Raw genomic sequence first — 285,881 nt, forward strand, 5'->3', positions numbered from 1 at the left:
ACATGCTGTGGCAACTGCAGCAATTATCAACTCTTTCTTCAAGATTTTGGAAGCTTTGTAAGATTTATCAGATGACCAGTTGCAAAAAGGTGACACTAGAAGGGAGGCAAAGAATATTGCAAACAAGATGCAAGAACTGGAATTTATGTTCATGCTGAATTTTTGGAATGAAACTTTAGAAAAGTTTCATACAAGAAGTCAACTTCTTCAAAGTGAAAATAGATATCACAGTATCAATTAAACATGTACCAATTTCGCACAAGGCTTGTTCCAGGCGGAGAGCCTTTTTGCTCCCGGGGCTTCTCTCAGTTTTCACACAAGTTGCCCCAGAGCTGTGAATTGGCACAGCGCTCTTCCGCAGCAGGCAGGATCCTCTTCCAAGCGGTTTCTGCTTGCTGCGGGAGAATGGCATGCCAACTCACAGCTCCGCAGCAATTTGTGTGAAAATGGAGAGAAGCACCAGGATCAAAAGGGCTATCCGCTCGGAACAAGCCCTAGTGCGACATCAGTCATACAGCTCTCTCATTAAAGTTTTGCTTCTGTAGAAGCCATTTTACCAACTCTTTTTTTGTTCTTTTGCTCCTCTTGCCAAGAGACAGAATTAGAATAGCTTAGCTATCTTTAGGAACTCATAGTTCTCTCCTTCCCCCTTTACCTCCGCAACAATCCTGTAGTTTAGGATAAGAGAATATGACAGAGTAAAAATTTTACAGCTGAATGAGAATTTGAACTTGGGCCTCCCTATTCCACATCTGAAACTAACCAATATACCACATGGGCAGGGACAGCATAGCAAGCTCAGATCTTACCTACCTTTACACCAGCACACCAGCATTTAGCCCAGTGTCTTCCTGAGAAAGTGGGCTAACAGCCCAGCTTTTCAGGTCCCTCTTCTCCCCCTCCCCAGGCTCTGTCAGGTAGTAGCAATGTCATCCTCCAGGTGGGACCTAGGGATCCCTCAGAATTACAGCTTATCTCCAGACTATAGAGATCACTTCCCCTGGAGAAAATAGATGCTGAAGGTGGACTCCATGGCATTGTAACTCACTGAGGTCCCTTTTCTTCTCAGGTTCCATCATCAAATCTTCAGGAGTTTTCTAGAGGAGATCTGGCAACCCTCCCAGTTAGACTCTGCTACTGTTTTTCAGAGCCAGTGTTGGTTCATAATCTTTTTCTTTCTTTCTTTCTTTCTTTCTTTCTTTCTTTCTTTCTTTCTTTCTTTCTTTCTTTCTTTCTTTCTTTCTTTCTTTCTCTCTCTTTCTCTCTTTCTTTCTTTCTTTCTTTCTTGTTTTGGACAGAGGTTGTTTGGTAGAAAAATAGGTGGCGGAGCTCATTAGCATAACTCATTAGCGTATGCCCCTCCACCAGCCAACAGCAACCTGACACAAGAAAGGAGAGTCCCGGCGAGGGAAGCCTGCTTGCCTGGGGTTCTCCTTGGCCACCCTACCCTCCCCCCCAGTCAAAAGGCCAGCAAGCCACCTGCCACCCAAAATCACATAAGAGGTGGAGGAAGGGTGGTGTGGGCTTCTCCAGCAGTTAATGAGGACTGTTGGGGGCGTGGCAAAGCCACTGGTGGCTGGCTGGCTCCCTGCTCTCCTAATCCAGGGATTGTTATGCAGCTGCACCTACTATTCAGTGGGCAAGGTAGGTGGGGGAGAGGAGGGAGAACCCTCAGAAAGGTTCAGGAGCTGTGCTCCTGTGAGCTCCTGCTGAATTCAAGGCCTGGTTTTGGATAAAAAAAAAAAATAAACAGTGATACTGAAAGATGAGTTTTTTAATGTTGAATTTTGTTACCTCTCATTTCTAGGGGTAAAGTGGCACCCCCATTATTTACGGAATATCATTCTTTCAGAAATCATGCAAGTAATACAGTTGTGATAATAAAACGAAGCCCCTGCATTTATCCACCGTAGTCTGCAGATAAAATTACTTGTTTACATTTTGCCATGCTATAAAATCAACAGCTCAACTCCTGAGATCATTTTAAGCATATCAGTTTAGCCTCTAACTTATTTTCCTCAGAAACAATCTGGTAGGAGGTTTACTGACAATATTTTTAGATTCCCAATGAAAAGCTTATGTAAGGTATTTTAAATAAGTAATCAAAACTGAAGCAGAAAAGATAGCAATCCCTCACTGAATATATAATAAGACTTAATGCATTCTATGCACTTACATATGCATTCTACAGAAGTTATGTAGTCTTGATATTATAATTTTCTTAGCATATTGTTGCTTATTGTGGAAGGACAAGATCAAGGACTGACTCTGCTTATTCTCTGTTTCGGAGCAATGCACTGGGAAGTTCTGCTCTTCCAATGAATGAGAGCGATGCAAAACCATGGTCACTGAAAGGCTGGAATACCTTCCCCATGATGAGAGGCTAAAGCTCTCGGACCTTTTAAGTTCAAAACTGCAGCTTTATGCTCACTTACCTGGGTCTAAGCCACACTAAAAAAACCTGGCGTTTACTTCCATGTAAACCGTCTGTAAGGCTGCAATCCTATGCACATTTCCCTGAGAGTAAGCTATACTTCTTTTCTCAGGACTGGTCTTCTTACTTGAACCTTCTCTCATATTATCCAGCCCACTTTTTAAGAAGTCCTTCAGAAGCAGATGGGTGGAAACCAGAAACAGGGCTTTTTTTTCAGTAGCGGCATCTTGCTTAAGGAACTCCACCACTTCAGCCTCACCTGGCACCTCCATTGCTTTCTTTTAGGCACCAGACTAAAACACAACTTCTTACCCAGGCTTTTAATTAAGGGGTAGATTTTTAACACAGTTGCCCCATGGCGCAGAGTGGTAAAGCTGCAGTACTGCAGTCCTAAGCTCTGCTCATGACCTGAGTTCAGTCCCAGCAGAAGCTGGGTTCAGGTAGCCGGCTCAAGGTTGACTCAGCCTTCCATCCTTCCGAGGTCGGTAAAATGAGTATCCAGCTTGCTGGGGGGAAAGTATAGATGACTGGGGAAGGAAAATGGCAAAACTACCCCATTAAAAAGTCTTCTCTAAAAAACATGAAAGCAACATCACCCCAGAGTCAAAAATGACTGAACATAAGAACATAAGAGAAGCCATGTTAGATCAGGCAATATATATATATATATATATATTATATATAATATACACACACACACACACACACACATTACATACACACACACACACACACTGTGGCTAATAGCCACTGATGGACCTCTGCTTCATATTTTTTATCTAAACCCCTCTTGAAGGTGGCTATGCTTGTGGCCGCCACCACCTCCTGTGGCAGTGAATTCCACATGTTAATCCCCCTTTGGGTGAAGAAGTACTTCCTTTTATCCGTTTTAACCCATCTGCTCAGCAATTTCATCGAATGCCCACGAGTTCTTGTATTGTGAGAAAGGGAGAAAAGTACTTCTTTCTCTACTTTCTCCATCCCATGCATTATCTTGTAAACCTCTATCATGTCACCCCGCAGTCGACGTTTCTCCAAGCTAAAGAGTCCCCAAGCGTTTCAACCTTACTTCATAGGGAAAGTGTTTTCAGCCCTTTAATCATTCTAGTTGCCCTTTCCTGGACTTTCTCCAATGCCTATAATATCCTTTTTGAGGTGCGGCGACCAGAAACTGCACATAGTACTCCAAATGAGACCGCACCATTGATTTATACAGGGGCCATTATGAATACTGGCTGATTTGTTTTCAATTCCCTTCCTAATAATTCCCAGCATGGCGTTGGCCTTTTTTATTGCAAACGCACACTGTCTTGACATTTTCAGTGAGTTATCTACCACGATCCCAAGATCTCTCTCTTGGTCAGTTCACACCCCATCAACTTGTATTTGTAGCTGGGATTCTTGGCCCCAATGTGCATTAACTTTGCACTTGGCCACATTGAACTGCATCTGCCACGTTGAAGCCCACTCACCCAGCCTCAACAGATCCCTTTGGAGTTCCTCACAATCCTCTCTGGTTCTCACCACCCTGAAACGATTTAGTGTCATCCGCAAACTTGGCCACTTCAACTGCTCACTCCCAACTCTAAATCATGGTGCTTGCACAGGGGCAACTACTTTTACCTTTTTAATTTTTTAACACAGTTGTTTTAAGCTGCCTTTGGTATTGTTTTTATGATCGAAGTTTTTATGCTGGACTTGGTTTTAATTTTATTTTTTAAATGCTGATTTAAATTCATTTCTTAATGTTTTATTTTTATTATTCCTATTTTGTAAGCTGCCTCAGCAAGTCCCTGGAGAGGTGGCATGTTCCAAATAATAAATAGGAGTGGGTTTTAAGTGGCAACAGCATAGAGGCTTAAAAAGTCATAACGGTTTTGAAAGACTCTACAGTTTGAGGCTGCCCAAGGAATTCAATTAGCAACCTGGTTCTCAGTATGCAGATAAAAAACAAAAAACAAAATAAAAAACCCTCCACCCAATAAAGACCAGGTGAGATGTCCAAAAAGTTAATCCATACTGTAAATAAAATACATTAAAAAAAAATGGGGAACCTTTTTAAAAGCCCCTAAAACTGGAGGTGTACACACTGCAACTTTAACAATTTTACCAGTCAGTATAACCAGGCAATTTAAAAGAAAAATAAAGAGCACCTGAGAGAAGGGGAGAAAAGAATGGCAGGCTATTTTGGGGCAAGGGAGGAAGGCAGCAATGAAGATAGGGGGGAAGGACAGATGGTGGCTGATATAATTTACATTGGAATAGTACATGCTCCCTAGCAGACAAGGAAGAATTGTGTAATTCATTAAAATACGATCCAATTGCCATGGTATTTACATGGTCTTTTTACAGGGTTTTGGACAAATTTATGGAGGATAGGTCTGTCAGTAGTTATTAGCGAGGACAACTAAAATATAACCACATTGAAGATCAGAGGCTGCAGAAAAGCAATAGGGGGAAATTACTGCACTAACACCTTGTGTGTAAGTTTCTCAGAGACAGGAGACCTTTAGATCAACCCACCAGGTTTCTTCTTAAAATTCTTAACTTCCCAGTGCATTGCGTCCTTATTCTTTAACTCCTGACACACATAATAAGTACAGTTTTGTGTCTAGTAAATGACAAATGAATGCAGAAAGCACTTCTACGTAGAATCTTTGTATTATAGACATGCATTTTTTTTATAAATAAAAGTCAAATGTGAGGTCACACTTTCCCATCTTTTGTTTGTACACTAAATCAAATTTCTCATTCATGGAAACAGTGAAGATGTCTTTCCAGAGCCCAACTCGTCCTGGAATAAATAGAAAAGACATAAATTATAGTGATGATGCTATAAGCAAAAGTGATTATGCCACATCCTTCAAGGTAATGGGCAATCATTGATAGATTGCTGACCTATATCTCAAGTAAAAGATAATACAAGAAACAAAGTAAAATGTCTATTATAATTAGTAGAATCAATCTTTGCACAGGGACACACACTGTACCTCCTCCATGAGGTCTATTGGACAACCCGCTCAGACCCTTTAACAGTGGATTGTTCAGCCTCTACTGGTCAACTTTGTTTCAAAAGCAAAACCAAATTGCCTTGAGGTACAGAGATAAATAGTGAGAACACCCTCAGAGTAATCAGTAACATGGATGAACCAAAGGCAATGTTTTTTCTAAAGGCCTCAATGGACCACATATTAGAAACTGAAACATGAAAAGAAACATTTAACCTCATACTGGTCCATATTTAACTCTATCCTTCCACAACTGCTTGTTTATTTCCTTTCCTCTCCTTATACCCCCTTTTAGAGTTATAAAACATTCTGTTAAACCAGAGAAAGTCCAGAAAATGTTAAACAAGAAATACATTTTTTAAAAAAAAGATGGATGACCCACTGAAGCTTAAGTGTTGCCCACATTCAGTTGTATTCTAGGTCACAACTTGTTAGATTTTGCCCACCAAGCTCAATGGGAAAAGCTGCTGCTATCTGACCAATCCCTTTCTGCTGATCTCCGCTGTTATTCCCTTTCTTTTTGTGATAATAGAATGACTTAATGTACAAAAATATGTTTAGATTCTGGTCCTCACTGAAAATCACTTGTAACTGCTGTTCTACAAATGGTAGAGTAGTAGGTGGGTTATTATATCTCTGTTTAAAAATTCCAATCAAACAAAATTGGCTGGCAATTGTGATGTTCTGTTAAGTTGTCTACAATTCAAAGCAGAACTGAGATGCCAATTTAGTAGGTTATAAAATGTGTAAATGGTATTTTGATGGTACTTGCAAAAAAAAAAAATCCTTGACAAGTTACAATCTCAATAATGGCCATTACTTGTGCACATATTGAGACCAAAGTATCTAGAAAGGATTTTCTTCTCCTCACTATCCTATAATGCAGGGGTCCCCCAACCCCTGGGCCACAGACCAGTACCGGTCCATGGCCCTTTAGCAACCGGATCAGGAGGTAGAGGCGCTACACCGCCCTTTCACCTGCCCAAGACCTGGTGAACGAAAGAGGTGGTACAGCCTCATTCCGAAGATGCCTCCCCTTACAGAAGGGGCAGCGCTGCTGCAAACTTTGCTTACCCCTCATTTATAGACCCCTGTTGATATCAGCTGATTGGTGGGGGTCTTTAAATGGGAGGGGGAGGCAGATTGGCCACTTCTGCAATCTGACCACCTAGTGGGGGTGGTGGCAGAAGCAGCCCCAGTCCCCCCCCCCCATTTAAAGACCCCCAATGGGGGCATGAGTGGGGGAGCAGCCTGGGATGGCAAAAAAAAATCAGTGCCCGCCCCCCCCCCCCATGGTCCCATGGAAAAATTGTCATCCATGAAACTGGTCCCTGGTGCCAAAAAAGTTGGGAGCTACTGCTATAATGGGAGGACTTGTGGGCAACCAATGAAGTTTTGTTGGCAAGACATCCAGGGTGGATAAAAGGAAGTACTTCTTCATGCAGCAAGAAACAAAACTGTGGAATTTACTGCCAGTGGACATAGCGATGGCCACAAGTATGGATGGCTTTTTTAAAGGGCATCAGCAGATTCATAGAGGGAAAGTTAATCAATGACTACTAGCTAAGATGACTAAATAGAACTTCCCTGTACAGAGACAGCAACCTCCGTATACCAATGCTAGGAGGAAGTATCTAGGGGAGGCTTTGGTCATCTGCTGGCCATCCAGGACAACTGGCTGGCTACTGTGTCAGACAGGATTGTTCTCATCCAAGCAGGGCACCTCTTTTGTTCTTAAGATCAGGTTTGCTGTGCAATCTGTGTCTTGGGCCTATCAACTGCATTGTGATGACAAAGCTCCATTGTTGCTCTTTGCTCTGCTCACTCTGTTCTAGCTTCTTCAATCCCAACCCTCCTTTCTGCCAATTGGCTCATTAACATTTAACAGGGGCATGGGTAGAAGGAATAGAGGTTTCAAAACTGGATTCCTGTCATGGGTGCTGGGGACCCTGCAGAAGAAGCTGAGCCTGCAGAAGAAACTGCGCCCCTGCCACCTGCACCAGTGCCCCTGCCTCCTGCTGGAGAAGATCCAAGCCCCCCTGCCTCGCCCTCTCGGGTGGCTCGTGTGTGTGACCGCCTTCGTCAGGACCTCAGGGATCGGAGGAGGGCGGCACGCTCACGAGCAAGACGCTCCCTGAGCCCTGAGTTTTGAAAGGATTCTGGCCCTTCTGGAGTGAGGATGCTTGAGTCTCAGCAGGATCCTGGCTGCCTCTCTGAGCCAGCAATTAGCCCAAATGGGCAACAGCCAGCAGAGGGCTATATAGCTGTGGGCTTTGGGAGGAGGCTTTGTGGAAGCAACTAGTCACTTACCTGACGTTCTAGCATCCACCTCGGCTTTTGACTGTGGCTTCTGGACTCCCTGACTTTGGCTTCTGGACCTCTGACCTGTGATACCTGGACTGTGATTCGGTTTTGGCGCCTTGGACCCTCTTTGCTCACCAGCTACAGACCTTGGACTGCCCCTGGACTTTGCCTGACCCGGCCTCAGCCCATGACAATTCCACATTTCTCTGGTACAGCACCATATTTGCAATAAATTTAGTACCATACAGATTTTTAAAAAACCCTAACATTATATAGAGTAAGAACATAATTTTCTTCCACTATATTGTGTGATTGGTTCCATATGTCCATGTATGTTTGTATGGTCTTCTGAGGATCCAGAGCTAGATCGAACACAAGGGCTTAAGGACAGCACCAAGTGAAGAAGGAGGCAGAGTTTACACATTCAAGATAGGATTATTGCCCCTTTCCACTCCCGTGTTTTCAAAATGTATTTACTATGCCTGTTGCTGTATCACAATCACTTCTTCCTACCAAAAGAGGGGAACTAATACTGAAACTGGAAGATTATCTTTTTTTTTAAATGGAGGTGTAACTTTGGAGTAAGGGAGAAAACTGTGGATGAGCTTTGTGTGTGTGTGTGGGGGGGGGGAAGCCAACACCACCTGACTTCTGGCTTCTCATACTGAAACAACACCTTGATCTGGAATTTCTTAGCAGGAAGATAAACACCTTTAATTATGGGTCAAACACCAGGCACTGTTGTTTTTTTACTTTTGGGCACATAGGATCCCACCCCCGCAAAAAATGAAGAGCCAGAGGTTTATTAAAAGCAGATAGGATATTCCACAAATGGCCGTGAATGCCACGAGACAAAACTTAGGAGTCCTGTTGACCACTCTATTTATCTTTCTCTTCGATGGTAGCTCAAAGCAGCTTAAATTGTTCTCCTCTCCACCATTTTATTCCCTCAACAATCCTGTGAGGCTGCTTACGCAGAGAGAATACGACTGGCCCAAGGTCCCTCAGCAAGCTTTCATAGCAGGGTGGGGATTTAACCTGCGTCTCCCAGATTCTAGTGTGACACTTTAACCACTACACTACACTGATCCAACCTTTGAACACGCCTAGAAAAAATAATGGTTTGTGAGCTTTGTCTGGCAACAGGTATGCCTGTAGGGTTAGGGTTCCAGATCTCACCTGGCTCCCAGCAGGGGATGCTTATTATGCACACAAGGCGCAGTGTGATGACAACACCCGGAAGTGACATCATTGTGCCAGGCACATCAGGCTCTGATGGAGCTCTTTGGGGGGCAAGGAACCCCCCACCGGCCAGCTCTGTGCCAATGGGTTGGAGGCCCCAAAACAGGGGGAACCCTCACCCCAGCAGGAGTATGGGAACCCTATACATCTGCCATTTCGAGTTGCAGCCAACTTTGGGTGTGGAGGCCAAATATTCAGTGTCTCTCCCCCCCCCCCCCCCCAATTTTTTAAATGTTTCTACTCCTGTGGCCCTACTAGACCTCTGAGTACCTTTAAAAAAAAAATTAGCTTAGCAGAGATTTGTTTCTCACTGTGAGGGAGAAAGGATTAGTTCTTCTCTTCCTGTCCAGGGCTTTAGGGAAGTGAGACTGTACCTGACCCTGCAGGATTCTTCCCCTGACCAGGCTAGTGCTACTGTTAGGATAGACAGAGATATTCTAAATGAAAAATCTTGTATCTTCACTGAGAACCACTACATTCCATTCATATTTTACTAGGCACCACTCCTCAGGATGTGTGTTTCATGGCTCACCTAAGGGATCCTGACAACTCTCAGACAACGTTCCCTCTAAGCTGTGGAGTCTCATGAGGAACAATTCTACTTTGTGAGCTACAGGCATTAAAGCTGTGAGCAAACAATTTGGCCACTGCAGAAATTAGTTTGTTCTGGGGCCATCCTTCCTGAGCTAAGACAAAAAATGTGTGAGCCAGAGGCTAAAAAAACCTGCGAGCTAGCTCATACTAACTCAGTTTAGAGGGAACATTGCTCTCAGATAATGTCAGTAAGATCTTGGGAAATTTGCAATGCACCATATAAGAGTCGCACAAGAGTGAGAGGGCCTATATGGCCTGGTGTACTGTGAAGCCAGTCCTGGATTTCAGGCTGCTTCAGTGCTCCCAGGCCTGCTCTTTGCCTCAACAACCTGAAGCAATAGTGTCCAGAGGCACAGCTGGCCACATACGTTCCTCACTGCACACTTGAGAGGCACCAACTCTTCCTTTGGGCATAACTTGCAGCACATATGAACGTCTGAAGCTGCCTTCTACTGAATCAGACCTTTGGTCCATCAAAGTCAGTATTGTCTTCTCAGACTGGCAGCGGCTCTCCAGGGCCTCAAGCCGAGGTTTTTCACACCTATTTGCCTGGACCCTTTTAGTTGGAGATGCCAGGGATTGAACCTGGGACCTTCTGCTTCCCAAGTAGATGCTCTACCACTGAGCCACAGCCCCATTCATGGCTCTCCAGGGTCTCAAGCCGAGGTTTTTCACACCTACTTGCCTGGACCCTTTTTAGTTGGAGATGCCAGGGATTGAACCTGGGACCGTCTGATTCCCAAGCAGATGCTCTACCACTGAGCCACTGTCCCTCCCCTAACTGGCAGTGGCTCTCCAGGGTCTCAAGCTGAGGTTTTTCACACCTATTTGCCTGGACCCTTTTAGTTGGAGATGCCAGGGATTGAACCTGGGACCTTCTGCTTCCCAAGCAGATGCTCTACCACTGAGCCACCATCCCTCCCCTAACTGGCAGTGGCTCTCCAGGGTCTCAAGCTGAGGTTTTTCACACCTCTTTGCCTGGACCCTTTTAGTTGGAGATGCCGGGGATTGAACCTGGGACCTTCTGCTTCCCAAGCAGATGCTCTACCACTGAGCCACCATCCCTCCCCTCGCCTCTAAAGTTTGACTGCCATTATGAGTTTGACTCCCATTATGCCATTGTGCTACGTATGATGAAATTTTGCGAGCATCTGTTTTTCAACCACAGGCATAGATAGCTGGTCAAGAAGTCACCCACCTGGATTAATGAACTGATTCATGACACTGTGGTTTGTGATGAGCACAGAACAAATGTAAGGAACTTAAGCAGAGAGGTCTCTTCTGAGTAAAGATCAGTGAGCTAAAGGGGAGGAATGAATGAAAACCAACATAAAGCAAATAATAAAATGTAATGGGTAAATTAAATATAGTTATTTATAATCTTAACTCAAAATTTTAAATCACAACTTTAAGGGGTGGGGGGGGGAGGGAAGAGGAAAAGACACATTCAGAGGAAAACTATTGCTAAACAACAGAGAACAAACAAATGAATTTAAAAAAATAAGTATTTATTTAAAAAACAAACGAACACTGAAAACCAGAAACGTGTTTGATCAAATACTCTGGAAGAGAAAGTTTATGCCAAATGAGGTTCATCAATGGAATGAACCATACAGGGCTCCTGTTGAAGTGGAAATGACTTTAGGCTCAAAAGGGGAAACAACAGTGGCGTTTTCCATATTGCCCTAATGTTCCGTCTTCATTCCTCTATGTTACTAGGGGGGTTTTCTTGCGTCCAGACAACTTCATTAACATCCCCATGCCATCCTGGTTTTTCCTTGTCTCCCCTCACCCCCACAATTATTTCCTAAACTAGTCTTTCTTGTACTTTACTTCCACTGTGGAATGAATTTGAAAAATAGCCTCTAGCACTAAATTTGAACAATTTTCCCCCGACTTGTGGATGGCCGTCCAACCCTGGTCAGAAAAGGTGGGTTTGGACAATGATTTTTTTTTAAAAAAATTTGCATGCCAGCATTTCAACACTTCATTATTGATGGTGCCTGTGTTGAAACAAAAATTCAGTCCCATTTGGAGACCTGACACCAGCAGCCAATCATTGCCTTACCATTCCTTCAATCACACTGAAGAGCAGATTTTAGCGCATCACTGGGGACCATTTTCAAATACATTTTTGCAGTGTATGCAGCTACCCTTAAAACATGTACTTGAAGGAAACAAGCCGTTGTGAAATGTGTACTGATGCAAGTCAGAGAAAGGAATTCAAAAAAATGTTGGGGAGCCAGTGAGACAGAATGCTCAAATGTGGGAAAAGATGCAGCCCAAAAGGGGTGAGACATGTACACCAGGTACAACTCTCAGGTGTGGTGTGGTGAGCGTGGAACATACTTATAGGGAGATCCTTCAGCCCCCTTGAGGCTACTGAAGCATTGCAACCTTCAGCGCTTGCACAAAAAGAAAACAGGAGGAATGGAAAACCGTCTATAATGATCAGATGGAACACTGATTGGGAAAGAACAAAGAAAACGTGCAAGTGAGAACTGATTGCACTGATAAGTGCGATTGTTGGAACTGCCACAACGCTGACATAAACTGAAGGCAGCTGCAGTGATACAGTATAAGAAAAAGAAAGCAGATCTTTTTACCTTTTAGGGGAGTCAGACCCATCCTTTCCTGTGCTGCACACTATCAAAAAAGGATCACTCCAGGACACACTATCTGTCCGATATTACCTTTTACAAACTTCATACATACTTTGGCTCAATGCAATATAACTGAACTGAACTACTGGGCGAGTACATATATGAACATATGAAGCTGCCTTATACTGTATCAGACCCTTGGTCCATCAAAGTCAGTATTGTCTTCTCAGACTGGCAGCGGCTCTCCAGGGTCTCAAGCTGAGGTTTTTCACAACTAATTGCCTGGAACCTTTTTAATTGGAGATGCCGGGGATTGAACCTGGGACCTTCTGCTTACCAAGCAGAGGCTCTACCACTGAGCCACCATCCCTCCCCAAACATATGAACATATGAAGCTGCCTTATACTGAATCAGACCCTGGGTCCATCAAAGTCAGTATCGTCTCCTCAGACTGGCAGCGGCTCTCCAGGGTCTCAAGCTGAGGTTTTTCACACCTATTTGCCTGGACCCTTTTTTAGTTGGAGATGCTGGGGATTGAACCTGGGACCTTCTGCTTACCAAGCAGATGCTCTACCACTGAGCCACCATCCCTCCCCTGCTCTCCAGGGTCTCAAGCTGAGGTTTTTCACACCTATTTGCCTGGACCCTTTTTTGGAGATGCCAGGGATTGAACCTGGGACCTTCTGCTTCCCAAGCGGAGGCTCTACCACTGAGCCACCGTCCCTCCCAATTGCAATTTTTCTTACAGAAAACAGAAATATTTATATGTCTTAAATATATGCCTAATTTTATATGCTAACAACTTTACGAATTATTATTTTTTTATGTTGTTAAATCATTAAATAAATTCAGATGGGATGGGAAAGCAAACATCCCTGCCCTCCCAGTTCTTCACCCGTAGCTGCAAAATTTCTGGAAATTTTAATTTCGACATACCCCTGCCAACCGGGAGAGCTTCTGCATTACAGCACTGGTCAATGAGCTGGTGACAATGCTCCACCATGGATTCCAACTGCGCTTTATCATAAGAGACACCCAAGAACCTCGCTAGTTGCTCAACGATAGTTGTAAGGTCCTATGAAAAAAAAAGATGATGCACTTGTACATATAAAAAGGCAGGCCAAAGGACACAATGCTAGAAACAACAAGCTACCACTGCAAGTAACAATAAACTCTGAAAAACAGCAGCTGTAAATGAAGCAGTTAATTTCTCATTTTCTAATTTGTGCTGTTATAATGCCTCGTAGCATTATGGGTATTTCAGAGAGGTATGGTGCTAGAGGCTCCTAGACTGATTGTTCTGGGGGAACACATTCATGAGTGAGGATACCTTCTCGGGATTGGCATAAGATTTATAGCTTCTGTGACTGCCTTTTGTCTCTCTTAAATCAGACTGGCCTAAAACATGACAGAGGTCACACCCTGGAATTAATCCTTTGCATTAAGACTTTTGATGGAAGTTTTGCTTTCAAGGCTAGAGATTCACCCCAAATGATGGTCTGACTACTACCGTCTTAAAGTCGAGGTGAATGTGGCTCTAGTATCTCTCATGAGAGAGGAAATGGTTAAAATCCTCCACCTACAGAGGCTCATGAATCCTATTGGATGCCAGAACACTCTGGGGGATTTTAGGTTTCCAAACATGTGTTCTTTTGAGGCCACAGTGGAAGCATGGAATGTGAAGCTCTTAGATTGCTCCATGTCAACCTCTCCCACCACGGAGCTAGTACATCTGAAAAAGGTTAGGAGATATCTAGAATGGTGCTGGTGGAGAAATTGTACTGAATCTGACAGACCATGCTATAGAGCTTATTGTAAGCAGGGCTTTTTTTTGTAGGAAAACCCCAGCAGGAACTAATTTGCATATTAGGCCATACCCCCTGATGCCAAACCAGCTGGAACTGCGTTCCTGTGCATTTCTGCTAAAAAAAAAAAAAGCCCTGATTGTAAGACCTACAAAGCAGTTGTGATGGGGATGAAGAAAGGTTATTTCTCTAGTAGTATGAACATATGAAGCTGCCTTCTGAATCAGACCTTTGGTCCATCAAAGTCAGTATTGTCTACTCAGACTGGCAGCGGCTCTCCAGGGTCTCAAGCTGAGGTTTTTCATGCCTATTTGCCTGGACCCTTTTTAGTTGGAGATGCCGGGGATTGAACCTGGGACCTTCTGCTTACCAAGCAGATGGTCTACCACTGAGCCATCGTCCCTCCCCAATCAGCTACTACATGTCCACCCCAATTGTTCCAAGAAAACTCGGTACTTGCTGATGCTTCAGTCTGAAGCTTTACTACTCCAGGCATAAATAATTAGCTGTGACACTTTTGCCACGTTTTCTTGCTGATAAAATATCAAGAATATGCCTTGATCTGAGCATCAGGTGTAACACAGGAATGCCAGAAGAAAGACCTGACTGGTCTATTCATAGATCATTTTATTCAAGTTTCTGTGAAGGATGTTGACAAGATCCTGGGATCTGTGAAGGCCACTACTTGTACTTTGGATCCTTGCCCATCCTGGCTGCTAAAATCATGTAAGGACCACATCAACAAATTCTTAGCATCAGTTATAATAAATAAAAGCCCAACCTTGGTGGCAATTCTGAGGATTTTCATTCATTAGATGTGGCTTGCACAGGATTGGTTCACACTGTCTCTGCCGTGCCATTGACTGATTCTGCTCTCCCCGCCCACCGCCAGCCCCATCAGGCAATAATTCCAACATAAACCCACTGACCTTCGAGGGAGACAATTCTGTGCTGACAGGGGGATTCCTGATCAGTACTGCCTCTCCTCAGGGCCTGGTTGTAGGAAGTCCAGGACCAGTCTGTCTGAGAGCAGGCAAGGAAGTGCGAGGATGTAAGACAGGGGAAAGATTTGTGGTGCCTGGCCCCCCCCAGCTATGGGTCTGTGCTCATGAGAAAACAGTAGGGTCCCTTCTCTTCAACTGAGACAAAAAGAATGTTCATTCACAGCAGGGAGGGGCCCTTTCCACCTGCCAAGAAGTTAGGGCTTCAGAGTGGGGTCTGCCAGATCCAGGTCCTTGCTGTGGAAGCTGACTGACTGATTTCAGTCCAGTCACAGACTTCCAGCCTAACCTTCCTCACAGGGTTGTTGTTCAGATCACATGGGGGGAGAGAATGATGTAAACTGCTTTGCCCCCCCCCCCCATTGTGAAGAATGACTAATTTTCCTATAGAGAGACTGCAGAGAGGACAAAGGTGAAGGAAAACTGAAGTCAGAGGGGCAGATAAAGGGAAGAAGATAGGGTTGCCAATTCCAGTTTAGAAAATTCCTGGAGATTTAAGGGGCCAGCCTGGAGGGCAGGGTTTGTGGAGGGGTGGGATCTCAGAGAGGTACAATGCCATAGACTCCAAACCAACAGTTTCCTCCTGGGAGCCACTGTTGCTAATCTTCAGGTGAGGGCTGGAGATCACTCAGAATTACAATTGCTCTCCGGATGCCAGAGATCAGCTCACCCTGAGGTGGGGGGGAGTGAATGCCTTCACTTGGGTGGGTGGAAAGACAGTAAGGGTGGCAGACGTTTGCCCAGAGACCTTCAGTGGTACCTTTCCATGTTGTTGGGAAATTCCTGGAGATTCTGAGGTGGACTTAGAGGAGAGCATAGGAGTTAGGGCTTCAGAGTGGGGTCTGCTGGACCCAGGTCCCTGCTGTGGAAGCTGACTAATTTCAGACCAGTCACAGACTTCCTGCCTCATAAGGTTGTTGTTCAGATCAAAGGGGGCAGAAGAGAATTATGTAAGCTGCTTTGGTTCCCCCACCCCACCCCCACTGTGGAGAAAGACAGCCTATGTAGAAGCTGCAGGGAGGGGGAAAGGACATGGAAAACTGAAGTCAAAGGGGCAGATAAGGGGAAGAAGATAGGTTGCCAAATCCAAGTTAGGGAATTCCTGGATATTTAAGGGGTGGGGTTTGAGGTACAATGCCATTTCTTCCTAGGGAACTGCTGGAGATCACTCAGATTTACAACTACTCTCTAGATCGCAGAGATAAGCTCCCCTTGAAGTGGGGGGAAGTTAATGCCTTCACTTGGGTGGGTGGGAAGACAGCAAGGGTGTCAGGTGCTTGCCCAGAGCCTCCTTCTAGAGCCCGTTGTATTTTTTTTTCACAATGGACCTTACTCCTAGTCTATTATAAATCAGTCACTAACACAAGGCACCTTCCCTTGACCCCTCAAAGAGGTGGTTATCTGTCAACTTCTTTATAAAACCATCCCAACATAAAAATGATGCAATCTATTATAGCCCAGCCTGAAATCTTTTGGGGCAAAGTGATTGAAGGAGCAGTAGCAGACCAGTTCCAGGTCTTCTTGAATAACTCATCTGCTCTATATCCTTTTCAGTCTGGTTTCCAACCAGGCTATGGGACAGAGACAGGCCTGGTAGCTTTAGTTAACAACTTCTGTCTAAATGTAGACAAAGGTCAGGCCCCTCTGTTGCTCTTATTGGATCTATCCAGGGCTTTTTTTTTGTAGAAAAAGTCCATCGGGAGCTCATTTTCATATTAGGCCACACACCCTGACATCACCATTGTTTTACACAGGGCTTTTTGTAGAAAATTCCACAAGGAACGTATCTGCATATTAGACCACACCCCCTGATGCCAAGTCAGCTGGAACTGCGTTCCTGTGCATTCCTGCTCAAAAAAAGCCCCGTATCTGTCTGCAGACTTTGATTCAGTAGATCATACCATTATGTTGAGGCACTTGCAGGCAGAACTGGGTACCAGGGGATGTGCCTTAAACTGGTTCAAATCGTGCCTCATGGGTTGGGCTCAAAGGTTTGCTACTGGAAACTGTCAATTAGTGAGGAATCTGTATTGTGGGGTTCCACAAGGTGCAATTAATTCACAGTTTGGGGGTTGGTTGACATCAGTACACTACTAGCCAAAAGCATATCAAGGGGGATGATGGGGGGCAGTCTGCCCCAGGTGTGCATTGCCTCCATCTCTAAGGGAGGAATCCCCCGACCCCTGAATTCCAAAAAGCCTGGTTGCCAAGCTTGGCTTGTGAGTTGTGCTCTGCATTTGGTAGATCTATACCTCTGTATCAGGCAGCCCCATAGCCAGGATTTGTGAAGTCAGTGGCCCTCAAATTTTTTCAGGGTGCACTCAGTGGCCTTCCATCCCACAATCATGCTGCCAGCACCCCCCCCCCCACAACTTTCTGTTCCCTTCCTTTCCCTGTCTGTCTCAAAGCTAGCTCCTCCCTCCACTCAAATCAGCTGCAGGAGGGGCAGCTGAGGCAGCCTCTGGCACGATTTCCTTCCCCCTTCTGCTGCCGCTCCTGCATGTGATTGAAGTCGCAGGGAAGGGAGGCAGGCAAGTGGTGACTGCAACCCTCAAGCAGCTGCTCTCCCCACTGCTCTCCACCCATGATTCCAATTACATGCATGAGGGGTGACAGAAGCAGTGCTGGCCTCTCACATGTAAAATTACACCGGAGGCTGCCTCCCCTCCCCTCCAGCACACGACTGGAGTCAGGGGACAAGTCGAGGGGGCAGGTAGGGCTTGAAAGTTGGGGGGGGGGCTTGCACAAAAGTCAGGGGGCTGCGCCCCATGAGGCCCCCTCGTGGCGATGGGCCTGGTATCAGGACACAACTTCCATTTCCCTCTCTCATGACTGCACAAGGGAAAGTGTGAGGGCTGTGGCTGAGTGCAGCACTGCTGTAGGTCCTGTTTAATTTCCCTCTTGCGTATGCACACAAGGGAAGGGTCGGTGGCCGTGGCCAAATACAGCATGGCTCTAAAGAAGCAGACAACGCAAAAAAGTTGGGAGTGGAGTAGGGAGAAGCTTGTCCACCTGTGAGTGCAACTAGCTTACCAATGGTCCCTGCCTGGTGGGAAAGCACTCTGAAAAGAAGGCTGTGCTTTTGCAATCCAGGTCTCAACATTGCATGCAATGCCCGTAGCTCTTGTAGGAGTTGTCCCTGAACTCTGTTCCATCCTTAAGATTATGTGTGTTAAACAGCAAGCAAAGCAAGCCAAAGCAAAATCATATCATGTGTCTAAAACCAAAAAGCATAATTGGCAGTCAAATAAAAGGAGGCCATTGACAGTGAGAACTGCTGTGAGAGCTCTCTCAGCCCCACCCACCTCACAGGGTGTGCGTTGTGGGGAGAGATGATATAGATTGTAAGCTGCTCTGAGTCTCTGATTGATAAATTGATAAATCCAATGACGTCTTATTATTATTATTACTACACTAATATATAATGAAATAATTATATAACTCATGGCCCAATTGCTAACAGGCAATGGACCGGTACCAGTCCGCGGCCTGGGGGTTGGGGGCCCCTGGATTAGATGACCCTGGAGGTCCCTTCCAATTCTATGATTCTATGTAATTTCTGAGCCTCTAGCCATTATTTTTGAGAATTCTTGGAGAACAGGTGAGGTGCTGGAAGACTGGAGGCGGGCAAATGTCCCCATCTTCAAGAAGGGGGAAAAGGAGAATCCGGGTCAAACTGACCCATCAGCTTGATATCTATACTTGGAAAGGTTTTAGAACAAATCATCAAACAGTCAGTCCTGGAACATTTAGAAAGGATGACTGTGATTACTAAGAGCCAGCATGGGTTTCTCAAGAATAAGTCTCTTTTTTTGAGAAAATGACTACCTTGCTGGATCAGGGGAATGCTGTAGACATAGTTTTTCATGATTTCAGTAAGGCTTTTGATAAGGTTCCACATACTATCCTTGTTGACAAGTTGGTAAAATGTGGTTTGGATCCTGTTACTATTAGGTGGATTTGTAACTGATTGACAAATCACACCCAAAGAGAACTTGTGAAGGGTTCCTCATCCTCTTGGAGAGGAATGACAAGTGGAATGCCTCAAGGATCTGTCCTGGGACCTGTTTTGTTCAACATCTTTATAAATGATTTAGATGAAGGAATAGAGGGAATGCTTATCAAATTTGCAGATGATACTAAATTGGGAGAGGTTGCAAATACAGTAGAAGACAGAAACAGGATACAGGATGATTTTGGCAGGCTGGAAAACTGGCTGGAACCAATAACATTCATTTTAACAGGGATTAATGTAAAGTTCTGCATTTAGATAGGAAAATCCAATGCATGGTTATAGGAGGGGGGAGACTTGTCTTAGCAGTAGTACGTTCAAAAAGGATCTAGGGGTCTTAGTGGACCATACACTGAACATTAGTCAACAGTGCGATGTGGTGGCTAAAAAGGCAAATGCAATTTTGGGCTGTATTAACTGAAGTATAGTGTCCCAGATCATGTGAAGTGATGCTATCGTTTTGCTCTGCTCTGGTAAGACCTCACCCGGAGTATTGTGTTCAGTTTTGGGCACCACATTTTAAGAAGGATGTAGACAAGCTGGAACACGTCCAGAGGAGGATGACGAAGATGGTGAGGCCAATAGTATTGTGTTTAGTAATATATCATCCGTAGCTTCCTATGATTTCAGTGTGCTGAAGAGAAATCTAGAAGTACATTCCTCCCCTTCAGGAAGTATTTAAGGTGGGCCTTAAAGAAGGATGCCACTTAACAGTTGGTCCCCGTTCCAAAATATGTTATCCCTGCGTCATGAGTCCCCAAATGGATGGGGAGAGATATTATTGCCTGTGCAGATTATTTAAAATGTTGTTTTAGTAGTGGTTGCCACCACAGCACAAGGATCTACATTGTGTTACTAGAGTTAGACTGTGGTAATAATTTTGTGGCGGGCCCCACCTCCTGTGGCAGTCTTTTTGAGGCAGTCATTTTGTTGCCGTACTCACCATGCCATGTCAGAATTACAAAGGTTTATTACACAGGCTCAAAACGGTTGGGGACCCCTGCCTTGTATACAATTTTTTCTGGATAGCTCAAGATTATTTACATAGCGACTACTTGAGAAAACAATTTCTGTGGTCCTATTAACAGTTAGGAAGTACTTTTATTTGCTAAAACTAAAAATAATTGCATTAAAAAAAACGATGATGTATACATTCCAAATGCAAATATCTTTTATTTTAGAGGAAGAGGGGGAAAGAGGTAAAGTTATTATTTTCCCTGCAATTATACAATCCATAATATTTGAAGTGTTGTGATTATAAACATACCCAATAATCAGAATTGTTTTTGAAATACACCAGTTTGGGGTGGCTTTCTGTTTATTGGCAATTTAATTTTGAATATATTGATGAACACCTCCTTTTGAGCCTTGTTATGATTCTTGTGTTTGCATTCTGACCAATAGTTTGGTCTCAAGAAAAAGGTATAACATCAGTTTTATTGAATCATTTGGATAAGGAAAAAATAATGTGATTGCTGTATGAAATGAGAATAAGCAGAGGCAGTGTGTGTCAGTGTATTGAGTCCTCCGTCCACAGCATGACAGAAGAACGAAGCTGCAGGTGGATCTACAGTGACAGCATCTGACAGGTCAGGTCAGATCAACCTTGGGAGTGAGCCAGTTCTGGCCGGACTGTTACCAGGGGAAAGCACCTGCTGAAATCAGCAACTGTATGGACTGCCATGATTGGCTGTGCTGTATATATAAGGACTACTGTGCCAGACAGTATTTCTCTCAGTCGAGAGTTGGTTCCTGGCGTAGCACTTTGTCGCTCAGTTTAATGTTATTCACCGCACTAGTTGTATTGTATACAGTTTGTAAATACACTACTTTTATACTAGGTGCTGGTGTGCGGCTCAACTTCTTCCCAGAGTCTACTCTTAAGCAGTTCTCTGTTCTGCACTCTGCACATGCACCACCAATAGTGTGGTGTAGTAGTGTAGGGCTAGGATCTGAAAGACCTTGGTTCAAATCCTAGCTCTGCCACGAAGTTTAAAAGTTACTTTCAGCCTAACCTGCTTCACAGGATTGCTGCGGTGATAAAATGAGTAAAAGGAGAAGCATGAAAACTTCTCTGAGCTCTTTGGAGGAAGGGCAGAGTAAAGGATTTAGTAACGTTAATGGCTAAGTCCAATTCTGAAACGGATCTTAAATTCATAAAATCCAGACTAGATCACTACAGAGGCAACAGAGAACACACTTTGTGACATCTATTGTATCCAGGGTTGGGGGCAGGGGATCCCCTGGATTGGAGACTCTCCCCCTTCTTCAGGGTCATCAGGAAGTGAGAAGAGGGGAGGGAAATGTCTGTTGGGAACTCTATTGTCTCCTATGGAGACTTATTCCCATAGGAAATAATGGAGAATTGATCCATGGGTATCTGGGGCTCTAGGAAGGTGGGGTGTTTTTTGAGGTAGAGGCACCCAATTTTCAGTATAGCATCCAGTGCCTCTCCCCAAAATACCCAGGTTTCAAAAAAGAGTGAACCAGGGGGTCCAATTCTATGAGCCCCAAAAGAAGGTGCCCCTATCCTTCATTATTTCATATGGAAGGAAGACATTTAAAAAGGTGTGCTGTCCCTTTAAATGTGATGGCCAGAACTCCCTTTGGATTTCAATTATGCTTGTCACAGCCTTGCTCCTGGCTCCACCTCCAATGTCTCCTGGCTCCACCCCCAAAGCCCCCAGATATTTCTTGAATTGGACTTGGCAACCCTAATTGCATCACTTTGTACATATGGTTTACTTGTTTTTTAGTAAGTAATTATGTCACCTTCTTATATATTCTAATCGCTAACTCAGCCATATCTGAGGATACTTAAATCTGAAGAATGGACTTGTGAACAGAAAAGATGGAACTTTCTACTAACTTGAAAAACACCTTTTAAAATTACATTGGGGGTTTAAAATCCCCCCAAAATGATTAAAGAAGTGTCTGTCACTTTAAGAGATTCCCTCGCTGGCCACTGTTAGGCAACCACAACAGTCTGGGTTTCTGTCAGTAAAAGGCATGGGGAGGAGAGGACATGTTCCGGGGTTATTTTGGTTTTGACAAGGACTCATTGGTGCCAGCCCCAGAGGCAAAATCAATGGGCAACTTACTACCACCCAACTTGTATGATATACCTAGGCCTGGCTACTCACTACTGTTCAACAGCAGCCCTGCATGCAAACACCAGTTTGGTGTAGAGGCTAGAGTTTCGGACTAGGACCTCAAATTCCCATTCTGATGAACATCTGAAGCTGCCTTCTACTGAATCAGACCTTTGGTCCATCAAAGTCAGTATTGTCTTCTCAGACGGGCAGCGGCTCTCCAGGGTCTCAAGCTGAGGTTTTTCACACCTACTTGCCTGGACCCTTTTTTGGAGATGCCAGGGATTGAACCTGGGACCTTCTGCATGCCAAGCAGATGCTCTGCCACTGAGCCACTGTCCCTCCCCTGCTCTCCAGGAACTCAAGCTGAGGTTTTTCACACCTCTTTGCCTGGACCCTTTTTTGGAGATGCCGGGGATTGAACCTAGGACCTTCTGCTTCCCAAGCAGATGCTCTACCACTGAGCCACCGTCCCTCCCCAATGTGAATCACAATGATGTGAAAACTCATCTGGTGACCCTGGGCCCGTTCCACATTCTCTACTTAATTTGCTGAATAGGCAGTGGAGAATGGTCGCTGAGAGCACTTGATGGCCTACCACTCACCCCTTGGCTAACCAGCTCTCTGGGAGAAGGGTTGAGCCCAACTCACCCAAGCTCTCCCCAAAGTGGGAGAGGTGCCACCTAGCCAGCCTGAGGCAAGGCAGGGGAGCCCAGCCTACTGTGCCGCATAGAAGAGGTGATACGGGGCAGGTTGCAATACCGGGCTCAGCCCTCTCCAGGCAAGGCAGACATCGGCACCAGGCCTGTCTGAGCCCTGTACAAGGTGAGGCAGATGGCAGGCCTGCCCAGAGATCCAAATTCAGCATCTGGCTAGGCCAAGCCTCACGTGAGGTAAGGCAGACAGCAGCATCCCACCTGCCCAACCCCATGTAGGCTGCCTTGCTCGGCTGGGTGCACTTGCCCTTGAGGGAAGCGTGGTGGGGTGTGTGTGTGAACTTTGGCCTCCATTGCAGGCCTGGCCTTCCTTGCCTTGCAGCCGCCCTTCCCTTGAGGGCAAGCGCACTCAGCCAAGCAGAGCAATGAAGGCCAGGTTTGCAATGGAGGCCACAGATCACCTCCCCCGCCACCCTTCCCTCAAGGGCCAGTGCAAAGCACTGAAAACGTGAAAGCCACATCACCCCAGAGTCTAAAACGACTGTGCTTGCACAGGAGACTACCTTTACCTTTAATGTTCTACATAGGGTTGCCAAGTCCAATTTAAGAAATATCTGGGGACTTTGGGGGTGGAGCCAGGAGACATTGGGGGCGGAGCCAAGAGCAAGGCTGTGACAAGCATCATTGAACTCCAAAGGGAGTTCTGGTCATCACATTTAAAAGGACTGCACATCTTTTTAATGCCTTTCATTCTTTTGGGGCTCTAGGGTTGCCAAGTCCCATTCAAGAAATATCTGGGGACTTTGGGGGTGGAGCCAGGAGACTTCGGGGGTGGAGCCAGGAGACATTAGGGCGGAGCCAAGAGCAAGGGTGTGACAAGCATCATTGAACTCCAAAGGGAGTTCCGGCCATCGCATTTAAAGGGACTGCACATCTTTTTAAATGCCTTCCTTCCATAGGAAATAATGAGGGATAGGGGCACCTTCTTTTGGGGCTCATAGAATTGGACCCCCTGGTCCAATCTTTTTGAAACTTGGGAGGTATTTTGAGGAGAGGCACTAGATGTTGTACTGAAATTTGGTGCCTCTATCTCAAAAAACAGCCCCCCCCCCAGAGCCTCCGATACCCGCAGATCAATTCCCCATCATTCCCTATGGGAATCGTTCATGGTGGTGCATGATGGCTGTGGGGGCGGGGCTTCCCCCGCCGGCCAGCTGGCTGGGGGAGGGGGGAAACCTGTAAAACCGGGGGATCTCCCTCTGGGACCTGGGGATTGGGAAGCCTACTGTAGCAGCAGCAGGAAACAGGAGCTGGGGGAGGGAGCGCCTCTGTTCCTGAGTGGTTGGAGTTTAGCAGTCCTGCCTTTCACTGAACTATGTGGGTGTGTATTTAGGCTCCAAGTTCCAACTGCAAAGTGGGCCATGTTCACACAGACATGCACCTGGCATATGCATATTCTGACAACACATGGTAACAAAAGGCACTTGTTGAACAGTTAAAAGCAAGACAGAAAAAATATTTATTTCTAATATTTAATTAAGATGTTTCATGACAGACCTCTGTGATAGGGTTGCCAGGTCCGACTCAAGAAATATCTGGGGACCTTGCGGGTGGAGCCAGGAGACTTTGGGGGCGGAGCCAGGAGCAAGGGTGTGACAAGCACAATTGAACTCCAAAGGGAGTTCTGATCATCACATTTAAAGGGACTGTGCACATTTTGAATGTTTCCCCTCCATTTGGAAATAATGAAGGATAGGGGCATCTTCTTTTGGGGTTCACAGAACTGGACCCTCTGGTCCAATATTTTTGACACTTGGGGATTGTTTTGAGGCGAGGCACCAAATACCGTGCTGAAAACTTGGTGCCTCTACCTCAAAAAACAGACACACACCCCGAGCCCCAGATACCCACAGATTGATTCTCCATTATATCCTATGGGAACCAGTCTCCATAAGGTATAAACAAGTGCCAGCAGACATTTCCCTTCCCCCCCCCCCCCGCCACTTTCTGCTAACATTGAAGCGTGGGGAGGGCCTCCAAACCGGGGGATCCCCTGCCACCAACTGGGGATTGGCAATCCTACTCAGTAGTCAAGAAATTCCAACATTTAAGAGGCCTTCCTCTGAGCATATTTTTATTATTGTTTATTTTATTTTCTCCATCTGATCTACTTATTTTATAATACATTGCCTCCTTGCAGAAATTCAGATGGCTTGTACAAGTCATGAAATGTAATCAAACAATAACCAGTGCGAGAAGGAAGCTCTGGAGAGAATACCAGCAGTTCTGGGAGCATTTACAGTGTTTGTAAAGTTTTACCTTGTGCATATCTTCATACTTGAGAAAAAGAACATTGGAGTCCATATGATGTTCCCAAAATTCCTGCACATGTTCAAACCATGAACCATATCCTACTGTGAAGACAGGAAATATAACAGCTAATTTACAGGAGAAATACCCTTCAAAATCTCCCTTGAACACAAAATATTTAAAAATAAGTGCAATTTGACTGATGGTTTTTTAAAATGTGATTAATGTATTCCTATTGAGATCTTGTAACCGAAAAGAATAAAATTTCTGAACTCTAAAAAGAAGTACAATCAAAGTAGGATTTTGCTACAAGTGAGAAAATTAAAAATAAAAACTTCCGAATCCAATGCCAAGGTAGTACAAAACTTGCACACAGGTGCACATGAATGGAAATTATAACATGTACAGATTTATAACATGAGCCCGAAAGATTCTACAAACCCTAATGTACAGATTTGTTTATGTTTTGTAAACTCATTAACAAATATGAATGCAATCCTGTTTTTCAACACAAAAGCTGACCTGGAAACACACATGACTGTTTCCTCCTAAACGCTCAGTATGGTTGCCAGCTCTGAGTTGGGAAATATGTGGGGTGTTTGGAGTGAAGCCTGGAATAGGTGGAGTTTGGGAGGGGAAGGACCTCAACAGGATATAGTACCATAAAGTCCACCCACTAAAGCAGCCATTTTCATCAAGGAAACTAATCTTGGTTGCCTGGAGATGAACTATAGTAACAGATCTCCAGGTGTTACCTGGGGATTGACAACCCTAACTGCCACAGACACTGTGGTATGTGAATAGGATGCAGATGGTTAACCTGCAGCACAGACAGCAGAGGTACTGGGAGTTATATGGGACTCTTGGACAGGCGCTGTAGAACCTATGAGCCTGGGCTGTGACATATAGCTAGGCTGAAATTCCTGCCCGCCTCTCCCCAGCTGCACTGCTGCTCACTCCCTAACTGAATAACCTAGAGGCAACACAGTATCAGGGCACTGGGGATCATATATATTGTGAATAAGGGGAAGCCATCTTTAAAGAAAATACGTGAAAACATCTATAAACACCATTTGGTGCACACAGAAACCTACACTTTTAACTGTGAGAATAGAAACAACTAGACTCCACTATCAAGAATGCGAGATGGATAGGTTTCAATATCTCCAAATGCAGCTGTAAAGAGTCATGGGGTGAAAATTCTAGGATTTGGTAAGAGAGGGGCCTATGGGCTGCCATTATGAGCATCCATCATTATTTATAGAGTCAAGTGGTAGAAGAACAAGACCATTTGGTCCTCCACTGCGTGAAGGCCGTTGCTAATGTTGGAAAGGGGGCTTTAAAAGACATCTTGAATGACATACTAAGAAGAAAGAAAAACAGAATTAATAACATAAAAGGCACTGCCATATAGGCAGAGTTAAAGTTTCTTACACTTATCATTCATAAATCTCCGACAGAATTCTTGAAATGTTCCTCTGTAGCTCATAGTTCGAAGGGAGCGGTGAAACTGGTAATAAGATACAACCAGGTCTTTGGGGTTGCGAGCCATATATATTACCTAAGAAAGTGAAAAGGATTCATCTTGCTGAATTATTCTTTTTCCCTTCCTGTCCCGCCCCCCCCCCCCCTCTATTTCCATAATGGCTTGTTTTTAATGGAATTGTTTTATGCTGCTATATTATTTTTATTGTAAACTGCCTAGAGCAGGGCAAAGAAAAATTCTAAATAAATACATAATTTCACAAAACATCCGATTAGTCAAAGTTAACTTAATCATTACCTTGGAATTGCCATTGTGTAGATCTGAAGGCAAAAAACGATATGGTAGATGACTTTTGATAAGACGGGGTGATGTCAGCTCCTGAGTGAAAAGACAGGGAAGGAAAAGATAACATAGACCTTCTGAAGTTACTGAACTGCTTCACATACAATACAGTATTTCAATAAACCTTCTAACAATACTGTAAAGTGGGTCAGCTTCCATAGTTGAGGGGCCAAGAAACAGCAGTTATCTTGGGGTAAGTTTTGAGAAACTTCCTAGATAACTACTCATATGACTTTAACCACAGTGTGATAGATAGCAGGCATATGCAGGCTCAGAGGCAATGCACATGAGTGACAGGTAATGGAACTCTGATTGGAGAACTGCAGCTAACTGTTGAGAAAAGGGGTCAGTTAGGCAGTCGGAGAACCAGTTGAGAGTTGAAGAGTGGACAGATAAGGAGAATGGATGCTTTGAGAGTCTCTCTAATGTGAGAGAAGCCTGAAACAAAAGCAAAGTCTGCTTCGGAGCTAGTGGTGTGGCTCTGAAACTAGAAGAGGCTCTGATGGGAGACTGCTCCCACAAGTTAAACAGTCTCTCTCTGTGTAAAACATATTTAGAGGGAATTTTAGTTCTCTGGTTTTAAGCTTACTGTCCAGGGTGTAAAGACTGTTGGTCTGGAAGATAAATATTGGGCAAAAGCTGGTTTGGTGTAGTGGTTAAGTGTGCGGACTCTTATCTGGGAGAACCGGGTTTGATTCCCCACTCCTCCACTTGCACCTGCTAGCATGGCCTTGGGTCAGCCATAGCTCTGGCAGAGGTTGTCCTTGAAAGGGCAGCTGCTGTGAGAGCCCTCTCCAGCCCCACCCACCTCACAGGGTGACTGTTGTGGGGGAGGAAGGGAAAGGAGATTGTGAGCCGCTCTGAGACTCTTCGGAGTGGAGGGCGGGATATAAATCCAATATCTTCATCTACCTCACAGGGTGTCTGTTGTGGGGGAGGAAGGGAAAGGAAATTGTGAGCCGCTCTGAGACTCTTCGGACTGGAGGGCGGGATATAAATCCAATATCTTCATCTACCTCACAGGGTGTCTGTTGTGGGGGAGGAAGGGAAAGGAAATTGTGAGCCGCTCTGAGACTCTTCGGAGTGGAGGGCGGGATATAAATCCAATATCTTCATCTACCTCACAGGGTGTCTGTTGTGGGGGAGGAAGGTAAAGGAGATTGTGAGCCGCTCTGAGACTCTTCGGACTGGAGGGCGGGATATAAATCCAATATCTTCTTCTTCTTCAAAAGGGCCTGAAGTGGCATGAAAGGCTTTCGACATGCCAAAGGCCCAGGTTATTAATCTTAAAGAAGAAATACTAACAATCCTACCCGGAAAAGGGGTCTAGTGGGAAGACCTTAGTCTTAAACACAGGGACAAAGTTGAGTACAGTCTCAAGACTGCATGCTTAAGTTTACAAGGAACTTTATAGCAAATAGCCTCTAAGAATAAGTCGCATAACATCTGCAATATGTTTAGTGAAAGCCAAACAACATTAAGTATAAAACCATCTCTTGTGAATTCAACAGCCTAAGAAACCATTTTGTGTTTATATTTTACTGTCTGCCTGTCTATCCCAAATCCAAAACCATGTGGAAATATTGATTCCTTCCCTGCAGATTGCTCAATAAACAAAAAAACCCTGTTTCGGTCTTGAAACCTGCGCCTTCCATGCCAATTTCTGAAGTGAAATATTTGACAACTGAAGAAATGATCGGGTAATCATTTTAGTGGAGTGATTAATAAAGCGGTTGCCTTGTCACAAGTAGCATCAGCTTTCCAAGTAGTTTGGTGGACATTACTTCCTATCCTGCCATAGCGAACCCTTCCAGTTCACTGCTGGCAGGATAGGAAGCAATGCCCTTCCCGTTCGCTATTAGGTCCATGCACATTTAAGAATGCAGTTTTGTTCAACGTTGGAGACTGTGATGGGGTACAGAGATAATCTCCTTATCCAATCAATTCTTTTGTATATCATTATTAAAGACTAGGAGTAATGCCCGTTGTGAAGAAAAATACAATGGGCTCTAGAAGGAGGCTCTGGGCGAGTGCTCGCCACCCTTGCTGTCTTCCTACCCACCCAAGTGAAGGCACTGACTCCCCCCCCACACCTCAAGGGGAGCTGGTCTCTGCCATCTAGAGAGCAATTGTAAATCTGAGTGATCTCCAGTGATTCCCCAGGAAGAAATAGCATTATACCTGTCTGAGGTCCTATCCCTTCTCAAACCCCAGAGTCTCCAGGCCCCCCTTAAATCTCCAGGAATTTCCTAACCTGGAGTTGGCAACCTATCTCTTTCCTTTTATCTGCCCCTCTGAATTCAGGTTTCCATTGTCTTCCCCCTCCCTCCAGCCTCTACATAGGAAAATGACAGTCTTTCTTCACAGTGTGGGGAAGGACCAAAGCAGTTTACATCATTCTGCCCTTCCCCTGTGTGATCTGAACAACAACCCTGTGAGGCAGGTTAGGCTGGAAATCTGTGACTGGTGTGAAATCAACCAGTAAGCTTCCACAGCAAGGACTTGTGTCTGGCAGATCCTGCACTGATGCCATAACTCCTATGCCCTCCTCAAACTGCATCACAGAATCTCCAGGAATTCCCCACCAACCTGGAGAGGTATCACTGAAGAAGAAGAAGAAGAAGATATTGGATTTATATCCCGCCCTCCACTCAGAAGAGTCTCAGAGCGGCTCACAATCTCCTTTACCTTCCTCCCCCACAACAGACACCCTGTGAGGTGGGTGGGGCTGGAGAGGGCTCTCACAGCAGCTGCCCTTTCAAGGACAACCTCTGCCAGAGCTATGGCTGACCCAAGGCCATTCCAGCAGGTGCAAGTGGAGGAGTGGGGAATCAAACCCGGTTCTCCCAGATAAGAGTCCGCACACTTAACCACTACACCAAACTGCCTCTGAGGCCTCTGAGGGAGTGCCTCTGAGGGAGGGAGTGCCTCCCCCAGCCTTGCTGTTCTTCCACCCACCCAAGTGAAGGCATTAATTCCCCCCACACACACACCTCAAGGGGAGATGATCTCTGCCATCTGGAATTTCCTAACCTGGAGTTGGGAGCCCTGCAGCCTCTACATGGGAAAAGAACAGTCTTTTTTCACAGTGGGCGTTTTCCCACAGAGCTTTCCTCGGAGCGACGTCCCTCTTCACCGCGCAGCGTCTGCGTGGATTTCCCACCAACTGCTCCGCATAACCAGGAAGTGCCGGACCTTTCGCGTCACAGATGTAAACCGCTAAAAACCAGTTTATGTTAGTGACGCAAAAGCCGCGGCTCTTCCTGGTTATGCGGAGCAGTTGGTGGGAAATCCGCGCAGAAGCTGCGCGGTGAAGAGGGATGTCGCTCCGAGGTAAGCTCTGTGGGAAAACGCCCAGTGTGTGTGTGGGGGGGACCAAGCAATTGGAGGTTGGCAGCAGTGGTTCCCTGGGAGGAAATGGCTGGTAGCATCAAGCAGCTGACACTGTGAAGAAAGCCATTGCAAGCCTCCTTTTTGCTCCCTCTGTTTATCTGCTGGTGTTGAAGTGGCCCCTCCCTGCTGTGAATGAACATTCCTTGTCAGTTGAAGAGATGAAACTGCTACTGTTTCTGTGGATTAAAGGAAGGAAGGTAGACAGACAGAATGAAATAAAAAGACTGAAAGATAAGAGGAACAGAGATATAATGACAGAAAGAACAGAAGGGGGAGATAGAAAAAAGAGGGGGAGAAAGGAGAGAAAGAAAAATGAGAAGAAGACAGACAGGCCCTGAGGAGAGGCAGTAGTGATCAGTAAGCCCCCAGCAGAGAACTGTCTCCCTCAGAGGTCAGTGGCCATCTGGTGGGGTTCTTGCCTGACATGGCCAGTGGTAGGTGGAGGAGAGCAGAATCAGCCAACGGCATGGCAGAAATGGATTGCCAACCAATCCTGCAAGAATGTGGGGAAGGCTGCAGTGGGCAAATGAAAGAGAGGCTACCCAATGGTATCAGGAAGTGGTGACAGACAGCATGTCAGCCAATATTTGATGCAGCACAGTCCAGGTGACTGCAACGAATCAGGGGACTGGCATTTGCCACCACGGCTTCAGTTTTATGACTAAATGATAATGTCCTTGATCTTGTAATATGTTAAAATCAAATAACCTCAAGCTATCTAAGCACCACATAAAAGATTGCTCATTTGTAATTCAAAACTTTGCTCAGCGTTTTGTGCTATTTTTGTCAGTCCTATTTTTATAGTCCCGTTACATTTTGAATGATCTCAGTACAACAAACATGCCCACTTGCAAGGTGAAACAAAAAAGGGGTTCTGAAAATGAATGTGAAAAGGGGAAACATGAAATTAAAACATTTTAAGGAATTGATATGTATTCAGGAGATAAAGCTATACCTTGACGATATCCAAGCCAGGTTGAGGATACTCTAGGACCGGAAGTTGTTCATCTATGTTCATTAACCCAATTTCATCAGGATCAGCTCCTTGGCTCACCAGATATACCACTTCTTGCAATAAACTAGTACCTGCAAACAAGAGAGAACAGACTATGATCCAATCCTCCTTCAAGAGTATCAGAAAATTGGGGCTACCTTAAGCAGTATTCGTTTAGAAGCAATAATAATATCATTCTACAGGGATTGAATGAGAAATTTTATTGGATGAATACTCACAGGATAGAGATACTCTGGGTTAAAATATGGTTTAACTTGGATTAAATAGCTAGGAAAGGCAGCAAAACATTCACAAAGATGGCATTACATGAAAAAATGGCCAAAGTCACACTACAAGAAGAAATACTGGACTAAGTAGCTTCGGGACTCTCTGCCCCTGGTGATTCCTTGGAAGAGCTGGTGCAGGACTGGTTGTCTCTCTGAAGCCATTGATAATATTGCCTCCTAGCAGCCTCTCCACCCTCATTCCAAAGCAGCCCTGTGGTATAATCCTGAACTGTGGAGGATGAAATGAGAGCTGAGACAGCTAGAGCTAGTGTGGTGGCATAATCCTGACAGAGTGGCACAAACATCTTATAGAGATTTATGAAGGTCTATGAGATGGTAATGAAGGCTGCTAAGAGGTGTTTCTATGCGACCTCCATTTAATCCACGAAGTTGTGCCTGGCCGAATTGTTTAGAGTGATTTGGTCATTAACTTCACTGCCTTAAGGCAAACAAAATGGTAGAGAATTGGATATTGATTGTGAGGTTTTTGTAACCTAGTTCGCAGATAAAGTCTTGCCACTTCAACAGGACCTCCCGACCACAATTGATACAGTAAGGGAACTGGAAGCCCCTTGTCCATACACTGTTCCAGTATTGTGCCATTGACGCTGACAGATGTTGACAGGGTTCTGGCAGCTGTGAGGCCAACCGCTTGCCTCCGGGAACCATGCCTGTCCTGGCTGGTTAAAGCCTGTGGGGATGGTATTTGGGTCCCCCTGGGAAAGGTAATCAACTTGTCTTTTTCTTCGGGGACCTTCTCAGCAGGGATAAAGGAGGCAATGGCTTGTTTGCTCTTTCTTGAAGAAATCAACACTGGACCCAACAGTCCTAGCCAACTACTGCCCAGTTTCTAACCTTCTATTTCTGGGTAAGGTAGGTGAGAGAGTGGTGGCTGAGCAATTCCAGATTTTCCTGGATGACGCATCTATTCTGGATCCGTTTCAGTCTAGTTTCTGCCCTGGCTATGGGAGGAAGGGCGCCAGTTGTCTAACCAGCCAAAGGTGATAAAAGTCAGATTTGGCCACAGCGGCAACCTGGGCCTTCATAGAGAGTGTGCTAGTAACCCTCACGGATGACCTCTGGAGATATCTGGATCAAGGTAGGTCAGCGTTGCTGTTACTTTTAGATCTAACAGCAGCATTCGACATGGTTGATTACGATCTTCTGGCCCAGCGTCTCACTGATATAAGAGTTAGCTGAGGAGGGGAGAGGAGGAGGAGGTGGTTGGAATTTTGCCTTAATTTTAACTATTTCACTTTCTGCTGGGCCTCCCTTTGAGCCAGTACCTTTGTCTTGCCAGGTGATGAAATGTAATGGGGAGGGGGATTGAAAGATCCTAACCGGGGCTTTGCTAGCGGCAGCACAGTCAAGGTACTGGAACATAGGGACAATCACCTTTCCGTAGTTTATTTGTACTTAATCATGTGTGTTCTGCCTGTACACTCCTAGGAGCAATGCACAGGGGAGTCAATGAGATGGTTATATATTCAGATCTAATGCCCTTACGTCTTACCGGCTGCAAAATGTAGCATAGTTTTCTCCTTGGGAACCTAGTATTAACAACTGCAGATGCTTTTTTAAAAGAAGATTTTTTAAAAGAAGTTACTTTAATGCCCCTCTTTGATATCTGAAGAAGTGTGCGTGCACAATGCGCATTGTACATGAAAGTTTATACCCATAATAAAACTTTGTTGATCTTAAAAGCGCCACTGGACTCAAACTTTCTTTTGCTGCTTCAAAATGGTATTGTATACATAGCTGAATAATTTCAAAAGCTGATCCAATTAATTATCAAATATTTTGCTTTTTAATACTAAATAACACTTAACCCGATTCGGTAATTTTGATAGTGAAACATATTGCTTTCCGTGTTTTGATCTAACTGGTATCAAGCTTAAATGAGTGCCATCTTCTTGAGGTACAGGAACAGGAAAAGGAAAGGTCCCCTGTGCAAGCACCAGTCGTTTCCGACTCTGGGGTGATGTTGCTTTCACAATAACTGTTTTCGCACACAGCTTACCTCACAGTCACAATCCTGTTCCCTCTGCAGCGTCTGTCAGATTTCCCACCATCTGCACCGGAGTTACAGGAAGTGCCGTGGCTTTTGCGTAGCAAACGTAAACTGGGTTTCAGCGGTTTACGTTGGCTACGCAAAAGCTGCGGCACTTCCTGTAACTTCAGCGCAGATGGTGGGAAATCCGACCAGACGCTGCGGAGGGAACAGGATTGTGACTGTGAGGTAAGCTGTGTGCGAAAACGTCAATGTTTTCACGGCAGACTTTTTACAGGGTGGTTTGCCATTGCCTTCCTCAGTCATCTACGCTTTCCCCACAGCAAGCTGGGTACTCATTTTACCGACCTCGGAAGGCTGGAAGGCTGAGTCAACCTCGAGCCAGCTACCTGAAAACCCAACTTCCACTGGGGATCGAACTCAGGTCGTGAGCAGAGCTTAGGACTGCAATACTGCAGCTTTAACACTCTGCACCACGGGGCAACAGAGCCATAAAATAGCTCAAATCTGTAGGCTAAATAATTTATAAACACTACACACCAGTGCATTTGCTTGGTTAGCACCTTGACTTCAGAATTCTGGCAAAGATGCTTTTAAATACCGTATCAAGAATGCCTTACCACTTTTATTTTATATAAAGCTGCTGTTTAGAGATTCCATTTCAATCTGTACTGTTTGTTAATAAATCCTTATGTTAGTAACAATTGAAATTGTTGCATTTCTCAGCTTTTTTGGGTTTAGTGCCCCCCCCATAACCTGTGCAGGAAAAACAGGAACAATAGAAGAATAATTTAGAAGTAAATACAGTGGTATACTCAGTGGTCATCTGTGTTATGAGGTATCATGCTAGTTTCCATTTCAATCTGTACTGTTTGTTAATAAATCCTTATGTTAGTAACAATTGAAATTGTTGCATTTCTCACGGCAGACTTTTTACGGCAGACTTTTTACAGGGTGGTTTGCCATTGCCTTCCTCAGTCATCTACGCTTTCCCCACAGCAAGCTGGGTACTCATTTTACCGACCTCGGAAGGATGAAAGGCTGAGTCAACCTCGAGCCAGCTACCTGAAAACCCAACTTCCACTGGGGATCGAACTCAGGTCGTGAGCAGAGCTTAGGACTGCAATACTGCAGCTTTAACACTCTGCACCATGGGGCAACAGAGCCATAAAATAGCTCAAATCTGTAGGCTAAATAATTTATAAACACTACACACCAGTGCATTTGCTTGGTTAGCACCTTGACTTCAGAATTCTGGCAAAGATGCTTTTAAATACCGTATCAAGAATGCCTTACCACTTTTATTTTATATAAAGCTGCTGTTTAGAGATTCCATTTCAATCTGTACTGTTTGTTAATAAATCTTTATGTTAGTAACAATTGAAATTGTTGCATTTCTCAGCTTTTTTGGGTTTAGTGCCCCCCCCCCCCCATATCCTGTGCAGGAAAAACAGGAACAATAGAAGAATAATTTAGAAGTAAATACAGTGGTATACTCAGTGGTCATCTGTGTTATGAGGTATCATGCTAGTTTCCATTTCAATCTGTACTGTTTGTTAATAAATCCTTATGTTAGTAACAATTGAAATTGTTGCATTTCTCACCTTTTTTGGATTTAGTGCCCCCCCCATATCCTGTGCAAGAAAAACAGGAACAATAGAAGAATAATTTAGAAGTAAATACAGTGGTATACTCAGTGGTCATCTGTGTTATGAGGTATCATGCTAGTGAAATTAAAGGAGGCAGTGATTTGGCTGCTTTTGAAAAAACCATTGCTGGACCTAGGGTACTAGCTGTTTCGAATTTACCGTTCCTGGGTAAGGTAGATGAGAAAATGGTGACAGAGCAGCTGCAGGCCTTCCTGGATTAAACATCCACCCTGGACCCATTCTAGTCCGGTTTCCGCCCAGGCCAGGGGATGGAGACAGTATTAGTTGCCCCCACAGATGACCTTAGAAGGCATCTGGACCAAGGCGGGTCGGCGCTGCTGATGCTTCTCGACCTGTCAGCAGCGTTTGACATGATTATGATCTTTTGACCCACTGCCTTGCCGTCACCAGAGTACGGGGGGCAGCTTTGCAATGGTTTTCCTCCTTCTTCTGGGGACGGGGTCAAAGGGTGGTGCTTGGTGAGCAGACCTCCCTGAGGCACCCACTTATATGTGGAGTGCCTCAGGGAGCTATCCTCTTGCTAATATTACTTAACCTCTATATGCACCCCCTTGCCCAGATTGCCCGAGGTTTTGGACTGGGTTGTCACCAGTATGCTGATGACACCCAGCTCTACCTGTTGATGGGCAGTAGACTGTCTTCTGCCCCTGAACATCTGTCTGAGGCATTAGGAGCCGTGGCTGGATGGCTACAGCAGAGCCGACTGAAGTTAAATCCAACTAAGATGGAGGTCCTGTGCCTGAGTCGAGCGTGGGTGGGTTTGTGCATCCAAGTCCCAGCCTTGGACGGTGCTGCTTCAGTGCTGGCCAACAGGTGAAGGGTTTGGGAGTGATTCTGGATGCCTCTCTCTTTATGGAGACCCAGGTCACGACGGCTGCTTTTTACCATCTATGGCAGTTCAGGCGACTAGCACCATATTTATCCCCCCAAGATCTGCTCACAGTGATCCATGCAATGGTCACTTCCAGGCTGGATTACTGTAACTCGCTCTATGCTGGCTTGCCCTTGAAACTGATCCGGAAACTGCAGCGGGTGCAGAATGCGGCAGCTCACCTGCTGACTGCATCACCTGTATGAGTGAGCAAATGGCCAGCAGTCCGCGGCTACCTATAGAGTACCGGATCCATTTCAAGGTGTTAATTTTGACTTCTAAAGCCTTGCGTGGCCTGGGACCAACATACCTGCGGGATCGTCTCTTCCCATATATGCCCCGGAGGTTGCTTCGTTTGGCCTCCCAAGATCTGTTGACCGTCCCTGGCCTAAGAGATGCCCATCTTGCCTCTACCAGGGCCAGGACCTTTTCGATTCTGGCCCCGACCTGGTGGAATCAGCTCACTATGGAGATCCAGGCCCTACCTAACCTGTAAAATGGAGCTGTATCGCCAGGCTTTTGGTTGAGGTGGCGGGAATCTATTTATTAGATCAGTTGGCCTCCCTTACTGTACCACTCCGCTGTACCATCCTGCCGGATCATCCTGCTGACCTATTAACTAAATGTCGTAACTGGTTTTTATTGTGATTCTATTGTGATTTTATTACTACTTATAGAAGAAAAAGAAGACATTGGATTCATATTCCGCCCTCCACTCAAAAGTTTCAGAATGGCTCACAATCTCCTTTATCTCCCTCCCCCACAAAAGACACCCTGTGAGGTGGGTGGGGCTGAGAGGACTCTCACAGCAGCTGCCCTTTCAAGGACAACCTCTGCCAGAGCTCTGGCTGACCCAAGGCCATGCCAGCAGGTGCAAGTGGAGGAGTGGGGAATCCAACCCGGTTCTCCCAGATAAGAGAGCTATGGCTGACCCAAGGCCATGCCAGCAGGTGCAAGTGGAGGAGTGGGGAATCCAACCCAGTTCTCCCAGATAAGAGTCCGCACACTTAACCACTACACCAAACTGGCTCTCAGTATTATATTGATGTACTCCGCCCTGACCCCCCCCCCCCGGGGGAATGGGCGGAATAATAATAAATAATAATAATAATAGAAATTATTTGAGATTTGTGTGGTAAAACTGCTTTCTGTTGAGAAAGAAGATGGATGGTTTCATTACTTGTTCTCACAATTATTTAAAAAGCAATCTCTAGTTGGTTTCTTTGGCATTTTTTTTTTTGTGTGTGTGTGTGTGCACATAGCTGCAAGTCATGGTGACAATTCCTCTGTTTCCAAAAACTGGTTATCAGTGGGGGGAGACGGCATAAGTTAGCCTTGCCTAGGGCCCGAGAAAGTCTAGGAGCGGCCCTGCCAATGCAGGATCCCATTTGAATCTAATATTTGAGTTGTGCGGCTTCATGGAAAAGATCTTCAAACGCTGTCTTTATCCAGGGCTTCCGCCAATAAATCAAGAAGTAGTACTTTCTGACCATTATAAACAAAAAGATCCTTTTAAGTGGGCTTCCTTAAGTATTTTGTCCCTGGTTCTTGGGCAAACAAATTGTGCCAAAATGTCTCTCTGGTTTTCCCTTTCGTGCAGAGACCAATGGACCCAGCCTGACAGCTTTCGCAGCTGCAGGAAATGAACCTTCCTCAAGCTGGAGAACCTTGGCTAGCAATTTAGAAATAACAATGGCCAAATCTATATTTCCCTCAGCTTCTTCTTCTATCCCTCTAAACTTAAGGTTAAGGGAATGCCATCGGTTTTCCAAGGCAAGAATTGGGTTATTCAAGAGGGACTCTCTTGCCTGGAGTTTTTCATTTCTACTTGCAGGGAAAGACTCGGTTCGGCTGTCTGCTCCGCCATTTTGGAAGCCACTTCTAACTCATTTGAAACTTCAGTAAGCTTAGCATTAATAGGCACCAAGCATTTATCAACCGAGTTCTGAAAATATTTAAGAATATCCTGGCGTGGAGCTTCCGGTTTCGACGCCTCAGTGTTAAGGGCGGCCATGGACTCACTCCCAATAGCCGCTCTTGAATCGGGCAGTGGGGGGTCTCTCAGCTGGGAGACCCAACGCCAAAACCCAGGGAGGGTCTTGGGAGGCAGGCAGATTGACAGATGGCTTGAGAGACTGTGGCAACCGACTCCCTGAGCCGCTGTCTCCACAATGCACTGCTGCTCTGATCACCATTTTTAAATAGAGGTGAATGCTGGCTTTCTCTTTTTTCTATCTTCAGCGATCTTGTAATGCATCGTTCCTTTTTCTACTGCATCTATCGAAACTATATTTTGCAAGTAAGTCTAATCTATAATTCTACTGTTTATGAAATCCCTACTATAAAACCAAATCTGACTGTTCTGGAACCTCCCCCCCTCCTCATATGAGAGGCTTCTAAAAGAAAAAGAACATATATATTGGGGCAGACTTGGTTTAAAATTAAGTAAGCATTAACTGGATCGTGGATACACTACAATTTGAATAAAGGTGGACTATGACTTTAAGCAGGAGAAGTACATTTGATGATTTATTGAATTTGAACTGATTTAAATTAGATTGAGAGAGAAAAATATTTTTTACGTGGAAATCTGGAAGGAATCATTAATTTGGGATTTTGGGCTACTACTTAATCTTATTATTGAACTGAGCTAATGTGTGGGAAAGATGGCACAACAAATAAAAAAGGATGATTTAAAGGACTTTATGGCTAACATATCCTCTGTAAAACAAGGAATTGGTGTTTTAAAGGAGTTGCTACTAAATCGGATGCAACAGTTTATGGAGAAATGTAATGAAGTTGGAGCTATACAAGAGCAGAGAGAATGAGAGGTGCAAGACCCTCCTAAGAAGCTGGAGAAAGTGAATAAGCAAGTGCCTGAAAATGATTTGGGTGAATTCAGAATGGAGGTGACATCCGCAGCATTGCAGGACAAACGGGAACTACAACCTATCAAGAACAACACAAAGGGGAGTGATTGTGTTTTTATTTCAACGTTCTTTGTTGATCTGAAGAGCAATACAAGGGGAGAGCTTGCAGACTCAACAAAAACTCACAGTTCTATGGCAAACTCCAAAAAAAATGAAAACGTGGAAGGCTTTTAAGAAGAAAGGACTATGAACTCTGGTTTCCTTATTTGGGTCTGCAGGGTTTTTGCATTAACTTTTTCTCAAATTTTTGATTGGATGGTATTAATAAAAGTTTAAATTAGGAGACTGGCAATTTTATAGGGACAGTAAATCTAAAGCAGAGAATTGGGTGGCAAACTGGTGGGAATTTAAGAATTGGTGATTTTAAGATAAAGGGAAAGTTTTATAATTGCTTGATAAAGATGGAAGCTTTTAAAACTTAAGGTACATAGGGGGGAAATCCTCAGTGAACCTAGAAATGTAAGTTACTTATAATCTTACAAAATAGAAGCTAAAAGCATAGTTTGAAAGTATTTTTGTTTCTGCAGATTTTTGAAATATGTCCTCTGTTTTACCTCCTCCCTCTGCATATGATATAAAAATGGAGTAAATACTGTTTCTAAAAAATTTGTTCATTTTCCCTTGTTTAAATATATTTTTTCTTCTTTTCTTTCTTTTTAAATCATTTTAGTTGCTAATTTTGTTCTTTTCTTCCTTCCCTCTCTTTATAGCTCTTAAAGAAAATTGGCAATGATTTTTAATTTGATTAATAGAACTGTAAGAATCACAAAACAAGTCACAAAATGTTTGTAGAACTTAATGGTAATATTTGGTTAAAAATGGAAGCTTGAAAGTATAATGAACTTTATATGGGGTTTTTTTAGTAGAAATAACTGAAGTGTGCAGATTTTATTTTTTCTTTGTATTTTCTCCTCTTTTCTCTTCCCTCTTATATAAACTCAATAAAAAACTTGGAATCTGTAAGAATATCCTGGCATAATAGTAAGTCTTTCCAACTAAGAGGGACATCATCCTCTTCAAGCAGCGTTTTCTCAGCATTTTTCTCAGCGTTCTTCACTCCGGGTGCCGTTTTAGTGACTGAGTGATGAGGAAGGCCTGTTCGTATAGGAGAAAGTTCAGATTGAAAATAAGACGTTACTGATACAGTTGTCTGCTGCAGAGGTTTGGCTTAATTTCTGGAGATTTGCCCATCAAAATATAGTGAATTTTGTCTGAGATGTTACCAATGTGTCGAATTTTAAGGGAAAGGATCAGGAGTATATTCAAAAGGCAGCCACCATTGTTTCTTGATGCTCCTTCCCCGTTATTACTTTCTTGCCTTTTGTCAGGAATATTTCAAAATAGTAACAAAAGGAGAGGATTGTGCAAAGTTCTTTTGTATATACATGTTAAATGTATATGCAAAAAACTTTGTATAGGCGAAAGAAGTTTGAAGATTAGCCAATTTCTTTATGGAATGAACTGACTTCTAAAAAATATCATATTCATAGGCATGCCAATCCCCAGATAGAGGTACCAAATTTTCAGCCTCCTCAAAATGCTCTCCAAGTTTCAAAAAGATTGGATAAGGGGGTCCAATTTTATGAGCCCCAAAAGAAGGTGCCCCTATCCTTCATTATTTCTAATGTAGGGAAGGCATTAAAAAGGTATGTGGTTCCCTTAAATGTGATGGCCAGAACTTCCTTTGGACTTCAATTCTGCTTGTTACAACTTTGCTTATGGCTCCACCCCCAATGTCTCTTGGCTCCACCCCCCAAAGTCTCCTTGCTCCACCCCCAAAGTCCCCAGATGTTTCTCGAATTGAACTTGGCAACCCTGTCTTTGGCATTCAATGAGATACTCTTTCAAAGGATTCTTTAAGAGGTTATTTATGTGCATTAAATGCTTTTGAATATTGTATTCAACATGACTGAATGAATCTGTATGAATTTACAAGATGGAATGAATTCAAATAATAATATTTGATTCATTATTGCGGATTGTGATACTTTCCTTTGGTACCAGGAATATTTCTAAAGTGAAGGAAATTTTCCAACAATATCTTACATTTTTCTGTTGAAGCATTTGTTTCAGATTTCCAAATTCTTTCCTTTTCTTGATTGTATCCGGTAAAAGGTCTTGAAATATTTGCATTTATTGTCCTTTGATTTTAAATGGTTCTTTCCTATGTTGTAGTAGAATTGAATCTTTTGATTTTTTGTGAATAAAACAAACCAATATATTTCTCGGTAATTTATTTTGACTTGTGTATCATGACATAATTCTAAATATCTGATCAATTTCTGAGAAATTATCTCGTACCTTCAAATATTGTTGCATTAGTTTTTGGAATCTGCTCTTTAAATCCTGGTTGCAGAGGGATACCATGAAATCACAGATGGTTGCTTCTAAGTTTCATTTCTAAAACTTCAGTTATTTGATTTGCTTCTTTCAAGGAATTTTCTTGGTTACAACAATGCTTCAATTCTGTATTATTTACCTTCAAATTATTTTTATCTTGTCTTGATATCTTGAATTTCTTGTTTGTTTTGGGCTGTATCAACAGAAGTATAGCATCCAGATCAAGTAAAGTGACAGTATTGATTTACTCTGCTCTGGTTAGACCTCACCTAGAGTATTGCGTTCAGTTTTGGGAACCACAATTTAAGAAGGATATAGACAACCTGGAACATGTCCAGAGGAGAGCAATGGAGATGGTGAGGATGAAGTCCAATGAGGAAAGGTTGAAGGAGCTGATATGTTTAGTCTGAAGAGGAGATGACTAAGAGGTAATATGATCACCATCTTCAAGTACTTGAAGGGCTGTCATATAGAGAATGGTGCTGAGTTGTTTTCTGTTGCTCCAGAAGGTCAGGCCAGAACCAATGGGTTCAAATTAAATCGAAAGCGTTTTTGGATAAATATTAGAAAGAACTTCCTGACAGAGTGGTTCCTCAATTGAACTGGCTTCCTTTGAAGGTTTTTAAAAGAGGCTGGATAGTTATTTGACAGGAATGTTGATTCTATGAACTTAGGCAAATCATGGGAGGGAGGGTAGAAAGGGTTGCATCAATGGGTAGTGGTTAAGTGCGTGGATTCTAATCTTGGAGAACCAGGTTTGATTCCTGCTCCTCCACTTGCAGCTGCCAGGTGACCTTGTGTAAGCCTCAGTTCTCTCAGCTGTTCTCTCAAAAGCAGTTCTTGAAAGAGCTCAGCCCCACATAAGATACAGGGTGTCTGTTGTGGGGAGAAGAAGGGAAGGAGATTATATGCTGCTCTGAGATTCCGTTTGAAGAGTAGGGTGTAAATCCAATCCCTCCCCCTCCTAGTTTCTTGTGGCCCCTTCTTACACGCCCAAGAAAATGATGACCAGGAAGCAATTTTCTCCAGGCCGGTTTGGCCAGGGATCCTGGAGGGTTTTTTGCCATCTTCTGGACATAGAACAGCAGTCACTGGGGGTCAGGAGGTATTTGTGAATTTCCTGCATTGTACATGGGGTTGGTGGCCCTGGAGGTCCCTTCCAACTCTTTGATTCTATGTATGCATATCTATCTCAATATGTCACTATAATATAGTAATTTAATTTAGTTAATTAGAATTAAAAGTATCTTATAAAATTAAAGTAACATTATGAGACTGTAACAGTTTTCAATTCCCAGGGTTCTCACCAAACACACGCATCGACTGCGGGGTGACGTGATAGAGGTTTACAAGATTATGCATGGGATGGAGAAGGTAGAGAAAGAAGTTCTTTTCTCCCTTTCTCACAATACAAGAACTCGTGGGCATTCGATGAAATTGCTGAGCAGTCGGGTTAGAACGGATAAAAGGAGGTACTTCTTCACCCAAAGGGTGATTAACATGTGGAATTCACTGCCACAGGAGTTGGCGGCTACAAGCATAGCCAGCTTTAAGAGGGGGTTAGATAAAAATATGGAGCAGAGGTCCATCAGTGGCTATTAGCCACAGTGTGTATATATATATGTGTGTGTGTATATATACTGTGTGATACAGAGTGTTGGACTGGATGGGCCGTTGGCCTGATCCAACATGGCTTCTCTTATGTTCTTGTAACACAGAATGTTGGACTGGAGGGGCCATTGGCCTGATCCAACATGGCTTCTCTTATGTTCTTCTGTGACACAGAGTGTTGGACTGGATGGGCCGTTGGCCTGATCCAACATGGCTTCTCTTATGTGACACAGAGTGTTGGACTGGATGGGCCGTTGGCCTGATCCAACATGGCTTCTCTTATGTTCTTCTGTGACACAGAGTGTTGGACTGGATGGGCCATTGGCCTGATCTAACAGGGCTTCTCTTATGTTCTCCTGTGACACAGAGTGTTGGACTGGAGGGGCCACTGGCCTGATCCAACATGGCTTCTCTTATGTTCTTATGTGACACAGAGTGTTGGACTGGATGGGCCGTTGGCCTGATCCAACATGGCTTCTCTTATGTTCTTGTAACACAGAATGTTGGACTGGAGGGGCCATTGGCCTGATCCAACATGGCTTCTCTTATGTTCTTCTGTGACACAGAGTGTTGGACTGGATGGGCCGTTGGCCTGATCCAACATGGCTTCTCTTATGTGACACAGAGTGTTGGACTGGATGGGCCGTTGGCCTGATCCAACATGGCTTCTCTTATGTTCTTCTGTGACACAGAGTGTTGGACTGGATGGGCCATTGGCCTGATCTAACAGGGCTTCTCTTATGTTCTCCTGTGACACAGAGTGTTGGACTGGAGGGGCCACTGGCCTGATCCAACATGGCTTCTCTTATGTTCTTATGTGACACAGAGTGTTGGACTGGATGGGCCGTTGGCCTGATCCAACATGGCTTCTCTTATGTTCTAATTTCCAGACTTTTGAGAGTGTGGAGGCTGATAGCCAAAAGTGCAGCTGCTGGAGCCTTACCTGCCTTGGAGAATTAAAACAATAAATTTAATAAACAAATTAAATAACACGATACAAGGAGGCTAAAATCAAAGGAAATTTAAAATTCCTATTATCTATCCATGTCTAACTACCTACACACCCTCATCTAGGCAATATGCCAAGGAGATCTGACAATTGGTTTGAGACTAAGGGTCAATATTATCAGCTTGGCAAGATAAGACCCCAGGAATCTAAAATATCAAAACATTGACACTAAGGAACCTCATGTGCTGAATTAGGTCTGTAAAACTAATAATCAAAATGTAAAAAGAGAAGAAGAAAAATGCTTAGCGGAGCCAAGCCACAACACAACAACCTTAGTGGTTGCTTTCACAACAAGAAGCACTGTCACCGAGTCAAAAGACAAAATAAAATGAAGAAGTATCTAAAATAAACTTATAAATGCAGAGCACAACCAATAGCCAAACCAGCACCAAAAAAACGGGAAGTCATCTGTGACCGGTTCATGCCCAACCTTACACCCTACCATCACCACAATTTATCCCCTGAAAATGTCCTTAGCCCTACTTTGCACATTAGAGGCAAGCATGAGATTGGAACTCATTAGTTCTCCTCTAAATTGGTGAATTTAAACAGGGTTCTAAGAGTCACCTTCAATCTTTACAGGGATACCAGGTTTTTGTATTGTTGGTGTAACTAGTATGGCTTAAGGTTTGTAAAGTGATTATAAATTGCAAGGAACAATGTATGGGGTCATTAAACACATGCACATTGCAATACAGAAGTAAAGCAGCTCTCCCTTCCCACATCATCCTCTTGTGGGATAAGTAGCAGACAGGGCCGGGTCTATCCATTTTTTGAGCGGGGGCAAAACTAAAAAATGGCATCTCCACTTAAAAAAATGATGCGTGAGGATGTGTGCCCACCGCCCGAGGCAAGGCACCCCCACGATGCAGCCCCAGTCTTCTGCCCCCCCACAGGTGCCTGCCCCTTTTTTCTTTCCAGGGTCTGTGCGCAGATCCTGGAAGAAAAAGGGGGTGGGAGTGGCACCACAGCATTTGTGCCATTCTCGGTTCTGAGGACGGTGCAAACGCCGCCGGGATGCCCTCGCTTTCTCCTCCCTGAGTCTGTGCACACAGGCAGCGGAGGAGAAAGGGGTGGCGTTTGTGCCGTCCTCAGCTTTGAGGACGGCACGAACATCACCGGGACGCCCTTGCTTTCTCCTCCCCCAGTCTGTGCACACAGACTGAGGGAGGAGAAAGGGGCGGAGGCAGCATTTGCGCCCTCCTCAGTTTTGAGGAGGGCGCAAACACCACCAGAAATATCCTCACTTTCTCCTCCCCAGGGAGGAGAAAAGCATGGATGGGGTAGCCAATTTGGTGGCCCCCTGATGGTGCCAGGAGCAGGCACCCCATCTTGCTTCCCCTAGATCCAGCCCTGGTAGCAGATTTCATCTGGGAACTCTAAGGTCAGGGTTGTGTGTCTTTGCAGTGCTTTCTGGTAACTAACATTTGAAGAGGGAAATGTGTCAAGTTCTGTGCAGTTCTCATTAACTCAACCTCTTTCATTTGAATCAAATAAGGAGTTTATTTAAGAGATACATATTCACAGCAAAGACATTTCTTGTTAGAACTGACCTCATAGGGTAGGGCCAGATACTTCTATGCTAGGCATGGCAGGTAATGACATAAGCAATTCAAGGCATGATAAAGCAGTGGCAAAATATTTGAAACATATGTGCCCAACTCCCCCCCCCCCAACAGCTGTTAAGTGTCTTTTATTTGGAAATGAAACTCCAAACTGTTCTTCCAGCAGTTCTGATAAGCAAAACTGGTCAAAGAATAGGGAGGCTGCAGCTTTCTTGTGAGTCTGCTGTGCACTCTATTCCATTTAAGATTACATGTGTTAAACAATGAGCAAAGCAAACTCATAACAGGCCAGCAAGTTGCATTATAAAAGGCAAGATCATATTACATATATCCAGAATCAAAGATCAACACTGGAGATTAGCTGACATAAGATCAATGGCAAGAAATCCTTTCTGGACAAAAAAAAATAGTAACCTTGTCATATGAAATGTCCTAAGAGTTGCAAGACCTGGCTGTAGAATTACTCCCAAACATTACACCAGCAATGGAAAACTGGGAGACCTTACTCATGCTTTTTGTTTCCCTTTGAGCATGTAATGTCCACAAGGCTTTCTTACGATCAAGCAAGTCTGGAAACAGTAAATTCGAAGATCTCACATTAGTATCAGCATGCTAGCATGAAGTCAACGTTTTCACAAAAATGAGACACTATAGCAGAAACGGGTCCAGCACAGGGAAGACAGACTAAAAACCTGAATGGTTTTAAAAGGCAAATCCACTTGTGCTTTTAGTACTTCCTTCATGCTATCAATATTTCAGAAGTACATCTTAAAAGACCAACAAAGATATAGCTCATTGAGCTCTAATCTAGCCTTTGCACGCTGCTGCCAACTTCTGAGCAGCCCACCACACTCAGTGAAATGTTTGTCAAGAATCTGCAGGATCTTAACAACAGAAATGATGACTGAATAATATAACAATCAGATGCAAATAAATATTTAATCCTGGGAGGAAGTCCCAATCAGTAGACCTAAGCAGAACTCTTGAGTAGACTGGCTGAAGAATGCCTTGTCAGTTTTCTACAAGCAAAACTTTGAATATAACCTATTCTTGAGGGAAAGCTGCAACCTGTTGCACCCTATGCTACTTTAGCATGTGAATCTTGTTTCTGCCATCAGAGCAGGTAGGAGGATCGGAATCAAACTTGGAATTAGATAACAAATTAGAGAACAGATTTTAAGAGCATATTATTTGGACAGAAAAAGTCTTACAGTCACCCTGTCACCATGTTTGGGTATCAAGTTGAAGTTCATAACCCTGAAAAAAAAATTATAACAAGCACACCATAGTATATATTAATATAGTATATCAATTGTTGCCAAAATGATTCAAGTTTCAGTTTTTTTCACTCAAGTTCAAATTTAGACACCTGTTAATTTTTTTTGACATCTGATAAATTTTACATCTTAAATGGAGTCTCAAAAGGGGCCTCTCTAATTGAGAGGACCTGTTTGAGCAGAACAGCTCTGTGAGCAGTTGTGACTGACTCAAGATCATATCAGCAGGTGCATATGGAGAAGTGGGGAATCAAACCTAGTTCTCCCAGATAACAGTCCCCGCCCTTAACCACTACACCAAACTGGCTCCCAGTTAGCTGTGCTTCCATTTTACTGAAAATGTCTTCACACACCTTAATAGACAGTGGTGGGAATGAAGCCCACAGACTCTATGGACTGCAGTCTACACAAACACTTAAGACACACACTGGGTAAATAAAATATAATGGTTTTACTTGCCATTGCATGATCATTATTGCAATTTTGATATAGGCCCTACAGTATGGATCAAAAATATTGACCAAAGAAAGCTCTAGGTTTGCAGAAAAATTGGAGATCTTTAAAAAAAAATACATAGGGTATTAAGAAAATCCCAAATAGAAACAATTTTTATAGCTTTAAGATGAATCTAGCAGGACTACATTTTGAGATCTTGGTGTCCATTGTAGGAGTTGCCAGGCAACCACAAAAATATTTGCCAAGCTTTCCAAGCTTTGGTTTCTGTTAGAAAAAAGTGTTGGGAGGTGTGCTTGACAATGGTAAAAGATGGACAGGAAGGAAAGTAGTAGGGAAAGGGGAGAAAAGAAGAATAATCTGAAAGGGAGAACTATTTTTTCCTATCACAACACCAGAGAGCTTTTTGATTTTTTTTGTAAAAATTGCTATATTACAATATAAAGATCTATTGCCACTATTCTATTTCTAACATCAATAGGACCATTGTAGCCCTATGATTGACATGAAAAAGAAAAGGGGAGGAGTCACCACAGCATGAGAACCAACATGGAGCTGCTGCAAAGTACATGTGAAAGGGGAAAGTTAAAAAAAAAGAGAGAGGAGAAAGTACTCCAAAAACTCCCACATGTAGGTGCTCTGCTCCCATTGCATATCTCTCACGTTTGCATTGCGCAGAGAATTCTCTTTGTGCAAAAGCAGTCTGAGGGCCAATGTCAACTCACACCAATATAAGCCTTTTCGAGACCAATCCTAACTCTGAATTCTACTACAGTTTATTCAATGGGTCTTACTCCCAGGAAAGCATCACTAGGATTGCACCGCAAATATAAATATAAATAAGAATCTTTGCACCACATCCTGATTCTCCCTCCATGAGCAGGTTTCTGTCATGGAGTAATCTTCCTTACCACGCTGCCTCCTCTTGTTGTTCCCCCCATATCAAAATGTAGATTGTAAACTCTCTGGGGCAGGGACCCGTCTTTTTATACTCTGCAGACCGCAAGGCACACAGATGGCATATTAATGACAAAACTAATACCTCACAGATAACAGGCAAGTCTCTTCCTCACTTTGTTCTCCCCCTCCCCCCTCCTCATTAAACAGGCAACCTTGAAAGTTTTCATTCAGCTTCAATATATAGCCCAGCGCTCCCAGGTTTCTTTACAACTTGGAACCCTTTCAACTGATCCTTATGTACATTCAGCAATAAGTCCCACTGAAATTAACGAGGCTTGATGCCCAACAATAATGCTTGGGATTGCAGATCGAGTGCTTTAAATGCCACCAATGGTCATTCTGCTTCCTGTTAATTAGGACTAAGGAAAATGAGCCCGCTTGCATCAGGTCACAAGGTTCTTTTAATTATTACAGGTGGGTTAGTGTCCTGCGAACACTGTATCAGGCCCCAAGATGCCTAGAGCTGCAGTTCCAGTTGCACTCAGTGGGGCTTACTTCTAAGTAAACAGGCTAGGCTCACACAGGACATAAACGGGGACATATGAACATATGAAGCTGCCTTCTACTGAATCAGACCCTTGGTCCATCAAAGTCAGTATTGTCTGCTCAGACAGGCAGCGGCTCTCCGGGGTCTCAAGCAGAGGTTTTTCACACCTATTTGCCTGGACCTTTTTTGGAGATGCCGGGGATTGAACCTGGGACCTTCTGCTTCCCAAGCAGATGCTCTACCACTGAGCCACCATCCCTCCCCAAACATATAAACATATGAAGCTGCCTTATACTGAATCAGACCTTTGGTCCATCCAAGTCAGTATTGTCTTCTCAGACGGGCAGCGGCTCTCCAGGGTCTCAAGCTGAGGTTTTTCACACCTATTTGCCTGGACCCTTTTTTGGAGATGCCAGGGATTGAACCTGGGCCCTTCTGCTTCCCAAGCAGCTGCTCTACCACTGAGCCACCTTCCCTCCCCTGCTCTCCAGGGTCTCAAGCTGAGGTTTTTCACACCTATTTGCATGGATCCTTTTTTTGGAGATGCCAGGGATTGAACCTGGGCCCTTCTGCTTCCCATGCAGATGCTTTGCCACTGAGCCACCATCCCTCCCCTGCTCGCCAGGGTCTCGAGCTGAGGTTTTTCACACCTATTTGCCTGAACCCTTTTTTGGAGATGCCGGCGACTGAACCTGGGCCCTTCTGCTTCCCAAGCAGCTGCTCTCCCACCGAGCCACCGTCCCTCCCTAGGTATCCATTGCCCACTGCTCATTTTTCTTGCGTAGCATATATAGCACTGCAGGTTGGCTGCTCAAGAAGCAGCCAGAACACGCTTTGGCAACCAGCACACTGCCTTTTCAAAGTGCCAAATATCTTCTGTCCACCTGGCCATTTGGGGAGCTGCTCTGCAAGGTGGTCCTCTCTAATTAACCCCAGAACACATCCCACCAAGCATGTCTGAACAAGGCGTGTACAGTTTCTATGCTATCGCACAGCTCAAGAGGGCAGAGGGAAACGGTTTTGAAGCATCTGGTTGCAGCTGTATACCTCCGACGCTGTCCACCAGGCGCTTAAGCCGTCGTCGCGCTGAGCAAATCACACCCCATCCCCCGAAATAATCCTTAGAAGTAAAGGGGGGGGGGCATTATTTGGATGGACTTGTTGCTGGAAGGAACGGCGGCGGGCTTAGCGCCAAGGCCAGCGAAAGAAGCGAGCCCTGCCCTTCCCTTCTGCACCCCCTCCCTGCAGCCGCGGCCGCGCCCGGGTACCTGATTTGGGGTAGGTGATAATCCAGACATCGGTCGCTCTCACGGGGAAATTGGCGATCTCCTCCATCTTCCCCCTGCAGAAGGGCGGCAGGCGCACCCCGTTGTACTCGAAGTACTTGCTCTCGAACTCGCCCGGGGTGCTGGGCGTCTCGCACTCGCTCTCGGCCATGCCGCCCGCCTTCCTCGCCGCCCGCCAAGGGCCCAGGCGCATCGAGCACTGCCGCCCCCCCCCCCCGCCCGGCGGGCCCGAGGAGAGCCAATGGGCTGCGCGGGCGGTGATGTAATGCGGCGCAGCTCCAGCGGCGGCCAAGGCAGGATGCGGCAGCAAAGGGCACGCCTCGGTCAACCCGCGCCGCGCCGCGCCTCTCTGCGCTCCCCCTCCAGGCGGCGGCCGAGCCAGTCTGCGGAGCAAGGCGCAGGAAGGACAAATCGCTCACGGCGCTCCTCCGGTAGGGTCGCCAAGTCCCCGTCAAGAAATATCTGGGGACTTTGGGGGCGGAGCCAGGAGACTTTGGGGGCGGAGCCAGGAACAAGGCTGTGACCAGCATCATTGAACTCCAAAGGGAGTTCTGGCCATCGCATTTAAAGGGACTGCACACCTTTTTAATGCCTTTCATTCTTTGGGGGCTCTAGGGTTGCCAAGTCCCATTCAAGAAATATCTGGGGACTTTGGGGGTGGAGCCAGGAGACATTAGGGGCGGAGCCAAGATCAAGGCTGTGACCAGCATCATTGAACTCCAGAGGGAGTTCTGGCCATCACATTTAAAGGGACGGCACATCTATTTAATGTCTTTCATTCTTTTGGGGCTCTAGGGTTGCCAAGTCCCATTCAAGAAATAGCTGGGGACTTTGGGGGTGGAGCCAGGAGGACTTTGCGCGTGGAGCCAATAGCAAGCGTGTGACAAGCATAATTGAACTCCAAAGGGACTGCACACCTTTTTAATGCCTTTCATTCTTTTGGGGCTCTAGGGTTGCCAAGTCCCGTTCAAGAAATATCTGGGGACTTTGGGGGTGGAGCCAGGAGACTTTGGGGGTGGAGCCAAGAGCAAGGGTGTGACAAGCATAATTGAACTCCAAAGGGAGTTCTGGCCATCACATTTAAAGCGACTGCACATCTTTTTAATGCCTTTCATTCTTTTGGGGCTCTAGGGTTGCCAAGTCCCGTTCAAGAAATATCTGGGGACTTTGGGGGTGGAGCCAGGAGGCATTGGGGCAGAGCCAAGAGCAAGGGTGTGACAAGCATAATTGAACTCCAAAGGGAGTTCTGGCCATCACATTTATGTTCTCCTCAGAGTTTAGCTTCCCTTGCAAGGGAAACTGAAGTCAGAGGAGAGCACTTACACAGTGTGGTCTCGGAGGCACTCTGAGATTGCCAGTCTCTGAGTGCTTCCAAGAGTGCAGGTGCAGCTCGCCTGCAGCCCTCATTCAGCTGCCCAGGAAATGCTGAGTGGGGGCTGTGGGCAATCTGTGCCTGCATGGTGCACAGTGCACTCTGTGTCATATAAGAACATAAGAGAAGCCCTGTTGGATCAGGCCAGTGGCCCCTCCAGTCCAACACTGTGTCACATAAGAACATTAGAGAAGCCCTGTTAGATCAGGCCAGTGGCCCATCCAGTCCAACACTCTGTGTCACATAAGAACATAAGAGAAGCCATGTTGGATCAGGCCAGTGGCCCATCCAGTCCAACACTCTGTGTCACAGAAGAACATAAGAGAAGCCATGTTGGATCAGGCCAATGGCCCATCCAGTCCAACACTCTGTGTCACAGAAGAACATAAGAGAAGCCATGTTGGATCAGGCCAATGGCCCATCCAGTCCAACACTCTGTGTCACAGAAGAACATAAGAGAAGCCATGTTGGATCAGGCCAATGGCCCATCCAGTCCAACACTCTGTGTCACAGAAGAACATAAGAGAAGCCATGTTGGATCAGGCCACTGGCCCATCCAGTCCAACACTGTCACTTAACAACAGCAACAAAAGTGCCATCAGGAGATCCACTAGTGGGGCCAGGACATTACAATTCGTCCCACTGTTATCCCCCCAAGCATCAAGAATACAGAGCATCATTTGCTGCAGACATAGCCACTGATGGACTTCTGCTCCATATGTTTATCCAATCCCCTCTTGAAGCCATCTATGCATGTAGCTGCCACCACCTCATTAAAATTCAATAAGTGCTGAAGGTGAAATAAGAGATGAAAAATTCAGTTTTCTTCCAGGCCATTTCCGAGGCCACACTCCACAACTATATTAAATATACACTTTAAAAAAAACAAAAAAAAAAGCCAGTTTGGTGTACTGGTTAAGTTTGCAGACTCTTAGCTGGGAGAACCGGGTTTGATGCCCCACTCCTCCACTTGCACCTGCTGTAATGGCCTTGGGTCAGCCATAGCTCTGGCAGGAGTTGTCCTTGAAAGGGCAGCTGCTGTGAGAGCCCTCTCCGGCCCCACCCACCTCACAGGGTGTCTGTTGCGGGGGAGGAAGGGAAAGGTGATTGTGAGCCGCTCTGAGACTCTTTGGAGTGGAGGGCGGGATATAAATCCAATATCTTCATGTACCTCACAGGGTGTCTTTTGGGGAGGGGGAAGGGAAAGGAGATTGTGAGCCGCTCTGAGACTCTTTGGAGTGGAGGGCGGGATATAAATCCAATATCTTCATGTACCTCACAGGGTGTTTTTGGGGGAGGTGGAAGGGAAAGGAGATTGTGAGCCGCTCTGAGACTCTTTGGAGTGGAGGGCGGGATATAAATCCAATATCTTCATCTACCTCACAGGGTGTCTGTTGTGGGGGGAGGAAGGTAAAGGAGATGGTGAGCCGCTCTGAGACTCTTTGGAGTGGAGGGTGGGATATAAATCCAATATCTTCTTCTTCTTCTGTTCCTCTTGTTTCGAGGCCCAGAACAACAGACAGCACCCTCTGGAAAGAAGCAGCAGCAGTGTGGGGAAGGATCCCCCAGCAAGTACTGTGGATTCACACTTGTCTATGTACTATTATCCATCCTTGGTTGCTAACTGTGGATAGCCACTCTGGCCTGGCAGTGGATGCCAGCAGACAGGACAGGTCCAGCTGTGGAGGCTGAGGAGGCCGTCAGCCACACTGGAACTGCCACGTTGGTGGAAGGGATAGGCAGCCCCACCAAGCCTGGCGGCTGCTGCTGCTGTGGAGGAGGCCAGCAGTCCCACCATGTCTAGCTGCAGTGGTAGAGGCAGGGCTTTTTTTGAGCAGGAATGCAGTGCTGGCTGGCTTGGTGTCCAGGGGTGTGGCCTAATATACAAGTAAGTTCCTGCTGGGCTTTTCCTGCAAAGCAATGGTACCATTAAGGGGGAGGGGGGTGTCCTAATATGCAAATAAGTTCCTGCTGGGCTTGTTCTACCAAAAAAGCCTTGGGTAGAGGTAGCTGGCAACTGCACCAAGCTCAGCTGCAAAGGAGACTGGCAGTCCCACCAGGTCCAACATGGTGGCAGAAGAGGCCAACAGTAGAGAACACTGGGCTCTATAGTTGGTGTGAGGGCTTGGAGTCTGCCAGTCTTGGCAATGGGGAGGGATTCCTCTCTCCACAAGTCCACCCCCCCCCCCACACACAAATGTTAGGATGTGGGTGACTGGCAGCGATGGGGAGGGGACAGTGGCTCAGTGGTAGAGCATCTGCTTGGGAAGCAGAAGGTCCCAGGTTCAATCCCTGGCATCTCCAATAAAGGGTCCAGGCAAATAGGTGTGGAAAACCTCAGCTTGAGACCCTGGAGAGCCGCTGCCAGTCTGAGAAGACAATACTGACTTTGATGGACCAAAGGTCTGATTAGGGTTGCCAATCCCCAGGTGGGGGCAGGGGATCCCCCGGTTTGGAGGCCCTCCCCCCCGCTTCAGGGTCATCAGAAAGCGGGAGGAAGGGAGGGAAATGTCTTCTGGGAACTCTATTATTCCCTATGGAGATTTATGCCCATAGAAAATCATGGAGAATTGATACGCGGGTATCTGGGGGGGGGTGTTTTGGGGGGTAGAGGCACCAAATTTTCAGTATAGCATATTTGGGTGTGAGACAGAGGGAGGGGGCAGGGGATTCCCTGGTTTGGAGGCCCTCCCCCCCTTTAGAAAGCTTGGGGGGGAGGGAAATGTCTACTGGGCACTCTATTATTTCCTATGGAGAATGATTCCCATAGGAAATAATGGGGAATTGATCTGCGGGAATTGGGGGCTCTGGAGGGGGGGCTATGTTTTGAGGTAAATTTTTAGTATAGCATCTAGTGCCTCTCCCCAAAGTACCCCCCCCCCAGTTTCAAAAAGATTGGACCAGGGGGTCCAATTCTATGAGCCCGGAAAGAAGGTGCCCCTATCCTTCATTATTTCCTGTGGAAGGAAGGCATTGAAAAGGTGTGCCGTCCCTTTTAAAGTGATGGCCAGAACTCCCTTCGGAGTTCAATGATGCTTGTCACAGCCTTGATCTTGGCTCTGCCCCCAAAGTCTCAGGGCTCCACACCCAAAGTCCCCAGATATTTCTTAAATGGGACTTGGCAACCCTAGAGCCCCAAAAGAATGAAAGGCATTAAAAAGGTGTGCAGTCCCTTTAAAAGTGATGGCAGAACTCCCTTTGGAGTTCAATTATGCTTGTCACACCCTTGCTCTTGGCTCCGCCCCAATGTCTCCTGGCCCCACCCCCAAAGTCTCCCAGCTCCACCCCCAAAGTTCCCAGATATTTCTAGAATTGGACTTCGCAACACTAGGTCTGATTCAGCACAAGGCAGCTTCATACTTTCATTCCCCTCCTCAGGACTATTGCAAGCCGCCACTTTTATTGTATTAACAGCGAGTAGGGTTGCCAAGTCCAATTCAAGAAATATCTGGGGACTTTGGAAGCGGAGCCAGGAGACTTTGGGGGTGGGGCCAGGAGACATTAGGGGCGGAGCCAAGATCAAGGCTGTGACAAGCATCATTGAACTCCAAAGGGAGTTCTGGCCATCACATTTAAAAGGATGGCACACCTTTTCAATTCTTTCCTTCCATAGGAAATAATGAAGGATAGGGGCACCTTCTTTTGGGGCTCATAGAATTAAACCCCCTGGTCCAATCGTTTTGAAACTTGGGGGGTATTTTGGGGAGAAGCACTAGATGCTATGCTGAAAATATGGTGCCTCTACCCCCAAAAAGCAGCCCCCCCAGAGCCGCAGATACCCGCAGATGAATTCTCCATGATTTTCTATGGGAATAAATCTCCCTAGGGAATAACAGAGTTCCCAGCAGACATCTCCCTCCCCTCCAAACCGGGGGATCCCCTGCCCCCACCTGGGGATTGGCAACCCTAACAGCGAGGCGCGCAAAGACGCCCTCCCCGTTTCCAGTCCCGCCGAGGGCAAAGCGGGCCACGTCGCTCCTTCCAGGCCGCCCTGACCCCGCCCGCTGGCTCCTCCCCACCGCTGCTGATTTGAATGCCGCGCCCCGATTGGCTGCGGCGTCTGGCGCCATCTCCGGGGGGCGGGGTCCTGCTGATGTAACCGTGGCGACGGCTGTGCGGAAGGGGCCTCACCTGGCGTCTCCGGGGCCGCTCACCTGGCGGAGGATGTCGGGCGGCAAGAGCGTGTCGTTCGCGGGATGCGGCTTCTTGGGCGTTTATCACATCGGCGCCGCCACCTGCCTGCAGGAGCGCGCCCCGCAGCTCGTCCGCGACGCGCCCCACGTCTACGGCGCCTCGGCCGGAGCCCTCACCGGAGCCGTCCTGGTCGGAGGCGGCTCTTTGGGTGCGTGGCGGCGGAGGGGTAGGGGCGGGGAGCGGCGCTCTGGGCGGCGGCGGCTGTGGGGCGGGGGGGGGGGACTAGATTCATCAACATGCATTAAAAAGACTTAGATGCATTCAAAGTATTTTGCATTTTGGAAAAAGAAACTAAATGCCTTGAATGGAGAGTGTCAGCCGTGTCCCCACTGCAGGAAAACAAAGGGGAGAGTGTTCACGTATACAGTAGGGTTGCCAGGTCCCATTCAAGAAATATCTGAGGACTTTGGGGGCGGAGCCAGGAGACTTTGGGGGCGGAGCCAAGAGCAAGGGTGTGACAAGCACAATTGAACTCCAAAGGGAGTTCTGGCCATCGCATTTAAAGGGACTGCACATCTTTGTAATGCCTTTCATTCTTTTGGGGCTCTAGGGTTGCCAAGTCCCGTTCAAGAAATATCTGGGGACTTTGGGGGGTGGAGCCAGGAGACTTTGGGGACGGAGCCAGGAGCAAGGGTGTGACAAGCATAATTGAACTCCAAGGGAGTTCTGGTCATCACATTTAAAGGGACTGCACATCTTTTCAATGCCTTTCATTCTTTTGGGGCTCTAGGGTTGCCAAGTCCCATTCAAGAAATATCTGGAAACTTTGGGGGCGGAGCCAGGAGACTTTGGGGGGCGGAGACAAGAGCAAGGGTGTGACAAGCATCATTGAACTCCAAAGGGACTGCACACCTTTTTAATGCCTTTCATTCTTTTGGGGCTCTAGGGTTGCCAAGTCCCATTCAAGAAATATCTGGGGACTTTGGGGGTGGAGCCAGGAGACTTTGGGGACGGAGCCAGGAGCAAGGGTGTGACAAGCATAATTGAACTCCAAGGGAGTTCTGGTCATCACATTTAAAGGGACTGCACATCTTTTTAATGCCTTTCATTCTTTTGGGGCTCTAGGGTTGCCAAGTCCCATTCAAGAAATATCTGGGGACTTTGGGGGTGGAGCCAGGAGACTTTGGGGACGGAGCCAGGAGCAAGGGTGTGACAAGCATAATTGAACTGCAAAGGGAGTTATGGCCATCGCATTTAAAAGGACTGCACACCTTTTTAATGCCTTTCATTCTTTGGGGGCTCTAGGGTTGCCAAGTCCCATTCAAGAAATATCTGGGGACTTTGGGGGGTGGAGCCAGGAGACTTTGGGAGTGGAGCCAGGAGACATTGGGTGTGACAAGCAAATCTTAGTCTTACACTTTGACCACTACACCATGCTGGCTGTCTTTATGTCTCGCACTGAGGTGCAAGAGCCTCTTAGGGCAAGAGAATGTAACCACTTCTTCTTTTGTATGCCTGTGGTTCTAACTTGAACGTGTGTGTACGTCTCTTAATTTTTCTTACTAAACTGTTCATTATTTTAAAAGTCTGGTAGCTTTGTCATTGAACCTGAATGTTAAAAAACATCACTGCTCATCCAGCAATTTTTTTTTTCAAATTTGTATTGGTGCTCTTTAAAGGAAAGTATGCTTTTGTTTAAAAAGAAGCACCCAGAAATCATAATGTGGAAAAAAATCTTTTAAGTAAATGGTCTATTTCATAAGCAGTAATGTGTCTTTTCAGCGGAATCTTGTGCAGATGTTCTGAGGCTCGCCAGAGAAGCAAGGAAGCGAAATCTTGGTCCACTTCACCCTTCCTTCAATGTGATGAAGATAATAAGAGATGGACTCCGCAAAAATCTTCCAGAAAATACTCATCAGTTGATGTCAGGGAAATTGTGCATTTCACTTACTCGAGTGTCTGATGGCAAAAATGTGTTGGTATCCAACTTTAATTCTAAAGAAGAAGTTGTTCAGGTATGTCTACATTGTTGCTACCTGTGGTGGAGCAGGCCTACTCTGGCCTGCAGGCTGTGTTCCAATCTGTCCTTCAAGGTTTTCCCAACACCTGGAGAGACTCTTTTCTCTCTTGGGTAACCCATCATCCCCACCAGACCTTTGTAGGAATTGCCCACTGGGAGGGTTAGCACTCCCAGCTTTCCTTCCATGTCGTAAGGCCTTGCCTCTGTGTCTCCCACTGTCCAGCATATTGTCACCACAGGGACAGTTCGCTGCCTTGTGCAGCCTTGGAGGAATAGCCATTTGTTAACTGCCTGCTTTCCCCTGGTGCTCTTTTTGAAATAGTGTGTCAAGTACTGCAAGGTTTCCAAAATTCAACACATCATTATCTCCAACGAAAAGGTTTTGTTACCATACCAAACCTTTAATGGCATAATAGATTCAGATAAAAATACACAGAATATAAAAATTTAAACATTGGAGATAAAATCAAGATAAAACCGAGCTTACAGATGCATTCAAACATGGTCAGAATTAAATTTAAGGATGTCAGCCAGAAATTTTGCCACAGCCTCACTAACCACCCCCTCAGTATCACTCAATAAATAATAACAGGGTGGCAGAATGGACAAATCTGGAGAAAAAGAAAGCTTGCCAAATAAATCTTTACGGAGGTTATGGTATAAAGAACAATCAAGCAATATATGCTGGATTGAGTCAGGGGTATTTGCTCCACAGGAGCAAAGTCTCTCGGCTAAAGGGACTCGCTGATATCTCCCTTGTAAAACTTTGGAGGGAAACGCGTTTAGTCTAGCCAACATAAATGCCCTGCGATGACTTGGAGTGGTTAGGTCTGATAGATAATTGGGCATTTTGCCACAAAAAGCATAAAGACCTAAGGAAGCTGGAGAGCAAATATAAGGGTCAGTTGGCCGTAATTTCGTTTCCTCCGATTCCCATAGTCTCAGTTTAATACATCTGAAGATATATGACTCATCAGCGGTAGAAAAATCATCTACCTCTAACCCCAATTGATTGAGTTTAGACAGAAGCACTGCTGTCCAGGATGAAATATATGGGTCTCTTTTCATACAATCAAGAAGGTTGTTGGGATCTGTTCTAAAATGAATTTTGAGCCAGAATTTAAACACTGCAATCCAGGCTTTTGTCTCCACCAAAGACTGACATAGGGACGCAGCAGGCCAGAGGAATCTTGCTAAAACTGCTTTTGTCAGGCAAAGCCCCCTTATATATATCTGAGTTCCATCCGTTACAAATTTAAAAATTTGTGCCAAAATCCACCAATAGCGTTTCCTCCCCTCTCAGTCCAGAATAGCATTCCCAGGATATGCAGGTGCAGGATATTCCCAGAATTATGCATTCCCAGGATATGCAGGTTGACCTTGGCATGTCTGGCTCAGGGCATAAATATACTTCATGAATGGTACATAGTGAGCAGAAGGAAGATAGCTAAGAAGCATGCGCCTCAAGGTTACTACAAGTTACAGCAGTACAAAAGTTAACATGGCAAGAGTCACTCTTGACATAGCGTGTCCAAGATGGTGTATGGTACAGAGAACCACTACCACCATCAAAAGGTTTAAAGTATTTATTAAAAAGAAAACGTTTACAAAAATACTTTAGCACAGCATCAGACTGAGCAAGGGATTCAAAAGAAATGGGTAGAACATAATTACTCTGTCCCTCACCCTATCGGATGTTAAAATATAGGACAGGCTCCTTAGCTTAGGAAGTTACAGATCTCTTACAGAGCGACCATTATCTTGAAGCTTCCTCTAGCTCTTCAGAACAGCCCATGGTTAACTGGCTATCTCCTTCAGTCCTCAGTTAGGACTTCTGCCTGCTCTGATGGGTTCTGCACCAAAGAGCCATTTCTCCTTGTTCTCCTGAGTTTTATCACCTCTCTTTTTCCAAATCACTGAACAGGTCAAGCTAGGTTAAAGAGGTTTTTTTCCTGGAGTTCCTTCCTGAAATCTCTCTAATATTTAATTCCGCCATATCTCTGTTCTCTGATAGAAAGGGGGGTGGGGAGCTTGACCATCCTATTATCTAGACCTATTAGCATTTGTATAAAGGTGGGCTGAGGTAAGTCCAGAGAGCATTTGAACTGACTTCTCCCCCATCCTGCCTGTTCTCTGCCCAGAGAGGGGGAAAGGGGGGGCATTAAAGAGTGAAGGTTTTGCTCAATTCAAATCTCCAAAGAAGAAATGCATTTCTTTACCATTTTTTAAATAAGCCGTGTTGCATTACCAATTCTGCACACTGTTTAGCATATTGTTCACACTTAATGAGACAAATATATCATTTATATCTCAAGAATAAATTTGCATGAGGATAAATGCCTGTGGTCAACCACAGTATCCTCCTGGAGAGGCTGGTTGGGTTGGGAAGGGGCGAGACAACATGCTTTAGTGGAGCTGCTGTTACTTGACTCTCCAGTTCCAGAAAGGGGTGCTTGGGGCTATTGCTTAGCCCTATGACATTTATGCTTTGGAGTCCCATGGGGATCTACGTATTTTGTCCCTCATGCTGTTTAACGCCTACATGAATCTGCTGGGAGAGATTATCTGCGAATTTCAAATGTATATGATGCCCAGCTCTGTTACTAATTAACAGCTGAGCTGGCTGGGTCTTTGGAAGTCCTAAACAAATGCCTGAAGAAGATAATAAAATGAATGAAGGCCAGTAATCCAAGATTGAGGAGGGTTTTGTCAATGATAAAGCTAATCAAAGGATTGATAATCAGCCCATGGGGGTTTCACTAAAGTACCAGGATTGTAGCTTTTGAAGTGTTATTTGGGGGGCGGGGATGCATGGTGCCCTGATTAACAAGCAAGAGGCCTTAGCCCCAGAGAAGTCACACACTTTGGAAGGAACCAGGCTATAAAATCCTCGTTACCTGCAGAGAGGAGATGTTCCCTCGTTTTTGGAGACAAATGAGGACAGTGCTAACATTTGCCAGTAGACTGGACAGATCATTTTATTCTAAGCAAGGATCATAAAAACCCAAGGACAGCCAACATGTTTTGATTGGATAAAGGCAGAACATGTTTTGATTGGATAAAGGCAGCCCACTGCAGAATAGGCAAGCACCATTCTTCCCAAAGGTTTAGATTTAGCATGTTCTTCATCTACCTCACAGGGTGTCTGTTGTGGGGGAGGAAGGGAAAGGAGATTGTGAGCCACTCTGAGACTCTTCGGAGTGGAGGGCGGGATATAAATCCAATATCTTCATTTACCTCACAGGGTGTCTGTTGTGGGGGAGTAAAGTAAAGGAGATTGTGAGCCGCTCTGAGATTCTTCGGAGTGGAGGGCGGGATATAAATCCAATATCTTCTTCTTCCTCTTCTGCTCTCAAAGCAGAATCTAGTGTTTTGGTTTGCTAGAGATGGGTTATCTGATGAGAGCAGGTAGATGTCTAGAAAAGTTTTGGAGGGAAACGTGGAGTGAATCTGGCACCGTAGAACCCACCTGAAGGCCTAAGAGGTTGGGATGATAGTGATGAAGAACGCATATCTCTTCATGGCCTCAGCTAATATGCATCCAGCTAGTGCTGCCTGGCCAGTTTATGGATTATTTCGATTTGGTTGCCAAGTTGGATGTCGACAGGAATTTAGGATCTTTGAAGGGCATCACTTCTCTCCTTTATCTGTGTCCATCCTGCCTCTCAAAATCTTGAAAGCAGTAAATTGATGTCCACAATAAATAAGAACATAAGAGAAGCCATGTTAGATCAGGCCAATGGCAATCGCTGGCTCAGGGTGTCTTCCCTCCCTTGCTAAAAGAGGCAGTTACCCATGCACTGTTTAAAAAAAATAATCTCTGGGAAATAATGATGTGGCCAGTTATGGTCTAATCAACCCTTCCTGGGCAAGGTGATCGAGAAAATCGTTACAGAACAACTCCAGGACTTCCTAGATTACCCTTCTGCTCTAGAACCTTTTCCGTCTGGTCTGCTGTCGCGTCGAGGTGTCTGGAGACAGACGTATTAAGGGATGTGCTTTGTATTGGTTTAATTCATTTGTTAGGGATAGAATTCAGAGGATTTCTGTTGCAGGCTAGTAGTCGTTGGTGGGGTTTCGCAGGGCTCAGTTTATCTTCTGTCTGTAATGCAGCCCCACGTTGAGACTGCAGGTGCAGGCCAGCTGTGGTCAGATTTTTAAGCTTTTAATTTTTAGTTTCTAGGTACCAAGGGAGCACCTCCCTCCGGTGCAAGCTCGGTGGTTTCCCACCCAAACTGTCACGTTCCCTTTTTTGCTGCTGGTTGGTGAGGAGTTCCCTCACTTCGCTGTGTGCTTCGTAGCTTGCTCCTGCTTGCCTTTTATTGGTGATCTTTGTTGTTGGAGGATATTCCCCTGGACTTCATTGTTAGTCGTATTTTCCTTTTTATTATTCTTGGGTTGTCATGAGGGTCAGATAGCTTTTGCTGACCTTCCCTTCCCTGTAGTCACCCAACTCGGCTAGCCTATTGCTGCTCTTTTGGCATGGCTTCCAAGGCTCTTTTCAAGAAGTACACTCGGTGTGCTAAGATGATGCACAGCGATGAGCACTAGCTGTGCCTGATGTGCTTGGGTGAAGCTTATAATATTAGTGTCTGCAAAATTTGCCAACAGCTCACCTTGAAGGCCAGATCAGATAGAACCTTCTATTTGAAGGCTGTGCTGTGGGAAAAAGCAGTTATCTCTAGAGACTCTGCAAAGAACCACAAAGACCAGCCTCCACTTGCTTGGTTACGATGGTTCCAACCTCCAAAACACACTCTCACCTGCCTTCAGTACAGTCGTTTCCAGAAGCCATGAGTTCCAACCGGCCTTATTCCAGGTCCAGCAGGCCAGTTCTGACCACTGAATTATTCCCCCTCTTTTTTTCTGAGATCACAGCTCTTGGAACTGCTGGCCAAGAAAACCCATCAGAAGACTAAGCACAGAGAGAAAACTAAGCCTCCTTCAAAGAAACGGAAGTGTTGCTTCACAATCTGTTACAACATCTTCAGATAAGGGTAGTCTTGGTTCTGCTTTGTACTCCCTCTTTTGTGTTATGAGTCTCTGGAACAACTGTTTTCCGAGATTAGGATGGAGCCAGCAGAACAGCCTCAGCGGAAATGCCAGTGCCCTCCGGTGAACACTGCTAGACACGATCCTTGGTCTTCAGTTTATCCACCCCTACTGTGGCCACCTTACTGCATGCCCCTGTGTATCACCAGGAGTGGTCTAATGCCTGTACTCAGGATGCCTGTTTCCTGAACCTGCTTATCATGGCCTACTTAGAGGCCATATATTGTGATTGACAGTTGCCTCTCTCAGCTGTGCTCCCTCTTTGGTGAAATCAGGACCGGAGAAGGAGGAGACAGCAGGGGCTTTGGAGTCCTCCCTGGAAGATAAGTTTGGAGAGCCCACACTGATTTCTGCAAATATGGATCTCTGGCTGGGGAGCAGATATTATGAATGGCTAATGCTCTGAACTCTTGACAGTTCCAATGCTGACATTAAATCTAAAGATAAGATTCTCAGGATATATACCCAAGCTGATCTAGGATAGTAGTTTGTCCAATGTTGAAGGGCCTAACGGACCTTATTGCACCCATTTGACAGAAGCTTGTGCTTGTACCTGCCACCCGCAGAAAAATCTGTACAAGGTGACGCAAGGGATGTGTGATTTTCTTTCCACAAATCGCTCTCTGTCCTCAATCATTGCAGAGTCAAAACAGAGACTGGGCCAATATCCTGTTCCCGTCAACAGGGAGACCAGACAACTAAATCTCCTGGGGAGAAAAATTTACTCCTTGGCAGCCCAAAACTCCCACATCTCCATCTACCATCTACCAGACAGGAGACATTATATACTCAGACTTTCAAAGCTCTCGCATTACACAGATTCCCTTCCTGACAGGCCCATGCCCTTGTGAAACTCATCCAGATGGGAGCTTTTAGACTTTCCAAACAGGAGATCAAAGCTAGTAGGCATGCTTTAGATGCCTTGGTGAGATCTATGGCACTTGGGTCATGTTACATAGACTCTCCTGATTGCACAACACTGCTCTGCCCCTTGACACTTGTAGAGTGGAAGACCTTTTGAAGTTTCTATACTTTCTTCAGTCACAAAGGAAGAGTTCCTCACAACTATGAAGAGGAATAGAAAAATTAAAAAGTCTTTAGAAGTTCTCCCTTCCTGTTCCCCTTCTCGTCAGCATTTTGTGCATTGCAAACAGGGCTTTGCTACATCATTTTATTTAGGTCAGCAACAACTGGCTCCTCAAACATATCTTCAACACCGCCAGTTCCAATCTCCTTTCTTCCAGAGGATGAAGAATTCCTCCAAGTCCAGTTCAGGGGACCACCAAAGGACCCAGCCCAGTCAATCCTAAAATTCTGACTACCTGCCCTTTCTGTAAAGGACAGTCCATGTTTCCTTGATAGGCTCACCAGGTTTTCTTCCAAATGGCAAAATATTTTTTCAGACAAGTAAGTTTTGATCATTACTTTCCTGTCCTCAGCTGTCTTGGATATCCCTTATCCAGAACTTCAACCTCAGTTAATTGAGCCACTTTCAGAAAGGTGCAATCCAGATGGCTCTCATAGACCAGTGGGGGTTTCTCTTTCCATTTCATTAGTAGATAAAAAGGATGGGAGTTACAGACCCATCCTGGATTTTCATAGACTCAGTAAGTTTCTGAATGTTTTATACGGTTTCTCTCACAATCACTTATGGAGTTTCTCACAAATTCTTGCTTGGTAGTTTTAGACCTTGAGGATGCCTATTGGTATATTTCTGTTCAACCATCTCGCTGAAAGTACATATGTTTCTGTTTTGGTTGCAAGACTGTTCAGTATTCTGTCCTTCTGTTTGGGCTGGCTACAGCCCCCAAGGTCGTTACTAGATGTATGGTCATGGTTGTTGCCCACCTAAGGACCTTAGGTTACACCATTTTCCCCTATTTCAATTATTGGCTCATTGTAGCTCCTTCTAGAGAATTACTTGTACAGCTTGTGCAGCTCATTCCCACTACTTACCAAAGGCTGGAACTATGATGATGATGATGATATTGGATTTATATCCCGCCCTCCGCTCCGAAGAGTCTCAGAGCGGCTCACAATCTCCTTTACCTTCCTCTCCCACAACAGACACCCTGTGAGGTAGATGAAGATATTGGATTTATATCCCGCCCTCCACTCCGAAGAGTCTCAGAGCGGCTCACAATCTCCTTTACCTTCCTCTCCCACAACAGACACCCTGTGAGGTGGGTGGGGCTGGAGAGGGCTCTCACAGCAGCTGCCCTTTCAAGGACAACCTCTGCCAAAGCTATGGCTGACCCAAGGCTATTCCAGCAGGTGCAAGTGGAGGAGTGGGGAATCAAACCCGGTTCTCCCAGATAAGAGTCCGCACACTTAACCACTACACCAAACTGGCTCTCCTAGTAGTTAATCTTGAAGTCATGCCTTGAACCCTCCCGCTAGGTATAGATTATATTGACATAATTGACACCAAGCCTTGATTCCTCCCAAAGCAATTTCCCAGTATTATTTTCCATCACATATCTCTCTGATGAAGTGAGCTGTAACTCACAAAACATTATATTGAAATAAATGTATGTCCTATAACATAGCACTGGATTTTTGTTTTATTTTGATACAGCAGTCTTTGAAATACTGTTATCATTTGTAAGTTCATGGACCAAATATTAATGTCCAGGGGCTGAAAATGAAAAATACATTTTACGATATTAGGATGCCCTTTCCTTCTTTTGCCGAAAGCCACTATTAGCACATAGGAAGTCTTCTGGTTATCAGAAGTGAGTGTGCATCTAACCTAATTTTATTTTATTGTATTTGTAGGCTTTACTTTGCAGCTCCTTTGTACCGATATACTGTGGCCTCATTCCACCTTCATTTAGAGGGGTGGTAAGTATTTTTCCTATATCCTTGGCTATAGAATAGCATGAGAGAACTTGTAGGGTGATGTCATGAACTTTATATTCTATGGGAAACCAGTCTCCATAGAATATAATGGAATGCCCAGTGGAAATTCCTGTTCCCACCCTTACTTTCTAATAACCCTGAAGCAGGGGGAGGGCCTCCAAACCATGGGATCCGCTGCCCCCAACTGGAGATTTTGACAAAAATGAACTCAACGCTGTGTGGCGCAGTGCAAATTACTATAACAATATCAAAGAGTTTTCAATGCATGAACAGTCTCTCATAAGTGCTGATAGCAAAAAGTCTCTTTAAACCTTTGTGATTGGTATCCAAAGCGTAGTCTCCCGACTTTTTCTTTTTATAACAGCAAGCCCATACTCCATGGGGACTGGTTTCCATGTTACACACCTTCATCAGCCAAGGGCTTCCCTGCAGCTTTCTCGTTTGCAGGCAGCTTTTTCACCGATATCCAGAAAACAAGTTTCTAAAGAGAATTATTATTTCTTATGACTAAAGTTCCTTCAGTTTCTGTGGTTGGGGTTCCAAAAATATAGAGCTTGTTTGTATAATATTTTCATGGTTTGTGTGTTTGCCATGTGCTACGTGGCTTTTTTTTTTGCACATGGTTACCATATGAAGATTGCTTTTGGTATTAGAGTTCAGTAACCCTGGCCCCTCTTTTCTCTTACACAGTTGCCATTGTAGAAATTTATTCTGGATTATTGTTCCCCAGTCCCCTACATCTATTAATTGGGAGTGGAAGAGTGCAGTGTTGTAACTGAAAAGTCACATATTGGGAATATAATGTGTGTGCTTGTGGATGATGTGGGAAAGCTGTCTGTACCATCCACTGTGCTCGGAGCCAATTCACACAGTCCCAATCCAGTTGCCTCTGATATGTGATTGGGTAGCAGATGTTCTTCCCAACCCTTCACCACCCCAGTGTGTGTGAGGCAGGGCCTACACACGGACACGAATATACCCTGAGGCCATATTTGTATTCTCCCTTCAGCAAAAAATTGAAGGATTGCAGGATGAAGCCCCACCTTATATGCCCACCTTGCTTGTACGGTGTGATCTTAAAAGGGTTGTTCTAAGTGACTGCTTGAGTTCCTTGTTCATTTGAGATAGCCCTGATTATTATTGAGAATACCACTGTTAGTTATATGGTTGTATATAAGACTGAGAAGGACTCACCTGACAATGAAGGTAAATTCTTCAAGCAATAAACAGTAATTTATCTATATGAATTAGCAACAGAGGAACAAGACACATGGACAGGAAGATTTTATCTAAATTGCAGTTAAACTCAGAAAACCTACCAATCTTGCTGCAAACTGCACACCTGAACAAGATAAAATCAGGTCTTTTTACAATTATGTAGTTTATGTACTTTCTCACAATACAAGAACTCGTGGGCATTCGATGAAATTGCTGAGCAGACAGGTTAAAGCGGATAAAAGGAAGTACTTCTTCACCCAAAGGGTGATTAACATGTGGAATTCACTGCCACAGGAGGTGGTGGCGGCCACAAGCATAGCCACCTTCAAGAGGGGCTTAGATAAAAATATGGAGCAGAGGTCCATCAGTGGCTATTAGCCACAGTGTGTGTGTGTATATATTTTTTTGGGGGGGGGCACTGTGTGACACAGAGTGTTGGACTGGATGGGCCATTGGCCTGATCTAACATGGCTTCTCTTATGTTCTTAATTGCTTGGTTTGAAATGCTATTCCAGATCAGTCTTTTTTTTTAAGATTGCTGGGAAATCCAATTCTAGTAAACTTCTATATATCCAGTATTTCATCTCTGAATATGATGTGTTCTCTTTTGATGCTCTGGACGCTCTTTTCCACCTTTGTTTAGGTAAATAAGGCATTTCTCTCTCCCCCCCCCCCTTTTTTCTTCAACCCTTTCAAGCGCTACATGGACGGTGGAATAAGCAACAATTTACCTCACTATGACTCAAAGAATACCATCACAATTTCACCTTTCTCTGGGGAGTGTGATATTTGTCCTAAGGGCAACTCTCCAAACTTCCATGAAATGAATCTGACCAATACCAGCATTCAGTTTACTTTAGGGAACATATATCGTTTGACTCAAGCACTTTTCCCTCCAGAACCCAAGGTACGGTATGCAACCCTTGCTTATCTCTCAGCTGAGCTATCTTTAGAGATATATATTAGTTATCATTCATATATAATATTCTATCACACACACATCCAAAATACCCTATTTGCTGGCATATAAGACTACTTTTTTGCCCTGAAAAACATGCCTCCAAGTGGGGAGGGTCGTCTTATACGCCGGGTGCACTTCAGTTGGGATAGACATAGCTGCCCATAGTGGTCTTCCGATGCTCGCCCGGTGCCCATAGTGGCCTCCCGATGCCCGCCCACCTCATTCTACATACCGTCCAGTATCGTGCGGTATCCAGCGCGGCCGCGGCGGGTCATCAGCGTGGCTCCGGCGAGCATCAGCAGCGAGACAAGGGTGCCAGCCTTTTCGACGTGACCGGCCCGTTCTGCTCGGCGGGAAGCAGCGGCGCTTCGGCCCGCCCCTTGTCTACGCAGAGCTCGCACATGCGCACTTGCGCCCTAATGCCGGCCACAGGAAGATGCAGGAGCGGGCCGGAGGCGCTGCGGTCGCGCTGCGGCCGTACAATGGTGTGCGGAAGAGGGGGTAGTCTTATACGGCGAGTATATAACAAACTCTATATTTTGAGTGGAAATGTTGGGGGGTCGTCTTATACGCCCAGTCGTCTTATACACCGGCAAATACGGTAGTTATATGCATATTTTAATTTAGCTGGTTTAGAAGATCTTTCATCTTTATGTACATGTGATAGATTTACTGGGAGCAATTCCTATGAACTGGAAACAGGCTCTCTGGTTCAGGACATTGACACTGGATGATGGAGACGGTTTTGTTACACTTACTGTTCCAGAAAAGAATGAGCTCTATTTTAATAACTACAGTTGCATTTTCACCCACTATAAGAAAGTGCTTATTAATCGTTTTAAATAGGGTTAGAATTTCTTATCTGTCTTTTACTGTTCTTGCGTTATTCCTAAAGCATGGCACTTGGTTGCTTAGGAAAATACATTTTTTTTAAATTTTATTTTGTATATGTCAGGTATGTCCAACAGGTAGATCACAATCTGCCAGTAGATCGCGGATGGGTCAGAGGTAGATCACCAGTCCCACTTGGTCTCATGGTTTGCTGGACAGGTGTTTGGGGTTTTTTTTCCCCTGCTTCTTATGAGATCCTGTCAGCTAAGGTCCCTTCCTACAAAAGCCATGACCCAAGATAAGGTTTGGAGCTCTCACAGAGATCATGGCAGAAGCAGATCCTGCCTCCCTCAGACTCCCATTGCCACTCCTGGTTTGTGGCCATGCCCTCTTTTCCCAGCATAAGGATCTCTGGTTTTTTTCTGGCTGTACCTAGAGCCCGGGGAACTACCAGGTGTTGGGTCAGGCGGCGCAGTTAAGTCAAACTTTTCTGGGTTGCCCCATCTATGACTATTAATCCTGACCAACTCCATCCTTGGGTTAGATGATAAGGGCCTGTTGCAAGATGTGGATGTTAGCCCACCTGAGGCTGGGAGCTAGTCCCTTGGTCTTTGGTGCCCACGAACCCTAGTTACAATGCTTGTCTTCCCTCCACGCTCCAAGGGTGAGTGCAGGCTGCCGGATGGCTTCAAAGGGCTTCAGGCGTCTGATGCTGCTGCTGGAAACTCTTGACTCAGATAGTAGGTTTAGGATTGCCTGTAAGTCTAGTGATGCTTCTAAAACCACCTCCCTAGGAAAATTGCATAGTTTACTGTGCATTGTTCTGGGGACTGACCAAGAAGGGGGCTAATATATGTTTCCCTTATTGCTTCCTCAAGAATCTCAGCTTACTTAAGGAAACAGTTGTGTCTTTTATGGTCGTCGTTACTGGTATTTGGATTTGTATATGTTGCAGTATTCAAGTTTAAATAAACTTCCTTCATTTATTTTTTTAAAAAGAAGCAGTTGTGAATTGCTTGTGCACAGTTATGAGAAGAATATTAATTAGATTAATATTCTAGAAATAGTGATATCTAGCATGTTTGTGAACATTGAAAAACGTGTCCTTTTATGTTCATAAGCAAAGCTGCCTGTTATACAAACAAGATAAATAGCATTTTTTTTTCTCCCACCTAACAAGTTTAAATCGTATGAAGCAATATTTTTTCTGTAATCTTATTTTCAGGTACTAGGAGAGATCTGTGAACAAGGATATTCAGATGCGCTTAGATTTTTGAAAGAAAACGGTAGGTTTAAATTTTAAACGTGAATGCAAACAGGATGTTAAATAAGCTTGACCGTTTTTCCGCGGGCGGAAATGAATGCTTTGCCTGTGCTTGCAGAGAGCTCAGTTTGGAGCTCTTCACAGCCATCTTCAGTTTTCACAATCCTGAATAGTTTTGTGCGATTTGCAATCTTGGCTACTACACTGCTCACCCCTAGTTCAGCTAATTTGTGAAAAAAATCAAATAGTATTGGCCCCAATACTGATTCTTGTGGAACCCCACTACTTACCTCCGTTGTGAGAACTCCATTTATTCTGATACTTTGCTTACAGTCATTTAACCAATTTTTAATCCATAAGAGAACCCATCCTCTTATCCTATGTGCTAAATTTACCGAGTCTTTGGTGAGGTATCTTATCAAAAGCCTTTGAAAGTCTGAGTATATAATGTCTCCTGTATCACCGTTATCTGCATGCTTGTTCACTTTCTCAGAACTCCAAAAGATTGGTGAGGCAGGACTTCCCATGCTGATTTTCCCTCAGCAGGTTTTGTTCCTCCATGTGACTAATAATTCTTTCTTTGATTATAGTTTCTACTAATTTGGCTGGGACAGCCTAATTTAGGCTAACTGGCCTGTAATTTCCTGGTTCCCCTCTGGACTCATTTTTAAAATTGTCATAACATTTGCTCACCGCACCTCAAAAAGGATATTATAGCATTGGAAAAAGTGCAGAAAAGGGCAACTAGAATGATTACAGGCTTGGAACACTTTCCCTATGAAGAAAGGTTAAAACTCTTGGGGCTCTTTAGCTTGGAGAAACGTCAACTGTGGGGTGATATGATAGAGGTTTACAAGATTATTCATGGGATGGAGAAAGTAGAGAAAGAAGTACTTTTCTCCCTTTCTCACAATACAAGAACTCGTGGGCATTCAATGAAATTGCTGAGCAGTCGGGTTAGAACAGATAAAAGGAGGTACTTCTTCACCCAAAGGGTGATTAACATGTGGAATTCACTGCCACAGGAGGTGGTGGTGGCTACAGGCATAGCCAGCTTCAAGAGGGGGTTAGATAAAAATATGGAGCAGAGGTCCATCAGTGGCTATTAGCCACAGTGTGTGTGTGTGTATATATATATATATAAATTATTGGCCACTGTGTGATACAGAGCCGTTGGCCTGATCCAACATGGCTTCTCTTATGTTCTTATGTTCTCTTCTCCAGACGTATGGTACAAGAAGAAGAAAAAGACAGCAGATTTATACCCCACCCTCCTCTCTGAATCAGAGACTCAGAGTGGCTTACAATCTCCTATATCTTCTCCCCCCACAACAGACACCCTGTGAGATGGGTGGGGCTGAGAGGGCTCTCACAGTAGCTGCCCTTTCAAGGACAACTCCTGTGAAAGCTATGGCTAACCCAAGGCCATTCCAGCAGCTGCAAGTGGAGGTGTGGGGAATCAAACCAGGTTCTCCCAGATAAGAGTCAGTACACTTAACCACTACACCAAACTGGCTGAATATAATGTTCTTGCTGTTTTCCAAGACCTCTTATATATTACACCTGTAAGGACCTTGTAGTGTTCTGAGGTTGTGTGTGTTATCACGGCTTTTTTTGTAGCAGGAACTCCTTTGCATATTAGGCTGCACTCCCCTGATGTAGCCAAGCCTCCTGGAGCTTACAGTAGGCCCTGTACTAAGAGCCCTGTAAGCTCTTGGAGGATTGGCTACATGAGGGGCGTGTGGCCTAATATGCAAAGGAGTTCCTGCTGCAAAAAAAGCCCTGTGTGTTATGCTTCTTCCTCTACTTCCTTAGGTTTTCCTCCTTACTTTTGCTGCCACCAAAGACTGTTGCCTTAGAATTCTCAGTTGGAGCCAAAGAACAGGATGGCTTACTTATATCTGATAGAACGACAGAAGGTCAGTGTATGGGGGTGGCTCTGAAGTAAAAGGGAATCCTTTATTCTAAATAAAACATTTGTTTTCACTTAAACATAAATAGTTGATTGTAAGTATAACAGTTTCAGTGAAGGTGGTTTTTCTGTCTCTAAAGTTCCTTAAATAGCCCTACCCACAAAGATTTATTTTCTCATTTGCCTAAGCCACGGAGGCTCATAATTTTCACACGGTACAGATTCTTCGCGTACTTCACACTCTTCACCCACTCAGCTCCCTTTCTCTGACATTCTGAACTAGGAATGGGCACGAACCAAACGACAAATCATGATTTGTGCTAAAAATGGCCGATCTGTGATTTGTTCTGAACTGGTTCATCTGACCCCACCGCACACAAACACAAAATGAACTAGCCTTTTTTTTCTTGGCATGGCATTTGGTTCATGTTTGCTTTATTTCTCCAGACAGCATGGCTCCGGCATGATTGCCCAGCCCCTGCACTTCTGGTCAGTTTCCAGTGAAACTGACTAGAAGCGGCAGCTCTGCTCTCATCAGCGGCCTGTGCTTCTGGTCAGTTGGCAGTGAAACTGACTAGACACTACAGCTCTGCTCTCCCCAGCCCCCGTGCTTCTGGTTAGGCCACCACTCATGGCTTCACTCTGCTGACCCTTCCCAAGATACCAGGTCTCTAATGGAAGATTTGCTTTTCAAAGAGGGTGGGCTCTTCAGCTCAACAACTGACACTTACTCCTGGAGCTAGACAAAAGCATCAAGACCTCCCCATAACCTGGGGGTCTCTACCTCCTCTGGATCTCCAAAAGCTAAATCCTGGAACAAGTCCTGGTCCAAAAAAAAAAAAAACTTTAGCAAATCCTATCTGGAACTGTCTTGGACCTCAAGGTCTTATCAAACTTCTTCAAGAACCTCCTATGGATCTAAGCAAAAATCCTCTCGGTTACCATCTCAACAAGGGAGGGATAAGTCCTCCAGAGCCTTTGATTTCCACTCAGGCCCAGCCTTCACCAATCTCCATTCCTCCACACCCAGCCGCCTCCTACCGTATCTACCTGCTTAGAGACAAATAACATCAGACTGGTGGGTACTCTCCATCATTGCAGAGGGATACGAACCAGAATTCGTTCAGACTCCTCCACCTCTAGCTCTCATCATCACTCCGCCAACCGCCACTCTCCTCCAAGAAGTGCACAGTCTCATCTAAAAACAAGCCATAGCACTGGTTCTGCCACATCCTCACTCGTCTGACTTTGACTTCCACTATTTTACAGTTCCAAAAAAAGATTGGGGTATCTGACCTGTAAAGGAACTTGAGGATCTGAACAAGAAGAGAGTACAAGAAGTTCCAAACGACAACCCTCTCAAACCTTCTGCCGCTCCTGCGGGAGGGGGTATGAATGGCCACCTTTGACCTCCAAGATGCCTATTTTCATGTAACCATCCACCCCCACTTCCAACCCTACCTGTGTTTTGCTATTGGGAATCTCCATTTCCAATACAAAGGCACTTCCCTTCAGAATTTCTCCTGCCCCTCGAATCTTCACCAAAGCGATGGTGGTCATAGCAGCTCATATCCGTCTCCAAGGGGTAAACATTTTCCCCTACATAGACGATTGGTAGCGGATTTGGAACAGAATCTCAGACATCATCTCAGTGTAACTATGTCCCTCCTTCACAAGTTGGGCCTACATGTCAACCTAAAGAAATCAAACCTGATTCTGTCCAGTTGGGCTCAGTTCATTAGCACCATCCTGGACTCACGCCTCTGCAGAGAGTTCAACCCACCTTCGTTGTGACCCCCTTTATCTCTCATTCCATGATGCTAGTATATCTCTGGTTCCAGATGTGAGCTTTTGCTTAAGGTGCTTGAGTTCCAACTTTCAGTGGACATTTTATTACCTCCTTTCTATCCACATCCACACTGAACACCATGTCTGATGGGAATTATCTTTCTATCTCCATTGGACACAAGAGCACCGCGGATCACCTTCGCTGTTCGTAGAATCATAGAGTTGGAAGGGAGCTCCAGGGTCAGCTAGTCCAGCCCCCTGCACAATGCAGGAAACTCACAATATCTCCCACATGTCCTATGCCCCCAAGAACCAAGGTTATAAGATCTCTTCCCAATGTCTTTCCAGCTGAATTGTGGAAATGATTGAACTATACTACCTCCTGGTCAAAAAAACCTTTGCTGGGACCTATTTGAGCTCACTCCACTAGACAATTGGCAGCCTCTATGGCCTTCCTAAAAGGAGTTCCCCTACCTGAAATCTGCAGAGTTGACTCTTGGGCAACGCTTCACACTATGCTCTGGATGTTCATCATACACAGAGAATCTCTGTGGGCCGAGCAGTTTTGCAAGCAGCATGTGTCTGAGTCCTCCTTGAGTCCCACCTCCAGGTGTGCCATTATTATTATTGCTTGCTATTCTCCCATCATAGTGAGGCACAAAGATCACAACGAATATAAACAGGTTGCTCACCTGTAACTGATGATCTTTGAGTGGCCATCTGTGCATTCACAGTACCCACCCTACTTTTCCACTGCTGTAGGTCCTCCTCTAGAGGATTTCAGCAGTCAAAAGGAACTGGTGGGATTTTCATGCCCATCCCAGTGGGCACATGTGGTAGAGCCCCACGCATGGCAATTAGGAAGGGCATGAAAATCCTCTCTATCTAGGCTTTGAAGTATTGATTGGGATTGGCACAGGTGTGCTATGTCCCATCATTGTGAATGCACAGATGAACTTTCGAAGATCAGTAAGCAACCTGTTTTTTCTGACTCTTTTTCAGCCCTCTCCCCATATACACTTTCATCATTCTCCTGTGGGGGAAGTCATCCAAACTAGTTAGGTCACACCTCCTCTTGCTTCAGGCAGGGCTATGCAAATCTTTGTGCAACTGACTTGGGGAAAAATGAGAGACTTTCTGAGAGGGATCTATTTATGATGTCCCGTATAGGACATCTAAGCGCCCTCTGACAAGCTTTAATTAGCCAGGAGGGGCAAGGGTCCAGATCACAAGTTGTTGGGAGTACAGTGGAGAGGATTCTGTCAACTGCCTCCAGGCTGAGTATGGCGAAGCAATCCAACACTGGTCCAGAAGACAGGCATAGGACCTCAAGTTCGCATACTGTTTCCAATATGGCGGGGAGGTCATGGCGGACCGACAAGATCTTACCTGCAAAATTTTTTGCAAAAGCCTCACAGCCTATTTCAAATTCCTTAGCATTTGGGCTGTCTTGCGGCAGTGTTGTAAGAGTCCGAATTGTCCTGAATTGTGCTGGGCAGACTTCCGGAGTTGGAACATGGCGAGTTGAGACGCTTCTCAAAAAGAGGAGCGGACCGGAGCCTCTGTTCTGGGTAGAGAAGGTGACCCCAACGCCTGCTGCCTACTTTTCTCAGTGAGGGAAAAGGCCAAGACGTGCTCAGGAAAATTCTGAGAGGATTTACTTTGGCTTATGAGGAGTCCCAGTGGGGTTCCTTATGGGCTTTGAAGGGTCCCCGGCGAAGAATTGCATTCCAGCGTCTACAGAGGACATCCGTGGTCATTAATTTGACTTAAATTCATCATGTTTCAAGCTTTCTTTGGGCTATTCTAATATCTAAACATCTATCACTGATAGGAACGGTGTTAACAAGGATATATTGGGCTGCAAGGTAAGAAAATCTTTATCTATCATTCTGGGACTAAAAGCAAATTTATCTGAGATAAAGATTAAGATTTGGACTTAACTATATTACTCTAAAGTTGTAAAGACGAGAAGGGGGTAATTTCGGGACTTTTGGCATTTAAGAAGCAAAGTTAAAAGACGAAAAACAACTATAGTTTGGAATATTTGCGGTTTCTGCAAAAAAACCCCATAGTTACTGAGTTGCTGAACTGGAAGACGTTACAGGAAGCGGCGTCATACAAGCATCGTGAGATCTCTCAACCACTGAAACGTGACTTCGTGGCAAGAAAAGCAAAAAGGAGCCATTAGAAGAAGGGAATTTTTAAACCTCCTGGCCTTCAGTAGGATTTGAAAATGTTAGAGAAATTGCGGCGGCCATTAAAGGAAGGTAAAAAAAATTAAATATTCAAGAAAAGAGAATAAGACTTTGAAAATTAGTGGAGCCAGCAGATATCAAGATTACAAAGTGAAACATATTGGATTATAATATTGAAACGGATTTTGGTGGCTTTTTGGTGAAAAAGGAAAAAAAACTTCCAAAAGGGTCTGAAAAATCACGGACGCCATTTTGTGTATTTTTAAAACTTTAAAAAAATTATATCTTGAGTTAGGAAGCCCTGAGAATGGCAATTTTGGGCTTATTGGAAAGGGCATCTTCTAATCTATAAGATCCTATGGTTTAATTTGATTTTGGTGAGACCAACTTAAGAGCCTATTTTGGTAGTGGAGAAATAGTAATGTCTGATCACAAGCCGGCACCAAAACAGACGCGCGCAAGGACTGGTTCACTTGAGGAATGTATAATGCCTAAAATACAAGATCAATTGGATGCTATGGAGGCAAAACTGGTCAAAGTGATGAAAGATCTGGACTTCCGGGGGAGGAAAATGCCGAGCTGAGCTGCTTCTCATAACAGGAGCAGGCTGGAACTTCTGTTCGGGGTAGTGGAAGGCAAATTAATGCCTACTGCCTACTTTTCTCAGTTAGAGATTAGTCCAAGATATGCACAGAAAACTTTGAGGAGATTTACCTTGGCTAAAAGGGAGTCCCGGGGGGGTGGGGCTCCTTTGAGGGGTCTCCGGAGAAGAGTTGCATTTTCATCATCTGCAGAAGTTCTCAGAGTCATTTATTTGACATAAGCTCAACAGAATCCTAACCTTCTTGGACATTGCTAAACATCTAAAGCTACAGAAGACCAATGTGGATCTGGATAATTGGCAGAAAAGATACAGATTACTATCTTTCATTCCGGGACTATTTACACTTAAACAGAATAAATTCAGAAGGTGGGAAATGGAAATCTAGAAAGCTTGGAAGAAGAAGGGAGGAAGAAGTGAAATTTGGACTTAGTAAATTTAAAGGACAGAGCTAAAAAGTGGAAAGGAATTTATTGTTTGGTCTACTTGCGGTTTTGAAAAAAGAGCACCATCGTCACAGACCTGCAGCATATACAATCAATACAAAGTACGTCAAGTATTGTGAGATCTCTTTACCAGTGAAAACGTGATTTGGTGGCAAGCAAAGCAGGAAGTAGCTGACAGAAAGCCTATTCTAGGACTATAATACCATTGAGAAACATCGGCGGCCATTGCAAGGAGGTCAAAATTAAAATAATATTTTTAAAGTGTTCGGGACATTAAAAATTGTTGGAAATAATTGAGACGATGATAAGAGGATAAATACTATTGGACATATTGTTTAGAAGCCTTTAAAAGAAAAAAAATTCTAGAGAGAAGCAAAAAGTCGCGACCGCCATTTTGAAGGATTTAAAAACTTTAAAAATTAATATCGATCTGGGAAGCTCTGAGGACGGCGAAATTAGGCTTGTTGTAAAAAGCAAGCTCTAATCTTTTGAACTTGATAGTCAAATTTCAAATTGGTGAGATCAAAAATTTTGGTGTTTTTAAATGTCAGAACACAAGCAAACCCATACAAGGGCTACTTCATTGGAGAAAATGCTGGATCAATTAGAGGCAGTGGAGGCCAGAATGATGAAAGGCATGAGAGATGATAACTGCATCAAAAAAAGAAATAGAGGAAGATCCTGAAGAGACTAAAAATACGTATGATTATATGTATAGAGTGAACTCACTCTATGCCAAGAAAAATAATTTACCAAGAGATGTCATAAGATATATAGTACAGTGCAGAGTCCCCACCTCCCCGACCTTTCTGGCATAGGGTTTTGTACCAGTCAACCCTCCCGGGCAGCAAACTTGAGAGGGGTAAGAGCCCTCCTCGCACCTCCCAGTCGTGCAGCCAAGCTCTCCGGAGGCACTGCTAACAACAGCAACAGGAACAATGGGATGGGACGGCGCCTGGATGGCTGCTTATGGAATTCACAGCTGGGGCCGTAGCCATAGCAGTAGGCCGACAGCCACTGCCAAAAAACACACCAATTGGGCTTTACACAGGGGCCTCTCAGTTCCCTCTGTTCTGGGAGCCCTCAGCTGCTGGCTGGTGGTTAGTCGCACCCCAACGGGCAGAAGAGGACGGCTGCAAAGATGAACCCCAGGGAGGAGGCCAGGCCAGGTCGATGTCCAACCCAGCCACCGAGCCGAACGCCGCCTCCACGGTAGCCCAGGAGTTCCCCGCTGTTTCCCTGCTGTTTTGTCCGGCAATCTGGTTGTCGCTGAAGGCTGCTCTTCATCCATGCCCAGGTTCAACCACCCTTTGCCTGGGCCCCACGGTCAACCTCGCTCTCCGGCTTCTGACCACCACTGGTACTCCGCTCGGCTTGTCCCACACTCCAGCCTGCTTTTATGGCAGCCCTCCGTGTTGGCGCCAGGCCCAGCCCGCCAAAGTCATAAGTGGCGCTTCTTTTGTATCTTCAGGGAGTTAGGAATCAGCCAAGTTCTTAAAATTCGTACCACACCTTCCCCCAGCAGCAGATTATCAGGTCCACCCTTTAGATATTGCCAGTACAGGGGTGGTCTAGGCGCAGGCTATTTTCATTACAGGAGCCCTAGCACTGGAGCTCCTGTCTCGCCGCCATCTTTATCTTATGAACTGTAAACTATTACAAGGTGGCACTTGTGAATTTCTAGTTTAAAAACGTACATTTCAGAATGCCATACATGAATTTTATATGATGGGCACAAAATGCAAAGGTTGTTGAATTTGTGGGTGAGAAAGTGGAATTATTGTCCAGATAGTACAACAGGGTGACTACTCGGTATCCGTGTTTCAAAGAGGCTTACCTGCATATCCCTAGTCACCAGTCCTCCAGGCAGTTCCTGCATTTCTCAGGGACCAGCAGTACCAACACATGGCCCTGTCTGTCATCCTCACCAAGAGTCTTCACCAAGGTACTGGTAGCGCTGGTGGTCCACTGGCACGCACACCATCAGCCAACTGTGGTTTGACAAGAGTAAAAAGTCCACATAAATGTACCACAATTATCCTGTCCAATTCTTATTTTCCTCCCTTTCCACTCCCCGTATAATGTGGGATAAATCTTTTGGAAATCCCTGGGCCTAAGGAGGCCAAACTTAAAACAACTAGGGAGCTGGCCTTCTCTATAAAAGCGCCCCAATGGTGGAATCAGCTGCCTGAGGAGGTGCGGGCCCTACGGGATCTCAACCAGTTCCGTAGGGCCTGCAAAACTGCCCTCTTCCAAGAAGCCTTTAAGATGTAACCAGAATGAATATTACGCTGCCTGGACAAACAGAGACCGTAGCACCACTGTATTGTTTTAACTTATTCTTAAATTAATTTTATATTTTGTATTTATATTGTTGATTGATTTTTATCTGTTATTGTTATACCATGATACTGTATCATGTTCTGTAAGCTGCCCTGAGCCTGCCTCGGTGGGGAGGGCGGGGTATAAATAAAAATTTATTATTATTATTCATTTATATTTATTTGAGGAGTTTTTGTGCTGCCTCTCCTGGGGAGCCTGCTTGAGGTGGCTTTCAAAAACAACATAATAAAATATATTAAACGTTACAAATTGAAACGCGGCATTAAAAAACTCCACAACCAGAAATTTTTTTAAAAACCCAAATAATCGGTGAGCTAAAAAAAAAATGAATTTAAAATTTTCAGACTAAAACATCACTATGAAATTATATTAAAAGATCAACCCATTAAATAAATGCCTGGCACATAAAAGAAATGTGAGCTTCAAGGGAAGCTTCAAGGGGAAGGTCAAAACCTGCACTTTTTGGGAAGTGTACTACTAAGGAAATTGGTTGTGACATACTTAGCTGAAAGACAGTTCCACAGAATTAAAGTCAAAGGCTGCCTTTTGATTGTGTGATCCAGTGCTCTGCTACGTAGAGTTTGGCTTGCATGTCCCAACTCTTGTGACAAGGCCAGCTCCATTACTGGCATTGGAGGAGTCATTGACACTGCCATTGCTAGCTATTGGTTACTAAATAAGTGCTACAGAAAGTCACTTGTGGTCTTGTTTAGGATGGGCAGGAAAAATGTAGGTTTCCTTATGGCCGTCTCGTATGGTGTTCTGCGATTGAACTGGAAATGTGGAAACGTAAAAATTGGTGCTTCTGGATTTGCTTAGCACAGGTCGCAAAGGATACATAGGATGCAATTACTAGTTTTCCCATTTCTTTGCTTTTGCATTGTCTGTGTTAGAAATAAATACATTCTAAGGTCTGGACTTGGATTTCAACTAGGGTCTGATGTGAATAGTAAGTAGTACTGTAAATAATGTGGGGTCACTGGGGGAGTGATGGGCAGTAGCTGCAAATTTCCTGATCACTGGGGTCACTTCTATGTTTCTAAATCTTTATTTTTTTACTCCTACATTTTTTTTTATCTGTGGTGCCCCCTGTCCTTTGAAATTTAAGATATCACATCAGAGACTATTCACATGCTTTTCCTCAGGTATACTGCATGACTCAATCTCTGTCATCTTACCTTTAAAAAAGAGAGGTTATACACAAACCTCAGGTTATACTGATAAGACAACAGTTGCAGAAAATCAAGGCAAACAAAATCTGCTAAAGGAAGAAATTCTCATTGACCAACTGAAGCTAGCCTCGTGGCCATTGGACAAAGCTATTTTTGACAATCTACCTCCTAGACTTCGCAAAGGTATGAATATAAAGTCACTTTCAGTAAAAATTATTGTAGTGATAAGCAATTGCTTAACAAATAGTTCATGTGAATAGCAATACTCTGTGGCCAGAATGTTGCATTTTTAACTTTCAGTTTATTTCAGTAGAATTAAGCCCAAGCTTGTTATTTCCTTTTTTAAAAATAATGAGACTGAAACGTGTCTGACTTTTGATAATAGATGTTTTTGTTGCTTTTGTGGTGTCTGTTGGTTAGAAAAACATTATTTATGCAACATTGCCTGTGAAAAACTTACCAGTTCTCAGAATATGAAAAAAATATATACAATTTGCTAATGTTTCATGTTGCTAATTTTCAGTAATCATTTTACTTTAATAAGTAAAGAATGGACAAATTAGCGGTGTTTTATGGATTGATGTATAAGATAAATAACAAAATATGAAAGTTCAGTATGGTACCTCTGAATATTGTTCAAATAATTTCAGTAAAACTAAACGAAGAATTTGCATATAGTATTGTATACTCCAGAACAGTCATGTTTGAAAACTATGATGCAAAGACCTGAGTGGCTGGTTGTTATAGGTAAGCTGAACCTGAGCATAGGAAAGGGAAACAGATGAAAGAAGCTCCTACATCCCTACCCTGTATCATTGTTTGTCATTTGTCCATGCTTAGAAACAGTCCTAAGCAGCCACATTCAAAAGTCTCAAGATATTTAGTGGGGCTTACTCCTAGGAAAGTGTTCTTAGAATTCTGTTTTCTATTATCTGTTGGCAAAAGGGATGGATTATAACCAGTATTCCTAAAGCTATAAGGGCCGTATTTTTCTGTTAAGTTATAAAATGGAGAAAATGTTATTGAGGATCAGATACATCTTTGTTTTGAGTGGACCAAATAAGCCAGTTTTTCTCTGTACCTTTGATACTTAAAGCATATTTTCTAATTGAAAATTGGGAGGACACAACAAAGTAAGATTTACTTGCCCATATAGGAGTCTACTTCTGATTTTCTGTTCGAGTCACTGTCCTTACTAGAAGGATACAAACCAAGAACAGCAATTTATAAAGTGATGCAGTGGGGAGAATGCATCTGCTGTGTTTGAATGAATTATCTAATCACTAGGAATAAGGCCTGTTGTGAAGAAAGATACAACGGACTCTAGAAGGAGGCTCTGCACAAGTGCCCCACCCACCCTTCCTGTCTTCCCATCCACCCTAGAAGGCATTCACCCCCCCACACACACCTCAAGAAGAGTGGATCTCTGCCATCTGGAGAGCAGCTGTAATTCTGAGTGCTCTCCAGCTGTCACCTGGAGATTGGCAACAGTGGTTCCCCAGGAGGAAAGCCCTCTCCTTCAGAGGCCATCTGGAGAGCAGTTGTAATTCTGAGTGGTCTCCAGCCATCACCTGGAGATTGGCAACAGTGGTTTCCCAGGAAAAAATGGCATTTTACCTGTCTGAAGTCCCATCCCTCCTCAAATCTCACCCTCTTCAGGCCCCACCCTTGAAATCTCCTGGAATTTTCTAACCTGGAGTTGGCAACCTTATCTCTTTCCCTTTAGTTGCCCCTCTGACTTCAGCTTTCCATCATCTTCCCCTTCCTTCAGCTTTTATATAGGAAAAGGACAGTCTTTCTCCACAGGGGGCGGGGGGGACGAAGGCAGCTTACATCATTCTCCCCTCCGTTTGATTTGAACAACAACCCTGTGAGGCAGGTTAGACTGGAATTCTGTGACTGGTCCAAAATCACCAGCATCCACAGTAAAAACCTGGGTCTGGCATACCACACCCTGAAGCTATAACTTGTATGCTCTCCTTAAAGTCCACCACAAAATCTCCAAGAATTTCCCACCAACCTGGAAAGGTATAACTAAAAGCCTCTGGGCAAGTGCCCCCCCCTCATCTTGCTGTCTTCCCACCCACCTAAGTGAGCCTCCCTTTCACTCCCTCTGAAGTGGCTTTTCCCTGCTGTGAACAAACATTCCTTGTCAGTTGAAGAGATGTTAACTGCTACTGTTTGTGTGGATTAATGGGAGGGAGGCAAACTGACAAAATGAAATAAAAAGACTGAAAGACAGAGATACAGAGAAAGAATGAGAGAAAGAACAGAAGGGGAAGGTAGAAAAAAGAGGAGGAGAAAGGAAAAAGGAGAAGAAGGAAGAGAGGCAATGATCAGTAAGCCCCCAGCAGCAAACTGTCTCCCTCAGACGATAGTGGCCATCTGTTGGTGTTCTTGCCTGACAGGGCCGGTGGTGGGCGGGGGGAGGGCATAGGGCAGGGGTCAGGACAGTGAGCCAATGTGAGGCCAGAGGGGTTGATGGACACGTGATGGGCCAGTGGCTCATGGAGTGCAGGCTTAGCCAATGAGGGACCTGGATTTGGCTTCACCAGAGGAAGTTTAGGCTTTTATTATGAAGGATACCAGATTTAGAGACTGCCGAATTGCCTCCCTGCAGTAGAAGCCGACTGGAATTCGTTGAACTAAAATCTTATATAATCGAAGTTGCATATCAGTTCTAGGAAATGCTTGACAATGCTTGTAGAATGCTAGAAGCCATTATGTTTATATTTAATTGGAATTAATGACTTTGTGTAAATAACAGCATTACAGGAGGCTTGTAAAGAAAGATGCGGACTCTATGCTCAGCTTTCTAAATGTCTACCTATGAGACTGATGTCCTATATGATACTGCCTTATACCCTGCCAGTTGAATCTGCATATTTTGTGGCCTTAAGGTGAGTTTTAGGAGTTTAGAACTGTGCTTTTTATTACTATTAATACCGTTAATTTCCTGATGTCTATGCCAGGCTGTAAGTTTAGCTTATTGTAGAGTTCCAACCTGCCTTTCTTCTTTTAAAGAAAGTGTTCCAAATTAATCCTTGCAGCGAGGCCTTCTTAAATATTTCCTCATTGACTTTTGTTCAGGGGATTTGCATTATTATGCGGGACTTTTATTCGGGAGTATACATTTTCCTAGTATTCTCAACATTTGCTATACCAAACAGCTCGTAATGAACATTGTAGCTAGGTGTAAATAATGCTGAAAGAAGTGGATAAAAAGTTAATAGAAGTAGATTTAATAGAATGGCTTTTCTTCCCTTCCTCTGCCCCTTGTGAGACACAGGCCTATTGGGTTTGCTTTGTTTGCATTCTTTGCTTTTTTAGGTTAGCGAGAGGATTTCTGCCTCGTAATATAAGACAGCTCAAACTCTAAAGCCTTTATTGGCATATATCAGATTATAAACAAACAGACAGCTACAGAAATAACAAAAACAGTCGTATGCAGCTATACATTGGGCAATCGATCCTTGATTTCCAGACCATAAGACAGCTCTTTCCAGCAACACAAACCTGCAATGCATTTCAGTCTTATCAGCTTGAAGTAAGAGCAAGGAGTCTTCTATTCCCCCTCCAGCCAGTTTGAACTGGTCATCAAACTCTGCACAAGTGCACGACAGCGCCCCAAATTTCAGCTGCACCATAGCTGTCTTCCAGTGATAGATTGCTAGCGTGTAACTAAAGTGCCTTAGCCAACAGAACCGTTTTATGTCACGCCGATGCTTTTTGTGACTGCCATTGTTATGAATTATGTATCCAATTATTTTATCTGTATGTCAACATGTGTCAGGATGTTATCTGAAGTATTAAAGGCTCGGACCTGTTGTCAGAGGTCAGAGAGCAGTTAAGTATGTGAGCTTGTTAGTTCAGCTCTGCTCTTTATTGTGCAATAAATTTCCTTTCCTTCTTCCCCCCTACAAGAAGCTGGGCGTCTGATTTGGCCTAAGGCACCTGGGCACATTTGTACAACACCCTCTAACCAGCACTTTTTCCAAATCTAGACTCCATGTAAAGCATTTCTCTCTTTTTATCACTGCAGATTAGTAGACTGGTTTCCTGATATCCCCAGCGATGTGCAATGGATGCAGGCGCAACTTCGTCAGATTGCGGGCGCTATATATTCCAAAGCAAGAAAAAGGCTACTATGTTTTCCAAGGTACGTTTTGTGCTGTTACTGTTGGTGCGTGTGTGTGCAGAGTGAGAAGTGAGATATATACAACAGTGAGCTCCGGTAAGGAAGTGAGCCAGACACCTGCAGCTAGTGTTAAAACAGTGTATTTACAAGCTATATACCAAGTATCCACCAGTGCAGTATCAATCATAGGACCAAAGTGCTCCGCCAACATCTATCCCCACAAAGAGAGAACTGTACATAGGTAATGCAGTCCATATATATTTACACCAGCCAATCATGGCAGTCCATAGTCATGCTGACTCAGCAGGTACTTTCCACCTGTCCTCAACCAGCCTGAACCGGCTTGCTGGCAAGGCCACTGTGACCTAGCCTGTCAGCTAGATCTCCTGCTGCCACGTTGCACCTGTCAAACTGTGTTAAGGAAGGCTTAATAACAACAGTTACATCCTGTGCATCCTGATGGACTTTTTTAAAAAGTTGCTTCCGTTGTGGTTGTGGGCCCTGAAACCACAGCAGCTGCTTCTTTTCTCGTGAAAGGACGCAATAAAATGTGCCAGCAGTGAGGATTCAGGAAACAGGAATGGAATTCTGCTAGAGGCAGCCCACCCGGATTAAATATCGAATGGAGGAGATGAAGGCCGGTCACGAAAAACCCTGATGCTGGGGAGGGAGGGAAACAAGGACTATGTTCCAGGTGACCTGACTGGGAGAACGTGGAATATCTCCCATAAGGTGAAAGATTCCTAACTCTAGATTGTGGTTGTTGTTTTTTGTGGGGGGGGGGGGTACCAAAGCAGGCAGAAATGTTTAAAAGGTGGAATCTTCCTTGGTTCTAGTAGATATTGTCGATGCGCTTAGAGTTCAAGAGGGTGATCCTTAGTGACGCAAGAATGAAGGTTGCACACAGTAGTTGTAAAACCACTATATACATTTATTTACACACCAATCACTCTCCACTCCGACAATATGCTCCGCTGCTCTCCAACTTCATTAACCCACACACACGAAAGTGTCTGTACATTTATACATTGAGCAGCCAGTCAGCAACTTGCTGTGTCATGCTGACTGTGCTGGCTGATGCAATATCCCTGGCACCCAGCCACCTACTGTCATCTAGATGATCTAGCCTCTAGCATTAGTTTCACTTTCCCAGCATGTGCTATAAGCTGTCACTTCTCTCAAATACAAGCAACAGATATAAGGGTATCCCTTACGAACAGAGACAGTGCAGATGTGGTAGAGAACCTGACTCTATACGGCACATTTTGTTAGACTGCCCGTTAGTTACCCATCACCGACGACGTCTGATCAATCCTCTTAACCCTCAACTTGGTGACAAACAGTAGGATAGAGTTTTTGTTGGCTGACAAATGTTCCTCAGTTACTGAGCAGGTTGCAGAATTTCTGGCCCTAGCAGTGAATGAGAAAGAAATTAAAAATGGAGTCAGGCAGGGGAATACTTCGCTCCACTTTTCTTAGTTAAGTTTTGCTTGTAACTTTGTATTCCCATGCTGGTTGAGCTTGCAAATTACTGTGGTTTGTATATCCCAGGGGTGGCCAACGGTAGCTCTCCAGATGTGTTTTTGCCTACAACTCCCATCAGCCCCAGCCATTGGCCATGCTGGCTGGGGCTGATGGGAGTTGTAGGCAAAAAACATTTGGAGAGCTACCATTGGCCACCCATGGTATACCCATTTTGAAGATCCTTTGGATCTTGTATTTCTTTTTGGTTATGCCAATAAAGGTTACGTCTGTCTGTCTGCTATTCCCAGGGGCTGCCATTCCATCTTGGGACCTGTTATTCCTGTCCCAGAACACATCTGCTAACTCCAGGGACTGTCATTCCCAGGCCCATTGCCAGAATTACTGGTGCCCTAGGCCCCGGCCCCATCAAACCTGGGAAGGCTAGGGTGGAGCGGCAGCCTATGTGCTCTTCAGAGCTTGTTGAAGGCATGTTTGGAGAAGCGCACACGCCAACACCCAGCCCGGCTGCTCTTGCCTTCAAAGCGAGAGCAGCATGGCGAAGTATTTTCTCCTCGGTATCCACCTTCCCATGCAAGGGACGGTGGGCTCAGAGAAGCACACACACTAATGCCCTGCCCGGCAGGGTGGGGCATGCTCTCCTCCAAGCCCACCTTCCTTTGCAAGGGAAGGCAGACTTGGAGGAGCATCAACGCCCTGCCTAGCTGCTCTTGCTTTCAAGGCGAGAGTGACGGGGCAGGCCCTCTCTTCCAAGCCCATCTTTCCTTGCAAGGGAAGGCAAGCTTGGAGAAGAGCACACGCTACCCTACCATTCTCACCTTCCCAGGCCTGCGAGACCTGGGAAGATGAGAGCAGCAGGGAGGGGGTGCCTGACAGCACCCCTATAGGCCAGGTGGCACCTAGGTGGCCACCTACCTGACTTACTCCTGCGTACTGCCCCTGGTCATTCCACTCTGGGACCTCTTACTTCTGTCCCAAAACACATCTGCTACCTCCAGGGGCTGTCATTCCACTCTAGGGCCTGTCACTCCAGTCCCGAAATAGTCTGTCTGGGCCCAGATACCTTAATGGAAAACCCATTCTGCATTTTCTTTGCAACGCTTCTTGTGCTGTAATGTATTTCAGTGGAGCCCATGCAAGTCCATTGGCAATCCTGGCAATTGCTTGCTGGGGCTTCCTTTCTGCCTTGGGGTTTCCTCCTTCCTCTCTATCATCTACCTCACCCCACCGCTTTCTGGGTTCTGCTCCCTGGGGTGGCCTTTCCATTCTGCTCCCATACACCCCATTTTCTTCTGAATACTTGCATTTGGGTTGCTGACTTTCTCTGCATCCCTAACACCCACCTTGCCACTTTCTGGGATTCTGTTCCCTGCACTATTCCGGAATTGCTGCCTGGGGCTTCCTTTTTGCTCTCCTCCAATACACCCCCCTTACACCTGGTTTTTCTGCCTGAATTGTTCCAGAATTATTGTCTTGAGGTTCACTCCTTCCTCTGCATCTCTGTCACCCACCCCACCACTTCCTGGGGTTCTGCTGCCTACACTGTTCCATAGTCACTGCCTGGGGATTCCTTTCTGCTCTCCTCCAATACACCCCTCTTTCTCCTGAGGTTACTGTCTGAATTGTTCCACAATCATTGCCTTTTCCTGTGCATTTCTAACACCCACCTTTCTAGGGTTCTGCTGCCTGGGGTTTTCCTTTCCACTCTGCTCCCACTTTTTCCCCACTTAACAAACTATAATTCTTAATGTGAAATTGGGATTAAATAATGTCAGAAATAACGATGCATTAAGTGACTATTAATAAATGAAAAATACTTATTCAGTCTTCTTTGTATCTAACAGTGCAGTTCTGAGCCGAGCTACTCCTAAGTTTGTTAACGTCAGTGGATTTCGAAGGGTATAATTCTGCATAGGATTGAAGTTCAAGCATTATAAAACCATGTTTATATTTTATAAATTTCTATGACTATCTGGATTCACTCTTTTGAATACTTCAGATAATTACTTCATTCCTAGGCAATCCATTGCAATTTTAATTGCAATTTTAAATATTTTTCCCCGACAATAGTGCACTTGTGATAATAGCTATTGTCATTTGATTAACAGTTTTCTTTATAGTTTATGGGTTTCTTGGACCTTAAAGGGGCATTCAATTCTGTAGATAGAGAGCGATTATGGATTAAACTGCATCAACTGGGTATTGATAAGAGACTTCTCAAACTAATCATAACTCTACATTCCTCCACCACTTGCCAAATCAAAACCTCAACTACTGGTGAACTAACACCTAAAATTCCCTTCAATAAAGGAGTTAAACAAGGACGCATACTTACTCCTTTTTTATTCAATCTATTCCTCAATGATTTGGCTTCAGCATTAACAGAAATACACTGCCATTCCCCAAAATTGAGCTGTCTTCATGTGCCCATCTTGTTATACGTGGATGACACAGTACTTCTTTCTTGTACGAGGGTTGGGCTCAGATGACTGTTGAACAGATGTCTCAGTTTCTTTCAAGAAAACAAACTGCATCTGAACTACAAAAAATCTAAGATACTGTTTTTTTGCTAAGTCTTGTAAAATCCACAAATGGCTAAGAACATAAGAGAAGCCATGTTGGATCAGGCCAATGGCCCATCCAGTCCAACACTCTGTGTCACATAAGAACAAAAGAGAAGCCATGTTGGATCAGGCCAATGGCCCATCCAGTCCAACACTCTGTGTCACATAAGAACATAAGAGAAGCCCTGTTGGATCAGGCCAATGGCCCCTCCAGTCCAACACTCTGTGTCACATAAGAACATAGGAGAAACCATGTTGGATCAGGCCAATGGCCCCTCCAGTCCAACACTCTGTGTCACATAAGAACATAGGAGAAACCATGTTGGATCAGGCCAATGGCCCCTCCAGTCCAACACTCTGTGTCACATAAGAACATAGGAGAAACCATGTTGGATCAGGCCAATGGCCCCTCCAGTCCAACACTCTGTGTCACATAAGAACAAAAGAGAAGCCATGTTGGATCAGGCCAATGGCCCCTCCAGTCCAACACTCTGTGTCACATAAGAACATAAGAGAAGCCATGTTGGATCAGGCCAATGGCCCATCCAGTCCAACACTCTGTGTCACACAGTGGCAAAAAAATTTATATATACACACACACTGTGGCTAATAGCCACTGATGGACCTCTGCTCCATATTTTTATCTAAACCCCTCTTGAAGGTGGCTATGCTTGTGGCAGCCACCACCTCCTGTGGCACTGAACTCCACATGTTAATCACCCTTTGGGTGAAGAAGGACTTCCTTTTATCCGCTTTAACCCGACTGCTCAGCAATTTCATCGAATGCCCACGAGTTCTTGTATTGTGAGAAAGGGAGAAAAGTACTTCTGACGGCTATCTGACGGGAAAGAAATAGAACAGGTCAGGCATTTTAAATACCTAGGTTTCCTGTTTAGTTACAATATGTCCTGGTCATGTCACCGTAAATCTTCTGTCAGCTTAGCAGCTATTAGTCCATTAGCCATTTCCCTGTTTTTTTAAATAGAGGCAACCAATTTGTTCCAGCGGCTTTAAAAATCTATAAGGCCAAAGTAATCCTGAAGTTATTGTATGGTATTCCAACCTGGATTAGTGCCTTTGAGCCTGATATTGAAACAGTTCAGTCCAAATTTGTTAGGAAAATCATGGGCTTACCACATTGTGTCTCATATGCCACTCTTTGTCTAGAAACAGGCCTCAATATGTTAGAAACTAGAGCATGGCTTATTTCAATCAAATATTGGTTACATGTCCACTATTCCACTAACTGTGGGAGCTATTTATATCAAATGCTGTCAGAATCCTCCTTGTCCAAATGGATTGCCTGCATAGAAAGGAAAATAATCGCTTTAGGTTTGTCTGTGGACTCTCTCTATACGCTCTCTTTTACAAATGCGTATTATCTAATTAAATGCAGAATTTTAGATATTGAATTGAAAAAACTATTTAGTGCTGCAAATAAATCTTGCTCCCTTTTGAATTTTGGAATCTCCCTAACTATTGGCCTCTTGCCGCCTTATTTATCAACTCTCCATGTTCCAGAATTGTGTAGAGCATTTACCCTTGCCGGAGGCGATACTATTCCGTCAGCAGTTACCTATGGCAGATATAAAAACATTCCACTCTCATTAAGACTTTGCGTATGTAATTTAAAACAAGTTGACTCATTGTCCCGTGTTCTCCTTGATTGGCCTCTATATGATATTGTACGCCTTAGGTTTCTGGATCCAATTTTGTCCAATATGACAGCCTCCTCAGACGCTGTAAAGGTTTGTCGTCTTCTGAATGATTTGTCATCCGAAATCACTGAACAGGTTGCTTTATTCTTGAGTTTGGTAATCAAGGATCGGCTGTCCAGTGCACAGCTGCATATGATTGTTTTTGTTATTTCTGTGTTATCTATTTTATAATCTGACATATGCCAATAAAGGCTTTTGTTGTTGTTGTTGTTGTTGTTGATTACAGCTATTGTGATTTGATCAATAGTTTTCTTTGTGGTTCACACAAATACTGTATCAACTTTGTACTGTACTGTGTGCAGTTCTGGTCGCCGCACCTCAAAAAGGATATTCTAGCATTGGAGAAAGTCCAGAAAAGGGCAACTAGGATGATTAAAGGGCTGGAACACTTTCCCTATGAAGAAAGGTTGAAACGCTTGGGGCTCTTTAGCTTGGAGAAACGTCGACTGCGGGGTGACATGATAGAGGTTTACAAGATAATGCATGGGATGGAGAAAGTAGAGAAAGAAGTACTTTTCTCCCTTTCTCACAATACAAGAACTCGTGGGCATTCGATGAAATTGCTGAGCAGACAGGTTAAAACGGATAAAAGGAAGTACTTCTTCACCCAAAGGGTGATTAACATGTGGAATTCACTGCCACAGGAGGTGGTGGCGGCCACAAGCATGGCCACCTTCAAGAGGGGGTTAGATATAAATATGGAGCAGAGGTCCATCAGTGGCTATTAGCCACAGTGTGTGTGTGTGTGTGTGTGTGTGTGTGTGTATATTTGGCCGCTGTGTGACATAGAATGTTGGACTGGATGGGCCATTGGCCTGATCTAACATGGCTTCTCTTATGTTCTTATGTTCTCTTTTCAGTGACTGATAATTTCTTTTTTTAAAAACCAACCAAATGCAATTGTCATCTTTTCGTAGAATCTGTTCTAGAAGGCATACATCTAGGGTTGCCAACCATCAGGTGTTATTTGGAGATTTCCCACTATTAAAGTTGATCTCCGGATGACTCAGATCAGTTCCCCTGGAGAAAATGGCTGCTTTAGAGGGTGGATTTTGTGGCACTATATCCTGCTGAGGTCTCTTCCCTCCCCAAACCTCACCTTCTCCAGGTTCAACCCCCCCCCCCCAAAAAAAATCTCCAGGTATTTCACAACCCAGAGTTGGCAACCCTACCTATACCTCATCATTTATGTTCATATATAACTGAAATCAAAAGTTGATTAAGAATTTTTTTTTTCTTTTAACAGTAATGAAAGCCATATGCTGATTAGAAAATGCCAGACTGCACCACTGAATATGGATCTCTCATCTCCTTGCTGCCGTTCTAAAATGCCTCATTCTTCTGCACACCTCGAAGAATGGTTTTTTGATCTTCCCTACTGTGATGAGTCTGCTAGGAAAGAAGTTGAAGTTGATACAAACGAAAGCTTTGTGTCCATTCCCCCTTTTTTCATGAACTCTCAAGAATCAGGTGTGGAAGTGGATTTTGATTCCTTCTCTGAGCAAAGCTTCCAGACTGCCTCAGAAGACTAGACTAGCTTGAGAACTGCTATATCAGGCAGAGAAATCTAAATCTTGAAGGGCGTCGATTGCTGTAGCATCTACCAACTTGTCTTTGGAAGATACTGTCTATAATGGATGACAGATTGCCTCAGGAAATCTCTTTTGGCGAGATAATTATAAAATAGTGACAAATGGCTTCTGATCCATCTTCCTGATGGATTAAATGTCAGCTGAAGATAGGGTCCCAGTGCAATACAACAATGTTGACCAAACAAGATCCCCACTAGGAAAAATTACCAAATAATGGCTTGAGTTTTTATATTGGGGCAAACATTCGTAGGTAAAAAGAGCTTTCGAAATGATTTAACTTTTAAACAGTCATTTTCGACTTGCCTTTATAAATAGTGCTTAGCGCTTGAGTAAAACAAACATCTGTTCTTACAAAGGGATATAGCCTATAAGCTTTTAATGTTTGAATTTGTCTTACACGTAAATGTATCGTCTATATGGGAAGTGTTAGTGTCTTGGTCAAACTATTGTGAAGCTTTTCTTTTTCCAGAGGCTCATCTAGAAATAAGGTGTTCCGGCATTAGAAATATGAAAATTGTTAATATTTCAGCACACATGTGCTGTTGCATAACAAAACATCCTTAATGACTCAACTTAAGGCTATACTTAAAATATTTTAGATGAAAGCACAAGTTCAGGACTTTTCCTGGGAAGATGGTATAGGTGTAGCAAAGCTACTTTTGAGGTAGGAATGTGATTGAAGATGTCATCTTGACATGTCTAGAATAATTCCTTTATATGGCATAAAGAGTAGAACCTGAAGAGCAAAAAGCATCTGAAAAACTGAACTGTATGTCATTACAACTTAATTTACAATAATAATAATAATTATCACCGTATAAAACCCATTTTCATCTCAATCTTTACTGAGGAAAATGTGCCAAAGTGATTTATTCTAGGATAAAGCCATCAAGTTGCCAATGACAATCTGGTGACAGCCGTGTATGTCATAAAGAAAACTACTTCTGAAGTGGCTTGAATATTTAAGCAATATGCAACACAACTTCTCAGATCTGCTTGATACCTTTTATATAAGTGCACCTCACTTCTCAGTATTACTACTTAAAGTGATCAGGTTACTCTATTCTATTCAGTTCTTGTTTTTGGAAAAGCTTACAGAAGAGTTCTCATCATGTTACATCACTGAACTGGTGACAGGTAAGCACTCCCCAACCCCGAGTACTGTAGATGGTTGAACTGGTCTGGCAAGCTGATAAGCAGACCCTCCGTTGTGATTAAATAAAAAATGTTTTGTGTTTCAGTGCAATAATCAAAACTGCTTTAAAGGGGTGATAAAAGTTTTTCCAGATGTTGTTTAATTGACATTTGCGATATTTTTGTTGGTGCTGTGTTACTCAAAATGTATATTTACTTACTGTGAAATGTAGTGTGTCTGATGTACTCTTCTTAAAACTCTTGATTTTATTTCTAAAATCAGTTGCTAAATTCATTCTACAACCACTTTAGGAGAAGCACAATAATGACAGAACATACGAAACTGAAACTTGATAATAACTAAACTGTGTGATGTCCTCTAGAAATAAATGGTTACCACCAAAATGTTTTGTTATCTTCAGTGTTGAGTTTGTATATTTTAGCTGTCACTCTGCAAGCATTAAAGTCTGCGCTTTGCTTGTAGCTGAATAAAGTCATGGATTTATTTGAGACTTTTCAAAAAGCTTAGTTGGGGGCGGAGTGTCGCTCATATATGGCGGACGCACTTTGATCGGGCTCCTGATCTTTCCCCCACAAGTTGCATTTCTTTAAGACATCAGACTCCGCAGGAAGTCGTATTACCTTCCATGGGACAACCACGTAGAAACAAGAAGACAGCGCCAAAAGAAAAAAACCTCAGTTGCTGCCTTCTTTAAATCAAACGACTCGACAGAGGTTAGTGGCCCTGCTACCCGCTCTGTTTCTAACGTGGCCACCGGCAACAACCCCCCCCCCGCCACCTTCCCCCTAGTGAGGAGGATGACGAAGCCCCTGTATGCAGGAAAGACTTAGACCTTTTGAAATTAGACATTCATAAATATTTTAAAGAGTCTATTGAAGACTTCCTGAAGCCAATTAGATCGAAAGTGCAAGGGCTCTTGGTGGAGCTATCAGTAACCGCTAAATTGGCAGATCATAAGAACATAAGAGAAGCCATGTTGGATCAGGCCAAAGGCCCCTCCAGTCCAACACTCTGTGTCACATAAGAACATAAGAGAAGCCCTGTTGGATCAGGCCAACGGCCCATCCAGTCCAACACTCTGTGTCACATAAGAACATAAGAGAAGCCCTGTTGGATCAGGCCAGTGGCCCCTCCAGTCCAACACTCTGTGTCACATAAGAACATAAGAGAAGCCCTGTTGGATCAGGCCAACGGCCCATCCAGTCCAACACTCTGTGTCACATAAGAACATAAGAGAAGCCCTGTTGGATCAGGCCAACGGCCCATCCAGTCCAACACTCTGTGTCACATAAGAACATAAGAGAAGCCCTGTTGGATCAGGCCAAAGGCCCCTCCAGTCCAACACTCTGTGTCACATAAGAACATAAGAGAAGCCCTGTTGGATCAGGCCAATGGCCCCTCCAGTCCAACACTCTGTGTCACATAAGAACATAAGAGAAGCCATGTTGGATCAGGCCAAAGGCCCCTCCAGTCCAACACTCTGTGTCACATAAGAACATAAGAGAAGCCCTGTTGGATCAGGCCAGTGGCCCCTCCAGTCCAACGCTCTAGTGTCACATAAGAACATAAGAGAAGCCCTGTTGGATCAGGCCAACGGCCCATCCAGTCCAACACTCTGTGTCACACAGTGGCAAAAAATTTGTACATACACACACACTGTGGCTAATAGCCACTGATGGACCTCTGCTCCATATTTTTATCTAAACCCCTCTTGAAGGTGGCTATACTTGTGGCCGCCACCACCTGTGGCAGTGAATTCATGTCACCCCACAGTTGACATTTCTCCAAGCTCAAACGGCTGAAACTGCACTGTCACTCAAGGAGGACGTTAAGTCAATAAAGAAATCTGAAGCCCTTCTTGACGACAGGATTGCAATTCTGGAAAATCACATTCGGGCTTCCAACCTGAAATGTAGGGGTCTTGAGGAGGGCGAGGAAGGGTCCGCAGACTTGGCTATGTTTATTACTAAGTGGCTGGTGAAATCTTTAAAACTTGAGGAGGGGAGCGCGCTAATGATATCCAAGGCGCAATGGCTGGGTGCAATGGCGACTGCACGGAGAGGAAGACCCAGGGACGTCCTGGTGCAATTTACTTTCCCAAAAATGAGGGATCTTGTCTTGAAAGAGGCAAGGTTACATGGCAAAAGAATTGGCCCTTCTGGATCTCCCCCCAGACATCTTGGAGAAAAGGCGGAAAATGAAGCCTTTTGTAACAAAGCTGCACGCAGCTATTGTGCGTTCTCGCTGGAGTCCTTTGTCAGACATTTTGGTGCTTCGAAACGGTGTACTGCACAAAGCTTCAGCTATTGATTCGGGCAGGGGCTTGCTGAACTCTCTCTCTTTGAATATGTCTCCTGCCAAAGAGGAAGAACTGCTGAAAGCCAACCCCCCCAGTGGAAGACCCTCCTGCTTAAGAAGGCGTCTATGTGTCGTTTATCAGAACGTGATTCCTAGTTATGTACTTTGAGTTTTTTGCTTAGACATCAGTTAACAGACTCGTTGAAACATTTTGGCAGTCCTTTTTGATGGTTTTGCATTCACTGTTTGCTTATGTTCCAATCTACTCCAATAGGGTTAAAGAACATTCTATGCACATTAGGTGATCTCGGATGAAATGTATGTATGTGGTGCATCGTACTTGTCTTATACTTGATCAGGAGTGAATGTTTTTGTGCGGATCTGAGTGTGGGTTAGCTGACTGAAGTGATAGGATAAGTACATACATTATTGCAAATTCTCCCTTAACTTCAGGGAAACCACCACCCCCCGCCCCTGACTAAACTGAGCAAAATTCTTCAGTCCTTCAATCTAATTGATGTTTGGCGTACCTTAGACCCCAGGAGTGGCCAATGGTAGCTCTCCAAATGTTTTTTGCCTACAACTCCCATCAGCCCCATTAGCACTTTTTGGTCTTGAAGGTGCTTTCTTTGTATTTCTCCCGTGGGATCCAGAGAACTGGCCAAAGGAAGTTCTGGCTCTTTCCCGCCCTCCCCAGGGGACCAGGAGGGAGAGGAGCCTCAACCAATGGAGAAAATCAAGGCTTTGCTCTGTAGCTCCTGTGCGATTAAGCAAGCCTTGCAAAGCAAGTTGAGATGCAGAAGGAAGCAAGAGAGACGGAGAAGGAAGCAGACAAGAACCAGTTGCCCGGGGGCCTGATTCAGCCCCTGCGCTGCATTTTGACACTCCTGCTCTAACTGCTATATCATAATTGGCAGTTATCACACTGGGATTCTGTTATTCCAGGGGTCCCCAGTCTTTTTGAGCCTGTGGGCACTTTTGCGATTCTGACACAGTGTGGTAGGCACACACTGTGAAGAGCAGATGCACTTAGCCCAGCAGATACCAATCTTCATAATTAGCTGCTTGATAGTCTTACAGGCTAGAGGCCTCCCTGACACCAAAACAATTTTCTCTAGGTATATTCCGTTTTTCTTCCATTTAGTCCTGTTTTAAGATGATTGGTGAAAAGCCATATTCTAGCACTACAAAAGGATACAAGTATGTAATCAATTCTAAGAGCAAAACAAAATCTTACATGTAACTCAAGAAGATTGCCACGGGGACTTGCAGCAAGAAGGCAGCTGTGAATTCTTTGCGGAAGAAATACAGGGGCCCAGTCTGAATCAGTATAATAATGCAGGGCAAGGAGGAACTTCAGCCTTCCCTTGGCCTCCTTTTTAAACCCAAAGAGCCCCGGGGGCACAATTCACCCAATTGGAGAGCTATTTATTTAGTTATTAGATTTATTAGGCTGCCCTGCAGGCAGGGCTCAGGGTACCTTACAACAAGAGTGTATACCATTTTAATGGATTTTTGTACAATAGTGGTGCTATGAAATGCTGCGTCTTGTAGTCTGTAGATCTGGATGTGTAAAGTGATTTTATGTTGAGTTTTAGGTGATCTCATGAGGAAACTATGAGAATCCACAAGGATCTGTGTTATGGATCCATGTTTTTGTGCAATGCCATTTCCACAAAGCAGTGGATCTGTATTCTTCGCGAAGTAATCGCTGTTCATAGATGTAATGAACACTTTGATGGTGATTTTTGGGCAACCCCATGTAAAAATCATGATGATCTGTACCCAGAGATGCCAGCTTCCAGGTGGGACCTGGCAATTCCCCAGAATTACAGTTTATCTCAACTACAGATCAGTTCCTCCAGAGCAAATGGATGCTTTGGAAGGTGGTCTCTATGGCACTGTACTCCACAGAGGTCCCTATTCTCCCCCCATGACGCATCTCCAAATTTCCAGGAGTGTCCCAACTTGGATCTGGCCACTCTACCCCTCCATCCCCCCCACCAGTGGCCAGAAGGGTACCTGGCAAAACAAACTGGATTCATGCTTTTAGGCCATGGCAGCCCCACAAAGTGGGGCACACTCATGATTTTTGTGGTGCAGTCTGTGGCCATGGGTACGATGAATTGATAGTGAATTTGGGTGTGACCAAACATAAAAATCCTGAAGATCTATGAGGATCCGTGCTTTGGAACAACATATTTACACAGTGGTGCCACAAAGCAGGCGATTGATGCTTTTTCTGATGGCAGTCTGTGGCCATGGACATCATTTGTTGGTGAATTTTTTTTTAAACCACATTTTTATACCACAAAGCAGTGTGTCTGTAATTTTTCTGTTTTAGTCCATGGCCGTGGGATTTGACAGGGAGTTTGGTGCGACCCAAGTTAAAAACTGTAAGGATCCGTGCCTTAGATCCTTGTACCACTGTACCTAAATACCAGTGAAGCAGGGCTGAAATAAAAATATATTAAATAAGGTAAATTGAAGGCCATTAATTAGGCACAAGGGCAAGAAAGCAAAAGGGCAAAGAGATTTTAAAGTGCTTGCTGAGTGTCTCTGAAATAGTCCTTCAAGATTGCGAAAGTAGGGAAAGAGAAGCGTAAGGCAGCAAAAGAGGAAGTTGATAGATAGATAGATAGATAGATAGATAGATAGATAGATAGATAGATAGATAGATAGATAGATAGATAGATAGATAGATAGATGAATTTATTGTCATTGTTCTCAACAAAAAGAGAGCAACGAAATGAGGTGCTCTTCCACAAACATACCAACACATCAAACACACATATTCATAAACCATTTAAATACATCTAAAACCATTAAACCATTTAAACCATTAAAACCATTTAAATACATCTAAAACGGATAAACATTCATAAAACCATTAAAACCATTTAAACCATTAAATAAACATTCATAAAACCATTAAACATTCATAAAACCATTTAAACCATTAAATACATCTAAAACAGATAATCCTTCATAACCCTGCATTTAACCTAACCACAGCACTTGGATAGAAACTGTCCTTAAATCTGTTTGTCCTAGCCTTCAACACTCTATATCGTCTACCTGACGGTAAGATCTCAAAAAGCAAATGGCCCAGATGTGTATGGTCCCTTAGGATCATTTGTATCTTCCTTTTACATGCCATATTATACAGATCCACCAATGAGGGGAGAGAACATCCACAAATCTTTTGTGCTCTTCTCGTCACTCTTTGGAGCACCCTTCTCTCTGCTTCCGTGCAGCTCCCAAACCACGCGCAGAGGCAATAAGATAAAATGCTCTCAATGGAACTACGATAAAAGGCAACCAGCAGACTCCCTGACAGTTGTAGTGATCTTAAGAGTCTTAAGTAGTATAGTCGTTGCTGGGCCTTTTTCTCTAGAGCTAAAGTATTTGACCCCCATGTTAGATCCTGTTTCATGGTAATTCCCAGAAACTTCCATTCTGTCACCTGTTCTACCATAACACCATCAATAAACAACGGCTGGGTGTCCAAACTACTCTTCCTGTAATCCACTATAATTTCCTTTGTCTTATTTATATTTAAAATAAGATTATTTACTTTACACCAAAGGGACAGCTGTTGAACTTCCCTCCTGTACGCAGACTCATCATCCTCAGAGATGAGCCCTACCAACGTTGTATCATCTGCATACTTAATGATTTTGTTACTCAGACTGCTAGAAACACAATCAGACGTGTAAATAGTTAATCTTTGACCCACTGGCTCATCGCAACTGCTGAAAAGAGGAGCTAGAAGCTTGCTGGAATAAGCATTGAGCCATACACCTTGGGAAATCTTGGGATCAGGTCAAAGGGGCAAATGTGTTTTTTATGAAGGATATTGCTGCAAGAGTGTTAGCAACATCAACGCCATGTATGGAAAGACCCTCCCTGTCTCCTCCTCGTTCCTTTAGTAATATGACGCTTGTAATGATGTATAGGATGTGGGGTTGTCCTTTCCTGTAATTGGGCGGGTGTTTACTGGAAATGATTGTGACTATAAAACTGTAGACCTTCCTGCAATCGGGGCTCCCAGATGTGTTCAGACATCAGTCTGGTCTGGGGCCCGTGTACACGTTAAATAAACGGCTGTTTCTTCCTGATTTTGCCTGTGGCCTTGTTTCTGCCTGACCACCAGCAGCTAAGGTTGCTGCTACACCAGCTTTGGTCATAAACGTCCGTGGAGCTGAAATAGTTTGGGATTGACTCCTGCCCAACAATTTTTGCTTGGTCTGGGCTAAAGAAAGCCCTGATTGCATCTCAGCAAGGCTTGAAGACCCCCCCCCCGTTTAAATGCTTTGGAAGGTGGTCTCTATGGCACTGTACATAGGGTTGCCAATCCCCAGGTGGGGGCAGGGGATCCCCCGGTTTGGAGGCCCTCCCCCTGCTTCAGGGTCGTCAGAAAGCGGGGGGAGGGGAGGGAAATGTCTGCTGGGAACTCTGTTATTCCCTATGGAGATTTATTCCCATAGAAAATCATGGAGAATTGATCCGCGGGTATCTGGGGCTCTGTGGGGGGCTGTTTTCTGAGGTAGAGGCACCAAATTTTCAGTACAGCATCTAGTGCCTCTCCCCAAAATATCCCCCAAGTTTCAAAAGGATTGGACGAGGGGGTTCAATTCTATGAGCCCCAAAAGAAGATGCCCCTATCCTTCATTCTTTCCTACGGAAGGAAGGCACTGAAAAAGTGTGCCGTCCCTTTAAATGTGATGGCCAGAACTCCCTTTGGAGTTCAATGATGCTTGTCACAGCCTTGATCTTGGCGCCACCCCTAATGTCTCCTGGCTCCACCCCCAAAGTCTCCTGCATCCACCCCCAAAGTCCCCAGATATTTCTTAAATTGGACTTGGCAACCCTAACTGTACATATGAACATATGAAGCTGCCTTCTACTGCATCAGACCTTTGGTCCATCGAAGTCAGTATTGTCTTCTCAGACTGGCAGCGGCTCTCCAGGGTCTCAAGCAGAGGTTCTTCACGCCTACTTGCCTGGACCCTTTTTAGTTGGAGATGCCAGGGATCGAACCTGGGACCTTCTGCTTCCCAAGCAGATGCTCTTCCACTGAGCCACAGCCCCATTCATGGCTCTCCAGGGTCTCGAGCTGAGGTTTTTCACACCTATTTGCCTGGACCCTTTTTTGGAGATGCCGGGGATTGAACCTGGGACCTCCTGCTTCCCAAGCAGATGCTCTGCCACTGAGCCACCGTCCCTCCCCTGCTCTCCAGGGTCTCCCGCTGAGGTTTTTCACACCTATTTGACTGGACCCTTTTTTGGAGATGCCGGGGATCGAACCTGGGACCTTCTGCTTCCCAAGCAGATGCTCTGCCACTGAGCCACCGTCCCTCCCCTGTACTCCACAGAGGTCCCCATTCTCCCCCCACGGCGCAGCTCCACATTTCCAGGAGTGTCCCAACGTGGATCTGGCCACTCCACCCCTCCATCCCACACGCGGACCATTCGTCAAATGGGCAGCACCGTCGCGTCACACAACCTCTCGCGAGGCTTCTCATTTCGCCAAGGGGCTGCCAATCACGCCGTTTGTTTGTTTTTCCCCACCGCAGTCTTTAGCACTTCCGGTCCGGGCTTTCAGCGCTTCCGGAAGCAAACCCGCGGTTCCACCATAGAGATGCCAGGGGTAGACGAAGGTGATTTTGTCTATATGTATTTTTAATCGGAAGTTGCGTCTTCTGCCGCTTCCCTTCTCCTTGCCGCTTCGGACTGAGATGCAGGCGGCTTGCTCGGCGCAGCCCTCTTTCGCCGCCGTGTGACCCGGGCAAGGAGGCGGGCGCTGCGGGGCCATGGGGACGGTGCACGCGCGGGTGAGTGGCAGGCCGCTCGCGGCTTCATGCTGCCCGGGTCCCGCTTGGTGAGGGGAAGCCCCGCGGCGCATGCGGAGTAGGCTCTTTGCCCTGAACGCCCTTCCGTCTCGAGAGGATGGCGGAGTTCGGCTGCCAGCCCGTGCATGGCAGTGGGGAGGGCGAGTGCGTGCAGAATTGCTGCCTTCAGGCAGGCAGCAGCAGTAGGGAGATGGGGGGTGGGGTGGGGACAAGGCCTGAGGCAGGACAGAACTAGGGTTCCCAGGTCCCATTCAAGAAATATCTGGGGACTTTGGGGGTGGAGCCAGGAGACTTTGGGGGTGGAGCCAGGAGACATGGGGCGGAGCCAAGAGCAAGGCTGTGACAAGCATGATTGAGCTCCAAAGGGAGTTCTGGCCATCACTTTTAAAGGGACTGCACACCTTTTTAATGCCTTTCATTCTTTTGGGACTCTAGGGTTGCCAAGTCCCATTCAAGAAATATCTGGGGACTTTGGGGGTGGTGCTAGGAGACTTTGGGGGTGGAGCCAAGATCAAGGCTGTGACAAGCATGATTGAGCTCCAAAGGGAGTTCTGGCCATCACTTTTAAAGGGACTGCACACCTTTTTAATGCCTTTCATTCTTTTGGGGCTCTGGCCATCAGATTTAAAAGGCCTGCACACCTTTTTAATGCCTTTCATTCTTTTGTGGCTCTAGGGTTGCCAAGTCCCATTCAAGACTTTGGGGGCGGAGCCAGGAGACTTTAGGGGTGGAGCCAGGAGGCATTGGGGCGGAGCCAAGAGCAAGGGTGTGAAAACATAATTGAACTCCAAAGGGAGTTCTGGCCATCACATTTAAAGGGACGGCACACCTTTTCAATGCCTTCCTTCCATAGGAAATAATGAAGGATAAGGGCACCTTCTTTGGGGGCTCATAGAATTGGACCCCCTGGTCCAATCGTTTTGAAACCTGGGGGGTATTTTGGGGAGAGGCACTAGATACTGTGCGGAAAATTTGGTGCCTCTACCCCAAAAAACAGCCCCCCCAGAGCCCCAGATATCCGCAGATCAATTCTCCATGATTTTCTATGGGAATAAATCTCCATAGGGAATAACAGAGTTCCCAGAAGACATTTCCCTCCTCTCCCCCCGGTTTCTGACGACCCTGAAGTGGGGGGACGGTCTCCAAACCGGGGGATCCCCTGCCCCCACCTGGGGATTGGCAACCCTAGACAGAACAGAAGGCGGTGGGATGCTGGGCCCGGAATCCAAGCTGTGCACTGATCATTGCTTTAAAAAGTAATGGAGATGTAGCCATAAAAAAAATGGAAAGCTTAGGCTTAGGGGTTTTTTTTGTTTTTTTAAAAAAGTTGCAGTAGAACTTATGACTTGAGGTTTTTAAAAAAAAGGTAATGAAAAGCGCCCCCGCCCCCTCCGAGAGAAAGCAAAATATTCAGCACGTCAGCCTTGACCGTTTAAGGCAGGGGTGTCAAACATGATAAAAGGAGGTGCTTCTTCACCCAAAGGGTGAGTAACATGTGGAACTCACTGCCACAGGTGGCGGCTACAGGCATAGCCAGCTTCAAGAGGGGGTTAGATAAAAATATGGAGCAGAGGTCCATCAGTGGCTATTAGCCAGAGTATGTATATATATGTGTGTGTGTGTAGATATATATATAAAAATTTTGGCCACTGTGTGATACAGAGTGTTGGACTGGATGGGCCGTTGGCCTGATCCAACATGGCTTCTCTTATGTTCTTATGTGACACAGAGTGTTGGACTGGATGGGCCATTGCCCTGATCCAACAGGGCTTCTCTTATGCTCTTAGGCCTGATCCAACATGGCTTCTCTTATGTTCTTATGTGGCACAGAGTGTTGGACTGGATGGGCCAGTGGCCTGATCCAACATGGCTTCTCTTATGTTCTTATGTGACACAGAGTGTTGGACTGGATGGGCCGTTGGCCTGATCCAACATGGCTTCTCTTATGTTCTTAACTTATTATCTGGCATAAATGAGTCCTTGTTGGGCCGAGCCATTTGTGTTATAAAACATAATGCCAGGTAGCTGAGATGTAAACTTTATAAAGGACACAGACAAACACAAAGATTTTTTTTAAAAAAAACTTAAAATAAAATTTACTTAAAAGATTAGCACTCTTGCAATATTTTGTTTATTTAACAGTCTCTGATAACTGACACCTCTTGCTCTGAATTATTGCATCAAAATCTGGAGACAGTGTGCTGTAGCAATCTTGAGTATGCTTTTCAGGTGTTCTTCAGGTCTGTAAGTCTGTAAGCTGCAAACTTGATTTATTGACATTCACTATAGAAATCTCATGGTCAATGCTTTGAGCCTAGGACCCGGAGAAATGGCTGGGTATTGTGAGCTTTTGTATATAAATTATTTTGTGTGCTGGTCAAGAATGTGTGGGGGCATCATGACACAGAGTGAGGGCTATGTGTTTGTCTACAAAACTATAATCTTCCCAGAAGAATAACTGCAACTCCTATGAGAAAGTGCAAGAATAGAGAGATAGCCATTTATAGTGGCCAGGATCAGTCTACTTATCTGGGAAGCCTAGGTTTACAATCCCCAGTCTACAAAGCAAATGCGCTGAATGAACTTGGTCTGGACACACACTCTTAGCCTCATCCACCTCACTGATTCACAAAGGTCTGATTCAGTATAAGGCAGCTTCATATGTTCATATGTTTGGGGAGGGATAGTGCCTCAGTGGTAGAGCCTCTGCTTGGTAAGCAGAAGGTCCCAGGTTCAATCCCCGGCATCTCCAACTAAAAAGGTTCCAGGCAATTAGGTGTGAAAAACCTCAGCTGGAGACCCTGGAGAGCCGCTGCCAGTCTGAGAAGACAATACTGACTTTGATGGACCGAGAGTCTGATTCAGTAGAAGGCAGCTTCATATGTTCATATGTTTGGGGAGGGATGGTGGCTCAGTGGTAGAGCATCTGCTTGGGATGCAGACGGTCCCAGGTTCAGCCCCCGGCATCTCCAACCAAAAAGAGTCCAGGCAAACAGGTGTGAAAAACCTCAGCTTGAGACCCTGGAGAGCCGCTGCCAGTCTGAGTAGACAATACTGACTTTGATGGACCAAGGGTCTGATTCAGTATAAGGCAGCTTCATATGTTCATTAACAAAGGGCTGTCTGATCAATAACCAAGTAATTTCACTGATACAATTTTGGAATATGTATGTGTCTTATAGAGTTTGGAGCCGCTTCCAGTGAGTGGGACCGAATTTGGTGCTTTAGGAGAAGAATCTGAACTAATCGAAGTTGAACCGGAACCCAAGCAGGAAATTTTGGAAAATAAAGATGTGAGTAACCTTTTTTTATTTAAAATAGGGTGTGTTTCTGTGTATACATGACGTGCAATTCCTAAGTGCTTAACTAAGCCTGAATTTTTTAAAAAAGTTAGCATTCTCAGATGTGAAATGTTTTCAATGTTTTTACAGAGGCAGGGCTTTTTTTGAGCAGGAACACATCTCCAGCTTGCTTGGCGTTCAGGGGAGTGGCCTAATATGCAAATAGGTTCATGCAAGATGTGCATTCAGACTGCTCCTGTGCATGTGGGGTGGGTGCATTGTGCACCCGGCTGTTCAGACAGCCAGGGGAGGGACAGTGGCTCAGTGGTAGAGCATCTGCTTGGGAAGCAGAAGGTCCCAGGTTCAATCCCTGGCATCTCCAAAAAAGGGTCCTGGCAAATAGGTGTGAAAAACCTCAGCTTGAGACCCTGGAGAGCCGCTGCAGGTCTGAGAAGACAATACTGACTTTGATGGACCCAGGGTCTGATTCAGTATAAGGCAGCTTCATATGCTGGGCTTTTTCTACAAAAAAAAAGCCCTGTACAGTGATATAAATATAGGAGAAATTGTACAAGGATTGTCAGAGTTTAAATGGAAAACAGATAGTCTAATTTTAATCCAAGTCACTAAGATGTAGTTCATTCATTAAAAAAAAAAATACCCTGGTCTCCAATACAGCATAGTAACTTTTTTGAAGGGGTTACAATATGCTACACCTGTGTTATTTAAAAGAGAGCATGTGGCACTTAGTGTAACGAATAACTAAAGCTGAAATTCCGTGTGTTTTGAGAAGAAGAGAAGAAGTAATTAATATAACATATTGATACCCTTAAGTGAAGTCAGGGATTGCCAAGTTCTTCGAATTGGAGAAAGGTGTTGTGTAACGTGCAGATAGACTTCTCTTTCCAAAGACAGATGACGCTTTATTTCTGAGTTGCTGCAGGAAGTCTCTTCTCTGGTGAAGGGACTTTCCAAGAATAGCGTACATCCAGCAAACAGATCTAAAATAACCCCTGATTTCCCCCCTCCCAGCCCCACATTCTAGCCACAGCAATAAAAGAAAATAAAAGACAGTGCTTTTAAGGTAATCAAAACACTGCTTGGTGTTACCAGAAGGCCATGTCCAATGGCCCTGATGGGAGGGTCAGCGTGTGAGTGTTTCCAGAGCTCAAACAGTTCGCATGGAAATGTGTTTCATGTCATAACTCAGCTTCCCAAGGACTTCCCAAGATATCTTCCCAGGCCATTAGGGGGGGGGGGAAAGAGAGCAAGCAGATGAAAGGAGGGGTGAAGGAGAGGGGGGAGGAACAAAGGAAACAAAAGGAACTGCATCTAAAACTAGTACAACCGTCATACATCAATAGGCATCCGTTAATTAGAGCTTGCAGGTCCCATAACAAAGCATGACAGAAATTGGGAGGGTTCTGACTGGTAAAATCTTCAGAATCTATGTGCTTGGGTGCCAGCTCAGAGAAGCTGATGTGATTATATACATTGTGAATATATTGAGAGCGATTCCTGTGATATCAGAAATAATTTATTTGTATTTTTTTTGCCCTGGTACAAAGCAGTGGTTTGTTTTGGAAGATTTTGGGGGTGGACAAATGTTAATATAAGAAGAAAACTCTTGTTTCTCTGCCTAAAATTGTAATATCATCATGATCATAAACAGCAGTACTAGAGCTGGTTGTTTGCTCAAGTACTGCTGTTTATGATCATGATGATATTGCAGTTTTAGGCAGAGAAACGAGAGTTTTCTTCTTATATTAACATTTGTGTGCGTAGAATAAGTAAATGAACGTATACACTATAGACGTAACATTTTGTCAACTAAGACCAATGACAACGTGGTGTTCAAACTAGATTGATTTTTTTTCCTGTTTCTGATTTGGATTCACAACAACGTGTCCTGCTGAAATGATCAAATAGTAGTTTAATACTTAATAAGTTACTTATTTATTATTCAAATTTATATTCCACTCTCCCTGCAAATAAACATATAAAATCAATCAATATAAATAACAATTCAATAAAACAGCAGTCATTTAAAACACAGGGTTTCCAGCTGGACTTAACTGGTCTTCAGTTTCATAAATTGGGCTACAGTAGTGGGTGATACTTGAACGATATCAGTAGTATCAGCAGCATGGGGTGAGGGTGGGGCTAAGGTCTTCCTGAACACCTGGCTACCTCAACCAAAGGCCTGGAGGCACAGCTGTTTTACAGATCCAAACATCGCTTGGCTCAAGGAGGCAAGGTGTTATCAAAATTAACAACCTTCAAAGCTGTAGTAGAGTAACTTTAGTTATTATTAAGTATTTCAAATGGTTGAATATTTTTAATATTCAATACAGCAAAAAGATATGCATCATAAAAATAGATGTGTGTAATAGATATGCATAAGAGATATTCTTAATAGGTATAAGGTGAACATAGGTTCCTAAACCATAAAAAGCCTGTGGAATTAAGAACTCTGTGTCTCACAGTTTGCTGCAAGTTATTTATTTATTTTAGTCAATTTATATCCCGCCCTCCCTGCAAAAGCACTCAGTTCCGCCCTCCCTGTGAAAGTTCCATTCTATGCCCAACCCTCAACCATAATGAGTCTAATCTGGAAGTATCTCTGTGTTACTAGTGGGCCATTAGTTTTACCGATGTGTAGGTCTCTTTTACTTTTATCATCCAGTCATGAATTTTGGGCCTTTTTTTTTTTCTTCCAGCTCCTAGCAAAGGCCAGTCAGGCTGTGGTAAAACATATGTGAAGTTACAGTTGAAGATTTTTAGGTATATTGACTGCACAGTTTGACAGTAAGCTCTCCAGTCCAACTGGCAATTCCTACTAGTAGCTTCCAGTAGTCTTTACCGTAGTCTTTTACATGCCCACATTTCCACAGGTGGAAAAAGTCGGCCTTCTCTGCCTCACAAAATTCAGCACACTAGTCCGTATTCCATAACCTGAAAGGGGTTAAGGGAGGCAAATTGGAAAGGTGGTTCTGCATATATTTCCATTTACCATCATTTAAGTAAGTAAGTAAAATTTTATTGTATCCCGCCCTCCCCGCCTAGGCAGGCTCAGGGCGGCTAACAACATTTCGTACATATACAATAATAAATAAAAACATTAAATTTAACAGTAAGAACTTTAAACATTATTTAAAAACCAGTTGATGTATTTAAAAATTCATAATTTGAATTAATCTGGCAGCAATGATGGCATTCTGACGCTAGTTAGAATTGTTTAATTAGTTTAAATTGCTACCAGTACCTTCTTGACATCTTATAACTATTGTTTAAGTAATAATTTGATAAAATAATAAACAGGTTCAAAACAAGGAACTCCTAACATGTCGTTAACATTTTCTCAATTTTGACATGTTGTAACACAAATCCTTCCCATGACATATGTGGATAACCTTTGATACTCAAAACCCAAAACATTCAAACTGCTGTCAACTTTAATGTGATATTGTCTAGCTGTTTATTATCAAATCTCTACAGCTTTAATATTCTGATGGTGATCATTTCATTTGTAGGTTGTGGTTCAGCATGTACACTTCGATGGGCTTGGAAGGACTAAAGACGATATTATTATGCATGAAATTTGCGATGTTTTCAAGGCTAAAAACCTTATTGATGTAAGTGGAATGAATGGAGCCTATTTTATGAAGCACGCAAAACTTTTAACGTTTTGCCAGTTCTAAAATACAAATCTAAGCGCAGAGTTAGCCAAGTTTTGTGTTGACGTCACAGGTATGTATTAAACAAATAATTGGTTTAGAGAGTAGGTGTGTACCTCCGGAATTTCAGTTGCTGCTAGTAATGTAATTACTCAGTGTTGTCACTCATTCCATATACTTGCTTGGTTGGACTGCAAAGCTGATTTAATCAAGGTGGAACTTGTGGGCTGTGCTGTTAGCGTAACTGTTGGATACACTTAAATGTTACTTGAATCTAAACTGACTGTATGATGCTTTTGCTAAACTATACAAAACATACATAATTACTAAAGTATATAGATTAATTTCATGTTAAAAAAAACCTAAAGAACATATTCCGAATTTCCAACGTACTCGGCATTTCTGTCTCTATATGTCGTTTTTGTTCAGACCAAATTATAACTGGGTAATGGTCTCCTTGTCACTTATTCAGTCGTAAACCGGGTCGATTTAAGTATCTATATTCAGTCTAATTCGGATTGTTGTAAATGCTCAGAGTTGTTCTTTGTCTTTTTGAAGCCACGCTCACGGAAAAGTGGGGGGGGGAATCCACCTCTTTCCCTTACTTTGAAGGGTCCCATTTGTTATGTAAAACGACCCATTAGCCGATGGTATTGAAAAGCAAACTTACTTGTGAAGTAGAATTTCAGTGCCTAAGGTAGAAGAGTGATGCATCAGAAGCTTTTTAGAAGAAGAAATTCTGTCATATTGGCGGCCGTGGTGGTGGAGCACTGGAGCAAACAAGAAGGACAGGGAACAGCTGCCGCTATTTCTCTGGCTCCCTGCGGAGCCCCTTGCTGACAGGAGACCCCTCCAGGGTCTCCCTAGAGATGCCACAGCTGCGGCACTTCTTCAACCGCCTGGTTTGGGGGGGGGTCACTAGAGACGAGCTCCGTGGACCCCCACCGAGCTTGTGGCAACGAAGCCCGGAAGTCTAGGTAAACAACATCTATTGGGTCTCCCTTGTCCACATGTTTGTTCACCCCCTCAAAAAACACTAACTGGTTAGTGAGACAAGATCTTCCCTTACAGAACCCATGCTGAGTCTTCCTTAATAGCTTTTGTTCATCAATGTGTCTACTAATTCTCTCTTTAATAATGGTTTCCACTAACTTACCCTGTATTGATGTCAGACTGACTGGCCTGTAATTTTCCAGATCTCTTCTGGAACCCTTTTTAAAGATAGGGATGACATTACTTACCTTCCAATCCTCAGGAATGGAGGCAAATTTTAATGAAAGATTACATATTTTTGTCAGGAGATCTACAAGTTCACATTTGAGTTCTTTCAGAACTCTTGAATGTATGCCATCCGGGCCCAGTGATTTATCAGTTTTTAAACTGTCTATCAGTCTTAGGACTCCCTCTCTCATCACCTCAACTTGACTCAGGTCTTTCAACACCCCTCCCCAAATCAGCCGTTCTGGAGTGGACAATCATTTCCCATCTTCCACAGTGAAGGCAGAGGCAAAAAATGCATTCAGCTTCTTAGCCATTTCCGTATCGTCCTTTAATAGTCCTTTCACCCTTTGGTCATCCAAGGGCCCCGCTGCCTCCCTGGCTGTTTTCTTACTTCTAATGTATTTTGAAGAAATTGTTATTGCTGGTCTTTACATTTTTTTGCAATATGCTGCTCATATTCCCTTTTTGCCTGCCTGATCACAAACTTGCATTTTATTTGCCACAGCCTGTGTTCCCTTTTATAATATCACTGGGACTAGCTTTCCACCACTTAAAGGAATTCTTCTTACCTTTTACAGCTTCCCTTACTTTGTTTGTTAATGATGCAGGCCTTTTTCTATTCTGAGTCAACCTCAAGCCAGCTACCAAAACCCAGCTTCTGCTGGGATCGAACTCAGGTTGTGAGCAGAGCTTAGGACTTCCGTACTGCAACTTTACCACTCTGCGCCACAGTTATTTCATCTAGCTGCTATCTTTAATTTTTTCATGATTTTATAATCATTCCCTAACTTTTGATCTGGTGAGCGATAACAAACTCCCAGAGTTAAGCTTCCTTTGGGATCCACTATTTCAATCCATAGCATTTCCAGAAGCAAATCTTACCTCCTCCGTCCTACTGAACTGTGTACCCCCTCTAACATACAGAGCCACCCCATCTCCAACCCTTCCCCCCCCCATCCTTCTGATATATAATTTATATCCAGGAATCTCTATGTCCTACTGATTTTTCTCATCCCACCAAGTTTCTGAAATGCCTAAAATGTCTATGTTTCCCCCCAACACTACGCATTCCAACTCCCTGATTTTACCTCAGACACTTCTAGCATTTGTATATTTGTAAACATCTAAAATTTCCCAGGCCCGCAACCTTCCTCCTGCTCCCTCAAGACCTTGCCAAGCAGTCCATATTGTTTGTCACCATCTCAGTGGACAACTCTAATCCATTGCTCTGTAGAAAAGTAACAACTAACCCTTCATCTCTTTGAGATGAGCCATCCCGAACCAGAGGCGTTCCTCTCTTGTCAACTTTCCCCCAAGATTCAGTTTAAAAACTGCTCTGCCAGCTTTTTTATTTTAAGCGCCAGCAGCCTGGTTCCTTCTGGGGAGAAGTGGAGACTGTCTCTTGTTCCAAAATGCATCCCTGTGCCTAACAAACTTGAACCCTTCTTCTCTGTACCATCATCTCATGCACACATTGAGACTCCTAATTTGTGCCTGTCTCTCCATCCCTGCGTGTGGAACAGGTAGTACTTCTGAGAAGGCTACCTTGGAGGTCCTGGCCTTAAGTCTCCTGCCTAGCAGCCTAAATTTTTCATCCAGGGCCTCGCGACTGCATTTCCCCACGTTTCCTAATTTGCTTAACAAAACTACAGACTAGAGAAAATGTAGCTTTTTATTTGATACTGAGTTTATCCGAGATTATCCTTTGTGTACTCCAAACTAAGCCTGCTGATTTCAGTAACCCTGGAGAAACTCTGCATAGAATGGCACGTTAACTGTACAATTTTTAAAGCCTGCCTTTTGCAAATAACCGTTCCCGTACATTCAGTCGTACTGCTTTATTTGAATTTGAACTCCTCATCTGTTTTTGAAGGTCATGAGGAAATCGCATGCAGCTCGTGAAAATCTTCTCCGTCTAGGAATTTTTAGACAGGTGGAAGTTCTAATCGATACATGTCAAGGTAAGTGTGTCTCTTTCTGAAATACCAAGGGCTAGTTTTTCAGGAAAGTGGGTGATCAGTTTATTTATTAATTTTTCAATTTCTAGCCTGCCCTTCCCGCTGAAGTGAGCTCAGGGCAGGTTACAACATATGGTAGGTAGGTAAATATAATCGATTGTATATGACTATAGCCTTTACTGTCTGAACATAATAAAAACATGCATGGGGTTACATAGGGGTTTATACAGTCATCTCTAAAACTATAACATACAATAATTAAAAACACAGTAACAACATTACGATGGCATTATAAAATCATGTCCATCTGGGTTTGTTTCAGATGTTAATAGAGCTGGTTTGTCTTCAGATCGCATAAATCTTTCGCCTTAGTATTGCCAAATATCAAAATCGACAACGTTATCATGAGAGTTTGAGCAGGATAATAATAATATAGGGGAGCAAAAGTTAATAATATAGGGGGGGCAAAAATTTGAAAATATTTATTTGATATTTATATCTGTCTGCCTTATGAGTACCAAGCTGCTGGAGAGAGCTGTTTCTCAATACTCCAGTGTTCTTAACATTAAAGAAGCTGTTTTAAGAAATACCTTGAGTTATCTGTTGCCCATTAGTATGTTGAAAGTGTTGGATTTTTAAAATGTATTGTGGCTACTGTCCTCCTCACTAATTCCTCTGTATATGTAGGAGATGATGCTCTTCCAAATGGTTTAGATATAACATTTGAAGTTACAGAGCTGAGAAGATTAACTGGAAGCTATAACACAATGGTTGGCAACAATGAAGGGAGCATGGTAAGACTTTTTTTCATAAATTGCTGCATCTTTGTTTTTGGTGATGTGACAGAGACCAATTTACCACATAAATGTTTTTGTGGCTACATTATTTAAAATATTCTATCCTAGTCACATTTAAAAGGTAACGGTAATCTCCTATGCAAGCACCAGTCATTTCCAACTCTGGGGTGACGTTGCTTTCACAACGTTCTCATGGCAGACTTTTTTTTTATGGGGTGGTTTGCCATTGCCTTCCCCAGTCATTTACATTTTACCCCCAGCAAGCTGGGTACTCATTTTACCGACCTCAGAAAGATGGAAGGCTAAGTCAACCATGAGTCAGCTACCTGAACCCAGCTTCCCTTGGGATCGAACTCAAGTCGTGAGCAGAGCTTGAACTGAAGTACTGCAGCTTACCACTCTGTACCACGGGACTCTTTAGTCATATTTACATGTAAGGAAATTCCACTTAAATGAATAGGTTGGATTCTGCGGAGGATTTCCACTGATGCCGATGGGGGATTTTCACTGATTCCCCCCCTCACTGCACATAGTGAACATTTTTGGGTTGCAGTAGGAGGTGGGGGACATGGAAGTCCACACTCGACTTAAGAGATATTAAACCATAAAAAAAACCCCAGAAAATTTCAGAGAGGAAATTGCCTTTTTTTCCCCCCCTAATGAAAAAATCCTGGGAAATTTGGGGAACCAATTAAAAAACACTATAAATTTTTTTTTCTTCGGAATGAATGAAATGTTTTTTTAAGACAAGGTTTTATGAACATATTTTATGTGCGCGTAGCTGGGAACAGAGACTTGTGAATTCCAAACAGCAAAAGGGAACTTCCAGAGGTTCTGCTGGAAGAGGGAACAGCTGGGCTAACACTCGTAGACCCATACCCTTGGAGGGGTGTGACCCTTATCCTGAGCAGAGGACTTTAAATGGAAACAAACTTACTGATGGAAATGGGGTTGCCAGGTCCGGGTTGGAAAATACCTGGAGACTTTGGGGGAGGATCTGGGAGAGGTCCGGGTTTGGGGAGGGGAGCCTGGTACAAAGCCATAGAGTCCACCCTTCGAAGCAGCCATTTTCTGCAGGGGAGCTGATCGCTGCCATCTGGCGATCAGTTGTAAAGGTGGGAGATATCCAGGCTCCACCTGGAGGCTGGCAGCCGTATGTGGGAAAGGAGGCAGGCATGGAGGAAACGGCAAGCAAAGTGGCAATCTGCCTAGCTGGGGAAGGCTTCCTCAGAGTTGTCGGAGGTGAATGCAAAGAAAGGAGAAGGGGGAGAAGTCTTCCAAATAGCGTTTAGAAAGCAAATGGTAAAAAGGTTAATGAGCAGAAAGAAATGATGCCAGATGCATCTCCAAACAGGATTCAGAACTTGCTTACAAGTAGGTCTTGGTTCCAAACTGAGGGTCAGGACTCAAAAGTGGGGGTACTACAGGTGGATTAAAATTAAAAAGTTGGAAGGGGCCTAATGAAAGACCATCCGCTTCAACCCCCACTCCACACAGGATGACCTGAAGCATCCCTGTCAAATAATTGTCCAGTCTCCACTTACATACCTCAAATGCCGCTGAACTGCCCTTACCGCTAAAAAGCTTTCTGTTATAGCCTGCTGATATCTCCCAGCCTGTAATTTAAACCCATTATTATGAGCGCTATCTTCCACTACCAACTGAAACAGTGCCCTTTCCCTCCTCTAAATGACAGCCCTTCAAATACTTAAAAAGAGTAACCATATCCCCCCAACCTCCTTTTCTCCAGCCTAAACATTCTCCGTTTCCGCAGCCTTTCTTTGTAGTCGCCAAATCCCTAATAATCCTCATTGCTCTCCTCTGCACCTGTTCTAAAATGTCTGTTTTTCTCTGCAAAACACCCTACAGACTATAAATTGCAGAAAGTCTCAGAACAACCAGCACATTCCACAGAACAATCAGCACAGTCATCAACCATCTTCCTTATCTTCACACCCCTTCCAACCCTCCCAGCAATTAACACAGAACAATGGTCGCATTCAACAGCCAGTTTCCTTATCACTACCCTTCCAGGAAGCCCCACCAAACAATGGGCACATCCACAAACCAATTGCCCTTTCACCACCACCCCTCCAGCCTAGAAATAGCAGCTCTCCAGCAGCACTGGCCTCACTCAATGCACAGCAGCCAAGAAGGTCAGAGCGCCTGCTCCGGCTGCAACGCCACTGAGGATGTTCTCCGCAGCTGAGAACGAAACGTCTGGAAGGAAAACTTTCTCCAGTAGAACACGGCACTTGAGCCCGAAAGATTCTACAAACCCTAATGCTGTTTTTCTTATTAAAAAGGCCTCTAGAACCAGACACAGTACTCAAGTTGGGTTTGATCAGTGCAGTATGCAGTGGTACTGTCACATTCTAGACACTGCATCTGTTCAGACACTCTAAGATCAAATTGTCCTTCGTTGCTGAGGCATACACAGGCTGCTCATACTCAGTTTGCAATCCACCAAAGCCCAGAGATCCTGTTTGCATATGCTATTACCCAGAAGAGTATCCTCATCCGGCATATGTGCATAACATTTTACTATCTAGATGTAAAGGCTTACATTTCTCTATTTGAGTTTCATTTTGTTCACACATGCCCATTTGTCCAATGTATCCAAGTCTGACTGTGTTCTGTCTCTTGTCTTCTGGAGCATTTGCTACCTCCCTCAGCTAGGTGTCCTCTGTCCCTTCACACCTTCATCTAGATCATAGATAAAAATATTAAAAAGCAGTGGGCCCAAAACTGCAGCACCCCGGTAGATACTAACCTCCAATCAGACAGGGAGCCGTTAGCTGCCGTTCTTTGGTGCAGTTATCCAACAAATTCCTTATCCATCTAACTGCCCTAAAATCTGATCCGTAGCCCTCAAACTTGTCGATCAAAGCATCATGGAGAACCCTGTGAAGCATCTTACTAAAACCCAAATATGCAATATCCACAGCATTTGTTGTTAGCCGCCCTGAGCCTGCCTAGGCGGGGAGGGCAGGATATAAATAAAATATATTATTATTATTACTATCCCCACCATCTACCAAACCTGCCACCCAATCAAAAAAGGCAGTACAGTTAGTCTGACAGAACCTATTAAGGAGAAATCCATGCCGGCTGCTTCTTATCACCAAATGATCCTCTTCGTTGTTCAGTCTCACAGTTGAGTCCGACTCTTTGCAACCCCAGGGACCAAGTCATGCCAGGCCATCCTCCGAAGTCTGCTCAAATTCGTGTTAGTTACATCAGTAACGCTGTCCAGCCATCTCATCTTTAATAATAATAATAATAAAATAATAATATTTTTTTCTGTTGAATGATGTGCTCTTTGTAATGGGATTATAAACTTTTTTGTTCAGAACGACTGCTGAAAATCTGAGGAGTAAGAATTGAATGGTTTTGCTGGGTAAAGCTATTGATTAAATGTGCAAGTGTTCTTGCAAAACTGTGTATTTGTCAGTGATTGCTCTGGTATATTTCTAGGTACTTGGGCTAAAGCTCCCTAATATCTTCGGACGTGCAGAGAAGGTGACATTTCAGTTTTCTTACGGTACAAAGGAAACATCGTATGGCCTGTCGTTCTTTAAACCACAGCCCGGACACTTTGAGAGAAAGTAAGATCTTTGGAAAATATACTTCCTGCCATATTCTGACTTGGATGACCCAGACTATTCTGATCTTGTCAAATCTTGGGTGCTAAGCAGTGTCAGCCCTGGTTAATACTTGAATGAGAGACCACCAAGGAAGTCTAAAGTTTGCTATGTGGGGTCAGGCAATGCTAAATCACCTCCGTTAGTCTCTTGAGGGGTCGTCATAAGTCAGCATGTTCTACCACTGCCTCTAATGCTGTGCCCTCTTCTTTGGAACCACTAAATTCAGTGGCCCCTGAGTTAAAACTGAAAAGGATTGGTTTACCTCTTTTTTTCCAGTAGAAAAAGAATACTTCCAAGCATTGGTCACTTCTGGCAGAGCTCCATGTACTGGATTGTACTCAGCTAAACACCAAGTATTCGTTCATCCCAAAGAGCCGCCTTGGGGAGGGACGGTGGCTCAGTGGTAGAGCACCTGCTTGGGAAGCAGAAGGTCCCAGGTTCAATCCCCGGCATCTCCAAAAAAGGGTCCAGGCAAATAGGTGTGAAAAACCTCAGCTTGAGACCCTGGAGAGCCGCTGCCAGTCTGAGAAGACAATACTGACTTTGATGGACCAAAGGTCTGATTCAGTATAAGGCAGCTTCATATGTTCATATGTTTGGGGAGGGACGGTGGCTCAGTGGCAGAGCATCTGCTTGGGAAGCAGAAGGTCCCAGGTTCAATCCCTGGCATCTCCAACTAGAAGGGTCCAGGCAAATAGGTGTGAAAAACCTCAGCTTGAGACCCTGGAGAGCAGCTGCCAGTGTGAGTAGACAGTACTGACTTTGATGGACCAAAGGTCTGATTCAGTATAAGGCAGCTTCATATGTTCATATATTTGGGGAGGGACGGTGGCTCAGTGGTAGAGCATCTGCTTGGGAAGCAGAAGGTCCCAGGTTCAATCCCTGGCATCTCCAACTATAAAAGGGTCCAGGCAATTAGGTGTGAAAAACCTCAGCTTGAGACCCTGGAGAGCCACTGCCAATTAGGGGAGGGACGGTGGCTCAGTGGTAGAGCATCTGCTTGGGAAGCAGAAGGTCCCAGGTTCAATCCCTGGCATCTCCAAAAAAGGGTCCAGGCAAATAGGTGTGAAAAACCTCAGCTCGAGACCCTGGAGAGCCACTGCCAGTCTGAGAAGACAAGACTGACTTTGATGGACCAAAGGTCTGATTCAGTATAAGGCAGCTTCATATGTTCTTCTGGAAGAGTTGCTGCAGAAAAGGATCTTTGCTCAGTTCAACAGCGATAGAATTGTTTGAGGTTGTTTCGATTCTATCTTTCATTTCCATAATGAATAGCAAATATCAATGTAAAATTTACATTTACAGGCTTTTTGAAATTCCAGTGCATGCATCCATGCAAAAACTCTTATCTGCGACTTGCTAAAGTCAGTTTCATGAACTTGCTGTTTTTATAATCAGCTTCAACTGGTGAGATTTTTAAAATAAGTAGCATAGATAACCCAGTCAAATATATTTTTCATATGCATGCGTCCGTACGCCATTCCCAATGCTGTGCTGTGAATGCCGATTATACGTGCAAACTTTTTCAGCCATCAGCATATATAGGGGTTTTGTTTTCAAATACTGATGACCTGAGGAAATGGATCTTTCTTACTTAGCAGAAGGCTGCCCTGTTCTGCAGTTCTTCCATTGTCATACATTTTGTCAGGCGTGGGTTCATTGAAGCTCGCAAGTAAGCAGACTCGGTATTTTGAAACAAAGTTGCGTTTATTGGACACTTCAGAGTTACTCCAGCTAGAAAGGCATTGGAACTGATGGAGATCAGCTCGAATCATTGGCATTTAACCTTCTACATCAAAGCAATCATTTCTACCCCTTAATTCCCAAAACCAAAGGTTGCTTTTGCATGTGAGACTTTTCCCAGTGCTCCCCCTCTTGGCTACATCAGGGGTATGTGGCCTAATATGCAAAGGACCTCCTGCCAGAATTCCACCCCTGTCCCTGTTCAATCTGGCCAAGTGGATCCAAGCTACAGTAACCTCCCAGCTAGAATACTGTAACACAAACTAAAAAATTCAGCAGGTAGAAAACATCACAAGTCTATGAGGCTTGACGCAAAATATGCATGTTAAATGCATTCTGTAATTGCTCCAGTGGCTACCTGTGAGTTTTCAGGTTCAGAGCCCAGAACCCACATAGCTGTGCGGCCAACTCTCTCAGAATCTCCTGCTAAACAAAGCAAACTAGTGTGATGAACAGCTGCTCTGTACATATTCCTGGGAAATTGCTCTCTGCTCTTCTCCCCTCCCTCCTTGCTACCCCGGCTTCTATGTTAGTAGGCATTCATATGCATTAATGAATATGGTTAGTAACAGTTTTCATTAATATTGTGAACATATGAACATAAGAAGCTGCCTTATACTGAATCAGACCTTTGGTCCATCAAAGTCAGTATTGTCTTCTCAGACTGGCAGTGGCTCTCCAGGGTCTCAAGCGGAGGTTTTTCACACCTATTTGCCTGGACCCTTTTAGTTGGAGATGCCGGGGATTGAACCTGGGACCTTCTGCTTCCCAAGCAGATGCTCTACCACTGAGCCACCGTCCCTCCCCAAACATATGAACATATGAAGCTGCCTTATACTGAATCAGACCCTTGGTCCATCAAAGTCAGTATTGTCTTCTCAGACTGGCAGCGGCTCTCCAGGGTCTCAAGCTGAGGCTTTTCACACCTATTTGCCTGGACCCTTTTTTTAGTTGGAGATGCCGGGGATTGAACCTGGGACCTTCTGCTTCCCAAGCAGATGCTCTACCACTGAGCCACCGTCCCTCCCCACCGTCCTCACCGTCCCTTGTGAATGAACAGAGCCTGACACATTTAGGATAATGGAAAGCAAGTCAGTTTTATTGTTTGCATTACGGAAGTGACTGCCAGTGCAGCTCTCCAGGCCTTGTGCAGTTAGTCGACAAAGCTCCCTTGACCTCCAACGTCAGTTTTTCAGGAATCTTATGGAGCTTCTGGGGAAAGGCAAAGGCAGGGAAAGATCATAGGATCCAGTGCGATGTGGAACGACGACAATTTTATCATATCTCTAGCAAACAGCATGTGTTGTAAGCTCCTTTTTTTCATTATCAGGCATTTAAAAACATTTGACAGAGTCTTGGAATAGTTCAGAAATATAATTGATGTAAATGTCATGGCTGTCGATACCTTAACAGACACAAAGTTAAACTGAGTCTGCCATTCACTTTGCTGAAAAGAAAGCAATTCATAAGAAGCATTATTGTGTCCTTCGAGGGACCACTGAAAGCAGGTGAGGGCAAGTCTTTATGCTTCTGGGAACTGTTTAATTTTTTTTTTTTTTAATGACGACCAGTCATAAAATGGTGGTTTGGTGAGCGGGGCCAGTCATAAAATGGCAGCTCATACTGAAATCACACCATTTCAGAGCAGGTCTGCAGTGCTTGATGAGGAAACCTCTCTGCTGTTTTCCCAACCCCACCACTGTAATTTGCACTACATGGGGGAAATGTGCAGTTCCACTGTGTTTTCCTTAGAAGCAAATAGCAAATTTGATGAAGGGCAAAGAGTTGACACCATCTTCTTTTTTTTTTAATATGTATATTTTTATTATTAATACATTATCCGTTTCTCTACATGGTTTCTGATATCCATTTTACATTTACCCCCAACCCACCCCCCTTAGTCTATTCATCCTTTTCTTCTTCCAGCCAGGGACAAAGGACTCGAAGCTTCCACTGAATGTCCACTCTCCTTTCTTCCTTCGCCCATTTCAGATAGGTCAGCCACTTTTCTTTAATTCTTGATCTTCTTTCTTCCCATGATTCTTCTTGCAACATTATAGCGGCTATATCTGACTGGACAAAATCAAAGAGGTAGTTATGCCAAGTACTTTCCTTCCATTTACTTTTATCCTTCCATCCTGCCGCTATTACCGCTTTACCCGCTGATATCATTGCTTTTAGTAAATCTTGGTTGTTCTTCCCTGTTTTTTCATTCCCTAATAAACTCATCTGCATTAGTTCAAAGTTAATTCTCAGCTCTACCTGAAAAAATTTCTTTATCATTCCCACTACCATATCCCATAGTTTCTTGGCCTCAGGACACTCCCACCACATGTGGGAATACCATCCCTTTTCTTTCTTACAGTGCCAACACTTAGGACTCAACCCAGGAAACATATTGGCTAAAGTAGCCGGAGTTCTATACCATTTGGTGAAAAATTCCAATTCCATTTCTCTAACCTTATGTATCTTAACTTTTTTAAAACCTTCCATTATCTTCTCCCCTGTTCGTTTCGTTATTTGGCCTTCTAAACTCCATGACCGTTGAAGGTAGCTTATTGCTCCTTCGTTACCTAAATTCATGCTCCTGTATAGGATGCCTGCTAATCCTTTTTTTGTTTTACCCATTAATTTATAAAACTTTTCCATAGGTTCTTCTTCATTTAAGTTACTCTTTTCCACTTCCTTTTTAACTTTAGTATACAATCCTGTGGCCTTAAGCCAGTATTGTATTCCTATGACTTCTTGAAATTCATGTAATGGTTTTAACTTATCTAGTATTAACAAATCTTCTACCCTTCTAAATCCTTTAGCCTTAAGTAGTTCGCTCCACCTATGCTCCTTGTCTCCTTCCATCAACACTTCTAATGGCGTCCATCTAGATACCCGATTCAGCCATTTTGGTTGCCATTTCTTCCAAACATTTAGCCCATTTTTCCTTGGTCCCATGTTTAAATTAAGTTCCTTCGCCCCCATGTTCGTAAAGATGCCATGTTTTCCTACCCCATTATTAGCTTCATTCTCAAACCTTATCCATTTCTGGTCCCCTTCCTTCTCTATTTCTAATAATGCTTTAAGCTGAAATGCTTCATAATAATTGACTATATCTGGGACTCCCCATCCAAGTTCTGATTTATGATTGTATGCCAATTTTTTTGGAAATCTAAGTTTCCTACTACCAAATATCCATTCCCTTATTTTAGTGTTCCAGTTAGTCATTTTTTGCTTATCTAACTCCAGTGGTATCGTTTGAAAAAGGTACGACAACCTTGGCATCCAAAACATCGATACACTCTTTATTCTAGTGGTCAGGCTCATCGTCCTTTTCCCCCATTGCTGCATATCCCTCTCTATTTTCTCCCAGATTTTATTATAATTTCCCTCCACTATCCTGTTAATATTTTTATAAATTTCTATCCCTAGATATTTAAATTTCTTAACTCCCATCCCCATATTAGTTATCCTATTAATCTCTTTCCTTTCTTCCAAACCAACATTAAAGTACATTATTTCAGACTTTCCCATATTTATCCTTAAGCCTGATACTGCTTCAAAATCTTCTAAAATAATTTTCGTTTCCCTAATGGCTTCTTTCGGGTTAGATATTGTCATGATTATGTCATCTGCAAATAAATTGATTTTTATTTCCTCCTTTCCTATTCTACAGCCTTCTATTCTCCCTGAATTCCTAATCCTTTCTGCTAGTTGCTCTATCGCCATTATAAACAGGGATGGGGAAAGTGCCCTGCCTCACACCTCTCTCAATTGGGAGCTGATCCGTATGTTCGTTGTTTACTCTTACCACTGCTGACCCCTCCCTATAGACCTCTTGAATGGCTTTTAAGAATAGTGGGCCAATCCCACACTTCTTCATTATGGACCATAAGAATTCATGGGACAGCGTGTCAAATGCCTTGTATACATCTAATTTAAGTAAAGCAAGTTGCCCAGAACGTTTATGGTACAACACATTAAATATATTCCTTATAGGATGTGCAATACTCCTATTCTTTACAAAGCCATATTGATCCTCTTTTATTATATGAGGTAATATGTTCCTTAACCTATTTGCTAAAACTTTAGCGAAAATTTTGTAGTCCTGGTTAAGTAAACTTATTGGTCTATATGAACCCACTTCCCGAGGATCCTTCTGGGGTTTTAATATTACAGTTATTTCAGCCATTCTCCAAGAGTCGGGAGCTTTCCCTCCCTTCAATATAGCATTAAACACTTGTTGTAATTCGGGGATCAGTAACTCCTTCATCTCCTTATAAAAATCCACAGTAAAGCCGTCAGGCCCTGGGGATTTACCCACTTTTAAATTGTTCACAACTTCCTCTATTTCTTGAACTGTTATTTCCTTCTCCAAACTCTCTCTATCTGTATCTCCCAACACTTCTCCACTTTCTTCAATATGTTCTGTTATATCCCTCCTAGCGTATAACTCTTTGTAGAATTCTTGAAACACTTCCCTAATTTCTCTCGGGTTCTGCGTGACCTTTCCTTGTCTCTTAATACTTTCCACCTTTTGCTTTTCTTTCCTAGTCTTGAGATAATTAGCCAATCTCCTAACGGAGTTTATTGAATCTCTTTGAAACTCATTTCTTACCATGGTTTGTTTTTTCCATAATGCCCTCGAATCCATAAAGTCCAATTGTTTCCTAATTTCATCGGTTTTTTTTCCTATCAGGGCCGAATCTAATAACTTGACTGCTCTGCAGTGCGCCTAATTCCTGAAGTTTCTGTGTCTTGTTAGCATACCATTCTTTTTTTATTTCTTTCTCCTTCATCATACAATGACCTCTTAACACTGCTTTTGCTGCTTCCCACAAGATATTTGTGGCCACTGTTCCCTTATTTTCTCTAAAATATTGTTTTACTTGATTTTCCATATATTGTCTATTTTCTTTTTTTAATAAGACCATATTGTTGAATCTCCAGGTCCTTCTAATTTGCTCGTTTTTTATCACCAGTTCTATATTTAGTGGAGCATGATCTGAGATCCATATTGGATGGGTTGTTACTTTCCTCAACTCCCAATTATTTGATTTTTTAAGAAATATATAATCTATACAAGAAGCTGTCTTGTGTCTACTTGATAAATGTGTCGGCTTTGGAACCAAGCCTAAGGCCTCGTGTGCTTCTACCAAATTCCTTTTCCACCTGGCCTCCTTCTCCTTGGTCATATCTATGTTAAAGTCTCCTGCTATAATAACTTCTCCCTCTGAGAATTTCTGAACCTTTTGCATAACTTTATTCAAAAATCTCCTCTGTCCTGTATTTGGGGCATATATATTTATAAGCGTTATTACTCTATTTTGAAACCTACCTTTGATAAACACATATCTCCCTTCCCTATCACTAATGAGATCTAGTATCCTAATATCGATCCTTGTGTGGACTAAAATTGCAACTCCTCTCGTCTTAGTTCTACTTCTTGCTTCAGCCAATACTTTCCATCCTGGGTGTTTAATCAACGGTTTAATATCATCCTTTGCCTTATGTGTTTCCTGTAAATACACGATATCTATATTGTGTTGTTTTGCCATTCTTGTTAATCTATATCTTTTCAGGTCTGAACTTAGTCCGTTGACATTCAGTGAGAGCATTTTCAAAGTTTTAGCCATAATCATTCACCTCCCTTCCCTTCCCTGGCTGGATAACAAAGTCTATTCTGCCTCTCCCCTTTCTCCCTTCCCCCCTCCCACACCCTTTCCTCCCACTCTTCCACATCATCCCCCCTCCCCTCTTCTGGTATAGGGCTCGCTTTTGGGTTGATCTCTCCACCCTCCCTATACCTTCGGGTGGGCACACCTCCCCCCCCTCTTGGATCTTTTATTATTTCCTTCCTTCACTTAAGACCGTGATATTCCCTCCCTCTTATTTGTGGGGTACTTCCCCTTTTTTTTTTTTTTGGAGTTCCTCCTTTTCCTTGAACATCTTATAGTCTCGTCCTCTGTCGTTTCTCCTGACGTGTAGAAGGCCCCTCCTCTGGTTTGTCGACATTAAGCTCTTCCTCTGGTTGAGTTCCTGTTTCTCCTGGGTCCAGACCCATTTTCTCCAAGAGTTTCCTTGCTTCAGCTGGGTTCCTTGCTGTGAGTCTTTTGCCTTCTTTGTAGATCACAATAGTGGCTGGCTAAGCCCATGTAAACAATATCTTGTTCTGAAAGAGTTTATCTGCAAATGGCTTCATTTGTCTTTTTTCTTCCAGTGTTTCACTGCAAAAGTCTTGTCTCACATATACCCTTTTCCCTTTAAATTCCAGCGCCCTCTTCTTCTTCAAAGCCAAAAAGACTTGCTGCTGCACTTTTTCTCTTGTAAATTTGACTATCACTGGTCTCGGAGATCCCCCTGACCTTCTAGACCTAAGCCTATGGACTCTCTCGACCTGGTCAGCATTAATCATAACACCTGTTTGCTGTTCTGAGAGCCAATTTATTATCCCGTCTTCCAAGTGTCGTGAGTCAATGTCTTCTGAAATACCATGAATGATAAGGTTTGCCCTTCTTGCTCTGTCAGAGAGGCTTTTAATCTGCTCCTTTAAATAAACTATCTCCTTCCGATTTGTTGACGCTGCCTTATCAGCCTTGTTGGCCAGCTGCCTAATATCTTGCAGATCCTTGTTTATCTGGCTAACTTCATTATTAATTTTAGCAACAGTCTCCTCTATTTTGTTCTGAGACTGCATCATTAAAGCTTGAAACTGTGCTATCTGTTCGGAAAGCTGTTTCACTGTAGTGGCAGCCATTTTAACGGTGCTAATCACTGCCTCCGGTTCTTATCTGTTTTCCAAAATACTCCCTTTTTCTCAGTGCTAGCTGTCTTCTGAGCACGCCTTTAACTTCTTTGACTCTCTAGCTTCACTGCCAAATATTATGACCCCAAAACTTCAATATTTACTTATCTTTCGGTCCTAATCTCTTTTCTTGTCCGGAGAGGGGCGAGCCGAGGCTGTTTCTCTTCAGAGCGTGCGCATTTCCACCCGACACCATCTTCTTTTCATGTCCAGACCAGCGTGCCGTTTGCCTACTTCTTGCAGACATGCTCCTGTCAGCTGGGCCCTCCCATCCACCTTTGCCCCTGCACAGGTGGGAAAACAGAGGGGACCTGAAATGACATCACACAATATGTTGACATCACGCAATGTGTTGATGTCATGCCCAGGTGAAAGCTCCAATCATCAGTGCATCAGCCAGTGCTCTTTCCGAAGTGTCAGCTGATGTGCTGATACCACACCTGGGCTCTTGCATAGTTGTGACATTGACACATTGTGCAGTGCCCACCCCCCTTGTTCCACTCCCAAAGTTTCTGGGGCTTCCAGGCATCCCTAAGTCCAGAGCAAGGGTGTATGTGTGCAGGAGAACATAAGAACATAAGAGAAGCCATGTTGGATCAGGCCAACGGCCCATCCAGTCCAACACTCTGTGTCACACTTAAGAACATAAGAGAAGCCCTGTTGGATCAGGCCAGTGGCCCATCCAGTCCAACACTCTGTGTCACAGAAGAACATAAGAGAAGCCCTGTTGGATCAGGCCAGTGGCCCATCCAGTCCAAAACTCTGTGTCACATAAGAACAGAAGAGAAGCCATGTTGGATCAGGCCAACGGCCCATCCAGTCCAACACTCTGTGTCACACAGTGGCAAAAAATGTTATATACACACATACACTGTGGCTAATAGCCACTGATGGACCTGTGCTCCATATTTTTATCTAAACCCCTCTTGAAGGTGGCTATACTTGTGGCCGCCACCACCTCCTGTGGCAGTGAATTCCACATGTTAATCACCCTTTGGGTGAAGAAGTACTTCCTTTTATCCGTTTTAACCTGTCTGCTCAGCAATTTCATCGAATGCCCACGAGTTCTTGTATTGTGAGAAAGGGAGAAAAGTACTTCTTTCTCTACTTTCTCCATTCCATGCATTATCTTGTAAACCTCTATCATGTCACCCCGCAGTTGACGTTTCTCCAAGCTAAAGAGTCCCAAGCGTTTCAACCTTTCTTCATAGGGAAAGTGCTCCAGCCCTTTAATCATTCTAGTTGCCCTTCTCTGCACCTTCTCTAAAGCTATAATATCCTTTTTGAGGTGCGGCGACCAGAACTGCACACAGTACTCCAAATGAGACCGCACCATCGATTTATACAGGGGCATTATGATACTGGCTGATTTGTTTTCAATTCCCTTCCTAATAATTCCCAGTGTGCAGGAGGTGTGCTGCCAGTCTGAGTAGACAATACTGACTTTGATGGACCAAGGGTCTGATTCAGTATAAGGCAGCTTCATATGTTCAGATAGCAGCAACTGCAAAATCTGCCTTTTTCCATCTTAGGTGGGCGAAACAGTCGGCTCCTTTCCTTGACCGTAGCAACCTGGTAACTGTGATCCATGCAACGGTCACCTCAAGATAGGACTACTGTAATGCCCTCTTCATGGGGCTGCCTTTGTCACGAACCCAGAAACTACAGCTAGTGTAGAATGCGGCAGCCAGGCTGTTAATGTGGCTGCCCAGGTGGGAGCACATACAGCCGGTTCTGCAAGAACTGCACTGGCTACCAATAGTATACTGGATTTGCTGCAGGTGCTGGTTATTACCTTTAAAGCCCTTTATGGCCGAGGACCTGCGTACCTGAGGGACCGTCTGTCCCCACATGTTCCCCAGAGGGTACTAAGATCAGGAACTCAACATCTTTTAGTGCTCCCAGGGCCGAGAGAGGCGAGGCTGACGGCTACCAGGGATCACGCCTTCTCAGTAACAGCCCCCTACTGGTGGAACCAGCTGCCGGAGGAGGTTAGAGCCTTGCGGGACCTTGCCCAATTCGGCAAGGCCTGTAAGACCGCACTCTTCCGGCTTGCTTTCGGCTGACTTTGAGACTTGTAGCAGCAGAAGGAATCCAGGGAATACTGACGTCGTCGAACTTGAATAATATCAGAATTGGCACCAACTGTTTTTAAATGTTTTTAAATTTAATTGATTTTATTATGATGCACTGTTTTATGATGATTGCTGTAAGCCGCCCTGAGCCTGCCTCTGCAGGGAGGGCAGGGTATAAATTTAATAAAAACCTAAAACATAGCTCTAAAGGAAGGGGAAATAAATGCGATTAGTGTAGGTCTAGCGGAACAGCTGAAAGCTGTGTTTACTTGCTTAGTGAGTGACTGGGCACTCTTGTGACCTTCTGCCCAACCCATCTTAAAAAAGGTTTAGCCGTTATCAAGGATTTCAGGTTTTCACGGCTGGTAACATCATTAGGGTTTGTAGAATCTTTCGGGCTCAAGTGCCATGTTCTACTGGAGAAAGTAGAGTTGTAGAAAGTAACATTGCTCCGGCTGCAACGCTACTGAGGATGTTCTCCGCAGCCGAGAACGAAACGTCTGGAAGAAAAACTTTCTCCAGTAGAACACGGCACTTGAGCCCGAAAGATTCTACAAACCCTAATGTTTAGCAGTTAAATTGCAAGAAATACCAATCTGAGCTGAAGGTTCCAGTGTTGGCCTGAGGACACAGCTAGTGGTTTGTGTTGGCTCATGGGCCTGAGTACTATTGTACCGCTGGTAAAGCAGTATCCACTTTTGTCTTTACACTGGTTCACTTCATAAGCGTAAGCTTTCAGTGAGAGTGGTTCCTCAGTAGAACAAGCTTCCTTGGGAGGCGTGAGCTCTCCTTGCGAAGCTTTTAAGCAGAGGCTAAATGGCCATTTGACAGCAATGCTGATTCTATAACTTACTATGAATTTAGGTAGATTGTGAGAGGGAGGAAAAGAAGGGATGAACCCATGCTCGGCTCTTTTGGCCCTTTCTTTATATGCCCTGGGTAGTGCCAATCACCACTTTGCGGTAAGGAAGGGATTTTTTTTTCCCAGGCCAGATTGACCCAGGGATCCTGGAGATGTTTTGCCTTCCTCTGGGCATTCCTCAGAGCAGGGGTCACTTGGGGAGTGAAGTGGGGAGGTAGTTGTGAATTTCTTGCATTACGCATGGGTTTGGACTAGATGACCCTTGAGGGTCCCTTCCAGCTTTTTGTTTCTAAATAGTGTTTGCCGAGTAGGGAGTGAAGGGTGGTTGACTCGGTGCAGCATTTTGAGGTCTGCTTAAGTGTCCAAAAACTGGGATCATCCGTACAAACGTCTTCAGTAGTCAGAACTTTATAACGATTAAATGAGTCATTGCCGTAGAGATCTGTCTTATGTGTCAGGATACTCTTTTAATTTCAGTGTCGAAAATTAAAGGTTTTGCTTCGTGAGCACACGTTTTTGATTCACATCCTTTCGTTGTAATAATCTTAAATGTCGATATTTTATTTGTAGTGTTTCTCTCAATCTGTATAAAGTAACTGGGCAATTCCCGTGGAGTTCTCTTCGTGAAACAGACAGAGGGATATCAACAGAAATTAATGTAGGTAAAATAACACTGCTTGCAGTTAATTTGTCTGAAAACCGGGTTTTGCAAATCCAGCCACCAGTGGCAACTACCTGTCGCCTCTAGTGACTGCCTTGCCTGACATACAGATCATCTCTCCTTGGAGTTCTTGTGAATTGTGACATTTCATAGGACATTTTTGTGCTGCCTCTGACAGACCAACCTTTCCCTTAATCTTCACCGTCGGCTTTAGGAATGAGTAAGACCTTATGTGCAGTTGGGCAGCCCATGGGAGAGCTCCCTGACAGAGATTGTGTGTGCCCCTTTGTAAAGCTTAGCCAGCCCCATTACCCCGCTTGCTGCTCATCTCTGTTATGAGAAGTGTGCGGCTTCGGCATCCAGCTTCTATGGGCCTCACAATTTTGCACAGAGAACTGTGCCCTCTTGTTCCCAGGGAGCCAGCTGACGCTGCCAACACCTGCCCAAGAGCCTGCTAGAAATCAGTGCCTTGTGTTTCTCAGGAGCAACAGCTTTGGGAGTCAGTTTCAGAAGGCAGCCACGTTGGTGTGCAATAGAACCGCTAGACTTGAAGTGCTCCTGTAGTCAAATCTAGCTTCCGAAGTGTGGCTCAAGTTGGCTTTTTCTGCTTCAGTCCTTCCCGTAATGGAAAACGCTGAGGACACTTTGGTTTGTTTAAAACACATATAAGCCCACCTTTCTCCCAGTCCATTGGGACCCAAGTGAGGCAACACACTGAAAACCTTACGAAGCACAAAACACTGAACTATTAAAACTGTCAGCAGAAATCTTATTAATAAAACATCCATTAAAAAACGTATTTGAGTCTATAGAAGCCACCCAGAGACTCCCAGGGTATTCTTTAAAAGTTCTGCCTTAAAGCCCTTGTGAAATTGCAAGGAGGTAGGGGGACTTCCTCATTTGTCTTAGAAGGCTGTTCCTTATGGCTAGAGCAGCTACTGAGCACCCCACAGGCAGATTGGAATTTAGGATAACTATCAAGTGCTACTTTATTAACCGAAGTTGGCTTGTACTGGGAGATGGTTTTCAGGTATGTGGGCCCCAAATCGTAAAGGAAAGTGCTAGCACTTTGCATCTGATTCAGAAGCCAGTAGGCAACTAATATAAAGACTGCAAAATGGGTATGGAATGATCTCTGTAGTCTCCTCCCGATAACAGCCAGGCTGCTGCATTTTTTACCAGTTACAATTTCCAAATCATTGTCAAAGGCAGCAGCATGCAGAGCACCTCAGCTATAGGCATGCCTCGAGGTTATTGTTGCATGGATCATTATGGCCAGATCAGCAGTCTCTAAATAGGGGGAAAGCTTGTGGGCCAAATGTAGTTGGTCAGAAGCAGTTTTGGCCAGTGAACCTCTTGCTTCTCAAATAATAGGACTGGGTTTGGCAGGACTTACAAGCTATTCATGTTGTCTTTCAAAAAAAGTTCGACCCTCTAATGAAGGGAATAAAAACCTCTTACCAATAAATAGGTAAGGGCCCTGTGGGCCCTGCCGGAAGAGGTAAGGGCCCTGCGGGACCTTGTTCAATTCCGCAGGGCCTGTAAGACAGTCCTCTTCCAGCTGGCTTACAACTAACCAGCACTGAAACTTGAAACTGAGTGTAGTTGCAAGACCGCCGTATGTCTCGAATGTTTTAAGTACATAACTATGTGAAATGTTTGGATTTTAATTATGTAAATTGTGGAATGTCTAATTTTTATGCTTAATTTTATACTTTTATGTCAGATTTTATATGTTGTAAGCTGCCCTGAGCCACCTGGTGGGATATAAATTACAAACAAACAAACAAATAAATAAATATTGTCTTCATCTTGTCAGGATTCAATGTCAGAGAACAGTTGTTGCCATACATTTTTCTCATCCGTAGTTCAGTTGTTCTCATCGTTCAAATGTCTTGTTTTATAGTTTCCAATATGGAAGACTAACCATACGTTAAAATGGGAAGGCGTCTGGAGAGACCTTGGCTGTCTTGCAAGAACGGCGTCGTTTTCTGTTCGAGAAGAAAGTGGACACTCACTCAAGTCTTCTGTTTCTGTAATTTTTTTTTTCTTTTTCATTTAGAATATGAATTTTGCAATAATGTAACCTGTGGACGGTACCGAATGATGTAGAAATAAGTGTATTAGAAGCACGGTGACCCTGTTGTTGCCCAGAAAGGTTAGAGAGACTGCTAGTTTACTGGGTTCTACAGGGTTGTGAAACACAGTGAGAGAAGTGGCTTTTTCTTCCTCACAGTCTCTTAACTTGCAGAGCAACTGAGAATACATCTCTTAGTGAAGGAAATGTTGCAGTGGTTGGTAGTGGTATTCAGAGAACTGAAAGAACATATATCTGGTGTGCAATTTTGTATGCAGAGGCATGCTCCGCTCCTTAAGCAGTTTTCTCAGTTCAGCTGCACACAGGCTAGTGCCACTGTATGTAGAAAACGGGCTTTGGGATAAAGTTTGGTACCAAGTTGACAAAATTCAAGCTGTTTCCACTTGCAGAAGCAGATCTTTGGACAGTTTCTCAGGGGACTCTTGTGTGTTGATTCTTTCTTTATGAAGGACAATGCGCTGAAGTTCAGACAAAAGAGTGAACTAGGAATACCGCCGAATTAATTATTGTAATATTCTGCATCATGGTCCTCCTAGAGTGTCAGAGTCCAGCAAACTGATTTTCTAAATAAACTGAAGTATGAAACTTGGAGGGTTTGCATTTTCTATACCCTGCAGTAAGTGCATGTCTCAGGATGTAGCAGGATGTCTCTGTTGCCTACTCCTAACATATAAATCTTTGTATGATCTTCCCCCCCAACAGCATGCAATGGTGGTTGATTCTCGAAAATCCTCAATCTTGCCCAGACGAGGTGCTTTGCTGAAAATAAATCAGGTATAGTTATTTGGAGAAAGAGTGGGGTTTGTGCTTGACTTCAAGCGGCGGTGTCTTTTGAAACGCTGCGGAGAAGGGAGTGTCCTACATAGCTAAGTTGTTTTTTAAAATAATTTCCAAAAGAATGTATAGTTCAAGTTTATAGCAGCACTAAGACACAAAAACAGTGGATAATGAACCATATAGGTATTTATAAAATGTTTCTCTTATTTAAGAGAGCCAGTTTGCTGTAGTGGTTAAGTGCGCAGACTCTTATCTGAGAGAACCGGGTTTGATTCTCCACTCCTCCACTTGCATCTGCTGGAATGGCCTTGGGTCAGCCATAGCTCTTGCAGGAGTTGTCCTTGAAGGGGCAGCTGCTGTAAGAGCTCTCTCAGCCCCACTTACCTCACAGGGTGTCTGTTGTGGGGGTGGGGAGGTAAAGGAGATTGTGACTGCTCTGAGACTCTGAGATTCAGAATGTAGAGCGGGATATAAATCCAATATCATCTTCTTCTTAATTGGATGTTAACTTGGATGTTTCAAAATGGATTCTGCTTTTTTAGGAGTTGGCGGGTTACACAGGTGGTGATGTGAGCTTTCTGAAAGAGGACTTTGAGCTTCAGTTAAACAGGCCATTTCTGTGGAATTCAGTAAGTACACCTATACTGTCAGTGGCTCATAATGAGTACAGTGGAAATTACTTTGCGTTGAATTCTTTTTTTGTGTGTGTGTGGGAAATTTGGTGATGGGGTGGTTTTAATGTATAAAAATCAGAATAATGGTTAATGGCGATATCCCTGATGAATTTACATTATGAAGCAGGGCTTTTTTTGTAGGAGGAGGAGCACCTTTGTATATTAGGCCACACACCCCTGATGTAGCCAATCCTCCAAGAGCTTACAGGGCTCTTAGTACAGGGCTACTGTAAGCTCCAGGACGATTGGCTACATCAGGGTGTGTGGCCTAATATGCAAAGGAGTTCCTGCTACAAAAAAGCCATGTTACGAAGGATGCCCTCTTTCACTTAGCTCTGTTAACTGTAGCCATTGGGAGTAGTGTAAATACGCCTGGGTCCTTTTTGTGGTACAGTATTCAAGCTTTCCCCTTTTTGTTGCTGGCCTTGCTCTTTTATATTGATTCACCCAATGGAATTGCTCGGTGTCATAAACCAGTTTAGTAAAATGTCAGTGGTGAGGGGCTTCTTGTCATCTCTGGCTGATCATGCAAATGGTCCCTATCTCTCCTGTGACCTAGCCACAGGGATCCGTGCAACGGTCACCTCCAGACTGGATTACTTCGATTCGCTCTGTGTGGGGCTGCCCTTGAATTTGACCTGGAAACTTCATCTAGTTCAAAATGCGGTTGTGCGCCTTCTGACTTGGTATGCCCTTGCGGGCTTATATCCAGCCAGCGTTTTGCCAGCTGCATTGGCTTCCAGATCAAGTTCAAGGTTATAGTATTTACCTTCAAAGCCCTACGTGGTCTGGGCGAACGTATCTGCAGGATCGTCTCTCCTGGTATGTCCACTGAAGAGCTTTACGCTTGGCCGAACAATATTTTGTTGTAATCCTCATCCCGAAAAACATCTGTTTAGCCTCAACCAGGGTTAAATAGTTAAAAACATATGGCAGGAAGGAGGGATCATTCAGAGAACTCAAGATGAACAGAACCCATCAGGTATGGTATTCCCAAGCCATATAGGGCTTTTAAGGTCACCAACACCGTGAATCATAAAATAGAATCATGGAAGGGATCTTCAGGGCCATCTAGTCCAGGGTCATCTAGTCCACCTCCCTGCACAGTGCAGGAAATTCACAAACACCTCCTCCCACACTCCCAGTTAACCCTGCTCCGTGCCCAGAAGATGGCAAACCCCCCACCACCACCACCAAACTCCAGGATCCCTGGCCAAACTGGGCTGGAGAAAAATTGCTGCCTGACTCCAAAATTGCAATCAGCATTTCATTGGCCATGTAAGAAAGGGCCATGATAGGGTTGCCAATCCCCAGGTGGGGGCAGGGGATCCCCCAGTTTGGAGGCCCTCCCCCCACTTCAGGGTTGTCAGAAAGCGGGGGGAGGGGAGGGAAATGTCTGCTGGGAACTGTATTATTCCCTATGGAGATTTATTCTCATGGAAAATCATGGAGAATTGATCCGCGGGTATCTGGGGCTCTGTGGGGGCTGTTTTTTGGGGTAGAGGCACCAAATTTTCAGTATAGCATCTAGTGCCTCTCCCCAAAATACCCACCAAGTTTCAAAAAGATTGGACCAGGGGGCCCAATTCTATGAGCCCCAAAAGAAGGTGCCCCTATCCTTCATTATTTCCTATGGAAGGAAGGCATTGAAAAGGTGTGCCGTCCGTTTAAATGTGAGGGCCAGAACTCCCTTTGGAGTTCAATGATGCTTGTCACAGCCTTGATCTTGGCTCCACCCCTAATGCCTCCTGGCTCCACCCCCAAAGTCCCCAGATATTTCTTGAATTGGACTTGGCAACCCTAGGCCATGAGAACTAGATCACTGATGCAGCCCTTCCTGCCCACCCTCTCATGATCTGTCTAAGCTCACAGAATCAGCACTGCTGTCAGAGTTAGCCTCTGTTTGAAAACCTCCAAAGAAGGAGAGTCCACCACCTCCCGAGGAAGCCTGTTCCACTGAGGAACCACTCCTAAAGTTCCTAAGTTCTTCCTAAAGTTTAGCTGAAAACTCTTTTGATTTAATTTCAACCTGTTAGTTCTGATCCACCCTTCTGGGGCAACAGAAGGCAACTCAGTACCATCCTCTATGACAGCCCTTCAAGCACTTGAAGATGATTATCATATTACCTCTCAGTCATCTCTTCAGGCTAAACATCCACCTTCAGCCTTTCCTCGTAGAACTTGGTCTCCAGACCCCTCTCATCTTCGTTGCCTTCTTCTGGACACGTTCCAGCCTCTCTATATCCTTCTTAAATTGTGATGCTCAAAACTGAACATAATACTCTAGGTGAGGTCAAACCAGAGCAAAGCAATACCATCAATTTGTGTGATCTAGCCATTATATGCATAGAACAATTAGAATCACAGAGTTGGAAGGGCCCGTACAGGACATTTAGTCCAACCTGTTGCTCAATGCAAGATCAATCTCAAGCATCCCTGACAGGTGTTTGTCCACCTGCTGCTTAAAAACTGCCAGTGAGGGGGAGCTCACCACCTCCCTAGGTAGCTGATTCCACTGTTGAACAACTCTTAGTGTAAAAACGTTTTTCCTAATATCCAGCTGGTACTCTCCAGCCCTTAATTTGAACCCATTATTTCAAGTCCTATCCTCTGTTGATCCAGCCCAAAATCGCATTTGCCTTTTTGGCTGCTGCATCACACTGCTGAGCTGACTCGTGTTCTGTATATGGTCTCCGAAGAGTAGCTTGATATGTGGGAGCCCAAGCTACTTTGTCTGGTATAGAATCATAGAGCTGGACGGGACCCCCCAAATCATCTAGCTCAGCCCCCTGTCACAATGCAGGAAATTCACAATTACTTCCAACCCCCACTGACACATGCTCCACACCCAGAAGATGGCAACAACAACAAAAAAAGAAAACTTGCAAAACCAGCCTGGAGAAGCATTGTTGCCTGCCCCCAAAGTTGCAAACAAAATTTTCCTGGGCGTGTAGAGATTTCATTTCATTTATTGGGTTTATAGCCCACCCTTCCCACAAGCAGTCTCAGGGTGGCTAACAACCATTGAACCATAAAAACAGGAAACATAAAACAATCAACAAGATGTTAGGGGAGGGATGGTGGCTCAGTGGCAGAGCATCTGCTTAGGAAGCAGGAGGTCCCAGGTTCGATCCCTGGCATCCCCAACTCAAAAGGGTCCAGGCAAGTAGGTGATGGAGATGGAAGGATGGTGGCTCAGTGGCAGAGCATCTGCTTGGGAAGCAGGAGGTCCCAGGTTCAATCCTCGGCATCTCCAACTAAAAAGGGTCCAGGCAGTAGGTGATGGAGATGGAGGGACGGTGGCTCAGTGGCAGAGCATCTGCTTGGGAAGCAGAAGGTCCCAGGTTCAATCCCCGTCATCTCCAACTAAAAAGGGTCCAGGCAAGTAGGCGTGAAAAACCTCAGCTTGAGACCCTAGAGAGCCACATAAGTGTTAGGGAGGGAGGGACGGTGGCTCAGTGGTAGAGCATCTGCTTGGTAAGCAGAAGGTCCCAGGTGCAATCCCTGTCATCTCCAACTAAAAGGGTCCAAGCAAATAGGTGTGAAAATCCTCAGCTTAAGACCCTGGAGAACCACTGCCAGTCTGAGTAGACAAGATTGATTTTGATGGACCGAGGGTCTGATTCAGTATAAGGCAGCTTCATATGTTCATATGTTTGGGGAGGGATGGTGACTCAGTGGTAGAGCATCTGCTTGGGAAGCAGAAGGTCCCAGGTTCAATCCCCGGCATCTCCAACTGAAAAGGGTCCAGGCAAAGAGGCGTGAAAAACCTCAGCTTGAGACCCTGGAGAGCCGCTGCTAATCTGAGAAGACAATACTGACTTTGATAGACCAAGGTCTGATTCAGTATAAGGCAATTTCATATGTTCATATGTCTATGCAATAAATAATAAGTTAAAATTACATATCCGTAAGCAACAAGTGTAGGATTGATGAAGATTCATCAACAAGTGCAGAATGGATTTAAGGCTCACATAACCAGGTGGAGTTACTCTTCTGTTCCCATAAATCAGATAGAAGTGCAGATTTGTGTCTCTCTGGTCTTGTTAGCAAAGGAATCGAGGAAATAAGAGCCCTTGTATTGGCATCTCTTGAGATGTTTAGGAGATTAGATAAGCGACAAGCATCCATACCAAATACTGGCCATCTTCAAAAATCCCCTCCTCCCCCATCTACCAGCTTCCATCTGCACTGAAACAGTGCATTCTCCACACATCCTATTTCATGTAGAAATTGCCCTTGGAAACTTGCCCTTTGTTTAGCCATAAAGGCAGTTAGGACTAAACTCTTGATATCTTAAAATTAGCATTGTTCAGCAGATTTTGTTTCAGGCAGTTATAAGGCAGTGCTGCTTCTGTGTATACAACTGGTTTGTCTCAATCTCTGGTACTAATAGAACTTTCCAGTCACAATATGAAATATTTGGGCCCAAGGCACACAGCCCCTCACCCTTTGATTTGTGCCAGAGGCTCATACTTCTGGTGCAATGATCCCCTTTCTATGCTAGATAACTTCTTCACACTGTACTGAACGTACTGAAACTCTAGAAAGAAAGGGCAATAGTGGCAAAGAAATAAGTTCTCTGAAAATAAGTTTTCATGTAGCCATTAACTCAGCAGCCCCCCAATATATTTTTTAAAAATTTTTTAACATCCGGTGTGCTTAAGAGTTGTAATGAACCTGAGATCTTATGCACTGTTTTGTGTCACTGTGGTTGGTTCTAGTAAAAGGTGTTGGGGTTTTTTTGTCTTTGTTTGGTCTTTGCATTATTTGTCAGAAGTGCTCTGAACAATAAAGGGTATTTTTAAAGTAAATATATGCTTCTTTTAAAGGTACTCTCAGCTTCATTCTGGGGTGGAATGTTGGTTCCAATTCGAGATAAACCATCCAGCATTGCTGACAGGCAAGTGATTGCATTTTGTTTTGGTTTTATCCACAGACTTCTCTAACCTTCTCTTGTAGCAGCTTAGTTGATGAATAAAAATAATAGTTCAAGTAACCAACAGCTGACATTCATGCCAAACAAGCTCTGGATCCGGTGTCATCCATAGCAATGCTGGAACTCTCCCAGACTGTATCTGCCCCTACACATCAAGCAGGCTGCACCCTGGATTTGAACATATGAAGCTGCCTTATACTGAATCACCCCCTGAGTCCATCAAAGTCAGTATTGTCTCCTCAGACTGGCAGCGGCTCTCCAGGGTCTCAGGCTGAGGCTTTTCACACCTATTTGCCTGGACCCTTTTTTGGAGATGCCGGGGATTGAACCTGGGACCTTCTGCTTCCAAAGCAGATGCTCTACCACTGAGCCACAGCTCCATTCATGGCTCTCCAGGGTCTCCAGCTGAGGTTTTTCATGCCTACTTGCCTGGACCCTTTTTAGTTGGAGATGCCGGGGATTGAACCTGGGACCTTCTGCTTACCAAGCAGATGCTCTACCACTGAGCCACAGCCCCATTCATGGCTCTCCAGGGTCTCCAGCTGAGGTTTTTCACGCCTACTTGCCTGGACCCTTTTTAGTTGGAGATGCTGGGGATCGAACCTGGGACCTTCTGCTTCCCAAGCAGATGCTCTGCCACTGAGCCACCGTCCCTCCATCTCCATCACCTACTGCCTGGACCCTTTTGAGTTGGAGATGTCAGGGATTGAACCTGGGACCTTCTGCTTCCCAAGCAGATGCTCTACCACTGAGCCACCGTCCCTCCCCAATTTGATTTGATTTTTGGAACAGAGAAAAATGTTGATCTGAGTGCCCCAGAAAGGGTTCCATGATCAGATCACTTTGCCCTGAAAGTCCAGGTGTGCGTACGATTCCCACTTCGTCTAGGGGGCGAGTGGATTTTTGCTCACCTGTGGAGACTTACGAATCCTGTTGGCTTCCAGAATGCTCTGCAGGATCTACCTCCCAATGATTCATTAGATGAGCTGATAGAGGACTGGAATACCCAGTTGTCTAAGCCAGTGATGAAATTGCTCCCCGATGCCCTCTTCATTCTTGCCCCAACCAGGCTCCATGGTACACAGTGGAGCTCAGGGGGATGAAGCGAGAACTCAGATGGCTAGAGCAAGTGTGGTGCCAGTCTCACGATGAAGCTGCAAGAGCATATTATAGGTTATTTTTGAAAACCTATGAGATGGTGGCGAAAGCTGCAAAGAGGAATTTCTTTGCAGCCTCCATTGCATCCACTAGCTCTCACCTGGCTCAGTTATTTAGGGTAATTTGGATTTTTAACCTCCCTTTCAGGAAGAGTCATAAGAACAGAAGAGAAGCCATGTTGGATCAGGCCAGTGGCCCATCCAGTCCAACACTCTGAGTCACATAAGAACATAAGAGAAGCCATGTTGGATCAGGCCAGTGGCCCATCCAGTCCAACACTCTGCGTCACATAAGAACATAAGAGAAGCCCTGTTGGATCAGGCCAGTGGCCCATCCAGTCCAACACTCTGCGTCACATAAGAACATAAGAGAAGCCCTGTTGGATCAGGCCAATTGCCCATCCAGTCCAACACTCTGTGTCACATAAGAACATAAGAGAAGCCATGTTGGATCAGGCCAGTGGCCCATCCAGTCCAACACTCTGTATCACACAGTGGCCAAAAAACCCAAGTGCCATCAGGAGGTCCACCAGTGGGGCTAGAAGCCCTTCCACTGTACTCCCCCACAAGCACCAGAATACAGAGCATCACTGCCGCAGACAGAGAGTTCCAATGATAAGCTGTGGCTGCCACTGATGGACCTCTGCTCCATATGCTTACCCATTCCCCTCTTGAAGCTGTCTATGCTTGTAGTCGCCACCGCCTCCTGTGGGAGTGAATTCCACGTGTTAATCACCCTTCCTTTTATCAGTTCTAACCTGACTGCTCAGCAATTTCATTGAATGCCCACAAGTTCTCGTATTGTGAGAAATGGAGAAAAGAAATTCAGTCCTTAGCTGTGAGGCATTTGCGAGCTTTTGCAGATAAAGTCTTATTGTTTTGCCATTTATTTATTTCTGTTGATTTATACCCTCCCATGAACAGCTTGGGGCAGCCATGACATGCCCATTATTGTTGATACAGTAATGGAACTTGAGGCCCCTTGGCAATCTTTGGACAGCTTCTCTCAGGCTGACATGGACAAGATGCTGGGTGCTCTTAGGCTGACCATGTGCCTTCTTGACCTGTGTCCATTGTGGCTGCTGAAGGCCAGCAGCAACAGAATGCAGAGCCCCCTGATGGGCATTAAAAATCTGTCCATCAATCCTGGGGTCTATCCAGAGGTGGGGTAAAGGAGGATGTAGTAGCACCGCTCTTGAAAAAAGCCATCCTTAAATCTATTGGATCTGGCCAATTACCGCCCAATTTTAAATCTATCATTTCTGGGCAAGGTAGTTGAGAGAGCGGTGGCCAAGCAGCTCCAGAATTTCCTGGAGGATGTGTTGGCCCTAGATCCAGTCCAGTCCAGTTTCCACCCTAGCCATGGGATGGAGATGGTGTCAGTGAAGGGGCATTGAAGTTTCAAGAAGGAACAGACTTGTCTTTGTTCAAAACAAAGTTTCCATTTATTGATTACAGCAATGCTATTCTCTACGCAGGTTCATTGATACTAATAATGAGAGGGGTGCAAGCATGAGCATTTAAGGATACACATCAAAGCCTAGGGGGTTTAAATCATTTCCCATAATAAAACTGTGCTCTTCTGTTGAAAGTAACCAGTTCACATATCTGTTATCTCCCACCTACATAGTCTGTCTCTCCTCCCCTGCTGTGGCCTTGCTCGGCTCTGCCAGGCGCCTGGGAACCAGCTAGATGTTTTGCACTTCAAAGACCTCTGACACCTTAGTTCCCCCTCCCGGCCATCTTTCACATTCTTCTGCAATACTATGGTTAGTAAGGCAAGGGATGGTGGGGTTAGTTTAGCAGTAAATATTTCAGGCAATAAAGCAAACTTCAAGGCATACAAGCTGACAGATGGTGCTGGTTGCCATTACAGTCAGTCTCCTCAAAACAGCTGGATCAAAGTGGGTTGGTGCTGCTGTTGTTGTTAGACCTGACAGCAGTGTTCAACATGGTTGACCGTGATCTGTTGTCCCACTACCCTGCCAATGTAGGAGTTTGTGGAGTAGACTTGAAGTGACTTACTTCATTCCTCCGGGATCCGGGGATAGAGGGTGATGCTAGGAGAGAGGGTATCACCTTGCCATATATAGGGTTGTGTATAGGGTTGCCCAAGGGGCAATCCTCCTATGTTAAATAATTTCTATATGTGCCATCTCACCCAGCTGGTGTGGAATTTCAGGCTGGGTTGTCACGAGTACTAAGATGACACCCAAATGTATCCGCTGATGGATGGATCGCTGCCACCCTATCCAGTTTGGCTGTGGGATTGGAGGCCGTGGCTGGACGGTTGAAGCAGAGCCAGCTGAGACTGAGTCCATTAAAGATGGAGGTCCTGTGGCTGGGGCAGGGGGGCGACTTAAGGTTCAGATGACAACTCCCAGCATTTGATGGCACGCCGCTTACACTGGCATTAACTGTGAAGAACTTGGGTGTGCTCCTGAACTCCTCTTTTTCAATGGAGGTCCAGGTTGCAAAAGTTGTCTGGCTGCCTTTTGCCCCAACTCTGCCAGGTCAGGCAACTAGCCCCTTTCTTCTCTAGCCCACACCTGACCATAGTGATCCACGCAGTTGCTGGTTACTGCAACTTGCTCTACATAGAGCTACCCTTGAAGCTGATACGGACATTCCAGCTTGTCCAGAATGCAGCTGTGTTGGGAACTTACAGGTACCCTAATGACATCACATATTCAACCTGTACTTCACCAGCTGCGCTGGCTCTGCCTTGAGGACTGGATCCACTTCGAGGTTTTGGTTTTGACCTTTAAAGTCCTCAGTAGTCTGTGACCAGCGTACCTGTAAAACTGCCTCTCCCGGTATACCTCCCAAAGAGTGTTATGCTTGGAAGATCAAAATGTATTAGCAATCCCTGGCCCAAAAGATATCCAGCTGTCCTCAACTAGAGCCAGGGTCTTTTTGGCCCTGGCTCCGGCCTGGTAGAATTTCCTGCCTAGTGACATCCATGCCCTGCAGAACCGAGCTCAGTTCTGCAGAGTGTGTCAAACAGACGTTCTACCAGGCCTACCACTGAGGACAGCGACAGATTTTTGCCATGGAGTCTTCGCCATGCCCAGTCTATGATTTGGAGGGAGAGAAATCTTGTGTATGGCATCAACTATTTGGTGGATGTGTATTGATTTTATCTGTTGTCTATTTTAACCTGTTGTGCGTTCTGGAACATATGTGAACATATGAAGCTGCCTTATACTGAATGAGACCCTTGGTCCATCAAAGTCAGTATTGTCTTCTCAGACTGGCAGCGGCTCTCCAGGGTCTCAAGCTGAGGTTTTTCACACCTATTTGCCTGGACCCTTTTGAGTTGGGGATGCCGGGGATTGAACCTGGGACCTTCTGCTTCCGAAGCAGATGCTCTACCACTGAGCCACTGTCCCTCCCCAAACATGATGTACACCACCCTGAGTCCTTTGAGGGAGGGCGATTTATAAATTTAAGAAATAATAATGCACTATCCCAGGGGTGGCCAATGGTAGCTCTCCAGATGTTTTTTGCCTACAACTCCCATCAGCCCCAGCCAGCATGGCCATGCTGGCTGGGGCTGATGGGAGTTGTAGGCAAAAAAATACCTGGAGAGCTACCATTGGCCACCCCTGCACTATTCCAAAGTAGGGTGCATAGGAAAGTGCTGAGTCTTGAGGAAAATGCTGTTTTCAATCCTGCCGCCACCACCACCAAATAGGTAGAGAATGGGTTTATTTAACACACTTTTCATTATACCCCAAATACCCAAGAATAAACTATATTTCCACCAGAGGCGTTAGTGTGGCTTACTTATTTAACTTCATATACATTCATCTTAAATCCATGTACTATTTTCTCAGTGTGGTCAGATTGGGCCCATGATGAGAGAAAGGAGATTTCTCTCCAAACCTGGGGTACGTGTGGGGAAAAAACTGGAAAAAATACACACATACGCAGACAAAACACATGTCATTGTACTCTTGGCAGGAACTACAGCAGACCTGGTGGGAAAGCTGGGAGCTGCACTGGTTGAGGGCATTCAGGAGTTGCAACGGTCCCAGTACTGGAGGCCAGAAACCATGCTGAGATCACGCGTGTCAGCTGCAAGAATGGAGGAGTTTGGGGGAATCTTCAGTTCGATTTTATTGCATAGGGCCAATGGCCGTTACAAACAACAAAAGTAATGTGCAATAAAATTCAGTAAACCTAGATCAAAACACTATAAAATTACATTTGAGAACATATTTCATAAAAATGGAAAGTATCCCATAAACTTCTGTCGAATACTAATTTGGGGGATCTCAGCAGGGCCAGCAGAGAGGGCCAGCAGCCATGCAAAGCTGACTAGTGTCAAGGTTGGGGGGCTGAAAGGGCAAGCCTTGTGGCAGAGGCCAAGAGCTGTACTGGACTTACTGGCAGCTGTGACTGTGGCGGGGAGAGGCAGGAGCTGCAATAGTCATGGGGGATCCCTCCCCCCCCCCCCGGTTAGCTTTTCATTTACGTTTGATAAAGAGAGAGCTATGATGGGCTGCCGGCAGTGACAATGCAGGGGGATTAAAGCTGAGAGGGGAAGGGATACACTCCCCCATGAGTATCACTGGTCCCCGCCTAAGGCCCCTCCAAAGCATGAGTGGGTGAGGTTGCTGTAGGGAGGCCAGGAGAGCAGGTGGCACCATTAATGTGTATTGGGGGGGGAACTGACGGTAGGCAGGTGGCCAAGAGATCAGTGCTGGAGGGGTAGAAGCTGCCAGCTGGAGGGATAGAAGCTGCCAGCAGAAAAGTCTGCGGTGCTCCAGATGAGCTGCCAAAGGAGGTGACCAGGAGAGTCAGTGGCACCCTTGAGGCTGGAAAAAAGAATGATGAGTTAGGGGAGGCACACAATGTGGCAGTAGGTATGTTGTTGTTTAGTCGCGCGATCGAGTCCGACTCTTTGCGACCCCGTGGACCGAGTCACGCCAAGCCCTCCTGTCTTCCAGCATCCTCCGAAGTCTGCTCAAATTCTTGTTAGTTCCATCCGCAGTAGGTATGCAGAAGCGAGAGAGACAGGAATTAAGAGAAGGGGGAGGGTGGAAAAAAAGACACAGAGAAGGGGAGGAGAAGAGAGGAAGCAAAGGCAGGAGGAATGAGATGACCACTCCCGCAAGTTACTTGTGGGATCCCTACTTGTACCTTTCTATTATTTTCCGCTGCCACCACTTACAATTGAAGGGAAAAATATATTGTCTTACAGTATATGTATATTTTGGTAGTTTTATATTAATTAGGCATAGGAGAGTTATTTATTTACATTCCATCTTTCTGTCCAACAGGAACCAGAGCAGTATAGTTTAGGGGTTTTTTTTAGTTTATTTGTAATTTGTATCCCGCCCTTCCCACCAGGTGGTTCAGGGCGGCTCACAGCATATAAAATCCAACATAAGAATATAAAAGTTTAAACATAAAATTTAAACATTTCACACAGTTTACACAGTTAAAATTTAAACATTTCACACAGTTTACATAATTAAAACATTAAAAATCATACAGCGATCTTACAAAACTACACTCAGTTTCAAGTTTATAGCGTTATCATCCATTTCTCCGTTTTACCCTTACAATATCAGCTCTCTGATTTAGGTAAAGCTGAGAGTGTATGACTGACCCAAGTTTCCACACAAGAGTGGGAATTCTACCTGGATCTAGTCCGGTATGCTGTCCACACTACACCAGTCTGTCTGACACTAATCATAAATTAACACGTACTTAAATGCTAAAATATTTATTCATGCTTTTGTAATAAGTATTTTTTAAAAAAAAATACAAATGCTGTCATGACTTGTCCTGGCCCGGCCTCCTCCCTCGCTGAGGGAAGAACCCTCCCCTGGGATTTTCACTATTCCAGAGGCATCATGCACTGTGTAAGATCCATTGGAAGACCCCTTGCTTTTCTTCTATAGCAGACTCCTGTACAAGATCCAGGATCCTCTAGGTGGATCAGTTCACCTCCAGATTCTTCCGCAGATGCCCATGAAGAATGAAAGCTAAGAACACAGTTGAAGCCTGCATAATGTGGTGAATTGCACACCTGGCAGCTTGGGGGTTCATACTTTCCAGGCTCTCTCAGGAGGAAAATACAGTTCTCTGCTGGAAGGACCTAACTGACCATAGGAAAGTTGATCCTTCAGCCAAACCACCTTGTTTTTCAGCCTGAACAACTCCTTGCTGCCAGACTTCAGCTCTCCATACTCTTGCTTTTTCTTATAAGAACATAAGAGAAGACATGTTGGATCAGGCCAATGGCCCATCCAGTCCAACACTTTGTGTCACATAAGAACATAAGAGAAGCCATGTTGGATCAGGCCAATGGCCCATCCAGTCCAACACTCTGTGTCACATAAGAACATAAGCGAAGCCATGTTGGATCAGGCCAGTGGCCCATCCAGTCCAACACTCTTGTGTCACATAAGAACAGAAGAGAAGCCATGTTGGATCAGGCCAGTGGCCCATCCAGTCCAACACTCTGTGTCACATAAGAACATAAGAGAAGCCATGTTGGATCAGGCCGATGGCCGCTCCAGTCCAACACTCTGTGTCACAGAAGAACATAAGAGAAGCCATGTTAGATCAGGCCAATGGCCCATCCAGTCCAACACTCTGTATCACACAATGGCCAAAAATTTATATATATATATATATATATATACACACACACACACACACACATATATATACATACATACATATATATACATATATATACACACTGTGGCTAATAGCCACTGATGGACCTCTGCTCCATATTTTTATCTACCCCCCTCTTGAAGCTGGCTATGCTTGTAGCCGCCACCACCTCCTGTGGTAATGAATTCCACATGTTAATCACCCTTTGGGTGAAGAAGTACCTCCTTTATCCATTCTAACAAACTGCTCAGCAATTTCATTGAATGCCCACGAGTTCTTGTATTGTGAGAAAGGGAGAAAAGTACTTCTTTCTCTACCTTCTCCATCCCATGCATAACCTTGTAAACCTCTATCATGTCACCCCGCAGTCGACATCTCTCCAAGATAAAGAGCCCCAAGCGTTTTATCGTTTCTTCATAGGGAAAGTGTTCCAAACCTGTAATCATTCTAGTTGCCCTTTTCTGCACTTTTTCCAATGCTATAATATCCTTTTTGAGGTGCGGCGACCAGAACTGCACACAGTACTCCAAATGAGACAGCACCATCGATTTATACAGGGGCATTATGATACTGGCTGATTTGTTTTCAATTCCCTTCCTAATAATTCCCAGCATGGCATTGGCCTTTTTTATTGCAATCGCACACTAAGCCCCCTAAACTTATGGAGCTCCCTAAGGTCTGGCTCCTGCTGTTGATGGTTAGTTCTTTCTATGTTGTTCCCATCTACTTGCCTGTGACTCTTGTGTCTTCTGGCCCGATGTTGGCAAAATGTTAGAGCCTATCAGAGGACAAGCAGAAACAAACATTGTCTTGGAATTTACCGTTTCAAAGCATAATGAGCGCACAGACCGCTCTCCTTCAAGTCTCATTCTGCCTCTCTTGTGAGTACAAGCCTTAAAAAGAGCTGTGTGGATTTTTCTCTCTCCATTTTGTTTTTGAAACTCATAGGATAGACTTTCTGCTAGGTGCCTTATTTTGTCTACCTCGTTTATGTTCTTTGTCTTGTTGGTCTTCATCTCCATTTAGCAAGTCTTTTTGCTCTTTTTTTGCCTCCCAGTTATTTTTATCTGCTTATCAAGCGCTCTTAGACCTGGAGATGTCTCTTTCTCAGCAGAAATCTCAGAAGCTGCAGTACCTTCAGAAGCTGGATTGTGCACTGTTATAGTACAGCAAGAGGGCCCTGCAAAGTTTGTGCATAAGAGCCCTGAGGGGATCATAAGCCTTGCCTCTTCAATGTCTGGTGGGGATGGCTCAGGAGAAACTCCAGTTGAGATCCTGTGCTTCCACCCATACCTCTCCTGAGCATAATGCCAGAGGTATACTGTAGCACTTCTTCTACCCATCATCCCTCATGACCCAAAGGGACCCACAGCTCCTTCTAGCAGCTGCTCTATATTTTCAGTCTGTATGTTTGATGAAAGGACTGCATATACCCAGCCTTTTCCCCCCAATGGGAACCCAGAGCAGTGTACATCATTCTCCTCCATTTATCTTCACAATAATTATGTGAAGTTGGTTATGCCGAGAGTGTGTGACTGGCCCGCGGTGACCTAGCAAGCTTCCATGGCAGAGGTGGTATTCAGTCCTGTCTCTCAGATTCTAGTCTGACACTCTAACTCAGGGGTGTCGAACCAGTCTGGTGTAGTGGTTAAGTGTGCGGACTCTTATCTGGGAGAACCGGGTTTAATTCCCCACTCCGCCACTTGCACCTGCTGGAATGGCCTTGGGTCAGCCATAGCTCTGGCAGAGGTTGTCCTTGAAAGGGCAGCTGCTGTAAGAGCCCTCTCCAGCCCCACCCACCTCACAGGGTGTCTGTTGTGGGGGAGGAAGGGAAAGGAGATTGTGAGCCGCTCTGAGACTCTGTCCTTGAAAGGGCAGCTGCTGTGAGAGCCCTCTCCAGCCCCACCCACCTCACCGGGTGTCTGTTGTGGGGGAGGAAGGGAAAGGAGATTGTGAGCCGCTCTGAGACTCTGTCCTTGAAAGGGCAGCTGCTGTGAGAGCCCTCTCCAGCCCCACCCACCTCACCGGGTGTCTGTTGTGGGGGAGGAAGGGAAAGGAGATTGTGAGCCACTCTGAGACTCTGTCCTTGAAAGGGCAGCTGCTGTGAGAGCCCTCTCCAGCCCCACCCACCTCACCGGGTGTCTGTTGTGGGGGAGGAAGGGAAAGGAGATTGTGAGCCGCTCTGAGACTCTTCGGAGTGGAGGGCGGGATATAAATCCAATATCTTCATCTACCTCACAGGGTGTCTGTTGTGGGGGAGGAAGGGAAAGGAGATTGTGAGCTGCTCTGAGACTCTTCGGAGTGGAGGGCGGGATATAAATCCAATATCTTCATCTACCTCACAGGGTGTCTGTTGTGGGGGAGGAAGGGAAAGGAGATTGTGAGCCGCTCTGAGACTCTTCGGAGTGGAGGGCGGGATATAAATCCAATATTTTCATCTACCTCACAGGGTGTCTGTTGTGGGGGAGGAAGGGAAAGGAGATTGTGAGCCGCTCTGAGACTCTTCGGAGTGGAGGGCGGGACATAAATCCAATATCTTCATCTACCTCACAGGGTGTCTGTTGTGGGGGAGGAAGGGAAAGGAGATTGTGAGCCGCTCTGAGACTCTTCGGAGTGGAGGGCAGGATATAAATCCAATATCTTCATCTACCTCACAGGGTGTCTGTTGTGGGGGAGGAAGGGAAAGGAGATTGTGAGTCGCCCTGAGACTCTTCGGAGTGAAGGGCAGGATATAAATCCAATATCTTCATCTACCTCACAGGGTGTTTGTTGTGGGGGAGGAAGGGAAAGGAGATTGTGAGCCGCTCTGAGACTCTTCGGAGTGGAGGGCGGGATATAAATTCAATATCTTCATCTACCTCACAGGGTGTCTGTTGCGGGGGAGGAAGGGAAAGGAGACTGCGAGCTGCTCTGAGACTCTTCGGAGTGGAGGGCGGGATATAAATCCAATATCTTCATCTACCTCACAGGGTGTCTGTTGTGGGGGAGGAAGGGAAAGGAGATTGTGAGCCGCTCTGAGACTCTTCGGAGTGGAGGGTGGGATATAAATCCAATATCTTCATTTACCTCACAGGGTGTCTGTTGTGGGGGAGGAAGGGAAAGGAGATTGTGAGCCGCTCTGAGACTCTTCGGAGTGGAGGGTGGGATATAAATCCAATATCTTCATCTACCTCACAGGGTGTCTGTTGTGGGGGAGGAAGGGAAAGGAGATTGTGAGCCGCTCTGAGACTCTTCGGAGTGGAGGGCGGGATATAAATCCAATATCTTCATCTACCTCACAGGGTGTCTGTTGTGGGGGAGGAAGGGAAAGGAGACTGTGAGCCGCTCTGAGACTCTTCGGAGTGGAGGGCGGGATATAAATCCAATATCTTCATCTACCTCACAGGGTGTCTGTTGTGGGGGAGGAAGGGAAAGGAGACTGCGAGCTGCTCTGAGACTCTTCGGAGTGGAGGGCGGGATATAAATCCAGTATCTTCATCTACCTCACAGGGTGTCTGTTGTGGGGGAGGAAGGGAAAAGAGATTGTGAGCCGCTCTGAGACTCTTCGGAGTGGAGGGCGGGATATAAATCCAATATCTTCATTTACCTCACAGGGTGTCTGTTGTGGGGGAGGAAGGGAAAGGAGACTGCGAGCTGCTCTGAGACTCTTCGGAGTGGAGGGCGGGATATAAATCCAATATCTTCATCTACCTCACAGGGTGTCTGTTGTGGGGGAGGAAGGTAAAGGAGATTGTGAGCCGCTCTGAGACTCTTCGGAGTGGAGGGCGGGATATAAATCCAATATCATCTTCATTTGTTGTGAGGGCTGGATATGACATAAATGAGACCTTTTGGGGCCGGGCCATGTCATGAGCTATTTAAGATTAGGTAGCAGAGATATAAACTTTTTAAAGGACACAGACAAACAGGAGGGAGAGGAGCCTCAACCAATGGAGGAAATCAAGGCTTTGCTCTGTAGCTCCTGTGCAATTAAGCAAGCCTTGCAAAGCAAGTTGAGATGCAGAAGGAAGCAAGAGAGACGGAGAAGGAAGCAGACCAGAACCAGTTGCCCAGGGGCCTGATAGGAGCCCTCCGGGGGCCTGATTCAGCCCCTGCGCTGCATTTTGACACTCCTGCTCTAACTGCTATATCATAATTGGCTGTTATCACACTGGGATTCTGTTATTCCAGGGGTCCCCAGTCTTTTTGAGCCCGTGGACACTTTTGCGATTCTGACACTGTGGTAGGCACATCTACAAAATGACAGCTGCAGGAGGTGGAGCCATCCATAAAATGGCTGCCGCAGTTTCCCTTCAGTCACACAGTGAAGATCTTTGTGCTGTGGTGGCAGCTGCTGCCGAAGCAACGTTTTTAAAAATCTACACCACCAATCAGAAGCCTTGCTGGTCTGAAGCCCCACCCAGTTTGTAGAAACATTTGTATAGTAGGAAAGTTGTCAGTAAGTGCCATGGCACCCACCCAGGAACCCCTGTTTTTAATTTCAATGCTGTGCCATTTGGTCTCGGCTCAGCTCCAAGAGTATTTACAATATGAATAGGATTGGTCATGGCAGATCTTCAAACCAATGGTGAGATTCCCATATGGGGAGAAGAGCAGATGCACTTAGTGTCAAGCATTGTCTATTTCTTTATTATTATAGTTACCAAAGTAGAGAACCCCCCTTTTTGTTCCTTTCGCTTTTATTAACAAATGCAGGAATGTACTCTTTGAAGATAAAACCTCCTGGGACTAATTCCCATGCCAGCAAGGCTGGAACCCAGGATGAGCTGACTGCAGTAGAGATAAGGAAGTTACAGTGAGGAGTTTCACACGTGAATGTAGAATTGTTTAGAGAATGTAGAATTGTTTATAGAACCTTTGATGTGCCATCTTTAAGTATGCATTTTACTGTTACACTGTATCAGTTCCAATACCTAGCTCAGCTGAGCCACATGGATTATCAATAAACCAAACTCTGTTTCAAAATTCAAGGACTGGTTACTTTGAGATCTAATGCTTGACACTTAGCCCAGCAGATAGTACCATTGATACCCATCTTCATAATTAGCTGCTTGATAGTCTTACAGGCTAGAGGCCTCCCTAACACCAAAACAATTTTCTCTAGGTATATTCCGTTTTTCTATTATAGCCAGATTCCACGAACTGGAGAAATTATCTTGTTTCATATAATACAGTAACCTATTATACTTTTAAGAACATTATTTTGAGTTTCGGATTTAATGCCAGTATCCAAACCCTTAAATTCCGCTGACTGCTAGCCAAGATCCAGTGTAAGGGCAGTACCAACCACATATTTTGGGATCCCACAGATCTGATGCGAGAATTGTATTAGCAGCCGATCTAGAATCTCATTTATCCCATGGGCCCAGATTTCTGTTCCATATATTAGTTGAGATAGTACCCTAGTGTTGAAAGCGGTAATTGTTGCCGGGAAATACTGTCCATCTTCCTGCTCTAGGTCTTACAATTAACTCTGCAAAGTTGAAGATACTGTTTGTTTTTTAAAGTGATGTCAAAGGTATAAATGGATTTTAGAGAGTAATAAACTAGAGTAGGTTAGGTCTTTTAAATATTTTGGGGCCATTTTTGATGTTCATTTAAGTTGGAAACCTCAATGGAAGTGGTCTGTTCTAGTGCAGTTTAAAAGTGATGGCATCAGTGGTCTGCTCTAGCAGAGTTTAAGAGTGGGTGTGAAGTCATTTAGAAACAAATTAAAAAGTAGTAGAACCATCAAACATCCTTCTTGACTCCAGACATTATGGAAAAAAATTTTTTTGTAAACACAGTTTTATTGATAACATATGGTAACCATATCCATTAATACCTTTTTATCTATCCCATATGCTATTATCTAGTCCCCCCTCCCCCCGTTACTTGACTCCCGCCGAAGTTATATACTTAAAATACTAACATTTAAAGGTACCCTTAAACCATAAGAACCTGTATTTATATTCTACTTTTTTCTAGTATTATCATTATTAAAAAATTGTCCAATATCCTTTTACATTCCATCCTTCTTCTCCATAACATCTAAACTTTTTCCACTCCTTTTCATACACTTCCAAATCATAGTCTCTTAAGATTCTTGTTAGTTTGTCCATCTATAGTAAATTTTTGTGTCATTTACCCCTCTGGTCCTCCTGGGATGTTGAGTTATTATAAAGCAGGGGTGTTGAACTAATTTATTATAAGGGCCAGATCTGACATAAATGAGATCTTGTTGGGCTGGGCCAGGCCGGGCCATATGTGTACCCATTTAAGATTAGGTAAACTTTTACCTAATCTTAAATTAGGTAAACTTTTTAAAGGACACAGATAAACATGACTGAAGTTTTTTTAAAAAAAAAACACCCCAAAAACTTAAAACATGCTTAAAACATTAGCACTTGTTGGTCTTAAAGGTGCTTTCTTTGTATTTCTCCCATGAGATCCGGGGAACTGGACAAAGGAAACTGTGGCTCCTTCTTTCCCCAGGGGACCAGGAGGGGAAGGAGCCTCAGCCAATAGAAAGAAGAGAGGCTTGGCTCAGTAGCTCTGTTGGGTGATTGATAGAGCCTGGCAAAGCAAGTTGAGGTGTTCAAGGAAGCAAGAGAGAGGGAGAAGGAAGCAGACAAGAACCAGTTGCTCGGGGTCTTGATAGGAGCCCTCCAGGGGCCTGATTCGGCCCCTGGGGCTGCATGCTTGACCTGCCTGTTATAAAGCATCTATATCTGGTCAGTGGTCATAGGAATTAAATCGAATGTTGATTTCAGATTCATGAAACCACACATGACTTTCCCTGAGTGTAGTGGGTATATTTTTCTGCCAAATGATTTAAAATGTACAATGAACAATAGAACCAAGCTGTTTAATGTAAAGCAAAAACAATATTCCTTGTATTGAGTTCTTAACAGAAGGATATATTCATGCTCACCTTTTCCTCATCTGAAGCTTAGTTGGGAAGTTTTGTTGCATGTATTTCATGTTTTTATGCTCTACCTTTCTCCATTTTATTCTCCTAACTCTGTGAGGTAAGGTTAGGCTGAGAGCGGGTGGCTCAAGGTTCATCCAGCAAGCTACCAGAGCAGAGTGGGGATCTGAATCTTGTTCTCTCACATTGTAGTCCAGCACTAACCATTACAACAGTGCTCTCTATATGCTGTAATGGCTTTTCTGATTTCTTTTAGATTTTACCTCGGTGGACCAACAAGCGTGCGTGGATTCAATATGTACAGCATTGGACCTCAGAGTGAAGGTGTGAGACTCTTTCTGAATAGCTTACAGAACTATAATAAGTGTTACAAGAACCCAGAGAATGACCTAGGGGTGTCGAACTGATTTGTTATGAGGGCCGGATCTGACATAAATGAGGCCTTGTTGGTTGGGGTCGGGCCATGTCAGACCAAGCCATGTGTGTACCTATTTAAGATTAGGTAGCAGAGATATAAACTCTGTAAAGGACACAGACAATTAATTAAAAAGAAATCTTAAATCATGCTTAAAACATTAGCACTTAGTCTTAAAGGTGCTTTCTTTGCATTTCTCCCACGGGATCCAGGGAACTGGGCAAAGAAAGCTCTGGCTCTTTCCTTCCTTCCCCAGGGGACCAGGAGGGGGAGGAGCCTCGGCCAATAGAAGGAAGAGAGATGTTATGCAGAAGGAAGCAAAAGAGAGGGAGAAGGGAGCAGATGACGACCAGTTGCTTGGGGGCCTGATTCGGCCCCTGGGCCGCATGTTTGACATCCCGATCTAAAGAGTACAGCTAGTTCTGCCATTATGTGTTAGTTCTGTTTCGGAAGAGTGTCCTGTTATAGAAAATCACATTGTAGTATTGTAATTGTCCCATAAGAAATAATGGCATGGGAAATATTTTAGGTCCCAGCTGGGTTAAAGTATTTTATTTCCTCCATCTGCTGTATTCATGCTGTCTTTGATTATTATGTCAATGTGTGATTGTGCTATTACCAATCCCATTGTAAAGCAACAGTATAAATTGAGGTCCCAAACTTTTTGAGCTTGGAGCTTTCTGAAACGAGGGGGTGGGCAAAAGCACAAAATGAGTGCTGCAGTCTTTTTTTAAAAAAACCTACTCAGCCTACTAGATCTCCAGTGACCAATCAGAAGCCATGCTGGATAAAAGCCTTTCTAAAAACACTCGGTAGGCACCAGGAAATGTTTCCACAAGCACCATCGTGCCCACAGTTGCTAGATTGGGACCCCGATGTAAGTCTTACATAAAGTTACCTACAGGACATTCAGTTGGTGTCAACAGGGAAGAGACAAAATGACTTAAGAACACAGAGCAGACTGCGTTATGATAGGAAATGGCAGGCGTTCCGGTTGAGGATGAAAAAAAAATGATAAAGTTAGGATTTTATGGTTAAGACTGTCCAGAGCAGAAAAGAATACAGCTTAGCATTTTGTTGCAGTTTCAGCCTGTAACAATTTAGATGGTTGAATCGGCTGGGGAAAAGAATTAAATATGTTTACTTATATATCAGTGTATTTATTTTACGGCAGTGGTGATGCGCTTGGATTCTCAGCGCTTTCATCATTATTTCTTTTAAGGGAAACTTTGATGTACAGTACCAGCTCCTTATGCCTGTTACTCGCTTACAAGGAACAGGGCAGGAGAGAAGTGATCTGTTGCAGATCTGGATTTTGTAGTTGACATAAGCACCAAACCTGACTTACCAGGTGCCAAGTTTTGTGGCCTAGGCCAGAAGAAGGGGAAGATGTCTGCCAACTGCTGGCAGCCACATGGTTGATACTGTTGGGGCGCTAGGCAACAATTCCAGGCTGACCACGCCGTGCCATCAGTGACAACTTCTAGGGCAGAGGCAACTCAGAATGTGGCCTGATGTGGGTGCTGCAACAGGCCCTCCCCGTGGCCATTTAAATCTCTGCAGCAGGGTGCTTCCCCTTGTTTCGAGGTGGTTCTTGTTCTGCAAGGATCGACTCTAGGCTCAGTCTTGAAGACTGTCTGCGTGACAGACCATTGCATGCCAACCAGAGAGGCATGGGGTTGAAAGGCTTTTGAAGCTTAGACCACCGGGATTGCTTAGTAGTTTTCTTGAGGAACCTGTAGTGGCAAGCAGCTGGTGGATCAGCTGGCAACCCAGTGTTGCAGTATTTATTTGAACTACCATTTTGTCGGTTGGTTTTTGCTGTGGGGGCTGGTTGCGGGCTGTGTTGGGCATCCAGGTGGTAGCTTATGGTAGCTGTGAGCAGCAGCCCACTTGGGACTTCCAGATTCTTAGGTTATCGGCAGTCCCCCTCCCTCTATTTTACTTAGGACTTTGTTTAGTGTTTATGAATCTTCTTAGGAAGCTCTCACAGTAGGCACTGATCGATTATTGCTGGGTGGGATTTGTTTTAGCTGCCTCACTTCCGCAGGGAGCAAACAACTAGGCTAAGCTGTGATTTTTTTTTGTTACTCGTTCCTTTCAAGTTTTTTAGTGCCCCTGGCTGCTCACTGCCATGTGGGCTGCGGCATTTCCAGCAATTTAATCTTACTTAGCTGCTGTAATTTGTCACCATCCATTGCAGCGGTGCTAGTGTCCCGTTTTCTCTCTCTGTTGGGTAATTACATGGGAGCAGGTTTAACTGCGATTTATCACCATATATATTCTGTTATGTGTAACGTAGCTAAAGTGGGTTTTATCTGTAGTTTAAAAAAAGTGTTAAAGTAGCAACTGTATAAATAAATAGTCTGTACTGTAGCGGTCAATTAATCTTGGTTAAGCTATTCGTAATGCAATTTACAGGTTATAACCTAATTTAAAAACCCAAGAGAAATATTGCTGGTAATAGCATCACCCTTGTATCTAATTTTCCAGTATAAAAAATCATAAAAAAATTTCATCAGTACAAACATTAATTTCATTCATACGATATGAATTGAATATTTGTTCATTTGCACAAAAGGAATCAAATTTTACACTAGAAATCACTTTTATACAGTACAAAATTGTAAGATGGAACGATCGGGAAATATTTACTACAAAATGTACGGAACCCCCCACCTCCTTCAGTTGGGTCGGAGTCTTTCAGGGGTACGACTATGATCGTTGAACGCGCATGCTTGACACAAAAGAATCCAAAGTCCGCACGAGAATCCTGGGTATAAATCTTGTCCCAGTCCCCTTCATCGGTGAACTGAAAAACGTTAAGGCTATATTTTACTATGCACTATGAAAGCCACATTCCACCTACTATATATCAATACAGAGCCGCATCTTACCCATTCCGGGAGTTAATAGGCAACGAACAGCCGCAATAGGAATAGCCACAATAAACAGTAGGAATCTGTGAATTTAAGCCTACAAGGATACTTATTCTAATAGCTACAATACTGCAGGAGTGTATCAAATTATTTTCTAAAGGTTTTTATTTAAAAGATCAACTTCACACAGGAAATATTTTCGCTAAACAGGCACCATCCCAGTGACTTAACACGTGACTGAAGCTTTCTGTTGCCGGTTAAATCCTGGAAGGTTCGTCAGTTCACTGACGAAGATGAGCGGAACAAGATTTATTCCCAGGATTCTTGTGTGGACTTTGGATTCTTTTGTAGTAAACATTTCACAATTGTTTTCCATCTGACAATTTTGCACTGTATAAGAGTGATTTCTAGTGTAAAATTGGCTTTTTGATTCCTTTTGTGCAAATGAATTAATATTCCGTGAATATTGTATGAATGAAATTAATGTTTGTACCGATGAATTTTTTTATGAGTTGTTATACTTGGAAAATTAGATACAAGCTTGGTGCTATTACAGCAATATTTCAATTTGGCTTTTATGTACATGCTGTAATCCTTACATGTGACATTATAACTTAATTTAAAGCAGATTTTTGTAGCAGCATGGCATGCCTCCCAAGAGCGCTTTGAACAAAGGGGAACACTCCAATGGACCTAGCTCGGGGTTCTCTAGCAAAGAGTGGAGCCATGACTCCGTGAAGCATGACGTTTGCTGCTTCTAAACCACTTAAAAAGTGCTTCCCAAGGTGTCCCATCTAAAAAGCCAGTGAACACCAAGGACCCAGCTTGATGGCCCAGAGCTGTGCAGGTTTCTGGCAGGGCAGCATCTAACAGCAGCCTGGCTCACACTCTGGCTTCAGTGCCTGACAGTTCATCTGTTCTCATGGGGATTGCCCAGATGTTGGAACAGTTATCTGAGCATTTTTAGCTGGGATCGAGTATTATGGCCCCTGAGCCTTCTGCCTCTACCGTATCCAGGAGCAAGGGTAATTTCATTCAAGGCTTCGACACACATTGCTGCCACTAACGGACCTGTTAAAAACGAAAGGGAAAGGTCCAGAGGCGAAAAGACCAGGGGCAGAATTGGCGTGGACCCCTAAATGTCAAGAGACATTCAATAAATTGAAGACTATTCACTAGCGAACCCATTCTTAGTCACCCAGACGAATTACGACCTTTCGTGGTCCAATGCGACGCCTCCAACGTGGCCGTAGGAGCCATATTAATGCAGGCCGACAATGAAGGGAGATTACGTCCCTGTGCCTACATCTCCCAAAAATTCTCTCAAGAACAACGGAATTGGTCCGTATGGGACAAGGAAGCATTTGCAGTAACTTTTGCTTTAAAAACTTGGAGATCCTGGTTGGAGGGAGCCAGGGTCCCCTTTGAGATTTGGACAGGTCATAAAAACTTAGAAGCCCTCACAGGACGTAGAAAGCTGACTGAGAAACAAATTCGGTGGGCGGGTTTTTTCGCCAAATTTGACTTCACCTTGAAACATATTCCGGGGTCAAAAAATTTCTTAGCCGTACCAGACAAGGCTGCCCGCTTTCGCCATTGCTGTTTATAATGACTCTTGAAATTTTACTAATGCAGATTCAAGAAGAAAAAGATTTAGAAGGACTACAAATAAAAGGATTTACCTATAAATACAGAGCATTTGCAGATGATATAATGTTTATAAATGAAAATCCTTTACAAGTTACACCTTTGTTGTTAATGAGAATACAAGAGTTTGGGGAGTTGGCGGGACTTTATATAAACAAAGAAAAATCAAAAATCTTATGTAAGAATATGCAGAAAAATAGACAACAAGAACTACAAAGACTAACGGGTTGTGAAGTTACCTCTAAGGTAAAATACCTAGGGGTAGAGATAACAATGAAAAATATTGATTTGTTTAAGAACAATTATGAAAAGCTATGGCGTAAAATAGAAGAAGATATGCTAAAGTGGAACAAGCTCAATTTGTCACTGTTGGGTAGAATAGCTGCAGTAAAAATGAATATTTTACCAAGGATTATGTATCTGTTTCAAACCATCCCCATTGTGAAAGATGCTAAGCAATTTGATAAATGGCGAAGAAAAATTTCGGAATTCGTGTGGGCCGGGAGGAAACCTAGAATTAAAATGAAAGTCCTGATAGATGCGAAAGAGAGAGGTGGATTCCAATTACCAGATTTGAAACTGTATCATGAAGCAATTTGTTTAGTATGGTTAAAAGAATGGATAACGTTATTAAATAAAAAACTTCTAATGTTAGAAGGCCATGGAAAAAAATTCGGCTGGCATGCATATTTGTACTATGAAAAAAAGAAGATGGACGGTCTTTTCTCTCACCATTATATAAGGAGTAGCTTATTAAATGTGTGGATAAAGTACAAGAAATATGGTGATGAGAGGAGACCTTTATGGATAGTGCCGGCTGAAGTGATAAAGTTAACGGCCAAAACAGTCAAGGAAAAACAACTATCATACAACCAGTTACTAAAAATACAAAGCGGGAAAATAGAATTGAAAACTGCAGAAGAACTAAACTATAAATATGATTGGTTTCAAATGCAACAAATAAAAAGTTTGATGGAGAATGATATCAAAGCTGAAGGAATAAGGAAAGAACAAACAGAAATGGAAAGAGTTCTGCTTGGAGATAATGAGAAATTAATTTCAAAAGTGTACAAATTACTTTTACAATGGGCTACAGAAGATGAAGTAGTGAAATCTCAAATGATAAAATGGGCAATTAATGTAAATAAAGAAATAAAGATGGAATCTTGGGAATATCTGTGGAAAAATTCCATGAAACTCGCAACATGTCATAGTATTAAAGAGAACTGTTTTAAGATGATGTATAGATGGTATATGACTCCAAAAAAATTAGCAAAGATGAACAATAAGATGCCAGATAGGTGCTGGAAATGTAAAAAGCATGAAGGTTCTTTCTACCATATGTGGTGGACTTGTGAAAGAGCTAAAATGTTTTGGCAAATGATTCAACAAGAGATATCTAAGATCCTGGGATATGAATTCAATAAAGAGGCAGAGACTTTTCTGCTGGGATTACAAATGGAAAAATTTCCAAAAGAAGATAGAACATTAATATGGTACTTGCTCTCAGCTGCTAGGACATTGTATGCGCAGTTGTGGAAGCAAGAAAAAATACCAGAAAAATGGGACTGGATTATGAAAGTTATGTCATGGAGTGAAATGGACAAATTAACAAGAAAATTAAGAGACTGTGATTTAGAACTTTTTAACCAAGAGTGGAAGAAATTCAGAAGATATGTAGAGAAAGAGTGGAAAATAAAAGGACATTGGACAATTTTTGAGGATTAAGATTTTTAAGATAACAATATAACTCTTGAAGGGGGTTCTTCTTCCCTATGTTTCTTTTTTGTTTCGTTTTTTTTCTTGATAGTTAAGGGTACCTTTAATATCTGTTTTTTTAAAGAAAATAACACTGGCGGGGGTCAAGTAATTGGGGGAGGGGTGGGAGAAAGTAAGATGTGGGGTAGAATGATGGTCTTTTTCTTAATATATATTAAGCTTTTTATAAGTTGTAGTTATAGTTCTACTACCATATGTTACTAATAAAATTGTTTATTCACAAAAAATTTCTTAGCCAACGTCCTATCCCGACTCCCCCAGCACAGAAAGAAGAGGTGATAGACTCGATCATATCACCAGATCATTTAACCGGGATGGTCACCACCCAATCAAAGTTTAAAAAAGGCAACATTGGGGAAAATTGGGGAGAGGAGAGACTGATCAAAGAAGTTAAAAAAGAAGGAGACTCTATACCAGAAGGGGTACTCAATGGAGAAGGAGGCTTTTGGTATCATGATGGGAAACTTTATGTACCTGAGAGTCTTCAGGGAGAGGTATTACAGCTATGCCACAATAATAAAATTTCTGGGCATTTCGGTTAGGTAAAAACCCTACATTTAGTCAATAGACAATTCTGGTGGCTACATATGAAAAAAGACATTTCTGAATAAGTGTCTACCTGCCCGGTATGCATTATGGCAAAAAAGGGGGGGGGGGACCTCCTGAATTATTACAAGCATTGGAAACCGCAGGGAGACCGTAGTCAGTAGTCTCCATGGATTTTATCGTGGAACTGCCTGTGTCCCAAGGGAAAACAGTGATACTTGTGGTAGTGGACACATTTTCAAAACAAGCCCATTTTATACCTTGCACCAAATTACCTTCTGCCAAGAGATTAGCGTATTTATTTTTTCAAAACATAGTCAAATTACACTCATTCCCAGACAAGGTCATGAGTAACAGAGGCCCACAGTTCGTTGCCAGCTTCTGGCGGGAGTTTTGCAAATTAACTAATATAGAGCAAGGCTTGATAGGCCTTAGGGGGGCAGTATGTCAAGCATGTGTTTTACATTCAGTATTAAATGATAAGGTTGGTGCTTCTCTGTAGAATGCTTTCCCGTGTAATTCCATATCAAGGCTAAGTAGCTCTTCTTTCTTCTCACCTCCCTTTTCTCTTTCCCACCTTTGAGAAGCAAATGTAGGAATCTTAGGCTTTGATAGCAGGCGCCTCTCTGAAAGGTTTCCACACTGTAACCATCAACTGTAAGATGAATGCCTGAGACGAAGGGAAGTTTTAACCACAAAGATAGGCCGTTGCATAGTTTGTAGTAATTCACAAGTTCTTGTTATGTCTTTGAGCTATCACACTGGAATGCTTTGATGTAACCCTTAAAACGTTATGCTTTGCAATACTTTGTGTTAAGTAAACTTGTCTTTAATGCTTATGACGGATCATTTGACCACTACGAGCAACTATTTGTTTCAATTTGGTATCCGCTGGTAGCATATCTTAACGAAAAGATATTGTTCCAAGAAATCCTTACTATAGGTGGCTAATATACTTTTAAAATTACTGATTTTATATTGATTTATGTGATGGTATTTTGTTTAAATAGGTATTCCTTCATGGATATATTTCTGGTATATTAACAAAGAATTCAAATGTTAAAAAAAAGAGGGATGCAGAGAAGTTACGCTTCCATGCATGAAATTTAGAAAGGAACTACCACCCCTTTTCCCCTCTGGGCCTTTGCTTCTCTAGATGATGTTTTCTGGTGTTTACTTTTCTAGGTGATTACCTTGGAGGTGAAGCTTACTGGGCTGGAGGCCTACATTTGTACACACCTCTCCCTTTTCGTCCTGGGCGTGGAGGATTTGGAGACCTCTTTCGAACACATTTTTTCCTTAATGCTGGTAACCTTTGCAACCTCAACTATGGTAAGAAAGAAGCACATAAAAACCCACAGGGCTTTAGTAAGGCATTTGAGTTTCTCCTGCAGAATACTAAGTTACACCAAAAGCTTGTAGGCATGCTCCTAACTAGGGCTGAATTATGTGTTTGAAGAAGAATATATGAAATACTTCTCCCCGTACCTGAACAAAAAGTTGGGCTACTAACTGATCTAAATCCATCTTTTACTTGTATTTTCATTGGCTTTATTTCCTTTCTCAGGAGAAGGTCCTAAAGCCCATCTTCGTAGGCTAGCAGAATGTATCCGGTGGTCTTACGGTGCTGGAATAGTTCTCAGGCTTGGAAACATCGCTCGGTTAGAACTCAACTATTGTATCCCTATGGGGGTACGAAGTGGAGACAGGTGTGGCGTTGCACTGATTTTTTTTTAGGTTGTTTCTACATTCTCACTTAGCTGTAGTGTATATTGGGAATTGACCTTTTTAGAATCTAAAATATTCCCCCTGACAAAGCTGCACACAAAACACGTAGGGGTAATACAATCATTAAAGATTTTTTTCTTTGCACCAATTGTCTTTTCATCTACATTCTGTCTCAGAAATATTTTTAAACTTAATTAACACTCAAAGCAGTGTACAATAAGTGTTCAAAGCAAAAGACTGACAACTTTAGCGCAGCATATAACTTTGTGGTTCTTTGTGGTTCTACTTCTGGATATCTCTAAAAATAAATAAAATCACAAACATGCCTACGTATACAGTTACACAAAAGAACATTCACGTACCTATCTCACCTGATTCAGTTAACAGCATCTATATACCTGTGGGAGTCTTTTGCTGTGCTAATCTAAAATAACTCAAGAGGTGTCATATCCACCACAAGATAAATACATCCCCTCAGTCCAAAACTAAACAGCCTGCTCCTGGGAGAAGCGACTAAACAAATCTAGGAAGTATCAGTATATTATAGCAGAATATTGTTTCATTCCACTATAACGGAGGAGAAAAATGTAATCAGTGATCTTTGTTTAGCTGTAGGAGACCCAAAAATGGAAAAACTAAGTGTAAGGTATCTAAAAGTGTTTGTGCAGTAAATTGTAAATTACTTTAAAAATGAAATTATCATAGAAACAGAATTATGCCTGTCAATTTCTTTCATTCTTCTAGGATATGTGATGGAATTCAGTTTGGAGCCGGAATAAGATTCCTGTAATGTCAGTGACTTCATAGCATTGTCCCAACAGGGGTGCTGAATTCAAGCGTGACATAGCTGTATCAAAGAGACTCACTTAAATATAAATATGTGTGATGGATTAACTTCAATAAAGAAAACTGCAAAAAAAGAATCTTGCCTAGTGGTGTGAAGCATTCTTGATACTTTGGAAATTGGGGAAGTTTTTTGTTTGAACTTTGGCTAGAAAAAGCTCACAATGACTCAGTGTAAGAGTCTACCCTCGGATATGAAGATACGAGAAGGATTTGGAGTAGGTATAGTTGAAGATGTTCTTGGCTCAAATCTACTCTTACTCTTCTGCCGTTTGAAAAGTAAGCAAATGATCTAATGAGTCTAGATTAATGATCTAATGAGTGAGCAAATGATCTAATGAGAGCCAGTTTGGTGTAGTGGTTAAGTGTGCAGACTCTTATCTGGGAGAACCGGGTTTGATTCCCCACTCCTCCACTTGCACCTGCTGGAATGGCCTTGGGTCAGCCATAGCCCTGGCAGAGGTTGTCCTTGAAAGGGCAGCTGCTGTGAGAGCCCTCTCCAGCCCCACCCACCTCACAGGGTGTCTGTTGTGGGGGAGGAAGGTAAAGGAGATTGTGAGCCGCTCTGAGACTCTTCGGAGTGGAGGGTGGGATATAAATCCAATATCTTCTTCTTCTTCTTTCTTGACATTTGCTTCAGTCTCACAGGACACTTCTGCTGATTGCTTCTTCCTGTGGCAGCCCAAGCTGCCTCTCGTAGGGTACCCCCAAGAGCATCATTGGAGGGATTGGTGGAAATTTCCCTCCCACCACCAATTCACAGAACTCCTTCACGTGATCCATGCCATTTCCCCAACTGTTGAGCACTGAAGTTGTTTTAACAACATTGGTGGGTTTGGCAAAATCAACGTTATCTGTTCATATTCAGGGATTTACTTTTTCATATAAATATACAGATTATATGTAGCATTTCTAAAATTATACGTTTTATCAACTGCCTTCCCAAAACGTACCGCTGGTCAAAACGACTAATTACAAACTCAAAAGCAAAACCCAAAATCAAATTACTTCTCCCAGTGGCTTTACAAGATGTTGAAAAACATGGAGGCCAGTGGAACCTTGGCCAGAAGCCAAAGGGAAAAACAGTCCCCCAGCAGCACACTCTGAAACCTACCAATGAGGTACAACTGAAGAAGATATTGGATTTATATCCCGCCCTCCACTCCGAAGAGTCTCAGAGCGGCGCACAATCTCCTTTCCCTTCCCCCCGCCCCCACAACAGACACCCTGTGAGGTTGATGAAGATATTGGATTTATATCCCGCCCTCCACTCCGAAGAGTCTCAGAGCAGCTCACAATCTCCTTTACCTTCCTCCCCCACAACAGACACCCTGTGAGGTAGATGAAGATATTGGATTTATATCCCGCCCTCCACTCCGAAGAGTCTCAGAGCGGCTCACAATCTCCTTTACCTTCCCACCCCCCACAACAGACACCCTGTGAGGTGGGTGGGGCTGGGGAGGGCTCTCCCAGCAGCTGCCCTTTCAAGGACAACCTCTGCCAGAGCTACGGCTGACCCAAGGCCATTCCAGCAGGTGCAAGTGGAGGAGTGGGGAATCAAACCCGGTTCTCCCAGATAAGAGTCCGCACACTTCACCACTACACCAAACTGGCTCTCCCCGTGCCTCCCCGTTCTGCAGAATAGTGCCTCCCCATTCTGAAAGGCAATCTAGAAAGATACAATAATTGATTGTATCAAAAACTGCCAAGTATAGGAGTATAGTATAGGAGAATTAACAGGGTTATATTTCCCTCTTCCCCTTCTTTGCTACTGGCTACTTGTGGGCACTGGCCGTGTCTGGCTGCTGGCCTTTTCTGTCTACTGCTGAAAACTGACCCCATATAACTTTCCTAACTACTGTCCCAATGCAGCTACTGAGCAGCCCTGGTTATTGGCCCTTTATGGCAACTAGGCATTCCTGGCTGTTGTTTCTCCAGGTGAATGTGGTTGCAGATCAGTTGTGACGACTGAACACACCTGGATGTTTGCTTCTCCTGATTAGTTGCCAATTGTGGCTTCAGGCAACACCTGGCTGCTCGCCATGGGTGGCTACTGGCCAGTTTTGGTTTCTGCACAGTTGTGATTTATTAGATTTAATTAATTGCTCCCTCCCAGCCAAGATTGGATTTTTAGTAATGCACATCCGGTAGAAATACACGAGGATTAAAACAATTAATTTAAAACTATAAAAATTCCAACCCCCGATGACGTCCTGCTAACTTACGTTCATTCTTATCGAATGGCCGGAGCGTACGGGAGAAGGAGGGAGGGAGGAACACTTATGGAGGAGAGTGGACAAAAGGAAAGGTGCTAAGGTTGCTGTCTTTGGTCAAAGCCTGGCAGAACATCTCTGTCTTACAGACCCTGCAGCATTGCAGAAGATCTTGCAAGGTGCAGACATCATCCAGCAGAACATTCCACCAGGTAGGGGCCAGGACTGAAACAAGCCCTGGTCCTAATTGAGGACAGTTGGGCTTCTTTAAGGCCAGGGATCTCCAGCAGATTGTTATCAGCAGAGGGTAATGCCCTACCAGAGAAGATGGTCCCTCAGATATGTTGGTCCCAGACTGCTCAAAGCCTTAAAGGTTAAAACCAAAACCTTGACCCTGACTTGGTACTCAACTGGAAGTCAGTGTAGCTACTGCAGTGCAGGTTGTATATGGCCACCTGTGGTGTTCCTGACAGCACTCGTGCCACTGCATTTTGGACCTGTTGGGAGTTTCCAGGTCAGTCTCAAAGGCAGGCCAGTGTGGAGCAAGTTACATTAGTCTAGTCTGGAGGTGACCGTTGCATGGATCACTGTGGCTAGGTCCGAACAGAAGATGGGGTTCTTGGGAACAAAAACTGCGTCCATTGTTGCACGGAATCCACAGCCGCAAAAGACAAAGGCCTTCTATGTTTTCTGCCACTCCATCCAACTTCTGCATTAACGAATTCACCAGTATGATCCATAACTCCTTAGAGGAAGATAAAACACAATTTCTTCCATTTCCCATACTGGTTGATCCTCCTGCCAGGTGATGATATAGGGATGTGTGTCAATTGCTCCAGTGTGGTGTGGGAACCCCAAATGAGCAAATGCATACATTTATTGAAACCATAAGAGAAATACATGGGACTGAAAAGCAATGCTATTACTGATAAAGAATCATTACCATTACTTAGTTTGGAGAGCCAGTTTGGTGTAGTGGTTAAGTGTGCGGACTCTTATCTGGGAGAACCGGGTTTGATTCCCCGCTCCTCCACTTGCAGCTGCTGGAATGGCCTTGGGTCAGCCATAGCTCTGGCAGAGGTTGTCCTTGAAAGGGCAGCTGCTGTGAGAGTCCTCTCCAGCCCCACCCACCTCACAGGGTGTCTGTTGTGGGGGAGGAAGGGAAAGGAGATTGTGAGCCGCTCTGAGACTCTTCATAGTGGAGGGCGGGATATAAATCCAATATCATCATCATCATCATCATCATCATCATCACTTAGCAATCACATAACCATATCAATATAAGAGGGTTTTTTTAAAATGGGAGGGTTAACTTCACAATGTGGTTGCCGGGCATACAGTCTTTCAACACAGCTCAGGCTCCAATGAAAACAACACTTAAAGGATGATCTCGCCAGATATTGCGAGTCCTACACTAAACTGTTTCTGGACTCACATTTGCTAGGTACCAAACGGTAACTCCGCCGCCCTGAGCCCACCTCGGTGGGGTAGGGCGGGATATAAATCGAATAAAATAAAATAAATAACTCGTTTCTCCACCAAAGGCTCCCACACGGTGATTCTATCCTGTAGTAGCTGTCCTCTTAGAGCTGATTCTGTTTCCATAACATAATTTCCATAATTCCCTGCACTGTACCTGGGGTTGGACTAGATGACCCTGGTGGTCCCTTCCAACTATGATTCTAGTCTGCCGAGCCATCTAAAAATTGGCTATCCATGACTCATCATGCCATACTTAGTTTAGTTTAGTTTATTTATGATTTATATCCCGCCCTTCCCACCAAGTGGCTCAGGGCGCCTCACAGCATATAAAATCTAACATAAAAATATAAAAATTTAAACATTTTACACAATTTACACAGTTAAAACATTAAAAAGAAAAACAGTGGTCTAATAAAACTACACTCAGTTTCGGGTGCCAGTTAGTTATAAGCCAGCCGGAAGAGGGCTGTCTTGCAGGCCCTGCGGAACTGGGCAAGGTCCCGCAGGGCCCTCACCTCTTCCGGCAGCTGGTTCCACCAGGAAGGGGCCATTACGGAGAAGGCCCTGTCCCTAGTAGATTTCAGGCGGGCTTCCTTTGGCCCGGGGACAACGAGAAGATTTTGGGTTTTATTTATTTATTTATTTAAGATTTGTATCCCGCCCTTCCCACAAGTGGCTCAGGGCGGCTCCCAATCTCAGTACTCTCTGGGGAACATGCGGGGAGAACATGTGCAATGCAAAGTTCTTCCCTCAGTCCTGACTCCAAGGATAGCCCCCACAGTTTGTCTGACAAGAAGACTGGAGTGACTTCCATCCTGATCTATCCTGCATGCAATGGTGGATGACAGCAACTGAGACAGAACCCTTTTTCTGGAATGTATCCTTTACAGAAACTGGGAACAAGCCTTGGTGGTGTTAGGTTAAACATAAGGACATGCACCTCCACCAGTAGTACTGATGGAGAACCACTGTATCCATATCTGTATCCATGCCATGTTGAACATTGATGGGGAAGGGGGGAAAATAAACCCAAAATCCAATGCAGTGATTCTCTGATGTGAACAACTAAGAAATCAGAATAACGAATCACCCCTCCAACCAACCAACCAAGCCTGCCCAGTACATTCAAAATCCAAGGAGGGAAGACCCCTTTCCAATCACCCAAGGAAGAGAGTAGTCTTTTAGCTTTATGTCAATATATCACAATTGTTGTTGTTGTTCAGTTGCACAGTCAAGTCCAACTCTTTGCAACTCCGTGGGCAAAGTCACGCCAGGCCCTCCTGTATATATATCACAATATCAAATGCTAAATAAATAAATAAGTGGGGGCAGTGGCAATGTGATGCTAGTGATAACAGCACTGAGGACAGCAGACTTGCTCTACAATCCAGATTATTTTGGGTACACGAGAAAGAAAATTAACCAACCCCACACTGACTCCATAGCTAAGATTAATGAGATGTAGAAGGAAAATGGAATCCATGGCTTGAAGCTTGACTGCATGGGAAATCAGGAGTAAGTCATCTGTATGGAAAAGGTCTACGTTTCCCTTACTGAGCCAATCACAGTCGTAACTGGATGGGAAAAAACTAAAGAGTGTTAAATAAATTCATCAGAATTTGTTTTTCCTTGCCCACTTAAGCTTTGGGGATTCTTCTCCCCACCCCCCATGAGTTTGAAAGGTTGCTGCTGCTTTTTTTGTTAGCATTTTTCTTAAGTGAATTGAATAATATATGGGGCCACTATAAAGACTCAGCTTCTCTCTGGACCATTTTAGTACTGTGCTTTGTCATCAGGTATTAACGTCTAACAAGCCATTCTATTCTTCTACATAATGAACATGTTTTTTCCCCTCACTGGTTCCAAGGCAGCCACACCTAAGATATACCAGAGAGATGAAATTTGAGAGCCAGTTTGGTGTAGTGGTTAAGTGTGCGGACTCTTATCTGGGAGAACCAGGTTTGATTCCCCACTCCTCCACTTGCACCTGCTGGAATGGCCTTGGGTCAGCCATAGCTCTGGCAGAGGTTGTCCTTGAAAGGGCAGCTGCTGTGAGAGTCCTCTCAGCCCCACCCACCTCACAGGGTGTCTGTTGTGGGGGAGGGAGATAAAGGAGATTGTGAGCCGCTCCGAGACTCTTGAGTGGAGGGCAGAATATAAATCCAACGTCGTCTTCTTCTTGTCTTCAATGAATGAGGAAACATTCTCCAGTGGCTAGAAACTTAGGAAACATTTGCACAGAAATCAGGCAATGTTCTTGTTTGTGTGAACATGCAATCACAGATGGCACCTTGAATCGTGACTGTCGTTTCATTTAATTGAACCACATTATTAGTCCTTTGAGCCTTCTTCAGGTGAAGAAAGGAACTGCATTCAATGACATTGTCACCTGAAATGGGAGGGAGTCAGAGACTAGAGCGCTGGAAGTTAAAGCTGATAATAAGAAAACGAAACTAGGGTGTTTTTTGGGAAATAGAATGTGTAAGATTATGTGAACATGAGGATACCTTCACTAATGTGCTTTGCAGGCAGGGCCGGTTTGCCTTGGTTGTCTAGGGCACCGGGAAGTAGGGGTCACCGAATTGGGCTCCCCCCCTCCTGGTGCCCATGGCAAACGCCTAGTTTGCCTCCCTCCCCGTAGCTGCCCATCTCCCACACGCCGTGCCACACCAAGGCTGGTCTTTACTGGCTTTAATGCTGCTGCCGTGGGTTCTACTTCTTTGAAGAGCCTGCGACGTGAGAGGAGACTTTGCTCCCCCTCACTTCCAGTTTTGGGAAGGAGGGGGAGCATATTCTCCTCTCGCATTTGCGAGCTCTTCAAAGAAGTAGAAGCCGCGCCAGCTGCATCGAAGCCAGTAAGGACCAGCCTCGGCATGGCAACAGTACCCTGGCAACAGTGATCCATGCAACGGTCACCTCGAGGTTGGACTATTGTAATGCCCTCTACATGGGGCTGCCCCTGTACCGAACTCGGAAACTGCAGCTAGTGCAGAATGCGGCAGCCAGGCTGTTAGTGGGACTACCTCGGTGGGAACATGTACAGCCTAGGCTGCGGGAGCTGCACTGGCTGCCAATTGTGTTCCGAGTTCGCTACAAGGTGCTGGTTATTACCTTTAAAGCCCTATATGGCCGAGGACCTGCCTACCTTAGGGACTGCCTCTCTCCATATATCCCCCAGAGAGCACTGAGATCTAGTTCTCAAAATCTTCTAAAAATCCCTGGACCAAGGGAGGCCAAACTGAAAACAACGCGGGAGCAGGCCTTCTCAATAATGGCTCCCCACTGGTGGAATCAACTACCAGAGGAGGTGCGAGCCCTGCGGGACTACAATCAGTTCCGCAGGGTTAGGGTTTGTAGAATCTTTCGGGCTCAAGTGACATGTTCTACTGGAGAAAGTTTTCCTTCCAGACGTTTCGTTCTCAGCTGCGGAGAACATCCTCAGTGGCGTTGGAAGAAAAACTTTCTCCAGTAGAACACGGCACATGAGCCCGAAAGATTCTACAAACCCTAATGATGTTGCCAGCTGTGAAAACCTGAAATCTTTGATAGTTCCGCAGGGCTTGTAAAACTGTCCTTTTTCAACTGGCCTATAAGATGGAATCCTGAAGTGACACCTAGCCATCTCGACATATACATATATATACTGCGTTGTCCTGTAGCACCTTCAATTTGTAGTGGTTTTAATTAATTTATCTTAAATGTATTTTAATTGTATTTTACTGTATAATTGTATTATTATAATCATGGTACACTCCATGTCTTGTGAGCCACCCTGAGCCTGCCTTGGCGGAGAGGGCGGGATATAAATAAAAGTTTATTATTATTATTATTATTATTATTATTATTAATACTTTAGGTTCCCTCAGTGAGAGAGGTAAAGGGAAATGGGGCAGAGGGAAATGGAAAATGGGAGTGCCAGAGGATAAGCTAGTAAATGCTAGCTCATCTAATGTGTAATAAAAGACCTGCTACTTCATAGTATTTCCTCTTTGTCTTCACTTATGTTCTGCTTATATATTTTGAATAAAACACATATAAAGAGATGGAAACAAAGAGGAGAATCACTGTGCCTGGAATTTCTCACCATTTGAGAAAGCACAGATGATATATTTGTTTAGACCAACTTTTGCTTAAAAGCTTTCAATTTATTGAACAAAACGATGCAAAAATGGATGAGCTGCTTGGCAGGAAGGGGGCAACCCGGCTTTTCTTCACTCAGTAAACACAATGTTGTGATCCAGTTTTGCTACCCAATCACAACACTGAAGGCAATTCTAAGTGAGGACCATTGCAAAGAAGGAGCCAACAACTTCGCTGGGAGTGTTCCGAAAACTGACCCAGAAGGGAAAGCATTTTTCAGCGCTGCCAAAAAATGTTCACCAAATCCCATACTATGTATTTTTGACTGAGCTGCTTTTGAGATGAGACATATTACAAGTCAGAAATAAAAAAAACAAAGGATTTACCATTCATTTATTTCTTTTATTGAGCCCATTCGGTTAAAATATTGAAACAATTAGTAGCTTCTTGTGCAGAATTTTCTTTTGCCAGTTTCTCTGTTATAAATAATGTGCCCCAAAAGAATGAAAAGAGGACAGGCAGTGGTTTTTTTTTTTTTTTTTTGGTAGCAGGAACACCTTTCATATTAAACCACACACACCTGATATAGCCAATCCTCCTGGATCTTACAGTAGGCCCTGTACTGAGAGCCCTGTAAGCTCTTGGAGGACTGGCTACCTCAGGGAGGTGTGGCCTAATATCAAAGGAGTTCCCTGTTACAAAAATAACCCCTGTACAGGAGAGTCATGCAACTTGTACCTTGCATGGGGGTAAGGCAATAATAAATAGCAATGCAGAAAACCATTGAAAACCAGACACACCAAAGCAATGCATGGGGCTAAACCATCAACGTTCCAAGTCAGTTTAGAAAGGAACTGTCACCTGGATGATGCTTGGATGCTACTCAAGTGTTCATATGTACAATGAAAGACAGTTCACTGTAGGCCTCTTCTGGATTTCTTGAACAGATGTACCAAGAAGGTTGCAGCTGGGCTTCCTGGCATTCACTAACAGACTAGCAAGGAAATGACAAATGAGTTGAAAGCCTTCTAGGACGGAAGGAAGGAAGGAAGGAAGGAAGGAAGGAAGGAAGGAAGGAAGGAAGGAAGGAAGGAAGGAAGGAAGGAAGGAAGGAAGGAAGGAAGGAAGGAAGGAAGGAAGGAAGATAAGAACATAAGAGAAGCCATGTTGGATCAGGCCAACGGCCCATCCAGTCCAACACTCTGTGTCACACAGTGGCAAAAAATTTTATATATACACACACACTGTGGCTAATAGCCACTGATGGACCTGTGTTCCATATTTTTATCTAAACCCCTCTTGAAGGTGGCTATACTTGTGACTGCCACCACCTCCTGTGGCAGTGAATTCCACATGTTAATCACCCTTTGGGTGAAGAAGTACTTCCTTTTATCCATTTTAACCTTTCTGCTCAGCAATTTCATCGAATGCCCACGAGTTCTTGTATTGTCAGAAAGGGAGAAAAGTACTTCTTTCTCTACTTTCTCCATCCCATGCATTATCTTGTAAACCTCTATCATGTCACCCCGCAGTCGACGTTTCTCCAAGCTAAAGAGTCCCAAGCGTTTCAACCTTTCTTCATAGGGAAAGTGCTCCAGCCCTTTAATCATTCTAGTTGCCCTTTTCTGGACTTTCTCCAATGCTATAATATCCTTTTTGAGGTGCGGCGACGAGAACTGCACACAGTACTCCAAATGAGACCACACCATTGATTTATACAGGGGCATTATGATACTGGCTGATTTGTTTTCAATTCCCTTCCTAATAATTCCCAGCATGGTGTTGACCTTTTTTATTGCAATCGCACACTGTCTTGACATTTTCAGTGAGTTATCTACCACGACCCCAAGATCTCTCTCTTGGTCAGTCTCTGCCAGTTCACAACCCATCAACTTGTATTTGTAGCTGGGATTCTTGGCCCCAATGTGCATTACTTTGCACTTGGCCACATTGAACCGCATCTGCCACGTTGACGCCCACTCACCCAGCCTCAACAGATCCCTTTGGAGTGCCTCAAAATCCTCTCTGGTTCTCACCACCCTGAGCAATTTAGTGTCATCCGCAAACTTGGCCACTTCACTGCTCACTCCCAGCTCTAAATCATTTATGAACAAGTTAAAGAACATGGGAAGGAAGGAAGGAAGGAAGGAAGGAAGGAAGGAAGGAAGGAAGGAAGGAAGGAAGGAAGGAAGGAAGGAAGGAAGGAAGGAAGGAAGGAAGGAAGGAAGGAAGGAAATTCAATTGAACTTTTGTGCTATGGGAGAATCCTGATTAGATTTTGGTTGGTTATTGTCTGCTTTGACAAAGTGACACAAGAAAGACTGAGGCCTCCTTACTGAGACACTATCTTGCAGCTCATCATGGAAAGGAACAAAAGATGCCGTGCCTGAGGTTCTCCCAATGGTTCCCATCTCTCCAGTCAGAGTGTGCAGCTTCCCTGGTCCTCTTCTCAAAGGCAGCTCCATTCTCATTGGAGCAGGCCAGTGGTCCACTTCTGCTCTTCTTCCCACAGAGCAATGAAATGTTAGTAATAGCTGAGTGAGGCATAGAAAGCCATTAAATCCCTGTCCTGCTGCTGACCAGCACTGCGATGTTAATGTAATGATTAATTAATTACTGGTGAAGTTCTAGCTTCCTCTTGCTAGACTGCAGCTTGTTATTTTGCTTAGAGTAGAAGGGAATCAGTAATTCCAAATTTGGTCACAAAATGTATGCCACTTTCTCCTCTGAATGAACAACTGAATTTGATTTTGTAGCTGTTGGAAAGCTCACTTTAAAAAAAAAAATGTAAAGGTTTATGTTAAGTGCATACTTAGTTATTTCAGAATTGCTTTCTGGCCTCATCATTTTCTAAAGGTTATTATATTATCCAAATGCCTAGCGATGAATGAATGGAAGGTGCAATAGAGCAGGTCTTGAAGATTAAGCATCAAATCCAATTGCCTTTCATGTAAGATTATGAAAAACAATTTAAAGCTGCCAGTATATGAGATCTAGTCATGTAAAAAAAAAAAAATTCAATGAGATTCTGGTTTCCAGAAACCATTTCAGCAGTTCCATATTTTCATTCTTGGAAAGTCACAAATGTATCTCAATTTTGTAATCTGGACAATCTCTTGCTCATTGTCCATGGGGCAAAAAAGCATCTGCAGTTTTGCTGAAAAGTCTGAAATGTAAATAATTTGCCCCTTTTCCCACAATGGCTCATCCCTACAATTTCTACTAAAATTCTGTGGTGGTGACCTGAGTCACCTCTGACTGCAGTTCATCCCCTCTATGTCCCTGGGAGTCCTTTCTGCGGCTCTCTATGTATAGTCATCCTGATTTATTGAGGACTTCGGAAGGAGTGCAGGTGGAGATACGTTCCCGGGTGGTGTTCCGAGCCCTGTTGAAACTGTTCTGTTCCATTCGTGACCGAAAGGGAAAGCAGAACTCCCGAAAGCACCTCTTGAAATTTTCATCGAAGAAAGCATATAGGATCGGGTTAAGACTGCTGTTGGTATAACCTAGGGCAATACAGAAATGCAGACTGGCCTCCACATAGGGATTATTCTTGTCGATGCTTACCAGTGTCCAAACAATGACAAAAATTTGGATGGGTGTCCAACAGATAATGAAGGCAGCTACTACCACCAGCACCATACGTGTTATACGGCGCAGGTTACGGTCCTTCTCCTTAGAGCCTGAGAGGAGGCGGACGCTTTTCAGACGGAGGATCATGAGCCCGTAGCAGATACTAATGACCAAGATTGGGAGCAGGAATGCAAAGATGAAGACACATATCTTGGTGACTGTGTCCCAGTAAATATGAGGCTCGGGAAAATGGAGGATACACATCACAACCCCATCTGCAAAAAAGATGAAAGGAAGAGAGTGAAAAGATTCTGGATCAGTAGACACAATACATGAAGCTGTCTTATACTCATCGTTGGTCTATCACAGTCAGTTGTATAGTCTGACTAACAACAGCTCTCCAAGTTCTCAAGTAGATGATGGTCTTTCCCATCATCTGCTAACGGATCCTTTTAACCGGAGATGTCAAAGATCAAACCGAGGACTTTCTGCATGCAAAACAGATGTTCTAGCCACAGCCCCTCTCAAGACGGAGAGAAAGAGAGGATAGGCAGGGCAAGGTGAAAAATTCAAATGGTTCTAGAGAAAGACAAACTGAATGGCACTTGTGTTAGTGCCATGGAGCTACTCAGTACAGTGGCACTGCTTTTCCTCTCAAATTGATAGCAGAAGACAATTGGTGAGCTGATACGTATCATATATATGCACTCACACATATATATACACAGAGAGCTTTTTTGGTAGAAAAAACATAGCAGGAACTTTTTTATTGCAATCGTACACTGTCTCAACATTTTCAGTGAGTTATCTACCACGACCCCAAGATCTCTCTCTGGGTCAGTCTCTGCCAGTTCACAACCCTTGAACTTGTATTTGTAGCTGGGATTCTTGGCCCCAATGTGCACTACTTTGCACTTGGCCACATTGAACCTCATCTGCCACGTTGACGCCCACTCACCCAGGCTCGGCAGATCCCTTTGGAGTGCCTCACAATCCTCTCTGGTTTTCACCAGCCTGAACAATTTAGTGTCATCTGCAAACTTGGCCACTTCACTGTTTACTCCCAACTCCAGATCATTAATGAACAAGTTAAAGAGCATGGGACCCAGTACTGAGCCCTGCGGCACCCCGCTGCTTACCGTCCTCCACTGCAAAGACTGCCCATTTATACTCACTCTCTGCTTCCTATTAGTTTTTGATTCACAAGAGAACCTGTCCTTTTACTCCATGACTCTCGAGCATAATAAGGAGCCTTTGATGAAGAACTATCAAAAGCTTTCTGGAAGTCAAAGTAAACAACATCTATTGGTTCCCCTTTGTCCACATGTTTGTTCACCCCCTCAAAGAACTGTAACAGGTTAGTGAGGCAAGATCTTCCCTTACAGAACCCATGCTGAATCTTCCTCAATAACTTGTGTTCATCAATGTGCCTACTCATTCTGTCCTTGATAATGGTTTCTACAAACTTTCCCGGTATTGAAGTCAGACTGACTGGCCTGTAATTTCCCGGATCTCCTCTGGAACCCTTTTTAAAGATGGGGGTGACATTTGCTACCTTCCAGTCCTCAGGAACAGAGGCAGATTTCAATGAAAGATTACATATTTTTGTCAGGAGATCCACAAGTTCAACTTTGAGTTCTTTCAGAACTCTTGGATGTATGCCATCCTGACCTGATGACTTATTTGTTTTTAATTCGTCAATCAGTTGTAGGACCTCCTCTCTTTGTCACCTCAATTTGACTCAGGTCTTTCAACACCCCTTCCAAAATTAGTGGTTCTGCAGCAGGCAAACACTTCTCGTCTTCCACAGTGAAGACAGAGGCAAAAAATGCATTCAGCTTCTCAGCCATTTCCCTATCCTCCTTCAGTAATCCTTTGACCCCTTGGTCATCCAAGGGCCCCACTGCCTCCCTGGCTGGTTTCCTGCTTCTAATATATTTGAAGAAATTTTTATTGTTGGTCTTTATGTTTTTGCAATATGCTCCTCATAGTCCCTTTTTGCCTGCCTGATCACAGTCTTGCATTTGATTTGCCACAGCCTGTGTTCCCTTTTATTAATCTCACTTGGACTAGCTTTCCACCACTTAAAAGAGTCCTTCTTATGTTTTACAGCTTCCATTGCTTTGTTTGTTAACCATGCGGGCCTTTTCTTATACCTGTTTGTGCCTTTCCTAACTTGTGGTGTATATTTTATCTGAGCTCTAGGATTGTAGTTTTAAATAGCCTCCAAGCTTCCCCAAGGGTTTTGACTGTATTCACCTTTCTTTTCAGTTTCCTCTTCACATGCTTCCTCATCTCAGAGAATTTACCCCTTTTAAAGTTAAAAGTGGTTGTGCTGGTCTTTGGAGCAACTCCCTATTTATACAAATGGTGAAATTAATAACATTATGGTCACTGCTCCCAAGCGGTGCAATCACTTTTTCATCTCTCACCAAGTCTTGGGCATTACTTAGGACCAAATCCAGGATCGCCCCACCCCTGGTAGGTTCTGAGACCATCTGCTCCATAGCACAGTCATTGAGAGCATCTAGAAACTCAATCTCTTTCTCTCGACCTGAACGCATATTGACCCAATCAATCTGCGGGTAGTTAAGATCACCTATTATGACACAGTTTTTACGTTTAGCCACTATCTTTAATCCTTCCATCATATTATAATCATCCTCTATCTTTTGATTTGGTGGGCGATAAGAAACTCCCATAGTTAAATTTCCTTTTGGGACCTCTATTTTGTCCCAAAGAATTTCTAGAAGGGAATCTAATTCTTTGACCTCAGTCTTACTGGACTGTATACCCTCTCTGACACACAGAGCCACCCCACCTCCAACCCTTCCCTTCCTATCCTTTCAATATATCCAGGAATCATCATGTCCCACTGATTCTCCTCATTCCACCAAGTTTCTGAAATTCCCACAATGTCTATGTTTTCCCCCAACACTAAACATTCCAACTCACCAATTTTACTTCGAACGCTTCTAGCATTTGTATACAAACATCTACAATTTCCCAGGCAAGTTAGGCCCGCAACCTTCCTCCTGCTGCCTCGAGACTTTGGCAGACACTCCATACTGTGTGTCACCATCTCAGTGGACAACTCTGATCCATTACCTGGTAGAAATGTAACAGCTAACCCTTCATCTCTTTGAGATGAGTCTTCTTGAACCAGAGACATTTCATCTCCTGTCGGCTTTCCCCCAAGATTTAGTTTAAAAACTGCTCTTCCACCTTTTTGATTTTAAGCGCCATCAACATGGTTCCATCTCGGGACAAATGGAGACCGTCCCTTTTGTACAGCTCCCACTTGTTCCAGAAAGCATCCCAAGTGCCTAACAAACTTAAACCCTTCCTCCCTACACCATTGTCTTATCCACACATTGAGACTTCTAATTTGTGCCTGTCTCTCCAGCCCTGCACATGGAACAGGTAGCACTTCCAAGAAGGCTACCTTGGAGGTCCTGGCCTTACATCTCCTGCCTAGCAGCCTAAATTTTTCCTCCAGGACCTCACGACTGCATTTCTCCACATCGTTGGTGCCGACATGCACCACGACCACTGGTTCCTCCCCAGCACTATCAGCCTATCTACAACACGCGTAATGTCCGCTACCTTCGCACCAGGCAGGCAAGTCACCATATGGTCAGTACGCGGTTTTGCCACCCTGCTGTCTACTTGCCTAAGGATCGAATCACCAACTACCAACCCCCTCCCTCTCTCCCTGCCCAGGGATGGTTCCTTGGCATGATAGGATACCTGCTCACCAACTGAAGAAGAGGTCCCTTCTGAGGGCGCATTCCCCTTATTCTCAGCATGGTGTTCTGTTCCCTCTCAACCCTCATGCTCCATGGCAGCAACGGGGCTGCCACGTTCAGAGTGGGGCTCATCTAATATGTCCCCGAGAGTCTTCTCTGAGTGCCTAACTGACTGTCTCTGCTTCTCCAGGTCAGTCACCTTGACCTCAAGGGTACGAACTCGTTCCCTGAGTACCAGGAGCTCCTTACATTGAGCACACCCCCAAGACTTCTGTCCTGTGGGCAGATAGTCATACATGTGACACTCAGTGCAAAACACTGGAAAGCCCCCACCCCCCTGCTGGCATTCTACCTTCATGATAGCTTTTTTAAAATATACAGTCCCCTTTTAAATCCTGTTTGTTTATGTAGCTCTCCTTCTGGAGGGTCTACTTATTGGGAACACAAGGAAAATAGGGATCTGGGTTCCTGGTCCTTACACAGCCCCCAGGCTAAGAGCCACAGGCCAAGAGCCCTTTAGCTTTCGCCCTTTGGCTCACACCAAAGGCTCACGCCTCTGGCAAGGCACAGCTTAATAATGCAAAGAGCGTGGGTCCTCAGTCTGCCCCAGAAACACAGCCACTCCTAATCAATCAGCAACAATCACCTTCAGCCCACTCAAACCAAACAAACAAGTTCCCCAGCAACCACAAACTCAGAATTTTCAGCAATCACACAGTCACACAAACTCAGAAATTCTTAGCAATTACCCCAGCTGTTTAGAAAGCCAAACCTCACCCTTATAGCACTTCTTATCTGCTCTCTTTCAGAGGTCTCTCTCAAAAGGTACATTGGCTTCCTTCACTACCTCTCATCAGCATTTGGGCTTTCATGAGCATTTCTGGATGAACTCTTTGAGGCATCATAAACATTGAGGGAGGGACGGTGGCTCGGTGGTAGAGCATCTGCTTGGTAAGCAGGAGGTCCCAGGTTCAATCCCTGGCATCTCTAAAAAAGGGTCCAAGCAAATAGGTGTGAAAAACCTCAGCTTGAGACCCTGGAGAGCCGCTGCCAGTCTGAGTAGACAATACTGACTGATGGACCGAGGGTCTGATTCAGTATAAGGCAGCTTCATACGTTCATATATGTTCATTCTTTTGCTTTTTCAAGTAACATAGCATTTCTGAATGAACCCTTCAGGACATCATAAATGTGCTTCTGTTTTTTCAAGTAACACGAATGCTGTTAGAATATGTCTTCTTATTGAAATATGTTCTAAAAATTTGTTCTAAAGATTTGTGCCAATTCTGATTGATTTGTGCATGAATTTTGTTACAGTTGGTTGTTTCAATCACTTCTGTAATGTATGCAAGATTATTTTTAAACCTATTTCTAAGCCAACTCAGGCGCAAGGTAAGACCAGCCACCATAGCTCATGGCTACTACAGCCATTACCAGACTGCAACTTCCTAATAACCCCCCCCCCCCCCCCCGCTGGAATGTTTCTTTCTTCTTTTCTTCCACCCAGTTCCACAGCTTTGTCTGCTCATCAAGATCTTTTATTATTTCCTCTTCTTCTTTTTCACTCCTGTCTCTTCCTTTATTTTCCCTCCTTTACTTTCATAATATGCCTTCATTTAAGAACATAAGAGAAGCCATGTTAGATCAGGCCAATGGCCCATCCAGTCCAACATTCTGTGTCACACAGCGGCCAAATATATATATATACACACACACACACACACACACTGTGGCTAATAGCCACCGATGGACCTCCGCTCCATATTTTTATCTAACCTCCTCTTGAAGGTGGCTATGCTTGTGGCCGCCACCACCTCCTGTGGCAGTGAATTCCACACGTTAATTTCTCTCTACCCCCTTTTCTCTACCCCCTTATTTGTTAGTTTTAGAGTGCTTTCACGCACCGACTGTTTGCAAGTGGATTTTGCTATTCTTATTCCAGTTGCAAAGCACGTTATTTAGTGTGTGTGATGCAGTCTCAACTCCTCATCCCAGGTTGGCAACTAAGAATATACTCAATAGTAAGGATAACAGCAAACCATATCATGATTAGAAGTGGGGAGGGAGGGAGTTAATATTTCCTCATGATCTATCAAAGTAGTAAAAGGATACCCCCCTTCAGGGCTGATTCACCCACTAGGCAAACTAGGTGGTTGGCTAGTGCGCCGGGAGGGTGGGGGCGCCAAATTGGGCTCCTCCCTCCCAGTGCCCCAGGCAAGCGCCTAGTTTACTTGCCTTCTACGCCCCCTGCACCCACCGCCCCTCCTTTCCCTTCCTCTGCTGCACTCTCCCACCCCCCTCCGGGCTGCGCTGAGGCACAGCGCCCACACGCCCCCTGCTCCCTTCCCATTGTGCCTGCCAGCCCACACAATCACAGTGTGCTGTGCAGGGGCTTCATAGCACTCCATCCCACCCCCATGTTGCGCTGAGGTGCAGCACTCACCCCCTGTTCCTTCTCCCCCCTTCCTGTCCCTTCCCTTCCCGTCCCCTCCTGTCACCGCCCGTACAATCACAGCACTGTGCCGGAACCCTGCAAGCCCCGATGCAGCATGCATCCTATCTTTAGAAAAATGGGCTAAGGGAAGGGAAGGGGGGGAGGAGGAGAAGGGGGTGGGTGGACACTTTGGCTTGGCATGGCACGGGGGGGGGGGGATGGAGCACCCACAGGCCGGTGGCGGGGGGCACCTGCCTAGGGCGCCACGCACCCACAGGCTGGCGCTGCCCCCCTTCATGCATGATAGTGGAATGTTAAGCTGTTTTAGTGGTTACATATATGGAACAGAAGTTAGAATTCCTTCTATCCTTTCCCTTAATTAGATTTAATTACTTTTAAGACAGCGGGTGGAGGTGGTTGTATTGGTGGGACATCTAATATCCCTTTAGAAATGCTACTTTGCTACTGTAGACATTTAGTTTCATGTTATGACAAATAAAGTAATTTCTTAAAGAAAATACGTCAGCAAAATCTCTTCCAAGGATCTCAATACTTCTCATCCAGCACCATTACATAACCAATTTGCCTTGCTTTTGTACTCGGAAAAAGGTAAATGTACAAGGCTAAACTTCTTACTAATTTCTTACTAATTTACTTAAGATTTATTGTGATATGAAAGTACAGCTCACTTCATCAAATGTAACAATTGTGTCCTATATTGGTATACATATGCATGTGTGTACAAATATACAATTAGAAAATTTGACACATGGTTTGGATTAGGGTTGAGGAGGGGGAGGGGTAATCCTTGTCCGGGGGCCATGATGGCTCTCAGCAGCCCTGCCTAGACTCAACCAGTCTGGCCAAGCTATTCCATGCCTCTGTAAACTCACAGATAGATTCCTACAATGTGCTCAATATGGTGTTTGCCTTGAGGACAGCTCAGACACTATAACCCAACCCAGAATATGGCAGCCAAATATCATCCAAGGCTAGCCACTGAGAATATACGTTCCCCATTTTGAAGCAGCTACATTGGCTGCCAGTCTGTTTCCAATTTTAATGCGAGGTGCTGGTTATGGCCTTAAAAGCCCTTCATGAGCTCTGACTCGCATATTAGAAGGACTGTCTCCTTCCATATGTCCCTGTGTGCCAACTAAGGCTGTCAAGCAGATGTCAGCTGTCAAGCTTTCGGTATTTCGAATAACCAAGCTTTGTTTAATTCAAAGACTCGTATTATTGACAATCCAATACTTGCTCCAAGGAACGATACCTTGGAAGTGATACATAGTTTCACACAACATGGAATCTTAAAGGCTGCTTCAAAGGCACAATAGTAGATAGCTTCAAAAGCATAACATACAGATGTGAATTGCAGAGAAGGTTCAAAGGATACTATCAACTATCCATTTGGTCACTACAGCATCTCCTAGTTCCCACACATTCTTTGCTTACTGATAAGACATATGGATGGGAACTGGTGGGAGAGGCAATCTACTTACAAAGACAAAGTTACTTGCATATTCTGAATCCTTTAGAATTACTAGGTAAGGGGGGGGAAGCTTTGAAGAGCAGTCGTATGCAGAAAGGAGTAGAGAAAAAAGAGAGTTCAACAACACATATTGATTCAATAACCAGAAATATCATGCTTGACATCAGCTATCCCACCTTGTAGGATTAGTCTGTCTGGCATTGACTAGAGCCTGGATCTTTTCAGCTGTGGCGCCAGCTCTGTGTAATGGGCTCTCTGAAGAGGTGAGAGGAGGCCCACCCTGAAAATCTTCAGGGGAAGCTGCAAGGCCTCCTTGTTTGCCAAGGCTTTGAGGGGGTTTGAACAGCAGGCATCTTTGAAGGCAGAGGGGTTTGTTATTTTATTTTGGTTTTAACTGAAAATGTTTTTAAAGGCATCTTGAACGACAAGGAATGGAGTGATAGAAAGGTTTAAATATATAAATAAATATAAAATATAGCACTGTGCGCATCAAAACCAAGGAAATCAATTTCATACCAAGAAAATTACAATTTTTTAAAAAAATCTATCACATTTTACCTCACCTTTCCTCAAGATTCCTTCCTTCCTAATATTTATCTCCACACAACTACCCTGTGAGGTATATTAGGTTAAGTGTGTGTGACTGACTGAAGATTCCCAAGAAAGTTTAATGGAAGTGTGATAACTTGAATATAGGTTGCCACATCCTAGTATCCATCACGACACCATACTGACTTTCTATATTATATGTGTTGAGAATATCATTTTACTTACAAGCGGTGAGCATCTGTTGCAAAAAAGAAACAAACCCAGAATGGAACGCATGCATTAGGAATTTCCCAGCATTCTATGTTGTTTTGACATTATTGTTGTAAGGTTTTGCTGAGGTATTACTCAAGCAGACTTCTTGTGCAGAGGCAGAAAAAGTTTATTTGAAGCGAATCAACAAAGCAAGCTTCTTTGTGCAGGCTTGCACATGTTGACAAGACTGAGGTCTTGTCAGAACTAAAGGAAAACAAAACTTAACCACTTATGTAGATAGAAATTAACTGCCACATAATTTCCCGCTCAGCCTGTTCCTACTAGAACCATTTGGATTTCACTTCCGGATGTTTCCCTTCAGCCAAGATCATAGACAAATCTTGAGTTCAGCTTGCCTCCATCTCCTTGGAGATAAGATTAGAAGTCCGGCGGTCACTTTTGCTTTTGAGCAAGCTTACACATAATTGTCCATTAACGCTATGCTAACGCTTGAAAATATTCAGGAATGTAAAATAAGCTGTTAGAACATCTGGTAGCTAATGCCAACTGAAATTAAACCAATAACTGAATACATGAATACATGGTGAAGGTTATATGGTTAAATATATAAAAGTGCTACATAATAAGTAATGATAATATATTTTTTTTATTTTATTCGATTTATATCCCGCCCTCCCCACCGAGGCGGGCTCATGCAAGAATATGCAAGAATAACTCAGAAAACAACTTGATCCATATCCCATCTGACGCAGGGTATCATATTGTATGCAGTGTGTTGGTAATGTGCAACTGGGAAAAGCTTTTGGTTCCTTACATTAATGAGGGACGGCGGGGGGGGGGGGGGACAAACTTGCTGTGAATACATTTACATTGGGCCCAAGATTCTTCTTGTGTGGCATTTTATGATTGTGCAAGAGCCAGTAAAACACTACACAAAAACAATGCCGTCATAGCACACCATTTTTGCAGCATTGTATCCAAATGCACACATGCACAACGGCAATTGTAGGGGGAGGGGAAATGTAAGTGAACTGAAATAATGGAAAGTTGCGGCCAATGGCATGCCGTCTAGATTCGGGATTAATTTTAGAAATTTTCATTTATTAGAATTCAGAAGGGAAAAAAATAAATGAATGGAGTGGTGGTGGAAATCCACCTGCCTCAAGGTGGTGGAAGTAACTTTGTACTTTCAAGATGCCACAAAGGAGGATGGGATGGAATAAAGGTACAGCTACTTGCCTTTTGATGTGGTGATAGCCATTATCATTATGGGCACTCCAATAACTGAAGAGAGCACCCAGATGCAAACGTTAATAATCTTGGCTTTAGCTGGGGTCCGGAAATCCAAGGCTTTGACTGGGTAGCAGACAGCTATGTACCGGTCCACACTCATCATGGTGAGGGTAAAGATACTGGTGAACATGTTATAGTAATCGATAGAGAGGACCACCTTGCAGAGCAGCTCCCCAAATGGCCAGGTGGACATAAGATATTTTGCACTTTGAAAAGGCAGTGTGCTGGTTGCCAAAGTATCAGCCAGAGCTAGGTTGAAGATGTAGATGTTGGTAGCTGTTTTCATCTTGGTGTACCTGCAAAAACGATATAAAAAGGAAGGACATTTATTGCCGCTGATGTCGGTTATGTTGCCAAAGAAGAGGAAGGCATGTTCATGAGGCTGAACAAGATCTATCAGCATTTCCAGTTTTGTTATGGTGGTTTGGCTTTGCTCTTTAAAAAAAAAAGTTATATAGTACATGTACTGTATTTTTTGCTCCATAAGATGCACTCCCCCCCCCCCAAAAAAAAGTGGGGGGAAAAGTGTGTGCGTCTTAAGGAGCGAATACTGCAAAAAATTCACACAAACACCTCTAAATTCACACAAACGCCTCTAAAAACTAGGTGCGTCTTATGGTCAGGGGCGTCTTATGGAGCGAAAAATACAGTAATTCTTTCTCTATTCTTGCATTGCCTTTATAAAATATCTATTTTAGTAGTATTCACAGCCGTCATAGGGAGAAGAGAGTAGCCTCTGCTAGGCAAAAATCCAACCTGATCTTCTATCAAGGCAGCTCCACCCGGTCATCAATTATCATCAGTATGGTGCGGTCCCGTCTTTACGCAGCCAGAATTGTTGTTACTTGCAGGGGATGGGTGGTGATGACCCTGAAAATTCTAGCAATGCTACAACTTCGTCATGGGATTCTCTTGTCTCCACAAGCCCTTAACCAAAACCAGTTAAGGTTACAAGGCAATACCTCTCATCTTGGGTCTCTAGATGAAAGGCAGTGATACTTTTTTGCCTTCGGAAGCTGCTGGTGAAATCTCACTGTTTTGGGATGTTGGGTAAGAAAACCACTTCCGCTTACTGAGAGGTCTGATTGCGTCAGTTTAAAAGTAAAGCCAAACAATAAGAATTGAAGAGCCGTGCTGGACCAGACCAGTGGTTCATCTAGTCCAGCATCCTGTCTCTCACAGGAGCCAGACAGTTCCTCCAAAGGGCCAACAATAGAACATAGAGGCCAAGGCAATCATCATCTGAAATTGCCTAGCACTGGTATTCGGAGGCTTATTGCTTCTGAATGTGGAGGTTCCTTTTAATCAACATGGCTAGTAGCTACTGATACACCTATCCTCCATGAATCTGGCTAATTAGCTTTTAAAGCCATCTATGTCTACGGTCATCACTAGGGATAGGCATGAACCAGCTGATGAACTAAAGTTCATCACAAATTTTGGCAGGTTCGCTAAGGTTTGTGAACTAATGAACGACACCAAAATTGGGGGGGGGGGCAGTTCATGGTGGTTCATGACCTTTCACGAAGAGTGGAGCATGTCAAGAGTCATCTCCTCTGTATTCCTCTTGCCATGCTTTTTTGCACTATAACCATTTTGCCTGGGTGCATTCCTGCTTAGCTCTTCTCTCTGCATGCTTATCTTGGGAACATATTAGTCAAGCTATTTCCGGCCTCTTTAAGGTCAGACACTAGGGAAGCATAGATTAGACACCTGAACTCTTAAACTTGGGGTGGGAGGGGGTCCCACCAAAACCTCATTTCCTGCCCTGTTTTTGCCGCACTTGCACTTGAAAATGGACTGGTTGGGGCGAGGGGTTAAAAGGAGAGTCCCTGCGCTAAGACGTCAGTCTTAGCAAAGATGGTGTACTGCCTTATGATGCTCATGGAATAAACTGCTGAATTATTGGACTGTGTTATTCCTTGACTCAAGGTCTTGACAGAGCGCAGGGGTTAACCCCTATATTCTGCTTTTCATGAGAATCAGCTAAGGGACTTGTTCAGTTTGAGTGGGTCCTGTTTGGCTTGGTTTGGGGGCCACCCAGAACCAAACAGGACCCTTTAAAGTTCATGCTCAGGCCTAGCCATCACTATATCCTCTGGGAGTGAATACTGCATTTTAATCACACTCACTGAATAAAGAATATTTCCTTTTGTCTATCCTGAATCTACTGCCCATCATCTTAATTCAATGCCTCCATTTTCTGGAATTTCTAGAGAGGGAGAAAAGTTCTCTTTCCAGTATCTTTCTACCTTGTGCACAATTGTATAAATCGCTAGAATGTGTCCACCTTAGTCAGCTCTTCTCTACATGCAGAAGTCCCTTTCCTAAAAATTCACAAAAAAGATCTCCTTTCACGACTTATAATGTTCGAACTGCCATTTCATCCTGTTTATTCCCTGTAAAGTAAGCAGTAGAAAGAGTCACTTTGCAGAGCCATAGAAAGGTTGGCCACCAATGAGAAGGAAAGCATCTCAGAGATGTTAATTTCTTTCTCAACACGAACAACAAAGTACTGCTTCACTATTTGAATAATTAAAGAAATTGAATCCATATTTAATACGTAATTTCTTTTCCAGTAAGAATAAATTAAGAAAACCAAGGCTGATGGATACAAATGAAATAATATGCTAACTTCCTAGTCTGCTACTTCCCCTCCAGGAGAAATTACACTGGATAGCATAAATGAGAGAGAGAGAGAGAGAGAGAGAGAGAGACAAACTGGTGGCATCAGTGATCATAACATCATGTAGAGATAAATTGGGTGAGGTTTGTTGGAGAGGGAAATGTGCTATAGCTGTCTATGTGCCTATGCAAGATGCCTGAGCCAAGGTGGGAGAAGCAGAGTGCTTGGTGCTAAATGACAATTTCCTGGTGTTCCAGAAACGTGATGGGATAGGGAAATCAATGGGTTATGTTCATTCTTGGGTATAAGTTCTATAGACAGGATAGGGAAGAATGTTTTGGGGGAGGTGTATATCTGAGACCATGGGGCAAAAAGCTAAAAAAAAGGAGGGAGGGTGAAGTCGCCAACAGAATCATCATAGGTGAAGATCCTAAGGGTTACCTAAAAGTGGGGATCTGATCAAAACATTTGATCAAACCCTTAAGGCTGATCTACAGACAGAGAAGGCAGTGAGAGACATGACTGAAGCAGATAATGTTGTGATACTGGATGACTTTACTTACCATCACTGACTGGGTAAATATGTGCTTGAATGCTGTAGAAAGAGGTTACTAGACATCATACATGACTCTGCACTGGAATAGTTGATCAGAGAGCCAATGAGAAGCATAATGAAGAACCTTTCTATGAAGAAAGGTTGAAACGCTTAGGGCTCTTTAGCTTGGAGAAACGTCGACTGCAGGGTGACATGATAGAGTTTTACAAGATAATGCATGGGATGGAGAAAGTAGAGAAAGAAGTACTTTTCTCCCTTTCTCACAATACAAGAACTCGTGGGCATTCGATGAAATTGCTGAGCAGAAAGGTTAAAACGGATAAAAGGAGGTACTTCTTCACCCAAAGGGTGATTAACATGTGGAATTCACTGCCACAGGAGGTGGTGGCGGCCACAAGCATAGCCACCTTCAAGAGGAGGTTAGATAAAAATATGGAGCAGAGGTCCATCAGTGGCTATTAGCCACAGTGTGTGTGTGTGTGTGTGTGTGTGTGTGTGTGTGTGTATATATATATATATATATATTGGCCGCTGTGTGACACAGAATGTTGGACTGGATGGGCCATTGGCCTGATCTAACATGGCTTCTCTTATGTTCTTATAATGATCTTGGACTTGGTTCTAAGTGAGTCTCAAGACCTGGTGTGAGATGTAGACATTGTCGCACCAGTTGAAAACAATGACTACAATAAGTTCAACATTTTTCCAATGGAAAGTTACCCTAAAGACCATAACAATAACATTTGATTTCAAAAGAGAAAACTTTACAAAAAATGAGGGGACTAGTTACAAGGAAGCTGAAACAGAAATCCAAGAAAGTCAAATCCATGGATAAGTGACAAGAGATGACATTCTAGACCTATTGGGGAAATTAAAAACAATAAGTCTCTGTGTCCTGATGAGCATGCACCCAAGGGAACTCAAATGTGAAATTGTTGATCTACTAACTCATATATGCAACTTGTCAGTAAACTCAACCGCTGTACTAGAAGACTGGAGAGTAGCAAATGTTACACCACTTTTTAAAAAAGGAGTCAAGAGTGAAATCAGGAACTTACAAGCTAGGTAGCCTAACTATGGCTCAGTGGAGGGGCAGTGGCTCAGTGGTAGAGCATCTGCTTGGTAAGCAGAAGGTCCCAGGTTCAATCCCCGGCATCTCCAACTAAAAGGGTCCAGGCAAATAGGTGTGAAAAACCTCAGCTTGAAACCCTGGAGAGCCGCTGCCAGTTTGAGTAGACAATACTGACTTTGATGGACCGAGGGTCTGATTCAGTATAAGGCAGCTTCATATGTTCATATATATATAACTGCCCCAGGTAAATCAGTAGAAACTGTAACCAAATATAGAATTATTAGGCACATGGGAGAACAAAGTCTACACCAGGGGTGGCCAAATTATGGCTCTGGAGCCACATGTGACTCTCTCACACATATTGTGAAAAAATGATCGTTACTTTATTCACCCTGTGATGGTAGCATCCATTCATACCTTCATGTCCTGCAGCTCTCAAACATTTGATGTTTTTTCTATGTGGCTCTTCCATTAAGCAAGTTTGGCCCCCCTGGTCTACACAAGGAAAATCAATATGGTTCTGCAAAGGGATGTCCTGCCTAATCAACTTTTTGGAGTTCTTTAAGAAAGTGAAAAAAGTAGATAACAGTGATCTGATAGCCATCATGTACCTGGACTTTCAAAAGGCTTTTGACAAGTTAACTCAACTTTATTTTCAATATACTGTTAAGACTTTCTCAGACCCAATACAATCCTTCTGTAAACTATAATACTGGAAATTTTAATAGTGTTTCTGTGGTCCTCTTGTCAGATTCCAAAATAAGATTTAGGTGGAAAGAACGTGAAAAAAGACCATGGGATCATAGTGGATAGCTCAATGAAACTGTCACCCGCAGTGTGCTGTAGCAGTGAAAAAGGCAAACCCTATTTTGCTTCACCAGACAATACATACAATAGCAGAGGATACCCTGTACAAGCCCTCCTCAGTTAAATACACATAGCTATATACAAGCACCAATCAGCACACAGTGCTGAGTCTTTCTGCATAAGGAAAAGTCCTCTGGACAGAACCGGTTTGCACCTGCTAAGGGAAGCTGTCAGGAATTGTCACAGATCATGGACTGTCAGTTGCATTAGACTCCAGCCTGAAGTCTTACTAACAAGCATATGCTGACACTCCCCCTAAGACTCAGGCGGCAAGTCTCAGCCTTCATTTCAGAAATACAAATGTGTCCATATTCAAACATTTAGTGAACAGTACTGTTGAGATACCTCAATACCCTCATTGCAGCCATTGATTCCACGCTCTGGCACTCTGCTTTAAGCCATACAGGGCTTTGTTTAGTTTCAACACAAGGTTCTTGTTAGTACTTTCAAACCCTGGGATTTGCTCCATGTAGAGCTGTTCATCTATTTGGGAATTTAGATACACAGTTGTGAAGTCAAAATGATGCACCTGCATCTTATCAATCCCAGCCTTGTACAATGCTGTTTTTAGCGTATCAGAGTTGACTGTAGGGGCAAATACTTCGTCATAATCCTGACCTCTTATTTGGAAAACCCCCCTTGCTACTAGCCTGGCTTTCCTTTGTAGCCCACTGTCCGGTAAGGCTTTCAGTTTGTATACCCAGCGGCAACTGATTACATTTTTTGTTAGTAGGAAAATCAGTTAGCGTAAACACTTCATTTCCAGTAACAGAATCATGATCTTCTTCGTGGTCTCTGTGCTTCACACTCATGGAATAGAGCGCCTGCGCCGATCCCCGAATCAGTACCTAAAAAGCCCGGGATTTTTTCACGCTCGGCACCAATGGGCATGCACAGGTATCCCAGTGCGCATACTCACCAGCACCAGCGTGAGGATCCCGCCAGTTCCTTTCTGACTGCTGCGCTGAGATGATCTCCTTTCGTGTCCCCGGTCGGTACAGTAATCGTAAGATTGCCTTTTCTTGTTGTATACAGCCCGTTTGTTATTTTCTTAGAGTAGTTATTTAGTTAGTTGTTAGATAGTTAGTGTTTAAAAAAAATTGTTGGACTTTGCCCTTCGGGGCCCAGTTTTTCCCCCGTTTTTCCCCTCAGAGTTTTCCTGTGTGGGTTTTTCCTTGGGGTCTATAGAAAGGCGTTGGGTTTTTTTTAAGAGGTGCCGTTCTTGTGGAAAGAAGATTGCCCCTCCTGACGGCCATTCCCTCTCTCTCCTGTGTTTGGGTGAGGGACATCGTGTTGACTCTTGCGCACACTGTCTGAGTTTTTCCAAACAAACTCACAAGAATCGAGCGGCGAGGCTCTCGGCCGCGTTGGTTGAGTCGGAACTCATCCTCAAAAGATGGCATCGGGCCCGTCGGTACCGATGGGAGAGGCCGCAGCCCCGATGGTCCCATCGGCCGATACATTGCTGGTCAGGACCGAGATGCCGGTCGAGCGCGGGCGCTCCACTAAACGACCATCTGAAGGGTCAATGGACACCCCAGCCAAGAAGCGTTGGGATGATTCGGGGATCTGATCATCCGCACCAAACAAGGTGAAATCCAAGGAGAAGCGGAAGAAGAGATCGTCCCGCACTCCTTCCCCTTCTCACGACGCTTCGACATCGATGTTGACCACTCCACCGAGGAAGATCTTGGCGTCCCCACGTCATAGCCCTTCGGTGTCGAGAGGCAGTGCTTCACAGCAGTTGCGTCTATTGGCATTGGAGCAAGAGATCGACCTTACTCAGCGTTCCCACTCTTCAGGGTCGAGGTGTTGGAGTGAGAGCGACTCTGTCTCAGAGGTGGAGGTGTCGGCACCGATGGAGCCGTCGGCACCGCTGGATCAGGCGAGGGGTTGGAGAGAGCTGGAACCATCTACCATAACTCGCCGCTTCCCACCGCTTCCACCATGGGAGCAGCGCCAGTGGCCTCCCTACGCCTATCCATACCCGCCATACCAATAGTACCCCCCTCGTGAGTTTGCAGATTGGGACCAGCAATCCAAGGCATCCCATATGTCGAGGCTTTCTCAGCACTCTAGGCAGCGTCCCTTGGCATCGATGTCCGTTCCACCCGAAAGATGTGGCATGGTGGTGGAGGAAGTCCAACCTAGATCGTTGGTCTCGATCCGGTCACCTGTAAGAGAGTCAACGCTGGTGCTCTCGGAACATTCCTTGAGGAGAGAGTCTTCATCGTCGGACTCCGAGGTCGGTACCAACAATCCGGACAGGGCTTTGGAACCTTCGCCAGTGTCTCATACGGCTGAGGATCTTCCCATTTCACTATTGGAGGATCTAAAGTCGTACGGGGACCTGGTGAAGAGGATGGCCCTCTCCCTCTCTCTACCGGTGACTCAATTGCAACCCGTTGTAGATGATACAATGGGAATTATCTTATACTAATATAGAATGAAGACACCAATACAGAGATTTAGTATCCCCTTACCAACTAGTCTAAATCAATTTATTCCCCAAGCAATAATGGTTCATGTTCAATTGATTTCAATAATTATTCATTATTCGCCTTCCTATTGCAGCACTTAACCCCTTCAAACACTCCACTCACTACCTCTTATAGACTACATACACTCACTTCTTCATTCATTCTCCATCCTAATCCTTTCTCATTAGCCATACACTTTTACATAGACCCACACACATTCACACACTTCTGTAAATGATACAGTTCTAGACAAACAGCATTCAATTCCTTGCTTTCCCTCTCTTTCTTCTTTTTTTCTTCAGTCCTTCTGTTTCCCCTTTCTTCCTCCTCTTCTTTGTCCATTCCCCCCCCCCTTTTGTCTTTCTAGTCTTTCTAGTCTTTAAATTTCTTCTTCCAGGTTACTTATATTATATTGATCGAACACAGTCTTTTAATGAACTATTCACTGTTTTCTACAGCTCTCAGTCCAAAAAAAATAGTCCACCTAATCCTTAGTATAAATCAAATCTTTTTTAACATTATATATTTTCTCCCGTCCGATCGCCACTAAACGTAGCAATATTTACACGCAATGTTTTGAATGAGTCTTTAGTTTTAGGCAAGTTTCAAAAAATTTACTTTCTAACTCGAGGTCTTTCCACTCTTGTAGCTCCAAATACTCATCTGCACTAACAGGGTTGTCACTTTCCACCTCCTCTCTTTTCCACGCCCTTTGGCTAGAAATACAGTGTTTTAAATCACATTTCAGTGTTCTTTAACAAGAAAAAAGTAGAATACTTCAAAAAGAAAGAAAAATACCAATTATGGTGTTTGTTAGCCACGGAGAGGAGGTGAGACAGGGAAAGAAAAAGTCAGTTTGTTCCTTCAGCGCCAAATCCGCTGCTGCTGCCACCGCCCACCTCCTTTCCTCCTTCCTCCAACTTTGTTCCTCTGCTCCTCTTGCCAGCCACAAAGTAGTTTTCTCAAAGGAGTTCTCTCAGCCACACTCCACATAAGTCACCGAGCCAAATCCAATTTGCAGTCAAAACAAAAAGCGTCTTACTTCAGGTATATACAGTCCTTTTTTTCCTTTTCGTCTCCTCTTAGTCTTCCGTTTTTGGGTTACTTTCATTTACTTTCACCAAACGCCCTCCACCTTCACCTCTGTCTCTGGTAGCTGAGACTCTCTCACCTAATGGCACGCGATGCGAATGGGGCAAAGGGAGGGTGGAAAAGCCAGGAACCTAGAAGTTCCCCCGTGCCTCTCCCAAAGACCCCTTCTGCTAGCAATGCTCCTCCAACGGGAGCTTTGCTGGGTCCTAGGACCCCCCAACCCACTCGGTTCGATCCGTTCCTGCCCTGATGGCTTGAAACACGACCGCCTCGTCTCGCTGTAACCGGAAGTGCCTCGAGTCAGCACTGCAATATCTGAGGTGCAGGATTCTCAAACTTTTTTGGGGGGGAGTATTTTTGAATTCTTATACAAGTGTGTATGCTTACATGCTTACCTGGAAATTATGGCAACCTCTGTGACTGACCACAACTGGGGACATGGAGGACTGAATAAAGCCTGGTATTCCAAGGAGGTTTCCCATCCAAGTACTCACCAGAATCAGCCCTACTTAGCTTCTGAGATCTGATGAGATTGGGCTTGTTTGGGCTATTCAGGTCAGGGCAGAGCTCACATCATCATAAAGTTTTTCAATGTAAGCTAGACAAAAATTCAACACCAGCCAATTAAAATTAGTATTTGGAAAAGAACATAGCAAAAAATTATCTATGGACCAGTGTGCAGTAGACTGGTGATGGATATGAAGGAGTTAGAACGTACGAGAATCTATGTTGAATCAGCCCAATAGACCATCCAGTCTAACACTCTGCATTACACAATGGCCAAAACCCAGGTGCCATCAGGAGGTCCACCAGCTGGACCAAAATGCCAGAAGCCCTCCCACTGTCGCCCCCGCCCCCAAGCACCAAGAATACAAAGCATCAGGGTCCCAGACATAGTGTTCCAGCAATACCTTGTGGCTAATAGTTACATATGTTTATCCAGTCTCATCTTTAAGCTGTCTATGCTTGTAGATACTGCCACTTCCCGCGGCAGTGAATTCCATGTGTAAATTATCTTTAGGTGAAGAAGTATTTCCTTTTTCTGTTCTAAGTCTACTGCTCATTAATTTAATTGAGTGTCCACAAGTTCTTGTATTGTGAGAAAGGGAGAAAAGTACTTATTTCACTTCCTTTCCTTCATGTCACCCCTCAATTATTTGTTTCTCTTAGCTAAAGAGCCCTAACCTCTTTAACTTTTCTTCACCCCTTAATAGTTTTAGTTGCCCTTTTCTGTACCTTTTCCAATGCTATAACATCTTTTTTGAGGTGTGGTGACCAGAACAGTACACAGTATTAAAAAATGAAGCTGCACCATAGATTTATAGAGAAGCATTATGATACTGGCTGATTTGTTTTCAATTCCTTCCTAATAATCCTCAGCATAGAATTTGCCTTTTTTTAATTGCAGTCACATACCGAGCCAACATCTTCAGGGAGTTATCTACCATGACTCCAAGATCTCTCTTCTGATCAGTTACCACCAGTTTGGACCCCATCAACATAAATTTATAGTTCAGATTTTCAGCTCTAATGTGAATTACTTTGCACTTGCCCAAATGTTTTTGTCATATTTTTGTATGAGGAAGATGAGAGGAAATCTTCAGTCTCAATAAACTGGGTTTGTGAACCGGAAACCAATATTTTACAGACTCTAGGAAAGTCAGCACTTTGGTGATGCTGGTTAGGGATGTGCATTCAGCATTTCCAAGCCAAATTAATAACCAAATCACATCTTTTCAGCATGATTCAGGCACTAGTTAAACTGAATCAGATTATCTGATCTTATTCATTTTACTGATAAGAGAATCCTAGATTAATTCAGGAATGATGAATTTTTCAGCTCCGTTTATACCCTACTGGGCCATTATAGTCAATGGCATATCTCCTAAGGTAACTTCAGGGGGCTGAGATTTGCCATTGATTATAATAGCCCCGTAGGGTATAATGGAGCTGAAAAATTTGGGATTCCCAAATTTTACTAGAATTCCAATACAATACCATTATTGGAATTCAGGTTTTCAAGGCAATACTGAATTTTTAAGGGTCAAAGCCCCAAATCTATAAAATACTGATCTCCCCCCCTCGCCCCACGGATTGACAGAACTAGTAGCTGAGTATTTGGCCAGTGTACCACCCAAGGGCCATTATATTCCTAGGCATAGACCATGAACATGTGATCAATTTTGCTTTTATGCACTGTTTTTATGATATTCTTTTAACCTTATTTGTACAGTATAACTCTCATAAGAACATAAGAGAAGCCATGTTAGATCAGGCCAATGGCCCATCCAGTCCAACACTCTGTGTCTCATAAGAACATAAGAGAAGCCATGTTGGATCAGGCCAATGGCCCATCCAGTCCAACACTCTGTGTCTCATAAGAACATAAGAGAAGCCATGTTAGATCAGGCCAATGGCCCATCCAGTCCAACACTCTGTGTCTCATAAGAACATAAGAGAAGCCATGTTAGATCAGGCCAATGGCCCCTCCAGTCCAACACTCTGTGTCACATAAGAGCATAAGAGAAGCCATGTTAGATCAGGCCAATGGCCCATCCAGTCCAACACTCTGTGTCACACAGTGGCCAAATTTTTTTTTTATACACACACACACACACACTGTGGCTAACAGCTCTCACTGGACTTTATTTTAATTCTGTTTGCACTTTTATTTCATCCTTTATGCCATTAAAAGTTCTTGAACTTGAACTTGATTTTTTTTTTCTTGAACATCCCTAGTGCTGGTGAGGGGAAATCTCTTCTGTCAATTGAAAGAAATGTATCTCCTGCCAATCAGCAATTTAGCGGGAAGAGAAGAGATTCCATCAATATTTCTGCACTCCTAAATCTCTAACATCAGTCTGACAAGGATAGGTCATACAAGCATTAGTTCCAATGGCTTTTAAAAAGAATTGTGCAAATGACAGAAGATAAGTTTGTTGATAGCTATTAATCTTAGATAGCTAAGGGGCACTTTCATGTTCAAACGGGAATGACCATCACCTTTAAGATCTTCTTGTAAACTTCCCAGAGACATCCTGGCCACTGTTGGAAATGTGATATTCAACAAGAGAAGATCTTAGGAGGGCTTTTCTGATGCTTTCAAGACAAAGTGTATTCTCTTAACTGTACCATCTGTAGGTCCAACCAAACAAGCAAGAAGCCACTTTGGCATCCACCTTCCATTTTGAATACCTTCATTTTAAACTGAATTTGATAGTTCACTTCATGAATCAGATGCACAATCCATATCACGTGATCTATTAGTGTGATGCTCAGGTTGGAGCAACTGTGCATAGTAAGGTATTTTTATCCCACCATTCCACTAAGGATCTTAGGGGCAGCATACAAGATTCTCCATCATTTTATCTACCTGTAAAGTAGATTAGATTGAAAAAGAACGGCTGTCCCAAGGCCACCCAGTGACCCAGTGAGATTCCATGGCCAAATCTGGCTTTGAACCCCTGTCTCCCTTGGTCCCAACCTGACACTCTGACATTCCATGACATTGATTTATCCCCAACATATATGATAATTGAACATGCTATTAATGTGGGTTTGATCACTAATACTATTCCTGATAAATATCTGAATGTCATCCTGCCAATTGCTTTAGCTTTTGCCGTTGGTGGAGAATGCTGTTTTATCTAGATTACACTGGTGCTACCTAAACTGTGAAACCAATAGATAAACATCATTACATGAAGCCACATGATACGCAGTCTAACAAGGTCAGTTTTGTCTACTCTGATTGTCAATGGCTCTCAGTGATATCGGACTGAGATCTTTCACATCACCTACCACCTGGTCCTTAATTGGAGACGCTGAGGATTGAACTTGAGACTATTTGCATAAAAACAAATATTTTACCATTAAGCCATAGTTCCGTCCCTTCCCCCCAAGAAAGGTTAATCCTGTTTTTGGGTGGGGGTGGGAGAGAGACTAGTTATTTAGAAATTTTAAAAAGGGATATTTCTTTAGGAATGGTTCTTTTATGTTTTTTCATGAAGTTTCACTTTGAAATGGGAATGGTTTTTGCCTTCTGTATAGCTTCAGAGTCAGTTATGCAGCCTCCTCCAGAAGGCTGGCTGATTTCCTTGTCTCCTCTTTGTAAGTCCTTGTCTGCTCTTTGTGGATCTGCTCTGAGCCTCACAATAGTCGGGAGAGCATAATAGAAATTGAAAGAATAGGTAAATCAAATTCTCCTCAGACTAAATTATAATTATCTATTGCTTTATTTTCTGCCAGGTTTGCTTTCCAAAATCTTTTTGGTTACCATGGGAAACTAGTCTCCTGGAAATTTCATGATTAGCAATAATGATTTGAAATTTTACCATCTCTCAAAAGATGTTTTACAAGCTTTGCATAACAACACCCACAATGAATTAACTGGATCTTCTCAGCAATTCTTAAAGCAGCAGTTGCTTGGGCCTTGTCTGGGTAGCTTCTGGTTGGGAAATACCTGGTGATTTTGGGGATGGAGCCTGGGAAAGGCAAGGTTTGGGGAGCAGAGGGTATAATGTCATAGGCCACCTTTCAAAGCAGCCATTTTCTCCAGGGGAACAGTGCCAGGCCCCTAAGCAGGCAGAAGAAACTGTGTATGATCACGTCCCCTAAGCAAGCAGAAGCAACGGTGTATGATGATGGCAGAATGGAGAAGGATGCAGCCGAGGCACTGGAGGCTGGTTAGGGGCCCTAAGTCAGGGGGTCCTGCCTAGCAGTCAGGGGGCTGTGTCCCCACATGCCCCCTTATAGCTACGGGCCTGGCTCCAGATCTTATACCAAACTAAACTGTTTGTGACGTTCCAAATGCGAGTTCCACAAAACACAATTAGAATTTTTGGGCTATCAAGTCTTGGAACAAGGATTAGCTATGGACCCAGCTAAGATCCAGGCAGTGGTGGACTGGCAGGCCCTTAGAACCTGTAAACTGTTACAAGCATTTCTCAGATTTTTGAACTTTTATCGTTCATTCATTCCAGACTTTGTGCAAGTGGCCCTACCCCTCACAGACCTCCTTAAAACTAAGGGAAAGGGGTCTAGAGTGACCCGGCCAGGGGCTTCGTTAGATTGGACTGATGAATGAAGGACATTCCAGAGACTAAAAGACTTGTTCACCTTAGAACCCATCCTTATGCACCCAGACTAGACCAAACCTTTCACTGTTCAATGCAATGCCTCGGATGTGACCATTGGCTGCATCCTATTACAGCACAATAACACTGGAAATAGCATCTGTGTGCGTACATTTCCAGGAAATTTACAACCATGGAGAGACTGTGGTCAGTGTGGGATACAGAGGCATATGCCGTTAAGCATGCATTAGAAACTTGGCGGCATTGGCTAGAAGGGGCCAGGGTCCCGTTCGAAGTGTGGACAGACCACAAGAACTTAGAAGCGCTGCGCGCACATAGGAAACTAACTGTAAAACAGGTGTGCTGGGCTGGATTCTTTTCCCGCTTTGACTTTGTCCTGAAACACATCCCTGGAAAAAGAATTTTTTTGGCCAAGGCTCTCTTGCGACTACCCCAACGTGAAAGCAAATGGGAAACTATTATAGACACCATGTTCACTCCTGCTCAGTTGTGGGGGGGTGGACAGTATAGACTCGGGGACAAACTAACAACAGGTGATTCTCCAAGACCTATGAGGGCGGATCAAACAAGCTACTGACTCAGAGGATGGAGCACATAGACCCCCCCCCCCAGGTCACCACAGGACCAGATGGGTTATGGTTTAAAGACAACAAACTGAACCGGAAAGGGGGCCTTAAGGGGGGCAGAACGTCAACTGCCTTGCCAGTATAGGGTTAAAACTGAAGATTTTGCTACTATTAGAAATGTTCCTTCTCTGGAATGTCTTCTCTTCTCCTCTTATTGATCTCTCACTTTCCCAGCCTTGAGCAACTCCTTTGAACCTGCTGCATAGATATATGGAACCGCCTTAACTGTAACAATGTATATCTCGTTCACAGCCTTGAGGATGAATGTGGAATATCAATATTGTTCTCAAAGTAAAACACAGTAAACTTAACGTGGGAATTTGAGGGAGGGGGCTTGCTAGCATTCTTGCATTGCTCGCTGTAATCATTTAATATCGCTTTCATATCTATTCATGCCAGTTCTAACTTGGACCTAGTCCAGGCTGGTTTACCTGCCTGAAGCCTTGAATAAACGGAACCTTTTGAAACAAATGGACTGTTTATTGAGTGAACAGGCGGGAAGCCTGACACATTATTTCTTATGGAGACCTGATTCCCATAGGCCAGGTATAATGGATAATTGGGGGCTCTGGGGGGGGGGTGTTTTTTGAGGTAGAGGCACCAAATTGCTGCATCCATTACCTTTCCTGAAAAGACCCCCCAAGTTTCAAAAAGATTGGACCAGGGGGTCCAATTCTATGAGTCCCCAAAGAAGGTGCCCCTATCCTTCATTATTTCCAATGGAGGGAAGGCATTTAAAAGGTGTGCAGTCTCTTTAAATGTGATAGCCAGAGCTCCCTTAAAGTTCAATTATGCTTGTCACACCTTTGTTCCTGGCTTCACTCCAAAGTCTCCTGGCTCCACCCCCAAAGTCCCCAGATATTTCTTGAATTGAACCTGGCAACCCTATCTCAGTCATCTGGAGATCAATTGTAAAAGCAGGAGATCTCCAGGTGCCACTTGGAAGTCGGCAACTCTAGAAGGCAGCACCTCCACCTCCACACTTACCAATAGCAGAGTAGCTGACAGATTCTGCCAGGAGAGCCAGCACAAAGAGGCCCCAGGAGCCAGGGATACTGGGAACATAGTCTGCTGAGGGAAAATCAGCATGGCTTCCATAAAGTAAAGTCCTTCTGCAACAACCTCATGAAGTTCTTTGAGCAGGTTAACAAGTATGTAGATAAGGGCAATCTAGTACTTCAACTTCCAAAAGACTTTTGATACAGACTTCTGGGAAAGTTTAGTAATCTTAGGATAAGAGGAAAGGTCCTATTATGGATTAAAAGTTGGTCAAATGGCAGAATGGAATATGAGATGGAATATGGCCCCCCTGCCAGACAATTTCAATCTGTCCCTAAATTCAGAGCTTTCCCCAAGGACTTTAAAGAAGGCAATAGCTCTTAAAGAAACCATAATTGGATGCTACTGATGTGGCCAACTACTGCCCAGTATTCTGGGTAAGGTAGTTGAGAGAGCAGTGGCATATCAGCTCCAGGGGTTGCTAGAGGACACATTGATACTGGTCCCATTCCAGCCTGGTTTCCTCCCTGGCCATGGGATGGAGATGGCTTTGGTTGCCTCACAGATGATCTCTGCAGAAATCTGGATGGAGGGTGACACTAGGGGAGAGGGTCTCACTACGACACTCACTGGTGTGTGGTGTCCCACAAGGGGTTATTCTCTAATGCTGTCTAACATCTATATGTACTAAAGCAGACACTCTATCACTTTTCCTGGCAATCAGGAATGCTTTTGATTTTGTGCGTTTGCACACATCACAGTCAAGGAATTCTTTACATTCTTTCTCTCCCCACAATAGCAAGTGTTTTGCTTATAGTGTTAAAACTGGCATGCCCCAGATTTCGTTGAGCAAATGCACACAATTGTCATGAAGTTTGTTATTTGTTACCACCTGTGCTCCCAAGGGGAGTTTTCTACAACATAAACATTGTTTTGCACCCTTCCCACAGCAAACACCCGGCTACCTTTCATTATTTTGCACAAGTTGCTGGCAAAAGTCACAGTAAAACCAGCTTTGTCCAAAGCCAGCACACTCAGTAAGTGGTTTTCAAGAGCAGGAACACACAGCACTTCTTTAAAAGTGTGTTGAAGCGCTGGGAATGTAACCCTTCCCTGATACTGTACAGCAGAGTTCCTGCCATCAGCAAGACTCACATGTAATAGTGAGGTACGAATGTCCTGAAGCAAAAGTTCGTCTCTGCAAAAGTTCTGAGATGCTCCAGAGTCTAAAATCCATGTTCCATGTGCAGCAGCCACATCTGTGACCACCAATGTGGCCTTCTGGCTGTGTGAAGAGTTGTGATTGTGCCTCTCTTTTTCCATTCTGGGCACAATTGTTCCAGATGCTTTGTAGACCCACAACAAAAGCATCTACTCTCTGCTTTGACGGTCTCGCAGCTGACCCCTTTTGCCTCCTCCACGTTGGAATACTGCCACGTCTCTGAGGAATGCAACTCCCTCTGCCTGTCTTCCTCTTCTAGCAGTCGTCCAGTAACGTAAGCCAAGGTTAATTTGTTAGCTTCTGTAGATTCCAGTGCTGTTATAAGCATATTGTAATCCACAGACAGGGAACTTAGAATAATAAACACTTTATCTTCCTCTGGAACAGTTTTTCCATGCTGCTCCAGTTGCTGAAAGCATGCAGCCAAAGTGTTTAAATGAGCCCTTACAGACTCCTCCTGTCTCATTACAGTCTGGTACATGTGACGGGTAATTGCTATCAGAGACCCAGCTGTGCTTTGCATGTACACAGCCTTCAGACTGTCCCACGCTTGTTTAGCCATCAATTTACCAGATACGTGCACAAGCTGGTCGTCTGCCACGCTCTAAACAATGGTCGCAAGAGCTTTATCATCCTTGACCTCATCTCCAGCAGCTGAAGGGTCTGGGGGAGCGTTGACATACATCCACAGACCTTCACGCTTCAGATAATGTTCCAAGTGAAGAGCCCACACACATTTTAATTGGTAGAAGTGAGCTTCTCCACCAACAGAGCAGTCAGTGCCTGAGCCATGCTGTCATCTCCATCCGGCAGCTGGTCCTCAGACTCACTCCCATCCTCCATGCTGTTATCAGGAGCCTGGCTGAGCACGTCTTCCTCCTCAGCTCCCGAAGTGGCAGCTGCAGACATCCACTCAGTCACAGGTCACCTCAGCAGTTCAACCTCCTTCAGAACTTCCAGAGCATGGTGCAGCGGAAGCGTGCTGGGCCCATAACCCTGCTGGCGTATTCACTGGTATGCTCTGGGTTTGAGAGGCTTAAGAATATGCAGCACACTGACTTGTGCTAACTATATACTTTTATTTACAGATATACAAGCTATAGTTGTTCTGGTATACACTGGTCAAAGTGCTTCGCCAGACAACATATACGATAGCAGAGGATACACTGTAGAGACTCTCCTCAGTTATATACACATGGCTATATACAAGCACCAATCAGCACACAGTGCTGAGTCATTCTGCATAAGCACAAGTCCTCTGGATAGAATCGGTTTGCACCTGCTCAGGAACGGTCACAGATCATGAACTGTCAGTTGCATTAGACTCCAGCCTGAAGTCTTAGTAGCAAGCATATGCTGACATCCCGAGCCATGGTTTGGCCACCCCTGGTCTAAGGTTTGCCACTCTTTAGCAAATGGTGGCTCTTTCAAGATAGAATACTCCTCCATGCAACAGTAATTCCATGCACATAGAGATGCCATGGTGAAACGGTGCAAGGTTTTTCCTTGGGAAGGGACAGAAGGCTTAACCCTTCAACCTCCACTCAGTTTCACTATTTGAAGTCAGGCTTCCCCCAATTTTCTATGACCATTTTAAAGGAGAAAAAGATGGATCATCTCAGAACATAGGCTGTTTTCCCACTGACCTTACTCCGGAGTGACGTCCCTCTTCACCGCGCAGCGTCTGCGCGGATTTCCCACCAACTGCTGCGCATAACCAGGAAGAGCCGCGGCTTTTGCGTCACAGATGTAAACTGGTTTTTAGCGGTTTACATCTGCGACGCAAAAGCCGCAGCACTTCCTGGTTGTGCACAGCAATTGGTGGGAAATCCGCGCAGACGCTGCGCGGTGAAGAGGGACGTCGCTCCGGAGTAAGGTCAGTGGGAAAACGGCCATAGTCTCCCTTATTTAACATGCAAACAACGAAGTAGGGAGACAGTTTCTAAAGCCTTCCCTGCACGTCTCTGAGGTAAATTGTGGCTGAACACCCCTGCAGCTTGTATTTGCTCTGGAACAAGATGCACAATCTTCATCTCTTTTATGACCCCAGAGAACAACACACAATTGTTGGATGCTCAACTCCCATTCTCTCATCAGTAAGTGCTAATGGAAGGTCCATTAACATTTTGGGATTTTTGCAATTATTGTTCTACAGTCAGGAGGCTTTCACAAATGCCCCCTGGTGCAATTTGTCAGCTGCACAGCCTTTCTCTCTGATTTGCTTGACACTTAATGGTGCTATCAGTCATAACGGCCCAAAACAAAGCCTATCAACCAATTCAGTCCCACTGGAGCTGCTTGCTTCTAGTGCAAAGGCCTAGTTTGCTGATCTCTCTCGGCTTGGCTTCGCGAACGAAGATTGAAAAAGGGTGCAGCAGTCCACGTCTGCTGCAGGCTCGCTGGTGGCTGACAAGACCAGTGCGGGACATAGGGTTGCCAAGGCCAATTGAAGAAAGATCTGGGGACTTTGGGGGCGGAGCCAGGAGACTTTGGGGGTGGAGCCAGGAGACATTAGGGGTGGAGCCAAGATCAAGGCTGTGACAAGCATCATTGAACTCCAAAGGGAGTTCTGGCCCTCACATTGAAAGGGACAGCACACCTTTTCAATGCCTTCCTTCCATAGGAAATAATGAAGGATAGGGGCACCTTTTTTGGAGCTCATAGAATTGGACCTCCTGGTCCAATCTTTTTGAAACTTGGGGGGTAATTTGGAAAGAGGCACTAGATGCTGTACTGAAAATTTGGTGCTTCTACCCCAAAAAACAGCCCCCCCAGAGCCCCAGATACCCGTGAATCAATTCTCCATTATTTTCTATGGGAATAAATCTCCATAGGGAATAACAGTTTCCAGCAGACATTTCCCTCCCCTCCCCCCGCTTTCTGACGACCCTGAAGCGGGGGGAGGGCCTCCAAACCGGGGGGGGTCCCCTGCCCCCACCTGGGGATTGGCAACCCTAGCGGGACAGGCAGGTCCGGCCACAGTGGCTGCAGGGAAAAGTCTGATTTGGGGTTGGTGCTGTAGCAGTGCGATTCTTCCTCAATCTCCTTTTGTCCTCAAGACCAGCTATGCGTGCGTTCTCAAAGGAAGAGACAGCCTGGTGGATGGTGTGCCTCCATGCTTTGCGATCTGAGGCTAGGTCAGACCACTGGTGATGGTTGAAGTTTGCTGATATGCCTAGTGTATTCACAAAGAGGATGGACCTATTTTTAAATGTTGGACTTAAAGAGGAAAAATGGTCAATTTCCCCCGGTTTGAAGACTGTCAACCTCACAAACATGGCATGCCGATGAAATCACATGAAATCTACATGAAAAGTTTCTATAGTTTAAACAAAATCTGAGAAACATTTTGCATTGGCGACACGGCATTGCTTACAAGGCCTTCTTAAAGAAATCTGAACAAATCACAGAAATTGTATCAACTCATTAGTTGCTTTAAAATGCTGTTGGTTCAAGTGTGCTTGCCTTTTCCCTTCCACGGCAGGAATAATTGCCAGTTCAGGCAAGTAGTTTGCAGGGAAATCTTACACCCTTCTAAATTCATTAAAGTATTTTAGAAACTGTGCTGTTAGAGGGGGGAAATGGCAGAGAGAAAAAGAAGCAAATATCTCTCCCACAGTTCTGCAGTGGTGATGAAAAGCAGAACCCATCAAGGCTACTGTAAAGCAGGTCCATAGCTATGGTGGTGCCTGATACTGTTGCCAATCCCCAGGTGGGGGCAGGGGATCCCCCGGTTTGGAGGCCCTCCCCCCGCTTCAGGGTCATCAGAAAGCGGGGGGAGGGGAGGGAAACGTCTGCTGGGAACTCTGTTATTCCCTATGGAGATTTATTCCCATAGAAAATCATGGAGAATTGATCCACGGGTACCTGGGGCTCTGGGGGGGCTGTTTTTTGGGGTAGAGGCACCAAATTTTCAGTACGGCATCTAGTGCCTCTCCCCAAAATATCCCCCAAGTTTCAAAACGATTGGACCAGGGGGTCCAATTCTATGAGCCCCCAAAGAAGGTGCCCCTATCCTTCATGATTTCCTATGGAAGGAAGGAATTGGAAAGGTGTGCCGTCCCTTTCAATGTGATGGCCAGAACTCCCTTTGGAGTTCAATGATGCTTGTCACAGCCTTGATCTTTGCTCCACCCCTAATGTCTCCTGGCTCCACCCCCAAAGTCTCCTGGCTCCACCCCCAAAGTCCCCAGATATTTCTTGAATTGGAGTTGGCAACCCTAGTGCCTGAGGGGGGCCAGGCTGCTCCTTTAAAGCCCCTTCCAATTGTATGGCCCCTCCATTGGAGGGCCTGCCAGCTATCCTGGCTTCCTGGGCCTGGAGCACTTCCTCCTTCTTCCACCTGAACCACCCTGGACACTCCCGGTGCTCAGCAGGGCTCTCCACCCCCACCCCACAGCTGCTTCCTCTCACAAAAGCAACCTCTGCTAGTGGGGCTTGTGTGCATACCAGGCCTTCAGGTGGCAGCCTCTCACCCATGGATTACACTTCCCAGCATGAAGCTGAGGACATGTGCAATGGCGCTCTGCTTCCAGGGCCTACATGGCTGCCATGTCAGCCCTGCTTCCAGCCTACACAGGCAGGCAGTGCAGCCCGGTTCTCCTTCCACAGGAGCTGTGGCAGCAGCCGGACCAGGAAGGATGCCCAGGAGTGGTGGTGAGAGAGGCCCATGGGGGGTGGAGGCAAGGAAGGGCCCCCTGGCCTAGGCAGTGATGGGACAGGCAGACATGGTGGTGCTGGTCCTCACGGCAGCACTAGAGACTAGCCTAGGCTTCCCAATCCCTAGGTCCCAGAGGGGGATCCCCTGGTTTTACAGGCTTCCCCCCTCCCAGCCAGCTGGCCGGCAGGGGAAGCCCCGCCCCCACAGCCATCATGCACCTCCACGAACGATTCCCATAGGGAATGATGGGGAATTGATCTGCGGGTATCGGAGGCTCTGGGGGGGGCCTGTTTTTTGATATAGAGGCACCGAATTTTCAGTACAGCAGCTAGTGCCTCTCCCCAAAATACCTCCCAAGTTTCAAAAAGATTGGACCAGGGGGTCCAATTCTATGAGCCCCCAAAAGAAGGTGCCCCTATCCTTCATTATTTCCTATGGAAGGAAGGCATTTAAAAAGATGTGCAGTCCCTTTAATTGCGATGGCCAGAACTCCCTTTGGAGTTCAATTATGCTTGTCACACCCTTGCTCTTGGCTCCGCCCCCAATGTCTCCTGGCTCCACCCCCAAAGCTCCCAGATATTTCTTGAATGGGACTTGGCAACCCTAGATTTGCCTCCTTTTCCTCAGCCCTGACACCGCACCCAGCCTCACATGCCAACTGCCCACGTTTTAATTTAAAAAAAAATGTGACATTTGTGATGTTAACTTTGGGCCCTGTGGCCCCCTCACCTAAACTTTTATTCCCTGGGTCCCCCCATCTAAAATTTTCTGTCTACAGGCCTTCTATATAGTGTTCAAAATATCAGGATATATATGATGGGTGACGAAGGGTGAGCGGATGTGATAGAGTGTAGGGTAGAGTGGTTCAAGTATCAGTCAGACTCAGATCTGGGACACCCAGGTTTGAATCCCTAACCAGCATGGAAGTTCAACGTGGGCCACTCATTTTCTCTTAGCATATCCAACCTTACAGGGCTTTTATTGCCTAAAGTGGAGGAGAGCAGGATGAAGCTGTAAGTCTCTCGAGGTCCCCACTGGGCTGATAAATAATGCATTGGCTACAGAGACATAGGCAGAGATAAACTTCCTTTTTACTCCCATAATACAGCATTGGCTTCAGAAAGAGATAACTTTCCTTCTTACCCCCATAATATGGGAAAGAAGGGGCACACAATGAAGTCGTCGGATAGCCTCTGAAATCCAGTGTTCGAAAGCGAGTCAGTCTTTATGGTATCAGCGAATAAGCCATTAGCAGCAACACAATTTAAAGTAAAAACAAGACATTTCCACACTTTTTCATAGAAGAGATTAATATATATATATGCCTGCCAGTGTAAACTGGAATTAGGGCTGACAATATAATCTCAATATAATCTTAATATAGGGTTTGTAGAATCTTTCGGGCTCAAGTGCCGTGTTCTACTGGAGAAAGTTTTTCTTCTAGACGTTTCGTTCTCAGCTGCGGAGAACAATCTTAATATAATCTCAATGACAATATACCGTAATCTCAAAATAATTCCCTGGTAATACACCTTACAATCTAATAGCCAACAACCCAGAATGGAGAAATTAACATGCAGATCAATCATTTTTACATCAGTGTGCCTCATCACTATCTTTATCTTTATGACGGCAGCAACAACGCTTGCCATTCAGAAATAAATTTATCTGCCTGTAGTAATCAGGCCCGTAGCCATGGGAGGGGGGCAGGGGGGGATGCCCCCTCCACCAACCCCCCCTTCCTCCTGTATGGCCCCTCCTTTCTTGTCGGTCATTACCCCATTTTCACGCCGCCACTCTCCCCAGGCTCTTCCCACCCCATTCCTGCCTCCCACACTCTCCCCGTGGCCCCGTTTTCACCGCTGCCACTCTCCCCGGGCTCTTCTCTGCCTCTCCCATTCTCCCCACAGCCAGGTTTTCACTGCCGCCGCTCTCCCCAAGCTCTTCCCTGCCTCCCCTGTCCTTTCCCCAGGCTCTTCCCTGCCACCCCCACTCTCCCCACAGCCCCGTTTTTGCCACTGTGATTCTCCCCAGGCTCTTCCCACCCCCAAGAGTGAGAGTGAGCGAGCTGGGGCCCAATGGCTGGCCGCTGGAAGAAGGAGCCAAGCCTCCACACACCCCCACCCAAAATTTTATGCCCTGCCCCCCCCCCCAAAAAAAAAAAAAAGTTTCTGGCTATGGAGTTGGTAGTAATAGTAGTTATCTGGATCTGACTTTCGTGGGAAACAAGATATAATAGTCCTCAGAAAACTTTGTGCACAACCTTGAACCTTAGGCACCGGAAAGTGAAATAATCAACACAACTAATTCTCAACTTGGCCAAATTTGAATCCACTTAAATCCAGAGATCAGAGCTGTGAACAGAAAAGACAAAGAAAAATATCTCAGGAATCTAAACCATATGGATGCAAGTCTTATGCATACCTAGAGTCACAGCACCTGTGAAGAGAGCAGCACGGCCTACAAGAGCCAGTTTGGTGTGGAGAGCCAGTTTGGTGTAGTGGTGAAGTGTGCGGACTCTTATCTGAGAGAACTGGGTTTGATTCCCCACTCCTCCACTTGCACCTGCTGGCATGGCCTTGGGTTGTCCTTGAAAGGGCAGCTGCTGTGAGAGCCCTCTCAGTCCCACCCACCTCACAGGATGCCTGCTGTGGGGGAGGAAGGTAAAGGAGATTGTGAGCCGCTCTGAGACTCTTCGGAGTGGAGGGCGGGATATAAATCCAATATCTTCATCTACCTCACAGGGTGTCTGTTGTGGGGGAGGAAGGTAAAGGAGATTGTGAGCCGCTCTGAGACTCTTCGGAGTGGAGGGCGGGATATAAATCCAATATCTTCATCTACCTCACAGGGTGTCTGTTGTGGGGGAGGAAGGTAAAGGAGATTGTGAGCCGCTCTGAGACTCTTCGGCGTGGAGGGCGAGATATAAATCCAATATCTTCATCTACCTCACAGGGTGTCTGTTGTGGGGGAGGAAGGTAAAGGAGATTGTGAGCCGCTCTGAGATTCTTTGGAGTGGAGGGCGGGATATAAATCCAATATCTTCATCTACCTCACAGGGTGTATGTTGTGGGGGAGGAAGGTAAAGGAGATTGTGAGCCACTCTGAGACTCTTCGGAGTGGAGGGCGGGATATAAATCCAATATCTTCTTCTTATCTTCTTACAAGAATGAGGAGGATCCCATGGCTCAGTGGGAGAGCATCAGTTTGTATGCAGAAGGTTCCAGATTCAACCTCCCAGCATCTCCACTTGGATGGTGTGAAAGACTAAAATGTACTGGGTTCAAAGCATGAGGGCGCCCAAGAGATAGTGAGTTCAGCTCTTTATTCAGTGATTCAGCATAGTGAGATAGGAACAGAACTGTCTGGCAGCACCAACGGCCCTGCTTATATGCATGCAACCCCCCCCCCCACCCAAAAACCCATTACCATCATCCCATTACACACAACTGTAGGTTAATAGCTGGCCTAACGATCCCAGATGGGCCTCCTTCCTGAATCCCATTACCATCATCCCATTACACACAACTATAGGTTAATAGCTGGCCTAACGATCCCAGATGGGCCTCCTTCCTGAATCCAGGTGGCTATTGTTTTAGGGTCTCAAGCTCAGCCAAGTCTCAGCTGGCCCTAAGGCCAGACTCCAGTTCCAAGACCCTGGAGACTGATTCAGTATAAGGCAATTTCATGTGCTCAAGAGCTGGTGCAAGGCCTTAGCTAGAAAGATTCAGAAGGGTTGTATTGCAGCAAAACCCAAAAAAGGGATTATTTGGACATTTTAAAGATTAACAGATTCATGGCAGCATTAGCTTTTGAGGGCTGCAGCCTACACAAAGGTTTTTGTTGCAATAGACCTGTTGGTCTTTAAGGTGCCACAAATCTTCTAGTAGTTTACTAGTTGCCAAACTTGCCAAAGATGAAAAAAGGCAGATTTGGCAACCACTTTGACCTGGGCTTCCATCAAGAGTGAGGCATCCAGTATCACACCTAGACACTGAACCTGGGTGCTGGCACCAGCAGCACCCCATCCATGGCTGGAGTTCAGATTCTCATGTCCTAGGTACGGGACCTCTGTCTTTGATGGATTCAATTTAAGTCAGCTCTGCTGAAACCATCCAGCCATAGCCTTCAGAGCCTGGTCCAAGATGTCTGGGGCCACATCCGTCCATCTATCCATTAACAGATACATCAGTGCGTTGATGACACCCAAGACCCTGGATAAGCTGGGTGAGAGAGTGCATACAGATGCATATAGACGTTGAATAACATCAGGAAGAGAATCACCCCCTGAATGCTCCCGCAAACCAATGGGAATCACAAGGAAACCCTCTCCCCTAGAGGAGAGCCACTGTAAGGCAATCCCCTGAATCCCCACATCAGCAAGGCAGTGGGTCAAGCGATTGTGGTCAGTTGTGTGGAACGTTGATGTCAGATCAAGGAGAAGCAGCATCTCCAACCCACCTCAGTCCAGCTGCCTCCAGAGGTCATCTCTAAGGGTGACCAATGCCATCTCAGTCCCATGGCTGGGTTAAAAGCTGCACTGGATGGATGGAGTATCATCCAGGAAAGTCTGTAGCTGTTTGGCTGCTGCTCTCTCAACTACTTTACCCAGAAACGGAAGGTTCGATACTGGGCAGTAGTTGGTCAGGACTATTGGGTCCAAAGATGGTTTCTGTAAGAGCGTATGTGCCACTGCCTCCTTCAACCCCCTTGGGAGATTTAACTTGCCACTGTGCTAAGACTTCAGGCATCTTTCTTTCTTTCCATTCTTCTCTCAAAGCATGAATCCCACCACAGCTATTTACATTGTAACGATTCTGATCACTAACCTCCTGCAATTGTGCAGATTGCTGTCATTCTCAATTTGTCGAAAAGAGAGGTACTTCAGGTTGCTTGTGGAGTGGTGGTGGTCTTTCTAAAGGCATTCTTACACCTCACACAAGTGGCTGCTAATTTTTGCAGCGGAAGAAAGAACGGATCAGATTTGAAAAATTAACCAAAGCGGTAGTTTTGGCTTATTTTTCTTAACTTTCAGACCTAGCTTTCCTAAACAGCATTTGAATACAGACTTCAGAATTCGAAATGGGAACTTCAGGGTTTGTGCAAAGATGCATCATACTAATAAGCTTCCACTGAAAAACCATACCATTGTTCTTGTAGGCCTAGGACATGCCCCTCCTATACAAACCATTTATTGAAATAAAAATATAGCTATATGTCAGAATAATTAAATGCAAAAACAAACATAGGATTAGGTCGAGACTAACAGCTCTTTGGGTATAAGGATTTCCACCCCCAGAGGACAATTTTGCTTCCTCCCCCCCCCCCCCATGTTGCATTGAGTTGGACATCAAGTTGACGTGGAGGCTGTTGAACCACATTGAAGCACCATATTCCACAGTACTGTACACCAGCCCCAAAGCTGAGCATCAAAGTAAGGGATGTCAAACTCATTCGTTATGAAGGCCAGATCTGACATAAATGGGACTTCGTGTCATAAAGTGTAACGCCAAGTGGCAGAGATCTAAATTTTGTAAAGGACTCAGACAAACACAATAAAAGATATTTTTTAACTTACTTTACTTTTTTTTACTTAAAATACAAACATGCTTAAGACAGTATCACTCTTGCAATATTTTATTTATTTAGCAGTCTTTGATATCTGACACCTCCCAAACCTTCCCAACGGTCCATAAAAGATGCTGGCCTAAAGTGGAAAGGTGAGGAAATAGTGGGATTTGACAATGCAATTTTTAAAAGAAAATATCAAGAAAAAGCACAAAGATCGCAGCAGAAACTATTGACTGACTGATTGATTGATTTAGATTTTTGACCAGTTTTCTCTGCTTGCATGGGGCTCAGGGTGGTTTACAACAGTTTGGCTCAATACAGTATAAAAACAAGTTTAAAAAAAACACACAATATTTAAAACATTCAGAAACATTTAAGCATTTTAAAACAAGACAGTAGTCCAATCATTATTAGCATTCAGTCATTGGTGGGGGAGAGAGGAGTGTGCCTGGCAGATATAGAGAACTGTCACTGGCCTTAACCAAAGGCCTGGCAGAACATCTTCACCTTACATGCCCTGCAAAACTTTCATAGATCAGGCAGGGCTCAGATGTCACTTGGCAGAGAGTTCCACCAGGTTGGGACCAGTGAACATAAGAACATAAGAGAAGCCATGTTGGATCAGGCCAATGGCCCATCCAGTCCAACACTCTGTGTCACACAGGGGCCAAAAAATTTATATATTTCAACCTTTCTTCATAGGGAAAGTGTTCCAGCCCTTTAATCATTCTAGTTGCTCTTTTCTGGACTTTCTCCAATGCTATAATATCCTTTTTGAGGTGCGGCGACCAGAACTGCACACAGTACTCCAAATGAGACCACACCATCGATTTATACAGGGGCATTATGATACTGGCTGATTTGTTTTCAATTCCCTTCCTAATAATTCCCAGCATGGCGTTGGCCTTTTTTATTGCAAACGCACACTGTCTTGACATTTTCAGTGAGTTATCTACCCCAACCCCAAGATCTTTCTCTTGGTCAGTCTCTGCCAATTCACACCCCAGAACAGAAGACCCTAGTCCAAGTCAAGGTCAGCTGGATATCTTTTGAGCCAAGGACCACCAGAAAGTTCTTATCCACTGATCTTAATGCCTTTCAAGGGACATACTGGGAGAGGTGATCCCAAAGATATGTGAGTTCCTGACTGTTAAGCGCTTGAAATGCTCTGAGCTTAGGAAAGCATGAGATGGCTGGGCATTGCAAGTTTCTCCCCCATCCTGATCTATTCAGAGTTGCAGTGGCTCTCCATGTAATGTCCCCCTTTGGCTGTGGGCTCCCAGGTTAGAATACTCATGCAGGCACCTGTTCTCAGGTCCATTCAGCAGAGACAAGCTGGCTCAAAACATCAACCATTTATTTGCAATGGGACATCTCCCACAACCAACAACTACAGCTAACATACGAAACTGAAACAAGAGCTCCACTGAATGAAAAAGGTAAAGGTAGTCCCCTGTGCAAGCACCAGTCATTTCCAACTCTGGGGTGATGTTGCTTTCACAACGTTTTCACGGCAGACTTTTTACAGGGTGGTTTGCCATTGCCTTCCCAGTCATTTACACTCCCCCCCCCCCAGCAAGCTGAGTACTCATTTTACCGACCTTGGAAGGATGGAAGGCTGAGTCAACCATGAGTCAGCTACCTGAAACCAGCTTCCGCCGTGGATTGGACTCAGGTCGTGCGCAGAGAGCTGGGACTGCAGCACTGCAGCTTTACCACTCTGTGCCACAGGGTTCTTGGACTCCACTGAATAAGACCAAACTAAATCATACACATACTGGGGTGCAGGATGAGGGGGGAGGGAGGAACAGACAGTTCCAAGACATTTATACGATAAATATACCACGCTCTAGGGTTTCAGGTTTTTTTACAGGGTGGTTTGAGATGGGAGAGTCTTGAAGGCCCATTGGAGTTAATGGGAGTCAAGAATGTAAACTAACTTACATGGGCTCCATTGAAATACATTGCAGCGCAAAAGAAAAACTGAAAAGTAAATGAGGAATGGATTTTCCATTAAGGTCTCTTGGCTACAGATAGGCTACACTGAGAATGGAAAATCCATTCCACTTTGCAACTCTTTTTGTGCTGCAATGTATTTCAATGGAGCCCAGAGAAGTTTCCATCCAGAGGAGAAGCTGGCAGAGATGAGCTGGGAAGTCCAGCAGCCCTGGCCTCTGTTTCCTGCACTCATTGGCAGCTCAAGCTTGCAAGGGTGAGGACAGGCAGGAGAGGGGGTGGAGGGACAAGAAAGTCAGGGGGTGGATTAAAGCTCTCGGCAGGCTGGTTTTGGCCTACAGGCCATAGGTTTGACACCCCTGATTTAAGTGTTGTAGCAGATACGCTTCCAGTTGTACTACAGAATTTTTTGGGAATGCTGTTTCATGTGTGTATTTTTGCTGCTAGATTGGTAAGATGGTGTTTATATAGCTCATGGTTCTGTCCAATACCAACGTACTTAGGTGTATGGTTGTGCAACGCAGGTACCATTAAGATGGACATTCAGTTTACAGTTGGCAATACTGTTATTGAGTTGGAAACAGGAGCGTTCTGTTTTTCCTAGACTTGGGATAAACTGCCATTTATGATAGCAGTTAGCCAGAATTTTGAGTTTCCTAGTCAGTATTTCCTTAGTCACAATTGATTTGTGCCTTACCGCAATCACCGTGTTATCACTATAAACAGACTTTCCGAATTTTGTCTTCGGAACATCAGAGATGTATAGATTGCAAAGAACTGGAGTGAAGACCTAACCCTAAGGTAGACCATTATTCAGTTTCTTCTGCCTGCTGATTGACTGATCAATAATTACTCAGAAAGTTCTGTCGCTCTGCATACTATTTAGCAGTTGAAATAATGTTCTGCGGGGGGGAAACTTGTAAAAACTTGTCTAGCAGATCATCCCTCCTGATTGTACTATAAACTGCAGTCAGATTGATGAAAACTGCTGATGTCTTAAGACACTTCTGATACCATGCCTCAATTAAAATCGTTAAACTGAGAACCTGGTCTTCATAACTACAATGGCGTATAAATCTTGCTTGCTCTATAGGGACATGTTTGTTAATTCTGTCACTGATTCTGTTCAGGATCAGCCTCTTGAGCAGTTTATAACAGGAGCTCAGAAGGGAAATAGGCCTGTAGCCATCTGCCCAATGTTTTGGTTTTCCAGGTTTAAGAATAGCAACTGTCTTTGCTTTCTTTAATTCCCCTTGGGGTCTTCTTGTTGTGATGTCCATGAGAAACTTTGTGAGCCACATTTTAGTGGATGTGCTGCTGTTGGTCAGGAACTCATTATGGATGTAGTCAAAGCCTAGTGCCCTTTCTGCTCTTGATGTCCTTCAGTGCCTTGGAGATCTCATCAGCATTGAAATTCCCTGACAGCTCACAGTCTTCACGGAAGGTGCGTTTCAAAATCTGGAGTTCTTTTTTTATTCTGAGAATGATCCTTTAGAGCTCTGGGTAGGAATATCAGTTGGGCAGCTACCTGATTTGATGTTACCTCTAGATTTCCTTGAAGTACAGGTGGGCTTGAACCTAGTTTTTTAACAGGCTTCAAGCTTCCCTGCTGGAATGCCTGAAATCCAAATTAGCCGTTTCTTCAGTCCATTTTTGTCTAGGTGCAGTGTCAAGTTCATGGAGCACTTCATCTGCTACTTTTGGGTCTTGCTGTCAAGGAAATTCTAACACGGCCTCTTGCTCTGATTGCTCCAGTTTGGAATGTATTCTTTCTTATTTCCTTGAGGAATGTGCCTTTTGTCCACAGATATAACAGTTGCAACAGCTCCAAAGAATTGATGGCAGTTATTATGCGTTGGAGGGATCCATTCAAGACACCTATCCAGATCTTCACCAAAACCTTTCCAATTCCAAAGTTCCATCATGGTCTTGGAAAAGATCTGATAACTGGTATTTGGGTTTTTAGCTTGAGGATTACAGGTTGATGCTGACTGTGTGGGAAAGCCTTAAGAACACATCTGGATATAGGCAAGGACTGACTTCTCCAATCTGACGAAACAAATACGAAATCAAAGTTGGACTCTCTATCCTGTTCCACTGATCTGAAGGTGCCTCCATCTTTAGCGTTGAAAACAAGATCTCTCTCTCGGCTTGGCTTCGCGAACGAAGATTTAAGAAAGGTGCAATAGTCCACGTCTGCTGCAGGCTCGCTGGTGGCTGACAAGACCAATGCGGGACAGGCAGGTCCGGCCACAGTGGCTGCAGGGAAAAGTCTGATTTAGGGTTGGTGCTGTAGCAGTGCGATTCTTCCTCAATCTCCTTTTGTCCTCAAGATCAGCTATGCGTGCGTTCTCAAAGGAAGAGACAGCCTGGTGGATGGTGTGCCTCCATGCTTTGCGATCTGAGGCTAGGTCAGACCACTGGTGATGGTTGATGCGACAGGTGCCAAGGGATTTCTTCAAGGAGTCCTTGTACCTCTTCTTTGGTGCCCCTCTATTTCGATGGCCGGTGGAGAGTTCGCCATACAGGGCAATCTTGGGAAGGCGGTGGTTTTCCATTCTAGAAATATGCCCTGCAACAAGATGCAAGCCATGTTCTTCAGCCCATTCAACAAGTGCCTCATCGTTCCATATACAGAAGGATGAGGGCAGGTTGATAGAAAATGTGCTGGGCATAAAGGTTTGTAAACACTGACAATATGTAGTCCCCCAACTTTTACTACAATTGTGTGGATGCCATGGTGGACACTGATCAATACCAGCTTCACATCTTCAATCTTTGGGCATAGGTCACTTTGCCATAGGTATGATGGTATGTGATGCCAATAACATATCTCACAATTTTCTCTCTGTGGCAAGCATGGTTTTTGTTATCAAGGTGAGTTTCTTGAACAAGGCCAAAGCTATTTTTCTGGTGCAGCTCTAGCTCACCTTCTCGTGATGCACCCTGGATAACTCTAAAGAGACAAAACTTTTGGCTGCCAGACAATCATAGGATCTTCTGGTTGCGCTACACACATGGAAACAATCAACCAATCAAACAGTCCTTCTGAGGACTATTTGACAAGGGATATAGGAGATTGCATTCATATCTGCCAAATGTTGAGGGTATAAGCAAGTCTAAGTGACCAGCAGATAATATCCTCCTTATCATCTGTAAAACCCCTTCATACTTTTATTATGAGGTACCCCTACTGAAATCCATCCTGATATATATAGACCAAGGTCCTGTGATTTTTTTTTCTTGTAACCCTTTTAAATATAATTTTCCATTCTTTAAGTCCAGTTTGAGTAACAAGTTCTTGAAGAAGAGATTGGATTTATACACCACCCTTCACTCGGTGTCTGAAAGAACTCAAAGGAGAACTTCTGGATCTCCTGACAAAAATATGTAATCTTTCATTGAAATCTGCCTCCCTTCCTGAGGACTGGAAGGTAGCAAATGTCACCCCCATCTTTAAAAAGGGTTCCAGAGGAGATCCAGGAAACTACAAACCAGTCAGTCTGACTTCAATACTGGGAAAGATGGTAGAAACCATTATCAAGGACAGAGTGAGTAGGCACATTGATGAACACAAATTATTGAGGAAGACTCAGCATGGGTTCTGTAAGGGAAGATCTTGCCTCACTAACCTGTTACAGTTTTTTGAGGGGGTAAACAAACATGTGGACAAAGGGGAACCAATAGATGTTGTTTACCTTGACTTCCAGAAAGCTTTTGATAAAGTTCCTCATCAAACGTTCCTTAGTAAGCTCGAGAGTCATGGAGTAAAAGGACAGGTCCCCTTGTCAATAAAAAACTGGCTAATTAATAGGAAGCAGAGAGTGAGTATAAATGGGCAGTCTTCGCAGTGGAGGATGGTAAGCAGCGGGGTGCCGCAGGGCTCAGTACTGGGTCCCATGCTCTTTAACTTGTTCATTAATGATTTGGAGTTGGGAGTAAGCAGTGAAGTGGCCAAGTTTGCAGATGACACTAAATTGTTCGGGGTGGTGAGAGCAAGAGAGGATTGTGAGGCACTCCAAAGGAATCTGTTGAGGCTGGGTGAGTGGGTGTCAACATGGCAGATGAGGTTCAATGTGGCCAAGTGCAAAGTAATGCACATTGGGGCCAAAAATCCCAGCTACAAATACAAATTGATGGATTGTGAACTGGCAGAGACTGACCAAGAGAGAGATCTTGGAGTCGTGGTAGATAACTCACTGAAAATGTCAAGACAGTGTGCGATTGCAACAAAAAAGGCCAATGCCATGCTGGGAATTATTAGGAAGGGAATTGAAAACAAATCAGCCAGTATCATAATGCCCCTGTATAAATCGATGGTGCCGTCTCATTTGGAATACTGTGTACAATTTTGGTCACCGCACCTCAAAAAGGATATTATAGCATTGGAAAAAGTGCAGAAAAGGACAACTAGAATGATTAAAGGTTTGGAACACTTTCCCTATGAAGAAATGTTAAAATGCTTGGGGCTCTTTAGCTTGGAGAAACATCGACTGTGGGGTGACATGATAGAGGTTTACAAGATTATGTATGGGATGGAGAAAGTAGAGAAAGAAGTACTTTTCTCCATTTCTCACAATACAAGAACTCGTGGGCATTCAATGAAATTGCTGAGCAGTCGGGTTAAAACAGATAAAAGGAAGTACTTCTTTACCCAAAGGGGGATTAACATGTGGAATTCACTGCCACAGGAGGTGGTGGCAGCTACAAGCATAGCCAGCTTCAAGAGGGGACTGGATAAAAACATCGAGCAGAGGTCCATCAGTGGCTATTAGCCACAGCATATTACTGGAACTGTCTGGGGCAGTGATGCTCTGTATTCTTGGTGCTTGGGGTGGGGCAAAGTAGAAGGGCTTCTAGACCCACTTGTGAACCTCCTGATGGCACGGGGTTTTTTTTTTGGCTACTGTGTGACACAGAGTGTTGGACTGGATGGACCATTGGCCTGATCCAACATGGCTTCTGTTATGTTCTTATGTGACACAGAGTGTTGGACTGGATGGGCCGTTGGCCTGATCCAACAGGGCTTCTCTTATGTTCTTATGTGACACAGAGTGTTGGACTGGATGGGCCATTGGCCTGATCCAACAGGGCTTCTCTTATGTTCTTATGACACAGAGTGATGGACTGGATGGGCCACTGGCCTGATCCAACATGGCTTCTCTTATGTTCTTATGTGACACAGAGTGTTGGACTGGATGGGCCATTGCCCTGATCCAACAGGGCTTCTCTTATGTTCTTATGTGACACAGAGTGTTGGACTGGATGGGCCATTGGCCTGATCGAACATGGCTTCTGTTATGTTCTTATGTTCTCTGAGCAGCTTACAATCTCCCTTTCCCTCCCCACAACAGACACCCTTGCAAAGTAGGTGGGGCTGACAGAGCTCTTTCAAGAACTGCTCTTGAGAGAACAGCTCTAAGAGAATTTGGGACTGACCCAAGGTCGCACCAGCAGATGGATCTGAAGTAGAACAATTTCAAGAAGAGCAACTGTGCTGTTTATTTCATAGAAACCAGCTGAGAAAATGTTCTGAGTTTTCATAGAACCTAATGCTACAAGCCCATTTTGACATGAATGAAGTTGAATGGCACTGGACTGCGCCTTGCTTGATTTATTCATGGAACAAGCTTGAGTGAATGAGCAACCAACTCAATCATATATCTGATGCACACTGATGGACGAACTGTGCTAATGAAGTGAGAAATAAACAACGTATACAAACTTCTTATTGTCCTGAAAAATCATGACCGGAGACAGTATGTAGGGTCTCCAGTACTGCCAGTGTTTAAGACTGATTAACAGTTAGTCAACACAAACACACGTCTAGGAAATTCACAAGTATGGTGTGATGTAGTGATTAGCATGTTGGGCTAGGATCTGGGAGACCCACATTTAAATCCCTACTCTGTCGTAGAAGCTTTCTTGGTGACCTTGTGTCAGTTACACAATTTCAGCCTAGTCTGTCTCACAGGGTTGTTGTAAGCACAAAATGGAAGGCATGAGAAGTATGCATGCTGCTTTGGGTCCCCACCGGGGAGAAAGTACAGCTATAAGTGAAGTTAAAACAATTCATCTCTGGGATTCATTACCACAGGATAATGTGATGTCTGCTAGCACAGGTATCAATGGCTAGGTAGGGTTGCCAATGTCTTCGAGTAGATAAGATAGATAAGAAGCTATCTATTCAGAAACAGAAGACCTCTGGTTTACCAAATTCTGGCGATGAAGTAATGTCTTGCCTGGTTTCCTGATACATTTTTTAGTTACAGTCAAAATGCAGGGATAGCTGGATACCATGTAAGAGGGGAAGGATGGTGGCTCAGTGGTAGAGCATCTGCATGGGAAGCAGAAGGCCCCAGGTTCAATCCCCGGCATCTCCAACTCAAAAGGGTCCAGGCAAAGAGGTGTGAAAAACCTCAGCTGGAGAGCCGCTGCCAGTCTGAGTAGACAAGACTGACTTTGATGGACCTAGGGTCTGATTCAGTATAAGGCAGCTTCATATGTTCAAGAATGCTAATTTTATTAATTCAGGATGATAATTCTTTGCCAGGGTCTTCTAGGGTGTCAGTCCTAAAACTGTCCCCAAAGAGCAAATGCTTATCAGTACTGATTTATAAAAATCAAAAGTAAATATAATTTTCTTTCCCTCGTGATTTTAAAAATATATTATTTCAGTTAACATAATGCCAGAAAGACTTAGCGACTGTCCGGCACCCCCCATGGATAATTCACTGTGTGCTGCTGCAAATGGAGAGGCATTCTCAGTGTCCATGGAAGTTTCCCCCCCACACTGTGCATGTCTCATTCTATTTCCCCATGCACCACCAATCTTTTTAAGGTTCTTTTTAAAAGCAATTATTAAACTGCTACAATGATATAATGCTATAGCAATCTAGTTTGTGCTGATTTTTTAAAGGCCCCCCCCCCCCCAAGACCTCTGGTGCTGGTGGTGCTGATGTGGGTGAAATGGCAGTTGGGAAATGGCAGTTGTGTGGGAGGATGAGGCAAGGGAAATGACGGTATGTGGGTGGAAATTAAAAAGTGTGCACTTTCTCACCCAAGCAGCCTACAACTGTATTTTGGCATGGTCTTGCCAATTTCTTTTTTTTGTCAAATCAGGTTTGAGAAACGTTTCAGCAAAGCGGAGGAAAAGCTGAGAGTAGGAATGGATAATGTAATTGTCTAGTTTGGGCGCATCAACGCAAACATGAGGTGGGGAAGTAATCTAGGAAATGGAATTTGCAATAATAGTGTTCACTGGTATCCAGTCTGTTACCCAGATTAGGCATCCTTCAAGGTGCAGACATATTTCATAGGCCTTGTTTTCAGTATGCCCCCAAAATCTCCAATTTCTCCATTCCATCCAATTCATTTCAAATCAACCCTACTTAGCATTGCCAGGATTTTTTTTTTTGTTTCAGAATTTTTTAATGTAAAAATTAAATTGGAGACTGATTCATGCAGTTACACAAAGAGAATCTTGATATTCAAATCACCGAATTTGATCACCTTCAGAATTGCAATTGGCTTGGCACAAGGACATTGTATTAGTTAATAACAATGTCACTGGAACTTCTCATCTGTTTACTACACAGACATGATGTGACTCTGTGGATGAGTTCTTGGAGTTTACTGCATGAACACAGGTTGCACAAAGTCTTGGATATTCTACACTAAAAGAGCAACAGGAAAAATAAGCCACGTTGCTTTTTGCATCCTCTTTCCCCAGATAAATGTGTGAATGATGACTCACAGTCCCCACGTTAACATTGGGGGGGGGGGGCTGTGCAGATTCCCCCCAGGATGTCTTGCAATAGTCAATAGTCAAGTTTATTCACAGCAGAAGCCAGCAAAAACAATACAAATAAAACCAATGCAGGCTTCAGTAACCCATTTAAATGGTGCTAAGAGAACAGAGGTAAAATTGCTACAATAAATTATGAAACATACATATAGTTTATAATGGGATAATAATGTGTTGCAAAATATGCACTTTGAATAAAAAAAGATCCCGTCGAGACTCTTGATTATCTAGAAGGATTAATATCTAATTGGCTTCACTAAGGCTGCTGCTGGCTCCATGTAAAGCTAGTTTAGAAAAGGCACAAAATTCTAAAACAAATCTAAGTTTAAGATTAGATGGTGAGCAACTGGATTGCATAACAGCTTAATGCCACTGACTTCCCAAGGCCAGAATCTTATCACTTATTTCAGGGAGTTTCTGATAAGGAGTATTTATCACCTTTCCGCATCAATACAATTCTTTCAATTTTTTCTTTACAATCAACACAACATTCAATCAAATCCAAGAGTTTAAAGAATGTACCATGTTTAGGACACCGGGGTTCCAGGGCTGGGCACCTGTATGTTCTTCTCAGTTCTAGGAATGGTTTTAAGGGACTGCCTATTTTCAACACTGAGCATACAGGCATATAACTTTTGCTTCACGCCTGAGATAAGCATGCATGCTCTGTTATTTTCCATACAGACCCTATATGGTTAAAAACCAGCACATTCTTATACACATCAAATACAGGCATACATGACAGTCTCACCTGATGAACAATGTCCTATTTTTCCGTTGTCACAAACACAGAATAATATATCTGTATTCCTGAGGCACTCAGTGGTCCAGACGATGTCATTAGCAAGACAATAGATGTTCACCACGAAGATCCTGCACCCACTCATACAATTATATCATAACATTATAGAGTTGGAAGGCACCTCCAGGATCATCTAGTCCTCAGTCAATCATAAAAAAACATCCCTTTGCATAGTTTTGGCACACATTAGAATCAATATCTCCTACTTAAAACCACCATCTCATACAATGATTTGCTACTAGTGATCCGATTCCCTATCCCACAATTAACACACAAAGCTATATCATCTTTTACCAGCCAGTGCACATACAACATGGGCATAAACAAAATTCCTCATATGCAGTAAGCCGTTGCTATGCAAGCTTCTAGCACTCAGAGTATACACGAGTACATATACTATATAAAATTTCCCTCCTCATGCAAAATTATCTTTCTCCCCAGGGCATATTTGGTGCAATACACTGTACACACTCACACGCACAACCTTCTTCTGTCTTTTTCTCTCTCCCTTTGTTTCTCTCCTACTTCTGCTTATGTTTGCATTACAAAGAATTCTGTTGCCATCTCTCTCTCTCTCTCTCTCTCTCTCTCTCTCTCACACACACACACACACAGAATCTGTAAGATCCTGTTTTAATAACACACTTTAATTTCCAAGTTAGTGGTACACCTCAATTCTATTGATCTTACCATACGTACAAAGCACAGTCTCTTTACCCACTGATGAAAAGGAGATAAAACATTGAAAGGGAGATATGCATAGGCTTTCTAGACCAGGAAGAATCTGGGGCTTCTCACCCACAGCCCTGCCCTTACCTCACAATGCCATAAATGACCAAGATATTTCCCAGCAGACCCACCACGCAGACCACCGAATACAGGGCCGTGATAGCGATAGCGATGATGATCGAACTGGTGTTCTTCATGGCATATGGCCTCGTGTCATTGGCCATAGCGAGAGAATCCGAGCTGAAATCTTGCAAAGTGCTGTTGAAGAAGTAGGTAGGATAGGTTTCAGCACTGGGGAGGATGGATAAATCCATCGCCGGCTGCAGCTCCCAGATGCCACCCTTCGATCGATTGAACCGACTGAGGCAATGGTTTGCCCTTCAGATGCTGATAATAAGCTGTTCCCTATAGATGGTGCTGAGCAAGGAAAGCATTCCGTTCACAGTCTGATCGCTCTCCCTCGCACAGCGCATTCAAACAAAAACTTGGGGGACGAGGGGGATTGGCTACCAGTCTGAAGACAGGAGCTCTGAGTGACAGCTGTTGGCCAGCAAATCTGGCATCTCTTCCAGCCTGCCTTCAGCAGTCTCATACAGAGCCAATGCTGCACTGCTTCCTTCCTCTGCTGATGAGCACTTGAGTGTGAAGGACTGAATAAGAAGCACTCTTTATGGTTGCGATTTCTTAAAGAAAGAGAGGGGAGGGAATCTGTCATTTCCCTTGGTCACTGGAAACAACATCGTGATTGCAGATTTAAAGAGAGGCTGTCAATCAAAACCTGAAGGATCGGTGGGGAGGGGGAAATAATCCTATATATTACTCTCTCTGCTGTCTTCAGAACATTCTCTTGTTGGCTAATGAATTCGAAGAGAAATTATCGTTGCTGGTCTCCAGTGCCACCAAGGATAGCTATTCTTCAAGGAGCTTTTTGCTGGCTAGGGAAATATAGGAAATGAGTAAAACAATTAGCATCGCAACCCGCATTCTTGGAAACAGAAAACATTTAGAATCTGGTAATTAAATCAAATAAAACATTTCAAAAATCTATTTTTTAAAACAAAATTGCTTTGAAAAATAGTTACCGGTATGAGATATATAACTGAATACAATTAGGCATAAATACAGTCAGGCAATAAAAGGCATTCAAATTAAATTCTACATCCTCAGCCTCATTTTTGAACTATAAGTAGACCAATATGTTTGATTTTTTTTAAATGTCATTTTATCCATAAAGTATCTCCTTCCAATTAACTTTGTATACATTGTAGTTTTCTTTCTTCTGCTCCCCTCTCTTTTATTCACCCCTTTAGATCTTATTTAAAATGAATTCTGTTTCTCCCTTCCTAACAAGTTGTATAACTAAAGGCACTATTTTGTATAAGGTCTGAGGAATCAGTACTTATCGAAATGGCTTTAATATTAAACATGAAAAAATAACTATGTGCCAAGAGCAAAGGAAGTGCTTGATTCCTTCTCTTTCATGCCATTAGAGTTTGTAATACAAGAATAACTTTAAGTCTGCAGGGGAAAAGGAAAGGTCCCCTGTGCAAACACCAGTCGTTTCCGACTCTGGGGTGACATTGCTTTCACAACATTTTCACGACAGACTTTTTACAGAGTGGTTTGCCATTGCCTTCCCCAGTCATCTACGCTTTCCCCCCAGCAAGCTGGGTACTCATTTTACTGACCTCGGAAGGATGGAAGGCTGAGTCAACCTTCAGCCGGCTACCTGAAAACCCAGCTTCCACTGGGGATCGAACTCAGGTCGTGAGCAGAGCTTAGGACTGCAGTACTGCAGCTTTAACACTCTGCGCAACGGGGCTCTTGATAAGTCTGCCAAACAAAGGCACAAATACAGGGGAAAACGATTACAGAAGGAGATTTATGCCGTAAAGAGAACTGCATCTTGGATCACAGCACAATGGAATTCAATTCTTTGCTTTTAATTTATTTTGTTCTCCTCGTAGAAAAATAATGGGCTCCTCAGGGTGACAAACTGCATATTGAAAACAATTATGAGTTTACTTGTGCCTGTGTATTGTGATAGTAGCGTTCTCTTGTACATATACACAAAAGGCATTAATCCCCTCTGTCTAGGCTTCCCAATCCCCAGGTCCCAGCGGGGGATCCCCTGGTTTTACAGGCTTCCCCCCTCCCCCAGCCAGCTGGCCGGCGGGGGAAGCTCCACCCCCACAGCCATTATGCACCTCCAGGAACGATTCCCATAGGGAATGATGGGGAATTGATCCGCAGGTGTCAGGGGCTCTGGGAAGGCTGTTTTTTGAGGTAGAGGTGCCAAAGTTTCCGTATAGCATCTAGTGCCTCTCCCCAAAATGCCTCCCAAGTTTCAAAAGGATTGGACCAGGGGGTCTAATTCTATGAGCCCCAAAAGAAGGTGCCCCTATCCTTCATTATTTTCTATGGAAGGAAGGCATTCTAAAAGGTGTGCTGTCCCTTTAAATGTGATGGCCAGAACTCCCTTGGAGTTCAATTATGCTTGTCACACCCTTGTTCCTGGCTCCGCCCCAATGTCTCCTGGCTCCACCCCCAAAGTCCCCAGATATTTCTTGAATTGGACTTGGCAACCCTACCTCTGTCTTTTCATCTAGCTATAAATTTCTTTAATTAAGCAGTGTAACACAAAGTGTTATGCTTTACCACAAGGGGTTCCAAAGAGTTGCATCAGAAATGATCTCTCTCTCTCTCTCTCTCTCTCTCTCACACACACACACACCCCTTTGCTCTTCTCCGGCAATGTTTTGAAACAGTTTACACAAAGATTAGGCAATGGAAGGATGGGCCAAACAAATGAAAAACAAAATGAATCAAAGCTTTCTTTTTTGATGCAGAAATTAGTACTCCCTAATTTTTTAAGGTCTTGTTTACTTCATTTATACCCTGCCTTTCTCCCTTATGTGAACCCAAAACAGCTTATTATTTGTATTTCCAAATGCATACGTGGAGCCAAAGCTATATATCTGTAGGCATACTGCAGAGTTGCTAATCATGAATCAGCTCCCCGAAGAGAGCAGTTTTATCCCAAGGATGCTTTAACTTCTGCCAGTTCACAGACTCAGTTTCTTCCGGATCTAACAGCCTTGACTTCTGCTGCAACTTCTCCCTGCTACAACTCTGCAGAGCTCTGGCCTCATGCACCATTTGCTCTTCCCAGACAGCCCATTTATAAAGATAGCTGGCATGTGATAGAGGTTAGTGCCAGACTGGGATCTGGGAGGCTCAAGTTTTAAACAGCATGAAAACTCACTGGCCTGGGTAACTTTGGGCCAGTCCCATATTCAGCCTAATCTTCTGGAGAGGTTGTGAGGATAAAATGGTGGAAGGGAAAACAATGATGTACATTCATTTTGATTCCCAATTGGAGAAGATTAGGAAGTAACAATTTTAATAATAATTATCCTCCTTAGGAGTAATCAGAAACTTAATGCACAATTGCCTCCCAGCATCTATAACACAGTTATTGGAACTCTTGGGTAGCATTCTGCACTTTCCTAAGGCCAAACAGAGTGATCACTTTTACACTGTTTAAAGACTTTGATCTTCCCTGGAAGAAGTCTCCAATGGAAGGAGCCTAATCCAACCCCAAAGCTTCGGATTTTGCACACAAAGTTTCTTCTGCAACATCAGCTGTCTGCCTGTAAATATACGAAAGGGGCAAGAACAAGACAATAACAATATAGAGATTGAAGTTTCCATTTCTTTATTGTTGTAGGATTTCATTCTGCGAAGAGTTCACCTCCTTCAGAACAGGCACATGTGCTGTTTGCCCCAGCAAAAAGTTCCTTCTGTTCCTATACTATATTTTAGTAAGACTCAAGTGTACAGAAAAACCTGTCCGTATGGTTCTTTATATAGCAATTGAATTTTGTTTGTGGTGTTTTATCAATAGGCATCCACTGTGATAAAACACCATGCTGATGAATATCCGTTGATCATCTTACAGTGACCATCACTGTACATGTGCACATTGAGAAACTATAATGGGGGGGGGGGGATACATGAAAAAATGGAAGGTCATAAAAGCAGCAGCAAATTGTCAATGGAACGTGCTCTATTTGGCCAATAAAACAATGGGGGATTCTTAATGCATCCAGATAAGCTGCAACATTTAACTTACAGAGAAAAACTTGAATGAGGAGAATTTTAGAAGCAGTGCTGTATCATGGCAACCTACACCTTCTGTCTATTTAGAGAAAATTTCAACTCTTCACCCAGAAGGGGGATCCTAAATCTGCAGGAATATGATCTGTAACATCAAGACTTTGCTAAAAGAGTTATGTCTCTCAACCACTACTTGGCTTGGACTGACTTTTTATTTAAAGTCTTATTTTACTAGTACACAGTCTAGCATGCTTTTCCTCTGTGTCTGCTTTCCACCTTACAAGAGACCCACGGTCCCAAAATACTACTGGGTTTAATATTTTCAAAGAGAATGCAGACTTACTGATTTATGTATGCAAACATTGCATTTTTGTTCTAGTAGCCTTTGGGGATGCCTGAAAGCCTAATTAGCAGTGCTGTCCTAAGCATAGTTACACCTTTCTAACGCGCTTGAAGTTAATGGGTTTAGAAGGACATCACTTTGTTTAGGATTTCACTGTTGGTCTGAATGATTTTCTCTGCCCCACTTTAGGGTTTGCACCACACCTAACATCTTTTTCTCTCGTTTTTTTTTAAAAATCTATTCTGAAGAAGGATTCTGGTTAACTTGCTGATTATTTTTGTAATGTTTGAGTTCATCCTCATTGAACCTATGAAGCTGCCTTATACTGAATCATACCCTTGGTCCATCAAAGTCAGTATTGTCTTCTCAGACTGGCAGCGGCTCTCCAGGGTCTCAAGCGGAGGTTTTTCACACCTATTTACCTGGACCCTTTTTTGGAGATGCCAGGGATTGAACCTGGGACCTTCTGCTTCCCAAGCAGATGCTCTACCACTGAGCCACCGTCCCTCCCCAAAAAGGAGGGGTGCACAGCATATAGACCTCAGTGCACATAAATCTCCATTGAACATATGAAGCTGCCTTCTACTGAATCAGTCCCTTGGTCCAACAAAGTCAGTCTTGTCTTCTCAGACTGGCAGCAGCTCTCCAGGGTCTCAAGCTGAGGTTTTCACACCTCTTTGCCTGGACCCTTTTTTGGAGATGCCAGGGATAGAACCTGGGACCTTCTGCTTCCCAAGCAGATGCTCTACCACTGAGCCACCGTCCCTCCCCCAAAAGGAGGGGTGCACAGCATATAGACCTCAGTGCACATAAATCTCCATTGAACATATGAACATATGAAGCTGCCTTCTACTGAATCAGACCTTTGGTCCATCCAAGTCAGTATTGTCTTCTCAGACTGGCAGGGCTCTCCAGGGTCTCAAGCTGAGGTTTTTCACACCTATTTGCCTGGACCCTTTTTTGGAGATGCCAGGGATTGAACCTGGGACCTTCTGCTTCCCAAGCATATGCTCTACCACTGAGCCACCGTCCCTCCCCATTAGGGGCTGAGTGTAACTCTGAATTAATTAAATGGCCTTAAAGGTGCTATTGGACTCAGACTTTAGTCTCAGGATTGATAGTCTGGAAATGGATGTCAGTATTGCAGTGGAGAGTGACGACATTGGGATTCTGTTGCTTCAGACCAACATGGCTGCCCACCCGGATTTACATTTTGTTTGGTAAACAGTTTAAACCTTGGAGGAAAAAAGTCTGCTGTCTTACTGGCAGGTCTTAAAACACTTGAAGAAAAAGGCAACCAAGACTTTATTATCTCGGATTTGTAGTACAGGACACAAAAGAGGTTAAATAGCCTGAATTATCAAAAACAAAGAAACAAAAAAAACCTCAGCAAATATTCTGTGTTTTCATAATTCTTCCCATCAACTCTTTTTAAAATTATTTTTTACAGAAGATGGTGTCCTCATTTATGTAGACAATAATACTGTTGCCTGGATTACATTAGGAAGGAACTAATGGGCACTTATTTAAGCACAATAGACTACACACGCAACAGCAGGTTTCCTGGGTAAGAGTTCCAAAGGTGTTTGCTGCACTGCAGCAAAAGCAAATGGGAGTCTAGTGCCATCTTAATGTCACTATTGTGTGTAAAGAGACAGCTTATAGCATGTGCTGCAGAACAGAAAGTAGATCTGAAGGCTTAGATGATCTACATGACAGCAGGTGGCTGGCTGCCAGAAGGATTGCATCAGCCAGCAGAGTCAGCATGACACAGCAAGTTGCTGATTGGCTGTCCACTGTATAAATGTACAGAGTAACTGTGGTGATTGTGGGTTAAAGGAGTTGGAGTGCAGCGGAGCATATTGTCAGACAGGAGAGTGAGTGGTATTGTAAATAAATGTATATAGTGGTTTTACACCTACTGTGTACAGCCTTCATTCTTGCGTCGCTAAGAATCACCCTCTTGGTCTCGAAGCGCATCGACAGGGTTATGGGCCCAGCACGCTTCCGCTGCGCCTAGAAGACCTGAGAGAGAGGTGGTAAAGAAAGGACGCTGACTTGCTCCAGAGGCTGCCTAGGAGGTGAGACCAGCAGTGGCTGAAAGGAGTCTGAGCAGGATGGCTACAGCAGCAGCTACTGTGCTGGTGGAGAAGCTCACCACTACCAACTACAACACCTGGTCGCTGAGGTTAGAGCATTTCCTGAAGAAAGAGGGGCTTTGGGACTGTGTGTGAGCTCCTCCAGCTAATCCCACAGCGGCAGAGGCCGTTCAGGATCAAAAAGCTCTAGCCACAATGATTCTAAGTGTTGCAGACGACCAGCTGGTGCATGTCCGTGGGCACCAGACAGCAAAGGAGGCTTGGGAAGCTCTCAAGGCTGTGTATGTACAGAAGTCAGCAGGCACGCTGATATCCCTATGGAGGAGGCTCTACAGGAAACGTATGCTGGCCGGGGAGTCGATGAGGGACCACCTCGATGGTATGTCTAATTGTTTCCAAGACCTAGAAGCAAGAGGGAAGGCCGTGGCTGAGGAAGATAAGGTGTACATCATATTGAGCTCTCTGGATGAGAGATATGACATGCTGGTGCTAGCATTTGAAGGGCAGGATGCCGACAAGCTAACTTTGCCTTATGTGACCGGCAAACTCCTGGCTGAAGAGCAGAGGCAGCTGGAAAGCAAGAGAGAGCAGACTCGAGCCAAGGAAGAAGATAAGCCGAGGTCTGTCGGGGCTGTTTCCAGCTGGCAAGCCGAAGAGGAGGAGAAAGCCTTGCAAGTGCGGAGGAGCCGTTGTTATCTGTGTAATCAACTCAGACATTTGAAGAGATTTTGTCCCCAGCAACAGAGAAAGAGCTGGCAGCAGTCTTCAAGGACTCCCCAGGTGACTCTGGTAAGAACTGGTCCGGGACTGCAGAGTCTGCCCTGGGTTGTAGATTCTGGGGCTACTCAGATATTCTGCTGCCAGAAAGAAGAGCTGCAAGACTGCAAGCCAGCTGAGCAGAGGACTGTGGGCTTAGCTGATGGGAGACAAGCTAGCGTGCTTTGCCAAGGCGCAGTCTATTTTCCTGGACTTAATCACAGGTTTGAGAATGTATTATGTGTGCCAGAGTTAGAAACTAACTTGCTAAGTGTCTCCGTCCTGGCAAAAGCTGGGTTTACCGTAATATTTGATAAGCAGGGCTGTGCAATTTTGAAACAGGGTAAACAGCTGGCTAAAGGCACTCTGAGAGCCAATGTGTATGAGCTTATACAAAATGTGGGGAAGGCACAGACTGTGTGGAATAGACAGCCACACAGCAGGTGCATTCACAGGCTGCATAGAAGGCTGGGTCATGCCAGCTACCACACAATAAATAAAACTCTGGAGATATTAGAGGGAGTGAAGGTTGACAAATGCAATGCCTTCCTAAATTGCAATGTTTGTAAAGAAGCCAAATCAAGGGCAGTTCCATCGACCAAACGGAGTGAACGAGTGTCTGAGAGACCGCTCCAATTAATACATGCCGACCTGGTGGGGCCGTATGCACCCAGTGTTTCTAAAAACAGGTTTGGGTTAATTTTGGTCGATGACCACAGCAGGTTTGCGTGGGTGTATGATATTAAGCACAAAAGTGATGTCTGTGCCACCTTCAAGTACTGGGCTAGGAGAGTGCAAAAACAGTTAAATGCCAAGATTGCCTCAATCCAGACTGACCAGGGGGGTGAATTCCTGAACAAAGAGTTTGCCAACTATTTGAGGCAAGAGGGCATAGAGCATAGAGTTGCCAATGTTTCCTCTCCGTGGGAAAACGGGATTGTGGAATGGAGAGTAGGAGTACTCCAAGGTATTTGCCATGCTTTGTTAGAAGATAGTGGTCTAAGGCAGGCATACTGGGGTGAAGCCTTAAAGGCATCCTGTTATATTTCCAACTGGTTGTGGACAGAGGCTATAAACGATATACCCTACAGGGTCTTGTATGGGAGAAAGCCATCCCTGGATCACCTAAGAATATTTGGTTCAAAGGCTTGGGTGAACATCCCTCTGGATAAGAGGAGGAAGGGAGGTCCCAAAGCCAGAAAGCTTGTGTTTATAGGGTACCAAAATGGCATGAAGTCCTGGAGGTTTGTGGACAATAATGACTTGATTAGGCTGAGTAGGTCTGCCTCGTTTTGCGAGGATGATAATTGGGCCAAGATTCATGCTAATGAAATGCCTAAGGAAAATAAGCTGCAACTGTCTCTGACAAGTGAGAAGGGAGCCGGTCAGAGTCTCTGCAAGAGAGAATAAAGGTGTGCCGCCCAAAAGATATGGTTTTGACACTGATGTGAATTATCTGGGCAAGGGAAATAGTTTGCCAGATGGAAAGCCAAGGGGCTATGTAAGTGCACCAGAGGTACACATGGATACTTCCTTCACTAGGGAAGAGGGAGGTTATACCTATGTATATGATGACCATCCTAAAACATATCCCAGTGTGTTGGAACTGTTGAATGAGATGTCTCTTGGAGAAGAAGGAGACACATGAGCAAAGCCTGGAAGGAGAGGCTGTAAGCAATAACTGAATTAAAAAGGGTGCAATGTACAAATGCAAAAGTGCTGGAATGTAAAGACAATGCTGTAAAATAAAACAAACTTACTGTTTGAAGATGTATGATAACTATGTAACAAAACTATTGTAAACCTGAGCTGAATGGTGTAAACAATTTTCAAAACTGCAAATGTTAAGCTATGTGTAAGAAAACCTGAAATCTGTGAGCAAATGTGATTTGAAATGTATGTGCACCTTTACACCACAAGATACGGTACTGTGTGTTTTCAACAAGTCTGGGAAACTTGTTACTGAACAGTAACCAATGTATATATGGGAATGTATATAATCAATGTAACCAATGTATTGATGGTAAAGTGATCAATGTGTATATGCCATGTTATAATGGATGTATGACAGCATTAGCTATAACCTGAGGAGGGGTGTCACTATTGTGTGTAAAGAGACAGCTTATAGCATGTGCTGCAGAACAGAAAGTAGATCTGAAGGCTTAGATGATCTACATGACAGCAGGTGGCTGGTTGCCAAAAGGATTGCATCAGCCAGCAGAGTCAGCATGACACAGCAAGTTGCTGATTGGCTGTCCACTGTATAAATGTACAGAGTAACTGTGGTGATTGTGGGTTAAAGGAGTTGGAGTGCAGCGGAGCATATTGTCAGTCAGGAGAGTGAGTGGTATTGTAAATAAATGTATATAGTGGTTTTACAGCTACTGTGTACATCCTTCATTCTTGCGTCGCTAAGAATCACCCTCTTGGTCTCGAAGCGCATCGACACTTAAAGACTAACAAGATTTTAACGCTGCACAAGTTTTATAAATGAAAGTTCACTTCTTCACATGCATGTCAAATATACATTTCTGTTATGAACCAAAAATGTCAAAGGGAACATGAAATGCAGGAAGTAGAGTATAAGAGGAAATGAGGTAAAATCCAAATGTGATCAAGAAAAGTACAGAGACCATTTACATCAGCAGCAATAGGTCCCTTGGATACCCAGTACGGCATAGTGGTTAGCGAATCAGACTAGGAACTGGGAGACCCAGATACGAATCCCTCATTCTGCCGTGGAATCTTGCTGGGTGACCTTGAGCCACCAGTCACACACGCTCAGCCTAACCTACCTCACTGGGTTGTTGTAACATTAAAGTGTTGGAGAGGAGAATGATCAGCTTTTCCCCATTTCCACCTGATCAGGCAGCTGGTTCCCTATCTCACCTCTTGAGGACTTAGCTACAGTGATCCACGCAACGATCACTTCCAGGCTGGGTTACTGTAACTCACTGTATGCGGTGCTACCCTTGAACCTGATCTGGGAACTGCAGCTAGTGCAGAATGCAGTGGGTGTGCATCCTTTGTGGGCGTGCATCCAGATGGTGCTTTGCTGACTGCACTGGCTGCCAGTTAAATACCATATCCAGTTCAAAGTTATGGGATTAACCTTTAAAGCCCTACATGGCCTGGGACCAGCATATTTACAGGACCACCACTCCCCATATGTGCCCAAGAGAGCCTTGCTCTCTGTGGATCAACATCTCCTGATGATCCCCAGCCTGAGAGACATCCACTTAGCCTCAACCAGGATCAGGGCTTTTTCAGCCCCGGCCCTAGCCTGGTGGAACATGGTCCCACTTGAGATCAGGGCCTTGCAAGAGCTACAGCTGTTCTGCAGGAGATGGAAGTGTTCTTCCAGGCCTTTGGGTGAGGCGGCAGGTGTTAAAAACCATCTTGGCCACCCCTGTCTCAGTATCTGTCTAGTGCCTTCCAGACACTGCTTATTATCTATAGGGAGCTATATTTTAGGTACCTCCCACCATCTGATCAAAACTACTACAATTCAGGCTATTTACCATCACCATTGCCTGTAGAAACATCACAGGAGACATGTTTTAATGCCAATTATTTTAATTACTTAATTGTTTCTATATCATTGGGATTCGTTGTATTTTTTTATCATTTTTTTTATCATGTTGTGAGCTGCCCTGAGCCCATTTATGGGGTAGGGTGGGGTAGGCCACAAGCATAGCCACCTTCAAGAGGGGTTTAAATAAAAAATATGGAGCACAGGTCCATCAGTGGCTATTAGCCACAGTGTGTGTATATATAAATTTTTTTGCCACTGTGTGACACAGAGTGTTGGACTGGATGGGCCGTTGGCCTGATCCAACATGGCTTCTCATGTTCTGATGTGACACAGAGTGTTGGACTGGATGGGCCGTTGGCCTGATCCAACATGGCTTCTCTTATGTTCTTATGTGACACAGAGTGTCAGACTGGATGGGCCATTAGCCTGATCCAACATGGCTTCTCTTATGTTCTTATGTGACACAGAGTGTTGGACTGGATGGGCCATTGGCCTGATCCAGCATGGCTTCTCTTATGTTCTTATGTGACACAGAGTGTTGGACTGGATGGGCCATTGGCCTGATCCAACATGGCTTCTCTTATGTTCTTATAAGTTAAATAAATAAATAAATAAATGATGTAAACTATTTTGGGTTCCCACGGAGGAGAAAAGTCAGATGATGATGAAGAAGAGGATATTGGATTTATATCCCACCCTATATTATGAATCTCAGGGTCTCAAAGAGGTCACAATCTCCTTTACCTTCCCCCCCCCCACACACACACAACAGACCTCCTGTGAGGTAGGTGGGGCTGAGAGAGCTCTTACAGCAGCTGCTCTTTCAAGGACAACTCCTACGAGAGCTATGTCCGACCCAAGGCCATTCCAGCAGCCGCAAGTGGAAGAGTGGGGAATCGAATTAAGTAAACAAATAAAACAGCAGATCTTCATCTCCTCCTTTCTCATGTATACATCTAAATGCAGTAATGCTTAGCTAATGTTAAGACAGCCCCGAACCAGCATGGCCCAGGCTAGACCAATCTCATCAGCTCTCAAAAGCTAAGTAGGGTCCGCCCTGGTTAGTATTTGGAAGGGAGACCACCAAGGAAGACCAGGGTTGCTCTAACCTTAACCACTTCTGAATATCTCTTGCCCTGAAAACTCCACAAGGGGTTACCATGTCAGCTGCAGTTTGATGGTACTTTCCACCACCACCAAAACTAGTCAGACTGGGAAGCATTACTACGAGACATCCCATTTAGTAAATAGTTTAAGCATCCAGGCTTAGATTTTCACCACAATTTTTTTTAAAAACACATTTTGATAATATTGTGAAGAAATAAAGGATCTTCTCCTAAATGGAAAAAGAAAATTGCTTGTATCTAGACCAGCATTTTGGTAGATGCTGAGGTTTTCTACCTACATAAGCAACTTATAGGGCGTTTTCCCACAGAGCTTACCTCGGAGCGACGTCCCTCTTCACCGTGCAGCGTCTGCGCGGATTTCGCACCAACTGCTCCGCATAACCAGGAAGAGCCTCGGCTTTTGCATCGTTAACGTAAACTGGTTTTTAGCGGTTTATATCTGCGACGCAAAAGACGCAGCTCTTCCTGGTTATGCGGAGCAGTTGGTGCGAAATCCGCGCAGACGCTGTGCGGTGAAGAGGGACGTCGCTCCGAGATAAGCTCTGTGGGAAAACGCCCATAGAGTTGGAAGGGGGCCATACAGACCATCTAGTCCAACCCCCTGCTTCATGCAAGATCAGCCTAAAACATCTCTGCTCACTTAGACCTGCTTGTGTGTGTGTGGGGGGGGGTGTCTCTTGTGCCCCAAGAATAGGGATGGGATAAGCGTGCTGCTGCAGTGCTTTGTTCACTGTGCATTTGTAGTCCGCACAGATTCTGACAGCTCTGTTGGGCTTGAGTGGCGACTATTGGTGTCTCTCATTTCACATGATAGAGCAGGGCTCCAGGACTCCCTGCTCTATCAGCCAGTCCATTTCCTCATCTATCTTCAGCTTAAGAGTGAAGGGAACTCAGCAGACCTTCATACAGATGGGAGCCATCACCCATGGCTGGACTGAGGTTTAAGGAAACTGGAGGGCTGGTGTACTTCCCCAAGGAACCTTTGAACACTGTGGGGAACTCACTGCAGATGGATGCAACATCAATGTAGCTGATCTGCTGGATGCTGGTCATGATGATGCCCAATGGTTGGAACCATTCCAGGCTGAGCAGGCTCTGTAGGTGGCCTTGGACAACCACCAAATGAAGTGGCCCCTTAAAGTCCTTGTAGGCGACCTGGAACATGCCGATGTCCAAGACTGGCACTCAGTGGCCCTGGAAGTCCTTGAGAAGCAAATTGAATGATTCAAGGCAGTGGCCAGATGACTTAGGGCAGATGCACTGGAACGTGCTGTAGGAGATGATGGACAGTGCAGATCCAGAGGCGACTTCCATCTCTCAGGGCACGTTCCGTATCCTCACCGTCACCTTGATCTTGACACATGTTAGTGGTTGTAGTGTCAGGACAGGGAAGCTGTTGGTCTCAGCTGGCATGGTGGAGCATAAAGAGAGGGTGTGACAGTCTTCATGGTGGATGTAAATCTTCCTGGAGACTGGCAGTGGCTTCCGTCTCAACCTCAGCAACATGTCACAGGGCCGAGTGGAGTGGCAGGTGAGAGTGATGTGCCCTGTTTTTCCGCAGTTATGTCCAAGACTGGCACTCAGTGGCCCTGGAAGCCCTTGAGAAGCAAATTGAATGATTCAAGGCAGTGGCCAGATGACTTAGGTCAGTTATGGCATTGTGTGTCTCATTGTTATGGCATTGTGTGTCTCAGAACTGGCACATCTTCCTTTGGTGGGACCCTCTGCAGCTGGTGCAAGGAACCTCCTGGAAGGACTGCGTCCCTTTGTCCTTCCAGCTGGTGACTTTCGTGAGCAGACCTTCCTCGTCATCCTTGTCCATGGAGAAGAATTCCTCGATATGCCCCTTGAGGATGATTTCGGTTTTGTGGGAAGGAGGTGGGCTACACATCTGGCATCCTTCCTTCATCGACCTCTCTGTGGCTTTTGTGGCAATGGCCTCTTTTTGTGCTGTCTTGAAGTCCAGGTTCCTCTTTGCGAAGAGTCATCTGTGGAGCTTCTCATCTCAGAGGCCGCACATCAAGCGATTGCAGGGGGCGATTGCAAGGTTGGAAAACTCACAGCTTTCCTAAGGGCAGTCATGAAGGCAGGGATTGTTTTCCCTGGAGCCTGGTCTCATTTGTAGAAGGCGTGGTGGCAGGTGATGCTGAAAGTCTGTAGCAAGAAGCGGTCTTGAAGATGGTGGCAAAGGATACTGCGCTGATTTCTTCTGGTGCCATGAAAGCTTGGGTGATCTCGAAGGTGGCTCGCCTGCAGTTGCTGAGGATTGTGGCTTTGGTGCACTCTTTCATTTCATTTTATTTGATTTATATCCCGCCCTACCCCACCAAGGTGGGCTCAGGGCGGCTCTGCATTGGTGATCTCATTTGCTGTGAGATGGAACTGGAATTGAGAGATGTATGAGTCCCAGTCCTCGGCAGCAGCTTTGAATGGTTCGAAATGGCTATTGGCAGCCATGCTGGCTACAACACTGGAGCAATTGAGTGAATGTGTGCCAGTTGGCCGAGGTGACAATTCATCATTGACGAGTGATTGAGCTCCATTTCTTGGGGCTGCCTACCCAAGCATAATCCCATCCTTGTCGCCAATGTAAAGATGGATTTCAGCATAACTTTGTTTATTAGTGAGAATGCCACTGAAAAACACATGCAGCAAGCTGCGACTATATACACATAACTCACCACCAAAACACACCCCCAAATAAAAAAATCAACCAATAGAAACCTCAAGTTTGGGGAGGAACGGTGGCTCAGTGGTAGAGCATCTGCTTGGGAAGCAGAAGGTCCCAGGTTCAATCCCTGGCATCTCCCCAAAAAAGGGTCCAGGCAGATAGGTGTGAAAATCCTCAGCTTGAGACCCTGGAGAGCCGCTGCCAGTCTGAGAAGACAATACTGACTTTGATGGACCAAAGGTCTGATTCAGTATAAGGCAGCTTCATATGTAGGAGGGACGGTGGCTCAGTGGTAGAGCATCTGCTTGGGAAGCAGAAGGTCCCAGGTTCAATCCCTGGCATCTCCAAAAAAGGGTCCAGGCAAATAGGGGTGAAAAACCTCAGCTTGAGACCCTGGAGAGCCGCTGCCGGTCTGAGAAGACAATACTGACTTTGATGGACCAGAGGTCTGATTCAGTATAAGGCAGCTTCATATGTTCATATGTTCAAGTGCTGTGGAACCCAGTTTGCTAGAGTGTTAGTCCATAGAGGGTACCTGATTGGCTGGCTCCGCAAGTGCTGCCAACCTGAATGCAGCTGTAAGAAGCCTTTCAAACAAAGAACCTTCACTTGAAGCTCTCAATACACTACAAGAGACATCATCAGAGTGCCAACATCTGGTGGGAGAAAAGAGGATGTGGGAACTGGGTGAAGGCCAAGTGAATGGGTCACAGGCAAAGTAGACTGTTTTGAGGAACTTGAACTGGACAGCCTCAAAATCACATAACCAAAAAGAAAAAATAGAAAACATTTACAAGAAGAAACTATATGTTTAAATATAACATAGTTAGGGTTGCCAAGTCCAATTTGGGGGTGGAGCCAGGAGACATTGGGGGAGGAGCCAGGAGCAAGGGTGTGGCAAGCATAATTGAACTCCAAGGGAGTTCTGGCCATCACATTTAAAGGGACAGCACACCTTTTAGAATGCCTTCCTTCCATAGAAAATAATGAAGGATAGGGGCACCTTCTTTTGGGGCTCATAGAATTGGACCCCCTGGTCCAATCCTTTTGAAACTTGGTAGGTATTTTGGGGAGAGGCACTAGATGCTATACGGAAAATTTGGCACCTCTACCTCAAAAAACAGCCCCCCCCAGTGCCCCTGACACCCGCGGATCAATTCCCCATCATTCCCTATGGGAATCTTTCCTGGAGGTGCATAATGGCTGTGGGGGTGGGGCTTCCCCCGCCAGCCAGCTGGCTGGGGGAGGGGGGAAGCCTGTAAAACCGAGGGATCCCCCGCTGGGACCTGGGGATTGGGAAGCCTAAACATAGTATAAATATAACATAAATTTGCTGGCAGTGATATTCCAGGAAAACAAAACCTATGACATACTAGACTTTTGTGCATACTCACAATAACTTCCTTTTCTTGGATAAGTTTCTTTTTTTCTTGGTAATGATGTAATGGACATCAGTGCATATTTGAAACTTGCTCACCAAAATGTACAAGAAATGAATGCAGAGACAACAGCTTTGAACTTCTGGGGATCTTTGCTACCTGGAGTATCCTTAGTTGCAATAAAGCTCTGTCCGCTTTTGGAATCTCCCTGCTGTGTTCTTGCTTGGGCACTGGCACACCAGACAATGAGCCCACTTTGAGTAGTACAAGTAGCAGCCTGCAAGAGCAGTGGGGGGCAGGGGGCTTCCTTCCTCCCTTCAGTTGCTTGCTGAGTCCTGTGCAGCTCCCCGTCACTGCTGCGGCTGCATCCAGGTCACATGCTGCTCCCAGAGTCTGCTGCTTTATCCGGGCCCCACTGCCTTGAAGAATCTGCATCAGCTGTGGTGGAGTGCGGCATGGCTCTCTGGGGTCCTCTGTCACTGTGGCCAGGTCTGTTGTGGCTCCCAGGATCCACTGCTGCTGTGGCTGAGCGCACCATAGGTCTTGGTCACCACTGCAGCCACCTCCAGGCCCAATGTGTCTCCCAGAGTCCTCTGCTGTTGCATCTGGGCCTCATGCAGCTCCCTGAATCTGCCAGCATAGCCAAGTCTCACACACCTCATGGAGTCTGCAGCTGCTAAGCCTGGAGCAGCTTCTGAGGTCCATCAATCGCTAGGCTAGGCCCAGGGTGACTCCTGGGCTCTGCCTGCAGCTGGCCCTGAACCCAGAAGCTTCTGGCTTCTCTCTTTCTCCCTCCTCACAGTTAGACTCTGGTGAGGAAAGGGAACTATGGCATCGTTGGTATCATCAGTTCCTTCTATTGAAGGAGCTGGGCATGTTTAGCCCGGAGAGGAGGCAGCTGAGGAACAATATGCTCACCATCTTCAAGTACCTGAAGAGCTATCATATTGAGGACGGTGTGGAATTGTTTTCTGTGGCCCCAGAAGGTAGGACCAGAACCGATGGGTTGAAATTAAATCCAAAGAGTTTCCGGCTCAACATTAGGAAGAACTTCCTGACCGTGGAACAGGCTTCCTCGGGAGGTGGTGGGCTCTCCTTCTTTGGAGGTTTTTAAACAGAAGCTCGATGGCCATCTGACAGCAATGAAGATCCTGTGAATTTAGGGGAGATATTTGGAGTTTCCTGCATTGTTCAGGGGGTTGGACTAAATGACCCTGGAGGTCCCTTCCAACTCTATGATTCTATGATTCCTGCTAAAAGCACTTCTGCCAGTGGCTCCAATAGATGCTACTGAGAAGAAGCAGGGCTGGGAAATGTGGCATTTCTGCACAAGCGCTGAGACCTTCATTTGCAAGGGTTTTGTTTTGTTTTTTTTAAATCAATTTTCAATAAGTTTTAAGATTTTTCTGCAAACCTGGGGGTTCCTTGAAAGCTCACTGGGTGACTGGGAAATTTGCAAAAGAACATAGCCAGGACAAAAATAGGCTTTTTGATCATGCACAAAAATTAAAAGGGAAAAATAACCGTATTTATATATCTCTGTGGAAAATTAAGTTCAGATTATATGATAGGCAGTACAATGCAGTATAAAGGAACTGCAAGCCAGCTGAAGCATGGAAGCGAAACCCACTCTGTGACAGATGCTAAACAAAAAAAAAACAGCTGAGGTCCAAATACCGCATAATTAACAAGATAAGCCTCTGCAGGAAGGAATCCCAAAGCATGAGTGTGAAAAAGAACTGATACTCTACCCCAGTCCCTAGGTACATCAATGGATTCATCCAGAGACAGAATTAACCATGAGGTTTAGAACCAGCAGAGCGACATATTTTTGTAACAAAGCAGAAGCACAGAACACAGTAGTGGCAAACTAAGCTTTTGATCTATTGATCAGAACATTAGAACATCGGGAATGGCTGCTGGGGGGCTATTTACAGGACTCAATAACAAATAAGGATAGATGAAGAGCCCTGCTGGATCAGATCAATGGTTCATCTAGTCCAGCATCCTGTTTCACACAGGGGCCAACCAGGCGGGTAGCCATGTTGGTCTGAAGCAAAGAATAAAGTTTAAGACCAACAAAGTTTTATTCAAGGTATGAGCTTTTTTGTGCACACACACTTCTCCAGCGGCCAACCAGTTCTTCTGGAAGGCCAGCAACAGGGCATAGGGGTTGAGTCCTTCCCCTGACATTGCCTCCTGACCATGGAATTCAGAGACTGTCTCTGAATGTGGTGTTTGCCTTTAGTCACCATGGCTAATAAACCTATCCTCAATGAATCTACCTAATTTGTTTTTATTCCTGTAGCCACCACTACATTGCCTGGCAGCAAATAAATTTTAATCACTCTTTGTCTAAAGAAGTATTTCCTTTTTGTCTATTGCCAAGTTTCACTGGATGCCCTTAAGTTCTTATATTTTAAGAGAGGGATAAACTCATTGGGGCCAGTTTTCACTAGAGTTGCCAGTTCCAGGTTGGTAGGAAATTCATGAAGATTTTGTGGTGGAATTTGAGGAGGGCAAGGTTTGGGGGAGAGCCCTCAGCTGAATGTAATGCCATAGAATCCACCCTCCAAAGCAGTTATTTTCCCCAAGGGGAGACAGATCTGTTGTCCGGAGTTCAGTTGTGCTGCCAGGAGGTCTTGGGGCTCCAACTGGTGAGCTCATGGGTATAAATAGGCAAATAAATATAGAACACTCCATGAGGGTTTTTACTAATGCATATACCAAAACAATTTTTTACTAGACAATATTCAGTAGTATTCCAAAAAATTGCATTCTACAGAAAAGTGTACAATGTTCTCTCTTTGTTTGCAGAGCTATACAAAGTCCAAGAGATTCCAAAATAGATATGACTGCTTCCCAAAACAGGTGTGGCTGCAAACGGACTGCTGCTTCTGTCCTCCTTTCGGAGTCAATCCTTCTTCAGTCAGCTCACCAGTGGCTGCCATGTCATTAAAAATTGATTAAACAAAATTTTAAACGCATATTGTCTTGAGTCTTATTCAAGATACTCCCATGTATACTCACTAAATTATTTCAGTTGCCTGTGCTTTGTGTCTCCAATGGATCTGGCTCAACACTTCTATCTGCCCTGGACTTCTCTTCAGTTTTCTATCTGCTTCCCCCCTCCAAGTTTTTCTCTGCACTGGGGACCAAAGCAGCTTACATAATTTTCCTCACCCCCTTTTGATCCACACAACCCTGAGATAGGTTAAGCCGAAAGTCTGTGACTGGTCCAAAATCACCCAGTCAGCTTCCACAGTAGGAACCTGGGTCTGGGAGACCCTGCCCTGAAGTACTGAATAGTTTTCTTTAAGTAGAATTAGTTTTCAAACTTTTTGGAGGTAATTTTTTGCCTGTAAAATTTAGAAATTTTTGCATCTAGTTAGAGAAGAGGTTCTGGACTGGCTTGCTCCTGAACTATACACTTAAGTGATATTGAGAGCATTTTGCCATCAAAATTCAGAAGGCTTTTGCATAAGAACATAAGAGAAGCCATGTTGGATCAGGCCAATGGCCCATCCAGTCCAACACTCTGTGTCACACAGTGGCCAAAAAAATTATATATATCTATTTAGAGAAGACAGTAAGGTCTGGCTGGCTCCTAATATTAACACTGATATCAACACTGAACTGTAATAAGAAGCTGATAACTTTGAAGAAAATAGAAATACTCCTGAGGAAGACTTTTGATGAAATGAACCTACATCCAGGTGCTTGTTGGGTGGACTTTTCTTTGCAATCTTGTAAAATTGACCTTCTTTATGATGCATTTAAAAGGATTGATATGACTTTTCGCCCTCAAAGGCCAAAATAGGCCTGGAAAGGGCCTCCTCCTCCAGCCTTTTACTGACAGAATCAAACTTGGCTGTAGGGTTGCCAGGTTCAACTCAGAAAATACCTTGGGACTTTGGGGGTGGAGCCAGGAGACTTTCCCATTCCCCTTCCCCCCAAATAAAAATACAACAATGCCATTTCCCTGAATAGTCTTCATTTCCCTGCCCCTAGTAGCTGACTGCACTTCCACTAAATGCAAGTGAACACACACACATTCTGTCTCACACAGTTTGCAAGCACACACTTTTGTGATCTCACTGGGGCAATTTACTCACTGGAGCAATTTACTCACTGGAAATTATTAATGTAACCATCTGTTGTATTTCAAACAACTTCTTAAGAATAACAGGAAAATGAAAGCAGAGCAGTTCCAAACAAACAGAGGGGCTCTGCTCGCTTCTCTTCCTTTTACATACTCACCAGGAAGACCCAGGAGCCCTCAGCCAATTGGGGGAAGGCTTTCTATGGCTATTTCCCTCCTCTTCCCACCCTCAACCAATGGAATACAACAGACTTGATTGATGGTTTGACAGGTCAAAGTTCGATGCAGCACAGTCCCAACTAATCAAGGTGCTCCATTTGCCACCACAAAAGGGTATGTATGTATATGTATATATGTATATGTATATATATATATATATATATATATATATATATATATATATATATATGTATGTGTGTATGTGTGTGTATGTATATATATATATATATATATATATATATATATACACACACACATACATATATATATATATAGGCTCCAACCTGGTGGAACAAAGAGATGTTCTGCTAGGCCTTTGGTTGAGGCAGCTGGGTGTCCAGGAAGACCTTAGTCCCCCCAACACTGCTGGCACTGTTGATATTGCTGAAGTACTATCTACCATCTTACATAGCCCCGTTTATGAAGTTGGAGACCAATGCTTCCAGCTGGAAACCCTGTGTTTTAAAGAAATGTATATTGTTCTATTGATGTTAAATTGCTATTTATATTGATTTTATATGTTCCTGTTTTTATGATGTGATCTGCCCTGAGCCCACTCGCAGAGAGGGTGGAATATAAATTTAAATAATAAATAAATAAATAAAATATCAATCAATCAATCAACCTTTAATGGTATGTAAAAACAGGTTAAAAGAACAATGGGTTGAAAAACAGAAAATAGGTTAAAATACTGGACATCAGGATTAAAATACATTTACATAAGATCACAGTTAAATGGGACAACAAGACTGTTCCTTGTCTTGACGAATCATTTTGGCCCAGTACAGAAATAAGGCAGTGTTTACAGTTATGTCAGGAATAACATCCTCCAAAAGAAACTGGACCTTATCTGAATCAGCCAGACCCATCTTATTTAAAAGAATAGGATCCAAAAATCGACCACGAATACTTAGATAAAAAGGACAATACAGGAGAATATGTGAAATGGTTTCAATAGATCCAGACTTACATGGACATAGTCTGGCCGGGCAGGGTATGTTATGATATCTGCCATATAGAACTGCTGATGGCATAACATCAAATCTTGCCAATGAAAAGGCCCTACGCTGTTGAGGACTTTGCAAAGAATAAAGATAGGAAGCCATATGGCCAACATCAAACGAAAACCCTAGACTCACGGGAGAACAAGTTTTATTAGCAGCGCCGTGGAGATTTTGTAATTCAATATCTAGAATTCTGGTTTTAATCATCCAGATATTGATTGATCTCATTGAGCATATTTGCATACTCCCATTGTGTTTTAAACAGATTAACATTGCAATCTCTGTGCCAAGATTTACAATGTTTTTTTCCACTGAGTTTCTGTTTGGAGTAAAAAATTGTATAGCTTTGAAATCCATCCCTTATAACTTTCTATTCCTTTAAAAAAGAATATTTTTAAATAGTGGTAGGTCTGGTTAAGCATTTTCTAATGCTATGGCTTTCTACTAAATGTTTTAATTGAGGTGTCAAGCACAGGTAGTTCAAGAATAGATTTCTTTGTTGCAATCAAAGTAAGCTCTTTATTGAAACTCCATTGTTGCAGATAAGACAGGATCTTTGAGAAGACTAAAAATGGAATGGTTACATTCAGCTATATAGATACAAACAGACACGTTTGGAATTCAGAGTTCAAAGGGCAAAACAGTAATTTTCCTCTACCTTCTAATGCCAGCCTGTGACCAAGATAAGGCCGAGTTCGGCCTGGGATTTTTAGGGGGAGTGTAGGTACTAAACAAAGTGAGACACTTCTCTTAAATTGAAATAAACTTAAATAAACATCCTTTGCCAGATGGCCACATGAATGTGAGAAGAAGGGGGGGTTGTGACTGAATGATACCCAAGGCCCTCTCCTGACCAGACTTCAACCATTTTCTCTTTTATTAAATCAGAGTGCTTGGCATGAAGATATTCAATACTGTTATACTGATACTGTTTTCAAGCTTGGCTGTTCCAATAATATAGCATTTAAAAGTTACATCTATCAAATGAGTTGATTTATGAGTTCTCCATACCAAAAAGCACTCTATGTTTCCCACGTGGGAACCAGCTTTGGCCTAAAAATGAACACAGTGGGTCTCCTAAGACCTTTTGGCTCACTCAGAATTAAACTCCATTTCCCTTAGACCCATTTCCCTTTGTTAGGTGACAGTTAAGCAACACCTAAGCTTATTCACCTTTCTCATTAGCCCTATCCGACCAACATTAGCCTTTTACAACAATGCTTCATCAACATTCCCACTCTGAATGACTACTTTGAATTTCCCCCCCAAATCACCTCCAATTTCATATAAATCTTGGTCACAGTATCCGTAATTAGCAGTGTCTGAGAAGCTAACAAGGCTAAAATATTATTCTGTTCGTCCAGGGGCATCAAGCTCATTTGTTATGTGGGCCAGACTGACATAAATGAGAGCTTGTCTGGCTGGGCCGTGTGTGTCATAAAATGTAATGCCAGGTAGCAGAGACATGAACTTTATAAATGACACAAACACAATTAAAGATTTTTTTTAAACCCCTTTAAATTAATTTTTAAATTAAACTTTAAAGATCAGCACTCTTGCAATATTTTATTTAATAACTGAAGAAAGCAAGAGAGAGGGAGAAGGAAGCAGACTTGCTCACAGGCCTGATTGGAGGCCTTCATTCTGCACTGTCAGGGGCCTGATTTGGTCCTCGGGTCACATGTTTGACACCCCTGATCCAGACCTTCCCCCTCTTGAAGACAGTCACTTAAAATTTCATACCTGTTCTTAGGAGGAGTGTCATGCAATGGAAGATTAACTCTTGAGTAGTAACTATCCAGTCTTAATTGTCGAGGGGAAGGTAGAGTATTCCTTAATCTCTTCATCGCTGGCATGCACCATCGTGTGTCCTGTATATATCCACAGAGATGCAGCTGGCATAAATTCTACTCAGTGTTAATAACAAACAGCTGAGCACTCAAAGATAGGAAAATGCAGCGCAAAGAGGTTAAGGACTTTCCTTCATATTTGGAGTTCTTTAGTTGTTTCACTCTTTAGTCCCACAGGTGACCTATCATGAACAGATAAGGATTATATTGCTCCTGATTTGCCTTGTTTTAAAAGAAACTCCAGTTTGCTGCTTCTCAAAGGTAATGCGGCAGGAGTCAAGAATTGCAGAGTTCAAAGCAGTTACAAACTACATATGAACATATGAAGCTGCCTTATACTGAATCAGACACTTGGTCCATCAAAGTCAGTATTGTCTTCTCAGACTGGCAGCGGCTCTCCAGGGTCTCAAGCTGAGGTTTTTCACACCTATTTGCCTGGACCCTTTTTTTGGAGATGCCGGGGATTGAACCTGGGACCTTCTGCTTCCCAAGCAGATGCTCTACCATTGAGCCACTGTCCCTCCCCAAACATATGAACATATGAAGCTACCTTATACTGAATCAGACACTTGGTCCATCAAACTCAGTATTGTCTTCTCACACTGGCAGCGGCTCTCCAGGGTCTCAAGCTGAGGTTTTTCACACCTATTTGCCTGGACCCTTTTTTGGAGATGCCGTGGATTGAACCTGGGACCTTCTGCTTCCCAAGCAGATGCTCTACCACTGAGCCACCGTCCCTCCCTAAAAGCAATAAGTAGAAGCAATAATTCACTCTGAACACTATGAAGCAGTTCTTGTAGCTCAAGAAGCAGTCTGTAAACTGGATTTGAGCAGTTATTCACCATCATAGTAAAAAAAAAATGTATCAAATGCAAAGAAAGATGAGCTTAACATCAAGCATCTGCTCAAGTCTGTCTTGCTTCCTCTTGTTTTGAAGATTTAAAAATTTGCTTCTTTATCATGGACTAGCATTAAAGTTTAAAACCCTGATTTCTGCTACCCATGAAAGTGGGAGGAGCAGGAATATGAGGATACACCCAGCCACCCGGACTGTGCTCCAAGAAACCTAAGTGATGCATTACAGGATGGTTGCAACAGAGTTGACTGAAATGGAATCCATCAAAGATGGAGGTCCTGCACCTGGGTTGCAGGGGACTGGGATTAGGAATCAGGCTTCCAGCCTTTGGTGGGGCTCCACTAGGGCCAACGTTGAAGGTGAAGAGCCTGGGGGTAATCCTGGATACCTCACTGATGGTGGCGGCCACTGCCACTGCCAGGTCTCCTTTTTCCCCCCATCTGAGACAGATCAGGAGTTGGTCCCATATCTCATCTCCCACAACCTGGCTACACTGACCCATGCAATGATCACTTCCAGGCTGAATTATTGTAACTCTCTTTACATGGGGCTGCCCTTGACTCTCCTCGGGGAACTGCAGCTGGTGCAGAATGCAGCAGCAGGGGTGTTTACATAGTTGTCTGTGTGGACACGTATCCACCCTGTGCTGTGTGAACTGCACTGGTTGCTTATTGAGTACCTAGGCTTGCCAATCCCCAGGTCACAGCGAGGTTCTTCCACTTTCCCAGGCTCCTTCCCACCCCCAGTCAGCTGGCCGGTGTGGGGGAAGCCCCTCCCCCAAAGCCACCATGTGACTTTCCCCCTCCGGAGGCTCCAGTCTCCAATTGGAAAGGCTTCCTCTTGGGCTGGGGTGTCTGTGTTACTTGGAAGAAGTTGGCTGCAACTCGTGAGTAGAGAGGCCAATCCCTCACTTCAGAGTCACCAGAAACTGGGGGGGGGGGGGGCGGCGGGGGGGGAAACGTCTGCTGAGCATTTCATTATTCCCTATGTGGAGATCGATTCTCATAGGGTATAATGGGGAATTGATCTGGAGGTTTCAGGGGCTCTGGGGGAGCTGTTTTTTGAGGTAGAAGCATCAAATTTTCAGTACAGTATAGTATCTAGTACCTCTCCCCAGAGTACCCCCCTCCCCAAGTTTCAAAACGATTGGACCAGGGGGTCCAAGTCTATAAGCCCCTATCCTTCATTATTTCCTATGGAAGGAAGACATTTAAAAAGGTGTGCTGTCCCTTTAAATGTGATGGTCAGAACTCCGTTGGAGTTCAATTATGCTTGTCACACTCTTGTTCCTGGCTCCACCCCCAAAGTCTCCTGGCTACACCCCCAAAGTCCCCAGATATTTCTTGAATTGGACTTGGCAACCCTATGAGTACCAGATCCGTTTCAAGGTGCTGGTGCTTACCTTTAAAGCCCTAAACAGCTGGGGGCCTTCATGCTGTGCTAGAATGCAGATTTTTTGAGATTATGAAGGATTACTATTAAACTTTCATTCGACCAACGGTCCCCCCATACTCTGAAAACCCTGACTCTTTTGCTCAGTGATAACAATCCTAAGATGGTTATCTAGCAACCACAAAACTTGTCTCAGTCCTTTTAGCCCTTGCATCAAGAAATAAGAAATAAATGTCTTCCGCTGCTCAAGATTCATGAATCAATGAGCTTCTAAGGGTACATAAGGAAAGGACAGCCGGGGTCAGCATACCTTCAGGACTGCCTCTCCCCATGTGAGCCCCATTGGACTTTACAGTCTACGAACCAACATCTCTGGGTGGTCCACAGCCTCAGGGATTTCTGTCTTGCCTCAACTACAGCCAGAGCCTTTTTGGCCCTGGCCTCCAACTGGTGGAGTGAGCTTCCATTAGAGACCAGGGCCCTCTGGGTCCTACTACAGAGCAGAGCTCTTCCACCAGGCCTTTGGTTGAGGCAGTGAGCTTTCAATTTATATCTGGCCTCCTCTTCAGTGACCTCAGGTCCAAGTGACCACTTGGGCCAAACTGAGCGACTATCTGTTGAGGCACTGCTTAGTTTTAATGCCAATATTCTGGTTATTTTAAATGCATTTTATTTATTAATGTTGATGTGGTTTTTATAATGGAACCTGCCCTAAGCCTGCTTGTGAGAAGGGCAAGATACAAACAAACAAGCAAATAAATAAGATCACTTCTGGGGGAAACCCAGAATTGACATAATGTCTTTGTTGGAATCTCCAAAACTAGAGCGGACTCACATCACTTCCAGGTTTCCCCACAAGTGACATCACTTCCGGGTTTCCCCACAAGTGACATCACACCATTGCTGATGTTGTTTTTAAACATTCTTTTTCTTCCTTTGACCACAACAGTGATAACTGGCAGAAGGGTTGTGTTCCCCCACACAGCAAAACTGAAGTTTGTGGTTTTTTTTTTTTTTTTTAAAAAAAATACAGCCTCACATACTCACCAGAAGTTGATACAGGAACTGACAAAAGTAGCTCTAGAAATCTCTGGAAAAACCATAGAATTTCTGGTGATTACTGAAGCTACCTTGTAAAACTATAGTTTCTACTTTCTAGCAAAGCGTGCTCGTGGTGGCTTACAGGGTTTAAAATTCAAACGATTTAAATTCATATTAAAACCACAATAGAAGTTACCACTAAGGCAACATGCATTACCACTCAGGTAACATAGAACAGAAGCTTTCTGACCCATGTCATGGGATGTTGAATTCACTAGGCTGAGCTGACAGCAGGGCAGACCAAGATGGAAATTTGGATGTCCATGGCCTCAACTGAAAGTCCAGCTGAACAGCTCCATTTTACCGGCCCTGTAGAATTGAAATAAATCCTGCAAGATCCTGATCTCAGATGTGAACTTCTTCCACCAGGCTGGGGCCAGGACTGAAAAAGCCCTAGTCCTGGTTGAGACTGGCCAGACGTCCTTCGGAGCAGGGATGACCCGAAGGATGGTCGCACAAGGCTATACCACAATGTAACTGAATGCTTTAGTCTATGGAGAATTCTTCTGAGATGGTGCCTTACTTAAAAATAAATTAAAATTAAAAATAATATGAAATAATTATGAAATATAATATGAAATAATTGAGAAGTATTTTAATATTATGGCCATTTAATTGAAGATACCTTCATCCTTGAGGATTCGCTGAGGAAGAAATTTCGGAAAGGGTTTAATATCTAGAATTCCCGTGTGGACTTTGGACTTGATTATATACTAAAAGTATGTAATATTGTAAAGACTATTGTAATATGTGATGTCTTTATGCCTTGTAGAATATTAATGTATGTTGTATAAATAAGATAAAATTGTAGACCTGAAAATTGAACTCACACGAACAAGCGTTATTGTGATAATTTCTATTAAATTTTATTGTACTGCTATTACAGCAAACTTTTCAGTAAATTCCATGGGTCATGTGCTGTAATCCTTTTGATCGTAGAGCTTTGCAGGACATGTATGGGAAGAAATAGTCCCTGAGATGTGCAGGTCCCGGGCCACATAGGGCTTTAAAATTTAATGCTAGAACCTTGAACTGGATCCAGTACTCTATAGACAGCCAGTACAACTGGTGGAGCACCAGGTGAATATGAGCCACACAGGCGTCACTGCCAGCAAACATGCTGCCTAGAGTGGCCAGACCGTCCCGGTCTCCCGGGAAAGTCCCGGTTCTGGCCCCCAATTCCCGGCTCCCGGGCTGGCTATACCGGGACCATTAGAGGTCCCGGTTTAGCCAGCCAGAGAGCCGGTGGGCCGCACGGGCGGGGAAGGTGGCGAGTGAGAGAGGGAGCGTCCCTGCGCGTGCGCAGGGCGATTGTGGCGGGCTCTGCGCATGCGCGGGGACGCTCCCTCACTCGCCGCCTTCCCCGCCCGCGCGCGGGGCCCAGCGGCGGTGGCGGAGGCCGGGGAGGCGGCGGAAAGGCCGGCGCTGGTCGCTGGAGGGCCTCCAGCGACCAGTGCCGGCCTCTCCGCCGCCTCCCCGGCCTCCGCCACCGCCGCCGGGCCCCGCGCGCGGGCCTCCACTGCAGGCGGAGGCCGGGGAGGTGGCGGAGAGGCTGGCGCTGGTCGCTGGAGGGCCTCCAGCGACCAGCACCGGCCTCTCCGCCGCCTCCCCGGCCTCCGCCACCGCCGCCGGGCCCCGCGCGCAGGCCTCCACTGCAGGCGGAAAGTAGAAACTGCTTTGCTAGAAAGTAGAAACTATAGTTTTACAAGGTAGCTTCAGTAATCACCAGAAATTCTATGGTTTTTCCAGAGATTTCTAGAGCTACTTTTGTCAGTTCCTGTATCAACTTCTGATTTTGTGTAAAATGAACTCACACATAGTTGCCTTCTAATCTGCCCCTTTAGCAAGAGAGACTCATTCTTTCATTCATGGAACAGGGAGATGCAAAAGGGAAGGCTGTTAGCTATTTCAACACTTTCCTTTCCTTGAACTTTCTTCTCCTGTGCTCAAATCTTTCTCCAGTTTATTTATAATTGAAAAGCTTGTTGGAAATGTATATCTGTTTTGTATGTCCTTTGCAATATTCTAAAGTTCCGGTCATTATAGGGTTAACACTGTGCCTGATTCCCTATTGTCTGCATGACCTGGGAAGAAGATAGTGATTGCTGTCAATCAAGGTCTAGAAGCTGGAAAACCCGTTTTGTCTGTTTGGTCAGTTAGTCAGGTGACTTCCTTTGTTCAGGCAGAGAGGTCAAGAAGGAGGAGGAAGTGGTCTTCCATTAAGCACATGATCTTCTAGTGTGAGGATGTAGTTCTATAGTGTTTGTTATTTTCACCTCTGTAGTGTATCAGCAGCCAGACGCGACATGCGCAGAGGCGACTGGGCTGTCCCAGACGCCTCCAGCGTGGGGCGCGGAATCCCCCGCCAATCACCAGCTGTGGCGGGAAGTTTAACAAGTCAGGATTGGCCTGACCTGTCCAGTAGGCTGTACCGGGGACTGTACATAAGCGGGACCCGGCCCGCGTGTTCTCTCTCTTGCAACGTGCTCCTAATAAAGAATGTTGCCCTACTCGCGTCTCCCGATTGAGTACATTACACTGGCGACGAAGGTGGGATTCTAGCCTCATTGGCTACGTAGGAGACCAAGGGCACCACCAGGCCACCACCGCCACCACAGCCACCATGGCCAACCAGGGCGGAACCACCGGTCACGTCGAGCCGTTCGACCCCGCGAATCCAGAGGCCTGGGAGTCCTACCTGGAACGGGTCGAATGCTACCTGAGGGCCAACAAAGTCACGGAGGACAGCATGAAGAGGGACGTTCTCCTGAGCGTCTGCGGGGCGGCCACATTCGAGATCGCCAAGGGTCTCTCGGCCCCCGCCCGCCTCACGGAGAAGTCCTTCGCCGAGGTCAGCAGACTCCTCACCGGCCACTTCTTACCTCAGCCTTCACGGGTGGCCCGCCAGTTCCTGTTCCACAGAAGGGACCAGGCTGCCGGAGAATCGGCCGCCGACTACTTGGCGGCCCTCCGCAGGATCACCGGGAACTGCAACTTCCCCCAGCTGGAAGACACCCCGGCTGATCGCTTCACGTGGGCTCCAGCAGAAGCTCTTCGCCAAGGAAGAGCTCACCCTCCAGAGCGCTTTCAACGAAGCAGTGGCGTTCGAGAGGACCTCCAGGACCTTTCCCAAGGCCCGGACAGACGCCGTCCACCACGAGGAGCTGGACCACGACCGCCCGGAGGAGGGAGAAGCCTACCAGCTGCGTCGCCCAGCCGGGCCACCCAACAGAGCAGCCCAACGCCCCCGAGCGCCCGATCGACCACCAGCGGCGGAGAGGGTTCCTGCCACCAAGTGCGCCAGCTGCAGCGACCCCCACGACCGGAGAGACTGCCAGTACCGGACCTGGGACTGCCGGAGCTGCGGGAAGACCGGCCACATTGCCAGGGCTTGCCGAGCCAAGCCCAACCGCCGGAGGCCGACCACGCATCACGAGTCGGCGGAGTTCCACTCCACAGGCTCCACGTCCCTTCAGGTACTGAACTTGCCTCTCGCCACCCCCGATAAAATTAAAATGGCGGTCCTCATCGAAGGGAACCCCTGCCAAATGGAGGTGGACTCAGGTTCCTCCATTTCCATCATAGCAGAGGAGACCCTGAGGAAATTGTGCCCCCGCCAGCGGCTTCAACTAAGGCCGGCGGACTTCATACTCCGGGACTTTCAGAAGAATCCGGTGCAAATTGCGGGGTGGGCGCGGGTGCAAGTAGAGCGGGGGTCCTTCTATGGCCCACTGGACATCCTGGTGGTAAAGCGCCAGCTTACCACCCTGCTAGGACTGGCGTGGTTCAAACCCTTGGGGATCCGCTTGGAGGGGGTGGGGCAAACCCTAACGCCCAGAGGGTTCGGGGAGATATGCCAAGAATTCCCTGACGTATTCGACGGTTCCCTAGGGAGCTACAAAGGGCCGGCCATCTCCCTACCACTAGACCCCACAGTCAGGCCGATTCGGCTCAAGGCGAGGAGGGTCCCGTTCGCCTTGAAGCCAAAAATAGAGGCCGAACTAGACCGCCTCACGGCCCAGGGAGTCCTGGAGCCAGTGGACTACGCCACTTGGGAGACCCCCATCGTAACCCCAATCAAGCCAAACGGGGAGGTGCGGATCTGTGCAGACTATAAATGCACGATAAACAAGGCACTGCAGGATAATCCCTACCCAGTGCCGGTGGTGAGCCACGTCTTGGCCGCCCTCGCGGGGTCTAAAATCTTTGGGAAGCTGGATCTGGCACAGGCCTACCAACAGCTCCTGGTAGACAATAAGACGGCCGAGGCCCAAACGATTGTGACACACAGGGGGGCCTTCCGGGTGAGGAGGCTACAGTTTGGGGTAAGCGTCGCTCCGGGGATCTTCCAGAGTATAATGGACGCTCTCCTTAAAGGGATCCCCGGAGTCCAGCCATTCTTCGATGACGTTTTAGTCGCCACCCCGGACCCAGAAGAGTTCGGCAACCGCCTACGAGAGGTGCTCCGCCGGTTCCAGGCAGCGGGGCTCAAGGTTAAGAGGGAGAAATGCTTGCTGGGGGTCCCATGGATGGAGTTCCTGGGGTTCGCCGTAGATGCAGCAGGAATCCACCCAACGGAAGAAAAGACCCAAGCCATCGTGCAAGCCCCGGCCCCCACTTGCAAAGCGGAGTTACAAAGCTTCTTGGGGGTGCTCAACTTTTACCATTCATTCCTCCCCCACAAGGCAGCCCTTGCAGAGCCCCTTCACCGGCTGTTGGACAAAAAAGCCCCTTGGGTTTGGGGCAAATGACAGGCCGCCGCCTTTCAGGCGGTCAAGGACGTCCTGGTGTCCAATGCGGTGCTCCACCATTTTGACGAGGGCCTCCCCGTCATCCTGGCCTGTGATGCATCGCCTTATGGGGTGGGAGCAGTCCTGGGGCACCAACTCCCGGATGGGAGGGAGGTACCGGTCTCGTACTACTCCCGCACACTGACTCCGGCCGAGCGCAATTACGCGCAGATTGACAAGGAGGCTCTGGCAATCGTGGCGGGGGTCCGCAAGTTCCATGAATATCTGTACGGTCGGAGGTTCACTATTGCCACGGACCACAAGCCCCTCCTAGGTCTGTTGGCCCCAGACCGGCAAACCCCCCAAATCCTATCACAGCGTGTGTTGAGGTGGAACCAATTCCTCAACTCATACACTTACACATTGGTCCACCGAGCCGGCAAAGCTATGGGTCACGCGGACGCACTCAGCCGGCTGCCACTGCCAGAAGTAGGTCCAGACCCCGCTCCCGCACACCAGGTAATGCTAATGGAGAGCCTCCCGGAGCCGCCCCTCCACGCAGCGGAGGTAGCCAAGGCCACCCAGAAACACAAGACACTAGCACGGGTGCTCGACTGGGTGGTGAGGGGCTGGCCAGAGGGGAACATGGGGGAAGAATTCAAGCCATATAAGGCCAGGAGGGAGGAACTAGCAGCATACAAGGGGTGCCTATTATGGGGAAGTAGGGTGGTGATCCCGCCCCCGCTGCAGAAGCGTGTCCTAGAATCCCTACACAAGACCCATCCCGGCATAGTCCGAATGAAGGCCCTGGCCAGAAGCTATGTTTGGTGGCCGGGGATGGACGGAGAGATTGAGAGCTGGGTTCGCAGGTGCCAGACGTGCCAGGAGTCGCGGCCCGAGCCACCCAGCGCCCCCGTCACAAGGTGGGAGTCCACCCGGAAGCCATGGTCGAGACTCCACCTCGACTTCGCGGGGCCATTCCAGGGGCAGATCTTCATGATAATAGTGGACTCCTACACCAAATGGTTGGAGGTCATTCCCGTAGGGTCCACCTCGTCCGCAGCCGCGATCAGAGCGCTGCGCAGGGTCTTATGCACACACGGTATCCCGGACACCATAGTCTCTGATAACGGGACCGCGTTCACCTCGGTCGACTTCCAGGCGTTCCTCCAGAGATATCTGATTAGACACATAAGGTCTGCCCCCTTCCATCCGGCCACCAACGGCCAGGCAGAGCGGATGGTCCGCACAACAAAGGAGGCCCTGAGCCGAATCGTACAGGGCGACTGGGACCACAGGTTGGCCGCGTTCCTTTTCGACAATAGGATCACCCCCAACCCGGTCACTGGGGTTAGTCCGGCTGAGCTCCTCATGGGGCGCAAGCTCATAACCCGACTGGACAGACTACACCCCGACAGGGCTTCAGAGACCCGCGGAAGTCCCGAGGTCCGGGACGCGGCCAGGGGTTTCTTTGCGGGTGACCCAGTATACGCCCGGAACTATGCGAGGGGGCCTGAGTGGGTGGCCGGCCGAGTGCTACGAGTAACGGGGTCCCGCCACTACGATATATCAACCGAGGGGGGCCAGATATTACGGTGGCACATAGACTAGCTACGCCGCCGCATGCTACCGGAGGAACCTGCAGACACAGAAGGGGCGAGATCCGGGGAGGAGCCAACCGAGGGCCGACCAGAGGACGCGGCCCCAACACCGGCTACACCGCCGCACGAAGCGCCGGGACCGACTGAGCCCGAGAGACCGACGGAACCAGACCCGCAGCCTCCGGCCACGCCTTGGCCCACCGACGCACCAGCAGCGGAAGCCGCGCCGCCTCCACCGGACCTCCCCAGAAGGTCCACCAGGGAGCGCCGACCTCCCGCGTACCTTAAGGACTATGTTCATTAACCAGGGTGGGAGGGGTGTAGTGTATCAGCAGCCAGATGCGACATGCACAGAGGCGACTGGGCTGTCCCAGACGCCTCCAGCGCGGGGCGCGGAATCCCCCGCCAATCACCAGCTGTGGCGGGAAGTTTAACAAGTCAGGATTGGCCTGACCTGTCCAGTAGGCTGTACCGGGGACTGTACATAAGCGGGACCCGGCCCGCATGTTCTCTCTCTTGCAACGTGCTCCTAATAAAGAATGTTGCCCTACTCGCGTCTCCCGATCGAGTACGTTACAACCTCCCAGTACCCTTTCCCTGTAGAAATAAATATGTTTTTGCTTTTTTATGTTAAATGCCTCTCAATGATTATTTGATCCAGTGATCCATCGCACTGTTTGAGATAATGAAATAGAATTTCAGACAGAATTCCCTAACAAAGCTGTGGGGAGACGTTCCTGAAGCATAGATTGCCAATGTGTTAGCAGTAGCATCCTTGCTTCTGCCCTGGATTACACTATAAGGCATTCTCCCTTTTCACATTCCAACATGCCCCCTTCTCGTTCTACTGATAACAACAGCTTTTGTCACCAAAAGGAGATCAAAATAGCCCGTTTTGTCAATATTCTGTAGTGTGAAGGACAGTGGCAAACATGACATATAGCGGATACTCATTGAGCTCACACAGATGAGACAAAGATCGTGTGCCTTTTTTCAGTCATAAAATTCAAATTGCAGGCTCTTGCATCCTTGATTTACCTAGGGACACACAGGGAAGAAAGAGTGAGTTTAACTCTTCAGCCACTGCTTGGTTTCACCATTGGAATCTGAGCTTCCTGCTTTATTAGCAGCATTTTAGGAGGGGGGAAATATGTGTGTATATACACAGATCTATCATGAGTCATTCAGTTTTTGTTAATCAGCTGTGCATAATCAAGTGTGCATTTCCTGCTACCTTTTTGCCATTTTGTGTGTATATGCCAATGTGTACATTTTTCTGGTTGTAACAGTTTAATGGTTTATAAACTTTAATGGTTTAAGACCACATATCTGAAAGGTCATCTCTACCCACATGTCTCCATGTACCAGCTACAGTCTTCTAGTTGCCATCTTCTAGCTGTTCCTCTGCTTGGCATCTACTATAGCCCTTTCCTTTTTGTTAATGGCTGCTGCTTTCTGGAACAAATTATGGGGAGGGATGGTGGCTCAGTGGTAGAGCAACTGCTTGGGAAGCAGAAGGTCCCAGGTTCAATCCCTGGCATCTCCAAAAAAGGGTCCAGGCAAAGAGGTGTGAAAAACCTCAGCTGGAGACCCTGGAGAGCAGGGGAGGGACGGTGGCTCAGTGGTAGAGCATCTGCTTGGGAAGCAGGAGGTCCCAGGTTCAATCCCCGGCATCTCCAACTAAAAAGGGTCCAGGCAAATAGGTGTGAAAAACCTCAGCTGGAGACCCTGGAGAGCCATGAATGGGGCTGTGGCTCAGTGGTAGAGCATCTGCTTGGGAAGCAGAAGGTCCCAGGTTCAATCCCCGGCATCTCCAAAAAAGGGTCCAGGCAAAGAGGTGTGAAAAACCTCAGCTGGAGACCCTGGAGAGCAGAGGAGAGATGGTGGCTCAGTGGTAGAGCATCTGCTTGGGAAGCAGGAGGTCCCAGGTTCAATCCCCGGCATCTCCAAAAAAGGGTCCAGGCAAAGAGGTGTGAAAAACCTCAGCTGGAGACCCTGGAGAGCAGAGGAGAGACGGTGGCTCAGTGGTAGAGCATCTGCTTGGGAAGCAGGAGGTCCCAGGTTCAATCCCCGGCATCTCCAACTAAAAAGGGTCCAGGCAAATAGGTGTGAAAAACCTCAGCTGGAGACCCTGGAGAGCCATGAATGGGGCTGTGGCTCAGTGGTAGAGCATCTGCTTGGGAAGCAGAAGGTCCCAGGTTCAATCCCCGGCATCTCCAAAAAAAGGGTCCAGGCAAAGAGGCGTGAAAAACCTCAGCTTGAGACCCTGGAGAGCCGCTGCAAGTCTGAGGAGACAATACTGACTTTGATGGACCGAGGGTCTGATTCAGTATAAGGCAGCTTCATATGTTCATATGTTCAACTGAGGAAGTGAGGAGGGCTTCATCTTCAGAATTTTTTTAGGAGGCTGTTTTATTTATAAGGCCTTAAATTGCAGGGAGAAAGGAGAATTGGGGTTTTAATGCATTTTGTGAATTCAGTACATTATGACTGGGATCCTGCAATGTGCAAAAAGAAGCATATATTAATATAGTGCAGTTCTGCTTGCACAACATCTTGTGCAACTGTGTTGAAAAGTCCTGCATAGTTGCAGTTCCTCTTCCACCCTACCTTCCAAGGTGTTTCCAACACCTAGAGGGCTTTTCTCTTTCTCTGTTCACCTGCCACCTTCTATATGTCATAGGATGAATGATTTCCAGAAAGTATCTCCACCCCCACGCAGGGATCCACTGTCCTCCACAGCTGCATTCCTTCCGGAAGGATGAAGCTTGGCACCAGGGGTCATTTTGTAGAAAAATAGGTGACGGAGTTCATTAGCCTAACTCATTAGCATATGCCGCACCCACCCCAGCCAAAAGCAACCTGATGCAAGAAAGGAGAGCCCAGGGCTGGCTAGAGATCCAGCTAGCCCAAGCAGGCCTTGCTTGCCTGGGGCCCTCCTGGGTTGCTGCCCCCCAAGTCAAAAGATCAGCAAACCACCCGCTGCCCCAAATCACATAAAAAGTGCAGAAAGGGTGGCTTGGGCTTCTCCAGGGGTTAGTGAGGGCTGCTGGGGGTGTGGCAAAGCCCCTGGTGGCTGGCTGGCTGCCTGCTCTCCTAATCCAGGGATTGTTGTGCAGCTGCATCTACTATTCGATGGTCAAGGTAGGTAAAGAGAAAGAGGGGGGACCCTCAGAAAGGTTCAGGAGCTGTGCTCCTGAGAGCTCCTGCTGAATCTGAGGCCTGGCCTCCACACCGGCCACTGTGCCACTCAGTGGTTTCTAATGGTGACAGACATCACCTTTTTTGTTTTGTTCACTTCATCACAGAACTGGATTATATGCAAAAGAAGGCAGTGTGGTGTAGCGGTAAGAGTGTCAGACTAGGATCTGGGAGACACAAGTCTGAATCTTCACTCTTGTGGAAGTTTGCTGGATGACCTTGGACCAGTTGTACACTCACAGCTGAACCTACCTCACCGGATTTCAGTAAGGAGGAATGGAGGAAAGGGTTATGTGTTTGAGTGAGCTACTCAATAAGCCAAGGAACCCAGTTTTACAACAAAGAGACAGAATAAGAACAAAAAAAGGCAGGAAAAAAGCTCCGCTTACTCAGCATTTTGTTCAAGCTAAACATTCTCCATGACTTCAGATTCACAAAATCTCCTGGAAGTACCTGGGCCAAAGGAGGCCAAACTAAAAACAACTAGAGAACAGGCCTTCTCTATAAAAGCACCCCAATGGTGGAACCAGCTGCCGGAAGAGGTGCGGGCCCTACGGGACCTTAGTCAATTCCGTAGGGCGTGCAAAACCGCCCTCTTCCGGCTAGCCTTTCAAGATGGAGCTTGAAATAAACATCACGCCATCGCAAATACTAATAACTGAGATAATAGCGAGTAGAGATTATTCTAGACTGTTTTTAGATTGTTTTAGATTATGAAAAAATTTAACAGTAAATTGTAATTTTATTGAATTGTATAACTGTTTTATTGTTCAATGGCTTTGCCATACCTGTAAGCCGCCCTGAGCCTGCCTTGGCGGGGAGGGCGGGGTATAAATAAAATTTTATTATTATTATTATTATTATTATTATTATTATTATTATTATTATTATTATTATTATTCCTGGTGTTGAAGAAATCTGAATCACACCCATACGTACGTGTGGATGTTTATAAAGCATTATTGTGGAGAGAGTACTACTGGATTCACATACTTGGAATCTTATCCCCACAGGGACTTAACCAGAATATGGAATTGTCTTCCTTTTTGTAACTAAGCTATTAAAGCTGACGTATTCTATCTCAGCACCTGTGCATTACCCCTTTAAAAGTCTTCTGTTTGGACCTACAGGTGATCAGTCAGTAATATTGCCTATAAAGTCTATTGATGTATTGTGACTTGTTAGGAGACGCTTTACCAGCCATAGAATTTTTTGAACTATGGTCGACTTTTGCTAGGACTGGAGCTTCATGTAAAATAATATTATTGATTGGAGTAAGTTGTTGGATTAATCGGGTTGTAATTAGGTGAGTGTATTGTTTTTGCTGAATTTGTCCTCTCACTTCACATTGCCTTCCATGGAGACACATATCTCTACAGGTCTCTCATGTACATACAATGCCCTCCCACCAAGATACCAAATTAGCTGGCCATTTGTGATAGGAAAAGTACTCTGTGAAAATATCAAGCAGCTGCTGTTAATATATGAAAATATTATGACAGTTACTGGCACATCTGAGCCCCAGCAGCTACTGATATTAAGACACAGGACCTTTCCAGCCCTGTAGGGTTGCCAAATTTAACTCTCTAACCAACCCACAAAAGATAAGGAAACCGGGTTATACTAATCAAACATGAATACCTGGGTTCTTTTTGTTTGGTGATACTGTTTATATCTGGTAGCTAAACTTCCTGCCAGTGCTTAAGGACCAACAGAGAGAGATTCCAATTAAAATATAAAAACAATTTATTTACAAAAGACAATTTAGGGTTTGAAAGAACAAGAATGGATGTACAAACAAAATACAGATAACACACACAAAACCAACAAACCTTTCTAAGCTAGCCTGGGCTATACTTGGCAAAAGACTTGCTTGCTCCAAAGCTGCTCCTAAAAGGAGTACTCTTGCTGCTGAACGGTTTGGTGGGGAAGAATGGAGATTTCCTGAGGTGAATTGTACAGGCCTTCAAAAGAAGAAACCTGGCCCGTTGTCCTTGGAGTAACTAGAACAATTGCCTCTCTCCAGTGTTCTTCTGGAAATATTCTCTGCATCTCCTGGAGGGGCCAGGGGAGGCAGCCAAATTGTCTCTAACAAAAAGTCATCTCCGTGTCCTGATGCAAGACAAGCTGTATAACTAAAGGCACTGTTTTGTATAAGGTCTGAGGAATCAGTACTTATCGAAATGGCTTTAATATTAAACATGAAAAAATAACTATGTGCCAAGAGCAAAGGAAGTGTTTGATTCCTTCTCTTTCATGCCATTAGAGTTTGTAATACAAGAATAACTTTAAGTCTGCAAGGAAAAAGGAAACATCCGCTGTGCAAGCACCAGTCGTTTTCGACTCTGGGGTGACATTGCTTTTACAACGTTTTCACAACAGACTTTTTAGGGGTTGGTTTGCCATTGCCTTCCCCAGTCATCTACACTCCCCCCCCAGCAAGCTGGGTACTCATTTTACCGACCTCGGAAGGATGGAAGGCTGAGTCAACCCCGAGTCGGCTACCTGAAACCAGCTTCTGCCGGGATCGAACTCAGGTCGTGCGCAGACGCAGAGCTTAGGATTGCAGTACTGCTTCTTTACCACTCTGCGCCACGGGGATCATAAGATATATATATAGATCATATATATAGTCTGTGCTTTTACTAATTTTACCTCAGTAATTTAGACCCCTGATTTCACCTGATCTTTCCCCTCAATGTTAAATAAAACCTTTTGTTATTTTGGAATTTTAAGTGTGTCTCAAATGCCATTTTCAAGGGTTAAAGGGTGACTCTATCCTTTCCTCAGGTTCCTGGGCTGAGCAAATAGCCAATATATATTACTGACACAGGATGGAACAGTCAAAGTTTCTTCAGGGGAGAAGAAAACACACTACTAGGCTGCTCAGTCAGTGAAAGAACAGAAAAATGAAGGGAAAATCTAGCCTTTAATGGAGGGAAATTGATGGGGTCCATCTTACAACCCTTGAATTAAACATGTAAAGTCTCCAAAAACGTCATTGCCAGGCTGGCCATTTATGATGATTAATCTATTTCTCAGCCCTAATTTTAGCAACCTCTTCCCTACGAATTTTTTCTTATCTTTTGTAAATCTTTCCACAACCATACTGCTTATCGAATCAATTCCATCTCCCAGTTCCACCTCTATCAGATCTCCTTGAGCTATATTACCCAATCTTGCATTAAAATCACCAGCAATGATTAAATTGGCCTTAGGGAATTCATTGCATGTATTTTTGATACAGTTTTCCACTGCCATCCAATTTTGTTTTAGTTGAATTACACTTAGGGATGGGGGGAATATAAACTATGATGATTATAGAATTATTATTTTCTATCTGGATTCTCATTGCCATAGCCAAGGATAAACAGGGTTTTAATTTTGACATGTTTACCATTAAGGAGGAGGAAACAAAACATGCCAGGCTAGCACTATCGCTCCCTTTTCAGCTGTCCTTTTTTTGCCTGGTAGCAAAAGGAGACATAACCAGGGAGAAAAATATCCTGAATAGCCCATGTTTCTTTTAAGAGTGTAGTATTGAATTGAGTTAGATATTTTTTCTTTCTTGAGGGGCAGTGAGACCCCTCTGGCTGACTCCTGGGGTTTGGAGATAAAACCCCCTAACTTTGGTTTTCTCCTGGAGGGTCGGCACATGTACATTTTAGGGCTTTTTCCCTCCCAGAATCCTTCTTAAGGCACTGGTAGCAGGCAGAGCAGGGGAAACTCCGTGGTCAGAGCACCAGACTGGGGTTTTAAACAAAGAACAAAGATTTTATTGACTATTTACAAGTAACAGGATTTTAAACACAAAAAGGCACTTTAAATCAAACACAGAAAGGAAAACACCACCGGGCACAAGTAAAATAATACAAAACACAGTTCCTCTGTCCCTGAACTGATCCCTATACTTATTTTCCCTCGGGATGAGGTTCAGTTACCAACCTGCAGCCTGGCCTCCTGCCTTCTACAGGTAGTTCTGGATCCCTCCTCCCTTCCCACTGCTCCATTCCCTGATCTCTGCCTGTGAGCAATCTGCAGCAAGCCCTCTCTGAGGGCTGCAGGACGACTCCCTCCTCCCAGGCTGGCTGGAGCATTTATATCTTCTGACTCTGCCCCCTGGCTTTCCTGCACTTTTTGGCTGAAGAGGCATCTGGGATTTTTAGGCCTACCCTGAAGTTTTGCCCTACTTCCCAGGGTGGGTGGCCATTTTAACTAAACAAAGCAGCCTAAACTAAAGCAAACACAAGATGGAGTCTATTCTGTCACATCCAACAAGCCAACCCTATAGCACAACATCATTTTCCAATCTAAAAATTTTCAAAACTTCATAAATTCCCAAAATTGCCAAAAGGATTCAAAATAATTTTCTCCAAGACACATGCAATTAGGAGGCTTGAAAATGATGCAAAAACATAGGTGAATAATTAACTATAATTTCTCATCTAATAATTCCAGCAGCAGCAAACACCAGGCTCCCATCCAACAATCGATACTAGCCATTTAAAAGAGCCAACTGCCAAAAAATGTTATATAAAATAAATATGTAAAACTTTGATCAATGGCTTTAGAACAATTAATCTACTATTAATGTATGAAGCAGTATTGTTTGGATTTATTGGCACGACAATTGACACCATCCAGATTTCTTTTCATATCCAAGAAGTTCTGAGAAAAGGGTTGCAAGTGCAGGCTGCAGGCACCGACAGGGCTCTATGACATGTGAAAGATAGACTTCCCTGCCTGGGAGGGGTGAGGCCAGTGCCAGTCACATGTGCTTGCTCTGTTCAAGCCAAGGAGGAGGGAAGGAATGGAAGGGACTTGGGAGAGCCTGCTTGCCTGGTCTGTCTGCCCCACCCAGCCCCCCACTCGCACTCTCCCGCTGATTAAAGTGCAGCATGTGCCACTACTGACCTGACCCTTGAGCTGGGGAAGGCTGTGCAGCTGGTTGTTGTTGACTCCGGGCTGCTGGCTCTGGAGTCCTGGAGTCTGTACTCTGAATGGCACCAGGGACCTAGAAGGGGCAGGGCTTGTCAGTCCAACCCCTGCACAGTCTCATCAGGGCTGGCCTTAAGGCAATTGGAGCAATTTGGCCAAAATGGGCCCCACGGGTCGCTCCTAAGGGGGCCCCTGCACCAGGGCAATCTGGATGGATTTTATTTATATCTCTAAGATTCTGCAGACTTTGGCTATGAACTGGGGCCCCACAAAAATTTTTCCAGCTGGGCCCCAGGGTTTCAAATTGGGCCCCACTGGCCGGCCCTGAGTCTCATAGTTGCTGAGTCCAAGTTGCCCTGCCCTCGCATGAAGTCTTGGGTTTGCAATTTTGGGAGAGGGGAGACTGCCCGCTGGGGGGGGGGGGGGAGGGCTGTGGAGGCCCCCTAGATTTAGAGGCCCTAGCTTTGGCCTACTTAAAGTAGGTAAAGATAGTCCCCTGTGCAAGCACCAGTCGTTTTCGACTCTGGGGTGATGTCACATCACAATGTTTTCACGGCAGACTTTTTTACAGGGTGGTTTGCCTTTGCCTTCCCCAGTCATCTACACTTTCCCCTCAGCAAGCTGGGTACTCGTTTTACCGACTCATTTTACCCCTGCAAGCTCCTTGACCACCTCTTTTGGTGTCCACACCCACCCAGCTCATGAGACAGTTGCAGCTTCTTGCCTGTTAGGGCCCCCAGTGACTCAGCCTATTACAGAGTCATAGAATCACAGAGTTGGAAGGGACCTTCAGAGTCATCTAGTCCAACCCCCTGTACAATGCAGGAAACTCACAAACACCTCCCCCTAAATTCACAGGATCCTCATTGCTGTCAAATGGCCATCTAGCGTCTGTTTAAAAACCTCCAAGGAAGGAGAGCCCACCACCTCCCGAGGAAGCCTGTACCACTGAGGAATCACTCTAACGGTCAGAAAGTTCTTCCAGATGTTGAGCCGGAAACTTTTTTGATTTAATTGCAACCCATTGGTTCTGGTCCTACCTTCTGGGGCCACAGAAAACAATTCTGCAGCATCTTCTATATGACAGCCCTTCAAGTACTTGAAGATGGTGATCATCACTTAAGTGATATTGAGAGCATTTTGCCATCAAAATTCAGAAGGCTTTTACATAAGAACATAAGAGAAGCCATGTTGGATCAGGCCAGTGGCCCCTCCAGTCCAACACTTTGTGTCACATAAGAACATAAGAGGAGCCATGTTGGATCAGGCCAGTGGCCCCTCCAGTCCAACACTTTGTGTCACATAAGAACATAAGAGGAGCCATGTTGGATCAGGCCAGTGGCCCCTCCAGTCCAACACTTTGTGTCACACAGTGTCCAAAAAAATTATCTCTCTCTCTCTCTCTGGGCGTTTTCGCACTGACCTTCAAGTGGCGCGACCACCCTCTTCACAGCGGAGGATCTGCGCGGATTTTGCACAAGAAGCGCTGGAGCAGCCAAAAGAGCCGGAAAGTTCCGTCGCGAAAGCCGCTCAAACGGAAACCGCCAAGAAGCAGGATGGTATATATATGATGATATATATACCATCACCCCAATCACCTCAATAGTTCAGCCCCCTGCACAATTCACAAAATTCATAGCTACCTCCCTCACGTTCCCACAGTGACCCCAGAGAAAAGCAAAAATTCCTCTAGGAATCCTGGTCCAAAAATTGCTCCAGGAATCTTATCTGATAGAAAATTCCTTTTGACACTAAGTGGCAATTGGCCTTTTCCTGAGCATATAAGAAAGGGCCAGAAGATATTTGAGCACTGGCTCATCCCTTTCTGCTCTCCCTCCCACAATGGTCACCTCTCCTCTCCCTCTCAGCCGCTGCCTCTCCAGGCTAAACATCCCCCACTTCTTCAACCTTTCTTCCTAGGACTTGGTCTCCAGACCCCTCACCATCTTCGTCACCCTCCTTCAATTTAATATTATGGCTTCAGAACTTCACCAATTGAATTGGGATCGTCATGTTTTAACGTGAGAAGAATATATTTATAGAACGAATGGCTGCAGTCATTTGTCAGGACAGACACAAACTTTCCACACTACATAGAAGACTGCTGAATTGGACCACCTAGTCCAGCATCATGCTTCATTCAGTGGCCAACCAGTTGCCCTAGATTTAGAGGCTTCTGATGGGTATCTTCTCTGCAATTTTATTTTTTTATTTTATTACAGTTTGTAAGAACTACCCTAAGCATACTCACTTGGAGAAGGCTCCATTGAATAAGGCCCTAGATGAGTAAACATAGAAACATTTGAGCTGAAAATTACCCCAACCACCTCAATAGTTCAGCCCCCTGCAACAATTCACAAAATTCATAGCTACCTCCCTCACGTTCCCACAGTGACCCCAGAGAAAAGCAAAAATTCCTCCAGGAATCCTGGTCCAAAAATTGCTCCAGGAATCTTATCTGATAGAAAATTCCTTTTGACACTTAAGTGGCAATTGGCCTTTCCCTGAGCATATAAGAAAGGGCCAGAAGATATTTGAGCACTGGCTCATCCCTTTCTGCTCTCCCTCCCACAATCTGCCTAAATATATAGTGTTATAGAATGAGCTACCCTTCATGCTGTCTGCTCTTTTTCTGAGTCAGACCAAAGCTCTCACTACCCTCTCTCTAAGGGAGATTGGAACTGAACTCCTGCTGTGCTTTCCTCCAGGGCCATAGCTGGGCTGGGGGAGGGCACAGGGGCGGTGCCCCCTATAGAATTCTGCAGCACCCCATCCTATCTTGCCTTTGATTCTATGGGGGGCACCATGCCTGTGCCCCACCCCCAGCTATGGCCCTGCTTCTCTCTAACATGCCATCTCTCTTCTGAAAGGTGATGCTGGAGAAACACTCCCATAGGCAAAATTGAGTGGATGTATTCTCACATCCCAATCAACAAATGGATACTGAGTAAATATATTTCCTCTCCATAAATTAGGAAATAAATCATATTTTTTCATGCTCATAATGAACTTTGTTCCTGTTGCATTCCTGAAAAGATAGCAGCGGGGTCTGGAGGAATGCCCCTCTCCCAGCATCTGCTTCCTTGACCCACAATTTACTTGGTAGTGGCAGTGACATGGTGACCCTCCTATAGGATAAATTAGGCTCAGTGCTGTTGAAGTTGGATCCCAGGCACAAGGAACCATGGGAAATGTAGTTATCATTAGGGGAGGGACGGTGGCTCAGTGGTAGAGCATCTGCTTGGGAAGCAGAAGGTCCCAGGTTCAATCCCTGGCATCTCCAAAAAAGGGTCCAGGCAAATAGGTGTGAAAAACCTCAGCTTGAGACCCTGGAGAGCCATGAATGGGGCTGTGGCTCAATGGTAGAGCCTCTGCTTGGGAAGCAGAAGGTCCCAGGTTTGATCCCCGGCATCTCCAAAAAAGGGTCCAGGCAAATAGGTGTGGAAAACCTCAGCTTGAGACCCTGGAGAGCCATGAATGGGGCTGTGGCTCAGTGGCAGAGCCTCTGCTTGGGAAGCAGAAGGTCCCAGGTTCAATCCCCGGCATCTCCACTAAAAAAGGGTCCAGGCAAATAGGTGTGGAAAACCTCAGCTTGAGACCCTGGAGAGCCGCTGCCAGTCTGAGAAGACAATACTGACTTTGATGGACCGAGGGTCTGATTCAGTAGAAGGCAGCTTCATATATGTTCATATTGGCATGACTCATGATTTGTCACTTATGATGTTACCCACTTGTGAAGCAAAGTAGAATCCCTTCACATCTGTGAACAATGGGTTGGATTGTGAAAGCTTTTCCACTGATCTAGTCAGATTACCTTTGTCACTGTAACCACCACCCTACGTTGCTTTATCCACACGGGTTCTGTGATCCCCAGCATAATCTTTTTGGTGGTCAAAAGCCACCACCCTTCACCAGAGGAAAAGCTCATCGAATACAAGCAAGTTTTCACAAGGCGTTGCCAGATGTTTATGATAGTTTGCTTTCCAAGAGGAAAAAATAATCCTCTCCATTGAGTGGCCTGTTTCTACCTCATTATGCAAGCCTCCGTCTAGATTCTGCATTCCTTCATGTGTGAAGTGTAAATCAAAGTGCGTTGGGTACAGTCACAGGCTGAGTCACCCTGTAAATGGAACATCTGACAAAGGGGAAACTATACACACACACACACACACACACACACATAACACAACACAACACAATAATTTACTCTTCCAGAAGCAAGCTGAATGTTCTGTGGAAAAGAGTTATTTGCTATGTCAGTGATGCTGCAATGTTTTATGGGGCTACTGCAGAATGCTGCAAGCCCACCGATTCCTCCACCAAAGCTCCTTTCTACTTCACATTGTGTACACTCTGTAGGGAGTGGATTTCGACCTTCTCCCTTTTAGCCTATTTTGTGCCAGCAGGTCTATAAATGGACACCACTGAGAGCCAGTGCGGTGCAGCGGTCAAAAGCATTGGACTAGGATTTGAAAGACCCACGTTTGAATCCCCACTTGTGCCATGGAAGCTCCCTGAGTGACCTTTGGCCAGTCACACTCTCTCAGTCTACCCTACCTCACTGGGTTGTCACAAGAATAAAATAAAAGAGAGGAAAGTAATGTAAGCCACTTTGGGTCCCCCTGGGGAGAAAGGCGTGGTATAAATGAATTACTGTATTTTTCGGACCATAAGACGCACTTCCCCCCCCAAAAAAAAAAAGTGGGGGGGAAAGTGTGTGCGTCTTATGGTCCGAAGGTACGTACCTTCGGGGGGCGAGGGGGCGATCTGCTGCCTCTTCCTCCGATCCGGCGCTTCCCCGGCACCTGCTTGCCTGGCTCCATCTTCTTCAGGCAAGCGTGGGATCGCTCCACATGGCCCCAGCGCTTCGCAAGCGCGGGCCGCGGAGGGGGCAGCGTGCTTCCTACTTCCCTGTGTTCCTGCCTTCAGCTGTGATGTTTAAAGCAAGCGCTGGGATCGGAGGGGGGAGGGAGCAATCCCTCCCTCCCCCCTCCGATCCCAGCGCTTGCTTTAAACATCACAGCTGAAGGCAGGAACACAGGCAAGTAGGAAGCACCCGTCCCCTCCGCAAACGCAGCGCTTTGCAAGCGCCGGCTGTGGAGAGGGCAGCGTGCTTCCTACTTCCCTGTGTTCCTGCCTTCAGCTGTGATGTTTAAAGCAAGCGCTGGGATCGGAGGGGGGAGGGAGTGATTCCAGCGCTTGCTTTAAACATCACAGCTGAAGGCAGGAACACAGGGAAGTAGGAAGCACGCTGCCCCCTCCGCGGCCGGCGCTTGCAAAGCGCTGGGGCCATGTGGAGCGATCCCACGCTTGCCTGAAGAAGATGAGCCAGGCAAGCAGGCGTCGGGGAAGCGCTGGATCGGAGGAAAAAGCATCGGATCGCCCCCCAGGAGGAAGGTGCGTCTTATCCTCCCGTGCGTCTAATCGTCCGAAAAACACGGTAAATAAATAAGGAGGAAGAAATACTTTTTGCAATGTTTCTGGGACCTCTGAGCTGATCAAGAGAGATGCAATTATGCCACTACCGATGAAAGTCCTGATTTGTTTCCATTTCATGCTTTATAAGGTATTTGCAGCACGCATCTGCACACACTTCGCGCAACAACATTGTCGAAACAAACATTCCAGAGATGGCTGAACTGAGACTGGGAGTGTGGGAGAGCACAGCAGTCCGTGGTTGGTTGTTTCTCCAAATTCACCCTATTTCAAGGAAGTTCAGGATCCAGTTTACAGTTTAAACCAGGGGTGGGGAACAGTGGCTCTCCAGATGTTTTTTGCCTACAACTCCCATCAGCCCCAGCCAGCATGGCCAGTGGCTGGGGCTGATGGCAGTTGTAGGCAAAAAACATCCGGAGAACCACTGTTCCCCATCCCTGGTTTAAACTCTTATTTAGTTCAAGTAACTGGTCTTCTACCTTCCCCCCGCCCCCTCCCACAGTCATAGCTACAGTGATCCATGCAACAGCCACCTTCAGGCTGGATTACTGCAAGTTGCTTTACGCCGGGCTACCCTTGAGACTGATCCAGAAACTGCAGCTGATCCAGAATGCAGCAGTGTGTGTCCTCACAGAGTAGGGTTGCCAATCCCCAGGTGGGGGCAGGGGATCCCCCGGTTTGGAGGCCCTCCCCCCACTTCAGAGTCATCAGAAAGCAGGGGGAGGGGAGGGAAATGTCTGCTGGGAACTCTATTATTCCCTATGGAGATTTATTCCCATAGAAAACCATGGAGAATTGATCTGCGGGTATCTGGGGCTCTGGGGGGGGCCTGTTTTTGGGGGTAGATGCACCAAATCTGCAGCATAGCATCCAGTGCCTCTCCTCAAAATACCCCCCAAGTTTCAAAAAGATTGGACCAGGGGGTCCAATTCTATGAGCCCCAAAAGAAGGTGCTGCTATCCTTCATTATTTCCTATGGAAGGAAAGAATTGGAAAGGTGTGCTGTCCCTTTAGATGTGATGGCCAGAACTCCCTTTGGAGTGCAATGATGCTTGTCACAGCCTTGATCTTGGCTCCACCCCCCAATCTCTCCTGGCTCCACCCCCAAAGTCCCCAGATATTTATTGAATTGGACTTGGCAACCCTATCACAGAGACACCTCCAAGAGCACACATACACCCAGTGCTGCGCCAGCTGCCTTGGCTCCCAGTTGAATTCTGGATCTTGGCTCTGGCGTCAGCCTTGAGGAATACTCTCCCTAGTAAGATCTGGGCCCTGTGGGATCTATGCAGTTCCACAGAGGCTGTAAAATGGAGATATTCCACCAGGCCTATGGTCAAGGTGACAAAAATCCAACTATAAAGGCTTCCCCTGCTTTGCTATGCTCTGTTGAGCTTAGCTCTATCTGGCAGCATTCCGGTCCATCATAGCTGTTTTCTTCACCCACCTGCTTCCCTTGCACTGGTTAGATCTGCAGCTATATAGCAATGGAAACTTCATCCAATTCAGCACGTTGTCTTGTTGAGGTTTCTTAAGGTTTTTATATAGTAGTAGAAGAAGAGGAAGATATTGGATTTATATCCCGCCCTCCACTCCGAAGAGTCTCAGAGCGGCTCACAATCTCCTTTCCCTTCCTCCCCCACAACGGACACCCTGTGAGGTAGATGAAGATATTGGATTTATATCCCGCCCTCCACTCCAAAGAGTCTCAGAGCGGCTCACAATCTCCTTTCCCTTCCTCCCCCACAACAGACACCCTGTGAGGTAGATGGAGATATTGGATTTATATCCCGCCCTCCACACCGAAGAGTCTCAGAGCGGCTCACAATCTCCTTTCCCTTCCTCCCCCACAACAGACACCCTGTGAGGTAGATGAAGATACTAGATTTATATCCCGCCCTCCACTCCGAAGAGTCTCAGAGCGGCTCACAATCTCCTTTCCCTTCCTCCCCCACAACAGACACCCTGTGAGGTAGATGAAGATATTGGATTTATATCCCGCCCTCCACTCCGAAGAGTCTCAGAGCGGCTCACAATCTCCTTTCCCTTCCTCCCCCACAACAGACACCCTGTGAGGTGGGCGGGGCTGGGGAGGGCTCTCACAGCAGCTGCCCTTTCAAGGACAACCTCTGCCAGAGCTACGGCTGACCCAAGGCCATTCCAGCAGGTGCAAGTGGAGGAGTGGGGAATCAAACCCGGTTCTCCCAGATAAGAGTCCGCACACTTAACCACTACACCATACTGGCTATAGTAATATTGTTTTGTAACTCTTCTGTGGCTATATTCTCTTTTAATTTTTTGTATGGTCTTAAGACTATTGTAAACTGCCTTCAGCCAGGGTTGTGGTAAGTGCTAGAAGCCGAACAAAATAAATAATTGGCAACGTGTCCATGTACGGAAAGGAGTATGGACTCTCTTCTCCTAGGAGTTGTTTCACTTACCTTGCTTATGCTCTACCCCTCCCTTTCCACCCTCAGATGCTCATCCCATACTCTAAAGGGCAGTGGATCTTAAGGATTTCCCCGATTTTGCTGCAGATTCAAGGGAATCTCTCCCAATGGCAGCTGTGAGCCCCCTCTTGCCTTCGCCCTGCTGAATGGATCCACCCTGATCTCCATTGCAATGCATGTCCTGTCAGCTCTGCTGGGGGGCTCTTTTAAATGGAAATGCTAGGGGCTGAACCTTGGCCATCTGCATGCAAAATCCATGATCCGCTGATGAGCCACAGCCCCTTCACGGTGTGCTCACAGATAATTCAGCTAGTAAAGCAGAGGTAGGGTTGCCAAGTCCAATTAAAGAAAAATCTGGGGACTTTGGGGGTGGAGCCAGGAGACTTTGGGGGTGGAGCCAGGAGACATTGGGGGTGGAGCCAAGAACAAGGATGTGACAAGCATAACTGAACTCCAAGGGAGTTCTTGCCATCACATTTAAAGAGACAGCACGCCCAGTGGCGTAGCTAGGGCTTTGGGGGCCCGGGGCCCAAGATTTATGTGGGCCCCCCTATGTGTGTGCACGCCTCCAGAAACAGGATATGATGTCACTTCCGCAAGATGGCCACCACTTGCGAGGGAGCCCTGCTGGAAACAGGAAGTGATGTAACTTCATATGGTGATGTAACATATCATATGGCTTGCAAGCATATCATATGGCTTGCATATCATATGGCTTTCATAGGTGAATCCTCTTCAGCTGTTGCAACTCAGCCTTATTCCCTACAAACAGCAGGCCAGCCGCTTTGCAGGACTGTCTTCTCTACCTTTCAGAAACATGCCGAAGAAGCAGGGGTCATTTTGTAGAAGAATAGTTGGCGGACCTCATCCAAGGATTGTTATGCAGCTGCACATACTATTCAATGGAGAAGAAGAAGAAGAAGAATTGCAGATTTATACCCCGCCATTCTCCCTGAATCAGAGACTCAGAGTGGCTTACAATCTCCTATATCTTCTCCCCCACAACAGACACCCTGTGAGGTGGCTAAGAGGGCTCTCACAGCAGCTGCTCTTTCAAGGACAACTCCTGTGATAGCTATGCCTAACCCAAGGCCATTCTTTATTCCAGCAGCTGTAAGTGAAGGAATGGGGAATCAAACCCGGTTCTCCAAGATAAGAGTCCATGCACTTAACCACTACACCAAACTGGCTCTCTCAAGGAGGTGAGGCCTACGAAGAAGGAATTCCATCTGATACAGCTTCTTACTATCTCCTTTCCCTGAGACACAACAAGCTGAGCTTGCCCTCTCTCTTACAGGATCCTTAAAATGACAAGAGGCCTTCCTTTCCTTGGACATCCTGCTCCAAATAACAAGGAACCCAAGCCCAATCTGGTTAAATTCAGAAGTTGGATGCAGGCCCTACTAATAATAATTTGTTCTCGGGAAAACAAAACAAGCTGCTGAGTTCAAGTTGAGTCTATAATAATAAATCATACCCATCCCCAAATAGCAAACTCCACCCCAAGCTGCACCTGGAAGGGTCACTGTCCCACATAGCAAAACATCAGCTGCTGGAAAGAGAAGCTGCGGCAAGAAAGCATCCGTCCACATCAGGTCTGCAAACAGACACTTGCCTAGTCACCTGTGGCGAGCAGAAATCTCTTCCAGGAGACCAGGTGGGGGAAAGTTTTTGGTTTTTTTAAATGCAAGAAAGTTGGTCTTCTCTTCCCAAAGAGCAACATGCTTCTAGCGTAAGTATACACACGCAGATGGGTATAGTAAAACATTTCTGTAAGTTTGTGGACCTGATTTTTGTAGTTATTTGTAATTTATAGCCTGCCTCTGCCTTTCTCCATGAGACTCAAGGCAGGATTACATAGTTTAAATCAAACACTATCAACAGGACAGGGCATCCAATAAAACAGGGTTTGTCCTGCAGAAATCTGAAAACAAAAAATGCAAAGCTCTGACCGCATAATCTTCTACAGGCTCCTTCAGTAATGCAGCGGGCTTCAAATTAACTCATGACTTTAAGGGCTAAATTAAATAAAATACTGGCAGATATGTACCCTGATTTCCATTTTTTAAAATTAGTAAATAGTAGTGACAGGGTCCCTGATTCTGATCAGGCTTAGAACACTGGGAAGGGGGGGGGGATTTTTCCCAACCCCAATTACCTCCCGAGGGGCCATGGTTTGCCTGTATGTCAACCATATGCTGCTTGTGTTTTTCCATGGGCTGCCACCTTCCAGGTGGTGGTGGGAGATCTCCTGGGAGGCAGCAGAGATAGTTCCCCTGGAGAAAATGGCTGTTTTGGAAGATAGGCTCTATGGCCAAACTTGCTTAACATAAGAGCCATATAGAATAATTGTCAGATGTTTGCGAGCCATAAGTCATGAACGCCAGATGTTTGAGAGCTAGAAGGAAGGAAGACAAATAGATGGGGGAGGGAGGAGAGCTGGAAAGAAAGCAACTTTAATTTTAAATGTATTTTCCAAGCTCCCAGCTGGCTTGGCTTGGAGGAGTGATTTAAAGAGACAAATGCCTTCTCTAAGCTGGCTGGCAGGTTGGTGGGGACTTCAAGAGCCACTCAGTATGTGTGAAAGAGCCACATGTGGCTCCCGAGCCACAGTTTGGCCATCCCTGCTCTATGGCATGATACCCCACTGAAACCCCTCCCTTCCCCAAACCCCACCCTCATCAGGCTCCACCCCCAAAGCCTCTAGGTATTTCTTAACCTGGAGCTGGCAACCCTCATTTTCTCCCCAGGGAGCACATCACAGGCCTGGTCAGCTATTTGTCAACAAAACAGCATTGGGGGGGGGGGGGGGGGGGAGGGTTAAGCTCCGCCTCTCCCATACTGCAGCCCCAATCTGAATTCAAGCCCCTGCCAGCATGCTAAAGGTAAAGGTACTCCCCTGTGCAAGCACCAGTCATTTCTGACTCTGGGGTGATGTTGCTTTCACAATGTTTTCACGGCAGTCTTTTTACGGGGTGGTTTGGCATTGCCTTCCCCAGTCATCTGCACTTCCCCCCAGCAAGCTGGGTACTCATTTGACCAACCTCAGAAGGATGGAAGGCTGTGTCAACCTGGAGCCGGCTACCTGAACCAGCTTCCACTGGGATCGAACTCAAGTCGTGAGCAGAGGGCTCCAACTGCAGTACTGCAGTTTACCACTCTGCGCCATGGGGCTCTTGCCAGCATGCTATTTACCCATTAAAAAAACTCAGGAGATCCAATCATGACTTGCTCAGCTTTTCCTCCAGCTTGGCTCGGAAAGTGGTGTTGAGTGGGGAGGGGGACACGAATTTTGGTTCTGCATACCAGACAGCCTTGATTTGTGGTCACTGCCCACTCCCTCTCTCCAGCCCTCGGGCATGCACACTGAGGAATTTGCAGAGTTTTCTTTTCCCTTCAGTGTGGGGAAATTAAGAAGCAACCAACCAGCTATGGCTTAGGAGAGGCTGAAGCTGCTTCTTATCTTTTCGCAAGCACAGAATGAATGACAGCTCTTGGGGGGGAGGGGATTATCCTTCCTAAGTGCACACGGATGGATGTTTGTGAATGCTGCTTACTCAGAAAGAAAATGCTAATTTTAATATATATATGTTGGTTGAAATATATATATATATATATATATATATATATTTCAACCAACATAAGCACTACTTCTGCATTTCTGGCATGGAGACATCAGAAAGCCTCACCAAAGCAAACTGGATCAGATGTCCCATTAAAAAGAGCTCCAATTCCAACAGAAATATAGCACTATTCTAAGTAGAGAGACACTCATGGGCTTTGAAGAGTGTAATTCTGTTTAAGACAGCACTGTGAGGCGCGCAGCCCGCCCGGCCGCCGAGGAAGGAGACGAGGAGGAGGAGGAGGAGAGCCGCGCGCCGCCCGCAGGTGCCTGGGGTGGGGGGGGGGTGGGGAGCCGTCCAGGCAGCAGCGCCGCCTTCCTGCGCCCCACCGCACGTGGCTCGAGCGGCTCCATCGGGCGGCCGAGGAGGGGCTGGGGTGTCCGGGGCTGGAGCTGCCCTTGCCGCCGCGCCGCGCTCGGGGGAGCAGGCCGGAAGCAGCCACCGGAGAGGCTCGGGGTCTCCAGGCCAGGCCGCCTTCTCCTCTTCCTCCCTGGGCCCAGTTGCCCTGCTTCAAGGGGGGAAGGGAAGGGAACGAGGAGCCCCGACGTGCGTGCGCCCACCCCTCCCCGCCACACCCCCTTCCTCCGCCGTGCGCGCGCGCTCCCCCCTGTCGGGCGCCTCCATTCTTTTTCTCCCCCCCCCCTCGCAGCACAGAGAAACACGGCCATTGTTTGGGGGCCCCCCATGCCAATGCGGGGACCCCCAGACCTGGGGCGACCCGCCCCCCCCCCTCCCTACGCTACTGAGCACACCTTTTAAAATGACTTTCTTCTATAGGAAATAATTAAGGATAGGGGCACCATATTTTGGGGCTCATAGAATTGGACCCTCTGGTCCAATCGTTTTGAAACTTGGGGGGTATTTTGGGGAGAGGCACTAGATGCTATACTCAAAATTTGGTGCATCTACCTCAAAATTTGGTGCATCTACAGCCCCCAATACCCACGGATCAATTTCCTATTATTCCCTATGGGAATCATTCTCCATAGGGAATAATAGAGTGCCCAGCAGACATTTCCCTCCCCCCCACGCTTTCTAAAGGGGGGGAGGGCCTCCAAACTAGAGAATCCCCTGCCCCCTCCCTCTCACACACACACACTTACCAGATCTTCCTCCGGACAGCTCTACTTCCTGTGAAAACGAAAGCAAAAGAAAGGGAGGGGCCGTTCTCAGAAGCCCTTTCTCCTTCCTGCTTCCTGCCCAGCCTTAAAGGGGCAGACATTTTGCAAACGGCTCAGGAGCTCTACAACATGAAGCCTAAAGGTATGTTCTCCCCCCCCTCCACCCCCCACCCCCGCTTCCAGAGTTTTGAAGAGCGGGAGATGAGGCTGCGAACCCAGAAGTCTCCCGCCAGAGCGGGAGGTTTGGGAAGCCTAAGCAGAGGACTGCAGGTCATTTGTGAAGGCATCCTTGGGCCACCAGAAACTCCAGTTCAAAGGAGGGGATGAGGCATAGCTCAGTGACAGAGCACCTGATCTGCAAGCAGAAGGTCCCAAGTTCATATAGTCCTTAGATCTTGAGCAGCAAAGGACCTTTCTCAGTTTGGCCTATTGGGGGACTAACAGAACACCAGGTGGAGTCCTAGTGCCTTAATGGCTGCTAGCTGCCCTGAGCCTGCTTCGGCGGGGAGGGCGGGATATAAATAAAAATTGTTGTTGTTGTTGTTGTTGCTCCACCCCATGGTTAAGGAACTGCGGGCAGACCTGGCAACAACCACCAGATGACATGTTGCCAAAGGTTCATGACTTGCACTGCTCACATAGGCCCAGTTGCTTGCTACTTTTGAATAGCAGCCACCAGACAAAAGCTACTGCTAAAGTTTCAGGAAGAGATCTTAGTGGAAGAGCAAGCTGGCTTTAGAACTGGCAGGTCCACACCTGACCATATTCCGACACGCCAACATCTTATAGAAAAAATAGGAAACGAGAGGACATGCGTCACTCTATGAAGTATTTCTAGACTTAAAAGCGGCCTTTGATATAGTTTCTAGAGCCAGGTTGTGGGAAAAGTTACAGACTTTCACAGTTGATAGACATCTGCTGTTTCTTATTCAGGCTATTCACGAGCAAACTGCTCTTAGAGATTAGGACACCTGACCGACCCCGTTCAAACATTCAGTGGAGTCAGACAGGGTTGCCTTTTAGTGCCCATACTGTTTCTTCTCTAAATAAATAACCTAGTCAATTTTATGAAAGATCCCAGGTTACCCCCCACCCCGAAACTAGCAGATCGACACATTCAAGTGCTATTATATGCGAATGATGCCATAATTCTCTCCAAAACGCCTATAGGGCTGAAATGGACGCTGAAAAAGTTCTCCTTTTATTGTGAAATTGAACATCTTAAAATTAATTATCAGAAAACTAAGGTTATGGCCTTTGGGGAAAACACAAGGGGTAGGTAGGTATTGGGAGATTCAAGGACACCAGCTGGAACAAGTATCTAGTTTCAAATACCTGGGAGGAGTGATATAGGCTTCAGGTTCCATAACAGCAGCGCCGCTGATGCAGGAGAAAAATCGGCAAATAGTATCCTGAAATTTTATCGGACTCAGGGGGGTTACAATGTTCCAGCTGCACTTCACCTGTTTAAAGCTAAGGAGTCTTTCCAATGGGACTGAAGGAGGTGGTAGTTGTCCTGCTCTTCAAAAAAACAATAATAATAAACTTTAATTTGTAACAACAAAATTTAACAAAATTTAATTTGTAATTTAATTTGTAACAACAACTTTAGATTCTATGGATCTGACCAATTACCATCCAGTCTCAAATCTTTCATTTCAGGGAATTGAGAAAGCAGTGGCAGAACAGCTGCAGAAATTCCTGGATGACACATTGGTGTTGGAGCCATTCCAGTTTGACTTCTGCGGCCCCAGCCATGTGACAGAGACAGGATTGGTCGCCCTCACAGATGATCTCTGCAGGCAGCTGGATCAAGGCGAGTCAGCACTGCTGCTATTACTCGATCTTACAGCAGCGTTCAATTGAGCATCGTCTGTATCACTGCCTCACTGATGCTGGAATCGGTGGGGTAGCCTTGCAGTGATTTACCTCATTTTTCCTTGGCTGGGGACAGAGTGCTGGGAGAGACAGTGTCCCCAAGGCACCCACTAGTATGCGGGGTTCCTCAAGAAGTACTTCTCTCCCCAGTGTTATTTAGCATCTATATGTGCCTCCTTACCCAGCTGGCACAGAGTTTTGAGCTATTTCTCTTGATGGGTGGCAGATCAGACACCATTCCTGGAAACTTAGCTGAGGATTTGGAGGCTGTGGTAGGGAGGTTAAAGCAGAGTCTGTTGAAATTGAACATGGTAAGATGAAGGTCTGGACCTTGGCTTACACTTTCAAGATGGTGGTCTTCTATCGGGAGATGGTTTGCACCTTACGGCGGTAGGGAAAAGGGTGTTTGATAACAGCCTTGCTAACCTAATTAGGAGGGTTTAAACTACATTGTATAGGGGAGCGAGACAATAATTCAAAGCCTCATATGATGCCAGAAACTGGGGATAAGAACACTAAAGATTTGCAGAGAGTGGCGCATACACTGGGTAATGTTAACTTGCAGGCTTGTACAGAAACTAAACCCTCGGGATACATAAAACATGTATTCTGATGTCTCTACACTAATGTACATGTAATGTATGGGAAACAAACAGGAGGAACTGGAAGTCCTAATACAGGAAGGAGACTATGACATAATAGGCCTTACTGAAACTTGGTGGGATGACACCCACAACTGGAATATTAGGATTCAGGGGTACAACATTTAAAAGGGACAGGCAAATGAGAAAGGGCGGAGGCATAGCAGTATATGTGAAGGAGGTATATACTTGTGAGGAAATATGTGAATCTGAGCATGGCAGCTCAGTTGCGAGTCTCTGGGTAATAATAAAAGGAGTAAGAAATAACAGTGATATTATTGTGGGGGTCTGCTATAGACCACCAAGCCAGGCAGAGGGCTTGGATGAAATACTCCTACAACAGATTGCAAAGTTCTCCAAGAGAAGGGATACAGTGATCATGGGAGATTTCAATTACCCGGACAACTGTTTGAAGTCCAACTCTGCTAAAAATGAAAGGTCAAATAGATTCTTGACTTGTCTTGCACACAACTTCCTTTTCCAGAAAGTGAAGAAGAAAACAAGGAGATGTGCTATCTTGGATTTGATTCTCACCAACAAGGAAGAATTGATTGAAGAAGTGGAAATAGTGGGCACCCTGGGCAGCAGTGACCATGTGATTTTGGAATTTACAGTCTTAGGGAAGGGAAAAGCTGTACGTAGTCAGACTTATAGGTTGGACTTCAGAAAGGCACACTTTGATAAACTTAGAACTAAGCTGGGTAAAATTCCATGGTTAGAAATACTTAGGAAGAAGGGGGTTCAAGAGCGATGGGAGTTTCTTAAAAGCAAAATACTGAAAGCGCAATCACAGACGATTCCTATGAGGAGAAAAAATTGAAAAAGACTAAAGAAGCCGAGTTGACTCCATAAACAGCTCTCTAAAGAATTGAGAAATAAAAAATACTCCTTTAGGAATTGGAAGGAAGGCCTTATAACCAAGGATGAATACAAACAAATCACCAGTGCTTGTAGAGAAAAAGTTAGGAAAGCTAAAGCTCAGTATGAGCTTAGGCTGGCCAAAGATGCTAAAAACAACAACAAAAAAGGGTTCTTTTCTTATGTTCAGAGTAAGAAAAAGAGCAAGGACATGGTAGGCCCATTGCGAAGGCAAGAAAGTGAAATTGGAACAGGTAATGAAGAGAGAGCGGAACTGCTCAATTCCTACTTTTCAGTCTTCTCTTCTGAGGGAAACAGTGCTCAACATGGGAAAATGGAAATGGAACATATAAGGAGGGTATATGATCCAACCTAGGATCAACATAGGGGTAGTACATAAACACCTAATTTCTTTAAATGAAACTAAGTCCTCAGGGCCAGATGACTTGCATCCAAGGGTTCTAAAAGAGCTTGCAGATGTAATTTCTGAGCCTCTAGCTATTATTTTTGAGAATTCTTGGAGAACAGAAGAGGTGCTGGAAGATTGGAGGCAGGCAAATGTTGTCCCCATCTTCAAGAAGGGGAAAAAGGAGGATCAAGGTAACTACCGACCTGTCCGCTTGACATCTATATCTGGAAAAGTTTTAGAACAAATCATCAGTCAGTCCTGGAACATTTAGAAAACATGGCTGTGACTACTAAGAGCCAGCATGTCATGAGCCCTGACAAAGAGGAGCTGGAAGGGTTAACAGACCTGGAAGAGTTGCCAGCCAGTTCCTCAGCTGAACAAACAGCAGCTGGCCCATCAATCACTCTCCAGGCACCAGTGTCAGCTGTTGACGATCAATCTCCTTCAAGCTCTCCTCCTCCCATCTCAAGAGTTCGAAGCAGGCTCCGGAAAGAACTTTCAGAGCGAAGACATGAGGCCCGCCGATGCTTCAGATCTCTCAGCCCTGAGTTCCCGCTGAGTCACTGCCACCCAGGGTGCAGGCTGATTGAGACTCCCATACAGCTCCCACCCAGGACCTGGTAACCTTGTGGAAGCAACAAGTCTATTCTCTGGATTGCATCCACGCTCCTGCCTGATCCTGACCTGCTTGATTTCCTTGGCACCCTGACCTTTTGGCTTTTGGACATTGACTTCTGATTCCGGTTTGTGATTCTGCATTGATGATTTGACTCCTGCTTGACTTCCTGGACTTTGACCTTGGACTAGCTTTGGACTCCTGCCTGCCTGCACCCTGAGAATGTGACACAGCGTGTGTTTCTCAGACTAACCTAATCTCTTTTTTTGAGAAGGTAACTACCTTGCTGGATCAGGGGAATGCTGTAGATATTGTTTATCTTGATTTCAGTAAGGCTTTTGATAAGGTTCCACATACTATTCCTGTTGACAAGTTGGTAAAATGTGGTTTGGATCCTGTTACCGTTAGGTGGATCTGTCACTGGTTGACAGATCGCACCCAAAGAGTGCTTGTGAGTGGTTCCTCGTCCTCTTGGAGAGGTGTGACAAGTGGAGTGCCTCAAGGATCTGTCCTGGGACCTGTTTTGTTCAACATCTTTATAAAGAACTTGGATGTAGGAAAAGAGGGGATGCTTATTAAATTTGCTGATGATACTAGATTGGGAGGGGTTGTAAATACAGTAGAAGACAGAAACAGGATGACCTTGACAAGCTGGAAAACTGAGCAAAAACCAATAAAATGAATTTTAAAAGTAAAGTTCTGAATTTAGGTAGGAAAAATCCAATGCATGGTTATAGGATGGGGGAGACTTGTCTTAGCAGTAGTATATGCGAAAAGGATCTAGGGGTCTTAGTGGATCATATGCTGAACATGAGTCAACAGTGTGATGTGGTGGCTAAAAAGGCAAATGCAATATTGGGCTGTATCAACAGAAGTATAGTGTCCAGATCACATGAAGTGATGGTATCGCTTTACTCTGCTAAGACCACACCTGGAGTATTGTGTTCAGTTTCAGGCACCACATTTTAAGAAGGGTATAGACAAGCTGGAATGGGTCCAGAGGAGGGTGATGAAGATGGTGAGGGGTCTGGAGACCATCCGATGAAGAAAGGTTGAAGAAGCTGGGCATGTTTAGCCTGGACAGGAGGCGGCTGAGAGGTGATATGATCACCATCTTCAAGTACTTGAAGGGCTGTCATCTAGAGAATGGTGTGGAATTCTTTTCTGTGGCCCCAGAAGGTAGGACCAGAACCAATGGGTTGAAATTAAATCAAAAGAGTTTCCGGCTCAACATTAGGAGGAACTTCCTGACCGTTGGAGTGGTTCTTCAGTGGAACAGGCTTCCTTGGGAGGTGGTGGAATCTCCTTCTTTGGAGGTTTTTAAACAGAGGTTGGATGGCCATCTGTCAGCAATGAAGATCCTGTGAATTTAGGGGGAGGTATTTGTGAGTTGAAACTCAACATAAAAAAACCTAAGATCATGGCATCCAGCCCCATCACACCTTGGCAAATAGAAGGGGAAGACATGGAAGTAGTGACAGACTTCACATTTCTGGGATCCAAGATCACTGCAGATGGCGACTGTAGCCATGAAATTAAAAGACACTTGCTCCTTGGGAGGACAGCTATGGCAGATCTGGGCAGTATAATAAAAAGTAGAGACATCACCCTGCCAACAAAAGGCCATATAGTCAAAGCGATGGTATTCCCGATAGTAATGTATGGCTGTGAGAGCTGGACCATAAGGAAGGCCGAGCACAGAAGAATATATGCTTTTGAGATGTGGTGCTGGAGAAGAATCTTGAGAGTCCCTTGGACTGCAGAAGATCCAATCAGTCAGTCCTAAGGGAAATCAACCCTGACTATTCCCTGGAAAGACAGATGCTGAAGCTGAAGCTCAAATCCTTTGGCCACCCAATGAGAAGGGAGCACTCTCTGGAGAAGATCCTGATGCTGGGAAAGACAGAAGGCAAAAGAAGAAGGGGATGGCAAAAGATGAGATGGCTGGACAGCGTTACTGATGTAACTAACACGGATTTGAACAGACTTCGGAGGATGGTGGGAGACAGAAGGGCCTGGCGTGACTTTGTCCATGGGGTCGCAAAGAGACGGACTCGACTGTGCGACTGAACAACAACAACAAAAATTTGTGAGTTTCCTGCATTGTGCAAGGGGTTGGACTAGATGACCCTGTATGTAAAGCATGAAAATAATATAAAATCGGCAACATTTTAAAATCAAGACCGAACGTAATCTATAAATCAGTCAGTTAAAATTGACCCGTCACTAGATTCCAAAACGTTTAGCCAAAGTCTCCTGAAACAATGCTACCTTGCAGCTTTTCGAAATATCAGGGAGGAAGGTTAGACCATTGCTCTTGCAGCCCATTCCAGAAGAATGGAGAGAAGGTTACGGTTGGATGGCAGATGGACACATCATTCGATTACTGAATTACCAGGGTTGAATTTAAAATACACAATTTGTATGTATATAAGGGGTTAGCAACCCTGGCTTTTCAGCATCTTGCATAATGAGTCTCTTGGTTCCTCTAGTATCTCTGGGAACTGCTCTGATGTCCAGAAGTGATTCCTCGGCTCATGGCTGGCATTACGCAAGGGGAGGGGAGGCTCTGCTTTAGGAGGTTTTAATGAAACACTGCATATTAATAGGATCCTCAGCTGTGATTTCAAGTAGCCCCGTTTCATTACAGCTTTTTGAGGAGTCGGTTTAAATTCAAGTCAGCGGTCTGGCACTGGAAGCTCAAATGAGCAGGGGTGGGAACTTGAACATGCCTTTCCGTGTGAGGCAGACATTGATCTTCAGCTGAGTTCCTTCCAACACATAATACCATTATAATAAGTCTACCCACATGGCTACAAAACAACGCGGAAGCTTTCCAAATCCCCCCATAAACGTTTATCTATTTATTTAGATATTTTCGAAACGAAGAGAAAACAGAAAATAAAACAAGAATCTCAGGTCTGTTTTGCCTAAAGAAGAAACAAAATGGAAATGGGGATTCAGGGATTGAGACAAGCAGGAATAAAAAAACTTTTAAAATCTCAGGAACAACTAAATCGTCGTGACCCGGAGAGCAAGCTTCAGATTTCCTCTGAACCCTTCATGAAGTTCGATGTCCAAGCTTAAGTAATTTGGATACAAAATCAAGGCTAATGGTGGAGAGAGGCAAAGCAGCCCTCATGCACCTGGGACTGTATTTAGCACCTTCTAATCTAATGAAGTTTACACTATTGGCGAGTCTATATTTTACAGAGGCAACTATTGTAGCTTCAGGCTTTTCCACTGTGCCTTGAAAACCCCTTTTCTCTGCCTTTTTATGCTCATGAAGAGAGCCAGAGTGTTGGATTAGGATCTAGGACCGTGGTGGCAAACCTATGACACGCGTACCAGAGGCGGCACTCAGAGCCCTTTCTGTGGGCACACATGCTCCCTCGCCCCATCCCCCCCATGCACGAGGCTCAGCTCCCCCACGTGGCCCCCTGCTGCAGCCCCCTGCCTTCCCTCCCTCCCCAGAACTGCAATGCAGCTGTGCTCCATGCCCCCCCTCCTCCTCAGAGGCGTGCTGAGCCTCGCTGCGCTGAAGCTGGACCCTACTGGCTTCGATGCGGCCAGTGCGCCTTCTAACTCTTTGAAGCCTGCATGGGAGAAAGCTTCACTCTCCCTCACTTCTGGCTTCAAAGAGTTAGAAGGTGCGCTGGCTGCATCTAAGCCAGTAGGGTCCAGCTTCGGCATGGTGCGGCTCAGCGCACCTCTGAGGAGGAGGGGGGGCCACGGAGCGCTGCTGCATTGCAGCTCCAGGGAGGGAGGGAAGGCAAGGGGCGGCTGCAGGGGGGTCATGGGGAGGAGCCAAGCCTCGTGCACGGCGAGGGGGCAGGGAGCACGCATGCCCACAGAGAGGGTTCTGAGTGGCTTGGTTTGGAGAGGGATTTAAAGAAACAAATGCCTTCTCCAAGCTGGCCGATGGGGCGGTGGGAGCTTCGAGAGCCACACAATAGTTGTGAAGGAATCATTTGTAGCTCCCAAGTCATGGTTCAGCCACCCCAACTCCAGGTGGTAGCTGGAGGTTGTTGGCTTTTACAACTGATCTCCAGGTGATGGAGGTCAGTTTGTTAACATGAAATGAGTGGCCCTACAACGACAAAAGCAGCAAGGGTGTAAGGGGGGAACGTGAGCCTCAGTCGGGGGCAAAACCAGATGGGAGAAAGGCCAGTACCGCTGAGGGAGCGACTAAGCCAGCCACTCCCTGACGCTGCTTTCGATGTGGAGACCTATACCATTTGGCCACCAATTGCCCAGAGCGACCTCGAGGCCCCCCTCTCACCCCGAAACCCGGAGCCCTCAAGGCAAAGAAGACCGATAGTCGACCAAAGGATTCAGCGAAAGGGAGCACCATGGCCGCCACCTCTTTGGGAGAAGAGACCATCATCATCGATGAGCTGAGTGAGATGTCCTGGGAAGGATGAGCCAGCGGGAAACGGGGATGACCTGCACTGAAAGGTGCCAAGCAGCAGCTCACAGAACTAACGGCACCACTAAGGGTGAGAATAACAAGAACTTTATTTTTCGTCCCTTTGACTCGGTTAAACCCCAAACTAAAGAGATTCATTCATGCTAGAGCACTGCTTGACTCACGGTGTACTAGAGACATAATTATGCCCAAACTGGTGGAAGCCTTGGGACTCCGTAAGAGCCCTTTACCTCACCCAATACAGTTTGAACAGATGGATGGAACTATAATGAGAGGGGAACCTTGCACCGAACAAACCCAAGAAGTACCAGTGGGAATAGAAAACCATTGCGACACAGAAATATTTGTGATAGCCCCCTCTTCTTCTTTCGACATTGTACTAGGGGGAGGGTGGCTTGCCAAACATGAGCCCGATATAAACTGGGGAGAACAAACCATAGACTTTACGAATAAAAGGTGTGAACACCACCATTGGAACCGAGATTAGGGACCAGACCCACCCCCTAAAAATGAGAAGCTGTGCTTAACTATTGAGGAAGTACAGTTAATCCCTACAGAAACTTGAAGCGAGTGTTCAGTGAAGAGGAAGCCAATGAACTTCCCCCCCCCCCACAGAAAGACTGACTGTGCCATAGAACTGATTCCAGGGCTGGAACTCCCGAAACCTAAACTGTACTCAATGGGGTGGGCTGAAAAAGCTGAGCTATGAAAAATTTTGGACAAAAATTTAAAAAGAGGGTTTATACGACCCGCTACCGCATCCCACGCAGCTCCGGTGCTTCTCCGGAAAAAGAAGGACGGTGGGCTTCGGCTTTGCACGGAATTTAGAGGGATTAATGGGATTTCTACCTCTAATGTGTACCTCTATCACTGATAAAAGATCTACTCAGCACAGTGTCTGAGGGTAAGATTTTCACCAAACTAGACTTGCGGGATGCTTATCTTCAGGTGTGCATAAAAGAGGGAGATGAACGGAAGACCGCGTTTAATACGCCCATGGGGCAATTTGAATATTTGGGCATGCCTTTTGGATTACAAGGAGCCCCGGAGGTCTTCATGAATTTTATAAATGAAGTCTTGCACCAGTACTTGTACAAAGGGGTAGTGATGTACCTGAATGATATAATTATTTATTCTAAAGACTTACAATCTCATGTGAAGTTAGTCCGAGAGGTGTTAAGAATCCTCTATGAGAATCAACTGCTCAAATTAAACAGTTTTTCTTTGCAAGGGGCAACCAATTAGTTCCAGCAGCAATTAAGGTGTTCGAAGCTAAAACGCTAGTCCAAATTCTCTATGGTATCCCTATATGGATCTCAGCATTTACCAGGAAAGTGGAGGGCATTCAAGCCTCATTCTTTAGACAAATTCTTGGTATGCCAAAATGTGTGTCCTACTTTGCTCTCTGCTCTGAAGTGGATCAGTCTTTGGTGGAGACAAAAGCCTGGATTGCAGTGTTTAAATTCTGGCTCAAAATTCACTTTAGAACAGATTCTAACAGCCTTCTTGATTGTATGAAAAAGACCCATATATTTCATCCTGGACAACAGTGCTTATGTCCAAACTTAACCAGTTGGGGATAGAGGTTGATGATTTTTTTTACTTCTGATGAGTCATATATCTTCAGATGTATTAAATTGAGACTGAGGGAGTTGGAGGAAACGATACTATGGCCAACAGACCCTTATATTTGTTCCCCAGCTTCCTTAAGTCTTTATGCTTTCTGCAGCAAAATGCCCCATTATCTATCAGACTTAACCATTCCAAGTCATCGCAGGGCATTTATGTTGGCTAGACTAAATGCGTTTCCCTCCAAAGTTTTACAAGGGAGATATCATCGAGTCCCTTTAGGCGATAGACTCTGTTCCTGTGGAGCGAATATTCCCGACAATTCAGCAGATATTGCTTGATTGTTCCTTTTATCATAATCTCCGTAAAGATTTATTTTGCCAGCTTTCTTTCTCTGCAGATTTGTCTATTCTGCCACCCTGTTATTATTTATTGAACAATGCTGAGGGGGAGGTTAGCGAGGCTGTGGCAAAATTTTTGGCTGACATCCTTAAATTTAAATCTGACCATGTATGAATGCATCTGTAAGATCGGTTTCATTTTGATTTTATCTCCAATGTTTAAATTTTTATATTCTGTGTATTTTTATTTACAACTGTTATGCCATTAAAAGTTTGGTATGGTATGGGTAACCTTGTATTAAATGGTGTAAAGTGCCTCTCCCCCAGATTCACACAGCCATAACAGCCAGCAGGGAATGTATGAGAAATTGAGATGTGAACATTCCTTAGTCATAAAAGAGATAGTAGTGAGTAGCCTTTGAACCTGCAACCCCATTTACATCCTTATGTTATTCTTTTGAAGTTATCTGCAACCCTGCCTTTTGAAGTGGTCTATAAGATACTATGCAACTTTGTATTCAGCATTACTTCCAAGGTTTCCGTCCTTGGAACAAGTCATGGAGTTTCAATAAAACAAGTCTTTGATTTAAAACAAAAGCTTGATTATTTCGAAATATCGATGCTTGACACTTCTTTCCCCAACTTCTGAGGGGTATCTTTGATACGAGAGGATACTAATCCATTGTCCAAGGAAGAGGTCCCTTCTAAGGGATCACACCTATCTTCCTCAAACTGATGCCTTCTGACCTTGAGACTCTCACTCTCCACAACAGCAGAAGAGCTGTCAGCACAGGAATGGGAGTCTGATAAATCTCTGAGGGTCTCCTCCCAAAACTTCTCTTTCAGGATCTTCCTCGCTAGTTGCTTTGCTTTCATCAATATGTTACTTGTGTTTGGAGCTGATGAGAGCCTCCAAGCACTGTGAGAGCTAGATTTGAGTCCAGTAGTATCTTAACCAACAAGGTTATCAAGAGTCAAAGATCCCTTAGTGAGATACCTGAGGCATTTGAGACAGAGAGCTTTGACTATTGAAAGCTTATACTATGAAAATCTTGTTGGTCTCAAAGATGCTACTGAAATCTAACTCCTCTACTGCAGACTAACATGATTACTGGCTGAAACTATCCAAGCACTGTGACTCAGCAATAATGATTTCACACCTTTGTGTGAGTCGTGAGAAGATGAGCTTGCAAAGATTCTGTATTTTTCTACATGTCCTATTATTTTTGGAAATACTACTGGCAATATGGATGTGGGAGCTTTTGTGTGGGCCAAGGAATGAGTTAACAAATCAATAAAGTAACAAAGCAGGCCAGGGGGTGAGTAACTAAGCAATCTTTATATAGAAATGGTGTTTTGAAGCAGCTTAAAGCATGATTCTGTCTCTGTTTAATTGCTCTTGTATGCATTTAACACAGGGCCACATTACGCAATTGCTGACAGAATCCAAGAATGGGGTGAGGTTGGAAATTCTCCAACAAATTCACTCAAA

At 44.9% G+C, this 285,881-nt stretch overlaps 4 protein-coding genes and 2 non-coding genes across 7 annotated transcripts; 2 read left to right on the top strand and 4 right to left on the bottom strand.

The window, feature by feature from the left end:
• Nucleotides 1-5,007: 5,007 nt before the first annotated feature.
• On the bottom strand, nucleotides 5,008-50,199 carry SULT4A1 (sulfotransferase family 4A member 1). Of its 2 annotated transcripts, XR_009556329.1 has the most exons (8): nucleotides 50,016-50,199; nucleotides 31,238-31,368; nucleotides 26,845-26,925; nucleotides 26,496-26,622; nucleotides 25,071-25,165; nucleotides 13,122-13,260; nucleotides 10,781-10,882; nucleotides 5,080-5,228 (listed from the first exon to the last, which is right to left on the bottom strand). XR_009556329.1 is itself a non-coding variant. In XM_060257492.1 (7 exons), the coding sequence occupies exons 1-7, from the start codon at nucleotides 50,182-50,184 to the stop codon at nucleotides 5,116-5,118; spliced, it is 855 nt and encodes a 284-aa protein (XP_060113475.1). In that variant the 5' UTR covers nucleotides 50,185-50,199; the 3' UTR covers nucleotides 5,008-5,115. The 2 variants fall into 2 exon arrangements, 1 of the variants encoding a protein (XP_060113475.1); XM_060257492.1 differs by lacking the exon at nucleotides 10,781-10,882 and having other exon boundaries at nucleotides 5,008-5,228.
• Nucleotides 50,200-55,466: 5,267 nt separating this feature from the next.
• On the top strand, nucleotides 55,467-93,240 carry LOC132585641 (1-acylglycerol-3-phosphate O-acyltransferase Pnpla3-like). Its single transcript, XM_060257491.1, has 9 exons — nucleotides 55,467-55,747; nucleotides 57,322-57,554; nucleotides 65,390-65,455; nucleotides 67,389-67,598; nucleotides 69,709-69,769; nucleotides 80,181-80,390; nucleotides 82,975-83,107; nucleotides 84,250-84,366; nucleotides 91,356-93,240. The coding sequence occupies exons 1-9, from the start codon at nucleotides 55,570-55,572 to the stop codon at nucleotides 91,639-91,641; spliced, it is 1,494 nt and encodes a 497-aa protein (XP_060113474.1). The 5' UTR covers nucleotides 55,467-55,569; the 3' UTR covers nucleotides 91,642-93,240.
• Nucleotides 93,241-100,829: 7,589 nt separating this feature from the next.
• Nucleotides 100,830-160,839, top strand: SAMM50 (SAMM50 sorting and assembly machinery component). Its single transcript, XM_060257552.1, has 15 exons — nucleotides 100,830-100,992; nucleotides 104,193-104,303; nucleotides 107,825-107,926; nucleotides 111,063-111,150; nucleotides 111,835-111,941; nucleotides 115,422-115,552; nucleotides 127,638-127,725; nucleotides 129,635-129,763; nucleotides 130,529-130,600; nucleotides 131,146-131,232; nucleotides 136,110-136,180; nucleotides 151,179-151,246; nucleotides 159,374-159,520; nucleotides 159,756-159,897; nucleotides 160,661-160,839. Exons 1-15 carry the CDS (start codon nucleotides 100,972-100,974, stop codon nucleotides 160,704-160,706), a joined length of 1,410 nt encoding a protein of 469 aa, XP_060113535.1. The 5' UTR covers nucleotides 100,830-100,971; the 3' UTR covers nucleotides 160,707-160,839.
• TRNAP-UGG (transfer RNA proline (anticodon UGG)) lies at nucleotides 136,525-136,596 on the bottom strand. Its single transcript has one exon. It is a non-coding gene; the product is annotated as a tRNA-Pro (tRNA).
• TRNAP-CGG (transfer RNA proline (anticodon CGG)) lies at nucleotides 140,694-140,770 on the bottom strand. The gene has a single exon. It is a non-coding gene; the product is annotated as a tRNA-Pro (tRNA).
• Nucleotides 160,840-171,652: 10,813 nt separating the features above from the next.
• On the bottom strand, nucleotides 171,653-220,339 carry OPRD1 (opioid receptor delta 1). The gene is made up of 3 exons (XM_060258425.1): nucleotides 220,083-220,339; nucleotides 181,784-182,133; nucleotides 171,653-172,382 (listed from the first exon to the last, which is right to left on the bottom strand). Exons 1-3 carry the CDS (start codon nucleotides 220,307-220,309, stop codon nucleotides 171,850-171,852), a joined length of 1,110 nt encoding a protein of 369 aa, XP_060114408.1. The 5' UTR covers nucleotides 220,310-220,339; the 3' UTR covers nucleotides 171,653-171,849.
• Between the last annotated feature and the right edge of the window lie 65,542 nt (nucleotides 220,340-285,881).

Source organism: Heteronotia binoei, chromosome 17 (genome assembly GCF_032191835.1).
Source record: "Heteronotia binoei isolate CCM8104 ecotype False Entrance Well chromosome 17, APGP_CSIRO_Hbin_v1, whole genome shotgun sequence".
Lineage (NCBI taxonomy): Eukaryota > Metazoa > Chordata > Lepidosauria > Squamata > Gekkonidae > Heteronotia > Heteronotia binoei.

Bases quoted from the DNA above. Each gene is read 5' to 3' on its own strand.
- SULT4A1 (XM_060257492.1), bottom strand. From the start codon at position 50,184: ATGGCCGAGAGCGAGTGCGAGACGCCCAGCACCCCGGGCGAGTTCGAG. The intron at 26,623-26,844 runs GTAATGATTAAG...TCACTTTCTTAG, and splicing joins TACACAATGGCAATTCCAAG to GTAATATATATGGCTCGCAA. The intron at 13,261-25,070 runs GTAAAACTTTAC...TTTTTTTCATAG, and splicing joins AGTATGAAGATATGCACAAG to GACCTTACAACTATCGTTGA.
- LOC132585641 (XM_060257491.1), top strand. From the start codon at position 55,570: ATGTCGGGCGGCAAGAGCGTGTCGTTCGCGGGATGCGGCTTCTTGGGC. The intron at 65,456-67,388 runs GTAAGTATTTTT...AACCCTTTCAAG, and splicing joins CACCTTCATTTAGAGGGGTG to CGCTACATGGACGGTGGAAT. The intron at 69,770-80,180 runs GTAGGTTTAAAT...GCTTTTCCTCAG, and splicing joins TAGATTTTTGAAAGAAAACG to GTATACTGCATGACTCAATC.
- SAMM50 (XM_060257552.1), top strand. From the start codon at position 100,972: ATGGGGACGGTGCACGCGCGG. The intron at 130,601-131,145 runs GTATAGTTATTT...CTGCTTTTTTAG, and splicing joins CTTTGCTGAAAATAAATCAG to GAGTTGGCGGGTTACACAGG. The intron at 151,247-159,373 runs GTGTGAGACTCT...TTACTTTTCTAG, and splicing joins CATTGGACCTCAGAGTGAAG to GTGATTACCTTGGAGGTGAA.
- OPRD1 (XM_060258425.1), bottom strand. From the start codon at position 220,309: ATGGATTTATCCATCCTCCCCAGTGCTGAAACCTATCCTACCTACTTC. The intron at 182,134-220,082 runs GTAAGGGCAGGG...TCGTTTTTGCAG, and splicing joins GTCATTTATGGCATTGTGAG to GTACACCAAGATGAAAACAG. The intron at 172,383-181,783 runs GCAAGTAGCTGT...TCTTTTTTGCAG, and splicing joins GGCTATCACCACATCAAAAG to ATGGGGTTGTGATGTGTATC.